The 275,581-nt window shown below is 41.2% G+C and overlaps 1 protein-coding gene, 2 long non-coding RNA genes and 1 pseudogene across 5 annotated transcripts; 3 read left to right on the forward strand and 1 right to left on the reverse strand.

Moving 5' to 3' along the window:
* Nucleotides 1-17,940: 17,940 nt before the first annotated feature.
* On the reverse strand, nt 17,941-150,635 carry NEK7 (NIMA related kinase 7). 2 transcript variants are annotated; one of them, XM_012744366.3, is made up of 10 exons: nt 148,190-148,235; nt 99,155-99,239; nt 83,982-84,122; nt 71,054-71,116; nt 69,468-69,578; nt 54,479-54,587; nt 53,486-53,593; nt 41,398-41,492; nt 37,302-37,415; nt 17,941-20,803 (listed from the first exon to the last, which is right to left on the reverse strand). In XM_012744366.3, exons 2-10 carry the CDS (start codon nt 99,209-99,211, stop codon nt 20,693-20,695), a joined length of 909 nt encoding a protein of 302 aa, XP_012599820.1. In that variant the 5' UTR covers nt 99,212-99,239; nt 148,190-148,235; the 3' UTR covers nt 17,941-20,692. The 2 variants fall into 2 exon arrangements, with proteins under 2 accessions (XP_012599820.1, XP_012599819.1); XM_012744365.2 differs by lacking the exon at nt 148,190-148,235 and adding an exon at nt 150,372-150,635 and having other exon boundaries at nt 17,944-20,803.
* A 23,064-nt stretch (nt 150,636-173,699) lies between these two features.
* On the forward strand, nt 173,700-176,708 carry LOC142863860 (uncharacterized). Its single transcript, XR_012914499.1, has 3 exons — nt 173,700-173,828; nt 174,466-174,747; nt 175,136-176,708. It is a non-coding gene; the product is annotated as an uncharacterized LOC142863860 (long non-coding RNA).
* A 9,356-nt stretch (nt 176,709-186,064) lies between these two features.
* On the forward strand, nt 186,065-205,472 carry LOC142863889 (uncharacterized). 2 transcript variants are annotated; one of them, XR_012914543.1, is made up of 3 exons: nt 186,065-186,193; nt 203,592-203,759; nt 205,251-205,472. It is a non-coding gene; the product is annotated as an uncharacterized LOC142863889 (long non-coding RNA). The 2 variants fall into 2 exon arrangements; XR_012914542.1 differs by lacking the exons at nt 203,592-203,759; nt 205,251-205,472 and adding exons at nt 195,071-195,195; nt 195,799-195,990.
* A 39,843-nt stretch (nt 205,473-245,315) lies between these two features.
* Nucleotides 245,316-245,741, forward strand: LOC105859998 (large ribosomal subunit protein mL42 pseudogene; annotated as a pseudogene).
* The last annotated feature ends 29,840 nt before the right edge of the window (nt 245,742-275,581 follow it).

Genomic DNA, 275,581 nt, shown 5'->3' on the forward strand with positions numbered 1-275,581 from the left:
GAGGATCGCTTGAGCCCAGGAGTTGGAGGTTGCTGTGAGCTAGGCTGACGCCATGACACTCACTCTAGCCTGGGCAACAAAGTGAGACTCTGTCTCAAAAAAAAAAAATCTCTGAATTCTTTAAAAGTGGAATAACACACCCTGAAAATGAAAAGTGTCATCACATAAAATTCTTTCCGGCATAATATGGGGGTAGAAATGTTAAGGTCACGTATATTGCCCTGGCCTCCCCTCCCCCTTCGAGTCAGAGCTTCCAGGTGACCACCCCCAGACGGTGCACACTGCGCTCAGCACGTGTGTGTATGCCCACCCCGCTCCCTCCCACCTGCCTGACACCTGATACATTTTTTTTTAACATTTCGGTTACATTTTATACCTTTGCCTCTCCCTAGCAAAGGTTAGAGGCGTGCCCTTCCCCTCCACAATGCTCACTCCATCCCTCAGATGTGGGTGTCTCCCCCCAATTCTCAAATCCCTGGTGGACACCACCACCCTTTGAGCACCATAGCTTTAATCCGCCAGTACCAATCTGATGGCGAGTACATGTGGAGCCCATTTTCCTGATCTTGCGTCTCGACCTCCCTTTGGATGATGGGCCTAAGCTCAATCCAGGATAATATAAGCGGTGCTCAGACCACTGTCGTTTCTTAGAATTGAGTAACATTATTCCACTGTGAACATACACCAAATTTTAATAATCCACTCGTGAATTGACAGACACTTGGGTTGTTTCCACGTCCTTGCCATAGCGAATTGTGCTGCCGTAAAATATAAAATTCGAAGCTAGTTCAAGTCTCCAAAGATCTGTGCCAGGTGAGCCACCTGGATGAGCAGCGGAGCGGACGGCTTCCGTGAACCCCGCTCTGCGTGGGAGGGGAGCGCCAAGGAGAGACGCTGGCGTTCTGGCTTACTGGAGCAGGTGACGATGTATTTGAGAGAAGGGATTAAGCGTAGAAAGCCCAGGACACGCTGGTGCCACCGTTCTCGTACCCTCGTGTCCTGGGCGTGTGGCACTGAGCTCAAGCCTTTAGATCTGTTATTTCTAGAGTCTCAAAGTCAGTGCAGGTTGGGGGAATGGCTTTTATCTGAAATCTTATTGAAAGAAGTCAGCATCCCAGATGGATGACTTAGCAGAGAGACGGGCTTAAACAAAACCACCCTTCTCTGTCTACACTTTGCCCCCAAATGCAGAAGAAGGGGGGGAGCAGGGTTTCTGTGGTGAGCTGGATCGAGTTTCAGCCTGCTCGTTTTTACCTAGCTGCCGTGAGATGCATCATCCGGGTTTCGGGGTGGCAACGGCCTGTTGAAAGAACACAGATCTCGCTTCTAAAGAGCGGATACTTTTGAATTCCTCATTTCAAGTTACCAGGTGAATTCCCGTGGTTTAATCCATGGAAAGAAAGACCAGATCGTAGAGCACAATGTGCACGCACACACACACACACACACACGCATGCACGCACGCAGACACACACAAGCAGGCTGCGTGCTCTGTTGCCCTTAGGAGGCTGAAGTTTGATTCCCGAGCCGGCGGGCAGGTTGGCGATTGAAATCAAGACTGCTCTCCGCCTCCCGAACCCCGGGCGCGAGGGCCGGCTCGCTGATTGGCTGTCCCTGGAGAGAGGGGAAGCGCGGAGGGGGGATGCCGTGGCCGGGGCCCCTGGGCTGGCGGCCGGATCAATGGTCAGTGCCAGCAGGGCTCTGCCTAATGAAGCCCACACCCGTGTCACCGCCCGGCTGGCCGCGGTGGGTGGCGCCAGTGCCAGGGCGGAGGAGGCAGAACCTATTGGAAGGCAAAATAATTGCCTCATTTTTTTGCAGCACACAGAGATATAAATCTGATTTGTGTGTGTGTGTGTGTGTGTGTACATGAGAGCAAGCTTTAAATCCTTAACCGGGAGAGAGCCGTGCATGCAGAACACAGTGCAACGCGACAGAAAGAGGCCGGGCCGGGCGGTCTGGCCCGCGGCCCCGGGGGGTCACCGGGAGGGCTTGGTAGTGCAGCAGGGGGCACACGCCCCCCCACAAGCGGCTGCTTCCGTTACAGAGAGGAAAACAGTTGTTTTCATTTGTGCTTTTTTTAATATATGTATAAAGTATTTTGACAAATCAATAGTATCAGGGAAAGAAAAAACCCCACTGATGCGATTTACACCTAATTTATCTCATTATTGCCTCGTTATTGGGGGGGGGGCGGCAGGTGTCCCTCCCTCCCAGATGCCGGGCCGGCACACGCGTGAGGATGAAACAGAAAATGGGAGTGACAGACCCGGCGCGGAATATCCGTGGCCGCGTTTAAATTTTCTTGGATTTCCTTGAACTGCCCGTGTGCCGGCAAGTGAAATCATGAGGCAGTTTAAACCCTTTCCCAGACGTGTTTCTAAATGCCGTTAGGACGAAAAAGAAGGCACGGGCGCGGCCTGAAATTAAGGAGCTCGCGTCACGGCACCATCCGTGCGTGTTTTCGGACTTTCTACATCACAGTCCACCTTAAGCCTGGAACAAATAAATGCATTATGCTTGTTGTTAAGCGTCAGGGCAGATCGGCCCCTCACTAGACACCTGGAAAATCACTAACCCAGACCCAGCGAGCTTGGAAGCAGCCTGTTCCAGCAGCAGACAGACAGGAAAATGCACACTGTCTCTACAGCCTCAGTGGGAGCAGAGGGCGCGGATCGAATCGATGGTCATCCAAATCGCGAGTCATAATTTTAAGGCACCACCAACACTTTAGGGCCATTACTATTTTAAACCAACCACCACCTTTGAACTTTTATCAACACGTCAATGTTGTTTGCAAAATCTCCTTTTCTTTTTTCTTGTCTTCCTAACATTTTTTCATACACTGATTTTCTTTTCTTTCTTTCTTTTTTTTTTTTTTTACACAGCTATTCATTTTGATCATATAACGGGTAGGAGATGGTTTTTCTCCCAGCACTTCCAGGTTGTGTGACCCTGGGCAAGTCACTAGGTTGAGCTTCATTTGCCTAAACTTCTTAAAAATGGGGCTAACAGTCACAGCTACTTTAATGATGTAATTACGACACTTGGGAAAAATACAGGGGTTTGTCTAAGCATCAGGTCCGGCAGTTAGAAAGCCCTCGGCGAATACAAATTAGATGTGAATACGTCTTTTCTTTTATCTCTTTGAACACGTTAACAGAAGTCTACGTAGGATGCTGAAGAAGTGCCTCATTGGGCTCTCTTCTTTATTAAAACCCTGCTTCTCCACCTCAGGGTCCTTCATTGCTCAAGTTCCTCATGCACGGCACCTGCTGAGCTGACAGTCCCTGCATTTGCTTTTGAACGCTGAATTTCCCTACCAGGGCACCACGCATGAGAAAGGAACAATAAAGAATAAAACAAGTGTCTGATCTCTATACTTTAGCTCTTTAAGGCAATACTCGATTTTCTTTGGAGACCCTTCTGTAGTCAACAAATGACAATGTGCGAGACTCGAAGCAAAAGAACTAAAACAACATCTGACTTTTTTTCAGTGATCTTGGGGAAAAACACCTGTATCCTTGGCCTCAGTTTTCTCAGCTGTTAAATGGGGGGACGATGCCATCAGTCTCAGAGATGTTGAGAAAATGCATGTACATGAGCAAGTGTGTGTGGACATCTGTTCAAGTATTTACTGGGTACTGACTATGTGCTAGGTGCTGAGCACTGAGCGTGTAGCAGTGATTGTGACAGACATGGGTCTGCTTCCGGGGAGCTTATAACCTTGTGTGGGAAGCGGACATGAAATGATGACAATATTCAGTTACAAGAGGAATGCGTGTTATAAATGAAACATACAGGGCAGTGGGAGCATATTTCGGTGGTTGGGAATGTCAGGAAAAACCAGGTCAAACGAGGAGCATGGGGTAAGTCTTCAGTACTTGATCAGTGTAAGGTGTACGGAAATGAACTTTATCTTTCTGGATCCAGGATTCATATAACCATTACAATGGAGAAATCACTCAGTTAACGCCATTTTTATCCGAAAAAGGTCTTGTTTCAGATACACAGCTATCCTTGGATATGATGAAAAGATTGTATTTCTTATGTTTGAGGTATTCCAGCGTGCACTTCAGGCTGTTGAGGATTTATATGTAAATGATAAAAACACAAGTGTTAATCATATATATTCCTTAGGCATTGCTCATCAAAGTTGATTATTTAGAGGCTTTCAGTATTTCATTTATTCATACATACGTTTATATTAACCCTTTGCACTCGGATGTCAAGTGTGACTCGACATGGTTAACAAAAATTAGATTAAAATTACTCTTTGAATGTATCAATAATTTGAAATATAAAAAAATACAAATAAGTTTGTATGAAAAGAAACTCCAGTTTTTTATTCTACTGCCGCGCTTTGTAAAATTGGGGGTATTTAAGAAATGAAATCCCGAGTAGAATAAAAGAATTGAGGGAGAAAAAAGCAAGCGAGTGCAAAGGGTTAAAAAGTATCTAAGCGCCTCTATGCCGGGTACTTATGTCACCATCCCAGTGCTAGGCGAAAGTGCGAAGAGATTTATTCTAGGTGTTTCCTGGACCCTTCCCCGTCCTCCCGGTCTCTCGTGCTACCTTTGCACTCGGCCTAGTCCTTCCCGAGCTCCATCTTCCGCTGGAAAGTTCCATGTAGCCAAATTCCCTTTCAGATCAAAACAACTGACCCCTTGGTAGCCGACTCTGCAGACTCGCGTGCGTGGCAGGCTGAAGCAAGGGGAAGGGCGCTCCTGTGTGGGACACTCGTGTCCTGCTTCCTATCTCCTCGGACTGCTTTCTACCCCAGCCATCGTGGAGATAACCGCCTTCGCCCAGGCGCGGCCTGCGGCACCCACCGCAGCTGCCACGCTGGGTTCCCCTGCGTGTCCCGGGCCGCCGGCCCCGGCGTGCGGGGCCCCTGTGGGAGCTGGCCTGGCACTTAGCACGCGTGGCCAGGCAGCGGGGAGCTGGCACCCCGCGCTTGAGCAGTGCACGCCAGGAACAGGTGCATGAGTGCTCTGCTCTCGGGAGGCTGAGTATGCCAGCTATTCTTCAGGCGGGCAATTCTGGGCGCGGTTTCTGGGATGCCCAAGTGGGATTGAGCTCGAGTCCCTCGGTGGTGACAAGCCGAAGACACGCTCCTCCTGTATTTCCTCTTCCTCATCTCATTCTTCCAGAGCCTCCCGCTCTCCCGGCGCAGGGTCCCTTCCCGGAATAAATCACCCGCTGCGGCTCCTTGTCTCAAACCGCGCGCGGCCCGGGCCGGCGGGGAGTGTCCAGGCCGAGGCAGGTGCCGCTGTCCTTCGTGCGTGTGCTCGGATCACGAGGAGGAGGAGGACAGCGTGCGGGGTGGTCCCAGAGCATGACACGCGCTGTACAGAAATAAGAGGACGGTGCGTTAGAGAGTGACCAAGCCGGCGAGGTCGGGAATGCGGCGGGAGGGTGCGCGGTGACGTGTATTAGGTAGGATGGTCTGGAAGGGGCCCTGAATAAGGAGCCCTTGACATGACGCCTAAATAAATAAGAGGAAGAAATTGGCTACAGATAAAGAGCAGGGCCGGCCGGGGGTCTGGGGTGCAGCGGGAGCAGAGTTTACCTTCAGTCCAAACAGAAAGGGACCGAGGCACTCAGAGTGTCCAGGAGACAGGACAGCCGGAGCACAGCACGGAGAGTGGGGGGAGAGAATCGGGTGCCGGACAGTTTGGATTTTTAAATGCAACAAGATGATTAGAAGGATTTTTAAGCAGAGAAAGAAAAATGATGTGACTTTATATCGTGAGTAATTCACGCTGACTGTTGTATGGAAAAGCGTAGAAAGGTAAGAGGGTGGGCAGGCAGAGCAGGTGGGGGAGTTGGGGTGCGACAGCGGTCTGCACTTGGGTAGTGGCAGAGGGAGACAGAAAGGCCGGCAGGGCAAGGGCCCTGTAGGCTGCGCTTCCCAGACAGCATTTGGATTTTAAATCAAACTTGCTTGGATGCCCTGCTGTGACTGGGTGGGTGACACATGTGTAAGGGTGGGGACAATGCCTAGTGTCCCTCCCTTGCTCGGGGCTTGCCAGCGCTGCATAAAATAATCATTTGGCGTCCCACTCTGGAAAGGCTGTGGGTTCAGGCCGGGCGCGGTGGCTCACGCCTGTAATCCTAGCACTTTGGGAGGCCGAGGTGGGAGGATCGCTTGAGGTCAGGAGTTCAAGACCAGCCTGAGCAAGAGCGAGACCCCGTCTCTACTAAAAATAGAAAGGAATTAGCTGGACAACTAAAAACATACAGAAAAAATTAGCCGGGCATGGTGGCGCATGCCTGTAGTCCCAGCTACTCGGGAGGCTGAGGCAGGAGGATCGCTTGAGCCCAGGAGTCTGAGGTTGCTGTGAGCTAGGCTGATGCCACGGCACTCTAGCCCAGGCGACAGAGTGAGACTCTTTCTTTTTTTTTTTTTTTTTTTTTTTTTTTTTTTTTTTTTTAAGACTGTGTTCTTAGTTTAGGATATATTGTTCATGAACTAGTTCTCTGACAAACATCAGAATAACTTCCAGAAAAGTCCATTTGTGCTACACAGCAGTCTTGCTCCGGGGCAGATGAGAAGTGGGCAGAGGGAGGTGTTCTGCACGCAGTGCCCAAGTAAAAACCCACACTCAGACTTGTAGGAGAAGAAGGTTTTGTTTAGAAAATAGCAATGAGCTTCATGATCTAGCTCATCTGCAATGTTAGATTAATAAACGTCAGCGTGGAGGTGAAATTCTAACTTTACAGCAAGTAATGGAGCACTGGAAATCAAAGGTACCAATACAACAGGCTGGGGCAACTTTTTGGATGTTTGCTGCATGTTAACAGACCACCAAATGAATACGCACTTAAGGAAGTTAAGGAAAAATATTCAGTGACAGCAACATCTAGCTACATATTGAGGTATTGAAAGAGACTCCGTTTGTTGAGTCTATTCTGGGAAATCTGCCAGTTTGATGTTACGCTTGCCTGGCTTCAGATGTTTAAGTTATATGCATATGTCTGGATCATTGGTTAATAATTTCACTATTGTTATATTTGACTCTTCTATATTTTTTTATTTCAACATATTATGGGGGTACAAATGTTTAGGTTACATGTGTTGCCCTTGCCCCGCCCCCACCTAGTCAGAGCTTCAAGCGTGTCCATCCCCAGACGGTGCACACCGCACCCATTAGGTGTGAATATCCCCATCCCCTCCTCCCCTCCCACCTGCCTGACACCTGATAAATGTTATTCCTATGTGTCCACTTAGGTGTTGATCAGTGAAACCAATTTGCTGGTGAATACATGTGGTGCTTATTTTTCCATTCTTGGGATACTTAATAGGATGGGCTCCAGCTCTATACAGGAAAATATAAGATGTGCTATATCACCGTTGTTTTTTGAGGCTGAATAGAACTCCATGGTATACATATACCACATTTTATTAATCCACTCGTGTACTGATGGGTGCTTGGGTTGTTCCACATCTTTGCAATTGTGAATTGTGCTGCTATAAACATTCGAGTGAAGGTGTCTTTTTTATAGAATGTCTTTTGTTCTTTTGGGTAGATGCCCAGTAGTGGAATTGCTGGATCAAATGGTAGATCTACTTGTATCGCTTTAAGGTATCTCCATATTGCTTTCCACAGAGGTTGAACTAGTTTGCAGTCCCACCAGCAGTGTAGGAGTGTTCCTATCTCTCCGCATCCACACCAGCATTTATGGTTTTGGGACTTTTTGATAAAGGCCATTCTTACTGGAGATAAATGATATCTCATTGTGGTTTTGATCTGCATTTACCTGATGATTAGAGATGTTGAGTATTTTTTCATGTTTGTTGGCCATTCTGTCTTCTTTTGAAAAGTTTCTGTTCGTGTTCTTTGCCCACTTTTTGATAGTTGTTTGATTTTTTTTTTTCTCACTGATTTTCCTGAGTTCTAAATAGATTCTAGTTATCAGCCCTTTATTGGATGTGTAGCATGTGAATATTTCCTCCCATTCTATAGGTTGTCTGTTTGCTCTCGAGATAGTTTCTTTGTGCAGAAGCTTTATAATTTGATCAGGTCCCATTTATTTATTTTTGTTGCTGTGATTGCCTTTGGGGTCATCTTCATAAATTCTTTGCATAGGCCAACATCTAGAAGAGTATTTCCAACATTTTCTTCTAGAATTCTTACAGTTTCACACCTTAGGTTTAAGTCTGTTACCTAGTGTGAGTTGATTTTTGTGGGAGGTGAAAGGTGTGTATCCTGTTTCAGTCTTCTACATGTGGCTATCAAATTTTTCCAGCACCATCTAGTGAATAAGGATTCTTTTCCCCAGTGTATGTTTTTGTCTGCTTTGTCAAAAATTAGATGCTATATGAGGATGGCTTTATTTCTGGGTTCTCAGTTCTGTTCCACTGGTCTATGTCTCTATTCTTGTGCCAGTCCCATGCTGTTTTACTGACTATAGCCTTGTAGTGTGTTTGAAATCTGATAAATTGATGCCTCCCATTTTATTCTTTTTGCCTAGGATTGCTTTTGCTATACAGGGTCTTCTCTGGTTCCATACAAAGCATAAATTTATTTTTCTATATCTGTATAAAATGATGTTGGTATTTTAATAGGCATTGCATTGAATCCGTAGATCACTTTGGGTAGTATAGACATTTTAACAACATTCATTCTGCTGATCCACAAGCATAGTACGGTTTTTTTTGTTTTTTTTTTTTTTACCTGTTTATGCTCTCTATTTCCTTCCCCAGTGTTTCATAGTTCTCCCTGTAGAGGTCTTTTACCTCCTTAGTTAAATAGATTCCTAGGCACTTTATTTTCTTTGTTGCTATTGTGAAGGGTATTGAGTCTTTGATTTTGTTCCCTTCTCAGTTTGACTGTTGTTGGCACGTAGGAATTCTATAGATTTCTGTACATTGATTTTGTAACTTGAGACTTTGCTGAATTTGTTTATCAATTCCAGTAGTCTCATATGGCAGAATCTTTGGGGTTTTCTAGGTATAAGATCATATTATCAGCAAAGAGATAGTTTGACCTCTTCTGCCCCCATTTGGATGCCCTTGATTTGCTTCTCTTATCTGATTGCTCATAGTGCTCTTCAGCACTATGTTGAATAGAAGTGGAGAATAGTGGGCAACCTTGTCTGGTTCCAGTTCTAAGTGGGAATGCTTTTAATTTTTCCCCATTCAGTATGATGTTGGCTGTGGGTTTGTCATATGGCTTGTATCATTTTTAGGTAAGCCTCATCTATGCCTATTTTGTTAAGTGTTTTTGTCATAAAAGGGTGTTGAATATTGTCAAATGCTTTTTCTGGGTCTCTTGAGAGGATCATATGGTCTTTGTTTTTGCCTCTATTTATGTGGTGAATCATGTTTATAGATGTGTTTATGTTGAACCATCCCTGCATCTTTGGGATGAAGCCCACTTGGTCATGATGGATTATTTTCTTGATAAGCATCTGGATTTGGTTTGCTAGGATTTCATTGATAATTTTTGCATCTATATTCATAAGGGACATTGGTCTGTAGTTTTCTTTTCTTGTTGCATCCTTTCCTGGTTTTGGTATCAGGGTTATGTTGGCTTTAAAAAATATGTTGGGGAGGATTCCTTCCTTCTCAATGTTGTGAAATTTCTGCAGCATGGGCACCAGTTCTTTGTAGTTCTGGTAAAATTCGATTGTGAAACCATCTGGTCTGAGGCTTTTTAGGAAGGTTTTTTTATTGCTGTTTCAATTTCAGTACTTGGTATTGGTCTGTTCAGGAATTCTATTTCTTCGTTATTGAGCCTAGAAGAGGGTGTGTGTTTCTAAGAATTTGTCTATTTCCTCCACATTTTCCAGTTTATGTGCATAAAGGTTTTTATAGTGTTTATAGATGATATCTTGTCTCTGTGGCATCAGTTGTAATTTCTCCTTTTTCATTCCTGATGGAGCTTATTAGAGTTTTTTCTTTCTGCTTTTTGTTAGTCTAGCCAAAGGCATGTCAATTTTATTTTTTCAAAGAATCAACTTTTTGTTTTATTAATCTTCCATATAGTTTTTTGTTATCAATTTCATTCAGTTCTGATTTGATCTTATTAATTTCACTTCTTCTGCTGGGTTTGGCATCAGGCTGTTCATCCTTTTCCAGTTCTTTGGGATGATTCATTAGATTATTTGTGATCTTTCTGTGTTTGGGATATAGACATTTATGGAAATAAACTTTCCTCTCAGAACTGCTTTAGCTGTGTCCCACAGATTTTGAAAACTTGTGTCTCCTTTGTCATTTAGTTCAAAGAATCTTTTGATTTCCATCTTGATTTCCTCATTTATGAAATAATCGTTCAGCAGAAGATTGTTTAGTTTCCATGACTTTGCATACAGATGGGAATTTCTATTAGGGTTGATTTCTAATTTTATTCCACTGTGATCTGTGACTCTTTTATTTTAAAATATCTTCTCTTTCCTTTTCCTCTTTTGTGTTTTAAACCATTTATTGCTTCATTTCCCTCCGTTTGAGACAGACAGGGCTACAGTGGTCCAGGACCAGGGCTCCAGAGGAGGTGGGGATGAGGAGGCAGCTGGGTTGTCTGGAATTTCCTCATGATGACTCCAGCGCTGGGCAGAGGAGGTGGTGGGAGTCAGCGAGCCAGGGACCCGTATGTAGCCCAGCCCAGGAGAGCGGGTAGAGTCAGAAGATGGGTCACATGCAGTGGGAATGAGCATCTGCTGATATTGAGAACCAGGTTCCTTTCTGATAAGAGAGTTAAAATCTGGAAAAATGAAAATAGGAAAACAACAAGCTGTGATATTGGATTAGAACTGTGGAAACACTGGTGTAACTTCATTTTTTTAGCATAGACAGACACAGAAATAGATACAAGTGTGTACATGTGCGTTTCTCAGCTCTGTCTGCCATCCTGGTAGAAAAGAACGCACCCAGGACCCAGGTCTCGATTTCTGATTGCCGTTCTCCAAAAAAGGAACCAGGGTCCTTGAATTAAAAATGACTGATTCTAGGGCTGGGGAAGGGGAGATGTAATATGAACCCATAATATCTTTTTGTGCTAAAAAGTAAGAAAATGTTCAAAAATTGATGGGGATTTGTCAAAAATACGCATGAGCCAGCTTATAAGGCCCCCAATAACTAAATAATAGACAATGTATATATAAAAATAAGTAATGATGCTATCAGATTACAACCCATTGAATAACATAGGAATCTGTGTGTATACTGATATAAATAATGAAGGAATAAAACGTAAATTGGAGGAAAAGGGAAAGTTATTCCTTGGAGTGGAATGCAAACCGATAAATGTAGATGAATGATGAAACTGGAGTCACCCATGGCAACCGTCATAGTAAAATTGTAACAGGCAAGAATGATCAATGGATGCTAACACTAGTGGGCGAAAGTTTATTGAGAAACACAATATTTACATTTTCTTAAAGTATCTAGCCGCTACATACCATTCATTAAAAACTAAAAACAAATTTATAAAGTCACCAACTGACTGATCAAAGTTTACATCACCTGTAACAGACAAACTGACACCCCCACTTCACCGTGGGCTGCACTGAGAGAAACTCGGCTTCGTGTCGGTGATCCTCCTGCAGAATTCAATCGGGAGGGAATATCAGACAGACCTAAACTGAAGGACGTTCCACAAAATAACTGGTTTGTACTTTTCAAAAATGTCAAGGTTATGAAAAAGTCTAAGGAGCTGATTTAGATTGAAGGTGGCTAGGAAGACATGACAACTAAATGCAGCGCAGGATCCTTGGTTAAATTCTGGATGAAAGAAAAAAAAAACTTTTGCCATAAAGGGCAGTTGGTGAAATGAGAATGTGATTTTTAGGTCAGATGATAATAAACCCTTGTTAATTTTCTTATTGTGATTGTACTGTGGTTATGCAGGGCAGAGCACTTTGTCTTTTAGGAAAAACTAAAACACGTCGAGGTACCCGGCACCGTGTTTGCAATTTGCTCTCCATCGGCCCAGAAAGAACGTGTAAACAAAGTGGGGATGACAAAGCAAATGTGCTGCATAATAACATCTGGTGAGCCTTGGTAAAAAATTCATAAGAGTTCTTTGTGATAGTCTTGCAATTTTTCTGTAAGTTTGGAATTTTTCAAATGAAGAAAAAAAATTGGAGGCAAAGACTCAAAGGTAAAAATACCAAGTTATTTTAATTAGGAAAAAAATTCGTGTTTTTTTGGGTTTTTTTTTGTACCAAACCAAAAAAAAAAAAAAATTTAGAGATGTACAAGGAAGAACTATATTGGCCACCCTTCTTGTCATTTATCCTCTTAAGGCGATCAATGGTAGCAGCTTAGGTTGTCCCCACCTTCCTCCTTGTTAATATGAAAATATCCAAACATCACATACTTAGTTTTATTTTTTTTTTATGTATTCAGGAAATTATGGGGGTATAAACATTTTAGTTATGTGTTATGACTTTGCCACATCCCAACCATGATTTGGGGCATGCCCTTTCCTCCCACAAGGTCCACCACGTCCGTTAGTTGTGAGTTCACCCACCCCCTAATCCCCGGAGAATGTCGCTGCCGTGTGAGCATCTTAGTGTTGATCGGCCAGTGCCAATTTGATGGCGAGCACGTGTGGTGACTATTCTTCCATTCTTGTGATACCTCACTTTGTAGGACAGGCTCGAGCTCTGTGCAGGAAAACATAAGAGGTGCTAGATCACTGTCATTTCTTATAATTGAGTAGTATTCCGTTGTACACATATGCCACATTTTAATAACCCACTCACGGATTGACGGGCACTGGGGTTGTTTCCACACCCTTGCTATAGAGAATTGTGCTGCCATAAACGTTTAGGTGCACATGTCTTTCTTATAGAATGTCCTTTTGTTCCTTTGGGTAGATGCCTAATAGTGCTATTGCTGGATCAAATGGTAGTTCTACTTGTAGCTCTTTGAAGTATCTCCAAATTCTTTTCCACGGAGGCTGCACTAATTTGCAGTCCCACCAGCAGTGTAAGAGTGTTCCTCTCTCGCCACTTCCTCGCCAGCATTTGCTGTTTTGGGATTTTTTGATAAAGGCCATTCTCACTGGAATTAGGTGATTGTGATTTTGATTTGCATTTCTCTAATGATTAGAGATGTTGAGCATTTTTTTTATATGTTTGCTGGCCATTATTCTGTCGTCTTTTGAAAAGTTTCTGTTCATGTCCTTTGTGCATTTATTGATGGGGTTGTTTGATTTTTTTTTTTCTTGATTTTTTTTTTTTTTAAAGTTCTAGATAGATTCTAGTTAGCCTTTTATCGTATGTGTAGAGAGCAAATATTTTCTCCCATTATGTAGGCTGTCTACTAGCTCTAATGATAGTTTTCTTGGCTGTGCAAAAGCTTTTTAATTTGATCAGATCCCCTTTATATTTTTGTTGCTGCTGTGATTGCTTTGGGGGCCTCCTTCAAAAATTCTCTGCCTAGGCCGATGTCTGAAAGGGTCTTCCCTACAAAAATGGAATCGCCTTACTATTGGTTTGGAACTCTTATTATTAGGGAACAAGAGCATCATGGACTTAAAGAAAAGACATAAAACCAAACCCAACCTTTTATTAATAATAGCATGGGTATAAAATAATCCATTCTATCAATGCCCTATTCAAAGGCAGTTCTTTTTTCACTATATACTATGTTGCAATAAACACCTTCATAGATAATACAGAGAGCTTTATGAACTGCTGCTTTTGTTTCTGTATAACAGAACCCCTAAACAGATTGCTGCTTCAAAAGGAGTATGTGCATTCAACAAGAAATGCCAGGTTACTTTTTAAAAATACCTATGGGGAACAATGTATACTACTCAGGTACCCGACAGGTACACCAAAAGGCCAGACTCTACCACTATAACATTATATGTATAGAATTCAACTTGTACCCCCTAAATCTGCTTATAAAAATTACAGTTCACACTGCTGGCGACAATCGGAAGAGTAGATGTCCTGCATCTTCTCCATCAGATGCCAACACCTTTCATGTGTATTGACCAATTTCTTCTATTATATATTGAATTTCTTCTGGCAATTGTTCACTTATACTCTTTGCTCCGTTTTTCCACTTGCTTGAATTTTTACTTTACTTATCAATTTGAGGATAGTTCCCTGCATGTTGTTCTTAGTTTATCATTTGTATTTTGGGCTTTTTAGTGTTTTTTTGTTTTTTTGTTTTTTTGTTTTGCTTTTGAAACAGGGTCTCTGTCACACAGGCTGGGTTGTGTAGTGGCGTCAGCCTAGCTCACAGCAACCTCCAACTCCTGGGCTCAAGCGATCCTCCTGCCTCAGCCTCCCGAGTAGCTGGGACTACAGGAGTGTGCCACCGTGCCCGGCTAATTTTTCTGGTTTTTGTAAGAGATGGGGGTCTCACCATGTTGCTCAGGCTGGTCTCAAACGAATCTCCTGCCTCAGTCTACCAAAATATGTCATTTGTATTTTGATTTTGTTTATGCCCTATGTTAACATATAGTATCCACTGCTACTTATTTATATGGTCAAATATGCCTAATTTTATTCCCTCTGAGTTTCTGGTTTAGCTTATACAGGTCACTCACTCCCAAGGGTACACATTCGCCTAAATTTTTTCCTAATATTAAAAAAAAAAAAAAACACTTACACTATTAATTCATCTGGTATTTACCTTTTAATATAGTGTGAGTTAGAAATCTAGCTTTGTTTTCTTCTAGTGGGTTGTTACACCAGGACCTTTTAATAAAACATAGTTTTTCTCCCATAACTATAAGTCACCTCTTTCTTATGTTTCCATAATGCGTGGGTATACGTTTGACCAGTTTTTCCCACCCACTTTTCTGTTTGCCTGTTCCTTGCCAATACCATACTGCTTTAATTAAGTACCCTTATGGTGAGTTTTCATATTTGATAAGTTCAGTCTTTTTGTTTTTATAATAAAAATGTTTTCAGTTATTCTTGTTTATTTTTCCATGTGAACTTTGACATTTTATCTGGTTCCCAAAAAAAAAAAAAAAAGAGACTCAGGTTGATACTCCATTACAAACATTAAATAGTGCTTTAATATTTATATTAATCTTCCTATCACTGAATACGGCCTCTTTATTTGTTCAGGATTTGCTTTGTGTCCTTCAACAAGATTTTATGATTTACTTCATGAGTCTTACATCTGTGTCAGTTATTTCTATAAATTTTATAATTTTAGCTATCGTGATTTTTTTTTTCCCCATTTAAATCACTTAACTAGTTATTGCAAGTACAGAGAGAACAGAACGTACATCTCCAACCTTACTTGCATTGCTACAGCCCTGCTTCACCCGCTCTCATCTTCTTCCGCGTCTCGGCCGGCGAGATGCCTCTCGCCTCAACACCCTCACAGGTGTTCTTCCTCTGCCTGGCATCCTGTCCCTTGTTTGTCCTTCAGCTGACCTTTTTATCCTTTAGGTCTTAAGTGTCTCAGGCTCTCCCTTCTTCCATAGCTCTCATCAACATTTGCTGCATTTAAATATTTATATTTCTGTTAAATATGTTTCCTCCTGACTTGATTTTAAGTCCTTAAAAACAGAGACCTTTTTTTTTTTTTTCTCCTCTCATATACCGTCTACGTGGGTTTAGTACACCGGACACTCGGTAAACATTTTGGAGTTAGTGGATAAATTCTTTCTGTGGACCTCATTCCTTCTTACCAACTTCTGTATTCTTACTCTAAAATCTTTAGTTTCTTCTGAACTTGCTAGTCTTCTCCCCTTCAAACCATTCTAAATTCACTTTGTTAAAAAAAAAAAAAAAAGAAATTAGCTGCTACTACTTCTAGTTATCTAACGTTTCTCCATATACTTTCATTACTACTTTTACCTCAATTTGTTTTCTAGCCCAGTCTCCTGAAATAGCCCCTTTGAAGATGTAGGATGTGTTTCTCATTAAGTCCATGGGGCCTGATCTCAGTTCTCATCTTCAATTTCTTTGTAACCCATGGCAATAGATAATGTTAATAATTTCTCTTGGATTAGCCTCTGTTTTTCAATCCCTCATCTTTTTCCTTGCCCCTACCTCTCCTAATTCCTGCTTTTCTTGTATCTATGTACAACCCTTCATTTGTTGTCAAAAAAATAAACTTTATAAACTTGCATATCTTTCTATGAAAGATAACTTATTTCCATGAAATAAAATTATTTCTATCAAACTATAAATTTGCACATCTTTCCATGAAAGATAGTTTTTTAAATCATCATTATTTATACCACTTGCGACATTGTAACTCTATTTTATTCAACAAAAATGAAGCGAGTGACTACCATGGATGAGGCATTAGCTGGACACCACAGGTGAACAACACAGGTAGTACTTGTTCTCCTGGCATTGAGGATCTAGCAGGGAGACTGAAATTAAAGAATCACACAAGTAATCATTTGGCTAAGGTTGGCGTAAGCACTAAAAGGATATATAGTCTAGGGCTCCTGAAAAAAATGTATTTAATGAAAGTCAGCTTTGGAAGATTAGTTGGATTTTTTTTTTTTCTCCTTAGCAAAAAGGGGAAGGGCAATTGAAGCTACAGTGTTCCTAAGGTAAGAAAGAGCTTGGGAGGTTTGAAAAAACAGGCAAGTGGGACTAAATGGAAAGAAACAGGCAAAAGTGGATGGAGTGTAGTCAGAGATGACCACACATGCTCTCTTGTGCACTCGTATGATAATAGCTGCATTTATCCAAGCACCCATTTGGTATGTAGTGCTGTATTCAGCTGTTACTAAATATATTCTAATTTAATTTTTCTGTAGAGTTAGGGTATTACATCCCTATTTTACACATGAGAAAGTGGGGATTAGAGAAATGACTTATTTGCAGCATTATACTTCTAGAAAAGAGCGGAAAAAAATTGTTTCCTATGCATTGTAACACAGAATAATTTCATCAAAACCCATGTTTGCAAATGCTAACTGGAAAGTTTCCTTTGAGTTATTTTGATTTTTTTTTTTCTTTAGGTTTAAAACTAGATTTAGACACCCAACTAAACAATGAAATCAGTGCATAAAATCAGAAAGAAAATTCCTTCAAATCTATCAAATAAACTTACATATCTTTCTGTGAAAGATAATCAGAGTTTCTAAAAAAAAAAAAATCATCAGTACTTATAACTAGAAGTTCACATGTAATCAAAAATAGTGCAACAACTTAATGGAAATCTTTTGATAACTTATTACAATTCTTTGTCGATATCATCATTTTGATTTTAAAAAGTAATTGCACCAATTTGGTGGAACCTATAGCTGTACCAATTAATACATTCAAACATTTCTGGTACTGACTTTTCCAATAAATACTACTCTGGAAATAGTATTCATAACTAGTTTTGTGGCTAAAATTTACTAGTACTTTACACAATGATTTATATACACACAAACACACACAATCATAGCAAAGGATCTTTAATACAAAGTCATGGTTTATAAAATTGGTCATTCTTCACCATGGCCTATCTGGAATGTAACCTTGGTGTATAAGGTCCACCCATTCGTTCTGCCCCCAGTCTGGTAGGTTCTATCCTGCTAGGATCTCTTAGACTCAACCTTTCCAGGCATGGTGGGGATCTTCATTTATCATGTGAAAAGGACATTCAGTATATAAACGATCAGCAACACTGGTAGCAGCTCCTTACAGTGACAGAAATTGAATCTATTGCCTAAATTTCGGGCTCTAAAGATTCAAAACAGGAAGATAGATATTTTTTAAAAAACCTTTTAGTAAACTTTTCTTACTTAAAAACAGAAAATCATGCTCTGAAGAGAACAGGACGTGTGAAGATGTGTCTTAGTTTAATGCATATTCAAAAGACAACTTCTTAGGATCTGTCAAAGCTCTGTTATCACCTTTGACTGTTCCCAATGCTTGCGTGTCTCCAAAATGGCAAAATTAGGGAAATGTCTAAGAACCATTTCTGCAGGTGAAATGTTAAGTGAAATAAACAATGGTAGATTTTAGGGGGGAAAAAATCAGATATATAGAAATTTTACTATATTCATTTTTTATTTTTATATTTTTATATTAGGATTTGTATGATTTTCAAAGCTAATAACAGAATATTTTTTGTATGTGTATTTAAAGCATAACAAAATAAAAGTATTTCACAAAAGATGTCCATATTACAGTACTATTGAAATATGAGGCACAGGGTAATTATGCATTTGTGGGTTATAAACATAATACATTCATTTTAAAGAATTAACATTTAATGTGAATAACATTTTGGCTAAAATAAATATCATGGTAAATGTTAACAGCAACACCTGAAGTATATGGACAGGAGAGCGGTGTTTTGTAATAGACACTATGTAGAATGGTAGAGCATTCGTGAAATGGCTGCAGTATCTTACTAAATTTACAATCATTGCACATTGTTGAGCACTTTATTTATACAGAGACACCCTTCATCCAGCATTTCTAAACCTCACCACACACAACAAAGTTACCCCACATTTGCCCCTGGGTAACAGGTACCGATGTCTAAATAAGGTTTAGAATCAGATATGTCTTTCATTTCTTACTGCTTCTTCAAATCAATCCAAACATTTAACTTAATATAAAGTTTACTTATAAACAGAAATAAAGAGAACATCTTATATAGGTGATTATAAAAATTAGAACATCTAATCATTTTCATAATTTTTTGAAATGATCCCATTCAAAGTTAAAATTTGTGTTTTACACAGTGGTTTCCTCAGGAAAAATATGAACACTTAGATTAAAAAAGATATAATATCCCAAACAAAAAGTTTCTACAAGTAAAAAATGATTTCCCTGATCATTAAATTTTTCCTAGCTATTTCCTTCTAGCAGATAGTCACTGAGAAGAAAAGCTTAAATCTTTACTTAAAAGTCAGTGTGAGGGGTCAAGCTAATGAATTTTAGATCCATGTATTCTCAAAGATTGCAAGAAAAAGGAGAGTATCTGTTCCAACCAGAGAACATTTCATCTAAGTCAATTATATTACGTCAAAATGAACATGACATTAATGGTCAACAGAAATAAGTCTCATATATCTGGAGATAAATCTATGGATGGATCAGTAAATGTTAAAAATCACTAGAATCTGGGAGAAACAATGCATTCATCCCTCATAACAGACAACCAGATTTCCTTTGTCTACTTCAAAATAAAATTACCCTTCAGGTTTGTCCTTTATACATTTTTAAAATTTACAAATGACTTGAAAGTATTCAAATGAGCGTATGAAAAACAAAACCAGCAGTTAGGTGGGCTAAGGGGGGCTAAAGGGGGGAGTTCCCTAAACACGAGGTTTCCCATGGTGGGACCGTGTCCCTGACAGTGGCCGCCTTTGGCTTTCTGACGTCACAAGTGCGTGCGGAACTGGTCGCTACTGACAGGGAGGCGTTCGGGGAAAACACATCTGCACGGCACTCACTAGACTCTGCCCACGTCCTCAGACTAAACGAAGCTGCCATCTCGGTCATCTTCGTGCACAAACACAGGACTTTGCTCAGAACCTTCTCATCAGAAACGTTAGCCTCGTAACAACTCTGGCTGCAGTGATGGCCAGTTTTCGTTCCATTAAACATACTCCAGAATCACAACCTTGCCAAAGAACTGAAACTGCGTCAACGTTCACAGGCACAGCACAACACACGTCCGTCCTTCCTCTTTAACGAGAGCAAACACATGCACACAGGGAGGCCTACGTTTTAAAAAGTTTAAAATGTTTTCAATCCAGGAAAAGTATTGATATACCCAGGATCTTTTAAAAGAGGATTATGTTCTCAGAAATATGAAACATTAATGGATAAAATGCACAGACACTATAAATAAGAAAGTAATTTGAATATAAAAAATTTCTGAAGGGGACCAATCAGAAAGAACTTCAATAAAATCTATGAATAAAAATATATGCTTACATTATAGTGTACAATAATGAGTTAAAATGCACTTAAATTTATAAAGAAACTGAAATATAGTACTGCAAGGTTATTCAAAGAATGTTTTTCAAATGTACAAACAATAAAAACACACGAAAAAGCCTTGGGCAAAGTGCAACTTTAAAAAATTACTATCACACCAGCGAGAAAAATCCTTAACCACTTTTTAAATGGATTCATTTATACCACTTCGATGCAAAGACAATACCAAAGATATTAAAACAAAAAACTCCTCAGTGTCTGACTCACATTTTGTCCCCAAATCTTTTCACATTTAATAGTTGCAAGCTAAGAGTTTTAAATGTTCCTCAAATAGTTAATGTCTACATTTATTGTAAGAATTAAATTTGAAACTACAAAGCTAAAAACTAAAACACATACTTCAAGCTTACTTTAAAAATAATCGTAAAAGTTCACAACTGTGTCCATGTCAATGTCCATAAGCTACTGGAAGACAGGAAGGTCACAAGCTCAGATGCTCCCCAGGTTCTGGGTCCGTCCTGCTGTGCCAGGCGGCACCTCCTGTGTCGGCACCCACAGTCTACCTGAACACAAGTCGCCCGCAGAGAACTCTAAATAACTCTAAACACCTTTAGCCATTAAATCCATCATGTTTCCTTTTCTCTCCTAACATGCAGTCCGATCATTCCAAAGTCATGTGGGGTTTGCAAGAGGGTGATTTAGACTGGTACGAAATGAAGCTTATATGAAAACTGGTTAAGGATTCAAAGCACATTAGCTCTGAAATATTAATCTTAACACCCAGACATGAATGGGAGGTATGATTTGCACAGAAATACTTTGTTCTTAGCACGTTCTTCGTGATCTTGCGCGTTTAGCTGCTTGCGGTGCACGCGTGCATCCTCTTGGCCACGTCGTAGACGTAGGTGATGTCCGGCCGCTTCTCTGGATCTGGGTTGATGCACATGTTAACCAGCTGTCGCAGCTGCAGGGAAGAAAAACGACATGGCCTGTGTGAGACAGCTTTTCACAGTTGTTTATAAAGGAAATTCTGAACAGCCACAGATTTACAAAGAAAGTACATTTCTAAGTATTCACTTTACTAGAAATACTTATGACTGGTGCCGATGACTGTGCAAACAGTTAAATGTTCTAAGAAGTATATGCATTAAGAGTTAGTGTCAGCCAAGCAGTATTTTACAAGAGGCATTATAATAGACTATTATTTTTTAGAGTTTAATCAAAAGATAGCAGTCACTAAAGAGCACAGATTTTCAACTACAAGCCTCCAGGTTAACTGCAGATACACACATATATGTTTGATATGTAACTTACTGCATTAGCCGTAATTATAAGCTTAAATTTTCATAAATGGCAATTATGGTAGATGGCTATCATATACATTTATCATGAACCATTTCATATAAATATATATAAAAGGTTTTACAGAAACAGCACTCCTCTAAGAGTAAAAATTAAAAGCAAGGGAAGTTACAAGTATTATTCCAATCCTCAACTGTGTGAAGTAGTATTTAAATATCCTCACTTTATAGATGAGAGAGTTGGGGTTTTCTTATTTACATCACAAAACATTAGTAGAAGCACATCTCAATAAATTAAGAAAATTACCTCCTTACATGGTCCTAGACCTACCGGGTAGAAGAATATAGGAAGTCATTCTCAATTCTAATTGCTTATCAGTTTATGAAACTGTGTCATCACAACACTGTATATACTCTTTCATAGATAATAAACCAGATCAAGAGGAAAAACCAGATTCTTTTGCTTTGTAAGTCTGTCTTTAGGAATAACTTAGACATTTTTAAAACTTGCATTAACTCTTTCTTGCCATTATATTACCACTTAGGAAATTATCAAATTACCATAATTCTTTCATAGTCCTCAGCTTCTACCATAAACTTACTTTCAACAAGCAGCAGCAGAAGTGGCAATAAAACATACGGGCTGAGTATGTTAGCAGGAGTACTATGAGAAGGCAGATGTCAGTGAGAAATGCCATTGTAAAGAAGAAGAACGTAGAGAAGCCAGATGAGAGGGGTCAGAGTTTGCTAAGGAAACATAGTGAAGTGGAAACCAGTCTTCTTGAAGGAGCTTTGTTATCCTGTGTCCTTAAGTCAGTCACTGTTTCTGGAGGTTTGTTTATTCATCTATAAAGAGGGAGACTGGAGTAGGTGACTACTTAGAAGGAGTTCTTTTAGTTCTAATCCCTTCAAATTGTATGATCTAGCGGAATAAAATTTAATGATTCAACTTTGGAAATTAATGTTGGGATAGTCATGCTACACTCAGAGAGGTTCTGAAGATTTTAGTTTCTATTCCTTGCCAAAGAGCATAGGATTAGAAACCCTTAAGGAGTATAGCAATACACAAGGCATTTTATTACAGTGATTTAAGAGAAATTTAAGTGGGAAAGAGGTTGGCATTTTACCAGCAAAAAATAAAAACAAATACCTCTGATTATATACAATGTTTAAAAAAAGTAGGAAAAGCACTTATATAATGACATATTTTAAAAGATGATGTGTTCTAACAGGTCAGATAGCTATGCTGTCAGATATTTTGTTTAGAGATAAAAGTGATAAAGCAGAAAGGATGGCGGGAAAAGATAACTGTGGCACAAAAACTCATTATATTTAACCAAAACAAAAGCAGATGCAATAACGATTTTTTGACTTCGTAACACTGCCACATCCTTCAAGCTGGTTCAGAAAACTTTTTCTGCATAATATTTCAGAATAAGGTGAAATCTGCAACCACTGATAATGAACGTCTGGCCCTGGGGTTCTCCTGGCACAGGGAAAGACTACCCAGGATGAGAGAGACAGTGATGCAAGTTTATTTGGAGACAACTGCTTCTCTAGCTCTCCAAAGTGAAAGACGAGAATGAGAAACACTAACTTGATGGTAAACAGAAGGATAAGGGACACGGGTGAATGGCGAGGCAGTGGGAGCCCCAGTGAGCAATGGTTTCCTGACGGCCCCTCGGGGCAGGCTGGGTGCAGGGGACCAGTTGGTCACCAACCCGGCAGGGGGCGGAGCCAAGGCTACGCCGCGTTTGCTTTTTCCCTCTGCTGTTGCTGGATCAATCTCCAACAAATAGGAAGTTTACTTTTTCATAAAGATTTTTCTTTTCCAGACGAATTATTAACAGGGCTATCACCGTATAGAATCACACGTGAAATACAGAATATACACACCCACTATATTTGTGAATCAATCTGTTGATAAAATTTTTCATAGATTATTTGTTATAGAATAGAATATTGAAAGAAAGCTATAAAAGTGAAGTATGCTTTGGTAGCGACTCCCACTCATCCCCCTCACCAGGGAACTACTCTGCAGAAACACCATGCAGGTGGCATCCGATGACAAAGAACCTGTCCCCAAAGGAAGGCTTACTGTCCACATGAGAAGTGACAGAACGACTCATTTTCCTTTCTGACTGCCTGAACCTTCTTTCCTTCCTTCCTTTCCCTCTTCCTCCCTTTTCATTCATTCGTTTCTTATGCAATATTATGCACAAGACACTTTTTTAGGAGGCGGGAATAAAGGAAAACGCACATGGCAGTGCCCTTCAACAGCTAACGGCTGAGTGAGGGACAAAGATGGAACAAAGACATAAACGTGAGAGTGAGGAGACCACGCAGCTCTGTGATCAGCTACACCATGGTGAGCATCTCAAGAGATCCGTGGATACAGGTAAACGATTAGATGTAGCCGCCCAAACGAGGGCTCGTAGCTCCCTCTTTCTCCGCGATCTGTTTCGCTCCGGCTCGCTGCGCCTCGATCACTGACGCCGCCCAGCTCGGTCGTCTTCTCCGGTCCACGTACCGCAACCCTCGCCCGATCACTGTGCCGTTTGCTTAGAGGTCATCCCGTGTAGCGTCTCTTATGACCTGGCCGTGATCTTCTCCTTTGTTCCGTGTTGGTCTCGGCCTCCCAGGGACGCGGCCCGTATCTGAAAACGCCGCGTCGGGCCGGAAGCACACGCACAAGCTCCTGTCCGTGCAGGTCTCGCATTCCGCGCTGCAGCGTGGCTGTGCCGGGAGCCGACGGAGACCACGTCCCGTCCCTTTCGTCCCAGTCGGTCCTCTCCTCCTGGATTCATGCGGTTCAGTTCCCGCCCAGACTTCAGTTTCTCTCACGTGTCCTTCCTAGCTTCCTCTGTCGGTTTATCTTCCTTTGACAACCTTTCAAATGCCGGTGTGGCCCCCAAGTTTCCCTTTCCTTGCCTCTCTTCCCTGTCACTCGACCGTCTCGTCCTAAACGACATCAAGGCCCAGGACTTCGTGACAGCCCAAACGTCCAGGAACACGAATCTGCATCTTCGGCCCAGACCTCCTTGCAGGCATCTCCAACTGCCCTCGGAGCTGGTCTGCCCCAAAATACTCATCTTAAACATGTCTAAAACTGAAATCTTAATTTTTCCTTCAATTTCTCAAGCCAGAAACCTGACATCCGTGCAGGCCACCTCGGCACACTTCTTCCCCACTTGCCCAACACTCACCAACCAAGCTCTGCTGTTCCCAGACTGCTCGAGTCTCGTCTGTGTTCTGCCACGTCATCTCCACGCCCCGGACGTTCTCCCAGCCTCCCTGGCACGGCCTGGCCACCAGGTCAACTGCACTTCAACCTCACGCGTCTCGACTGCCCTCCAGACGTTACCCTGAGCCCGGTGTGATGCGGGCCTCTGACCCTCGGCCCCGCGCACCTCCCCGCCTCGTGTTTAGCCCTAGACTCCTCATGCCTTCCCCACGCCCTCCCTGCAGCGACCGGAACAAAGCACCTGCAGGTCCGTGTTCAGGAAACTGCCTCAGGCCTCCGCGTCTTCGTTCCTGCTGCTGCTCTGCTCACCGGGCCTCCTCGAGAGCCCCTCCCTCCCCTCCCGCCTCGCCTGTGCAGCCCGCCGCGCGCCTCTGCTCCGAGACCTTCCGCGACGCCCTGCTTGCCACGCAGAAACTACAGTATTTTCTACCTCGCCTCCACTGTGCCCTTCACGTACTTTTATTTAAAGCTCTTGCAACACTTTATTGTGCCTCATTAAAGTCTGCGTTTCCTCTTGCACTGCAAGATCTGAAGGGTGGATACTGGGTGAGCAGCAGGTGCTCACCGGCTTGTTCTAATTTTTTTATTTCAGGAAATTATGGGGGTACAAACATTTTGGTTGCATGTTAGGACTTTGCCATATTGCAACCATCATTTGAGACGTGTCGTTCTCCTGCCCACAAGGCTCACTGCGTCCATTAGTGGTGAGTTTACCCACCCCCAAGCCCCTACCCACAAAGAATATTACTGCTGTGTGAGCACCTTAGTGTTGATCAGTCGGAGCCAGTCTGATGGCGAGTACACGGGGAGCCTTCCATTCTTGTGATACTCACTTCAGAGGATGGGATAAGCTCTATCCAGGATAAACTAGATCATCATTTCTTATGATTGAGTAGTAGTCCATTGTGTGTGTATATATATATATATATACCATATTTTATTAATCCACTCATGAACTGATGGGCACTTGGGTTGTTTGCACGTCCTTGCTATAGTTAATTGTGCTGCCATAAACATTTAGGTGCAGATGTCTTTTTTATAGAACGACTTTTGCTCCTTTGGGTAGATGTCAGTGCTACTGTTGGATCCAATGGTAAGTTCTACTTGTAGCTCTGAGGTTATCTCCAAATACTTTTCTAGAATTGCACTAATTTGCACACTGGCTTGTTCTGAAAGGATACACGGATGATTTTCGGCTGAGGGAAGAAGGGAAGCTTTGTGGGGGTGGCACCTGAGCTGAGGTCTGAAGCATGAACATAATCTTAATATCTAACAGGGGTGGAGAGAACTCTAAGCAGAGGTAACAGAATGAACACAGGTGCTCGGCCAAGGAGAGTAAGTCCAGTGGTCTGAAGACAATGGCAAGCACGTCCGAGTGACTGGGGAGCAACAGGATGAAATGATAAGCTGAGGCCAAGTAAAGACGTAAGGGGTTTAGACTATTCACACAGGCAACAGGAAACCAGTATTTAAAGCAAAAGGGAGACAGTATTAGAGCCGTGCTTCAGCACATATTTTCTTGGTACAAAGATGGGCAAAAATAGGGCAATGTCAGCAGAATGCTCAATTAAGTTTCTAGGATTTCAGGCAAGAGACAGCATTCACCAGATGTTTTTACCAGGGTGTCTGAAGGGGAGTGTTGCCGTTAACAGAAGTGGTGGTGATCTTACGAGGGCAAGAAGGACACTTTGAGTTTTGAAGATACCACATTTGAGATACTGACAGATTGAGATCTGGGTAGAAATATGAATTCCTGAATTTTGGGTTTGATTTTTATATTCATACCCCAAATAACTGAATAGTATAAAATAATTTTGTGATCATACTTTATCTAGGTTATTAAGATAAAGGACACAGCACAAATGCAAAGTTACTAACCTGCATTGAACATAATTTTGAGTTGTATACAAGTTAATTTAGTCTTAAATACAAGTTAATTTAGTTCTGCTTATGGGCAGGTATCCTGGATTATAAAAATATTCCATGTTTATACAGAATTTAACATTTTCTAAAACCTTCCGTAATATTTTATTTGCAATATTTATATTTTATTTCCAATATTTATTTTTAAAGCATTGTAATCCCCCAAACAGTATCATTTTACAGATGAAGAAACTAAGAACTAATTTAAAAATTGATGGTGGAACTTCCACTAGAATCCAAATCATTTGTTTTTTTTTCTTGCTATATTGTAAGGCTGGTCTCCAACGCCTGGCCTCCATCGATCCTCCTCAACGCAGGTCTTTTACCGTTTACCACTGTTGACAGTCTGTGTACTTTTACCTGCTTGGTCTTTGCGTTTGGATTTCTCATGATGCCTAATATAGCTTTGCATGCATGATGATCATCAGTAATACTAATTTCAAATCATCACCAGTATGAAGGGATGTGATTTGGTTTAAGGCATCATTTGAGTTTTAATCAGGAGACATTAGTTACTAGTTATTGATAGGAAATACCAGTTATTAGGTGGACACTATAGGGTGGACAAAATCATCTCAGGTAGTTTATTCCACTCAGAGATTGATCTGAGTGAACACAGTAGTCATGAGATGGCTCAAGCTTCATCAAGGGTGTCCACCTGATGTGCTGCTTGTCTTCCCTTAAGCAAATCAGCAGAAGAGAACCCAGGTCCTTGTCCAAGAGTGTAACCTGACCCAGTGTGCCACATGGCGGGTCCTCCCCAGCTCTTGTTAAGACTCTGTAACGGATAAAATTCACCTGTGTGGCTCTGGATGCTCTAAGTTCTGTGCTTTAATCAAGTTAGATCACCGGGAGGCTGGGTCCTGGAGCACATTCGTTTATCCTGCTTCCAATCACCTTTCCAAAACCACGCCTTAATGCTTGCTTTGGATGTTATCAAATGTCATCCTGGTATCTACTATAAAATTGCTATTGAAGATACTTCTTGGTATATTACTCATGGATCTTTATATAAGGTATTTCTACTATAATTTAGTAGGAAATAACTTTATTTTCTCTTAGTAATCAAATTAGTTTCTGTTTCTATCTTTCCTTTTGTGCCATGACATGAAGGAATAACCAAATGAGCAGCTCTGCTGGTGTTAGGATAGGTATGTTTACGTTCCCTTCTGTCCCTGGTTCGGAATTTGTACTTAAATCTCTATTTTAATGACTGGTAAGTCCCATCTTTTGCTATAAATTACCTCAAATTTTTTTGGAAAAAAAGTGATTGTAAATTACATAATGGGAGATTTATATAGGATAAATTCTTTTAGATTTTTTTTTTTGTTTTTTTTTTGAGACAGTGTCTCACCGAGTGCTGTGGCATCAGCCTAGCTCACAGCAACCTCAAACTCCTGGCTCAAATGATCCTCCTGCCTCAGCCTCCCAAGTAGCTGGGACTACAGGCATGTGTGACCATGCTCGGCTAATTTTATATATATGTATTTTTAGTTGTCTGGCTACTTTCTATTTTTAGTAGAGAACGGGTCTCACTCTTGCTCAGGCCGGTCTTGAACTCCTAAGCTCAAGCAATCCTCCCAGAGTGCTAGGATTACAGGAGTGAGCTGCCGCCTGGCCCTGAATTTTTAACTTGGTGTAGTTTTCCTTGATATAGTTAAGTATTATTTCTAACGATATACTGAAATAGACCTGTTATTCTAGTGAGTAAGAGATCAGTTCAAATAGTCTTTTGGCATAGTAAGGGGGTTAAAAAAAAAAAAATCACACCAAATAATTTACTTTAATGCTATAACAACCATGGACTGAGTTTTATGTCTTTAACTGTAATAATTTGGTTAAAAAATGCAAATTCATATGAACCTACGAATTTGTCAGATGAAATAACAATCTAAGTTGTATCAACAAGGTCACATCTCATCCCTCATTCCATTAATGTATACAAAATTACAACATCTCTTAGATGGTAGAGCTACTGGAGTCCCTGCATAACGAACAGGATAAAACAGTCACCTACGTATTACAAACCAGGATTAGAGATAAGATTTAAAAATTGGAGACAAAAACAGCCAAGGATTTTTCTCTTCCTGTAATTAATGAATTTTAAATTGTTAAGCTGCCCACAATAGGTTGACTCATGTGGCTCCTAAAGGGTGCACGTGTTGCAGCTGGTGAACGTATCTAGATGATGTTACTCAGACTTTGACGTTCTACGAATCATCAGTTTTTCTAAGACTCCAGTGGCCAACTGGAAATAGTCTCCCAAACAGTTCCTAGCAAAGGACATCTCTTTATGCTCTATGAGATAACTCCAGGGACTCAGCTGATGCTAGCTCCAGTGTTGGAGGGGAGAGAAGACTGTCCTAAAAGCCAATATTAATGAACCATTCTATGCATTTGTACATGACTTAACTTAATCTCTGTAACAGCTCTGTGAGGTGGGCACTACTATTACACGCACTTTTATGGAGTAGTAACATTCCTAAGGTCAGAAAAGCTTGAGGGGCAGAGCCTGGATTTGAACTGAGGCCGTCCAGCTTCAGGGCCCAGACTTGTGAATACAGCGCCGTGTCACGCTGCTAGTGGAACACTCTAGTTTGGTCTGCGGGTTCCCTCATGGACACCTCTGCACAGAGGTGGGGTGACCCTCTACATAGTCAAGGATACATGGTTATTTGGTTTTCAAAAGAATGACCTGCAAAACTCACGATGAGATATTGGCCAACTTTATCTGTGAGAGATACATTCAAATTATGACGCAAAAGTATCCAGATTATTATGACTAGAGTGAAAATTTACATGTTGTTCCTGATCTGATTCCTTAAACTGGTAGTAACTCTCGCTAAGCAAATAAAATGTAGTTGAATTTTAACATGCAACAATTTCTTTATTCCAGATAAACTTACATAGTGACCCAATAATGCCTCTAGGTTTTCTAAGACAGTAAATAATCAAAATGAAATAATTATTGTAGAGAACTCCCTCAATGTTAGTCTTAAGATTTTTTTATAACTTCCTGTAAGTCAGATTTCAATTTCTAATAATAGTCAATTGCTTGCTCAAAAAAAAGTCCTGTGCTTAAATTCAGGGAGTTAGCTTTCCATTTATCACTTTAAATTGAGGAAATAGTGCTATTTCAGTCATCAGTAGATATTACAACATTAATAAAAACAAAAGTAAAACATTTTATGGCTTATGTTATCTCAGAAAATTTAGTTTGCATTACTCTATACTCATATTACACTTTTGTAAAAAAAAAAAAAATAACACATTAAAAATAAGGGAAAAATAAAGACCTTGCATATGCAAAGTCTTTACAAAATCAGAGAAAACTATTTAACTCAGATGCTTCAAAAAAATTTTAAAAGCAACCCACAAACTTGAATAAGACAAAACATATAAAGCAAGAAATGGAATGGATTCTCTGTAACAATGCTAAAGGATTATGAAATCATAAGCCATATGGAAATTGATGAATGTTCTCAATAAAGTAGAAAAATACTAATAAGTTTTGATCTATATATTTCTAAAGAGATATCAAAGCAAAGAGGTTGATTCCAGAAATATTAAAAAGAAGACGGTGTTAGCAGTCATTGTTGTCAGGGTGATAACCCAATTACGGATCAAGTTCAGTCACGCACAGGTAATAACAATAGGGCTCTTTGTGCATCTTAGCTTTAGGTCACTCGCACAATGCTCAATAGGGTAATAAAGATGAGTGCGATTGGTACTGTTTCTCTTCACCCCCATCTTAATCCCTCTGAGACCAATTATGTTATGTCAGCCTCCCGGATATACCCGATTTCCATCTACCCAAGGACACATTTCAGCACCCCAAAGTGGGTCTGATACATTAAAGTACACATATTTCAGAGCTTTAGATATTTATACAAAATGATTAGGCGTATCCAACTTGTGCACAAAAGTGTCCAACTAGTGAGTGACTTGGGTAGAGGAAAAGGGAAGAGAAAGTAATCTCACACAGATATAAGGTGTAATGTCTGCATTTCACAACTGAAGATCATTCGGTGTCTTCTGCAACTGTGAAAGTCTTACAGAAAGTTACATGATTTCATAGGATCCCACAGGATGTATGACATACACGGCACCAGCGTGGGTTCACATCTTCAAGGAGGACGTCCCCAGTGTCACTTCAGAGGGACCGGTAAACAAAGGGCCTGCTTAACTTAAATGTTTCTTAAACAAAAATGGAACATTCAGAGCTTAAAGATCTCATCTCATATGGCAACTTTTTTAGTAAGGTGGCCAGTTGACACTATAAATGATGAAAATATTAAATTTACTGAAACAATTTTTAGAAGAAAAACCAAATGTTATTAACAGTATTTGAAACAACAATGCTAATTTTGAATAATGGCAAAATTACATATTATTATATATCCCTACATTTTAAAGTAAGATATTCTTATCTCATCATTTGATTATATTATAGGGACCACAGAAATGTTTGTACAGATTTACTGTCTTATATTATTTGTGCCATATAATGTCCTTCATGTAAATGTTTTTGGGGCAATGAAAAATCGTACAATACCAATTTGAGTATCACTGGTTAATCTTCAGGAAAAAACTCCGTAAAACTTACATAGTTCTATTAAAATCTGTGAATCTAGCAAGTATAAACTAAACACATTTCAATTGCTCAAATGACTAAGAAAGTGTTATAAACTTAGTTTAACTTCAAAAATGCAAAATACTTTCTACCTGGCACTTTCATCTTGTTTTTCTTATTTGCATAAAGCAGCTCTTTTATGAGCCAAAACAAAGATGATATTATTTTGAATTTAAAAATAATATGCAAATGTTACGTAGAAAAATCGGTTATAATTTTCAAAGCTTTAATTTAGTATTTTCCTTTCCTTAATGGTGGTCATTTGGGAAATAAAAAAAATTAGTCAAATTATGACAAAACTATAACTTTCTTTATTATAGATCAATACCACCCAGTATCTTTCTTCTTTGAGCTATGTACAGTAATTTTTACACACTCTAACATGTAAAGACAGGTTCTTATCTTTCAATGTCACGTGATCCCTGAGTTGTCGCAAGCCCGAAAGAGAGCTATGAGCAAGGGCCTGGGTGTGCCTCTGCCTTCCAACACGGTGTGGCTTCAGGGAAGGAGGTTCCAGATAAACATGGAGAGGGAAAGGGTCAAAACAGAGAGCAGGAAAATGAAGAACAGACTCCAAAGTGAGAAATCACTGAGTGCTCTCGCAGCACAAGCAGCTGTGAGGAGGAGGCACCCTGATTCTAGCATTTGCTCTGACCAGTGTCTGGGTCTCCGCTTTCTCATGCCTAAAATGGGAATAATGCCCTCGCCCGCCCTTCTGTGACAGGAAAGCTGATTAAAGAAAATGGTGCTTTCAAAAGTTGAAAAAAAAAAAAAATCCAGCACTGCAATTTTATTCAAAGCCATATATATATGTACTCTCCAATAACCCATAAATATCAGAAATTTATAGTTCAATTAAAAATTTATTGTCATTATATAATAACACTGCACTAATTTTAATCCTTGTATTAGCTTCTAAATGCTCTGGAAAATCACCACTCTTCCCGTCTTGAGAACAATGAAGACGACGCTGGACAAGCTCTTGCACATCTGAGTGCAGCAGCAGGGAAGGCACTGCCGAGCTATTCCAGAAAAAGCCCTCTCTTCCTGCCTTCCATTTCTCACTTGGACAATACCCCCTCCTCCTTTTTTTTCCAACTAAGAAAGGAAGAGGACGATAGATCAAACCAAAATATAATTATTACCATGTATGACATGAAAGCTTATGAGATTTCATCCATTCTCTATCAGTTCTTTGATTAGACATGATCTTTCAGACAGAGTCTCGCTCTCTTGCCTGGGCTAGAGTACCCTGGCGTCAGCCTAGCTCACAGCAACCTCAAACTCCTGGGCTCAAGCGATCCTCCTGCCTCAGCCTCCCGAGTAGCTGGGACTACAGGTATGTGCCACCATGCCCTGCTAATTTTTCTGTTTTTACTAGGAAAGGGTCTCTCTCTCGTTCATCAGGCTGGTCTCCCACTCCTGAACTCAAGTGATCCTCCCAGAGTGCTAGGATTACAGGCGTGAGCCACTACACCCAGCCCAGGTTGACATTTTAAGGGATACTTTTTATATGTGAGAAGTAGATTGATTGTCTCAAAATAAATAAATAAATAAATAAATAAATAGAGTCTTGCTTTGTTGCCCAGGCTAGAGTTAGAGCCATGGCATGAACCTAGCTCACAGCAACCTCCAACTCCTGGGCTCAAGCGATCCTGCTGCCTCAGTCACCCGAGTGGCTGGGACTACAGGCATGTGCCACCATGCCCAGCTAATTTTTTCTGTGTATACTAGCTGGCCAATTAATTTCTTTCTCTTTATAGTAGAGACAGGGTCTTGCTCTTGCTCAGGCTGGTTTCAAACTCCTGATCTCAAGCAATCCGCCCGCCTCGGCCTCCCAGAGTGCTAGGATTACAGGCGTAAGTCACTGTGCCTTTCCCCCATTTATTTTTAATAAGGACAAATACTTTTTTATTTGAGAGATGAAGAGAAATGTAATGTGAAACAAAAGAGACATTAAGTAATGTGAAAAGTGATCACTGTTAATAAATTTCTTCACCTATAAAAAGCAATAATAGGCCGGGCGCGGTGGCTCACGCCTGTAATCCTAGCACTCTGGGAGGCTGAGGCGGGCAGATTGCTTGAGGTCAGGAGTTCGAAACCAGCCTGAGCAAGAGTGAGACCCCGTCTCTACTATAAAGAGAAAGAAATTAATTGGCCAACTAATATATATAGAAAAAAATAGTGGGGCATAGTGGCGCATGCCTGTAGTCCCAACTACTCGGGAGACTGAGGCAGGAGGATCGCTTGAGCCCAGGAGTTGGAGGTTGCTGTGAGCTAGGCTCATGCCATGGCTCGCTCTCTAGCCTGGGCAACAAAGAGAGACTCTGTCTCAAAAAAATAATAATAAAAGTTACTAAACAAGTTTAAAAAAATATAATCAAAAGGTAATCACAAGTATTATTCATTTCAGTCTTCTAAATACCTGCCACTAGCAATCAGTTCAGATCAATAAGCACTATTTTAACAACACAGTGTACTTTATTAAAAGATTTTAACCATCTTTCTGATGTTTTTTAGCCTTCAATTTAATTTCTTCCTACTCTACTTTCTCAAACTAAGATCACCCTATCTTTCCTTCTCATTTCTACTTCTTACACTTTCATCTGCAAACCTTGTACTTTTCAGAACTTTTCCCCAAACCTAAAATGAAGAGAAATCTGTTAAAAGCAACTATTGAGGCAAAATTCTATTCAACCTTTCTCATATATTCTCTATTTCAACTGATTTTTAACAACTAAGAAGATAATGTCTATATTTTGTATGATACTAAAGTTCAGATGTTTAAGAAAATATAATTTTCTAAATAATACTTTTTTACTTAAAATAATTTAGTGAACAAATCTCCAGTATTTCCCAATGAAATTAAATACTAAAACTGAAGGTAAGTAGTCTTGTCTTATTTCTCAACAAATGGCCACTGGACATTTCAGAAACAGTGTTCATGAACAAGAATGAAAATGCCATGTAGCAAGGTAATATCAATAAAATAAAACAATCACATCCTCTGACCTATCTTAAGGCAGAAAGTTGCTCACTGGATAACTTTTTAGAGAAGTTTCTCTCACTTGTTCAACTGTCGTTTTAATGGTCCATCCAGCTTTTTAAAAATGTATTCCTTTAGTCTCTCTTCACTCCCTTGTCCCCTCAATCGATCGATCACCAAACCTTTTCAAACACGTCAGATTCTAGAGATACACAGATAAGCGGGGGAGTTACTACTACTGGAGCAGGAGCTGGACGCCTGGCCGGGGAGTCACCGTAACAGCATAACTGCCATGGGACGTGGGCAGGGGAGAGAGGAAGAGGCTTGGTGAAACTTTATGTAAGAGATGATATCCAAGCCATGTTTGAAAAGGGAATGTAAAGAACAGGGACAAAATTATTTCAGAAAAAGGAAACAGTCTATAGAAACATGAAAATTCATGGAATTTCTGGTAGAGCTTGCATTGAAAGAGTTAAGAAGAAAGGAAGGAGAGTGTCCCATGATCAATAAATAAACCTTGAGAGATGAGCCCAGGTCAGATGACGAGGGGCTTTGGGGATCATAATTCCTTGTATATAGTAAATGTTCAATAAATGTTTGCTTCATTGTCACCAACAATACCAAGTTTGATTTCACTCTTGAGAGACATCTGATGGAAGATACTCTTTTCAACCCACAATTTTTAAGTCTAGTAATTCCCCATTGATACATGAGTGATTACTAGAAAAGGAAAGAATGCAAAACATCAAAACAAAAATTGTCAGAAATAAAAATATTTCAATAAGCCATAAAATAAACATTTCCTAACATCATTCATGTGTAGCTGAATATTTTAATCTGGAACCCTAATCATCTGTACATACTATAGACAGTATAATTCAAAAGGAAAGACTTAACTGTACCCATGTTTTAGAATATAACACAGGAAATGAAAGTAACTCCAAACTTTTAAACTGAGTTCTTATAAATGGAATGATTCTATCTATAAATAAACCTTGTAGGGTTCCTCTGGATTCCTACCAACTGGGGCTGGTGGCTAGGTATAACTAGCATTCTCATGAAACGTGCCCTCCAAATCTTTGGACAGTGGCTTTAAAGATTCAGCAGTAGCTAAGTGAACTCTCAAATACATATTTGGTAAGTAAATTTGCTTAAAATTCTTATTCCAACAGCCTGTTACCATTTTGGCTATAAAATTGACACCTTAATGAACTGTCATTTATTTAAAAGTTCATTGTTGGAAAACTTTGTACTTTCCTTTTCATTGGTTCCTATCTCTTGCCATACTAATAAATTAAATAGCAATTTGAATTTTTAAAAGATCTAAAGAGTTTACTTTATAGAGACACATTTAAGATACTATGGCAGCACCAACTCTGTTCGGGTTTTTTGCCACCATGAATTCTGAATAATTATTTCACAAACAAATTGAGTCCCTGCTTAAGGAGAGAAAATATTAGCACATCTGCATTTCAAAGCTCTTGCTTTGAGAACTCTTCTACATAACAGATTAAAGCAACACTGTTACATAGTCTGTGTAATAAGAGTTATTTTCCGTGTTTACCTAGATAGTGTAGCTTTCTTTTTCACCAGGGCCTGACAACAGATCTACCAGCACGAGGAATCGCACTATCTTTTTTGGGACGTGCACCATATAAATGTGTTTTGCTTTAGAGCTCTTTTCGAAACTGGTAACTATATAGAGCGAAGTAAAAAGTGGAATCTATTTTCCTCTCCCAACTCTAAGACCTTCTATCTGGGCCAGACTTTGATATCTGCCCCTTGGCTGAGAACCTGCAGATCCAGCTTCACACTCAGCTGCGGTGAGTAGCCCTGCAGGCAGGCCGACTTCAACGGACCACTAGTGGCATCATCATTAAAATCCTGCTGAAGGTCACCATGGTAACCGCCTGCTGAGGCTTCGCTGCTGCACCCGGCATCTCCTAATCAGCTACCATGTGAAATGCAAATTCAGACAGTCTGAAAATTAGTCAAGAAGAATAGGGGATGAGGATGCAGATATGTGAAATATTCATGTGCTTCATGGAAAAAAGAAGACAGCATGAATGACACAACAAAGAAAGGCCCCTGACATTCTTGCCATCATTCTGCATCATTGTTCACACCCTACTGTATTTCCAGGCCTGTAGTTCTGAAGTTGGTTTTGTGAGATGCCATATTTATAGTCTACACCCAAAATAGTAATTAAAAATGGCTAACATAATAGCAGTAACATCAAATAGAGATAATACTTCTAAATTATCACTGCCTCGTAAGAGTTTATTCTAATTACCCAAATACGAATGCTATAAAGCAAAAAACCAGGCATAATTGATTATCAGTATCAAGACTGCTGGAAGAAAAAGTACTTACTACATCCTAGGAACACAAATGCTTTACATATGGTAAAAAATTCTTTAGAGATATTTATAATTCAAGTTACATGGGCTCAAATTTCCTTACATGATGCTAAGAATGAAGGCTATTCAATTCACAATAAAAAGACTGACAAAATTATCTAATAAGTGAATGTTATAATTATTTTATATTTTTCCTTTGCTCCTTCCCATTTTCCTGGGGCAAAAAAAAAAATCTGTAGCTCAAGAGAAGGTGAGATGTCCTCACACAACACAGTGCTTCCTCTGAGCAGGTCCCCAACGAACATTCCAAAAAGAGCTTGTGTGAAACGTTTTAGCTGATCTGAGACACTGCTCTTATGCACACTTCCTCCTCAAACACTGGTAAAACCATCATGTGTCAGGCTAAAATAGGAGCTGTTGTGTCCAATGAAAAACTGGACATTGGGCCAGAACTCATTTCAATGGGTCACCAAAGCTAGGGCTCAGATCTTATTTGACTCCAGTAGTGAGGTGGTGATAGGACAGGCATTGCCAAAGGAGGGAGGGTGAAGCTTAAAGACTAAGAGTCATATGTAGGTGTCAATTTTGGGGAAACATGGACTAGAGGGAACCTCTGCCAAAACAGACAGTTATAATCATCTGCCGGTCTGAGACCACGGGAATGAGGAGTCAGCCCTATTAGGAGAGCCCACCAGACTCGCTGATTAACCAGAGTCTAGGTGTGAGCGCTAACTCCGCCCTCTGCTGCGTTTCGTACGCTGTAAACCAACTACTGTTCTTAACACACCTAGGAAGTGGCTGGTTTTACACCACATGCTGCGTTGTGTTCCACTCCACATCATGAATTCCACAGTCAATCCTTTAAACAGCAAGTCTCCAAGAAAATGAAAACAGAATAAAAAGTGTTATTGCTGCCACCTATACTATTCATTTGTACTTCTGGATGAAGCAAAATTTCTTAAAATACAAAGGTCAGCAAAACAACAGCCAAACATGTGGACTGGAAATGACTTACCTCCTCTGAATAGTGATCTGAAGGAAGAGGCGGGTAGTCACACTGCTCTATCTTCTTGCACAGCGAGTACAAGTTCATTTTGTCCCCGTAGAAGGGACTCTGCAACGCGGCCATCTGTAAAACGCCCCCAAGGAGACTGATGTAGTTACAGAATGACTCTAACGTTGATTTCATCAAGTATATTACACTGGGGTAGAAAATAATTACAAACACTTTATTTAAAGTTATCTGGGAAGTTTGATTTTTGTGACTGTTTCTGAGAATTAAAAATCTTAGTTTAACTTTTGATTGTGTTTTCAATATTTACAATTTCCTGAAATAGAGAAATGGTTAGCATTTATATATACATGTATAGATACATACAACATAAAGCAATACTAACACCATATGACTTTAAATAATATGTATAAATAATGGCATAAAAACAACTAGCATATCTCATGACAAAACAGGCATTACAAGGTATCTCTCAACCTTGTTAATGGTCAAAATATAACAAATATGAAACAAGTTAAAACTGAATTATAATCTGGAGAATATAATTTAGGGGCTAGGATGCACAGCATTTTATCTTGCATAATAGTTCTGCAGGGAAAGGTTATTCTGAGGGAAAAAAAGTCGTCTCAATTTGAATATTCTAACTGATCCCCAAATAGTTTACAATGAACTAGAACTTCTTGTCTCAAAACACTAAACATTTCCCAAAGCTCCAAGCGTCATAGCTGCAATTCAAGGCCTCCAAATGAGATTTTTATGCAGAAGAACACGACTGAAAGGACGAACAACTTTAAAAAAGACATTATTGAATTTAAATTTATTTTAAGACAAGGTTCTAACTTGACATTTAAAGTGCAAGCAGGTACTGCAGTAAGCAGGGCTACAAACTAAAAATTCAATTTAGAGTGTTCGCATCCTGTTCGAACCCTTCTGAATCTCTGAACCGCGGCAGCAAGCACACGACGCGGAGCGCCGGGCTGCCCCAAAGCCAGTCACCCTTTTCTACATGTGCTAATAAGTTTGATTTTGGAAGGACAATGTGTACATTCCCCAGACAGGCAGAGTGTGTGTGAAACACGCCGGTCCATGCTGCGCTACTCAGCGAGCGTCAGCAGGGACAGGACTAGCTGAAAATGGCTCTCATCTGTCTCCCGCGCTCCAGACGGGCTTAACTCCTTCAGAGCCTTGGCGCAGAGCGGCTGCAGCTGGAAATCACACCCGGAGAGGCGCCCTTTACCCAGCCTCCGTTTTATATAAAGACGACACACACCTACACAGAGCCGCCTTAGGGACAGCTGCTCCATGTGAAGAGAGAAAAGTAAAAGGCAATTCAAATGTCCCTAATCATATGAAACACTCTATCCAAGGGGAAATTTCTAAAGGAGGAACTATAAGATAAATTAAGATTTAAAATGCTACTTTAAAAATACACTATATATATAGAAACTATAGTCTCCCTGTGTTTGTGAACCTTAGGTAAACGTACACATATCCATTACCATATGCTAGGAGTTCATTATAGTCCTTTCTCTCCATACTGCACAGTGTTAAAAAAGAAATCTGAACATCCCCTAAGGAGTTAAACAGGAATAGTATATTTTCATGCATCTCCTGCTTTGACAGATGAAAAATGTCAACTGTCCTGTTTTTATTTTCAAGCTTTTGCACTATTCATCTGGTTCATTAGTGCATCTCGATGCTGCCCCTGACAGCTGCTCGCCCTCTCCTCCCAGCAGCTGAATTTTTCAGGCTAATTTGATCCTCCACACTGAGACGATCGCTAGGATGATTGACTTGCTCCCTGACCTCCAGGGTCTGACTTTCCTGATTAGTATTCTGGGGGTGTCGGAGGGACGAGAGCCCACTGTCTGTCTTCAGGGCTGGTGGCAGCTCTCTTTTTTTTTGAACTGTAAGCCACCAACCTACAACCCTGTAAGGATGCAGTCGCTGCGCTGAACAATAAAGGAAATGTGTAAAACCTACTTTTCCATGTAAAGGTCCGTGTAGCAAAAGCACAGCATCTTGATTTTAATTAGTAAAGTCTACTTTGTTGCATATCAATTAAAACTGTACTGCTAGTTTTTTTTTTTTTTGAAGGTTTCAGGAATATTTGAAAGTCTAATTTCTGAGTTTAAAATACATTTTCAAAAAAGCCTCCCTACTCCTTCATTGTTAGTAATAATTTCTTAGCGGGATATAATATAAAATATGTATGTGATGTTATGGCCAGTTTTTTAAAGCTAAATTGCTCAGTATTTCTCTTAATATTATATTGAAACATAACTGAAAGGAGATAGAACATAAAGGTGAATTAAATCTTTACAAAAATTCTAGTTCTTCCAAAAGACTTGCATGGGGAAATAGAGAAAATGCATTAGCATGATAAATACTTAACTGGAAATCATCCACAACACATATAACTCATGGATGCAGGAGTGTCCAAAGACATTATTTTGGTGATCATTTTAAGTACACATAAAGATGGGACACTGCCTCTCAAAGGTAAACTCAAAATGTGATAAATTATTTCAGTTTCGACACGAGGGGCTGTGCTAGCCTTAGAAGAATTATGCAAACTTCCCCTTAAAAAACCCAATTATTACCTCAACTGAACCTTTTCTTTTCCATCGCTAAATTTAATCTTATTATTGGAAACCAATTTGCTGTTTACTTTTGGGTGTTTAAAGAGAAAATGTTGCTTTGATAATACTGGACTATGGCCTGAAGGAATCTCAGATTACCTAAACAGATAAAAAATATCTTAAATGTATAAAGTGACTAACTTGGAAACATTATAGTAACTGATTATAATTAAACTAGTTCTTTTAAGCATTGTATCAAATTATTAACTAGATATAACACAGTGAGCATAAATCTCATAATCATATGTGCATATATAAAAAACATTTTGTTGCATTACTAATTCATAATTTTTCATAATAAAAATTATCCTAGAGATGAGCTTATTCATGAACATGTAAAAATACTTTCATTTTAAGTGAAGGGAAAAACAAAAAATTAGAAGGAAAAACAAAATAATTTCAGGTTCCTTTAATTAAGGAAATTTGAATCTGCAATCAGTAAAAGACCATAAAACACATTTAAAAATAAAAAAACACCACCTCCTGATGTTCCACTTCCAAATACTAGTGGCACAATTAAAACAGATGACCTCATCGAATATTTCATCATTTGTCAGGAAGACAAGAGATACAAATATGCAAAAAGAAGTGCATTGGTTTCTATCTACTTTAGATTTCTCTTACATAATAGAGACATGAAAATAATTCCATGTAGCATGTTTCTTCACTTTATTAAAACCTAATTAGATATTAACTAACTTTTAATTAACACCTTTGACTTAAAGCCTATATTCCTAGGAAAATTACCATTCAATTAAAAACAAAATTATAGAAGTCACTAGCTTGAGATACTCTTTGATTCCATTGCTCTATATGTAAAATGTGTTAATAACATGCTTTCTTCTATCCATTCAAATTACTGCATTGCAATATTTCTAAAGGATCTACCTACATGATTCCATTTTCCTTTGATAAATTATCACCAGTAGAACAGGAGAGGGTATTTCACTGAGCTTTACCAATACAAATTGTTATTTGTTTCCACTAAATTAATAACCTAGAAAACTTATCTATTTGCATACTACCCTTCATAATGAATTACATCAGTGTAAGCGAACTAAAATATTGATAAAGCTATTTACTGTATGTTCATATTTTAAATCCATTATGCCTCTCCTACAATGCACAGATAAAGATCCATTGATTTAAAATGTATATTTTTATAAATGCAAAGTATGCAGAAAGGTATTACATTAATATAAAATTAACTTCTAAAAAATAAAATTCTCATCACAGGGACACAATTTAAAAATACATTAGAGGAAGTCAATGTCGAGGAATACATAGTTATTAAGTCCCATTATAAAATAGTTATTAACCTGATGAAATAATTTTTCATAATTAAAAAGCTGATTTTTAAACATCCAGAAAAAAGTAAGTGTATACTTAAGGATAGGGGAAATATACCATAGTAAATAAAACTGTATTGATATAGAGAATTTATCAACATTGCCTACCTCATACAGTAGACAGCCAAGAGACCAGATGTCAGATTTGAAGTTGTATCCATTTTCATGTATTCTCTCTGGAGACATGTAATAAGGTGTACCCACTGCAAAGAAACAGACCAAATAAAACAAGAGGAGTATAAACATGGAGATATACAGTTTTAGTAGGAAATAACACACAAAATTTTGGATTAAAAAATGTCACCAAAATGATTTATTAGGACCAGAAAATTATTTTTGAGAATACACAAAACTTTAAAATTTCTTCCTTACTCCCCAACCCTTAAACAGCACACTAACATTTATATTATAAAGAGTATGGTGGGTTACACTTTATTTCCTTGTGAGCAATCCAGGGAGACTCAAGAGAACATAACTAAAGGGGAAAAAAAAAGTAATTCTAACAAGAAAACCTATTTCAGTGATTGACATTGGCTTTATTTTTTTTTCAATAGGGATATCCTAAATAATTAAGCATAATAAATTATTTGAAAACAAATATTATATAACAATTTAGCAGAGTATGTATAAATAAATCACACTAACTTTTACAGAAACATCCCTTAGAACATACTCATAGCTTTTAATAAATGACATGACTGTTAACAACCGGTGCCTTAGTTACGCCCACTTTAGAAAGGATATAACAGACTTTTGTACATCAAAGGGTTACATAATAACACACGAAAGGGTACTGGCGTCTCTGGAAAGACGTCTGAGTTATTGCTACCATTGAGCCCTTTTTATAGATAAGACACTCTAGATAATTTTTGTTTGTTTTGATGTCCTAATACTTTTCACTCTTTTTTAATGACCATTTTAGAAAATGCTAGTTTGAAGGGTAAAACATTTACGTGACTTTCAAAGTGAATATCTTTAATTTTAGACTTAGATGCCTATCATATCACCATCATTAGCCTAAGGTTTTTTGCCAAATAGAAAATCAAAGTTTGATAACAACATTTAGCGATCTTATTTACCTGAGGCAAGATCTACTAAAAATATTCTGCTCATGGAGAAAAGGCATTCTCCTTTTTCTATTAATTTTCAAGAACTCCCTAGGTATTTACTGTAAATGTTAATGAGACTAAATCACAATACTGAACAAGGGTCTTTAGTAAGAGGCAACAGAAAGAGTCACACCAATAATTAAAACATTATCCTTAAAGACAGGAGTCAGTTTTCCAAAAGAATAAAATTATAACCTAACGGTTGTGAGTGGAAACAACGCTGTGCTAAAGGTGCAAACGTCATGAACTACGTATCCAGGAAATCCTACCTATATTGGAATCCCTTTTTACTACTAATGCACAGTCCTAGTCGCAATGGATAAAAGAGAAGTATTCACGAAAGTGAAGAAGTGAAAAAAGAGTATGAAAACAGGAGGATAAAAAAATCTAAATAAAATATGAACTATTCAGATATAAAATTAATGAGACAAACTTAAAGAAGTTATTTAACTGCAGCATTTACTTTGAAGACAAAGAGGTAAATCTGCCAATTTCTATGGTGTCAGAAAAGCAAAGAAACTTTTAAAAATAGATGGGCTTAAAGAATCTGTATTGTTGTTGCATAAAATAAACACCAGCTATCTAGTGCTGGGAGTGCTAACCACGTTCACTTGCAGTTTGCATGGGCGGCAAGTTCCCTCCATGGAAGGCAGGCCGAGGGCAGGGTTGGGGTAACAAGCCAGCTCTGCGCAGGCTCCTGGTTCCGGGACATAAAGCAGCGGCTGGCAGTGAGGAATGTGCAGAGAGAGGCTTCACAGAATCCACAGGGGGCATCTGAAAACACCGAGGCTTGAAGGTTCAGAGTTTACCAAAAGCAAAGGTAATTTTAACCAGTAGCTCTGGGAGACCTGCTGATCCGTTAGGGGTTTGATATGAGTGTGAAAGATTGATGATAGGGAAAGAGGAGAATAAATGCCAGCGTTTTACAGAGATTAGCCCCAGCATAACACCTTGACTGCAACACAAACCCAACTCACCTCGACCCAAGTTGAGGGAGCAGAGGAAGAGAAGGATCAGGAATTCTGCTAAACTAAACTTAAAATGTAAAAAATTTTAATGCTCAAAAGGCCTTGAAGGCCTCGTCTGGTGAGCTGCTGGAGGGCATTACAAAAAGTTACACACTCAGTCAATGCTGGTACTTTAAACTTAGATTCCGATTCTTCTCTGTATTATAAATAACAAACTTCTTTATACTAAATAATGTTTTATTTCAATATCGAAATTACACGTATTCTTGAATATATATTAAAAATGTAAAGTAAGTATGCTACTCACCTCTTTGATGGACACATTTCCAAAAGAGTCATTACATAAGATGAGCAGGTTTGCATCCTGCACTACAATTATTAGTTGGATAAATCCATAATTAACTGAACACAGGCCTAATAGGGAGGTTCGACCAGCTCCTACTGACGGACTCCCTGAGGTGCCCGTCAGTGCGGGACAAGGGCTCTTCCACTGACTGACGCTGAGCAGAGAGGTGCAGCCCTCTGCAAACGGGTCCGTCCTCACCTCTCTCCACCTCACACAAAGGCCTGAAAGTCTAAGCGCTCAGGAAAATTCCCCATGCATTTACATGCAATATGTTTTCAACACTTCGAACTTCATGAAGATATATTTCCTAAAAACCCTCTATAAAAGTCCATGACAGCTGCGTCTATGATTACTGTTGCCTCAAGAATGTTGTGACTTCTTTTAACAGTTGTACAAGACAAGAGAGAGCTGTGGATGGGTACGATCAGACAGTAAAATAATCACGCAAATCACTGTCCTATGTACTGAGGAGCTTGAAGACTGCAGAATGCATAATTCCGCTTATGCTTCAAGAATTTATGGCTATAGGTACAATGAGAATACATTTTGCAATAAGCCAATACTTAAGTCATTTTAACCTCCTGACATGAATAAAAGTAAGAACTAGATGATAACATTATAAAAACCAGAGAACACTGACATGAGAGGAAAGTTGCTAAGAACTGAAAATGCTACCTGACCTTTCTTTAATCTACACCTACATTCAAATATACCACGGCAGTCAGTGAAATGTAAAGAACATTTCCATTATATTAATTGACTTATTATAGCTATGTAAGGAAAGTTTTACATGACATATAATCCATAAATAATAAATATACTTTAAAACTTATCCTGAATACAATGAAGACCGATTTTCGGAAGTTCAACAATGTTTAATAGAACCAACTAATTCTGCTAACGTGTTTTTATTATGGAAGATAAACTAAATTAATGACTCTCATCAAAACAGGTTAGATACAGAACTTTTTCAACAGTTTCACTAAAATTTTAGCACTGTACTCTCTGCATAGATTTGAATGAGAAAAAAATAACAGAATGACTGAAGCATCTTTATAAGGTTACATTTTGACTGCTCTATTTTTGTTTTTTAAACAAAGGAGGTAGCACAAAACCAGTGAAAGGTTGAGAAATCTCTTTCACATCTTAAATTTGCCACTAACTAGCTATGAGGAGTGTTTATCTTATCTTTTTAGTCACTTTCCTCATCAGAAGTGATGGGAAAGATGAGATCATCTCTGAGATCCCTTTTGATCTAAAGTTCTACAACACTCATAAAAATCTACAAAAATCCATATGGAAAATGAAATGGAAAGAATTATATACTCCTTTTAAAACTATCACGACAGCTGAGTATTTTAAGTCAGAGTACAAACAAGCAAATTCAGTTTAGAAATACTGTTTTCTTTCTCTTACAATTGGAGCAAACTGTAGAAAGGAAAGCTTTGAACATTCTTTGGTGGGAAAATTAAAAGGAGACAAGTCATCTTATAGCTTAGTTTGATTTAAAAACAAACATAACTTCAGGGAACAGACTTAAGTTCCATTCTTTCCTTCAGGCTCGAGAGTCAGCCCAGAAATTACGCCAGTAGACGGAATGGAGAGAGGCCCGATTTATTTCGCTGCGAGGAGTATTATCTGCGGTCGATTTGGAAATGGTTGAGCTACGTAGATCAATATTTCTTCTGCAGAAGACATTTATAAAACAAAATTTGTCATCTTTTAAGGGTAACTGGAAGAGCTTTGATAATGCTTAGGAAAAATACCTCAGCACATTTCACTGCTGCTGTTACCCTGCTCCAGGCAGCATATTAAGTGCATTACATGTATTCATCTCGCTGGATTTCAGCAAAGGTTTCCCATGCCCCACTGCACGGCACACACCGTACTAGGTCCTAGGGTGACAGAAGCAGACAGGACAAACCCTTGACCTCACGGGGTGGGGCTCCAGTCCTGTGAGGTGGGGACTGTTACGGGGCAGTTTTATGGGATGCCCCTGCTGTAGAGAAGAGGCACGGAGGGTCAGGGAACTTGCCACAGACCCTAAAACCAGCGCGGTGTGGACTTGGGATGCAAACACAGGTAGTTCTGTCCCTCATCATTTAAGCAGATAGTCGTCTGTTTCATTAAAAATAACCACTGTGAGGCATGACTGCGAAAAATATTTGTACCTTTCCAAATTAAGAAGCAGAGAAATCTTCTAGAAGTCACAGCATGTATATATGACAAGCCAGGAACAGTTCAATAGGCTGCATGTGGAAATTGTGCTACTCTGCCGCTACTCTGGTTGCTTTAAATAAATAACTTGCTATGGTGGCCGGGAGGTTAAATGTGCTCAGTTTAAAATTAGATGATAGCTTCTTCCGAGAGCAATTACTAAGTCAAGAAAGGATGGAATGTTAAAAATAATCTGCGAAGGCAGCCTGTAGTACTGACGGAACATATGCTGCCTTTTGCTCCAAACCACCTCCGACGATGAGGTATCAGCCAGAAAGACCTGCCGCGAGGTGCGAGGGAAAGGTGTGGGGAAAACAAGTACGTGACCACAGGTGGCACCTGGCACCCAGAATGAAGCTGTTTTAATGCCTGGTTCAAGAAGACTAATTTTCCAAGTTGAAATCAGAGAAGATATCACACTTGGAAATAGTGTGGAGAACACGAATTGTGCACTCCAGAGACTCCAGTGTGAACATTCTGATACCCAGCCTGAACAATGGCCGTGCATTACTCTGCTGCAATATCACAAAATCAGAGAACCGTTTGTCTCATTGTGAAAGGCAAACAGGAGTTCAAGCAATCCTATAACAAAAATAATAACAATATAATTTCCTCCCAAGGGGTTTCAAATATTTGTCTAGTGCAAGGATCAATACCGGAGAGTTTTTAGTTAGCTTTCTAAAAAATCTATTCCATTTTCAGGATGTACAACAAGCACATATAACAACTAAATTTACATGTATTCACTGAAAAAGAAAAGTCTCCATCTTTCCTTTTCCGGGGGACATTATGAAAGTGAGTAGAATACTGTATCAAAACAATGTTAATCTAACTGTCCTTATTTGTTTTTCTCCTTTCACTAGAACAAGCAGTCAGACAGGAAACATTTCATTGCATTTATTAATAACTACAATTTTGGTACAAATAGATTTTCCTGATAACCACCACCACTTACTATCGGGCACATTTGGGGAATATAATGTAGTTAAATCTTATAACAGATTAATTTTCCTAATTAAGTTTTGTTACAATGACTTTCTATCCCCTCCTATATTCCAAGCCACGATGAACTAAGCCACTGAGAAGCATGATGATCGCTGGTGAGAAGCTCCTTGAGGAATCAAAAAATTGTGCAAATAATTAAAAACAAAACACAATAGAATTGCCTACAAACTAACAATGATAGAAAAGGAATTGTTTAGAAAATTTATATTAAGGCAAGTGTGGTATTTCTCCCTTAAAATGTAAGTGCAAAATCACAAGGCAATAAAATACTTATAAAGGTCTATAATAAAAATGTGAAAATTTAATGGCAAAACATCAGTTCAAAAAAGAAAGTACTTATTTTCAGTAATGTAAACTTCTATTAAAACCTCTGACTTTAAAATAGCGTTTTACCTAATCAGGCTTCCAAGGAGAATCCAAACGACTCCCCGTCTACCAAGTCTACCGAGATGGTGCGATGAGCAGAATTCGTCCCCCGCCTGTCTGCCCCTGGGTGTTACACCTGCTTATGTCACGGCAGGTGATGAAAGAGACTCTGTACACACAAAGGTTATGGACCGTAAAATTGGGAGATTACCCTGGGGCATCAGTTAGAGATGCAACAGAACGGACAAGAGAGATTCAAAACGTGAGAGGAACTCTACCCACCATGCTGACTTCAGAACAGAGGAAGGAAGCCCAGGGCCAAGGAGTGAGGAAGCCTCTAGATGCTGGGAAAGGCCCACTGCTGACAGCCAGCAAGGACGCAAGGACTCAGTCCTGCATCAGAGAAAGGAATTCTGCCCACAACCCGAAAAGGCAGGGAATGGACTGAGCCTTCAGAAGCTCTGCAGTCACCTTGATTTTAGCTTGGTGAAAGCCATGTTGTACTTCTGACCTACACAACTGCAAATTAAAAAAAAAATTTTGTTGTTTTAAGCCACTATCTTTGCAGTCATTTGTTTGGGCAGCAACAGAAAATAAGTACAAATGTGCTAATGCTTGATTCCTGCATTGCATGGAGTGCTAAAGCTACATATGTCTCCCTCTTTCATTCACCATTACCCCCCATTGCCATAGAGTGAATTACCCTTGGGTTATGACAGCTATTAACACAAATATGTCACAAAAATACAAAGAAAGGGATATAAACACTATTTTAAAAAGAAAACTAAATTAAGTATTTTTCCTTTATCGTAGGGCCATGGACAATACTCACTCTCATCATTTCTGATTTTACCTTTCATGGGCACTTGGGAGAACTACATTTCCCTGAACCCCTGAGACAGCCACTGCCATGAGACCTGCTTTGGCCAACGAAATGTGAATGGAAGTAATTTGTGTTACATTCAAGCAGAAGGGTTTAATTAAGAGCCAGTAAGTGATTCTCCATGCTCTCTTCCCTCATGGGATCACAGAAACATATGTTGATATGAAGATAACACAAGACTGAAGCTGCCTAAAATACCAAGTCACCACACGCACGGAAGGCAGCCACCCTCAAGACCAACACAGGCACATGGCTGATATGGTAACAGATTATAATACGCCTCAGTGCAAAGCAACTGAGATTTTTTTTTTTTTTTGTATTGCTTCTCATTGTAGCAGAATCTAACCTATACTGATATATTTAGTAAAATTCACCCTGTATGTGTAGCCTATCTTCAAGCCCCATTCATGTATTCAATATTTATTGAACATCTATTATGAGTAATGCCTTCTTCTAGGCATTCTGTGATAAATTCAACCTCTGTGGAAAGCAATATGGAGATATCTCAAAGAGATACAAGTAGATCTACCATTTGATCCAGCAATCCCATTACTGGGCATCTACCCGAAAGAACAAAAGACATTCTATAATAAAGATATCTGCACTCGAATGTTTATAGCAGCACAATTCACAACGACAAAGATGTAGAAACAATCCGAGTGCCCATCAACACATGAGTGGATTAATAAAAAGTGGTACGTGTATACCATGGAGTTCTACTCAGCCACAAAAAACAATGGTGATACAGCACCTCTTGTATTACCCTGGATAGAGCTGCAGCCCATTCTACTAAGTGAAGTATCTCAAGAATGGAAAAACAAGCACCATATGTAATCATCAGTAAATTGGCATTAACTGATCAACTCTTATGTGCACATATAGGAATAATATTCATCAGGCGTTGGACAGATGAGAGGGGGCAGAAGGGGATGGGTATATAAACACATAATGGGTGCGGTGTGCACCGTCTGGGGGATGGACACGCTTGAAGTTCTGAGTCAAGTGGGGCAAAGGCCATATATGTAACCTTAACATTTGTTGCCCCGTAATATGCTGAAATTAAAAAAAAAATTTTTTTTAAGTATAAAAATGAAAAATAAATAAACAAACCAAGGAACCAAAACAGAAAGATCTCTGCCCTCATAAAGCTTAAATTTTAGCTGGGAGAAAGACAGTAAGTGCTCATTATAATAAGTAAATTACACATGACATGTCAGAAGATAAGTCCTTGGGGAAAAGGAAAAATTAAAACAGGGTGATTAGGAATTGTGAAGACGGGGTGGAGTGTCAGAGTCAGTATTGAATAGAGTGATCTCAGTGTCCCGACCTGTTAGCACCCACTCTACCCACTGCACAATGCTGAAGAACACAGGAGAAAAGTGCTGTGACACTGCCTGGAAATCATAAAATCCTCTACACAGTATACAAATTCGTTGCTACTGTTGTTATTGCTGGTAGTAGCAACAGAGGATTCCTCTGGGTCATTATTATAGGAAATAAACATAGTTTGATATGATTTGACTAGAAATTATACACTTAGAATATATAAATTTGTTCTATTATTCTGTTATATATTTAAATATTCAAAGGTGAACATACTTGATCTCTTAGTAAGTTACTTCTAAGTGAGAATATTCATATTTGCTAGAAGAAGACTGCAGAGTAATTAAGAGCCAGAAATGCACCAAAAGTATATTCTGCCTCTTGCAATATGAGAAAAATTAAGACTTGATTCCCGTGTTCCAATTTCACAGGTTTGGGCAAAGTTTTAGCTTTTAGTTTAGAAGAGCTACTTCTTTAGAAATATGAGCTAAAGTTGCTGGTAGAGAAACAGTCATGAAGGCAGACTTTGATATCCTAAAGGACTATTTCCTGTTTGTTTCTGAATCTTGGAACAGCAGTGAGAGCCGTTGAGTCCTGGAGAGACAACAAACTATTGAGGCCCCTAAGCCAGGTAACAAAGCAGAATAAGGTGATTCCAAACTGAATTAACAACAAACCGGAAAATGGCAACAGAGTAAGAGAAGATGCCACGAAGTACTGATATAATAAAACACAAACAGAATGTGAACGTGTGGGAGAGCACACAACCCTGACAGGAAGCCACAAGGCCACACACTGTCTCCTAGCCATGTGGCCCGTCAACCTCTCTGTGCTTCATGTCCTCAGCTCTAGAACGGGAACAGCTCACATGCACATGTATGTGTGTAAGACCTTGGGGAGCTGGATGATTTGCAGTCTGTGAAGAACTGCCATGCATGCTACTATCCACCTCCAAAAGGTAACTCACAGCAACCTCCGACTCCTGGGCTCAAGCAATCCTCCTGCCTCAGCCTCCTGAGTAGCTGGGACTACAGGTATGTGCCGCCATGCCCGGAAAATTTTTTCTATATATATTAGTTGGCCAATTAATTTTTTTCTATTTATAGTAGAGACAGGGTCTCGCTCTTGCTCAGGCTGGTTTCGAACTCCTGACGTCGAGCAATCCTCCCGCCTTGGCCTCCCAGAGTGCTAGGATGATTTACAAAAAAGTACATTTTAAAAAAAGTATAAATATATTTTGAAAAAAGTATAAATTTCTAAAATCCTATATATCCTTTCATTTTAAAATTCAATTCCTGAAAACATCTCCTATCCAAAATTAAAGAAATTTGGCTCCAGGATAAAAGTCATTTAAAGTAAATTTATTCAGATTTTTCTTTATGAACTACACATAGATCTCAATTATTTGTAGTTCTACTAAAATTTAGACCTGTTTTATAGATAAATCTTGCCCTACATATTTTATCCTCAGTAAAATTAAAAAAATGAATCAACATACAATAAAATCTATAGTTCTATCATGTTTTCTATAAGCAAAATAAATTTGCACAGGTTGTCATATTTTCAATTACTTCAGTACCAAGTCTTAGAAGGAAACTTAAATTTGCTCTTAAAAAATATGACAATTAATGTAGGACAGTAATAATACTTTAAAAGTAATAATCAGGGCCAATTTGTCAACAAAAAAAAGCCTATGACAGGATTTCTACCCTTGTTATTTCATATATATATATTCTGTGTTAGCAGAGAATTTTTCTTAACTCTTTTAAATAGAATTTTTATTGGGCCGAAAGAGCCTTAGCAGGCTAGAGTCCAAACTTTAATTCCTGGTGATCAATGAGCTTTGCTTAGTGAACGTTAGTTTTAAACTATTAAGATCTTCACTTCACAGAGAAGAAAAGCAGGGATAAAAGAAATGTTCTTATTTTAAGGATTTTTTTTTCTCAAAATAGTATGTAAAACAAAAGTGCATGTGAAAGAAATTATTTTTCTATTGATTCATCCACCATAAGGGAAACAGTCTCATTTGTACTTCTCCATTGGCTGTATCTCAGGTGTGTCTTTGAATGCAGAGCATTATGGGCATCAACATGTAGTTTATTTATATATATATACACACACATATATACACACACACACACACATACACACATAACCCTGAGAGAGTCAGTTTTGATAAAAGTTGATGTTAGAAATTCTTAATACATTATTAAATCTATTAAAATTAATTTTACTTTCTATATCACATAATTTGGACTAGCACATCACCTAAATTTGGAGATGCAAGTGTGTTTGTAAATTCTGTTTAAAACTTTAGCAATGCAGTGCCAGGCAAGCCAAAGACATCCACTTCCAAAACTGTTAAGATTTGGGTTTCATATACTGTGCTATATCGTTTGGGCTGGATGACTTCAGTATGCTCAGAGTGAAAGTCTGCAGAGCAGCATGTAAATAACACACAGGTTTCTGCACAGGTGTATGCGACTGTGTGTCTGGAACTGTAACCCAGCATTTCTAAGTAAATCACATGGACATTCCATTCAGGTATGTAAGATAAAGTCAAAACATGTTACAGTTATCTTTACTAGCGATAAATGGCACTGGCTTAGAATAGTCTACGGTTTTCTTCACAGAAATCCTTCACTGTTTGTATTGCAAAAGTGATAATTTCCCAAATAAAACTCTATTAAAGTGTGTACATACTGCATAAATGCATACATAATGGACAAATGTATGCATTTATGAAATTTCATGTCAAATTTCAGAAAAAGTTCTTATGCTCTATAAAAATTAAGTAAAAGAGAAAAAAAGCAATGTTAGCATCAGCGTGAAATTTTATGTTCTCAAAGTACTTGACAGAATTGAAATCCATGAAAAGTACAAAGCACTATTTTTCCATCACTCTTTAAAATGGGACACACTATTTCATAATTCAGTGAATACTGATCGTTTGGTCTACTTATGTACCAGGAACTGTTCCTGATATAGAAAAACTAAATGACAGGTTCAAGACCACACAGAACTTTAGTGACAAAGCCATAAAAACTTAAAAAAATCTCTCATCAACTAATTCAGGTGCTCATTTCACTACTTTTTATTTAGTGTAATTCATTTATTCGTCAAGCCATTAAAAAGTTTTTTATTTCACATTTAAAAACAATTTTATCAAAAAAATCAGTGGCTTTCAATGAAATAATATAAAAGATGAGCACCATGAAATTAAAGCCAACTTATTTTTACCTTAATTTTTACTTTCTTCTGGTTGTCACCTTTTTATATTAGCCTTCAATTCAAAAGAGAAAATATGATTTGAAGAGTTTTAAGAGATTCTCTATCTCTTCCTTTAAATTATTCCATTTAAAAATTATTTCCTCCTATAAATTTCTATTGTTTCTAAACTGGACAACTTTTTTCCATTGTCAAAGTGATGTTGTTATAGCTACATTAATTCTATTTTAGGGACAAAGGAAACTGCTATATTATTAATTCTAAAATGAATAAATTATAGATATATATTCTACTTTATAATTTAAGGGAACATTTTCCTCATTAGTTATAGATCATCTTTAGGTTTTCCCCTCTGCGATTCTTATAACCACATGTCATTTTATTAAAATAAGTAAACATTTACAAACTATTATAGTATTTTTTAATGGCCAGGTGAAGTCCTCTTCCAAAACACATTGTAGTCAATCACCTTATCTTACTACTGTTAAAGGTAGAAGGAAAAGAGTGCTCCACGACAACCATTAAACCAGGTATATCAGCATTTCTAACCGGGTGTCAGCGTGAGATCCAGTTCAGGGAAGGACCCGATTGCCATGTGAGAGGACACACAGCTGTAGGAGTCTGCTCCAGACCTGATGATTTTTTAAGTAGTTTTATTAAGAATGTAAGACGTGGCTTATTAATTGGCACATCCCTTATGTTTTTAACCACAACAACAAGTAACTGAAAGAAATTCTACTGTGTCTCTTACCTAAAGAATGTGCAGCTGTGGTTTTGGAGCTAAAAAACCGGCCAAGGCCAAGATCCCCAAGTTTCACCACCCCGGTGGCTGTGATGAACACGTTCGCTGGTTTTATATCTGCGAATAAACAAAGGGGTCAAGCAGAAGGTGAGGTGACTTTAGGAATTTTAAAAACTATTTTTCATGGCAGAATTTAAAGTGTATCTTGAAGATGTAAGTTAGAATTAGGAACCAATTACTTTATTTTTAATAATTTTGATATACCCTAATATTTCAAAGTTCTCAATTCTCTGACAAATAATCAATGTAGTATGATGAAGATTACCATTAATTTCCATTTTAAATGCATTTTGTTTTCCATTTTGAAATAACCCTCTGTGAAATTCAAAGCACAAAATAGATCTGTGTCCTTTTTATAGCAATTTTAAATATCTAAAGATTAATTTATTGGTATACTTACATAAAATGTAAAATCATGACAATACTTTTAGGCATATAATTATTGACTTAGATGGCTTTGGAAATCTTAACTGCTTATATAAATTGTAATAAAAATTTTCACACCCCAAAACCAGTGGATCAATTACAGAGTGATATAACCTTAACACACTCTGCCCAACCATTTGGCTAATAATCAAGAATATATTAAGAGCTAATGCTGAAGTTTAAAAATCTAAGTGGCCATAATATACATTGTTCATTAGTAAAAAAAAAAAAAAAAAAAACCAAAACTCTTCCTTATGTACATTCAACTGCTTTCCTTTTTTCCTTTACCAACATAACCAGTAATATGCTCAGAAGAGTCAAGCAGAAAAATAATTTTCATTCTGATTTAAAACCAAGTACGGCTTTACTTAAAGGTTTATAATTCTAGCAAAATTATAACTTAGAAATAAATTACCCAAGAAGGCATGATACCAGTCACTGAAAGACATTTTAAATGATTTAATTACTTCTACCGTTTTAAAGCACCACTAGAAGTTCCTGATGACTCCGCCTCACCTCTGTGCATGACCCTCCGAGAATGCATGTGTTCCAAGGCGCTGCAGAGCTGCACAAAGTACTTCCAAACGGTTCTTTCAGGAATTAGCCTCTTCTGCTTCTTAAAATGCTGTTTGAAAAATTAAAAATAAGAATTATGAAACTAAAATGCCTTAAGAATGGATTCAGATATGCAAAACTCCGTAAATCAAAAAAACACCTAATCAGCTAAAAAGTGTATGATCTTTTATGCTGAAGTGATTCCAAAAATTTTATCTGACATAATAGCTTAAGTTTCTTCCTATTATACCTGAAGTTAGCACAAGCCACGTAACACTATGTGATGTCCAACTATTTCAAAAAATTAACATCTATATAAAAAAATTTCTTGTCTTAAAAGGAAGATGTCAAATTTCATTTTTAAGAAAATCCAAAATGAAAAAGTCTAGAAACCTATAGGTAATTATGTTCACTAAAAGACAATTCTTCTCCTGGCAGAAGACTTCACTATAGAATTCCTTTTAAATATTGAACCACCCTGGTGATTTGAAATATCACAGTTCATTAAAAATTAAATAAATAAAAGAGAGTTGTGTAAAAAGTGTTCAGGAATATTTCCATCCAATGTTGCAAGTCAAACCTGCACCTGGCTTTGAATGAATTAAACTAAGCTTCATGGAAGAAGAATTTACAGGAAGGCCAGGGCGGAAAGCAGAGAGCACCAACAGGATGCTCAGGAGAGAGTGGCCCATTACACATAAGAGGGCGACTCCTAAAGTAACAACAAAGCCAGAGGTACATTTCTCTATATTAATTTGCTAGAAGACTATACTAATAACATATTCAGGCAAGAACAAAGTTCTTGGGTTCGTAAGACCTACAAAGATTCATTATATAAAAATTATTTTTCAAAAACAAAAATGCAATTGGTTGCCTTTTCAACAATATTTATAAATGACCAACATTTAAAAATTGCATTTAAACAGGTTTTCATGAAATTTTCAGATAATTTTAATGGTTTTAAAACATATATATATATATATATAAATACATATCAAAATTTAAATATATACTTCCATGCAATTTATCTGGAGAAATTGTGGGAAGTCCAATTTGATTTTTTTTATTATTGAATATGGAGAAACTGCTAGAGAAAATTCCAAAACAACTACCTCTCAATTTTTACACCTGTGACCAGTTGAGGGCAGGCTGAAAGAAAAAACAGTGCAAGGAAAGCTGCTTATATCGCTACTTTATACTTAGTGACAGATTATGTCTACTGCCTCATATGCACTCAATATATGTAGGATATATATATATATATATACACGTCTTTGAGGAAAAGCTGATAATCTTAGGTTAACCTTTACTATACCACACACCATGGAAATAAATTTGTTAGCAATTTCAATAGCTATTATATTAGTAACACTATATCCCAAAGAATAACAATCAGATGACCAGGTAATTAGGAAGCAAATCAGGGTCTTACTAAAATGCTGAAAACCTCCCATATCATGTTTCAATATTAAGTCTTTTTAATTACAGACAGTGTCAAAATCAGTTTTCATTTGAAGGAGGCAATGCTGCAAAATCAGTTCTTTGCACATAATTTCTTGCAGACTTGGAATGGGTCCAAACAAAGTCTGTGCGTGAGCTCTCTCGAACACTGGATTAGCATATCAGAGGACTGTTTGATGTCAACAGGAAGATGGGGACCAGGTTTCTTTTCATTCAAAAATAAATATACCTTATCGTGTAAGTATCAGACCATGAAAAAAATTATGCTTTAATATACATTCTGGAATCCCCATAATTATAATTTACTTGGCAGCTTACTTTTTCAATCCCATTATAAAAAATAAATCAAATATAAAGGAAAAGGTATAATAAAAGAATTGCCCTTAAAATGCACATTAGGGAAGATGTTCTCAGACCAAGATGATCTGATTATTTTCATGTTTTTATATTCTTTGAGACTGTCGCTTATAACAAATTAAAGATGATGACGACAAACTAACATCAATTAATGCTACTTAGAATAACCTAGGAAAGAGTTAAGTATACAAATTACTAACAGGCCTTTGAAGCATAGTATTATGAATTTGATTTTGTCAAAAAATAAAGGCAGTTTTATTATTTATTGGTATCTCCTATTAGTTTTTGTGTCTCTTTAAATATATGTGGTTCTCAACCATTTCTTAAATATAGGGATTTTTTTTTGAGAAAACCGACACAATGAGAAAGGCCAATCTGTTCTGATGGTGGCACTGTTCGCTATCTCTTTAAAAAGGATGAAAAACAAAAAGGCTATGAAAATTTGAATTCCTTCTACAATTGGTAAAATTTACATTAGCACTACAAAGCAAGAACTTGACAATGCCAATGTATTAAAAAAAAAAAGAATCACAATCTTTTCCTAAAACTTATTCTAATAAACACATATCTTTTAAAGTTAATTCCCTAGCCAAATAGCATTACTGTTCAAAAATCCTATTTCCCCCCACAAAAGATAGCACTATATAAATATTTAGCTTTAGATTAGAAAAATATCTAATGCCATGATGTAAAAGTAAAAAATGTACATGTACCATGTAGTAAGTTTTTAATAAAATGATAAATAATACAGCCAAAATTTCTAAGAGTGCCAATATAAATATTTACATATAAATGAAAGATTATGTGATATGGTTCTTTTGCCATATTTATGTGATGAAATACAACTGCAACTTTTTTATACTTGAAAATAAAGTACATAAAAATTTATGAGCAGGCAAAACTTAACACTCTGGTATGCTTAATGACTTGGAAGTACTTTTGTTTAGTCTTTTTTTTAATAAGTAGGCTAGTCTTTTCTCTATGCAAATCTACAAATGTCATTTATTTAAAAAGTCCATCTTCTACCCTTATTCAACATTATTTAAATGAGCAGTAGACATTAGTCAAATAGAAAAACCGGATGCAATAAAATGCTAATCAATTTACATACAAAATGTATACATAAACATCAGATTATAGTCTCACTTACATATAAGAAAAATTACCAGCATTTCGCTTACGTAAAATTCGACCTATCTGGTAAAACACATTTGCGTCACCACCTAAGTGATTTGTATTAATATAAAAGAGGCTGATGCAAGCTGTTTCCATTCAAAAATTTTGGGAAAGTAGACACACCTTAATAAAAATACCTTTTTAAAAGTTAATCTCCAAACATCCTTCTACAAGTTAAATGCCCAAAACCAAACCCAATTATATAGCAGACGTTGAATTTTTTTGGATGAATTGTTTGGACTCAACTGAGTAACTTAGTTCGTGCATTCTAGACACTACAATTCCAAGGAGACCATGCACTGCTGATTTATAAGTTTTGCAATTCTAGCATTCTTCCTCTAGAAATGTCAGGAAGAGCTTCAACAGAGAAAGACTGAAAATCATCTTTGTATATCAAAATACTTAAGCATACAGTTTGCATATGAATCTTTAAAGAAGAAAATCTCAGGCAAAACATCTGGAACTCTCAGGGGCACTGCCCACAACCTGTTTCAGGCCGGTAGTCCCACACTTGGTTTAATGCTCTGTTATTGCCACCTTGAAAATTCTTAGTAATTTTTTAACAAAGGGACTCGCAATGGTGTAGCCAGTTCTAAGAATCATACACCAAGCATCCTTTAGAAATGTACCCCTCTGGTTAAAAAAATAAAAAACAAAACAACAAATGTGATCCTCGTCAGCAAGGCATTTTTAAAGAGGATTAGGAAAAATGATAATTAAATGATGAGAAATGATGAAGTTATAAGAGAAGTAGAATTACAGGCACCAGCTGTTCTCCATCTCTTCCAAGTATGTAAGAAGAGGAAGTGATTTATGCTAAATATGAGGAAACATTTCCTGCTTGGGAGTGTTGTCAAATGTTGAGATGTGCCACTAACACAACCCACGTCCATCTTCCAATAACAGACCTGACCATGAGGTTTGACAGTAACTGGCTGTGTCACCTTCAGCAAGCCACTTAACCTTGCCGGGTCTCAGCTTTCTCACTGTATTGAACAAAGCGTTTGGAGATGATCTGTGAAATCCCAGCACCTCTAAAATATAGTCTATGGTCTATACTCTCAGTTGCAAGTGAAAGACAACAAATGTCTGTTTGGCACATTTTCGCACTTAAAAATAGTAACAACTTACTATTATCCCCTGTCCTTCATATTTCCAATTAACAAAAACAAAAATTAAAAAAATCCCCCAAAAACTCAGAGATCCCCATTGGTCCACTTAATACTATGAATGGACTTTATATGAGTAGAAAGGAAATTAGCGTTCTTTGTCATAAACCTGTAATTAGGTCAGACATTTACCATCAGAAGGGATGTTATGTTCCCAATCTTTGTAATTACAATGCAATTTTACAAGGCTACACTTTGCAGTTCTTATTTCAAAGAACTAAATGCACAGAGACTGGGCAATGAAAAACACAGGATGCTTCTGAAAGCACAATTGACAGTTCTAAGTGTGATATTTATTATATATTAATCTTTCCATGGAAACATTTTCTTCTCAAGGTATAATGAGGTATCAACTGACTACACAAATATTTGCTATACACAATTTTGGGAATTATGTAAATGTACAAAATATTTACATCTCAATTAGAATTTTGGTATGTAATACTAATTGGCAGTATGTGCATATTGTCACTCTTGGCAGTCTGAATAAAATCCAGATACCTTAAATTGCTTTAAAAGGTCTGAAATAGAATGGGCCTGGCAGTCATGAGATCACTAAAAATACTTATCACCAATATCTCATTTTATCTACTTGTCCAAGCTCTGCTAGTCTTTGTCTTTTCCTGTAATGTTGGAAAATCTATTAAGAGTGCTCAGCTGTTTCTAGATTATAATTTAATAGAACATAAAGGTAATCAATTCCTCAAAGTCAAAATTATACAGGTTATTAACATAAGCCAAAAATATATTTTATTTTACAGTAGAAAATGTGACACAGGAAAGGTTTTTTCTGAGCAATTAAGCCTTGGAAAAAAAACACCATTACATTATTTAGCAAACAAGAAAAATAAGTGCCTATAAAGTCACAATGTTCTTGCCCAAAAAGAGCTGCCTTCTGAACACTGGTACCGCAATACAAAAGAAATTTATTCAGGATATTGAAAAAATAACATCAATAAAAATGCATGAATGCATCACAGTTACCGTAAGAAATGATCCCTTAACTGTTGCCATGTGAATAATTCTTAATAGAAGCTTCCAGGTTAGTAAAATTGATGAGAAAATAGTTGGAAATATTTAAAATGTTTTCTTTGCTACGTCAGAGTACTGAAGAAAAAGATTTTAAAAAGGCAGAAAGTCTTCAGGAAGACATAGAAGGTCACAAAGATAAACATATTTGCATCTTTAATAAATTCTTTATTGTTATGTCATACTAGACAACACTAACATAGCAAAAGAGATTTCAATTTTCCTAATGGACAAAGAAAACACAGCAGAACAATACTGAGACAGTGAAAGTCTCTCAACAGAAATCTAAATGAAAGAAAATAAGATGTTTAACATGACAGAGGCTGTACCCTTCTCTTTGCTTCACTGTCTATAGCGACCAGAATTACTGCTTGTGGTGGTACCTGGTATAACAGGCAGCTTTGGATCAGTATTACCTGTACTTGTAAGGTGCAGTAAAGGTCCTTCAAAATTATCCTCTAATTTTTGTCTAGGTAAACACATTTCAAAATTCATGTATCACCTTTTATTTATACTCACACAACTACATAATGGTCATTATGGTATATACGTTTCAATTTCTTGAAATCTCTAAATTCTATACTGCTTTACTATCAAACTACTTAAGTATCAAAGAAAACCCAAGTGATATTTTATCAGTAACTTTGCTTCCATAAAAATAATTTTGTATAACACACCTACATATATATATACCATATACAGACAAAAATTTACATGCATACACACACATAGGTATACATATATATGGGTACCCAAGTACATGCATCTATATGTTAATGTATGTGTATATGTGTGTGTGTGTGTGTATATATATATAAAAAATTCAATCCTATATAGTTTTCTCAGTGCCACTAATTTGCAACCTTAAGAGTTCAGAATAATTTGAAAGTGAAATGCAAGATAGATGACAATCTCATACAAAAGACTCAGTGGGAGGCAGGCTGCATTTGGGGTCACTGGCAATTCTCACGGCTGTGGCATGGACAACACACTTTGCCCAGGTGCTGCAATGGAAGGTGCAGGACAGTGCTAGGCGACACAGCAGAGCTATGGAAGAAGACGGTGACACCAGGAGCCTTCACCGCGCTGAGGGCCCAAAGCCAAGAGTGTAAAAGACATTGCAAAGTGATTTCACTGCCGGCACAACCTCTCAATTCGGTAAGTATGAATAAAAATCTGTCTGCAAATGTAAGGAAACAACCAAACCAAACAGGTGAACAGGATTTGTAAGTTGTAATATTTGAAGAAAGCAATTATCTCCAAAACATAGCTGATATTCCAGCTAATTTATGAAAGTCTGTGGTAGGCAGAACTCTAACATGTACCTCATTACCCCCCAAATCCCCAAGTCCTGACGTATAATCTCCTCCCCTTGAGTGTGAGGCACGTAAATATTATGGAATATCCTTCCCATATTATATTATCTTAAATGGCAGAAGAAACTTTGTAGATGTAATTAAAGCCTCTAATCAGCTGGCTCTGAGTTAATCAAGAGGGACATTGGTGTGGGTGGGCCTGACCTAATCAGGTGAGCCCTTCAAAGAAGTCAGGAAGATTTGAAGCCAAAAAGCCTTTCCTCCTCCTGCCCCATCAGGGAGCACAGTGGCGGGCTGTGGAGGGGCCACGTGGCAGGGAACAGCTGGTGGCCTCCAGAGTCTGAGCCTGGGCGACAGCCAGGAGAACAGCAGGGACTTTAGTCACACAACTGAAGGAACTGAATTCTCCCCCAACGACCAGTGGACGTGGGAGAAGACCATGAACACGAGCTCACAGCTCTGGCTGCCACCTTGATTTCAACCTTCCCAGACCTTGAGCAGAGACCCCACTACTCGGCACCTGGCCTCCCGACCCACAGAAATCATGACATAATAAATTTGTCCTTTGGAAGGCTGCTATATTTGTGATAATTTGCAAGGTAGCAATAAAAAACTAAAGTACATTTCTAAGCATATTAAAGATCAATATATATAATTTTCTGTATTATATAAAAAAAACATTTTGAGGCTCCTACCAAACTTGAAGAGAATGACGCACAACTGGCAACAACATAGAAAATACTAAGTTAATAATCTAAGGAGATAGCTTATATCTGAATATATTAGAAATAAGAAAAGATACCCTAAGCTACTTATTTGGAATGGTGCCAAACTTCTGGCAGAAAATAGATATTGATTTAAATTATTTGTATTGCATATTTTACTAAAAAACATTTATAAGAATAATATTCGTTTCCTTCTTAGCCATTATGATGTGGTATAACACTCTTTTGGCAGGTAACAAGCCTCTGAGTTTCCCCTTAAGATATTTATTACATTAGGTTATGTTTTGTCTTATTGATATTCTAGCAAAAATAAGCTTTTTAAAATTATTAAATACATGCATTTATATTTTCCTCTATTTGTCTCCAATTGACTTTTTAATAGGTAATTATGAATATAGGCACTTATAAATTTAGTTCAATGAATGATGTATATTTTGCAAAATGGGCTATGAAAATTTAAAATATATTTTAGCAATACTTTTATTAACAAGCTCAAATTAAAAAACTCTTGTTTATATATTTTTGACACTAGTTTCATTTCCTCTACACTAAGTATTCATTGCTAAATATGTTTCTTGACATTAGAACAGTGAAATAAACAGCTTAAGAAGGCGTACTATAAAATGGTGCATGTATTAGTCCCATTTAGAGTACAATAAAGAAAATATATTGCATATATGGCACAATTTAACTGAAATCTAATTGTTTGTAAGTGTCTGTTTTCCTTTAAAACTCTATTACTGACAGTGAAGAAACACATGATGAAAAATTCTGGATTTCCTTTTATCCTAAAACTCATCTGGGGAAGTATTTCATCTGACCACAGCCTCAGGTACTCCTTTGTCACTAATTAGAGAAATACTGAATATTTCAACTATAAATTGCTTAATTATATTTGTCAGCCTGCTCTAAACCAATTAATTATTTACTTGTAAAAATCTTTGATGCAATGCTATCAGAGGTTCATTTCTGGAATACAGACCAGAAGCTATATTTCCTCTTCTACCCCAATTAAGCTGAAGCCTTGAGTGAGTGAAATATTGTTGTGATACACAGTAATTTACAATATCACTCACGATAAAGAAATAAATCATGTTTGTTACAATTCAAGCATTTACCGCTGTCCTTTACAAAGCTTTAAATCACTGTCATGTCCCTTCACAACAGAAGCTCCTATGTATGATTTTTTTCCTAATGTAATCTCTTTTATGAAGAACTGCTTACAGAACTAACAAGGGTGTTTAGAAAACAATTTCAGAATTTCTTAGCTCCCTCTCTGCCAAAAAAACACCTTCCTGTATCAGAATGGTGTCTTCTCTCGACTCTCCGTGAGACCAGAGCGCCAAGCAGCAGGAAACTGCGGTGGCTGTCACGCAAACACCCAAGTCGCCCGCTGGCTGGGAACAGAGACATGTAACAGAGGTAAGAGAACCAGCCTCTACACACGTGCTCACCACATGCCTGCTGAGTCCCCCATTGGCCAGGTGCCTCCCTAGAAAATGGATACAGCCTGGCGGCAACACCCACATGGTCCTGTCCTCAACAGAGCTTCCAGTCTAATGGGAGATACAAGCATCTTGTAAAACAACCACACATATAACTGCATGGTTATATTACCAAGTACTCTGAAAGAAGGGTATTCCGAAAGCACTTATACCAAAACCGTCTGTGAGTCAAAGGGAAATGCCTGAGCAAGTAGCATGTAAGTGAAGAACTGAAGGGTAAATAGACACACACTGCCAAGAATGGGAGAGAAGCGAATCCTGGGCAGGTGAAACTGCGTATGCGAATGCTCTGTAGGAAAAATAGGACATATTCAAGGAACTGAAAAACCCACATGCCAGACACAAGAGGGAAAGCAGAGACCAGATTCCACAGCAGGCGTTTCCTGGACACCTGCTCTGACCCCGGTAATGTCCAGGCACCTGGACACCTGAATACAACAAAATGGGCCACGGTTCCTTCCTCAGGGAGCTCATCTTCTATCTCACACTAGGTTTGCTAAATCTCCTCAAACATTTTAATCTTTACTCTCAATGTGAAACCCTCGAATGATCTGATTAAAGCAGAAGTTTTTCTTTTTCCTTTTTTTTTCTCCCCTCTCTCCTAACACATTGACTGCCACACTAGAAAAAAATTTTTCCTTGAGGCCAGTGTTTTATTGTGAAAATAAAGACTACCAAAACAAAACTATCCTAATTTAATAAAAAAATTATTCTTTTTTGTTTTCTGTGAGTTGTATGTAATTAAAGCGTCAATATTAATTGCAACAATAAGAACATCAACAAGTAAGATTTTCACAAACCAACTGCACTTACAGATGCTTCACGAGGCCCCAGGTTCAAAACTAGCATGAATTAAATACAACTCACATGGCACTTAATGTGTCAAAGACTGATGAAGAAACAGATGGAACAGGGAAGTGGGGAAATGGTTAAAAAGCTCTCACTGTCCATGTGAGAGACTATACTATACTTCGTCCTATAGGGAAAGAAATGGAAACGGAAATGGGTGGAGAAATCTGAAAGGCATTTAGAAGAAAAACTAAACAGAATTTGCAAACAGACTGAAAATGGAAAGTAAGGGAGAGTATCCAAGAATAGTCCTGGTTTCCAGTGTGCACAACACACTGGCCCCAAGCCTCGAGTCAGGGAACATGGGAGGAGGTAGTCTACATGGAAGATCATGAGTTTGTTTACAGACATGCTAAGCTATATGGAGCCAGAATTAAGAGAGAACTCCAGGCTGATGATAAAAAAAAAAAACAAAAAACTGGGAGTTGACAACAGTATAGAGAGTGATTGAGGCCATAGGTATGAATGAAACCAGCTATAAAGTAAGGACAAAGGGAAAAAAAAGACTGAAACTTAAAACTCCATCATTAAATCATTAAAGACCAGAAGAAAAGAATCACAGTCTCCAGAGAGGTGGGAAGAAAACCAAGGCACTCTGGGACTCCTTCTCTGATCATCTCATTTAAAATAGCAATGCCCTTTCTCCAAACTCCTTATTACCTTTCTTTCTTCACATTTCTCCATTGCACTATCAATATCTGGCATGCCATATACTCTACTTGCTTATCATTTGCTCTGTCTTGCCCACCAGAAGAAACCGTTTCTTAAATGAACGAACGAACGAACGAATGAATGACAAGTGTGGCATGTGTGTGTGTGCGCGCATATATGAGCATGTTTAAGATAAAAGTGACCTGGGCACGTGTAAATAATGATAGAAGGGGTCCACAAGTGCATAATGGTTCTGAATTCAGGACTGGGAATGACAGGGTTTAAATTTTCTGAGAATATGGGCAGAGCAAGGATAGGGAATCCAGGCAGAGGAACACACTACAATTCCTCCTGTCTAACAAGAATATGGTAACAGGAAAGACGGAGGAGAGAACGGTAACAGATGCAAGTTGGTCTAGCAGGTTTGGCCATGGGAAGATGCAGGCATTCCTGCCTGATGACTTGGATTTACTCAGTAACATTTGAGGAATGATGTCATCTGAAAGAGTAAAGAAGGGTAGAATTGTATAGTGCACGGAGGAGAGAAGAGTGGTAATCAGAGGTTTAAATGGAATAAAGAAAATCTGAGTACCTATCAGACATCATATATTCAGATATGCATGGATAGATAGGTGCATATCAATGGATAAGCATATATTTTTACATGTATCTAAAAATAAGTAAATATATAAGCATATATATTTTATATTACTTAATCTTCATAATACTTAGGACAAGTATTATCAATCCAATTTTATGGATGTGGAAACTATAGTTCAGTCATTAAGATTACGTAATAAATCAAGTTCATCTATAGCACCACTGCTTAAAACCCTATTGCCATCAGAAATTCTACATCTAGATTTAGTTGTCCTGTTATAAATACCCATTACGAACCACACTTCTCTTTTATATAACTTATTACAACTGCAGATTCATAATTTCCTATGAGTATTAGTTAAATGCCTGTCTCTTGCAATGAGTTCCAAGAAAGCATAAACCATGTATGTACCTGGTACACTGTAAATGTTCAATAAGTGAATAAATGAAATGTAGAGCTTTTATGGGTAAAGCTATCAATTGGTAAACCTATTTGAGAAAGTAATTTGGCAGTATCTGTTATGATTTAAAATGTGAATACTCTATTACTCAGCAATATTATTTATATGAATCTAAGTAACAGAAATAGATAAAAGAGTATGTATAGATATAGCTGTATTGATATATACAAGGCTTTGTTTCTGAGGTTTCTCTTTAAGAATAAAAATGAACATAATCCAATGGTCTATTAACAAAGCAATAATTACATACATTGTGATGTGATGGAGAAAGAATGCACATATTAGAGTATATTTTTGCATTTAAATGTGTGTGTAAAGACAGTGAATAAGGTTGGGAAGGTTTTTGTACATAAAAATTAGCGGTTAGCTCTGGGACATGGGAATGAGGGAGGAGGGGGAGGACCTTCACCACTTGAGAAAATTCATGCGAGGAAAAAAAAGGCCTTTCATTTTATATTTTAAAAATTACATAAAGACTAAGTTTAAATCAAATGGAGAGAAAAGCCATAACTAAGTGCACTATTAAAATACATCAATCCATAATAACATTAATTCTATTAGAGAAAGAAGTCAGACAGATCACATAGATCAGATCTTCCCAAGTTATTAAATTATTTTCTTTGAATACAATTTAGGTATCTGGTCAGATCTAAAATATCACATTGCAAAAGACATACAGAAACACAACCAGGATATGAAGATATTTTATTCAGGTGAAACTGTTTGGTCAAACTTTCTGTTATGGCCACTATGCCAAGACTGTTGTAAGATCCAGAGATTTGACAAAACGACTTTCAGCTTTCTCCAAAAGAACCTAGGAAACCTGACCCAGGATGTCTTATATCCTGACTAGGCAAAAACTGATAGTACCTATAAAAAAGGACAGGATCATTAAAAGGTTATATTTTATGAAGCCTACTAGAAGGGAAGGAGGAATAATAATAAAATTCTCTAAGGAAGAACCACTTCAGTATTCTACCTAAGTACATGCAGTTGTTACATAAGCTCATAACTTATTAGAACTCAGCTGATACCATTTAAAAAATCATTTTCCCCCTAAGAAGTCCTTTACATGATAGACACCTTCAAATTTCAGTCAGAAACCTCAAGGGTATTCCAAGGATATAGTTATAAATGTATATATTTATATATATGTATATATAGAGAGAATATATATGGAATTCTCTCTATACATGGAATTACAAAGGTGTAATTCTATAATAGTAAGTTACTACTCATTACCAGACAGAATTCTGTTGTTCTGAATCTATTTTACTGATAGATAAGAATTTGCCCTCTTTTCCTTTCCACTATAAGTAATTAACTCTCTTAGCTAAAGGTTCACTCTCTTATAAGGACTACATTTACTTTTACATGTCTCTCTAGTAGAAAGCTGTATTATAAAATTTTGTGTTTGGGTACTGTATTTGCATTTCTTTTGAACATTATTACTAAAATTTCTTATTGTTCTTCTTTTTTCTTTTAGCATATCTAGGGGTACAAATGTTTAGGTTACATACATTGCCAAGGGATGCAGCTGAACATGGGTGGCAGGCAGGAATACACCTTAAGATATAGCGAGCAAGGACCGTTTGTCCCTTCCGGCCTACTATGACTTAGCTCCAGACTTTCAAGTGACAGAGAATAACAATAACAATATAGCAGCAGCAGCCACATTTACATAGCTTTACAATGCATGAGGCACTGTTCTAAACTCTTTTTTTTTTTTTTTTGAGACAGAGTCTCACTTTGTTACCCAGGCTAGAGTGAGTGCCATGGCGTCAGCCTAGCTCACAGCAACCTCAAACTCCTGGGCTCAAGCGATTCTGCTGCCTCAGCCTCCCGAGTAGCTGGGACTACAGGCATGCACCACCATGCCCGGCTAATGTTTTCTATATATATTAGTTGGCCAATTAATTTCTTTCTGTTTATAGTAGAGACGGGGTCTCGCTCTTGCTCAGGCTGGTTTCGAACTCCTGACCTTGAGCAATCCGCCCGCCTCGGCCTCCCAGAGAGCTAGGATTACAGGCGTGAGCCACCACGCCCGGCCTAAACTCTTAATAAACATTAATTTAATAACCACAACAACCCTATGAAGTACATTCTATAATTATTATGTTTCTGAGAAAATGTGGCACAGAAGGGTTTAGTGACTTGCTCAAGGACAAGAACTTTTTTAGCTACTGTTTGTTACTTGGGGGGGTTTATTAATTGCAGCTAACCTTAAATCCAATTAATATACCCTTAGGAAAAAAAGTTAAGCAACCTTTAAGTGGTCCAGTCAGGGACTGACATCCAAAATCTGACTGCAAAGCCCACTTTCTGCCATGATGGGTCCCTCCCAGAAACAGGTTGCACTGCTCTAGAACCTTCCAGCCTCCTCCTGTGATGTCCAGAGACATCAGATGGGTCTGCTCAGAGAAATCAAGCAGCAAAATTGTCATTCTGGCTTATTGAAGATGCGTCTCTTGGCCTATTTCCAAGTTGATTTTGAAATGTTCACATATTTAAGTGGACTAGTGTGAATGTCGCCAGGTAATCCAGCTTCAGAATCATTATGGATCACTGTCACCTACCATTTATTACATATCTATCACATTATTACATATTTTAGCTACCATTTATTACATATCATAGACCACATTGCATTGAGGTTTTTTTTAATTATTATTATTATTTCAGAATATGACAGGGGAACACATGTTTTGGTTACATGGATTGCTTTTGTACTGCTTGAGTCAAAGTTATAAAGCAGGCCCGTCATTCCAGATAGTGTGCATTGTACCTGTCAGGTATGATTTCACCTGTCCTCTTCTCTCCGCCCCCAACCTGTATGATTCCTGTTGAGTTGTACTTCCATCTGTACATATGAGAGCTATTTGGTTAGTTCCAATTTAGTAGTGAGTACATGTGGTGTTTGTTTTTCCATTCTTACGATACTTCATTTAGGAGAATGGTCTCCAGTTATATTCAGATTGTTGCAAGAGGTATTAATTCATTTTTTTTGCTGAATAGAACTCTATGATATACATATACCACATTTTATTAATCTACTCATGTACTGATGGGCACTTGAGTTGATTCCACATCTTTGCAATTGTGAATTGGGCTGCTTTAAACATTCAAGTGCAAGTGTCTTTTTGATAAAATGACTTTTTTTTCCCTTGGATAAATACCCAGTAATGGGGTTGCTGGATCGAATAGTAGGTGTGCTTTTAGTTCTTTGAGGAATCTCCATACTATTTTCCACAGAACTTGCACTAGTTTGCAGTCCCACCAACAGTGTGTAAGTGTTCCTTTCTCTCCACATCCGTGCCAGCATCTATTGTTTGGGGAACTTTTTGATAAAAGCCATTCTCACTGGGGTTAGGTGATATCTCATTGTGGTTTTGACTGCATTTCTCTGATGATTAGTAATGTTGAGCATTTTTTTATATGTATATTTAGCCATTTGTCTATCTTCTTTTGAAAAGTTCCTGTTCATGTCTTTTGCCCACTTTTTAATGGAGTTATCTGATTTTTTTCTTACTGATTTGCTTGAGGTCTCTTTTTAAAGGTACTTTAGTACCTAATATGCCTATATATTTAACAGACAACTCTATCAGAAAATATAAAACTTTCAGACCATTAATAAAAAAAAAAAAGGCTTACCTTTATCATTCTGGATAGATCACCAGCATCTGCTAATTCCAAAACTATGTTTAGTTCATTATCTTCAATGAATGATGCATAATATTTAATTACATTTGGATGGTTGAGTTGCTGAGAAAATAAAACACGCACCAAGAAGTTTTCTTATTGTAAATTCCCCAAAGTCACGTATAGTTTTATAACTTAAAAATAAACTTACTGTATTTCATTTTTAAATTACATAAATCTTAACATGACAGCGTATTTTTCTTTAATCTAGTGAATTTTGAAACAAATATGATTATTGAAACTAAAACCAGGCACAAACCAATTTTAAAATTCTTTATTAGAAATAATAAATTTTGTACATAAAACTTTTAAAAACAGCACTATGCCCAAAAAGCATAAAAGATGCAATAAGTGAATGACAGAATTAAATCACCATGTGCTAAATATTATATGTTTTAAAATGAGAACTGTCATTTAAGACTACTCAAGGGTAAATAAAGAATCCCTTTTATGCCTACTTTGAAGTTAGGGCTGCTCCTAGTATAACTCCAGCCAATAGAGAAAAAAAACTCGTATCTAAAATACTATATCTAACTATTGCTTTACATCAAATAACATAAATATACAGAACTTATTTGAGTTGAGTCATAAAATCATCCTTAAGAAAAATTTTACCTTGTAGGAATATATGCCTCAGTTTATACACCTTTACTATCTTTTTGTTGAATCTTTAAATATGTTAACACAAGACAAATTGTTTCTCAGAGAAATATTCAAGAAGTATAGCTAATTTTCTTCTTTCTACATACAGTTTTCTCCTCATATTTTCTACAATGACATGTTATTTCTATAGTAACACTTTATATTTAAAACGGTTACTTCATGTGCCAAGAAATAACTACAACTAACAGAATAGTCAGAAAGCACAGTTTGTTTTGACCTTACCCTTATCTTTTTGGATAAATTTGATTCATTTTTGGCATAAAAAATACCCAAGTCTTACCTAAAAGTTTAAAATATAACATAAGCCACTGCATTTTTCAAAAGAGACTTATAACTAGCAAAGAAGTAGTGCAGAGATAGCTGAAATCTCTGTCATATTCTTAGTGGGTGAGAAGCTGAAAAGCCAAATCCTGACATGCTCTTTATATCCACCTTTTCTAAATTTGGATAAAAGATTAAAGAATATTATAAAAAGCACATGAACCATTTGGATTAGTCTACATTTTTAATATAACACATCTTGAGATAATACTTATATGCATGTACATTCCTTAACTTTTCGAATGTGTCTTGTTGAGATGGTCAAGAAAAAATTTCTCCAATGTTTTATGGGCCCATTTTATCTATTTCCTAGTTTGAAATTAGGAGGGAAAAAAAGCTGACCCTACCAAATGCTCCGATTAAATTATTTTACAGTGAATCCAACAGGTAACTACATTCTTCAATGTACTGAGATGCAAACGTATTTAATGTTACCTGAAATCAGTGTGGCATAAATCATAAAAATCATTTTGCTTATAAATATGGAATTTTAATAAACCACTTTCATCAACACATTCAGTTATGTTCAAAATAGTCAATAGTTCATCATTTACCTTAAGGAGATCTATTTCTTTGATGCAATCGGCACGTGCTTTCGCATCCATTAAATCAAATATCTAAAAATAGAATCCAGAATCATTTATTAAAATAATAATCTATGGTTCAAGCCACCATGTAAATTCATAATACTCTACATATAATGATATACAGATTAAGAAATTTTCTTTCTGATTAGCTTTCAGTGACTGTGGAGATCTGCAGGCATTTTATCTCAAGTTACCACCAAAGCTTACATTTTTCCCCCCGAAGGCAGTCAGTATTAAAAAATGGAAAAGAGAACAGCTATATCTCTTGGTACTAGGATCTTAAGTCCCAATGAACAAAACTGAAGTTAGGATCATTAAGATGATAAAATAATAGTTAATATACATTGAGTAATTAATATATGCTAAATGTATTACATGAACTACCTCATCCAATTCTCACTTAACCCTTATGGAGACGATAATATTAGTATTCCCATTTTGCAGATGAAGAAAAGGAAGTTTAGAAAGCATAAGAGACTGACAAAAGATTATACAGCTAATCAACTGAGCAACCAGAATTCATTTTCAGAGTTATCCAACTGGAACCTAACCACGGAAACATTCACCTGTTCCACCAAATCATGTCTAAAAGTCTAGTATGTGCACCTTAACCATGGTGGTATCACTGCAAGGGGGTAAAAACTGGTTCTTTGAGGAGAGGGGTGACTAGATTTTACTCTTTTTAAGTATAAAGCACAGATACACACCCAGTTCTATACTGTATTTGTGGTACTAAGATTTCATGGGTGGGAGTAATTAGGAAAAAATGTCTAAAACGGCAGCCTGAGGGATGATAATGAAGAAAAAGGTTGAGAACTATTACTTTAATGTGAAAACCATTAAAATAAATAATACAATTAAAAAAACATTTTGTGTGTCTCTGAAAACACAGAAATCTCCGAACGTTCCAACCATGTGGAAAACAAACAAACAAGTAAAAAAGCAGTTTCTTAGATATTACAAAAAACATCTGAATAACTCAATACGGCAAGCTGGTCAAAACCTTAGTCACATTAACAAATAAAAAAATTTAATGCCATTTTTAGTCAAATTTGATCGGTTTTCCCCAATCCAGCCAGCCAGCGCATTCCAGGAAGGGCAGGTGTTGACGTGAGAGGAGGGGTCTTTCCAACTAGGGAAGGGATTGCTAAACATCCGCCAGAGAGCACTGGTCTCTTTAGTCTTCACTGCAATCTTGTAAGGTAGGTAGTACTGACTCCAATTTAGGGATGAGAATTGCAGTGTAATATGGTTATGGATATAAAGCAACTAAAGGACAGAGTCAGGCCCAGAAGCCAGGTTGTTTCAGCTTCACAGTTGGTGTCTTCTCCACGGGCCTGGGCTGTCAAGAAGTTTAACACGCACATAACTAGTTAGCACTAAAATACGTGTGTGCAAAGTATAGTATCAGAAACATAAAGAGGGACTCCCCCCATATGGGGAGGAGGTAACATTAGAGCTGAATCCTAGAAAAATTATGGGATTCTGTCAGCCAGAAATAAGAGATATCTAATACATTAAAAGTAAATATAGGATAAGGGTGTATAATTGCAGCTTATAATAGGCAACTTTTGCTGTATGTATCATGCTTAATAGCCAAAGATGCACAAGGTTCTAATTTTTTAATTAAAAAATAAATGTGAGGATATTAAATAAGATTTTAAAACAGAAATAAAATCCATAAATTCACTGCCTTAAAAAATTTTAGCTTTTGCTTAGTCCCTTTCATTTTTTGTATAAATGCATGTTTTTTACAAAATGGAAAAAAAATAGCAGCAGTATAAAAAAATGCCCCATGCTTTTTCACCTAACATTATAGCAAGATGGTTTCCATATTTCTAGTCTTCAACTTATTTCTACTGTTTTTCATGAAAACTTCAAGCATCAATTTTTATGTTTTGCAAGTTTTAATGTGAAACAGTCAATTGCTGCACGCTGTTAAGATTTGAAAAATATGGAATCTTAGTTAATGGCTTACAAAAACAGATGACATCAAAGTTCCTCTCAGATAACAGAAAAGGAAATATGCATGCTTGTACATGTATTATAAATAGCAACTTCTCTCTTCTCCATTAATAGTAATTCTAAGCACCTCAGCTATAGTGAACTTGTGTGAACTACCATGATCACAGAAAAGGAAAGCAGCTGAGAAAGGAAAGGAACAGGGAAAGAAAGGAAAGGAGTATGAGTGGCAAATCACCATCACAAAGTTCATATAAAATATCTAGTAAGATATTTTTTGCAAAACATCAAGCTCTTATATATATCAAACTTAGGTAAAATGAGGTAATACTTTAGATATAAATGAACACCAGTAGCAGAGGCTAAAAAAAAAAAAAAAAAAAACTACCACGTTAATACAAAAAGTATGATACCACTTACTGAAGGAAGAAACTCAAACTTCTCTCCAAAGCATCATAGTTTTACTCCACACACAAATAATTATTACGAATAACCCGATCCTGGGTACAGACAAGCTTAAGCTATACGTGTTCATGTTTTCTATCATTTATAAAACCACACTTACTGCCATCTTGTTATTAGAAATCTAGTAAGCTGTGCATCTTTAAGGACTTGTAAGAAATTAAGCATGCAGTCCTTACAGATGCACGCTGTAAGGTACAGAACGCACACTGGACACAGAAAACCAACGTGGAGCTTGTGAGTGCTACTTGTACAAAGTGATATGAGAACTTCAACAGTGTGCGCTACGGCTGACAGGGCTCTTGATACTTGGTTTATACAAGCAGGAAAGTGTAACCTTTCAGAAAAATTTTTATAAAAATTAAGTAAAATCAAAAGTTCTTCACTTATAGGAATAAGCATTGCATTTAGCAATTTCACAAAGACGAGCTGTTCATTCCACCAAATTGCAAGACAACAGCTGCCAGAAAAATGATGTTGTTACTATCTAACATGTTGACAATAATAACAAACAATAATGTAAACAGAAGAATTTGGACTTGATGTTAGTTATAGGTATGAAATACACACACGGAATGCCTGTGCTTAAAAATCAAAATGGCAAGAGAAATAACTGAATCCTGCCAGAGCATGAATGCTGACTGCACTCTCAGGAACTGGTAGCCAAGCTAGGAAGCACAAAATTTTAAGCATTTTAGATCTTGAAGGAATCCCTGAAATTTCTTTTTTAGGGGACAGAGAAAGAATACTGCCTGCACAGTGCTAGTGATTAACATGAAGAAAATCAGAAACATGGAGACACATACAAATCTAATCTCTCAGTAATCAATGTCTCTATCATGGGAAAACATACTAAAAAATCAAAAGGGAGTAAGATGAGAATAAAATATGTGTAAGAGCTTTGGGAAACTGTAATTAGATAGAAAATACCAAGATAGAAACATGCTACATAGAAATCACAAATCTTTAATTAAACTTATATTTAAATTAATTTGGAACACAAATTAACTTTTATTTTTAATAGAATTTCAATGATTATCAAAAATCACTCCTCAAATACTGGGAGAAATAAGCATTGATGGTACATTTAAGGCAAAACTAAATCCTAAGCCAACTACATTTACAAAAACATTTAACTGGAAATTCAAAAGTATCTTATCTTTCCTTTGCTCTTAGCCAACATGTCAAGACAAAAATAAATAATGAATCTTTTTTTTTTTTTTTGAGACAGAGTCTCGCTTTGTTGCCTAGGCTAGAGTGAGTGCCGTGGCGTCAGCCTAGCTCACAGCAGCCTCAAGCTCCTGGGCTCAAGCAATCCTTCTGCCTCAGCCTCCCAAGTAGCTGGGACTACAGGCATGTGCCACCATGCCCGGCTCATTTTTTCCATATATATTAGCTGGCCAATTAATTTCTTTCTATTTATAGTAGAGACAGGGTCTCGCTCTTGCTCAGGCTGGTTTCGAACTCCTGACCTCGAGCAATCCGCCTGCCTCGGCCTCCCAGAGAGCTAGGATTACAGGCGTGAGCCACCGCGCCCGGCCAATAATGAATCTTTAGATTAAATCATTCCCAATCTTAGATGCAGAACTGTCTGATGATTTCATGAGCAAGAAAAGACATTATGGATGGGGGAAAAAATCTGGATTCTGTAAAAATATCTTACATATAATATGTACAAGCAAGTTTTCAGAATGCATCTTTTTCAGTGCTACCAAAATTTCTTCAGGTTTTTAAGCTTATTTTATACTTGGTAAGAGCAAAGTTATTTGCTGTGGTTAGGCAAGTACTAGCTGATAAATTCTTGGTATTCTCTGAATCACTGTAAAAGTTTTCCTCTGTCATCTTAAAATTTTGCCAAAATTACTCATAGCTAACAAAACTGAAAAGGTAAGAGAGTCCTTCAAGTAACTTTTTAAAAATCTTTAAAGAGGCATTATGTCAAATTATTAGAAGAAAAACCACTTACAATGCAGCAAAGAAAGTACTCAAAATTATATACTAAGAGAGTCTGACAAACCTGGTATATCTCATCTTAAATAAACCTTAAATATAAGGAAATCTAAACCAAATGCCTCCTGGGCCTCACTGGTTTTATAGAGGCTAAACAATGAACTGAGCACTGTTTCCCAAAACCAAAAAGCCCTGTCTTCCTTAGACGTGTCCTCCTTGATTCTTTTGATCTCACCCTGTTTCAAGTCTCTGTTATTCCCACTGTTCTTAACCCTCCTAACCCTGATGTTACGATGACATTTCCGTCGCTCTACTCCGACTGCCCAGTGGCTGCACAGATCCTCCCCGAGCTTGGCCCTAAGTCCCTCCTCTGTCTAAGGAGTATTTCTGCTGTCAGCCTGCAGAGTTCTGGTTCTCCTCCAGGATGACTGGCAGGCAAAGAAAGACTTTCTCCTCCAGAGCCTCTCTCTTTAGTTTGAAAGGGGAGAAGGTCGGTAAAGGGGTTAGAAAATACATAGCAGACGGCCTGTAGCCTCTCTAAATAGAAAGTTCAATCGCTGAACAAAATAATCTCCAAATAATTAGTCTCCACCACCACCCCTTCCTGCCTAAATACAAAAACACTCCAAAGGATGGAGAGGGTGAAGTGAGGAGACGGATAGAACTGAAGCCAGGTGAGTCCAAGCGGAGTCCTATGCTGCTCCCAGAGCTTGCTGCCTCTAACGCCCAGCCCTGTGATCTAGTCTGTCAGCCCTCCTCTCTCACCCTAATGCATCAGCATGTCTGAACTAGAAACTGAAAGGCAGTGCTCAACTCCTTTCTTGCAGATTCCTTAAAGGCCGTGGCAAATGATGGCATGGAACTACAAACCTGTTTGTGTCACTAATTATTCTATGACTACTGAAAAACCTTTGTTTCCAAGGGGAAACATTGTAACCCTGAGGCCAGTACATGGCACTCCACCTTCCAGTCCATCAGTCAGCTCTGTTCCACAGGCTTCCTTTAAGTTAGAAAAACTACTGTGAAAGTCATCTTTTGTTCAGATTTTGTAAGAGCTTGAAGCTCAGAAAAGCTTAGGGCTGGGGCTACAGATGAAGAAACCACCACATAGAGGAACACTGGCAGCCTTGAGTGAGAATGTAAAAATCCAAAATTGTAACTGTGAGAAATATACCACGAGGAGTAGGAAAAAGAGGAGCCATTGAAGGGAACAGAAAGAGGACATCTGGAGAGTGGGAGAACCAAGGCGGTGCAATCACAGCAAACAGGAGAGGCCAGTCCTAAGAACCTGAGAGCACTGAAGCTACACATTCTACAGAGACTGATAAGAAGGTGAACTGACCATGTCTGCAGTCAGAGGAGGGAGGCTGACGTGGGAAGAATGGGGCAACCCGTGCACAAGTCTCAAAGGAGGCAGAAGAGAAGGGTCTCCTCCCAAGAACAGGCTGAGTGAAGAGAAGACAGGCTGGGATAGCTACGCAGTCATGAAAGCATGCTGGACAGCAGGGACTGTCCCCGTCAAACAGGTGGTGACATGAGCCGCTCAGCGTGAGGGGACGAGGGCTGTGGCTGAGGCAGCTACTGCAGCGTCATGATCATACATCCACTGATGTGGGGCTCTTCTCATAACGGTGAGAATATATCCAAGTGGGAGTGTATTTCCAAAGAGAAGTAAGCAAATCTCCAAGAAATACCTGGAGAGGTCTACGGTGTGGGACTTGGAAAATGATCTCATGTGAACAGAGAATAAAGAAATACACAGAGGAGATAAACTATGATTGCAGATTCGGAAGATAAGGGAGATTCTAAAGTAGGAGCATCCGCGTAGCTAAAATAACTGACAGGTCCAAGAAAACAAGTGAAATCAGGTCTCAAATATGAGGTACAAGAATATGGGCTGGTGCCTGGTGGCCAGGATGAGGTCAAGGACAAGTCTGGTTGGAAAGACAAACGGGAGAGAGATGGGAATCAGAGTTAGAGAGGGGGTTGGGGGAGTCTAAGATGGAACAGGTCGAGTGTTGGGGGGGCTGTGACGGTGGCTTGAGAGAGGCAGCCCAGTGCCCTGGAGCTTGGCGTGGTGAGAACCCATGAGGCCAACACGGCGCCAGGGAATGGACGGACGAAAATTGAGAGCAAGGGACCTGCAAAAATACATATATGCACATTTATATAAAATATATATAATATGCTGAACTCAACACACAGACACACACCCCAGACTGGCAGACAAGGGACAATGATGGAAAAATACTGACTGGGTGGCCCTGATTTCAAAGAGGAGGAGTATGAGGTTGCTTATGGAGAACTGGGTCTGAAGTGGCCGTGGAAAGCACGTTGAACGAAGGTGATTCCACTGGACTCCAAGTCAAGAAAGGAAGAGCACCTTACGTTGGGGAGGGCTGTGAGGAAAGTGTGAGGGCCAGAGATGAAGCAAGATTCATTTCAAGAACAAGAACTGAAAATCTATGTATGGAGAAAAGGTCAGATATGTTGTCTCTTCAAACGTGCCTTGAACGTGGAAGCTATTATATCAATATCACTTTATTTGCTTTTGCACATTCTTCTGGCACTAATGTTTACGAAACTTTTTAAATTTCATATTTTGTAATTCTTATTCATAATGCTAATGATATTATTTAATAGCTGAAAATTTTTAATTAGTGATTTTGGCATTATTACTATTGTGTACTGAAGAGGATTAATTCATTTTCTACACAGTGGTCTGCACAATCTTTAAAAAGTGTACCGGATTTTATCACTCACCTGCCTAAACTCCTTCAGTGGCCATCCATCACCTTCATAACAACACACATAAAGCACATATCAACCTCTCTCCACGGCCCACACAGAAAACCTACAGAAATCTGGTTCTCCTCCAGCTCCACAGGCCCACGCCGCTCCTCTCCCTTACTCCATCCACTGGGATCACAGTGATCTGTTCTTAGCGCATCTATCTAAACCCGTACTATTGCTCAGAGTCAGTACCTCTGCTGTTCTCTACACCTGAACCTTCTCATTCCTACTGTTCAGATGACTGACTCCTGATCCTCCGCCTAGGCTTAAATGTCACATCCTCAGGGAAGTCTTTGCTAGACACTCTCTCTAAAAAGCTCTCCTTCTCCACCGAGTTTGCCTCTAACACCACAGCCAGAGGGGTCACTTCCTTTATGGCTATAATGATTCACTCTCTGTCTCCCCCACAAAAATGCTGAACTCAATTACTGTGTCCCTGTTCAGAACAGTGTCTGTCATGTAGTAGGTCCTCAACAGACATTACATAGAACATAATAAAAACTTCAACAGCATAAATAAAAGTCACTTCAGTTATATTTATTTACCTAGCCTGGCCATAAGAAGAGTTTATAATTTAAAATTTTTAAGATAAATCTATATAGCCAAAACTTGCATTATCATAGTAATAACCCTAAGGTACCACAAGATGCTACAGAAAAAAAATTCTGGAATGTCAAAAAAGTACAAAAGACTAAATGATTTTACTGATGTACACATTATCATTTAAACATCTTAACATTAGTAATCTATTTATGCTGTATATGGTGATTCATTATAATCTCAAAATGCTAACCATTCAATAAAACTAAAAATTTACTATATTTCTCATATGCTTAGAAATGCTTCAATAAGATTGCAAGTGCAAATAAACAAAATTATGAAGGTTTAATTTTTAAGATAAAAGACCAGGCCACTTTGACAAGTAAAACTAACATCAATTTACTGAATTGTTCTCCAAGCTTTTTAAATGTCATTTATGGATTATTCTTACAAATGCCTCTTAATTTTCATTTATTCAAATGAAAACTGAAAGCCTGAAAGGAAGTCTATAGAGATTAAATGACGAAGTTCATAAAAGCTGCAAGATAAATTTAGTAATCACAATGAGCACGGACAAAGAGCCTGAATATATGGCTATAGAGACTATGGATGCATAAAAATCACTCTATCTTATGGAAGAAGCTATCATTGTCCATAAATTTCTAGTTACATGCACACACCCGGAACCTAGAATCTAAAATTAACTACATAAAAGTTAAGTTACACTTATTAAAAGTTACTTTCTTGGCAAATGCTTTAACACACAATCAAACATAAGTATAAAAGGAAAGCATCAGACATCAAAGAATACTTTTCCTTTCAGAAAAATTTTTTGAGATCACCTGGATCAAAAAGTTGAATTTGAAGAAAACATATTATCACTTTGTTTGTAAATATACATAAAGTATGTTTTTTAGCTTTTCATTCTCAAAAAAAAATCCCTGATAATGGATGTCACATAGCAAAACGTGTTACTTGAAAATATAACTTAAGAGTAAGCAAAGAAAAATTAAGCATTAATGAATTAAGAATCACATACCTCACCCTGCTTTTAAAAAAATATGAAAATACGTATAAGAACTGAGAAACAAAAAACTCATACTACTATAGCATCCGGTCATTAGATTGACAAAATAAAAACCAATTCCAATTATAGAGCTCTAACTAATGAGCTAACAACAACAACAAAAAAAAAACCAAGATTGCATGTACTAGATCAAAACAATTCTTTGATAAAGAACGGAAGCAGGCTAGGCATGGTGGCTCACTCCTGTAATCCTAGCACTTTGGGAGGCTGAGGCAGGCGGATTGCTCGAGGTCCGGAGTTCGAAACCAGCCTGAGCAAGAGTGAGACCCCATCTCTACTATAAATAGAAAGAAATTACTTGGCCAACTACAAATATATAGAAAAAAATCAGCCGGTCATGGTGGCGCATGTCTGTAGTCCCAGCTACTCGGGAGGCTGAGGCAGGAGGACTGCTTGAGCCCAGGAGTTTGAGGTTGCTGTGAGCTAGGCTGACGCCACGGCACTCACTCTAGCCTGGGCAACGAAGCGAGACTCTGTCTCAAAAAAAAAAAAAAAAAAAAAAAAAAAAAAGAACAGAGGCAGCTGTGAGACCCAGCTCACGTTCCCTGTGAGGACTTTCCCAGTGAGCCCTCCCATCTGTTCTCAAGGCTGCTCCCACCAGTGAACATCTCGTGATTCTAGGGGTGTCTCTGCTGTACCTCCATTGGAATCCTGTGAGTCCAACTGTCTTTATCTCAGTCTTCTCAATTCCTTACACTGACCAATGTGTACTAGGTGATCAATAAATACCAGTGGAATCAATTCAATGACCAACAGGAAGAGAAGGATCAGAGGAGGCGGCAGGGAGAGAGGGAAGCAAAGCTGGGACATAGAATTTCACAGCTGTTAACGTCAGTTGAGGCCCCATCTTGCTTCTTGCAAATGAACCATGATGGGGTATAGGCAAACTCTCAAAAAGACTGGTCCATGCTGCCATACACTGCAGGCTCCCAGATCCCTTCACCATCTCAAAGAAGAAACACGCACTCAGAGCACATACTCTCCTTTCCACACAGTGGTGACAGGCAAACCTGCAGGAAAGTCACCAGAGCTCAGCACGCTATTTTCTCCCGGCCCTGAATAAGTGAACTAGATGGTGTGGGATGAGGTTAGGGAGGGCCTTGAACACTGAACTGAGGAATCTGGATGGTCGTTCTCAAGTATTTCTTTAAAGATTTGCAAGCAGAGAAATGAATTATAAAAGCAATACTTTAGCATATGAACTCAACTAAAGTATTTAAGAATGATTCTACCAGAGCTGGGAACAGTAATAATACAGCCTTAAAATGAAAAGTTGCAAGAGGAAATTCGATATTTGATTCTTTAGGAATTTTTTGAAAAGTTGGGTTAGTATTCCTCAGAAAGGAAGATCATCTGGTTAACAACATTTGAAAACAATTTTAAGCTGCAGAGGTGACTTTTTCTTGTGCAGCATAAATGTACTGTAGCACAAGAATCAAGACCACAACTGAAATGCAGACGTGTGTTTCCCCACAAAGGTTTAGGACCTTGTTCCTTAAGTAAATAAGCTAAAAATATCTTCACAATGTCACTTTTTTACTCTATAAAGAAGTTACATGTAAACTAGAAGAAGCCACAATACCAACACTTGACAAAGCAGAGAGGAACGACACAATCCAGAAGAATAAACTAGCTTCCCACAGTAACTCGAGGTTTATCACAGTGTGAAGTGGAGGCAGCTGGAGAAGACGTCTAGTTAACACTGGGTGGAATAAAACCGTGCAAATTAACTCATGCCTGTTCAAACTCCCAATCAACAGAAAGAAAAACGTAGGGAAGAGTGTTTCTTCTTCCTCCCTCTGTCCATTCCGCCCTTCTTCCTTTCTTCCCTTTTCTTTCTTTCTAAATATTTCTAATGACAAGGTTCTGCAACTTAAAAGATCATCATTGAAACAGCATGGAGCCCCGTCTCTCTTCCACACTCAGAGTCAGTGACAAGGTGGAGAAGGAGCAAGAAGGCTCCGGACACCTCCCGATGGATTTCTCAATCTGCCCACCCTCCCATCTTGACTATCTGCGGCACACGGGTGGCTGTCTTCTCTCCAGTCTATTCTGTATGTTGAATTTACAATGCTATTTTGAAAATAATTAATTTTGAACAGTACTACCCTACTTGAGAGTCTACAGTGAATCCTCACTTGCCTACAGTTCAAATTCCTCTGTCTGGTTCCAACACTCTCCACAATCTGGTCTCACATTTACGGGCTGGCTGAAGTTCCAATTCCACCAATTCCAACAGCTCACACTGACATCTCCATTCTGTGAACTCCTATTTCAATCAAGAATCCACACCACAAGGCTTAACATCTAATTGTTCTAGACTCTTTTTCCCCTGCAGGGCAGGAATAATACCATCAGTTTCTTTTTTATTTCCCTCAGTGCTCAGAGATCATAGTAAAATTTTAATACATTTAAAAAATGGATCAAAGAATCCTTTTGTAAGGGACTAATCATTCCAAAAGTCATCTGTTTCATAATATCCACATCCTATACTGTGTTTTCTTAAGCTCTGAATGGCATATTAAGAGAGAGAAGATTGCAATTCTTATACACTGCTGGTGAAAAAGCAAACTGGTACAACTTTGGAAAACAATTCAGCATTAATGTGCAGTGGCCCATCATTCCCGTTCTTAAGCACAAACAGAGAAATTCTTGCTTTTATGTACCAGGAAAGACACACAGAAAATATCATAGAAGTAGCAAACAACTGTAAACAACCTAAACAGCAAGCAACAAGAGTAACTGAATACTACCACACAGCAGCGGAAAGGATAAGTAAGCTACAGTCATACACACCAACATGGGTTAATTGCTCAAACATGATGCTGTGTGAAAAAAGAAAGTTGTGTGTGTATGTGTGTGTGTGTGTAATATTATATTAACACATACATAAAATCTGCTTCATCTCTACCAAGTTCAAAAACTGCAGGAGTAAATAAGCCATAAACTTTATTTTAGAAAGTCATACTGATACAAGAAAAACTATAAAGAAAAATGAAGAAATGATAGACATTAAATTCAGGATACAGTAAAAGGGAAGTCAGTGGCAGACACAGGTCAAAAATATTTTTAATGTTTATTTCTTCAACTGGGTTGTGGATAGGAAAGTAGCTCTATTATTGTTTATATCTAACACATATGCCATATAAAATCTTTCATAAATAGTTAATATTTCATTTTTTAAATGTAAATAAAAAATTGTTCATCTCTAGAAAGACTGTTGCAAGTATGCTGATCACTTAAAAAAAAAAAAAGGAACTTAGGTGTCCCAGGTCTCCTTAGAGAAAAGATACCAGGATTGCAGAGCAAACTGCGAAGTCTGTGGCAGATGTGAACAGTAACTACCTTCATGGAGAAAGAGAAAGAAAATCACATGACGTCACACACACTATAAGGCAGAAACACAAGTATTTTCTAAGCCAGAGGAGTGCATTAGGGCAAGTGAAACTTTCAGGGCTCTGCCAAGTGAGCATTGCAGGGTAACTCAGCAGAGCCAGAACACCAGGGTTGGGGCAGGACTTGGAAGAGGAGCTGGAGCAAGATAAATGAATTTGCAAAAGACAGAAGAGAGAGCTAGGATACTCGGAGAGCAAAGCTGATTCCGAATGACACAAATACAACATGGAGATTTTAATTCAGATGTCAACCCTCCTATTTTATCTACCTCATTTTTTTATTTCCAAGTAAATAAAGTTCACTTCATCTTTCTTTTATTTATTGACAGTGAAGTTTGACTGCTATTTGCTAACTTCGTTTCCCAGCCTCACTGAACTTCCGCTGAGGATGCAGCATCCACTCAAACGTCCAGTTAGAAGCAATGGTGGTAACGCAAATCTGCCTCTTGAAACACAGCGTTGTAAAAGCTTTTCTAGGATCAATACCAGCTAAATTTTTAAAGCCTATCCCTAGAAGTAATGTTAAAACTAAAAGTTAATTTCCACTCCAGACTGCACTCAAGCTTTTAAAATTACAACGTTCATTCTTTTCCCACACTCTCAACTTAAGGATTTCATTCCCCAATCATCCTGGACATACTTTTCTCTATCAATATCATTCACAAAGCACATTTCACATTGGTTTATATAATTAAAATCATCTTACCTGCACTTTTTTTAAAGCTACTGGTACTCCATCCAAGAGACAGGCTGCTCTATAAACTTCACTAAATTGTCCACGACCAATTTTCTTTTCTATTCGAAAGTTGGCTAACGTGTTATAGCCCATGTCCGGTCGTAAGGCCTTCTGCAATTAAAAACGTCAGAAAAATTTTCAGTCACAATATACATACAATACACATGATCATCGATCATTTTCACATGAGCAGAGGACACCTATGGCAAGCTTTCCAATATCTGTTCATTTAACAAATATTTATGGAAACCTACTCACACCAGGCCCGTCCTACACACAGAACACAGTGGCAGACTACAGACAATGATCCCTATGCTTGAGAAACCTGCATTCTAATGAGGGGAAAATAACAAACAAGTAAACAGGAAATACACATGTGAGGCAGTAAAGGCTAAAAAGAAAATGTAAATCAAGGTAGAGGGACATAACATGGGAAAGAAAGGATTCTGAAATTTTAGATACGAACTCCCCATAACTTGTCTTTAGTGCACAGGATAGGAACTTGCCCCATCTAATCTAGTATTTCTCTGACATTTCTTTATTAACACATTTCTTTTCTTTTTTAAACACTCTTTGAGTTGAAATGGACTGTGTGTATGTGTGTGTATATATATGTATATAATATATATATTCGTTTAGCCCAACCTGTCAACTAATGCATGATACATTTCTTAACTTCCTAGCAGTTATTTAACTTCTGCAAAGAATTATTTGCAGTGCCAGGGAGTCTACCATCACATCATTACCATTTCAAGTGATTTTGTTGTTGTTGTTTTTGTTTGTGGAAAAAGTCATTTCTTTATTTACTGACATTTTTTGGTATTTACTATGTGCCAGAAGCTGTGCTAGCTGCTAGGGAAACAGAGACCAATCAGAAATATTAATATTTTCGGCTCTCAAACGGCTTACCCAAATACATGGGAGAGGCTCTTCACTGCTGTAAGGGAAACAATTATAGGGTATCAGCAGCAGGGGGCACAGTGGTCGTCCCTATTTTGAGACAAAACTCAAATTTTACCCACTGTCCTGGTTCTTTTGTTCACTTGTTCGTGGACATACTCATCCATTCACTCACAGCAGTGAACGTTAGCTGAGCGTCTACTATAGTCAGGCACTGTCTACTGCTAAGGTCATAGCACACACCCAAGGAACACCGCCTTGTACACCCCTCGTGGCACTAATTTTAGCATCACTACCTACATAAAATATGACAAAATAGTCTATTCTAGCTATCATACGCCCTTATATTTTCTCTTTTTTGCCTAAATGTGCCTGTGCCTTTTCCAGATTCTGGATCACTGATAAGTACACTCTCCTCACACCCTCTGTTCCCTCCCCACCCTCTGAGCCCTCTCTGAGTAAACACACCAGTGCACCCTCTAATGAGACTGAATTCTAAAGACTCATGAATGCACTCAAAGATGGCACTGGTTCATGCACACAGTATGTCTAACCTGGACTGTTAGGCCTCCAAATAACCTTTGCTGAGGCTGAAGATCCCATGTCCTGGACTCAAGCAGAAAGCTATTTTGATATATGGCTAGCACTTCACGCTAAACCCTGCACATTTTGTCTTTCACGCTAACAAAAAGTGTGTAATTTTGCTAAGGATTCACTGTAACTCAAACCCAATGTTTCTCAAAAAGAGAAAAAAAGGAGCAATAATTGGTTAATATACACTGCTTTTCTTCTCCTGAAGGTCCAAAATATTGTCACGAAAAATATGATTCTTCCTTTAAAATATCCAAAATAAGCAGAATACAAGAATTTCACAAATCTACTTCATAAATATAGGGCCATAATTGCTATGATTAAAATAACGTTAGTAACAACAACCACTACAAAAATAATAGAACAAGGTTCCATTTTGGTGCCCGCAACTTAACAGGCACTTTATATTAGGTCTTTATATGCCATCTCATTCAATTTTCACACCATCCCATAATGTAGATGTTACCAAACCAAACCTATGTCTAGCTGATCCCAAGTGTAGCCTATGACGTCAATAAGTAAAATCACCTACGATATTAACCCCACATCAGGGGACCCTACATGATGATCTACAGATATTTTCAATTTCAAGTCTTTTGACAAACAGACAAAACAAAAAGCCCTGGGGATAGAAACATGTCAAAAATGAAAATGAAAAAGTATATCCTAATAAGAAAAATAAAACCAAAATAAAATTCTCAAATAAAGGGAGGTCACTTTCCATGCTGTCCATTTTTAAGAGGCTTTTTCAGTCATTAAATTTATGATTGTGTCACTGTGACAAAAATGACATATATTTACCAAAAGAACTCACAAAGTACCACTTCTCAGATCTATTCATTAGATAAGCAATTTTTTAAAGTTTTTAACTTTAAATAAAGGTTTTGTTTAAAAAGGAGAGATTTTCTAAACTGTGCATCCTTTTCTAAGAAATCTCTTTCGTACTGATACACTAGACGGTCTGCAACACGTAATAAGTACAATGCCTTCTTCTTCCACACGAACAGAGACCACGCTTTCTCTTGATGAGATCTGTCCATCTTGAGAGCAAGACACAGCTTCGTCGTCAGGAGCACTATCACACAATCCAGATACTTTAAATCTGACTGGGAACTCCATCTTCTGTCTGCGCTGCGACATGACAAACGTCAGCGTGAGCTGCTAAGGCGGAGTGACAGCCGCATGCTGAGAGCAGAGCCTCGCTAATGTGTTCTGGCATGCAGGTTTGTAATCGCACATTTACATATGCAATGACCTACATTTGCATGTCAGATCACACACCGTCTGGGTCTATTAAGACCGGGCACCTCCCTGCGCCTGGCCGCTGGAGTGGCGAGAGTGGGCCAGAGGGCGGTGTTTTTTGGCAGTTGAGGGATGAACTGCCACCGAGGATTAGGCTGATGTGGCCTGAGCATTAGACACTTCATTAGACGTAATCTGTTTAACAGTGGGCAGGGCATGTAAACTTCACAGCCCATTTGCGGCGCCCCCCCCCCCATGGCCTTGCTTCAAAGGGCAGTGTGAGTGAGTGGCAGCTTGTCTCATCTGCTCCCGTGTCCTGTCCCCCGGGGCAGACGTGGAGAGCTGACATGAGAAGGAGCATGGCTGCCCATCTCCGACCACCCTTGGGTCTCTCTGCCACCCCGCAATTTGCACAAAAATAAGCTCGTGTGGGATGAGGTCTCCTTCAGGAGGCCGTCAGGCAGGTGACACACAGGCTTCAGCAACGACTGCACTGTACTGCGTTCAGCGCCACACTTCACTGCGATGAGTCACATCCCTCTGTAGGTGGCTTATCTTAGGTGCTTTAAATAAAAGATGAGACCATCAAATGAGTTCCTAACTCAAGCAAAAAAACTACTTTTAGTAAAAAGCCATATTCTCTTTTTTTGAATGATTTCCCATTCTCCATGTGTTTTTACTTTAGCATCTTGAGTTATCCTGGGAATAAAATAACTCAGCAGAACAACGAGATTCAAAGCAATATAAAATATAAACCAAATAAAATCACTTAAACTGACTTTTTGCTGTTCTCAATGTAGAGTGTGAACTGAGTCTCAGTCTCTTGAAGTTCCTCAATGACCAGGGTTTTTTCCTAAGCTGCAAAATTGCTTTGGATTTGAGATGAGTGTCTTAGAAGACCTTCAACTTTTATGAGAATAAAAATATACTTTGTTTCTTCCGCTACGAATTGAGGATCATGATGCCTTACCTAGAACAGAAGGCTTTCAAAGTCCCTGTTATATACCTGGCTGCGTAGGGGCCTCTCCACCGGCCATCCCGTATGTTCCACACGTGCACTTGCACTTTGGCCTCACATCCACAGCATTGCACCTGCTGGTTCCCATGCCTTGTGAGTCACTTCTTTTTTCACACCTGGCAAACCACATCTCATCTCTGAGATTCAGTTTCAGTGTCAGCTTTTCTAAGGAACCGTCCTCAGCTCACTCAAGCAGCTCCCCTGGCTCCTGTCTCTGTGCTTCCAGAACGGTTGTCAGCGTCATCCAACTCTACAAAGAGCCGTGCAAACCCAGGCACTGTGCTAGGCTCTGGATCACCCTGGCTTTTATTTGTTTATACAGTTGACCCTTGAGTGACACAGGTTTGAGCTGCACGAGTCCACTTTGTATGTGGCTTTTCTTCTGCCTCTGCCACCCCTGAGACAGCAAGACCAACACTTCTGTTCCTCCTCCTCAGTCTGCTCAACGTGAAGATGAAGATCTTCATAATGACCTGCTTCTACTTAATAAATAGAAAATACAGTTTCTGTATACAGTTTCCTTATGATTTTCTTGATAACATTTCCTTTTCTATAGCTTATTTTATCATGAGAATACTGTACATAGTACATATATCACAAAATGCTGTGTTAATTGACTGTTAATGTCATCAGTGAGGCTTCCAGTCACTGTTAGTGGTTAAGTTTTTGGAGAGTCAAAAGGTATACCTGGATTTTGAACTCCATGCACTAACCTCCTTGTTGTTCAAGGGTCAACTGTACATATATATTGCTTCTCCATACACTGAGTTTCTCAAAGGCAGAGACAAAATTTTGTGGTTTTTTTTTTTTTTGCTTTGTATCCAGATGCCTTTAAGTAAACAATAAATATTAACTAAGTGAATGTATTTGAAAGAACTTAATGAATGTAAAAGGTTTCTGATACATAGTGCATGACTCTAATTATCGACAAGCTCCAAGTAGAATCTAGCAGAGACCCAGCAGACTGTCGTGGAAAGAACACCAGAGCTACAAAGCAAGGCAATCGTCTCTGCCGCTAACAGCTTCCCAACAGGTCAATTCAGGGAATCACCTGTTATTAAAGGTGTCTTTAGTAATAAATCACTATCCCTGCTAGAGTGACAGGGGAAGCATTGGATACTGCTGCAAATCTATCTTGCTCCAAAGTCTGACCGAGGCACGGTATACAAAAGAATCCACTGCATTCTTGTAAAGCCCAGTGAAAGAGGCACAGTGCTGAAGTTAGTCAGCAAGACTTGGGCTCAAATCCTGCTTCTGGTCCCCAATATCTGAGCTGCGCAAGCTACTCAAACCTATTTCCTACTTCTTGTAAGACAGAGTAAGCCACATCGAAGAACTGTCTGCGAGACACTGAATGTGTAGCACAGGACAGAGCCACGCATGTAGTGAGCGCTCAGTGACTTCTAAGACTTTCCCTTCTCCCACAGTGCCAGCAGCTGTGACAACCTCCCAGCACCTCACCCTCATAACAGGGCTCTTGTGTCTGCAAATCCTCCTCTAGGAACTCTAGTGTTCAAGACTAAAGTTCTCCTTTAGTCCCCATCTTAATTTTCTTTTCTAGTCCCCTGTTCTCTGGGCCACAACTGGAGTCTGCCCCTATCTGATGACTTCCAGTACGCCAAGGGCAGACTTGACTGGAGTTCCAAGTTATCATCCAGTCACAGTCTCTGCCTTCAAACTGGGACATCCCACTTAACCATACGGATTATCTTCCTGATGTACAAATCGAAATATCCTAACCCCTTGGTTATAAGACTACTTGGGTGACAACGCAGTCTGTTTAACTGTAGCCATTCTATCCAAACAAGTGCTCCTTCTAGGGGTAAGAAGGGACACTTAATACATAAAACCATGTTTGGTGGCAATTATGTTATCTGACTGGAATATGCTTAAAATAAAGTTAAAAATCACAAACTGAAGAGAGTAAGTGGTCCAAGGCCCATAAACCCTACTGGTTTGACAATGAATACTTTTCATGACAAATGAAAGGTAAGAGAGGACATGGCTAATTCAGCAAACAACGTCTCCTAAAATTACTAAACACTACATATCCCATTAAGTATTTTCAAATGGACTCATTTTTGGGAGAAGTCTCAAAACATAACTAACATGGATAACATAAATATAAGCCCACATAGGTTGTTTTTTTAATGCCACTTTATTTCTCTCATTCCTACCTACAAAACATCCCAACCCCTCACTTAACCGGCATAATTAAAACTGATCTTGGAAGCATGTATATTACACTTTTGTTGTGAATTATTAAGTTTAAGCTCTTGAGATGTACAAATCTACATACTAACAGGCCATATTATAAAAGCATTCTGAGAGCTCAGAAACAAAAAATAAATTTTCAAAATCACATATGACAACTAAGAAATTAAACCCTAGAATGAGTGAAGCTTTCTATAACACCTTTAACATTCTGGGCTATTATTAACGAACCTCTTGTTGATATGAATACACTCTGATCATGTAACACCAGATCTTGCTAACTAATTGGGATTAACTTCTGCATGCCAGTCTGTGTTTACTGTGCTTCTTTCACATAAATACTTTTCATTTTAAAATAAAATTCATTCTGTGTGCCACTAAGACTCTTATTTTCACAGGTGCAAACAATTAATAATTTCTTAAGACTAAATTAATTTCTTTAATTTGCTTCAAATTTGAAGGCAAGGACATTTACTGAGCAGTAAGATAATTCATGATAACATTATGATGATAATTCTCTCTGGGGAAATCAGAAGTCACAGCATGAACCCAATAGACTCCCCAGAGAGAAAATTATATCCTGATCCTGGATGTATTGTTATCAATGATCTAATAAATAAGCCAGTATTAATTACAATATTTAACACTATTAATAAGGTTTTCATTGTTATTGCAAATTCATCTCTTACTGGTGCTTTTCGTGTACCACTTACTTAGGTAAATACGTTACTTTATATTTTATATTAATATTATTGAATTTCTCCAAACTTTAAAAGTAACAAAACTTTAAAATACTCTTACATTTTATTTAGCAGTAAGGCTCATGCTATGAACTTTTATCTTTAAAAGATGTTACTCACCTCCAACTACACAAACTAGAATATCCTTTCTGACAATATCTAACATAATATTGTCATAAATCATTTTCTACAGATCTCACTAGAAACCAAAAAAGACAAACAAACGAAATATACCACGTGTACCAGCACGGCCTAATTATCAGTGCTTCTTCCCATTTGAAAAATTATTTCCCTAAAATTTCTTTACTTTAGAAGTGAGATATTCCTAAAGATTCCTAAGTGTCAAAGACTTACATCAGCTTAAACAATATGCCACTAACCACTGTAACTGGCTGTTTATCAAAATGAGGAAATTCACTATAACGTAAGAAAAGTGAGTGACCAATATAACAAATTATCTAATGAAACATTTATAAGACCCTGGTATTTGTTGCACTTAATCATCATTAGTTACATTACCCAAGCATAACAGTTACTAGGTCCAAATGATTCAACCAAAAATGCTGATTATCTCTCCTAGGTTATCATAATTGATGATAAGACACTCCCTTCTCCCATACTTTCCCATGAGCACCACCAGCTACACCTGATAAAATTAAAACTGAAGAGGAAAAAGCCTCTTATTGAGAGAGACAAAGAAAGAAGAGGTTTGTAAAAATTTATTCATTTATATCATAAATATTATAAGGAGGAAAGAAAACATATAAAGACAACAAATAAATACATAGTAGTATCTAATATTATTCAGCATATTTAAGTACTATGCAGAGAAATAAAATAGGGTGATGTAATGGAAAACGGTGGATGGCTATTTTGATTGGATCATTTCAGGATGATCTTGCTGAGGATGTAACATTTACACTGAGACTAAAAGACAAGAAGGAAAGGAAACAGCAGCTGGAGCAGAAAGAACAGCTGCAGAAAATCTCTTAAAGAAGAAATGAGCTTACAGTGTTCAAGGACTAGCAAAAGGGACATTGCAGCTGGAGTTTGGCAACCAAGGGGTACCATTGCTAGAAACGGGGTTCAAGAGGTGATAAGCGCTGACAAATCACACAGCACCCAGACACCAAGAGCAGGAGCCTGGGTTTTAAGCAGGGGACACTGCCTCGACGTGTCCTGATACACATTTCACAAAGACCGCTTATAATGCTACGTGGAGAAAAAACCGGGCAGGAGGATGAGCAGGGCAAGAGTGGAAGCAGGGAGACCGGAGAGAGGAGAATGGACACAGCCCATGGAGCTTCAGCAAGGTGGACAGGCAATGGAACCAGGGTGTGATCTGAATGTGAGGAGCGAGGGACAGAGGAACATCAAGGATGACGGAGCGCCCACCACCGTTACTGGGATAAACTAGGCTAAAGAAGCAGCAGTTTGAGCAGAGATTATATTTATGTGTGTGTGTGTGTGTGTGTGTGTGTGTGTGTGTGTGTGTGTGTGTGTGTGTGTGTGATAAAAAATAAATAACGGGATCTGGAAAAAAGCAACGAGTAGAGAAATCTGAGGGCCAAGACAATTACTGGCACCGTGTTGTCACTGCCATCATCATTACCATCATCACACTAATATTTAACAAGTGCTGACTCTGTAGCAAGCACCACACTGAAAGCTCCATAAAAACTATTATCCTTCCCATCCAATGATAAGAAAACAGAGGCTTGCAGATGTTAAACAACTTGCCCCCATCACACAACTAAGCAGTGGGAGGCCAGAAACCAATCCCGGGATCTGAGGTCAGAGGTCGGACTCTAACCCACCACAGTGTCTTGCTTCCTTCTGGCTCCTCTACACGTTCCTCCCCATGATGCTGTGCTCCACAGGGTCTTGTCCTCAGCCTTCCGCATTTCATTCCCTCACTCTAGGCAATCGGAGTCATCGTTCCATCTTCCCTGTTTATTGGTTCTGAAAGCCACATTAATTCCAGCTGCTCCCCTCACCCCTGAAGGACACCCTATCATAACTCTACCAGAAACTCCTCTTCTAGTCCCTCTCACTCCTACACTGAGGGAGATTTAATAAAGGGAAAAAAAAGACATATACTTAAATTTATTCTATATAAAATAGGACTAGAAAAAGACTTATCAAAATTCCTAAATGTAGTAGTATTTGTCCTATTAATATTTTAGTGAGAAAGCTGTATGAAACACTAGCATAATCATATGACAAGATCATAATATTCACATGAAAATGATATAAAGGAAGACATAGTATAAAGGGATCCTAAATGTGAAATAATACTGCTGATTCTAACAGGCAGATTAGAATGCACACATTCAACGCTGCTCTTCAAAGCAGCTACCATGGGAGGCTCCGGTCTTACTCCAGGAAGGCCTTCATTGCAGAAAACATGTCTGAAACTCCTCCTTCATAATGGTCATCAGAGCTACTCTGCGAACCACATGAAAATCAGTGGTCTCATTTAAGAATATTTCTCATTTTGGTCAAAAGACAATACCAAGACTATTTACTTTTATTCACCAAGTAAATACTTGACTCCAAAGAATTTTGGAAATTTCCAAATACCAAATTCATCCTCAAAAACAGAATAGCCTCATCATTGTGATTATTAAAATAACCTTTCAAGTTTTAAACTCAGTTCCTAATAAAGTTGAAAACTATTTTGATTAATGTTAACCTGGTCTTTGCCCACATGACTCTGAACAGACTGTTCAAACTGAAATTTCCTAGATAGCAGCTGAGAAAAACCTTTACTATATTCTCAATTCTTTTCAAAATCATATACATTTTTCAAGGTATTTCCTTTACAATATAAGGAATTTTCACTCCTAAGTATACAAATGTAAACAATCAATCTAAATTCAAAGATAACTCAAACATACTTTAAATATTTTGAAATAATTTCCCATTTGATAGCTTTCTTAGTATTTGATAACTTATTGCCACAGTCTTAGTGACTGAATCTCCTTGAATACCACCTGAAACCATAACCTCAACACTTAGACTTGGAGATAAAAGAAAGCATTGGTATAATCAAGATTTGGCTGAATCTGAGTCCAAAACAGGCAATGGAACAAAATGAAGCTGGAAAGTAAAAGGAGACCAGATGATGCAGATCTTTCAAGTCATATAAATAAAGAATCCATCCTAAAGGCAGTAAGAAACCAGAAGGAATATAATAAAATATGCATTTTAGAAAGATGACTCTTGCTGCAACGTAGAGAATAGACTAGAAATGGTAACATGAGAGGTAAGGATACCAGTTACAAAGCAACTACACTAATCCAGGCATTAGATGGCAGTAATCTAACTAAACTAGAGCAGTTATAGTCAGAGTACCTCCTCTCCCAGGTAAGTCTCTAAATAAATCTGTTGTAAAGACAGAGCCTTGGATCTGCTAACATTAGACATGAGGGGAGAAAAACAGGAAGAAATCAGGAATGGCTCTAAGTTTCAGCCTTAGCAACTGGAAGGACTTGTCTCTAACTGAGATAGAGGAGACTACGGGTCTTTAGCTTGAAGAGAAATACTTAGAGTTCGGTTCTGGACACATTAGGGTTGAAACATGCACATCTGACATCAAGTCGGCAACTGGATATATGAGTTTGGAATTGAGGCAGAGGACCAGGCTGAGATATAAATTTAAGAGTCAGCAGAGACTGGGAAGATCACCAAGTGAGGTATATAGATAGAGAAGAGGTCTAGGAATTAAGCGTTGGGTGCACTCCATTGTTAGGAGGTTCGGAAGGTGAGGAGAAATCAACAAAGAAGAGGGACCAGTAAGACAAGAGAGAAACAAGATTCCTGGAAGCCAAATGAAGAACGGGTTTCAAAGAAGAGAGAGGATCAACCCTCTCAAATGCAGCTGGTAGGTAAGATGAGGCCTGAGAACTGACCACTGGACAGAGCAACAGGAAGTAAGTGGCAATCTTGCCAAGAGCAGCTGGGGTGGCACAGTGTGGGAGAGAGCTTACCTGGAGGAGATGTCAGAGAGAAAGGAGGAATGGGAGGCAGAACTACAGATAAATCTTTCTAGGAATTTTGCTATAAAAGGGATCAGAGAAGTGGGTTAACAGCTGGAAGGAAGAGTAACTTAAAAGGCTGTTTAAGGGTTTTTCTTTTGTTTCATTTTGCTGTTTATTTAGCTGAGAGAAATAATAGCATAGTATGGACCTAGCAGAAGGGTTTAAACTGAGTCGGGGATGGAGATGAGATCTGGTACTCATGGCAGGGTTGGCCTTTGAGATCAGTTTGGATAGTTTATCTGGTAACAACAGAAAACGCAGACTATACAGATTCTGAGAAGAAGACATGTGGTAAAAGTCCATGCAAGTTCTATTTGAATTGCTTCAGTTTTTTCAGTGAAATAGAAACAAGGGCATCAGCTGAGAATGAGCCTGAGAGAAAGAATTTTGGAGATTTGAGGATACAAAAGATAAGATGTAGGAGAGTATGGAATGAAGGATATGATTGCTGAACAGTGTTAGGCTTTACTTGAGTTTTATGGCCATGAATTCAAACTATGGCAAAGTCTTCTTTCCTCTAAACAGCTACTGCTCATTCTCCTGTACATCAAAAAAGTTGTTCAGTGTAGTAAACAGTTAATAGAAAAATATAATCTCAATTTCCATGTAGTCTTCCAAAAATAGAAGCCCTCTACTCACTGCCATATGACAAATACCTTGGCAAAATCAGTTTATCAAAAGAAGCAAGCTAAAGGACCCTTATTTCACAAAGACAGTAACTCTAGAAGATAAGCTAGAGAGAGAGGAAGTCAATACAGTTATCATGTCCAAAAATCCTACCCACTCAACATTGTCCACTGGGGACCACCTTCTTTGTGGCCCACAATGAACCCTGAACATGCCATACTAGGTCAGCTTCATCTCATCTCACTTCACGATCCCTTCACAAAATCATAATGGATTGTGGCTTGCACTGCTATAAAGCTTAAAAGAATGTCAGTATACCTTACTAGCTGAGATGAAGACTCCAAGGTAAGATTCTCATACTTTCCACTCCATAAAAGCAAGGACTGTTGATTTTTCTGCCTGCAAATCTGAGATGCCTTCCCTCTCTCACAGGTAGCCAAAGTATTATGCTATCTTCGAAATTACAAAAAAAAGTATATCCTAGGCCTCTGATCACTTTATAACTAAAATTAATTCTCCCCTATGACTCATAGAAATTCTTAAAATTGTACTCTCATTATAATTGTTTTATGTTTAACTTTATGATAAAATAAAGCCCTCTTTACTCAATAATCATAAATCAAAATATTTATAAAATATTAACTGTAAACTTCCATTTGTTTAAAATTAGTCTTACAGTAAAAATAAAAAATTCTACTATTTCTCTGTCACCACCTTTTATATAGTCTGAACTTAAAAAGAAAAGAAAGCTAAATCCACTGTTCCACAAACAAGAGTCCAAAGGCAATGAAAATATACAGAATAAGAATCTAGTCAAAATATTCTTTCTGTACCTTCTAGAGTGGAAAGAGAAGGAAAGGAGGGAAGGAAGGAAGGAAGGAAAGGAGGAAGGAAAGAAGGAAATTGGGAGGGAAGGAAGGAAGGAAGGAAGGAAGGAAGGAAGGAAGGAAGGAAGGAAGGAAGGAAGGAAGGAAGGAAGGGAGGGAGGGAGGGAGGGAGGGAGGGAGGGAGGGAGGGAGGAAAGCTGACAGAAGAAATTTCCCCTAAGTTTTATTTCCCCTAAGTCTTTATTAAACATTAATAAAGATACACGAATCTCACATTGTAAAACTTTTAAAGAAAAAGGAACTCATTGTAATAAAAATGAGACCACATATTATGCATTATGGGGTTAGAGTATTCATCTTGAAACAAGAAAAGGTAAGAATATACTGAGAGTCTATATTACTCATCATTATAACAGAAAATGGGTATTTGACACTCAGAAAACTGACCTCCTTCATTTTCTGTTTGTGTCCAGACTCACATTAGCATCACAAAGTGGAAGGGGTCTCTGGACTAACCATATGTTGCCATATCACCCCATTACTCAGGCCAATGGTGTGGAACAAAACAAGAAAGGCTGTCAACCCTGAGCAGAGGCTGTCCTTTCTCAGTCTTTTAAAATAATTCTGCTGAGAGCAGTAACATTTTTCAGAGACCTAATAAGCAATAACGCCCATAAGCTCCTGTCAGGTGATCGTTCCTTCACTGTCTCACACCATCAGTGTGAAAGCAGAGAGGGGGGAAATCCTTCTCCTCCCACCCCTCAAGGCAGCTAGAACCTGGGGTAACACTGGCCTTTTCCCACAGGAAAAGAGGTCCCCACACCAGAGCAGCAGCAGGAGGCAGGAAGGAAAGGAACAGTGTGAAAAGAGATGCAGAACCACTTCTGTTATTCTGAAATCTACACTGCTTGGCAGCCCAGCGTCTCACAGGGAAACAATCACTTTTATTTTGGTCTCCTGCTGCTGCTCGGACCTTGCCTGGCTGGTGAGTCAGTAGGGGCCAAAATGAAAGTGCTTATTTTACTTCCCCCTTTGAAACACAGGGAAGTTCAAAACTATGAACTTCAAGATCATAACATGAACTACCTAATTTTTAGAGGTGTTCTTTTATTGCCTTTGCTAGAAATAATATAAAATAATAGTGTCTGTGTGTATGCACAAAATGGCACTGAGATGTCTATATTTAATAGACAGGAGTTATTATAACCCTGACAATATAATTTATGACCATAACACAAAATATAGATGGCAGATATTTAAAAAAAAGACAAAAAACCTTGAAATTAAAATATTGGCCTTACTTTAATAATAAAGGGTCCCTTTATTCAATACAGAAAATTCAGATAGGTATTAATACAATAAAAAAAAGCAATATAAAAGTACAATTAAGTAAAGGGCTAATTTAAACATGTTAAATTTAAGGAGTCCCTGCTTGGTTTCAATCACATATTCTTACTGAGTTCCTGCTACATATGAGAGATTGAAGTCCCACAGGGCATCCAAGGTAGGTAAGACACTGTCCTTTCCCACAAGGAGATTTTAACCTAATAGAAGAGATAAGGGAAATGTCCACATGGAAATGACACAAAAGTGTCACAAACACATAAGAGGAAAGATGCAAAAAAACATGATCAAGTTCCCATGGAGAGATACTGCATTCGAAACACTAAACCACTAAACAAAGCTTCATGGGAGTCATGGCATTTTCAATGGTCCTTAAAAGATGGGCAAGATTTCAGAAACTGGAGGTGGGAGATGGACAGTAAAAAATGAGCAAAGTCACAGACACAGAAAAGATCAGTCTTTTGTGGTAGTTATTTTCCGAACTATGCTTCTGGTAGAAGTCAACAGACAGGCTAAAAATAAAAAAGGATTCCATAGACAACTGAAAACACTACAGCCTCTCTGAAATTCACAATGCACATGAGTATAGGAAAGGCTCTGAGGACGTCCTGTCATAATGTAACTGTTACCCCAAGTCTCCCAAACCTGTCTGACTATTTGACTACAGAATTCATTTGAAAGAACATCAATTCCCCAAACCTTTTCACAAATACTATCCAAGCAAAACTGGGATAAGCCTAGCGGAGTGTATTTGAGACAAAGCTGCAGTGAGCCTCACACACCAAGCAGAGAAATAGAGTCTTTCTCAATGACAGCAATAAAAATGAGGTGCTGCCCCATGTAGGGGTGGGCATTGCTTACTTTAAACATGTCACAGAGCTTTATGAAAGTATCCATATCATATGCAGGATGGTAAATAATGAATTTCAATAATGTGTGTACCTTTTTTATCAAGACATTCTTTTGCTTCATTTTATGTTACATGAAACAAGCAACTATTTAACAGGAGAAATGCACTACTACTGAGAGGTGGTTTAATAACGAAGGTGGCTTTGGGGAGAGACCAGCCCACCAGCACAGGGCAGGTGTGAACCGCAAAGGCCCTCCCAAGCCTGGGCACAGCCTGCCTTTTTCTGACCCCCTTCCCTAAGCCTAATATTAAGCCTTATAGTCTATAGGTGATTCAAAGAAAATTAAAAGCTAAAGCTGCCCTTTTGTTTCCACGTCTGTATAGAACTAAGAATTATAAAACAGTATTTTAAAACAGTTCTATTGAAATATCAAGTTGTACCCCATAAATATGTACAGTCATGTGTCAATTAAAAAACAAAAAAATACACTACGCCTAAAATGTACACTAATTATACCGAAAGTCAATTATAACTAAAAGCCAAAAATAAAATAAAAAACAACAACAACAACAAAAAATCAAATGAAAAACAACAAAACAAAAAATTCTGACTAAAATTTGGAAATTCAAAAATTAAAATTTTTTTAGCTAGTTTATTTTCTAAAGGAACTACAAATGCACTGCTTCCTCACTCACACGTAAGTCACAGACCTACACACTCTGCCCACCTTCGCCAGGAGACATTACCTGTGGCTGGAACTGAGGAACAGGCTGCCCTTGCATTCCCTGTGATTGCTCATCCATTGTCTGAAGCAGGGGGAACTTTAAAACTCTGCAAAGACATAAGGTGAAATTTAAATAACATAATCATTGTCAATTCATGTCATTCATCCTATACTTGGCACGTGTATCTTCAAACACTAGAGATTTACCTGATGCTTCAAAAATTCATCATTAAGATATCTCAACATTCCTACTTCTGGCATCTGCTAAATCCAAGTTCTGTTTAGCTCACACAAATATTCACTGTCTCAACCATTTCCACTTCTCCAAAGTAGCATTATGTGCTCAGAAAATCCTGTTTACCGAGATGAAATTCTTTTGTCTCCATTCTGCCTTGTAGATCAAAGATACTCCTTTCACCGTGCCCACTACAAGGAGATAAAGACCACGGGAAGCTCCTATCATCATGCTCAGTGTTTTACAGCCCTAACATGGACCTTACCACATGCAATCAGTTTCTTTATAACTGATTCTCATGTCAAGTTATGAAATCTTAAATATGAAACTATGTGCATACCAATCTAAGAGAGATTTCAGATAAATACTTTCAGTGAAAGTTTTTAGTTTTTGATTTTTCAAAATCCTAAAGAGTTAAAGTACACTAATCCAAACATACTTAATAGTTTCCTTTTCTTAAACTTTCGCTTCAATCTTCAAGGTTATTCATAAAATCTTCAATATTCCTTCTAATTATATGTGACATTCAAATACTCTGAGACTATTAATAAGACATATTTCATTGACGAAAACAACTATAACTGAAGAATAACAACATAAAAAGATCAACTATATTAAAATACCAATGCTACCCCCACCCAAAAGAAAGTCATTAACATAGCTATATATATACATTACACCTAAAAAATGAAAGGGCAGCATGGACATTTTAGGGTGGCTGATACTCGGCAGAGCCTGGACACTCAAATCCAGAACCAAATATTTTTCTTGGCCCCAAGTCACCGCTCAGCAGGAATATTCCTGACCTCACCCTCCCGTCTCCATTTAACTGACTGAGTCATGCAGCATTTTCCATAATCAAGCAAGTGACACATCCATATCAGACAACGCAAAGAAAATTAAGTACGAGTACTTAAGAGCCAATCGTTTATTCTTACATTTCTGTGTTACCATGAGTAAATTTTTAAGAACTAAGACAACTATCAGATCTTTGAAGAGAATAACGAACACTTCTAAAACACTCTAGTCTCAACACTTATACTTAAACCCATTAAGCTAACCTAGCACCAATCCTGTTGTCCACAGCCACATTCCACGTAAGCAGTCAAGGCTCTCTGGACAAGTGGTTGGTTTTGGGGCTGGAGCTCAGAAAGCACAAGCTAAGCTGGAAACATCTTACTGTGCGAAAAAGCAAGGTACCGTAGTGCTCAAAGAACGATGTGAACATGTCAAAAGGACGTGAAAGCCAGCTTGAATACGCTCCCACGGGCCACACCGGGATGATTTGAAAGTAACGGATTATGTAGCTCATTGAACAAAATAAGAACACATGAGTGGATAAAAAAATTAATAAGCAGTGGAAAGGGGAAGTTATTTCTTATAAAATAATGCCACCTAATAAAGAAAGAATGGTGGAATTTAAAAATCCGTATCTGTCAGTCATCACAGAAACAACTGATTCAGGCAAAAATCATCAATGGATGCAAAATCAGTGGAGCAAATTGTTTACATTGTCCCATGATATATTCTTGACCAAAAATACCTACAGACTACAAAGGAGAGAGAATAATTTCATAGTAGAGGACTTGGCAGACATTACCACAGCCAAGTAATTAAAGTCAACATCACCAGCAATGGCATAGGTATGAGCCTCCAAATACCACGCACTTAGCAGAAGATAACAGCTCTGTGACAATCCGGCCGAAAATTCGGACTCTAAATTGTTTCAATTTACTACAAAAATAGAGACATAGACCAATGGAGTAGAACAGACATATAAAACCAATATATCCATTGGTTATAGGTAAAACCATACCTATAACCAATTGATCTTCCACAAAGCAGACAACAGCATACAATGGAGAAAGAAATCTTCCCTATTCAATAAATGGTGCTGGGAAAATTGGACAGCCACATGCAGAAAAATGAAACAGGACCCCTAGCTCTCACCACTTACAAAAATTAATACAAGATGGATAAAAGACTCAAATGTAAAGCATAAAACCATAAAAAATGACAGAAGAAAATGTAGGAAAAACTCTTCTAGACATGGGCCTAAGCAAAGAATTCATGACTAAGACCCCAAAGGCAATCACAACAATAAAAATAAATAAGTGGGACTTGATTAAATTAAAAGGCTTCTGCACAGCAAATGAAATGATCAGCAGAGCAAATAGACAACCTGCAAAATGCGAGAAAACATTCTCAATCTATACATCCAATAAAGGGCTAATACCGAGAATCTACAAAGAACTCATACAAAGCACAAACAAAACAAACAACCATTAAAAAGTGGGCAAAAAACATGAACAGAAGCTTTTCAAAAGAAGACAGACAAATACATGGAAAAATGCTCAAAATCACTAATCATCAGGGAAATGCAAATTAGAACCACAATGAGAAATCACCTTATGCCTGGTCAGAATAGCTATTATTAAAAGGTCAAAAACAAGAGGTATGCTGGCATGGATGAAGACAGAAAGGAACATCTATACACTGTTGATGGAAGTGCAAATTAGTACAACCTCTGTGGAAAACAGTATAGAGATTCCTTAAAGAACTAAAAGTAGGCCTAATACTCGATCCAGCAAACCCACTATGGGGTATCTACCCAAAGGAAAAAAAATCATTTTATTAAAAACACACTCAAATATTTATTGCAACACAATTCACAATCCTGAAGATATGGAATCAACCTATGTGCCCATCAATTCGTGAGTGGATTAACAAAACGTGGTGTGGTATACACACACACACAGACACACACACACATACATACTGGGGAGTACTACTAAGCCATAAAAAGGAATGAATTAATGTCTTTTGCAGGAATTTTGATGGAATTGGAGACCACTATCCTAAGTGAAGTATCTCAGCAATGAAAAAACAAACACCCCAGTTACTCTCTGATAATTTGGAACTAACCAACGGGCACGCCTGGGCACAGAGAGAAGTAAAAGTCGTTAGAAATTAAGGAGGGGGTAGGAGGAAGGGGAGAGGAAGAGAAGGGTAAAAATGCACCTTAACAGATACAATGAACACTATTGGAGTGATGGGCACACTGATGGCCCAACTAAAGCATTATAAAAGCTATCGATGTAACCAAAACATTTGAGCACCCTTAATAGTTTGAAATTTTAAAAAAAGAAATACGACAATAAACATCAAGAATTTTCCATATACTTTACTCAGTACTCTTATCCCACAATTCTATCCTAAAAAAAAAATAAATCAGTTACTGAATTTTGGACTATATACAATAATGTATAGTACAAAAGTATCAGGAAGAAAAACTGGAAACAAGGTAAAGGCCCAACAATATGAGAATGGCTAAATAAATTACATCAAATACATAAAATGAACGACCACACTGATCAAATGTTTATTAAAATTTTTAATGATATTTTAAAATGTACTGAGTATAATGTGAAAGGAAAAACTAAGATGCCGAGGAGACAAATTTTTCTGTTCTATGTACTCAAGGGACACTATTCTTACCACTATCAAAACTACAATTAATTAATCATGTGGTTACTTGTTAAAGCTATCTACCTGGCCAAACATAAGCCACATAATGACAGGAAATCGTCTGTGTTGAACATCACCGCACCCCCACAGCACTTGGCACAGGAATAAACATATAGTAAATATACATTTGCTTAATGATTCTAATACCAATTTATAACATATTAAATCAAAAGCAGCACCTTGCATAATAAAATGTGTAAAATTATCTCAACACTGTTTTTAAGAATAGGACATTTGTGTGTGTGTGTGTGTGTGTGTGTGTGTGTGTGTGTGTGTGTGTGTGTGTGTATGGGCATGAAAAAGGGCATAGGCCATATTTGCTTCTGTAATGGCAGAATGTTAATTCAGACCAACCCTCATTGTGAGGATAATTGGTTGTAAAAAATAAATACATATATGTATTTAAATCTGCTTTAATGCATCAGAGAGCTAATAAAACAGAGAGGAATTAAAGACCAGGATCTGAGGGACGAAGGAAGCCAGGAGAAGTGAAACCAGCATCTGAGCATGTTTTCTCCATGGAGCTCTGTGCTGACTGAAGAAGGGCAGCTGAGATGCGAGGAGGCTGTGTGTATTTCCTCCAGCCTCTTGGGAACAGACAAACAGAACTCACACTCCAGGGCTCAACAAGAGACCGTGGAGAACACACTCACAATTTGGGCTGGGGCCCTGAATGCTTTCAACCTAATATATAAGTCTTCTCAGCATTAAATCATCTGAAATACTGAAATTTTTAAATTTTATTTTAATGGACAAATAAAAATATACATATTTATCATGTACAATATGATGTTTTGAAATATGTACACACTGTGGAAAGGCTCCATAGAGCTAATTAACATATGCATTACCTCATATGCTATTCAAATCCTGAAATCAGAGTAAGGTGATTTCAGGTAACTACTGCCCCAGGTACCTAGAGAAACAAACAAAAATACTCTCTAGAGGAAGAGAACATCTTAGGCTCCAGAATATCTGTACAAACAATTTTGCACATTTAGTATCTAACACATAATAAAAAATAACCAGGTGCTGAAGCAAGTAGAACTTCATGAACAAAAAACACCAAAGAGAATAGGCAGAATGAAAATTATGTCTGGTAGAAGACGAAAGATGTAGGAAGAAAAAGTTAAAGAACATGACAACAGGGTGAATTTAAATGAACATCTATATGAAATAGATGAATACCAATATATAAACAGAGGGGGTAAACAGAGTTAAAGGTTCCTATTAGAATGTCTGGGAAAAGGAAAAGTACAAGTTAGCATTCTTTATTTTATTTCATTTTTCCAGTCTACATGCCTTTTTTAACATTCATTTTCAGAACTTTTTAATTAAAGTATAATTTGTATACAGTAAGATTGCCATTTTCAGAGTACAATTTCTACAGGTTTAACAAACTCAGTCATGTCACTAACCTTCAGAATCAAAATACAGAACAGTTCCATCAGCACATACAACTCCTCTATGTCCCTCTGGAGTCAAACCCTCCCCCAATCCCTGCACCCACCGACCTGTATTCTGTCCCTACAGTCTGTCTTTTCTAGCATGTTATACAAATGACGCCTTTTGACTATGACTTCTCCCATTTAGCATGGTGCAGCTGAGATTCATCTATCTTATTGCATGTAGCTTGCTCACTTTTAGTGCTGAGTAGTTCTCTATGGAAAGGATATATCACAGCTCACCCATTCTCCACCTGAGGGGCATCTACACTGCTTCCAGTTTGGGGCAATTATGAATAAAGCCATTATTATAAACATTTGTATACAGATTCACATGTAAGTTCTCATTTCACCGGGGTAAATATCTAGGAATGGGATTCCTGGGTGGTATTAGATTTCATGAGTTAAGGGTGCATGTAAAATAGAAGGTCTCTATTGAGTACAACAAGAAATAAAATGAAAGCGCCTCTGACTGCCCTGCACCACCACAATCTTCCTGGTGGGCTCAATAAAGTTCCCTTCACTCAGTCTTTTATTGTTTTTTACTCTAATAAGATTATCACAAAAAACTGGATATCATATTTGCCTACTGGATTTGTATTTTTATCAATTCATCAAGTGAGAAAGAAGGATTTCTGACAAAATTTATGACAAACTGAGAAACATAATATACATTTCAATTTTGGGGAAATGTAGACATTACTTTCCCCTGATTATTCAATGTATTAGAATGGACATAAAATAGCTAATTGTATGCTGAAAGCATTATAAATGCTATATTTTCATTGGAAAATTAAGCCCATTGAAGACAGTTGCTTATGAATTCCTAGTCCTACTACTAAAAATGCATAGTTATTAACTAATCCATAGGAATAGAATACTGAAAAAAAAAACACAGATAGCCAGAGAAATATTTAAACTATTAAAAATAACCTTTTTTGATGGGGATAATTTATGTAGAATTTTTTTTCAAGGCATTGAAATGAAGAAAAGTTCACAGCACTTGGCAAACATCTTTGAACTAAATCATTTTAGAGCTGTTGCTATATTTCAAACATGTTTTCTAAAACATTTGATCATTTCCCATTAGAGTAACATACTGAGAAAGAAGGATTCTGCATTAGAATGCAGGTAAGTGTCCACTAAAATAGCATTTTAGAGTTGTTCTACACAGAAGCATCACTCAAAATTACAAAATAAAGGTTAAGATAATTAGGACTAATGTTTTTATTTTGGTTCTTGCTGACACCTGCTGGTTCAATTTTATCTTCTTCCTTAATATATATTGATATGTTCAGAGTCTTAACTACAGAGGCGTGTAGCAGATGAAACAGAATCCTTAGATTAATCAAGGGACCACTGACCCAAAAACTAAATGAGCACGTATCAGCCAATTATTTCCATATCCACTGGTTTTTATGAAATCAGTGCTGTGCCTATTAGTAAAACTCACTTCCCAATGAAATTAGTTACTAGAAATTCTGTTATCCAATATTTTGATTCTGCCTATTTAACTCTGAGAGTTAATTCTGAAACTAAAGTTACATTTTTTAACTTAAACTGCAAAAGCCAGTAGGTCAGGTATGTAGAACTCAAATATGAAAAAAATAAAAAAGGACGTCTTAAAAAATGTTATACAAGGCGATTTTGTTTGTTTTATCAAATCCCAAATCCTACACTTGTGAAATAAGATAATATGTGGTCCTTACTAACTCCTCAAAATTTCATTTTCTTATTTCTCTCTTCCTTTCCCCTACACCCATTATAACATAAAGAGAAGTGGCACTTTCCTCTTTGAAACGTGTGTCATATTCCTAATATTAAAAACAGTTTTAAAAATGCCTCTAAGGGAGAATGCTACAGCAAGTCACCTTTTCACTTATCTTTTACTGGCTCTTTCTCTCTCTCTAGCTTAGCAAACCTCGTAAGAAATAGACTCTGTGCACCATTATTAACTCAAATCCAAGACTGGACTGAAGGATAGATAAGAGAAAGCCAAAAACTGTGTGCCGCGTATGTCATGAGCAAATAGTTTTCCTTCACTCATTAATTACACACTAATCTATTTCTACCAGAGCAAATACAGTGATCTAAACTTAATTACTGTGGACAAAAATCATCCTGAGTGCATGCTATAAATCAGTAGTTCTCAATCCTGACTGGTTCTCAGGATCACCTGTGGAGCTTTAGGTTGTTTTGCTTTTTTTTAAACTATAGCTGCCTGAGCCACCCAGACTCCCACCCTCGATGACAACTGGAGAGGTATGAAGCGGGGAATTCATTTCTCTATTTAAAAGTACATAAATAAGGAAGGCACAAGGGATGATTATGATGCACACTTAGGTTTGAGCCCCTGACAGTATTTTCACCGAATAGGTAACGGGTTCAGTCTACTTTCAGCTGAGTGCTGTGTCCAGAAGCATCACCGCAGCTGACAGTGAGCAGCGCTTGGCGCTGGCCGGGACTGCCACTGCGCTGGCCCCACCAACAAAGACTCAGCAAGAACATGGAAGCAGCAGCTCACACCCAGCACCTACCTGGGTCTAAACTGGACCCAAACGAAAGTGAGCAATGAGGACACTGAGCAACGGCTCAAGGACACTGAGCAACGACTTAGTGGAAGGAGAAGGGAGAGGCAGGAAGGGAAGCAGCAGCGCCAACAGCAGACGACTAAGACTACCCTGCGACGGTTAATATTGTTGGGGTTATTATATATAAGAAGAAGGAAAGTTGGGCAGAAACACGGTCAACCCTCTCAGGTACACACAGACTCTTGAATGTCTCCACTTCTTTGTATACATAGATCTAAAGTCACCTATCAGTTGTAAATCTATGTGAAATCTGGTTTATTCCCCAAACTGCAATGTTTGCAATAGTTATTGCAAACAATATCTGTAAACAAAATATTTAAGTTTAATTTTTAAAATAAATATAGATCTAAGCTATTGAACTTTTTCTTTTTTTGAGACAGAGTCCCTGTTGCCCGGGCTAGAGTGCAGTAAGTGTCAGCCTAGCTCACAGCAACCTCAAACTCCTGGGCTCAAGCGATCCTCCTGCCTCAGCCTCCCGAGTACCTGGGACTATGGGCATGAGCTACCATGCCCGGCTAGTTTTTTTGCTATATGTTTTTTTTAGTTGTCCAGATAATTTCTTTCTATTTTTTAGTAGAGATGGGGTCTCGCTCTTGCTCAGGCTGGTCTTAAACTTGTGACCTTGAGCGGATCCTCCCACCTCGGCCTCCCTGAATGCTAGGATTACAGGTATGAGCCACCGCATCTAGCCACTACTGAACTTTTGAAAAAAAAATAAAATAAAATAAAGCATCTTAATATTTGCCAATTTAGAAGATGTGACAACATTAAGGTACAGCAAAAAATAAGTGTTGTGGCATGCTTTCATCCTCAGAGTTCTCCATTGTATCATCAAAATACAAAGACTACTATTTTCCTGAAAAGGATCTCTGAAAAAATTTTTTTCAAAAGGAGGAGGACCAGAGAGAGGGAGGAAGGAAACCAAAGAAAGCCCCGTGGATTCAAGCTCTGCCACTTTCCAGGACGCAGGCCAAACCAACGCCTCTTCTTCGAGCTCTGGCTATGAACAGCCCGCTTCAGGGTGGGTGAGGTTCATTCTGCTATTAGTTCTATTGTGTCTGTCACGACTGCTACTGTTATCCTGACTGGCTAGGAAGTGTCTTCATGCACATGTCCTTACAATCCTCACTCAATGGACAGGGAGGCTTGCTTCATCCTCCAAAATTCAGTGAGGCTGAGTCACGACAGAATCGTCCTCCCTTCTGTGGTAGACACAGCAGTGTCCCCACAGACGGAAATTCTTGCTTCTTCTAGATGTTACAGAAACAGAGTTCTTCAGTGTTTGTCTTGGATGTATCGCTGCTCAAACTTTTCCATGGGCAGTGAAGACAAAGCCTATTATTGACAAGTCCGCACGAGTGAGAGATTCATTCAAAGTCTACTTTTCTTTTAAAAGATGAGAACTTTTTATTCTCCTTTTCATTATGCAAAACATTTCTCTTCAACAACAACAACAAAATCTTCAGTGTAACTGATGCTCTGGGCTTGAGAAACACAGCCCTAAGTGAACACGAGCTGTAATACTGTGGCACCCTGTAATGAACTGTAGCATTTCAGAATCTACAGGCTCCAGATACAGTAATTATTTCACCCCTTCAGTTTTATATAAACACATTCCAATCGCAGATTAACACACTTTAGAAATTATTGGCAGTGGGAGGAATGGTTATAAATGCCATGTGAGAATTCATAAAAACTTCACATTATTTTATTTTATAAAAAAATAATTTTATTCTAAAAGCACTTGTAATTCAAGCATGTCAATTATAGCCTTTAAAAAAGAAATGGCAAGAAGGCTTTTTTCCAATGAATCAGTGGTTTCCATTTTTTTCTCACGCCTTCCCACCAGACTCTGGAGTGACTCTGCATAATGGGGCGACTCAGGAAGGAGCAGCTCCAGATCGGCCACTGCAGAGACTCTGGGAACACCATGCAGGGGCACAGGAAGAGTACAGGTGCTGAAAACCACCTGAGAGGCTGTGCACACAGCACTACAGAGGTGCTACTCATTTGCTTCCACCCCAAAAATAACACCTTCGACAGCTGTAAGTTTCCACCCTGGATTTCAGGAGACTGACCCCATGACAGACAGGGGATTGCTAAAGCAAGGAGAGCACCAAAATCAGCCCTCTCCAGTCCTCCTGTGAACAAAGACTGGGTCGCGGCTTTGTTCATATTCCTGGCAACACCTACAATCGCACTACAGCTTTAATGTGGTGATTGATGCCTGTGAACATTTAAACCCTAAGCCAGTGTAACTAATGTGGATCTCCAGTGCTGCTGAGGATATGCCTGAGTTATTTCTGGTTTGGAAACAGACGTGGCTCAAGTACCTCTGACTTTTTAGGTACGGCCAAAAAGAGTCAGCAGATTCGATGCCCTGGGATGAATGATTTTAATACACTGTTCTCCAATGTGAAACACTAGCTTGGTGCTAAATCCAAACTACAGTGCTCTTTGTGGTTGCCACACAGCTTATTAAAAACCTTTGCTAAACAAAAGGCTCCTTAATTCTGATGGCTTTAAACCAGGGTTTGTGTCTCAAACCAATCTCGACATGTGCTATATTTTTAATTGAAACTTGACTGTGAACTTTGAGTATTTCTTCTTCTGGTCGCTGTGTGAGAAGACAAGCTTCCCACTGTGTGCTGGCTCTCAACTCTTACGTATCCCTTGTGCAGAAACCCTGAGCATGTCTAAGTGTCATCTGGATTTTTCCAATAAACTACCAATGGGGTAAGGTTCTAGACAGAGAAGAAAATGGGAGCAGAAAAGCAATTTTAAAATCCATACAAGGGCAAAAAGAGAGAAGAGAAGCAAGATATATATTTTAAGCTACAGCCAATTCTTTAGAATATTAATGATAAATTCTATTAAAAGAATTGAATCACTTTAGTTTGATAATCTAAAACAGGAATCAACAAACGTTTTCTGTACAGCGCCAGAAAGTAAATATTTCAAGCTTTACAGGCATCCGTCTCTGTGGCAGCTGCTCCGACTCTGCAGTGGCAAAGCAGTCGCAGGCAATACACAGGAGCAACAGCAGTGGCTACGTACCAATAAACCCTACTTATAAAAACAGGCAGCGTCTCCACTAGATAGTTCTGATTCTTCATATGAAATTAATAAAACATGTCTATGAGATAGAACGGAATACAGACCTGTTCAATTTATACTAGAATGAGACAGATAGTTTGTGGTCATCCGAAATACTTTATAAATCTAGATAAGACCTGTGGAGTAAATGCTGGTGGAACTCATCAATGTATGCTTCTTTTATCCCTGCTCACCACAACACAGACACAACCCTCTCCGACTAAAGAACCCACAAATTAAGAAATTATATACACTAAAAATATACTCCATGCCTTAGATAGCACAAGAATCACTCTCCCTAAAACTCTATGGGTCTCAACAAGCCAACATAAACAAGAACAACCTCTGGAGAGGGAGTACCCGTCAAATCTAATGTCTCAAACAACAAGAAACCAAAGAGGAAGCAGTTGCTAACAGAATAAAAAGCAAAGCCAAGATTCTGGCAGACTTTTGGTGCTGGGAAGACAAAACTGTAAACTGAAAAAAAAAAAAAAAAAAAAAGTCCCAAGGGGCAGAGGTAAACACTGTAGGTGTCCAATCAAGACCCCTGAAGACAGACCAGCCTCCACCTGATCAAGGATCAAGGTGATATGCCCACCAGGAAAAAAAAAAAAAACTCTCTCTGGAGACAATGACACTATTTAGAGCATCAGCAAGTTTTCATACACAATATCTGGTACACAATAAAAAAATAAAATAAAATCACTAAGCTGGCCAAGAAATCAGATATATAACCCAAGAGGGGGGAGCAACAGAAATAATCCCATATGTGAACCAGATTTTAGAATCCTTAGAAGCAAATTGTAAAATAATTATGATTAATATATTCTATAAATTAGTTGAAAATAGGGAGGATTTCTTGGGAAACGGAAATCTATAAAAAGAAACAGATGTACTGTCCACAAAATAATAAAAGTCCTAATTTAACATTGCTCCTAATAGGTCAAAGATGCACTGAGATCTCTAGGGTATTCACTAATAAACTGGTGAATGAATATATAACCAGCAATGGGGCAGGAAGCAGCAAACATGGGATGGTTAACAAAGAAGGGCAAGAAAGGAAGGAAAAGAGGACGAGCAGCTGGAACAACTGAAAACAAATAGGTGATAGACTTAAATCCAAATATATCAGTAATGACATTAAATGTAAATGAACTAAAAGTTACAATTATAAGGCAAAAATTATCAGACTAGATTTTTTAAAATTCTAAGTTGCCTATAAGATGTGTCTTATATGTTAGTACACAAAAAGACATTTTTAAAAGATATGAAAAAGAAACACTATGTAGGTGATGGGCACACTATCTGGGTGACAGGCACACTTATAACTTTGACTCAAATGACACAAAAGCAATTTATGTAACCAAAACATTTGTACCCCCATAATATTCTAAAAAAAATTTTTTTTAACTTTTAAGAAAGAAAAACTACATGGACACTAGCCAGTGGAGGATAGTATAACTTTATCTATTATTAGACAAAGTAGCTTTTAAGATGGAAGGCATTAAAAATAAAGAGAATACTTCATAAAAATAAAAGGTACACTTCAACAAGACACAATAATCCTACAATTGAATAAAATAGCCAGAATATATAAAGCAAAAACTGACAGAACTAAAAGGAGATAAAAACAATTCCACAATCAAGAGTGGGAGGCTTTAAAGCAGGGGTCCTCAAACTTTTTAAACAGGGGGCCAGTTCACTGTCCCTCAGACCATTGGAGAGTGCGCACTGTGGGGCTGGGACAAGTCAGCTGCTAAGCAGGACAGGCAGCTGCGGCAAAAACACCTGTGGGCCGGATAAATGTCCTAGGCAGGTGGCATGTGGCCCGTGGGCCGTAGTTTGAGGATGCCTGCTTTAAAGCATCTCAATAGCAAAAGAACAAGCAGGGAAAAAAAAAAATACTTAAACCACACAATTAATTAAAAGCATTAAATGAGTGTACTGGAAAAGAAGAAAGTCTGACAATCAGCATCTAAGCACCTGCAGTGGTCTGCTGTCAGACCCAGCCCACAGGGGGTGGGGGCTGCTGAGGGCTCACACATGAGGCCCTTTCCTAGCAGCTGCAGCCCGTGCCTGGCAGTGTGAAGGTGCAAAGGTCCAGCCCCCTGGCATTAATAGGGGATCATCCAAAGATCTGTTCCAGCCCCATGAGATTGGCCTGAAACCTTTCCTGCCAGCCCTCTGCACTTCAGGTTCTTCTGCCCAGTCCTGCTTTCCTGCTGGTGTTCTTCCCAAAAGCGTTACACAATAATCACACAAGCAGATCTCCATCACAGTCTGTTTCTTGGAGAATTCAGATAATGACAGTTGCTACTAGAAGTGGTCCAGAAACACAGACTTAGATATGGGAATGTGCAGCTTGATGCCAGGCTGGCGATGAGGACTCCCATCACCGACGCTAGAGGAAGTATGGACAGCCTCTTGCGTGAGTAGTAGGCAATCATTAAAACTTCCACCAGTTATGAAGTGGGACAGGAAGCCAATGAAAGGAAATTAATTGGCCAATGAACTATCTCAGGCATCTTGGGGGCTAATAAGTAGCAGTAAGCACAGACCTATAGGATCAGCTCTTGCTAGGGGCTACTGACGAACTGGCTAGGGGATTGCAATTAAAAACAGAATGATCTGAGGTGACATGAGAAAGATAAAAAGGCCTCTTGGGAGCACAGAAAGAGATTCTCATCTCCCACAGTCAGAAAGCAGAAAGAGCTGAGAGTCAGGTCCAGGACTTAATTATTAGAGCAGCAGATCACCAAAAATACTGAATACTCAACACTGAGTACTCAATCTGGGCACGTCAGCTGGTCGGAGGGCAGGATCCTAGCTGGGAAGAACCAAGACTCTGAGACCAGAGAGGGGTGTGTGGGTCAAGAAGCTTGAAGGCTCTGAAACCTCAGATCACCTTAACCCCTTTGCACCTGCAGAGGAGGCATACTCTTATTTCACCTTGAGACCATACAGAAGCTTCTACCTCGTAGGACGCTCAGGCCCCCAACAAGACTCATCCCCTCCTAGCCACCAGCAGACCAACCGCTAGATCCAGGAAGGAGCACAGGGACGGCTCCCCACAGTGCTGGTATGTTTTATATACTCACCTAGGTCGTGGTCACATGGGGTGTTCACTTGTAGAAACTTACTAAGCTGTACACTTAAATATACTGTATTGTTTTTTTCTGTTGCACTTCAATAAAAAAGTTTTTTTAAAAAAATTACATTCAATTTACATTTTCAAAGATAAGTGTTTTTTTAAGAAACTTCTACAATATCTTTTCATACTGGTATTCATATATCTCTATCTTTGTCACTCTATCTACATAGCAAGCCAGATACAGCAAATAGAAGCTGTTCTTTATTAGAAATGTTAATGGACAAGAAACCAATGAAAATCCAATATCATACATTAACTAATATGACAAATATAGTCAAATTATAGAAAGTTCTATTGTGCTTGCATAATAAATCAATTACTTAATCACTATACAGATTGAAAATAAAAGTAGGTAACATTTATATATTACTATGTGTCATGTACTGGACTAAGTTTCTCATATGCACTACTCACGTAACTCTCATAATAATCTTCATGTATTAATTCACTGAACAAATACATTTGCCAGGCCTTGTTTTAGATGCTAGCGATTCAGTAGTACACAAAAAGTCCAGATCCCTTCCCCAGTGGTTTTATTACTATCCCAAGAAGAAACTGAGGCTCATTCAGGTTACCTGTGGCACCCAGGATGGCTGTGGTAGACTGAGCAACCCGTGTCCATTCCCAGTCTCTTCCTTGCATGCTTCTACCACAGGTGCTAAGAAGCTAATTACTCACCTCCCACCTGCCTTTACGCTAGAACTGGCTAGATCCAGTAACCTAGATTTGGCTCTAAGACATAAACAGAAGTCTATTATTCTGATCAAAGTTTCCTTTGTCCTTCCTCCTTTCTCCCTGCCCACCATAGGGACGTGATGCCTCCAGCTGAAGTAGCCACGTCTTTTCACGAGAAAAAGGCCAAAGAATCACAGAGATACCAGCCCTGACATCACTCAGTATTACCACTGCTGAAAAAGATTTCTCGTTATGTGACAAAAATAAACCCCTTCGTTTTTAGCCACTGTTGTTACTTGAAGCTAAACGCATGCCTCGTGGACATGTCACACAGCCAGAAAGAGGGGGACCCAGATTTCCAACTAGGCCCATCTCTCTCTAACGCATCAAATTGGATAACTTTTTAATGAACATTTACTCCAAATGGTAAATATACACATTTTCCACATATAAATGCTTATTCCAAAGCTGGACTGCTATAATTTGTAGTAAAATCAAGAATATAAATCACCCAAGAACTCTCTTCTCTTGCACTTTTTGCTGACTGCTACACTGAATAAGCTTGTGATGACCCTTTCCTGACCTTTAAACACACTGGTCTGTAAACAATAATGCCCTTGCACTTCTCAGAGGCATAAAGCTTTAGAATCAACAACATTAAATTTTCCCATTTTCCTAGAATACGGGGGGGGGGATTTACAGTCTGGATCATTTTCAGTTGATTAACTTTATTTTAATTTGAAGGATAGCAACCCCTACAACCCACCAGTCCCTTTCCTAGGTATTTACTACAAAAACACTCCAACATGCTGACAAAGACACACACAGGAACACTCAGGGCGGCCCTGTGTGTAACAGCAACATGATGGAAAGAGCAGCTGACTTCTGCCCGGACCCCAGGGGACTTTACGTGTCAGTTTCACAGTCTGAGGGTCTCTGATCCACAAGGTCAGAATAAAAGTGATCTGTAAACTTAAATGTTGATCTTTGTTACTATCTGTTTTAAAATACTTTAAAATGATACTATAAAATAACAGCAAAGGCATCAAACAAAATGCCGTATAAAACGCATAACCGGCCCTTTACTGTTTATCTAATAGGAAGCATAGCAAAATCCTCTACTGGTTTAGAAAGCCAAGATTCTAACAAGTTTCTAATCAATTCCATTTGTTGGAAATAAAATAAAAATGAGCATCCTTCTTCTCTTCGTGGGCCAATCTCCTAATAAATAGTGGAAATAAAAAACAAACAAAATTTCTAAATTTGCAATTCCAATAATAATTACTTGATTACAAATACATATAAATTCATAAGAGTACAAAAAATGATCTGGGACCAGAATGGGTCATAGATTAAAAATTCAGAGTCACAAAGGGCTTTAGAGAATATACCTCTAAATACACACAGAAGCTCGTCCTCTCTATAATATCAGATTCAGTTCAATTTTATTTAGTAAACTGTAATTTTATTCTAGCATTCCATAAAACAGTATACTCTTAATAAATATTCATTTTATTAAAGCTTAAGTCATCCAGAAACATTAAAGAAAAAAACCGGCATAAAAATTGCACCACTCTGACACTCTGGGTTTGTTTGCTTGTTGTGGGAGAAAATATCAGGGGTATAGATTTAAAAGATGGAGGCATGTTGAAATTTAGAAGAGTCTCTAAGAGTCTGTTATGTTTGTTGCAACTGACTGAAAACTGACAACGTGTTCCCAGGTGACTGCCCCAGAATGGACTAAATGACAGGTTTTCACAGTGGAATTTTTATGGTAACTCTGATAGTGTTGGGGGGGGGGGAAACCCTGTGGATATTTTTTATACATCTTGAGGACTGGGACACTTAATGCTGATGCAATATTTTCATCAAAACATTTTCATCTATTTCATATGTTTCCAATAAAATACCAGCGTTTTTGGAAATGAAATGACTCAGAGTATAGGAAAGAATTATTCAAAGTGTTGCACTCTTAAATTAACATTTGCTTATATAGCAATACAAATTAAATAATTAAGTAACGACAACGTAATGATTTCCCCTTTTTTAAAAAACCATTGAAACCTAAAGATAAGTTTAACCTTTAAATCAGTTAGTATGCAAATCCTTTATTCAAATTTAACAACTTCTTGAGATTGATTGAATTCTGTTTCAATTCATAATGGTTACAACTTACAACTTTTTAGAGGTTATCTGAGCTTAGTAGCTATTCTGAGTGTAATACTAAAAATAATATAGCCCCAGAAGGAATAAGATAACTTTAAGCTATTGGTCCCAAAAGAACAAATATTTTGAAAACATATTCTGAAACATAAAATTTGCCTTCATCTTAAAAGCCCTTAACGTTAATCTAAACATTTAAAGAGGCCTGTAAGTGGGTCATGAGATATTTGTTCTCAGGCTGAAAATCTGTATACAAATTGTCCCCTGGAAAGAATTTTCAACCAAAAGTTATAAATATCAAAAGAAGGATTAATAATGGAAAGTCTGACCTAAGACCAGCCTGACTACTATGATATCCTGCTCAGTAGTATCCTACTGCTCATAGTTCACCTTACTCAGAGTCAGAATGGATCTTTTGTTTTCTTAACTTGCAAGTATCTACTTTTTCTCTCAGTTGTGCTTTAAATATAACTTCCAATTATAAGATGTCAGTCCATACAATTGGGAATTTATGACATCAAAATTAAACCAAAACAACAGTTTTTAAATGTCTATTTCAATTGACATCCTTTTCCATTCTCTTTTCCTGTGTGAAGCTAATACCAGCAAAATCTTAATTCAAAATATGTAATAACCCTATACATGAATGGAATTGAATGTTAACACTGATGTATTTCCTAAGCAAACTGTTTTTAGGATGTCGAAGTCTCAAGGGAGTGACAATTTTACTGAAATATTCAATAACATGCAAATATGATTCATGCCTATAAATACTGTTCATTTCCTGCTCATTCAAGCAAACTTGTCTCAGGGTAGTGAAGAAAACAGATAAGGGTCCAAAGTCTGTTTCCACCACTTTCACATGTAACCTGCCACATACCGCTTGACCTCTCTGAACATCAGTTTACTCTTTTGCAAAACGGCAACGATGACACTTTCCTGACCTACTTCACAAAGTAGTCAGGATTACTGGATGACATAAATTACAAAAGTGCTCTATTCACTACGAAAGCAGAACTCAGATGTAATATTATTATACTACTTCATGCACACTACTGGAAAGATACCTAACCTTATATTCCAGGTTTTCGATATTAATGACATCAGGAGAGCTAAGTGTCCCCAGTGTTCTGGTGCAGGCCAAACTGCAAGATCTAACCGTTCTCTGACTCTGGGCCCTTTATACAGCAAGCAGTGCAGGTCAGAGCAACCACAGTGCGCTTCAATGCAACTGCTTTCCCCTGGGTGAAGGCAACAGGCTTGCTTGCTAGCCCTGGGTTCCTCAACTGCAACCCAGCTCACGCAAGCACGGCCACCACCCAAGCCCACCACGTCTCTCCACGGGACTTGTGGGCCAGAGAACCAGCACTATCATGCTGATGTCCCTGCTGTTTGCTGTGCTTTAAACAACCGTCTTGCTCTGATCACTAAGTTATCTGTATTCATCACCTATGAAGTTATACTGGCAAACCAATCTGCTGCCTTAGTTGCATCCTTTAAGATCTTGGTCCTCTCCTTGCATAACCTGTGAAGTATGGCTTCTTCCCTTTAAAAAGTGGCACAGCAAGAAGTGTGCCAAGCAAGAAGTGTGCCAAAACAGACACTGAGTTTCTGGAATGCCTTCCACAAGGGCCCAGCTGGAGGACAACGAGAACATGGGTATTAAAACAGGGATTCCCACAGAAAAGATGGATGGGATCAGCTACCAAAGAAATCTGGGCCAGAGACTGAGCTATGGGAGCCCCAAAGTAGGCAGCTGATGAAAACCAAAACAATCTGGCGGAACTAACGTGCCTCTGTGGAAATGAGTCCCCCTCTCCTGGAGGGACTCAGAGCTGAGTGGCAACCTTAGAACAAATCTCTCCTTCAGTACCTCTACTGCCTAATGTTGGGCCTTTGTACCCTGATCCGCTCCCTGACTTGCTATCCTTCAAGGAGAAAGGAGACCAGAATCTCTCCACCCACATGGAAGACAGGTAAGGGTGGGGAATACAGACTTGCAGAGGTAGTTTGGACACTGATGTTAACAGGCGCTGGAGGCACACGATGGATTTGCACCACCAGAATCCAGCTGTTGCCCCTGCTGCTCTGGCTGTTCCAGACACTGTGGTTGTGATGGAATCAAATACACAAACTGATAACGCATAGTAGCCATCCTAGACATTACTAATGCCTCTTTCTCCATTTCTTGGGTGCCAAAAGATTAAGATAAGTTTATTTTCACCTGGCTCCAGATTCCAAGACAGGTTTACTGAGCAGCCACAAGGTACCTGAATTCTCTTGCTGTCTGCACCAATGCCCAGATGTAGAGCAACCCTCTCACTTGCAGTGGAATGACTTAGTTCCACTACATCAGTGACGATACACTGATTGATAGGCTCAAACAGAGAACAGGTGGCAATGGCTTTGGAACAGATGCTAACTCACACAAGAACCCAGGGGTGGCTCATTAGTCTTGACGAGACACAGGGACCAGCCATCCAAGTCAAATTCTCAGGAGCAATGTGGGCTGCCCTGAGACAGCAAAGGGAAAATTACTCACCCTCCAGCCCCCACCTACCAAAAAGGAAGCCTGGTACTTAGTTGGACTGTTTAGATACTGGAGACAACAGGTGCCTCAACTAGGCTCAACTACCCAGAGGAGGCACGGACTTCTGGTTCCATATAGCAGTGCAAGTACTTCTCCCTACGAAGTTCATGACCTAGAGCACATGGCTAGAAATCTATCCTGAACTTCAGTCACCACAGTCGATGAGTTGGAAGACCAGCAGGTGAGCTTACACTCTCCTGAACAAATCACAACAGATGATATATTGGCATTAAACTGCATCCTGGCTAAACAAGATATGTATGCACTAATACCACTAGTCAGGTGGAGCAATCCATACAACCTGTAAGAAAGGAAACTAAACTATTATCTGAAATAAGACTGACTAGCACTTCCTAGGACTTCACTCAATTTGATGAATTCCGGGGTACATGGTTGAGATGGATATAGCAGGCTGGCCTCATCCTGTGGATAATTGCCGAGTGTTGCGTGAGATAAAGTGAATGAATTTGGCCTCAGCACCTGGTAGCATGTCGATCTGAGTTGCTAATGGGGTGGTATCCTTCTGTGCAAATTTGAGTGTAACCAAGACTGTACAAGGGCAAAGGGTGACTGTGGAGAAAGACTGTCCTGGGCCCCAAGCGTCCCTATGCACCCCCACCAAGAGTGCCAAACTGCAGGTGCACCAAGCACCCTGTCCTTGAGCCATTTCTCTAGCTAGTTATGTGGGCAATGAAATAGGTCAAAGAACTTCATAGTAGGACTCAGTACTCTTTGCCAACCTGTGTAATAGCCAACAAATATTAATAACAATACAAACACTAACAACTTGTTCTTTACATGGTATCCTGGCATTTCAAACCTTTAAAAAGATATTGCAAAGTTAAAGGAAGGTTCGACAAATCAGAATATTTACTACTTTGATGGATTTATTATCCTATTTTGCCAAATATCACAATTGATATGCCTTCACATCACCTGAATTTGTTACTAAACAGAAAATTATTATAAGCAAGCAGAAAGAAAATATTTCAAGAGCTATGAAAATAATTTCAAATACATCCTTTCATAAGTAAAAATGATTGCCATCCATCATTTTGCTGTTCTAGACATATCTACCGTAAGTTTAAGTAAAATAACCATTAGAAGGGTGATCTGCTAGCATAAATTTTCCAGACAGTTAATGGATCACAGCATAAATTGTCTTTCTTTGCATTACATAGCTCCTTTGAAATAAGGCTATCTTCTAGGTCCAAGATTTTGTGTATGTGTTTTAACAAAAAAGATGATTTACAGATTTTCATTTTTACTTTTAATATATCAGCATGTGCCCACTGGTATAGCCTGAGGAAACTGAAATAATCCAGCAACCAATCACCAAACTGAACAAGTCTTTTCTTTTAATAAACCCCAGAAAAGATGAGGAGACAGGACAGAAAAGGCATTCCGAGCAGCACTGCCTGCAGACGGGAGATTCCATCTGTTCCTCATGCTCATTACAGAGAGGAAGACTGTACTTCACGGATGGTCAGAGGTGGATGGCAACTTTCCACATGTCAAAACAAGGCACTTCTTAAAATTGTAATTGTTTTATATGAGAACACTATAATGTAAGAAATGAGATTCTTAGTCCTACAAGTCAGAACAAGACTTTGATGGATCTGTATAAAGAAGACTCTATTGAGGCATTTTTAGACTTGAGAGAATTTACTTGCTCCTTGCTAGAGGAGTACAAAGCAAAAAAAAAAAAAAAAAAAAATCTTTTACATAGTTTCACAAATTTGGGCCGCACACAAAAAGAAGTGATAACACTTCTTTAAAATATAAATATCTACCAGAAAATCTGACTTATCTCAACTGAGGGACACAATTCCCATTCATGACAGAGCAAAGTTCAATTGCAGAATCACTGAGCAAAAAGCTTCTGAGAAAAGAAAATATACAGAACGTGAACAGTAACTGCTAAGTAAAACAAGAGCCTTAGAGAAGAAAAGTGGATCTCTATCATAATGTGCCCAGTGTCTGTATTAGCACATTTGTTTGTATTTTGGAACAACAATGATGACAATGTTTTTAATATAATTTTTCCCAGCACTTCTCAGAAGTGTCTTGCCACAGGACTTTCCCAAAACCACCAGTAACTTTCTACTAAGGTTAAGAATATTTCTGATTTCATTAGCAGAGGTAAGGATAATCTTGCTGTTATTGTTGTTGCCACAGTTGTTGAATTGGGTATATGTGTGTTTTAATGTTAGTGAACCTGCTATAAACCCAAGCCAATTTCTTTTAAGAATCCTTAAACCTACCATTGGTTACAAATCCTGATCTTTGAATGATCTAGAAAAATAATGAAACATCTATGAATATGTAAGCAGCTTGACTATTGTCTAAAATATGGTCAGAACTTTCCAACAAAAGCCAAGTAAAACATGTCTCTTAGTCAGATTGACAGGAAGTCAAGCTAGTCACTTGAAGAGAGGAAGTGCAGAACTGTAAAATGCTATTTCATCTGCTCCTTCAAAAACACCGCACTGAGTCATAAAGTCATAAACCAATAATTATAAACAATTCTGATGCCTGAATAAGTGAAATCGTATTCACATTTATTTATAAAGTGTTTACCATTTATGAAAACTGCCGATGAATAACAGCCAAAGCCTTGCATGCTGCCAGGGTATCTAGTACACTGTGAAAAATCAATGAATACTAAGCAACAATAAAATACATTTTTCAAAAACTTTAAAATCTGGCATGTACATGTCTCATTATAAAATCATTTTAAAGAAAGCTCTTGTTAAATAAGCATCCAACTGTTAAATGGTCCAGGTGTCACCAACACATATGATGTCTGAGGAAGACCATGGTAGGCCCCCACATTCCCAGATTTCCACTTGTGTATTCTTTAGGATAAAATGGAATAAAGGAAAGAAAATAAACTTTTCTACATTTGTTTCACATGCTTTTGAACGACTCTAGAGTTCTGAATGACATTAGACCATTAAAAATGCCTCCTGGAATCGCATGCTAGGTCTGATTATCACTGTACTCCCAATGCTCAGAACACCATAGGCACATAGTAGGAACTCAAACATTTGCTGAATGAATGAAAACATAAAGTCTTCCTAATCCTGCTTTGTCTTAGTGAAGTGAAAAAACACTGGTGAAGACCATCTCTAAATGCTAATTCAGAGTCCAAAAAAAGCAACAGAGATTTTAACCTTCACTGCATCAACTGACTACCATATACATGTAGAACAGTTTTAACTATAAATATTTACTTTCTGTAAGTCAGAAGTATTTCACAGTATAATGATTTGTGTGTGTAGTTTTTTTGGCGGGGAGTGGGAGGGTGGGTTTGAGACAGAGTCTCCCTCTGTCACCCCAGGGAGAGTGCAGTGGCCTCATGGTAGCTCACAGCAACGTCAAACTCGTGGGCTCAAACGGTTTTCCTGTCTCAGCCTCCTAAGTAACTGGGACAAGAGGTGTGCACCACCACACCCGGTTAATTTTTCTATTTGTGGTAGAGATGGAGTCTCGCTCTTTGCTCAGGCTGGTCTCGAACTCAAGAGCTCATGTGATTCTCCTGTCTCAGCCTCCCAGAGTGCTAGGGTTACAGGCGTGAGCCACCGTGCCTGGCTGACACAGGCTAATGTTTAGAGGGCTAGCATGCATAATACACAATTCAATGCAATTAAATTAATCATCCTGAAATATCTCTTTCACTATATCATTCTTTTGTTTAATAATTTCTGATAGTTCTCCACAATCTTTATAGTAAAGTTCTAATTCCTTAGTCTGGAACCACAGGCCCTTATTTAGTCAACAGAAATTTATAGAACTCCTTCTTTGAACCAGGCAGGTACTAAGGATACTTCTGCTCAAGGGCTCATATCCTAGTGAACAGGCAGCACTCAGAAACACCTGCCAGAGACACAGGTAAGGGGAAAAACAAGAAAAGTCTGAAGTTTCAGGCCCCAGTACAACTTCTAAAGATTAGTTCTCAGACAGGAAGTTGATTTTTCATTTTATACCATTTTCAAATACTACTGCTTTAGCAGCTGTAAAGAGAATGAATCAGAGCCTTATGTCCCACTATTTCTGCCAAGCTGGTCCATCTCTGAGCTTCAGAAATCCTAATTTCCTAATGGTTTCGCCTCAAAGCCCAGCACAAATCCCTACACTACCATGAGGCCTTCATGGAATCCATTCACACTAAGAGACCTCCCCTCCCTTGCATATATCCCTGTGGTAGCCCTATATATACTAAGGTGTACTCTTGCGGCACTAGAGACCTTTTTTATACTGTTAATGACACTATAAATTGGGATTATCAAGTCCTTAAAGTCTGTACTATATTCCTCTGCATCTCCCAACTGTCTAGCACAATTCTTTATCCTCAATAAGCCTTCTCAGAGTACAACAAAGAACTGCTATCATTAGATTATTTTTTAACTGAACCATTAAAGTATATTAAAATTATAAGGATGTGGTTAAGCAACCTAACAAAGAACAAACAGGTTAAAAGTAATAGTTTCTAAAACTTGGAAAACAGAAATAATGTTTCCAAAAAATAAAATCCCCACATTTTTTTCTTTCTCCAGATTACTTAATTACTTGTAATAAATGTAGAAATCAAAGGCCACAGGCCTGACAGCAAGAATACAAACCAGAAAACCAACCTCAAATCTTGAATCATAATCATGATCTTGGGCTATAAAAGGGAAGTTCAGTCAATATCTCTCTTTCTCTTTCTCTCTCACCTCCTGCCCCCCCCCCCACACACACACACTCATTCACCCATTCAGACTAGAGACCAAAACAGACCTACTTATTATTCAATATATGATTTAAACAGAAGAGAAAGATCCAGAATGGTGAAAACATTATTAATGTATGTCCCAGAACACTTTCCTAAATAAAAGCTGACCATCATTATGCACACATCTAATTCTTTTCAGATTTACAGTTTTGCAATCAAAAGTGTTTATTACAGTCAACTATTTTGAAATTGATTATTCTGATTTCCTGCTATTGACTTTTCCATTTCCTATCTTGATTATTTCACTCTTTATTTCCATCAACAGAGGTAAACCTGAAGAACATCTACACATATTTTAATATATCAAACATATAAAGTCATTTTAAAAGTACACATTTTATCACTGTCTCCTATTAAATGAAAACCCAGGGGCCTGACAAATGAAATTATTTCATTAACTGGCAAAGTTTAATGAAGTCTCTATTTCAATTCAACCACTTACCCTTTCAAAACATGTCATTTTAAAAAGAACTGATTGGCTTCACCCTGCCAAATATTAACAAAATCCAGTTCACGAATAGTACACCACCCAGGTAAAATTTTTCAAATAATCATTTCTTCCATAATGGCACTGAATGAAATCTAAGAGTCACACAACCCTCCAAGTTTAGAACTTATTTCTGTGTTGTTTACTTCTTCAGCAACCTTACCAATGTTATGGAGGAGATTCTCACAGACATAAACAACACAGGAGGAAACGCTCTGGAATATGACACAGAAGACGTAAGTCTCAGTTCACCTTACCAAGAACTTTCTTTGTAATGTCTGACCAACCTAAGTCTTAGTTGCCTCAACTATCAAATGAAGGTACTGGATTACAAGATTACCAAAGCCTTTTCCAGTCTTAAGAATCTACTCCATTCTAATTTCTTCTGAAATAAATAAATAAGTCAACCAAACTCAGAGTTGGTTGACGTTATGATACAAGTAAAGCAGCTCCACACCAGGAGCTACTATGGATTTGTGATACCATGGAATAGTCACCACCTAGAGCAGACCCCACTAGTAATGCATGATTAATTCCTAAGACACCCCTTACTGGAAAATCCTCATGCAAGAGGGCATTACTGAAAAAAAGTCAATGACCAATTAATCTGAAATTTAAAATACCAAGAAGAACACAGTTTTTATTTGCTGAGTGACATATGAAGTATATGGTTGACCTCACAAATAAACAAAGTCAATGCTTAGATTTGTTGGGTTTGTTGTTATTTTTCTGAACTATTTAAAGATAATGCAATGCTCTAAGATTCCAATTTATAATTAGTTATCTCATCAAAGTAGTATGGTAATTAATTATCATGTATTTAAAGTTAATGGGAAAACTATATAAAATGAATGACCTCGGTTTTATAACTTGTCCCATTTTAACCTTTTCCATATAGATATTTCTCTTACATTAAAAAAGAAGTCAATCATATTATGAATGTATATTTAAGACTTCATTTCATGAAATATTTCATAGACAGTTTTTCCTATTATAAATCAACACTGAAAATGTGTGAGCTATAAGCCCATTACTTATTCACACTTTTATTTTTAGTAAATGAATATATGAACATAATTTATTTAATAAGGATGTGAATTTGTTTTCTCAAAGTAAAAGATAAATGTCCTCTGATCGAAAATACTCCATGTGTGTTCTCATTGTGATGCTTCAATTCAACAAGCAAAAGCAACACATCATTTGACTATATTCCTAAAAGATTATGATAAATATCAAAAATTATTACAAGGTCATAATTATCAGCAAGAAAATGCTGTACCCAAAGGGGAAAAATGTGTTAAGTAGCAACAACAAAAATTATGAATTCTAGCCCTGACTCTATCACCACCAAGCAAACGCAAGCTTCTCAATGCCCTTTCTATACCATCTGTCAAGTGAAGAAAGCCTGCCCGTTCCTCAAGCAAACTGTTACAAAGAAAAGAAACCTTATCCAAACCTCTTCTCTCATATTTTCCTCTAGCTATACAGTTAAAACAGGTCTCTGTATAAATCCTGAATAAATTACTTTAGAATAACAAAATGCTAACAACATAAATACTAATTCTGAATTATGACACAACTGCAGTATTAACTTTCTCTGTAATGCAAAGGCTTTTCTTTTAAATATTAGTTCAAACCAAATGCTTATTTTTTAACCGAAACTCCAAAAGGGGGGAAAAAAGATCTTCATGCATCCCTCTCACCACGATTTTTGTTTCCAAATTCTACGTTATTCCAGCAAAATGAGAATCAATACGCTGCTATACTGACATCTTACACTTACAGTTTTGTACTTTCCAAAAAGTTTCCACAGGTATCATCTCAGAACATCACACAGTGCCATGAGTGGGAAATAATTTCCACATTACAGATAAGAAACTCAAAGGAAAGAAGTTACGAGACTTATTTAAAATTACACAAGGAGAAAATAACAGAACTCGGGTTTCCTGACTCCCATAAATCGGTATTAAGTTCAGTCTGTTTTGTGTTTACACACATGTGCACATGTTCAGTCTGTTTTGTGTTTACACACAATGTGCACGTACACACACACACCACACACACACAAACTGAGTCCTTCCTAACTGCTGCTGCTTCTTGGCTATAGAAAGACTGAAGAAATCTGCATACGAACAAAATTTTCTTAAACTCTGTAAAGCCACAGCTGAAGATGAGGGTTTCATAGGCTATAAAGGCAGTCAGTCCTCAAGACCACAGGAAAACTGTTTAGCTCAAAACTCAACCACATCCTGGAGAGTTCTGAGCCAGCCTCAGGTCCCCAAATCCCTTGATTTTCCTACATGGACATTTCTGTTCTGTTGGAGCCTTCCTCATGCATCTTGCTCTACACCAAGGATAATCCTTTTTAAAATAGTATTTATTATGCCCCTTTACTGTTCAAGACTCTTTATGAATTCCCTGCCACTTAACTATTAGACCAAATTTAAATTCATCTTATGAATTCATACCTTGCTGGATAAATGTATAAAGCAAACATAAAGGCCTACTGAGTATTATTCTCTTTGAGTTTTGAAAAATCATGTATGTTTTACATTTTTAAAAATATTTTACACAAAGAAAAAGATCTTTTCTAAAATTCACTGTAATCTAAAACTTACAAAAGGATATGTTTCCAAATAATGTTTTTATTTAGTAAGTACCTATACCATAGAATGCCTAAAAATGCAAAGTCTTGTATTAGAATGGGTGACAGAAAATGTAAAAATTAACTTATTTCCTACCCTCAAAGAGCTTAAACGATAAGAATTATGGACAAACTTATATGAAATTACAATATATTATGATATTGGCCACATTCCATATCAAATGATATTCCCAATTTTGTAAGAGGCCTTTTCCTTTCTCCCCCCCCCAAAAAATGGAGAGGAAGTTATCAATTGATATCAAAAGCTTTTCAGCTCTACTAAGCCTGTCATACATTTTCTTACTGAACCAAATGAGATAATGAGTCATATAACTAGATCTTTTCTATTAAACCATCATTACATGTTCAGATAAACCTTTCTTGGTCATGATTGATGATTCTTTAACTGTACCATTACTTTTAATTTTCTTACAGAATTGTGCATCTATATTCGTAAGTATTCTTCAAACTCTGCTCTTTAAAACACCAGAATTCCATGAGTTGTTATCAATATTCCATTACTAAAAAGAAAGTTGAGGCCTGAGGGAGAGAGCCATGATCAAATGAATATGTAAAATACTGGGCTAAATAAAGCAGATTTTTTTTGCCTTAACACTTCTCAGGAATCCTAATGTGCTAAAGTAGACTGAGAACATCAAAAGAGAACCCTATATAGTTTTCTCCAAACTTGTCTAGCCACAGAATTCTTCTACTGAGTTTCTATTATCTTGGAGAAGTCTAGTAATCTGTTGAACATAGCTTGGTTAATATTTGATCAAAATGTCCTTTGGTCCAAATTTTGGCAGGTTTTAGTATTAACAACATAGTAACTTCAGGGCATTAATTGGAAGATTCCTATTCATTCCAATTTAAAAGTAAAAATGTTAAAAACGGGCCTAGAAGTCTAATTGTGAAGGCAATACATATTATTACATTAAGTCTTCCACAGTCATTAGTCTGTTATTAATTAGGGATTGAGTCAATTTATAAAACTATTTTTTATCTTATTTAGTGATTTTCTTCATTAAATTCTGCTCTGAAATTTACATTGTTACCCCTGTGTGTTTTCCTTATAAATTTTGGCTACCTTTTTATTCTTAACCTTTCTAGGTTGATTTGTTCTAAGGATATCTTTTGAAAGCAGCATATAGCTAAGGATTTTTTAAAAATCCGAGTCTGTCTTTTAAAAGAAAACTTAATATAGTGTTTATAAATTGTTTTATTGACACTTATCTTTTTATATTCTTATGTCTTATGTTTCCTCGCTATTATTTTTTTTTCATATCTTACCATATGGATCATGTTTGCTTGCTAATTTTATCTAGCCATTTAGAAAACAAGCATGTATTCTTTTGTTTTAATTCTACCACTGGTAATTTCAAGTTGTTTAAAGTCCTCCTTTAACCAGATTTTTGCTCACTATTAATGTAAAACTGAAATCCGTCTTCTGGAACCCAGCTCCAGCTTAGCTGAGGAACTGATCATGCCACACTCTTCTCTTTCCCCGACACTCCATTCCCAATTCTTGGAGGATTGCAGGTCTTACAACCACAGCCTGTCTTTCTAAGTTGTTTCTGGCATTTTGTGCTCTTTCCAATTTTGCGTAACAACTGTTTAGTCTTGCTTCTACCATTAATTTATTTATTCCTAGTACTCCTGTACAAAGCTGTCCCTTTCCCAAACTCTTAATTTTAACTTTTCTCCAATAGTACATCTTCAAGTATTTTTAAAGAGCTCGTATGCAATATGTTTTCTCTGACCCTTGAAAATCTAAAAATATCATTCTCTCGCCATCACAGATGAACAATAATTTGGTTGTGTATACAACTTTTCTGCCAGGACCCTGTGCTTTGTTCTCTTTAGACCACTGAAGTAACTGGTTCCATTATTTCTAGCATTTTATGATGGTAAAGAGAACACACTGATCCTTTCCAACTCTAGGCTGAATATCCAGTAACTCACTTTCATCAATTATCAGTTAGAATCATGTGTGTATTCAGTACTACTTAATCTGGTACTCGTTTGAAATAAATCAGGCTAGCAATGTGGATCACTACTCTAAAGAACATAAGAAAATTATTTTATCTATTTTTATCATTTCTATACAAAATGCATCTTTTGCTCTGTAATCAACAAGCAAGGCTGCCGGTTCTCTTGCTCAAGTTTTCTTTAATAGTGAGTTCCTTGATTGTTTAAATCAATAATCACACATTTTTCTCAGCTGGCACATAACCTGCCTCCTACATACTGATGATTTATAAACCTGCAGCTCCAGAATCTCCTTTCCAACCCTTATCATTCTGCCTGATATCCCAAACCTAGAATGTCTAAAATCGTAAACACTCTAAACCCCTTACCTCCGTATCCCCTTCTCAGAGGGTGGCACTGTCGTCCAGTCATCCCACACCAGACCCTTACTCCCTCATCTCCACGTAATTCCCCAACTCCTACTAATTCTCCCCCAGAAACTTTACTCAGCTTATCCCAGACTCTCCCGATCCCTGCAACTATTACAACCTGTTTACTGCTCCTCCTGGCTTTAGTAATGTACTTCCTACTCTACACTCATTACACATATTAGGTGTATATAACAACACATCTAAAATGAAAATCTATGTTACACTTCTGCTTAAAATCCTTTAATGAGTAAAACAATATTTCTTTAGCCTCACTTCTTATTTGCCAACACTTTTCCCCATGTATATACTACACTCTGGCCTTAATGAACCACTTACACTTCCTCCAAATGCCAGGTTATTTCATGTCTATGTACCTGTGACACAGGTTGTACCGTATTACTAAAATCGAAATACCCTTCTCCCAGCTACTCAGTCAGGCCAACCTTGCTTGGTGCTCAAGCAGCCCTTTGTAAACTACCTCTTCCAGTATTTGTCTCAGGGTATTTTAATGAATCACTTGTCTGTGCAACTGAGGTCTGGCCCATTAACTATGTATTAGCAACTACTACTCAAGGGCTAAATCTGTTTTTCATTTTTATACCTCTAGTACACATTAAGGTCTAATAAATATTTGTTGATAACCAAACAAATTTAGAAAACAAAACAAGCATTTAAATTCACATAAGTGCCTACTTTCTAGTGACTGAAGACTAGATATGTGCCCTGGGTCTAGAACCTTCTCCTCTAAAGGAAAGTTCATAATGAGGACACAGCATGAGATCACAGAACAAGGTCTCAAATCTTTATCTCAGAGTCAACAAACACAGGGCACTTTCTACTGTAAAAGAATGGCTAGAAGAGTAAAGCATTAATACTTCTCAAAAGTGTTAAAAGGCACACAAATGCAAGATGGTATTATTTCTCCTGCTTATCTTTACAGAATAAATTTCCTATGAAGATGTGAAACACAAATGACCCCTATTCAGCCCTTTTAAAGCCGTTTTGTCCAAAAAGCTTTGGACAGACCTTGCATTTGTGCAGATTAACTATGGGCATAGCATACTATTACAAATTCAGTTATAACCACTAAAGTCTGGCAAAGGCACATGCTCAACACACTAATAATTCAGCTGTTAGACTAGAAAAATCATTGACAACCAAGCTGACATAAAATAAAGAGCTAAGATAAAACCTTCGACCATCTTCAAAACCAGATCATACAAAACATTCTACTAAATTCCTTATACTAAATAATTCATGGTATGAATTCCATGATAACAAAGTTGATAAGGCCCCATGGAATACAGGCTAGTACTTGGAAATACTTTCATTAGTATGAATTATTTAGTGTAAGGTCACTTGTTTTAACAGCCTTTGGTCTGTAACAAGTACTCACTAAGAGAAAAATCATCACACACAAAAAAATGAAAAATGCTTATTTAAATAAAAGAAAAATTTAGTAAAATTTTTTGAATTAACACATGGTCTTACATTTTATCCTTGTAGAAAGACTTATTAACTGCTCATATTTATCCCTTTGGCAACGTTTTTTGCATATCTTATTATTACAGACACTGTTCGATGCATTGATTATTCCTGAACTTCCAAAATCCTCTTTTTTTACATACTACAGTATACAATAAACTGTCTAGTCGTTTAAAAAGATTTCTAATCAATCACTTCTTTTGATGCTCCTAAAAAGTAGACAAGGAAACTGAGGCCTTGAGCTCAGTGGTAAAGTAAGGAACGACTCTAGCTCAGGTCTTCTGACGCCCTCTGACTTTTTTCACCAGCCCTCACTCTGGCCCTGCCTGCGTCCTTAGGGTCTGAGTCTCAGCAACAAACTCTATTTAATGAATAATTAGGTTAGTAGGACAAAATCAGCTTTGATGAAACAAATTAGTCTGTTATTTTAGTTCTTAAAAAACTCATGCCTTCTCCTTTTTCTTATTTACCTTCTCTTTCTATCTCTTTCTCTCTCTCTCTCTCTCACACACACACAAAGAAAGAGGCATAATAACTGCATCTTTGAGTTTGTTTGTTCTCTTTTTTACCAAGCATAGACTTCCAATGCAGATGAAGATTATTAAAAAAGGAAAAATAGGAAAGGAAAAAAATATATAAATGCCACTGACTTACAGTTACACAAAACTATCCTTACTCTTAATAACATGATTTGTCAATATAATTACAAGGTAAATCCAAGTTATATTTTATGTTTTAAAATTTACCCTCTCAGAAAATCAATCCAATTGCTCTTATGTTCTTCTTTATATCCCAGAACTGAACTATGCTTTGAATGGATTGTACAAAGTTAATCTGGGCAGCTGCTAAGCAAACTTTCTCACCAAACTATGCCAAATGATTTCAACTCTGACCTGCACCATCTTGCAAGCCCTCTCTGCTCTTTTGAGCACAGACTATAAAATCATGCCAAGCTCTGTGTATGTATGTCTTTTAACATATACAAACATATACTAGACACAAATGCACTTTCTGGCACACCGATCACTGAATAAATCCATGATTTTATGGAAATACTATCCAAAGAATAAGGATTACCATTTTAAATTAAAAGAATAGCAAACATAACATTATGCTGATGAAGCTGTCTAGGATATTATATAAGAGACTTTAAATATAAATGGCTCTGACTAAATAATTAAAAATCTAATAGTGACTACAGTATTGCAGATACTCAAAATGGAATTATATAATTGATATCCAGTTAAATTTTGTTTTCAGAAAACTTCTGAATCTGTGAAAATCCATTATTCCAACTAAAGAATGATGAAGTGTTATAAAGATGGTATATATTAAGAGGCTTTAAAAATACAGATTTATTAACGATGGAAATGAGATTATTTGGAGGTTATCAACAAAAATACCTCACATATACTAAAGTCAGGCAGCACTTACAAGTTAACTTCATGTTTCCCCCAGTATTCATTGGGCATTTATTTACCTTTCAATAAAAACTGCTCTTCTAAGTTAGCAAGGATGAACAGAACCCCAACACACCTTCCTTGCACAGACTCACCTGCTGCTACGTGATATCCATCACCCCTCCCTACCCAGGACACCAGAGCTCTCCTCCAGGCCAGACCTCCCTGCTGAGCTCACGATACCTATCACCAACTTCCTACTAGACAGTGTCACCTAACATGAAAGGCGCATCCTCCTGCCACCACACAAAGAAACCATTATTTATTCTTACCTTGGTTCACTCTGATCAATGTAGATTAAATCAGAACTCAGGGAGTTATTCTATACTATCTGCTTAAACAACAGGATTCGAAATTCTAAACTGATCTGGCTAATATTTCTTCTCCTTTGTTTTTTATTTAGCATTAGGCACATTATTCCATAACTAAGGCAAAACTTCTATTTCCTTTTATCTCAGAAATACTTCGATTCTCACTTTCCCTGGCCAATAAGCAGGAAATTATACAGTCTGGATATTCATCTGATTTGCGGGCACTATACATGGGAGGATCTACATGCCTGTCTGGGCACCAGGATGGCATGTAAAAGGCCAGCTGCAAGCATGTTTTGTATAAAGATGTGAGATTTCTAAAACCACACTGGAACAAAGTTTATTCCACCTAAGTCTCATGATCGTGCTCCTACTGCTCATAAAAGACCACAAAGAGTCAAAATTACAAAAGAATTCAAAAACATTCCAGTGGAAGGAGCGAGTGTACCTCTTTATCTCTAGTGAAAGATATCTCTACCTGCAGTGAAGCAGTAAACACCATGACATAAATAAAATGTCCTAACAATCTACAAGAAACTTAAGTTTCTAATTTCTTTATTTCATTCCATTTCAATAAAAAAACCACAGCTACTCAAAAGTGAGGACGAGAGGGAAAAGGGAGGGAGAAAAGAGTGCTGAACCTGAAGATAAACACCACCACCACCTGCGCACGCCAGCACCCCACCCCAGCCACAACACCTAGGCTATTCTAGACTCCAGGCTCTCGCATTCATCAACTCATTTTTTTTCTTTAGCACAACTGGTGTATCTACCACTGAGCTGCTGGGAATACAAGAAGGACTAAGGCAATTCTGATCCCTCAAGTTATTCACAGAAGAGACACACAGAAATAGACTCTCGAGCTGAAAGGAAGCAAGTATATGGTAGATACCATCCCTGAGTAATGCTATTACAGAGTTCATAAGAAGGATTTCAGGGTCAAGCATGGCCTCATAGAGAAGACACCCAAGGTAGGTCCTAAAGGATATGCAGGGGCTCACCAGGCAGAAGGAAGAGAGAGGACATCCCAGACTGAAGCATGAACAACCAGTGAACACACGCGGTGCCAGGACACAGGAGCATGGATGCAACAGGGGCAAGAGCCAAGGCCCAAATCACAAAGTATTTTGAAGAGACGAAGTAGTTAGAAATTAGTCAAAAGACAACTGAAAGACTTTAAACAAGGAAAAAAACCTAGCTAGACGCGGGTAGAAAGTATTGGGGAATTTCTAAAAAGTAAATAAATAAATTTAATTCAATCTTAAATTTAAAAATGGGAAAACAGGAAGAAGACATGAAAGGGAGTTCTGTTTATAGAAAAAGAAATAACCCATTTTCTTGGTAATTTTTAAGTATACTATATAGTATCACCAAAGTATGAATTTTCAAGGCTGAATTTAATTCCTTCATACATCTCATAAACCAAATGTATCTTAATAGTTTTCTAACAAATCTACCTTTGAGGTCCCCTTTACAATAATCTTGATTCTATTTTGATGTAGGCTCCTGATCTGCCGTAACTAACAACCATTAAGGAGATAATAAAGCACCATCGCTGCTATTGCTGCAACAATCAAAATTTGAAAAGATAAAGGTAAAAATGACCTTACAATCACCTCACAGGAGAGGAGGTTCAACCTTCTCAGCAGGGTATTCAAAGCCTTTCTTAATGCAATTTCTAAAGGCCTTTCCAGGTTTATTTCCTTTGTGTTTCTTTATTAATTCATGAATATATACATTGTATCTTGGGTCCATTTGGCATAGGCACTTTAGAAGTATTTTAAATATTTTTTAAAAATAATTAACATCATGATTATTCTTTTAACCACTTTGGTACGGCGCTCACCGGCCGCGAAACCTTGCCCACAGCCAGCACTCACAGTCCCCATGGTAGTTTGTGCTGTGCATTGACCACGAATCCGTTTTGCTCTTGTGTGATGAGGAAAGCTTGAAAGCACTGAAAGCTTGTTTTACTTTACAGGCAGCTTTACTTGTAATGTAAATCAGAATAGGTAACGTATACATACATGTTTTTATTACACTATTTTTAAATATTCACAATTTTATTTTGATAAATGAAAAATTAGAAAAGTCAATCAAAATTATAGACTAAAGTCGACGCTCAGCTGTGCACCTTCATATCATGGCTGTCAGCTACAGTTGACACTCGGCTGTGCGTGGTCATCTCTGGCTACCCACTACAGTCGACACTCCTGCCGAAGTGGTTAAACTTCTAGCATTTAAAACTACGTAAAGATACTAAATAAAATGTATCTATTTGGAAGTTGAAAAACCTTTTTATTATGTCAGCATTTGATGGCTACAAATCAAATAAAAGTCTTCTATCAATTTGCAATTAGTGATTATTCTTAAGAAGGCAATAATTTCAAGTATTAGCCTAGTTATCTCCTTATTTAACTGAATACATTTTCTTCATGAGGGGATGGCTGGAGCATCAGAATGGAATTAATCTGATAAATACCACCTTCAATGGGCAGAAACGTTCTCACCCCTTCACAGAAAGCCAGGTCACTCAACTTGAGCTAGGAAGGAACTAGCCTCTAAGGAAAGGAAATAGTAGGATATTTAGCGAACAGCTTAGTAAACCAGCTTCAAGTCAACTTGATCTGTTAGTCCTGTTTTAACCTCATGTCTTAATTCCAGGAACTCATTTCTCACTTTAGTACTTGCTGCCCAAGCCTCTAACTTATACCTAACTGCCAAACTGATCACTGCCTTGACTCCACACCCCTCCCCACTTGCACCAAGTTTGTGTCTGACACACCCGTTTTTCCTGGTCCTGATCTCACCGCACTCTGAGATCTTGCAGAACTTGGAATCCAGATACAAAGCCTGTCTGGCCTCTCAAACTAGATCCCTGAACGTCCTGCCAGGGACCACTCACAGAGCAGACCTTTACCTGTTTCACGCAGTGAGACCTCCCTCCTGCCACCTTCTATGGACCTTGCGGGGACATGTGCCTGGCCTTCATCCCAGACTTCCCCAAAACCAACAGCTCAGTTGTTCTGGACACTGCCTCATTGCTAGGACCTGTTCAGACCTCCTACCTCACATAGTCTCTGGGAAGCGGTTGTCTGCCGTTCTCTGAATGGCCTGTTCTGACAGGAATGGTCCGAGGCCTGATAGGAAACAAAAATATGCACAGGACGTGATTCACACCTTCCAGAAGCTTTTACTCCAGGAAGGAAGCTGAGAAAAGTACAACTACAGTAAGAGTGAGTAAGTACTTAAGGCTAAAAGAAGCAGAAGAAAGAGGGACTTCTTCGTATTTTTTGTATAATATTTAAGTAAGCCATTAAAGGATAAAGATGATTTTGATACACTGAGATTGAATAGCTGAAATGTGGAAAAAAGGCATGTAAAGCAGGAAGAAAAGCATAAAGATAGAGCAGGGAAGCCAGAAAGGACACAAGACTTATCAAAAAATGGTAAATTATTAGAAGTCACTGAAGTGCAAGGAAATATTATAGGAAAGGAACCTAGAGAGGTGGGTCAGGATCAGGCTACAGGCACAGGCCCCAGTATGGAGTCATTACAGATTGGTGACCCAGGAAATACGAAAGAGTATGTGGTCATTCCTTTACTCTCATATTCTGCAATTAATAAACCCTGAAATATTTTTAAAGCATAAAGCTGGGTTTTTGTTTTGACGTGGAATGCAATCCCCCCAGACTCAGGGTAATCTAAATATCTGACAGTGGCAACCCAAAGCGTTTTGTAACTGTGTAAAGTTGGCAAATAAACTTGGCATCTATGAGCAAAAAAGAGAAGACCCTCATGTGGCCATCTGTTGACTGAAAATCCACCTTCCTTCTCTGAGCAACCAATAGAAGAAGGGCTTGCTGAGCAGCAGTTATATCTAAAATAAATTAATAGTCAAACATTAGAGACAATGTGGGTTTTTAGAAAACTAACGCATAAATCTAAACAATATGTATGTACCAGCTTAGTTTTAATGTATAAATTGAATAAACTAATCAACTATGCAACCTATACACTTACAGGTAATTACAATATAGAAAAATCTGAGAATAATCTTTCCAAATTAGTGAACATTATAGGAAGTTATTTCCACATCTTCCTTTCTCACATTTTCTGCATCCTACTCTCCTTTTCATTTTTAAAAGGTTTCTTTTCTTCCTCCTACTTTATCCTGGCCATTGTATCGCCCCTCCTGAAATTGCCACTGCTGTCCAGGTTTTCCTTTCTCACTCCTGCTAACGCCCCCTTCCTTAGTTGTAGCCATTTCTGCTCACTTTCAGCTACCTGCCAACCCCCACCCCCAAATTTGGCCTGTGAACTGGTGGGACCAAATAGGAAACTAGGGAGAAAAATAAAGGAAGAAGAAAAGGAAGGATCGTAAAAGGAACGTAATCACAGAATCATTGCTCTTGCAGCTGCTGGAGGACTCTAGAGATCAGATGGTTTACGTTCTGTATTCAAGAAAGCATCCTTCCCAAGTTCCGAGAAGACTCACCTTGATTGAAACTGAACTCAATACCAAATGTCTACGGTCAACCGGATCATCTTTCTAACATTCTCAACATGCACAAGCAGATACCCCACGAAGTTCACAAGTTGGAAAATGTGTGAACAGCGACATTCTGAAGATGCCAGCCCGCCGCACGAGCACAAAGGGCCTAGGAATGGTAGCACCGCCCTGTGTGGGGCCACACACTGGGAGAAAGTCCCCACATTTCCTAATTGGACATCATTAGTGCATCATTGCAGCCCACGCTCCATTTTACTATCTGAACCATTAATCACACTATCGATGCTCTCCCCACGCCAGAAACTCGGCTCTTAAACTGAGTTGCACAGATATATTAATGTAGCTCACAATAAGTGGCAGACTCTGTGTTTGGCATTTGAAAAGATATAAAAGTGAACCTGGCCTTAATCCAGGATTTCAAAATCTTCTGACTGTGTCAAGCTGCCTCTTCCTATAACAAATAAAAAGGAAAGTGCAGGGATGGTCATAAACAAAAAGGGTTTATATTGTTTATAAACTCCTCATTTTTAAAAAAGATGAAAAAAAATCACCGATAGAAAGCAGTTTTTAAATTACCAAACAGGCTTTTTTGAATAAAGAGCATTATTTGCTTGCAGACACCTGTATCTACTGACAGGAAGACAAGTTAGAAGGGGCTCAAGTACCAGTCACTTGTTATCAAAGTCCCAAATGGAAATGAGACAGTCATAGGGAAAGGAACAGGTTATTCATCAGAATGTTCTAGAACCCTTTCCAGCACGGCCAGATACGCAACACAGAAACGCTTGGTGCAGTCAAGGTGTGGAACTAGACAGAGAACCACAGGTAGGTCTCAGGCAATGGTAGCTGGAGGCAAAAACTCTCAGTGGCAAGGCAAAAAAACACTTCAGGATCAAGGGAAGTGGTAAGCATTCACACCCCACTGAGAGAAATACTGAAAAAATGCCAAAAATGGTGAGAACAGCACGTAACATACACAGCACACTAACCAGGAACTGTTTGGTTGGGATGGAACTAAAACTAACACACAGATGTACTATTTTATCCTCAACTCGCCTGAAGTGCACTTTTCTCTGCTGTTATTACTCAACTGTTAATTATGAAATAGTTACCCTTCTTTATTGAATAATTACAATTGATTTATAATAGTACTTTCATAACACCTATCCATGTTTTGAGCTGAAATACTGATCACATTTGCTGTAAGACCTGATTATTAGACATAAGCTACTCCAAAGGGCTCCTCACTCCCAGTCAGAAATGTGAGCTGTAGGAAAGAACTCTCATTAAAAAAAAAAAAAGATGTGGTATGTCTTGGTGTGGCCTGAAGAACATCCATCTACATTGGCATTATCTGCACTCCTTATTTAAAATGCAGGTTCCCATCAGAGCAATAGCTCCCAAAATCTGCATATAAAAATCATCAGGGTCCTTGCTTTAAAATGCCAATGCTCATCCAATGCTTATCCAAATCAGAACTCTGACCCAGGCACTCCTGAGGACCACAATCTGAGAACACAATAATAGGACAAATGCTTCGAAAACACAACTTATCTTGGTGATGGCAAAAAGGTCACAAATATATTCTTGAACAGCTACACCGAGTTTTGTTTAACCACTTCGGTACGAGTGTTGACTACAGTCGATATCCACAGACGAACGCGCACAGAGACTTCAGCCAACAGCCGTGATATGACTTTTCTAATTTTTCATTTGTCAAAATAAAATTGTGAACATTTAAAAATAACGTAATGAAAACATATATGTATACGTTACCTATCCTGATTTACATTACAAGTAAAGCTGCCTGTAAAGTAAAACAAGCTTTCAGTGCTTTCAAGCTTTCCTCACCACACAAGAGCAAAACGGATTCATGGTCAATGCACAGCACAAACTACCATGGGGACTGTGAGTGCTGTCTGTGGGCAAGGTTTCGTGGCCGGTGAGCGCCGTACCAAAGTGGTTAAATTATCTTCAACATACAAATAGATATATCTATTTCAAGGAATTATGACATAAATCCTTTAGGACTGACTGGATTGATTTCTACTTATTCTACTTTGCAAGAAAGGATTGTCACTGAAACAGTGACAAACTAGAACCAACTTCTAAGAGAAAGGCCCGGCTACACAGATCAAGGAAGCTGAGCCACTCATGATCTCTGAATCATAACAAAAGGAGAAAAATTAGCAGAAAATGGTCAGCAGGGCCACCAAACATTTCAAGCACACAAGCAGCAACAGGAGCGTATATTATTTTCAATATACTAAAATGACTAACAAGCAACAAGGAAGCCTGGCTCTTGTGAATCAAGGTATCTAATATAAGGGAATGCGTATTTATGAAATATTGATCACCCATGAACTTTCTGGCCTTTCCTATCCTATTTACTTACTCTAAGGAAGGGCTCCTTCCTAAGACTCACCTCCACTTTGGTAATTTTTTCTGATTCTATTTCAAAGGAAAGACATAAAATATGCCCCAATGCTCCTCATTTCAGGGCCAACAGAAACGCTTCCCCAACTGAGGCATTCAAATATGACCAATTAGGCACTCCAATATCTGCCGACTTGGTTGGGTGTTCAAGGCCCTGACGTGGACAATCAGAAGTACAAATGCCATCACTATCAGCAAATCTTTACTGAGCACGTACCATAAACAAAGCAAGATTCTGCTAACTCAGACGTGAAAAAAAAAGAAAATAAAAGACTGTGCCTCCTGTCAAGAACATTACTAAACTAACACAAAGGCAATATTGCTGTCATAAGACAACAAAAAAAAAGGAACCTGAAATGAAACAAAGAAACACGGAATCCAGTTGAACATGGATTAACAAGCCTATATCCCTGGGTTTTAGTTTATTCTCACATTAAATAAAAAGACCAGTTTAGACAATTTATAAATTTCCTTCCAGTTCTGAAAGTATCTGACTTAGTTTAGTGGATTAGTTACTTAAGATGTCCTAACAGAAATTACAAATTGACTGTGGTAAATGGAAAACCTGACATCAGAACAGCTGCTTTACAGGAACAATGGAAATATTAACTGTTCACTACATACATACAGGGTGACTTGGGCGCCTTTATCTCTCAGACACAACCCCTACACAATCCTCACATCTGCTGTTAAGACCAACAATATCAGAAATTTGATAGTCTTTTATATGGTGAAAAACATGAATGGAAAAGTATAGTTTTTCCTGTTAAATTTTAAGTGTGTGATGAGAAGTAGGGATGAGGTCATCAGAGTACCCTTATAAGATGAGGAAAAGAAACACAGGGACACACAGGAAGAACCTGTGTGACAGAGGCAGGCAACAGAGTGACACGTCCATCAGCCACAGAAAGGCAAGGACGGCCTCCTATACCTGGAGCTGAGACAAAGGCGTGAGACACGTTTTCCCGCCAGAGAAAACACGTCCCTGTCGACGCCTTGATTTCTGACTTCTGGCCTTCAGAACTGTGAGAGAATAAATTTCTGTTGTTTGTTTTAACCTACCCAGTTTGCAGCAATTCGTAGTAGCTGTCCTGGGAAACTAACACAGGCATACCTCATTGCATTATGCTTTGCTTTACTGCACTTCACAGGTATTGTATCCTTCACAAATTAAAGGTTTGTGGCAACCCTACGTCGAGTTAAGTCTATGAGTATCATTTTTCCAACAGCATGTGCTGATTCTGCCTCTGTGTCACGTTTTGGTAATTCTCAGAATATTTCAAACTCTATTACGGTGATCTTTGACCAGTGATCTTTGATGCTCCTGTCGTAACTGTTTTGCGATTCCATAAACTGCACCTATATAAGATGAACTTAACTGATGAACTTAAATGTGTTTTCCAACTGTCCACTGACTTCCCCCTCTCCCTCTCCTTGGCTTGCCCTGTTCGTGAGACACAGCAATATTGAAATTAGGCCAACTAATAACCCTACGACAGCCTCTAAGTGTTCAAGTGAAAGGAAGAGTTGCATTTTCTCACTGTAAATAAAAACCTAAAATGATGAAGCTTAGTGAGGAAGGCATGTCAAAAGCCAAGACAGGCCAAGAGCCAGGCCTCACATGCCAGTTAGCCAACCTGTGAATGCAAAGAAAAAGTTCTTGAAGGAAATTAAAAGTGCTACTCCAAAATGGAACATGGTTAGTGGTTGTTAAAGCTAGGTGCAGGTTTACTACACTATTTTATTTTAGATATGTTTAAATTTTCTGTAATAAATAAACCACTTGCATAAAAAGACAAACAAGGGCCAATTATCATGGTTCACACTTGTAATCCCAGACTGAGGAGGCAGGATTCCTTGAGGCTGTGAGTTTGCGACCAGCCTGAGCAACATAACAAGACCTTGTCCCCGGCCGGGCGCGGTGGCTCACGCCTGTAATCCTAGCTCTTGGGAGGCCGAGGCGGGCGGATTGCTCAAGGTCAGGAGTTCAAAACCAGCCTGAGCAAGAGCGAGACCCCGTCTCTACTATAAATAGAAAGAACTTAATTGGCCAACTGATATATATATATAAAAAAATTAGCCGGGCATGGTGGCGCATGCCTGTAGTCCCAGCTACTCGGGAGGCTGAGGCAGAAGGATCACTCGAGCCCAGGAGTTTGAGGTTGCTGTGAGCTAGGCTGACGCCACGGCACTCACTCTAGCCTGGACAACAAAGTGAGACTCTGTCTCAAAAAAAAAAAAAAAAAAAAAAAAAAGACCTTGTCCCTACAGAAAATAAAAAAGAATTAGCCAGGCAGGGGCCACTAGCTATAGTAGCTGTAGTAGCTACTTGGGAGGCTGAGACTGGAGGACTGCTTGAGCCCAGGAGTTCGAGGCTGCAGTGAGCTATGATCACACCGATGCACTCCAGCCTAAGCAACAGAGCAAGACCCCATCTTGGGGGAAAAAAGAAAAGAAAAGAAAGACATTTACAAAATGAAAATACAGAAAAGATTGCTACTCCAGTGAACACACAAATGGTAAGAAAGCAAAACAGCCTATTGCTAAGATGGAGAAAGTCTGAGTGATCTGGATAGAAGGTCAAATAGCCACAACATTCCCTTAAGCCAAACCCTAATCCAGAGCAAGGCTCTAACTCTTTTCAATTCTATGAAGGCTGAGAGAGAGGCGGAAGCTACAGAAAAAAAGTTTCAAGCTAGCAGTAGTTGATTCATGAAGTTTACAGAAAGAAGCCGTTTCCAAAACATAAAAGTACAAGGTGACGTATGCAACAGCTGCTGAAGAAGATCTAGCTAAGATCACTGATGAAAGTAGCTACACTAAGCAACATTCTCAATGTAAATGAAACAGCCTTCTATTACAATAAAATGTTATCTAGGACTTTCGTAGCTAGAAAAGAGAAGTCAACACCTGGCTTCAAAGGACAGGCTGACTCTTGTGTTAGGGGCTAACACAGCTAGTGACTTTCAGTTGAAGCCAATGCTCATTTTAACATTCTGAAAATCTGAGGGCCCTTAAGAATTATGATAAATCTATCTCTACCACTGCTGCCAAAAATAAAAAAAAAATAAAAAAAAATAAAAAAAAAAAAGAATTATGATAAATCTACATCACCTGTGCTCTATAAGTGGAACAACAAAACCTGGATAACAGCAGGTATGTTTATAGTACGGTTTTGTAAATATTCTAAGTCCACTGTTGAGATCTACTGCTCAGAAAACGATTCCTTTCAAAATGTCACTGCTCGTTGACTAGGGACCTAGTCCCCAAGAGCTGTCACGGAGATGTACAAGGAGACTAAAGCTTTCATGCCTGCTAACACACCATCCATCCCACAGACCATGGACCAAGGAGTAATTTTGACTTTCAAGGCTTATAGTCTAAGAAACATATCTCATAAAACTATAGCTTCCATGGGTTAGTGATGCCTCTGATGGATCTGGGCAAAGTAAACTAAAAACCTTCTGAAAAGGATTCACCCTTCTAGATGCCATTAAGAATACTTGTGATTCATGGGAGGTGGTCAAAATATTAACATTAACAGGAGTTTGGAAGAAGTTGATTCCAACGCTCATGGATGACTTCGAGAGGTTCAAGACCTCAGCGGAGGAAGTCATTCCAAGCATGGTAGAAACGGCAAGAGAACTAGAATCAGAAGTGAATTTGAAGAGATGACTGAATTGTTGCAAGCTCATGATATACCTCCAACGGATGAAGAGTTGCTTGTTATGGGTGAGCAAAGAAAGTGGTTTCTTGAGATGGAATCTGCTCCTGGTGAAGATGCTGTGAACATGGTTGAAATGACCGCAAAGAATTTAGAATATTATATACACTGAATTGCTAAAACAGCAGCAGGGTTTGAGAGGACTGACTCCAATTCTGAAAGACATTCTACTGTTGGTAAAATGCTATCAAACAATATCACATACTACAGAGAAATCTCTGGTGAAAGGAAGAGCCAATCAATATGGTGAGTTTCACTGTTGTCTTATTTTAAGACACTGCCACAGCTGCTCTAACCTTCAGCAACCACCACCCTGGTCAGTCAGCACCATCAACATCCAGCCAGACCCTCCACCAGCAAAAACATTATGACTCACTGAAGGCTCAGATGATCATTAGCACTTCTTAGCAATAGAGTATTTTTTAATTAAGGTGTGTACTTTGGTTTTTAGACATAATGCTATTGTATACTTAATAGACTACAGTATAGTATAAACATAACCTTTTAAAATTTTTTTATTTTAATTATTATGGGTACATACACTTGTATATCTTTATGGGGTACTTGTGATGTTTTGATACAGGCACAAAATGTGAACTAATCTAATCAGGGAAACTAGGGTATCCATCACCTTGGGTATTTATCACTGAGTTGTGTTAGGAACATTTGTGTTCCTAACATAACTTGTATATGTGCTGGGAAACCAAGAAATTCATGTGACTCACTTTATTGGGATATTCACTTTATTGTGGTGGTCTAGAATCAAACCTGCAATACCTGCCTGTGTAAGGGTGAAGAGCCAGGGCCCAGAACACCCATTTCCTGATAACAGGCTGGGCATGGTTCTGGGGCCCCCAAATAACAGCATCTTCCTTATTGCAGCTGTACCTTGATGAGGACAGGGGCTGTGTGGTCCATCTCCCTTTGTGGCCAGGGACTGGGACACTTTGCTGGAAACTCAAACTCCCTCACAATCATCAAATACTATTAAATACTCTAAAACAAATTTATTCCTACTTTAAAAAAAAAAGTGATTAGAGACGTCAATGGGAGAACTATCTAATAAAAGACAATCTTTTATCAACAGTTGATATATTAAATATTCAAAGTTAAGTCAAAATAACAAAGCGAAGTGGAAAATAATGTCACTCAACAATAAAAATATTTATCAAATGTAAAAAAAACTTACTGAAACTATTTTACATATATTTTGAAAATGGAAAGAAATGGCAGTTTTCATTGAATACCATGCCTGCCACCTTACTATTCTACACATTTTAACACCAAAGACGGTAAAGAAAATAAAGTAAATATGTAGGTTGCCAGAGAAAGGAGAATAAATTTTTTTCCATAAAACTAATCCATCAAAAAAATTCTTCTTGTATAGTATCTTTTAATTTACATGTATTTGTTGACTAACAAACCATGCCTAGAAATAAACTAAATAAGGTGATACTATTTGCCTAAAATAAATTGCCTATTCTAGGCTTCTTTATGACAGTATGCAAACATGTCATATTATTTTACTATATGGTCTAGCAGTTAGATATAAAGGCAACGGAAGATTAGAAATTCACTATATTTTGGAAGTATTAATAATTTTTCATAAACATATCTATCCAATATTCCCTATCAGAATATAATAAAGGATATAGGCTTTGTTATAGTTATAACCACAATAAAAATTATAGAAATTTGCTTAAGTAAATATGAAAATATGGGGAAAATATTTCAACAATAAAAAAAAGAAACACTTTCTAGTAAGCACACTAGAAAGAACACTTTTAATCTTGCCATTTTTGAATCAGTATTCAAAGACCTTTTTGAAACTCCCAGTTTTTGTAGTCTGGACAATAACCCGCCCCACACACCCCCAGCTCTTATGGTTATTTTCTACCTGAGGAACTAAGGATTGCTGTCTATCCCCACTCTCCAAAAAAAATTCATAAAAACACTAACTCAAATGTGGGAACCATTAAATGATGCCTATGGAAATCACAAGAGCAAAAAGAGAAAGGAGAATTCAAGCAGAGAAAGCAGAAATGGCAGAACTAGGAAGCAGCCTGTTCAGACAAAACTGGGCCAAACTAGAGTAGGTGATAGGGCCTGTCATCTGATGAAACTGATAACTGGAGATGTGCTCCCCACCGCAAAGGTCCTAAGAATAAAGAAACAGGTGAAATGAAACTAACACGCACTGGGCCTGCTACCGTACATTTACAAAGATGTTTTCATTCACTCCTTAAGCAACCTTATATGAGCTGGGAAAATCATAGTCTGAACAAAGTAACTCACTCAACCAAGGTCATAAAGTAGATGACAAACCTAGGACTTCGTGCCTAGTCTTTTTCACATTTTGGGAAACACAAATAATTTTAATATATGTGCAGCATGGTCAGATAAGGAGAAGAAGCTGCTTGTAGCTGGTGAGAACCAGCCAGTAAGCTCTGAATACCCCAGGTCCCACCTGGCCTCCCTGAGGGTTGAAGGGTTAAAACTCCAGCACACCCACAACCTACTCCTGACTAGGACTGAGAAATTCGACTGTGTAATTTCAAAGCTGTTGCATTTTCCATTCTACTCTACTGCTTCTCGGTGGCTATACCCAGGTAAGCCTACAGCTAATTCTTCTTACAGCACAGGGAGGAGTTACCCTTCCCCCAAGGCACACACACCTTGACTGCAGGCCCTCTTCCAAAGCACAGGCCATTTCTAATATTTTTTTTTTTACTGGAAAAAATAATTTTTTCACTGGGGAAAAAGTATTGTTTGAAAGACTAAATTAGTTTTTCTGAAAAAGAAAAAATGTGCCCACCATCTTGCTCATGCCAAAAATTCCCTCTAAAGGCAACAAAGACAATCATACCAGTAGGCTTAAAATGAAAACTACTAAAGAAACAAGCCAAAACTCACTTTTATTAGGGTATTAGGGTATTAGTCAAGCAAGTAAAGATAAACGACTGACATCATAGTCCACCAAAGGGTTTTGTGATAAGGAGGCCTGAGAGAGGTGCACATTCTTTCAATGTCACAAGATAGGAGTGGATTCCCCAGACTGAATAGTGGAAAAACCTGAAATGGTAGATAATCCTAAAAGAGGTTGATACGTTTATGAAGTCTGAAATAAAACACAAAATTTGGGAATGTACAGCCAGGCATCATTCTGAGGGGATTGGGAAAGACCAATAAATTATCAAAAGAGTCTAAGGACCAAAAAATTATAAAATACTCTTGTGGAAAATTCCATATGCACCCAAACACCAACAGCCTAGAACAGGGTCCTCAAACTTTTTAAACAGGGGGCGAGTTCACTGTCCCTCAGACCGTTGGAGGCCCGTTGGAGAGTGGGGCGCACATTCCACACATGCGCACTGTGGGCCCGGGACGAGTGGGCTGCAAAGCAGGACAGGCAGTGGCAGCAGAAACACTTTTGCAGGCCCCATGTGGCCCAAGGGCCGTAGTTTGAGGATGCCTGGCCTAGAATCATATTTAGACCTTTCGGTATAGTCTTCAGAGCAGAGGTGGGCCACAAGCTTATTTGTATAAGCAAAGTTTTATTTGAATAAACCTATGTCCATGTGGTCAGAGTTACAACGGCAGCAGCTGAAACCATATGGCTCGTGGTGCCAGAAATATTTACTACATGGTCCGTTAGAGGAAAAGTTTGTGAAACCTCTTCCATACAAAAACAGCCTGGAATGAAAAAGGAGCCCTTAACTACTAGCAACAGAACACCAGTGGCAAGATTTACAAAAAGGCTTATTTCCATTATATAACAGAAAACATATATTTTAAAACTTTTATAGGCCACTTAATAAGTTTTGTTCATTTACATTGTTGCTTCACTGTGGATAGCTATCACTACAAAATAGCTCACTGTATAAGCTCATTACAAAAATAGTATGACAGAGCTGCTATTTTGACAAAGTTTTAAAAAGTTACCCTGCTCAAAAATATTAAGGAATGCTTCATGATCATCTGTGCTTCTCATTCCCACTGTCCACTAAAAACCATGAAACACATTCTGTTTTCTTTAGAATGAAAAATATTAACATTTTTGTGAAAATATATAACACATAGAGATAATCAAACTACTAATTACCAAAAAAGAAATCAGCAGTTCAGAACTTTTATAACTCGGAGATTAAATGATCTAAGTTTGAAAATTCTAAACTGCCATTATTATATCCTACGAATGCATATATTTGATTATAATTATGTAACTAAATATTATTCATCTATATTCCCTATAAAAATGGGGGGAGAGTTAAACTGGAACCATCTCAAAAGGGTAAAGAAACACTTCTTAAAACATCTTGCTATATATTTATGGAAATGCTGATAAATCACTGGTAAGGCAACTCAGAGCAAATAGTAATCATGTATGTCACTTCCAAGACACAGTCAAGCACTGCATTACGTTTGCTACCGTGTTTTATAGATGATGCACTGAAATACCTACCATCACAAGCCCCCAACAAATATTTGAAGGGACTTTAGTTTGATTGAAACCAGGAATGGGGACAGAGTGCTGCTTTGTGCAGCTGCAGCTACACTACACATTTTTTAAATACCAAAGCCTATTTTTAAAATAATAATGGTAAAAAGAAACAAAACCTGAAAGGAATTTTGGAATTTATTACCTAATTAAGCAACTTCTTTCTCAAAACTGCAATAAATAATCACAATTCTCTCCTGTCCAGATGCCCTGAATAGTGACTGCATTAGTAATGCTATAGAGATACATTTTAAAACATCAGACAGTTCCTAGGAAAAATAGTGTTTCGTTTTATAAACACGGTAAAAGTCTCTAATGATATCTCAGACCACAAATTTAAGTGGAAAAAAAGGAATCTACATCCCAGTAAATGCACAATAGCTGAAAAGGAAAGAATACTTCTATGTTTGCGGTAAGTCAGAGCCCAAAACTGTCCACTGCAACCCCCAGGAAGATTTAGGGGTGGAGGCTGTGAGATTAAATATTTACTTACACAAACTGTAACAGCACTGCACTTCCGTTTAAAAGCTACAATGTAGATTTTTAATTTATTAATCAGGCGTGTGAGTTATAGTGGCATCCACCTCCCCTCCTCCACTAGCACGCTGCCATCATGCCCTCATTCCAGAAGTGCTTCCCTCATTCTTGGAGCCAGCGCTGTCTTATTACCGGGCTGGGAACGGAACTCCCGAAACCGTCCAGCCAGGAAAACGTGGAAGGGAGGAGAGTAACGGAGGGTATCATCTCCATCAGATAAAACAGGTATGACCTAAGTAAATAAACCCGAATGGGAGTTCGGATGATAAAATGAGTCTGCCTGTACCCTGGAGATAAAGTTACAGTCCTTACTTGTTAAACTGACAAGATTTTAACTGTGAGAAGATTCCCAGGGAGGTCTGAAGACGCCTGACGACGCAGGTCCCCGCATGTCTCGGTCTCCGTGCTCAGGCCACTTCAGAGCAAGACCCCGGTGGGTCACGCAGACCCTATTTACCCGCCGAGCAACTTCGTCTCTCGTCCGCTATCCACTCTCGGTGGAAGAGGTTAGTAAGTTCGAGTGCAGTTGAATCTCGGAACGAGACACTCAGCGGGCTCAGAGGAACGCGGGTCCCCTCCTCTGTGTGACTGCGCATTCACCTCACAAGGCTGCGCCTCCGCCCGGCGTCCCTCCGCGGACATCCCCGCGGGAGGAACTCGGTCCCGCTCCACGCCCGCAGCCGGGGTAGGAAGTACCCGCCCCCCGGAGCGGCGTCCTCGCAGCCCATTGGCTGCGGAGGCCGCCACTCCTCCGCAGGGCGGGGTCTCCCGCCGCCGGGCGGAATCTCGGGCCGGCACCTCCAGGAGGGTCTCCCCGGCTCCCAAAGGCCGCCGCCCCCCATCGAGCGAGCACCCAGCCTCCCCACAGGGCTCCTCTGCTAACTTCTCACTTCGCCGGGCCGTCCTCTCTCGGCCCCCACACTGTCTCTGCCCTTTTGACCCCTCCTCGAGGCAAAGCTTCTTCCAAGCCCCACTTCTCCGCCACCCCGCGAGCTCCAGCGCTGCACCAGGTAGAGGATGCTGCGGTTCAGGACCGCGGCAGGCTGTGGGCTGGATCTCGCCCAGGGCAGCGGGGGATTCCTTGCTCTGGAAATGAAATGAACTGCTGGAGCTGTATGTTCGCCGTTTCAACAGCGCTGGCCTTCGCCAGGTGGTACGAGACAAGAACGCCCAGCGTCCATTCGGCAGGAGCTGCCACAACTTTCCGGGGTTCGCTGCATCTCTTGCTTTACTATTTACCGTTTTCAGGGTCTGACTGGCTGTCCCAAGCATTCCACAAACTTTCTGAGTGCATGCACACAAAGCCATTCCTCGACCACACCAGCAGCAGCAGCTCAAGGGCCTAAACAGATTGATAACACATATTCTGAGTTTGTTTTCTCTTTTCTTTTTTTTCCTGTAATGCAACCTGACAAGACACACTGCTGTCGCCTGCAAGGGAGTGTGCGTCTTCCTGAAACTGCAAATTCCTTGCGGAAGGAATCAGAAATAGTGCTTCTAACTATCATGGGTACAACAATACTCTACAACTTAAGGAAATCTGATGTTCTCAACTGCATCCCCGAGCTCAGTAATCTCAAAAGGAAGAGAAAAACCATTTCGTTTCTGTATAACACACGTTTCTGATTTCCAGTTAAGTCCCGCGAATTGCTCAAGGACGGAAACACGTAGCTAACTACAAACTAAGCATATTTTTTAAGGTTTTTCCCCCAAAAAGGACTACAGCCATGCAAGAGCACGATTCAACAGTTGATGCATCATCTCCCAAGGCCTAGAGAGCATGAATAAAAGAGGCAACAAGATTCTTGGGGTCCCCTCTGCAGCATCCTCCAGGCTGCGTGCGCTTCCTGACACAGCTCTGGAGTCACGTGGCCCCACTTTTCTCCTCCGCGCTCCGCGTCGTCTCCCTGACTTTGGCCTCAATTTCCAATTTCTTTCTCTTCCACTGCCACCATCACCACCAATGCTTGCTGCCGCCTCTCAATGCCTCTCCCCGGCATTTTATAATCCCGAGTCTCCCTGAAGCGCATCCCCAACAGGCCTGTCACGCTCCCCGACTTCCCCGGCCGCTTCAGAGTCACCCCAACCTCCCCGCTCCCACCGCCCACTCTCTCCCCGTGAACTTCACTTCTCCAAGTCGGGCCCTGCCGCGTGCTGACAGACGGACTCAGCCAATCCGCGCGGGATAAATAACCCACGCCACCAATGAGCGTCGCCGGGAGGCGGGACTTCGCGCAAGTTCCTCAGGTCTTGAAACGAGAGACCTGTTGCCGCCGCCGCCGCCGCCGCGGCCGCGAGTTTCTTAGTTACCGCCGCGGCCTCGGGCCACCGGAGCCGCGGCCGGGCGTGCGCTCCCCGCCGCCCGCCCCCACCGAAACCCCGCCGGCTCGAGCGCGGCGCGCCCCGCCCCGCCCCTCCTGCCCCGGGCCGGGGGGTTCCCGACGGCCGCCCTCTCCCCGCCCGGCTCCCGCCCGAGCTCCGGGCGGCGACTCACCAGGAAGTCGGGAGTTTTCCGTTCTCCCGCCCGCGAGGCACCGGGGCTGGCGGGCGGGCGGGCAGGCAGGCAGGCGAGGCTCGGCCCGGAGCCGCCGCGCAAAGGCTCGCTGGGGTCCGGGGGCTGCGGCTACGAGGCCCGGAGCCGACCGGCCACCTCCCGCCGCGCCGCCCCCGCGGACGCTGCAGGCGCGGGCTCCCACCCTGCGCTCGGCCAGGCGCGTCCCGAGTGCGAGCCTAGCGGCGGCCCATCCTCCGCGGCGCCGCCGTCAGGAGGGTAAACATCCCGGCATCCCCGGCAGGGGGCGTGGCGGCCGCCGGCCCCGCCCCGCGCCCCGCCCCCGCTCTCCTCAGCGCGCCCGGCCGCGCGCGGAGCCGGCGACTTCTTCTCAGGAGCCGGCGACGACGTCCTCACGAGAGCCGGCGCGGCTCTGGGGCAGCCCCGGGGGCTCCCCGCTTCCTTCCCGCCGTCCTTCCGCCCTCTCAGACCTCCTCGGGCCGAGTTCCCGCCTCGGCGCGGGCCGGCCCTGTCCTTAAGAAAGCGTTTTCCCTTCACGTGTGGTGAAGCGCTCCCATCTGCGGGTGGTGAGCGCCCGGGGACGGTCCCGTTCTCCTCGCCGCCGCGCCTCGACCCATCCTCCTCTCTCAGGTGGTTCAAGCCGCCCCCGCGTCTCCTGCGCGTGCGGGAAAACGCGTAAGAAAGAGGCGTTTTTCCTGAGTCCCGCTGAGCAGACCTTGCGTGTGTATAAAGTGGGGGTCCCAGAATAGGCGACAGCGGCTCGTAGGACGTTCCCCAAGGTGAACTACCCGGTTTGGGACAGAGAATCTTTGAAATAAATAAATAACATATGCATATGATGATGCAATGTAATGTATATAAACAATATTGCAGAAGGGCTGCCCAGCTGCAGCGGAACAGCAGTGCCGCGCTGCGAAGGCCGGGAGGACCGTCAGAAGTGAGGCTGCCGCACTTTCCCACCTGTGTAAATGCTCTGTTTCCTTTGCGGCGCTCGGGGAAGGCTGTTCCCAGCCGCCAGCCTGCCTGCCGGCCTGGAGCAAGCGCTGACGGAAAAGCAGAGCGGCCCGGCCAAAGAGGCCCGGGTCCAGGAATCATCATCTCAGAATCCAGCTTTCACTGCTCTGCTGTTCCTCTCCCCGCCACGCTTGCTCCAAAAATGCTCGTTTGGCCTCAAGAAACGCATTCATTACAATCCTTTGTAAGAACCACTTAGCGCTTATTATATTCCTAACTGCTGTGCAGTGCATGCTATGAACTATCAGATTAACTTTGGTGTAAGTGGTATTTGCTTATTGCACTTAATCCGTCTCAGTTGACACCAAGTTTTCGTGGGTTTTTTTGGGTGTTTTGTTTTGTTTTGTTTTGTTTTGTTTTGAGACAAAGTCTCGGTTTGTTGCCCAGGCTAGAGTGAGTGCCGTGGTGCCAGCCTAGCTCACAGCAACCTCAAACTCCTGGGCTCAAGCGATCCTCCTGCCTCAGCCTCCCGAGTAGCTGGGACTACAGGCATGCACCACCATGCCTGGCTAATTTTTTCTATATATATTAGTTGACCAATTAATTTCTTTCTATTTATAGTAGAGACAGGGGTCTCGCTCTTGCTCAGGCTGGTTTCGAACTCCTGACCTCGAGCAATCCACCTGCCTCTGCCTTTCAGAGTGCTAGGATTATAGGCGTGAGCCACCGCGCCCGGCCAGTTTTTGTGTTTTGTTATCCAGACAGCTTTACTGGCCCCACACAATTAAAACTTAGAGATAATTTTGATTATGGAAACCATTTTTTTTTTTCTTGAAAGGCTAATCTAGCTAGACCAGAGGTGACGTGTAGCAGGTTTGGTGTAAATGCAATTTCTCTGAAGGGAGAAAAGTTTGCTAGGAAAAAGAAAAAAAAAGTTTTCCTGAAGAAGGGTGATGAAGTAATATTAAAAATAATTCTCCTTTGAAAGAGATACCTAGCCAGTAGGGTAGACCAGAAAGGTCTAGCCTCCTTGACTCAAGCGAAGTGCTGGCAACAGGTGTATTTAAAAAGCTACTAGTGATTTTGGCAGCCACTGAATTTGGCAGCTCGATGGTGATGAGGCTTAGTCAAGCTGTTGAAATGTCTGGACTAAACTGGGCCAAGAGGAGGAAGTCAAAGTGCAGACTGCAGACAACCCGAGAGAGATCACTTTTCTCTGGCCCTGGCTGTGGTCCCTCTACAGTGTCAGAAAATAAATCTTCGTCTTGCTTTGGAAATGCCCATGAAAAATATTAGAAAGTTACTTTTTCACCTCTAATAGCCCCTTGTATTCAATTGTAAGTGGATCGTGCAGATGAACTTCCCATTAGAACAGTAAAATCGGCCTTTAGTTTTATCCTCACGCCAAATCCCTAGAATTCAAAATCACAGAAGGACACCTCTGCTATGTCCCAATTATCTACTTACGGTATTTTGAGAATACAGTTCATGGTTAAAAATAGTGGCATACCGACAGTGGCTTTTCCTGGCTATTTTTGTAGTAGCTATAAAACCAAGGAAACGTTTTCAATACACCGCATATATTTTTTAATGTAGGGAAACGCAATATATTGGTTGCAAAATAGGAAAGAAACGGTACCAACTAGCAGGTTGTGTTTATACCATGATTTCCTTTGGTCAGCACAATACAACTGAATATCTCTTGCCTCTCAGTATAAAAGCCAAAGGGCTGATTTGCAGTGGGCAATAAGTCACAGCAATGAAGGAAATATGTTCAGAAATTATTTCCCTTTTCATTCTTGTACACCTCATCCTTGATGTGGAGCCAAACTGCTAAGTCATTTCGCAGGACATAATTTCCTCAGCAATGATGGCATTTTCAATCACGGGTGTTCCCTATCACCGCTCATTTATGCTAACGGCTGTGGTGCTGTAGCCAGCAAATCTCAAAGACAATTTTTTAAATTGCAGGTTTCTTTGGAATATGTTTTATGTGAACATGTGTCTACCTGGAAAAGCGATATAAAAAATATCCTGTGATTTCATAAAGCTAAACGTAAAGATCTCGAGTCCTGTGTCATTTCCCTGGTCTTTCTCTAACTAACATCTTCTGTGCTCCTGGTTTCCATTTTGGAACACTCCAAATCCAGTCAGTCTGCATTAGAAGCAACCGTTTAATTCCTAACAAGAAAGAAAATGGAAGATAAAAGTTATTTGGGTTTACTTTTAGTATTTCTTCATAGTTAAAATTGAGAGGCTGCTCTTCAGCTACAGAGCCAAAAGTATATCCCCAATACTTCAATACGAGAAGTGAAAAGTTACATTTAGTATTGTTTTCATCTTTCTCACCGTTGTTTTTTTTTTTTGATACTTCAGCCTTTATTGATTAAAACATCTCTTTAATCTTTTTTTTTTTTTTTAGCTGGCCTACTTCATGGCAGAAGTACACTTTAAAATACCTGAGTAATTATTTCTTCAGCAGTTCAGTTGTAGTGTTAATGTTCAATCTCTTACTATTTGGAAATACAGGATGTGGGTAAACCCTGATTTGGAATCACGCCATGTTAAACCCAAGGCAGAGATACTGAAAGCAGGCACTACACTATGTATAACGAGAAGCCTGGTTAATCATAAACAGCCTGAACATCCTCCATAATTCTGCCACTGAATTTACCATTGAGTAACATGCAAACGATAGAGACATTTTATTGTTTAAATCACTCTGTCATAACAGCTTTTCCATGCAAAAGTCAGCATTATGCAGAGGAAGGGGCACCTGGAACAACGCTTTCCAAAACAAGCACAGTGTCATTTCCAAAGCTTGAGAAATTAGGGGGGTAAAATCAAGAGATGTACTTAAAAACTGGGTGAAGTGCTGGCTCTTCCTTAAAAGTAAGGGCAAGAGCCTTTAAATTCATAAGCCATTCGGGCACTGGAGAAGGCAAACCAATATTTATCTACAGGCTTATGGGATGATCTGCTCTTTGAAAGGGCAGAAGACAAACAGTAAAATGTTGCCCCATGGAAACAGCAAACAATCCTAATTAGATACCATTGTTACATTTCCCATCAGTGTTATTTATGGCTATGTAACTAATAGGTTTTATTTAATCTGTAGAACTTGTAAATTATTTTAAGGGTATTTATATGTATATATAAATAATTGTTTAAATAATTTAGAACTATATACATATAACGTATAGTTTGAGCAACCAAAATACACAACTATTTAAAATTCTGTTTTTATTTTCTTCTTGCTCAAACTGAAAGATAAAAAAAATTATTTTTTTCTGAAGACAAAGAGATAACAAAAATATTACTTTATTTTCTAAATTAGATGAAATTAATATTTCATTAGGTCTAAGTATTATAATCAGTATGTTTTCCTGTTTTACAATAGGAAATTGAAAATATCATAATTTAAATGGTATTTAAATGTAAATGTGACTCATCTGTCAATGATTAGTTTTAATTTTCTGTTTACGTTTGTAGAAATGCATTTCTATAGTTACTATATAACCAAACCTTTATTATTAATACCTGACTAGTGAGGTTATTGTACTGCCTTGAAATCTAAAGATGTAAAGAGATTACACTGAGTCAGAATAATCACAGTCTGAATCTTTGCTACTCATTGTTCAGCCCCTAAAGGCTAGAATCTGCTCTGTCACATTCAGAAACCTAGTATTTTAACTCCTCTTATGGATATTCTCTGTATTTCCTTGTTTTATGATTCTTTGATATTACGTTTACATAAACTATACAAAATTAATTGTCAGTAACCTCATTTGTACCTTAACATATGTTGCGACAATCAGTTGCTAAATTAAAAGATTTTCATGCCGTGATGAGGCAGCACCTCATGCATCGGTTCTAGGGACCGGAGGGTCCGGCGTGGGGTGGAATGGCCGCAGTGTTTTGCCCTTGGGTTCTACCCAGGATGATAGATTGTGATCCGATTCAAAAGAAAAGACGGGACTGAGGCAGTAAGTGGGGATACCAACTATAACCAACAATATGAATGCTTTCCAGGTACCCTATGATGGCAAGAGGAAAACAAGCTTGTGTACTAATGGACTCACTGTTCTCTTCACCAGTAAAGACAGTGTCTTAATGAAACATGAAAAATCTACAAAAGATATAGCTTAGAATTCACTATAAGAAAGAGTTCCTAAATTTCCAAGACAGGCCCTCAAATATCCTTCTCTAATAAAATGTTAAAATGGAACACAACCCATCTCTATGGCCTGGTTTAAATGGAACCTGTCCAGAAGCAAAAAGGTGGGCTAGAATCCCATAAGCTTACGTACCGTGTTTCCCTGAAAACAAGACCTACCCATAAAATAAGCCCCAGCAGGATTTTTGAGCATTTGCCCAATAGAAGCCCTACCCCGAAAATAAGACCTAGTGGTAGGCGTGGCTGCGCAGCGCGTCTGCACAACCCGTGCATTTCTCGTCCGGGAGTGGTAAAGAAGACGAGCAGCCCTTCTCATCTGCCCCATCGTGACAGCTGCTACCCCAGAGGTGACCGGAAAGGTGCGGGCAGCCCCACCAACAAGGCCGGCTCCCCCTGTCAGGTCCCGGCCATCCTGTGCCTGCTGCAAGCTGAGGCTTCGAGGGGAAAATAACACGTCCCCTGAAAATAAGCCCTAGGGTGTCTTCCGGAGGAAAAATAAATATGAGACCCTGTCTTATTTTCGGGGATACACAGTATCCACCTGTTAGTAGTGGAGCCCCAGGGAAACGTGGAAGTCGGTCAAAGTTACCCTTGCTCCAAGCTCCTTGCCTTGGGTACAAGGCTTTGTTCTCATTGACTATAATGTATGACTATTAATATTCAGTTTTCTAGTGTTAAGGTTGATAACTGTTAGTACATGTGTTTATTTTTCAGTCTGAAACTTGTAATTAATATGTAGGCTTTCATCCCTTTGGTTCTTAAATGTTTTTTGATCATGGATATCTCTGTCAAAGTATATGTGATTTTGGGCCAGGTGCGATGGCTCACGCCTGTAATCCTAGCACTCTGGGAGGCCAAGGCGGGGCGGATTGCTCAAGGTCAGGAGTTCGAAACCAGCCTGAGCAAGAGTGAGACCCGTCTCTACTATAAATAGAAAGAAATAATTGGCCAACTAATATATATAGAAAAAATTAGCCGGGCATGGTGGTGCATGCCTGTAGTCCCAGCTACTCGGGAGGCTGAGGCAGGAGGATCGCTTGAGCCCAGAAGTTGGAAGTTGCTGTGAGCTAGGCTGACGCCACGGCACTCACTCAAGCCTGGGCAACAAAGTGAGACTCTTGTCTCAAAAAAAAAAAAGTATATACGATTTTGGAAATAAGTTACGCATTAAGCCAACTTATGGTGCACCCTATGGGGTAAGTAGGCAGTCTGGAGAGAACAAAAGATAAGCTGCTCTAAGAGGGAATAACAAGATATGGGACACACTTTAGATTGAGCCGTCCAGGGATGCTTCTCTGAGGCAGTAACATTTAAAGTAAGACCTGAAGGATTTACAGAAACCAGCAAGGTACAGTAACCTACACAAGGTCCCAAGATAGCTACATCTGTTTTTCCTTCCACATGGAGAAAAGCCTGCAGGAGCTCATGAGTCTGGGAATACAAAGATGCCAGCTCAGTGGCTTATTTTTTATTAACTTGGAAGCAGCCAAATTACCGTTGAACTAATAAATAAGTTTCCATCTGGGAAAAGCAAAGTTGGAAAAGTTTTCTGCCAAGAAACCCTCAGAATTATGCCTATGCCTTAGGAAGGATATGTAATTATTCTTTTCTGCCCTTGTTTTTGCTTGCTTTCCTCTCTCCCTTCCTCCCCCTCCCTTTGCAAAATCTCCTTCCTCCCTCCTTCCTTCTGACATATTTATTTTCTTGCATGCATTAAGACTATTGAATTCTAACAAATACAGCATCTCATTGTTTCTAAGAAGTCACTTTTTTAACATTGAACATCTTGTGAGGTTAGAATGTATCTTGTATTCAGTGGCATTTTAGAATCAATGAACTGTGGTACAATGGTACATAACAATGAATCTCTGTTTTAAGAGAAACAAGTATTTTAATCAAAATCTGGTCATAAAATGCAAGTTATAAGTAAATTGTCTACAAGAATTAGTGAGAGAGGCACTAAATTCAACCTTATTCCTGGTGCAAGCTGCTCTATTTAGAATTATATACTTTATAATTCAAGGTTTGCTATACTTCATTGATTTAATACTTTTAAAAATCTGAAAATAGGCCGGGCGCTGTGGCTCACGCCTATAATCCTAGCTCTTGGGAGGCCGAGGCGGGCAGATTGCTCAAGGTCAGGAGTTCAAAACCAGCCTGAGCAAGAGCGAGACCCCGTCTCTACTATAAATAGAAAGAAATTAATTGGCCAACTGATATATAAAAAAAAAAAAAAAAAAATAGCCGGGCATGGTGGCGCATGCCTGTAGTCCCAGCTACCCGGGAGGCTGAGGCAGGAGGATCACTCGAGCCCAGGAGTTTGAGGTTGCTGTGAGCTAGGCTGACGCCACGGCACTCACTCTAGCCTGGGCAACAAAGCGAGACTCTGTCTCAAAAAAAAAAAAAAAATCTGAAAATAATGGAAAAATTATTAATGATAAAACAATTTAAACTAAACTTCAAAAAGCACATCTGGTAATTTGGCCATTATGAATGAAGCGCCTATCACCACCAAGTGGCTTTGTAGCTTAATTGCAGGAAAGAGCACATAGAAATTTTTTTTTTTTAAGATAATAGTTGACAAGCAGATTTTCTTCCAGGTGATAGCAAGTAGAGGGTAATGAGACACACTCTCACCTCCACATTTTCAGTGGATGAAGTGAAAAAGAGCAGTAAATGCCCACAATAGATGGGAGTAACAAGTAATTGTGATTTGAGCTACATCAACAAAATGTGGACCCCAGGACTTTTGCTGGAACCGTTGCAAAAGAATAGAATGATACCACTGCTCTCCTGTGCCTTCTCAGCCACAGGATAGGGGGAGTCTGCTTGAAAACAGTCGATGCGCGGGACAGGAGAGGTGAGAAGTGGAGGAAGACGGATTTCTGACCCTGGATTCAGCCATGCCCGAAGCCAGGACTCAGACTTCTCAGTTACACAAGTCATACGTTGGTTTTCCATTTTAATTTTCCACTTCAATAAGGTTCTGTTTCTGCAATCTAAGGAATCCAAACCACTGTTGTATCCCATGACATCTATCCAGGGAGGGCTGACACTTGAGTCATGAGAATCTCTTCCTTGGAAGGCAGGGAGGTGAGAGAAGGGAGGCAGGTGGTGGGCTGCCTGGTGGGCTGCCTCCCATTTGTGCCTTCCATGTGCTTGATGCCTCTCGTAAGCCGCTGCGCACAGAGCCTGAGTGCCGTGTGCTGTTGGAACAGGTGGATGCAGAAGAGATGGAATAGCTGCTCCTTCTGCAGAAGCACTGAGGCAATCTCACGGACTAGGGCTGTCCAGAAAGTATCCAGCCATTGTTGTTTTATGGGTTTTTTTGGAGACAGAGTCTCACTCTGTTGCCCAGGCTAGAGTGAGTGCCGTGGCGTCAGCCTAGCTCACAGCAACCTCAGACTCCTGGGCTCAAGCGATCCTCCTGCCTCAGCCTTCCGAGTAGCTGGGACTATAGGCATGCACCACCATGCCCAGCTAATTTTTTCTATATATATTAGTTGGCCAATTAATTTCTTTCTATTATAGTAGAGACGGGGGGTCTCGCTCTTGCTTAGGCTGGTTTCGAACTCCTGACCTTGAGCAATCGGCCTCGGCCTCCCAGAGTGCTGGGATTACAGGCGTGAGCCACCGCGCCCAGCCCAGCCATTGTTAATATTACCAGAATGGTTACTAATCATCAGGGAGATGCAAATCAAAACTGCAATAAATTCCGCCTCTCACCTATAAAAATGGCCATTATCAAAATGAAATGAAAGGTGAGTGCTGGCAAGGATGTGGAGAAAAGGGGACCCTCACGCCCTGCTGGTGTGAATGTAAATTAGCACGGCCATCCGGGAAAACAATGTGGAGGTTCCTACAGAAACTAAAAATAGAATAACCACATGACCCAGCAATCCTACTTTTGGATATATAGCCAAAGAAATTGAAATCGGTATGTAGAAGAAATACCTGCACTCCCTGTTCATTGCAGCGTTGCTCACAATAGCCAAGATATGGAAACAACCTAAGTGCCCATCAACTGCATGATCTCACATACCTATGGAATCTGAAAAAGTCGAGCTCACAGAAGCGGAAAGTGGAATGGGGATTATCAGGGGCTGAGGGGCGGTGGCCGGGGAAAGAGGAGGTGTCGGTCAGAGGATGGAAAGTAGGGAGGAATAAATTCTGCTGATATACCACAAGGCACAGTGACTCCAGCTAATCATAACGTGTGTTTCAAAATAGGGAAAATAGTGGATTTTTAAATGTTCACACCACAAGGAAATAAGTATGCAAAGTGACAGGTGTGCTAAATAGCCTGCTTTGATCATTCCACAGTGGATATACAAGGGCTGTCTAGAAAATCTCCAGCCACGTAACCGTTCTCATTATATTAACAATGGCTGGATTCTTTCCGGACAGCCCTCATAGGCATTAAAACATCACATCCTGCCCCGAGATATATACAATTACTACTTGCCGATTAAACATCAAAACAATAATGAATACTAATTGTTGAGACTCAACTGCTCGATGAACTGAACTGTTGGATGGAGTTTTCCTTTATTTTTTGTTGTTGGTGGTATTTTGGGCCTTAGGTGTCTGTGAAAACATTACTGAGAGGCACTAAAGGGCACTATGGACTGAGAAAGTTGGGGGATTTCTGCTTGTGACGTATCCGATTGCAACGTGCTAGCGAATTGGATCAGAGCTGAGAATCAGTGCTCTTCAACAATCTGGATCTTAATATGCAGGGATTTGCTTTGTCTCGATCATTAAATTCATTTATTCATTCAACCAATATTTATCGAACACTTACTGCAAAGTACAAAGCATGCAGGGGCGTACACTGATAAATGACACAAGACCTCTCTTCTGGGTCCTTTATATCTCCCTACACAGATAACACCCTGTACAAAACGAGCTATTTAGTCACGAGAGCTTCCTTCTCTGCAACCGATGTAGAAATGCCACATCCCTGAAGAAAGAATCAGAACAACTATTAATTCTACAGAGTTACCATTTGCTACTTCCCAAAACATGCAGATTTATCAATAATTCGGGAAAATTTCTTGTGCACTGCACTGGACAATCTGAAGCCATCAGAGCAATGGCTTCAGACAGAGTAGCAAGATGGCATCTGTGGCTGGAAGCTGGAAGGCAGACTCGGCGCTCACCAACATGATCAAGGGTAGAAGATTAGTCACCTCTCGGTCTGAGAGATTCCACTGGGTGTGCCAGGAAACGAGGAAGGAGAACTTTAGCTCAGAGACAACTTCATCCCACAAGATGATAAACACTCTTGGGAAAGTTCTACTGGTATCTTTATCTTCCTTTTTCAAACTGAATGATACTTCTAGAATTTTAAACACGGTTATTCCATATATCCAAGTAAACTGATGAAAAAAAAATTTTTTTTTTGAGACGGAGTTTCGCTTTGTTGCCCAGGCTAGAGTGAGTGCCTTGGCATCAGCCTAGCTCACAGCAACCTCAAACTCCTGGGCTCAAGCGATCCTCCTGCCTCAGCCTCCCGAGTAGCTGGGACTACAGGCATGCGCCACCATGCCCGGCTAATTTTCTATATATATTAGTTGGCCAATTAATTTCTTTCTATTTATAGTAGAGACGGGGTCTCGCTCTTGCTCAGGCTGGTTTCGAACACCTGACCTCAAGCAATCCGCCCGCCTCGGCCTCCCAGAGTGCTAGGATTACAGGCTCTGCGCCCAGCCTACTGATAAAAATTTGATACAAGAAAATTTTAAAGTGATTATAGAAAGAGTTATATATACATACACACACACACATACACACACATGTGTATGTGTGTGTGTGTGTGTGCGTGTTTATTTATTTCAGAGATGCAGTCTCACTGTGCTGCCCAGGATGGAGTACGATGGCCTGATCATAGCTCACTGCAGCCTCAAACTCCTGGGCTCAAGGGATCCCCTTGCCTCTCCCTCCCAAATAGCCAGGACTACAGGTGCATGCCACCACACCTAGCTAACTTTTTTATTTCTTTATTTTTTAGAGAGATGGATGGGGTCTCGCTATGTTGCCCAGGCTGGTCTCAAACTCCTGGCCTCAAGTGATGCTCCTGCCTTGGCCTCACAAAGTGCTGGGATCACAGGCGTGAACCACCGTACTGGGTCACTGAATTATTGTATATTTTACTTCACAGCCAGAAATACTGAGTCACCATCCACATGTGCCAAGGGGCACTGCCACACTTGAGGGCCTTAGACATGCCAAAGTTCCTAGCTGGAAGTTCTGCACTGTTTCTAAACCTACTGTGATTTCTTTCAGTGACACAGATTTAGATTTAGAGGCAAGCATTGAATGAAAGGCTTAATTAAAAAAAAAAAAAAAACAAAAAAACATTCCCTCCTATTTTTCTCCACTATTCTCTAAATAGGCTGTGAATTACTGAGTTATCCAGAAAATGGCAAAAGCAGGAAAGAAAAGGAAAAGGAGGAGATGAGGAGGAAGAGGAAGAAATCATGTATAACTATAAGAGAATAGGAAGAAGCAGATTTGACCATAGTTGATCGAGTTGCAAAATCGAACATAGCATTGTGAAATTTGCCTTTATACCAGTGCATATTTGCAGGATTTGTGCTGGTTCATATTAAATCTGATGGTTTTACTGGTGTTCTTCTGAGGAAGTGAAATGCTTAGAAAAGAGAGTATTTTTAGAGCTCTTTGTCTATGGAGTACTTATAGCCATCTCAATAAAAAACAATTCTAATGGTAAAGTTTGCATTTTGTAATTGACAAAAATGTAAAGTCTTCAAAAAACATCTTATGGTCACATGAACATGATTACTAAGCATTAAGGATTCCATATGAAGAAAATAAATGTGCTCACCTTTCTCTTACAAATTGTTGGTTTTTAATGTAACTTTACTAAAATCCAGGGTCAAATATTATAATTCCCAAGAATCTTATGTTAATATTTTTCTGCTGAGGGCTCACCGGAGAGCTCATAGGACCGCTGTGCTCAGTAACTTCTCTGTTCATGTAAATTCTACGTTTGACTGGAGGCTTAAAACCCGGGCTGTCTCTGAATGATTCATTAGGAAGAACAGTAAACATGTAGAAAGAGTTAACTTCTTAAGGTTTCTCTTTTAATATCTTTAAGAATTACAGTCAGTCAAAATGGTTAAAGGGCACTCATACTAGTTTTGTTGTTATTAAAATAAGCGATGCTCTTTTTTCTGTTTTCACTAAACTAGGTTTCTTTCCCACAGATCTATCTCCCAGCCATTCATCAGCATAATGGCATCAGTGGGACTAGGGGAACTTATCTCACACGCTCCCCTGAGGCAGGTGCTAATGCAGCTCATTAATTTGGCAAGTGGAGCGGAAGTCCGGAGTGATGTGGCTTTCTTGTTCTCCAGGTCGGTCAGCAGACGGGACACCGTCTCCACCGAGCGGTAGGTTATAATCAGGTAGGAGAAATGTTTTCAAAAGTCAGTAGAGAGCAGTTGGAAGGCTTGGAGTGGGAACAGCATGATCACACATTTCTTACCCAAATGGCAGCCCACCCCACAGATTAGAGAGGAGGTCACCAATTTCAACAGAAACCACTGAGCTTCATTATTCAAAGGATGTACCCCAGCGCACAACAAAGAGATCTGTAGAGTCATAATTGAGTTTCAATTATGCACAAGAGCCTAAAACGTCTTCCTGGAAGAATGTTCACGTTCTACTCTTCCACATACAGAATGTCTTATATAGTCTATGCATATTTCTGAGTTGCCAGAAAAAAAATTTTTTTGAAGGATTTGACTAATCTGTCTTATTACATAATAAAAAAAAAAAAATCTGGAAATCCAATTCTGAACCATTATTTTGCCGATCCAAATTCAGCGACGTTACTCTACTTGTAATTTATAAGATTCCTTTCGGAGTAGCACACATGCTGCTGCCTTTACTATAGAGAATTTGTAGAGTCATCCGTTGGTATTTCAAAGGCAAACCCCTCTGCTTGTGAAGCAACTCTATGCATGCTTGAGAATCACATCCCCCAAAGGGCAAACCAAAGAATAGGAACCAAAAAATAAGTATAATGTTAAGATTTGACAAAGCTAAGAAGTATGCATGTGTATGCTCATTCTCTGTTTGAAATTTGTCATTACAAAAGCAAATTTAGCAAGGTATTTTTATTCAAAGCAATATTGGATTTATTTTATTATTTTTATTATCCACAATTTTCTGTTCCTAAATTCTATCTCCTACTAAGGAAAATATAATGAAATTTTCACTATGTGTTTTTAATCGCTTATATAATCCACTATATTTTCCTTGTTAACTCAAATGTTTTTAGTATGATAACTTTTTGTAAAAGCGTTGCATACAAATAGTTTTATAAACCGGAATTCAGAAAGGTTCAGATGAAAACCATAGTCCTGTGCCCCACTTTTAAATATTTCTGTGTTTAGCTCTTCTGGTAAATTTACTGCTAATAATTCTAAATAATATGCTGATATTCCAATAAACAAGGATGTAAGTAAACTAACCCCCTCTACCTTTCTCCAGAAATTTTCATGTCAATTATTCATTCATTTATCCACCATTTAACAATTACTTACTATTTTCCTATGCCAGGGAGCTTTCCTAGGTGCCTGGATATACCAGCGAATAAAATTGGTACTGACTGATTATCACTATGGTGCTCAAAGGGTGGTGGTGTTCTCCAGGGTTTTGGGGGTAAGGGGGGTAAGACCCACATCTGAGGGATGCGGTGAGCATTGTGGAGGGGAAGGGCACACCTCTAACCCTTGTTAGGGAGAGGCAAAGATATAAAATGCAATCAAAATGTTTATACTCTCATATCTTCTTGAAATAATAATAATTTAAAAAAGGCCAAAATCATTCCCTTTCTTCAGATAGAAAATACACATAATAATTAAGTAAATTAGGCCGGGCGAGGTGGCTCGCGCCTGTAATCCTAGCACTCTGGGAGGCTGAGGCAGGAGGATCCCTCGAGGTCAGGAGTTCGAGACCAGCCTGAGCAAGAACGAGACCCCATCTCTACTAAAAATAGGAAGAAATTAATTGGCCAACTAAAAATATATAGAAAAAATTAGCCGGGCATGGTGGCGCATGCCTGTAGTCCCAGCTACTCGGAAGGCTGAGGCAGGAGGATCGTTTGAGCCCAGGAGTTTGAGGTTGCTGTGAGCTAGGCTGATGCCACGGCACTGCAGCCTGGACAAGTTAGCCTGGCTAACTTTTTCTATGTATTTTTAGTTGGCCAATTAATTTCTTCCTATTTTTAGTAGAGACAGGGGTCTCGCTCTTGCTCAGGCTGGTCTCGAACTCCTGACCTCGAGCAATCCACCCGCCTCGGCCTTCCAGAGTGCTGGGATTACAGGCATGAGCCACCACACGGGGCCCTCTGATGGCTTTCCTTAAGCTAATTCCTTGCTCCATCTTCCATAATTCTCCATTGTTCTCCTTCCCTCCCTTCCTACATCCAACCCATTTAGCAAATCTTGTCAGTTAAGCCTGCAAGACATTTCCAGAATTCGTCTACCTTTCATCGCTGCTCTTACCCCAGCCCGAGTCCCCATCACCTGTCATCCGCTCCACGGCAAAAGCCTCCTCATTAGTCTCTCTGATTCCGCCAGCCAGCGCCCCCCGCAATCCATTTCCACAGAGCAGCCGGGGAGCCTTAAAACGTGTGCGGCTTCCTTTGTGTGTGACTTCCCCGCCCCCAGCGCCTTTTACCTTTTCATCCGGAATAAAATTCAAACGTCTTTCCAGGGACGCTGCCAGACCCCTCAGGTCACTCAGTTAATACTCCAAAAAGCTAAATTTAGTGTTTTTTAAAAGATGGCTTTGGCTAATTAGAGAAAAACAGATAGACTGAAAGTGGCCAAGAGTGGATACGAGGAAACCAGTAAGGAAGATTCAGCGAAAATCCAGGCTGCAGGTGACGAAAGCCTGGACTACAGCATTGGGGTGGGAATGGAGAGAAATTGCACAGACTGATACAGAGTTGTGACTTTTTTAAGGATACAAGTGTATCCTTAAAAACTCTTACAATAAAAACTCTTGAGAAAAAAACTCATGAGAAAATACTCTTACAATAAAAGATTAAAGAAAATTATAGGACAATATGAATGGCCTGAAGCCATTGTCCTTCTGAGTTTAGGGACCTGTGAGCTCTTCCAGTGGGTATCAAATAACCAGTTGAATATGCAGGTCTGAATACCATCAAAAGACAAAATAACGACCAATTTGGTTTAAAGATCTAATTGGCCTTTATCTGCAATTCTAGAACCAGGCAACAACTTAGTCTACAAAATAGGACGAGTATTCTGATGAGCTGAGCAGAGGAGGTTTGGGTTTATAGACAGAAAAAAGCTGAAGAAAGCAGAAACAGAGAACAAAAAGTGCATTGGTCATTTCGAATTTTCTTTCCTCTTAAACATCAAAGCAGAAGGGACTTCCTTATCATGCTGGCTAAAACTGGCTTCTTTGGAGATTGGCCTGTTATCTTTCTCTCTCCTGATTTCTTAGAAGGTCAGATAAATGGCTTAGTTTCAGCTTGGTGGTATGGAATCTCAGCATGAAAGACTCTGTTTTGGTTTGGTCTGTTGGGCCTGGTGCAGAAGCTAAGTCCAAACCAATGGCCCCCTATACATTTTTTTTTTTTTTTGAGACAGAGTCTCCCTCTGTTGCCCGGGCTAGAGTGCCGTGGCATCAGCCTAGCTCACAGTAACCTCAAACTCCTGGGCTCAAGCAATCCTCCTGCCTCAGCCTCCGGAGTAGCTGGGACTACAGGCATGCGCCACGATGCCCAGCTAATTTTTTCTATATATTTTTAGTTGTCCAGCTAATTTCTTCCTATTTTTAGTAGAGACAGGGTCTCGCTCTTGCTCAGGCTGGTCTTGAACTCCCGAGCTCAAACAATCTGCCAACCTCGGCCTCCCAGAGTGCTTTAATTTAATAGGTGATACTGGTTTTTGAAACGTGGGTGTAGAAATGGTAAATAAAGCCAGGAGAGTGGATAACAGTGATAAAGAAGTAAGATTAGGGCAATGTCATTGAAGAACGTCAATATTTTAGAGCAAGGTTTGTTTTTCTGATTCACTTTAATATTTTTCTACCTACACAGAGTATCCTAATTGCTACAATCTTTGCCAGTTTGAAAGATAAAAAAAATAAAGGATCATCTCATTGTTTTGATTCATAGTTCTTTGATTACTTGTAACACTGTTTACTTTTTTACCTTTACCAATAATTGATACACATGTTTACCATAGAGTCATCTGTTTCAGTCCCAGTTTTTAAATTGTTCTATAAGATTTTTATGATGCAAGGGAAAGATGCATGAGGAGTTAAGTGCCCTGGTAAAGACAAATTCAACCTCAGATAAATATTTTCTTATTTAAACTTACCAACCTGAAAGAGAGCACATCCTACAGACAAAGACAAATACAAAATGATAAGTATGATGAATATGAAATGTAAAATTATACATTTGTAAAGGACAACAGAACTATTTCTGAAAACTTCCTGATCCTATCTATTAATGGAAAAAATGCAGCTGTGCTTTTCTGAAATGAGGAAATTTGACTAAATAAGCAATCTAAGAGTCCTTGTAACTCTGAAATTCTGCGATCCATTCACAACATAATGTACCATAATCACACTGCGACACAGCATCGAACACTTTATAATAAGAAAGGACCTTGGAATTACTGTATCCATTTGTTATATTTCGAATGCGTATCTCATACCGTATTTTGTTCTTTGTAGGCTAGGGATAGTTGTATTTGACATTGTATATAATGAAATACTTCATATTGCTTAACACATAAAAGTCACTCAACAAAATATTAAATGAACTCTCCCCCCAACATATTCTGTTTGTAAATAAGGAAAAAAACCCTGAGAACTCCAACCCTGAGAACTAGAAAGGTTAAGCTACTTTTGCAAGATCACCCAGATAGTAACTGAGAGACCTACAGGTCGTTAGACACGACCTCTAGTTCAACCTGAAAATACCAGCGTAGTCGTGAGCAGACCACTCAGCAAAGTCAGATTCTAAGAGCAGCTACACAAAACAGCGGAAAAGTACAATAATAATTTTTTTTTCTTTTTTGGTCTTTCGTTGTACGGTGACTTTCTCCCCATTCTACCACACACCCACCTTTGCCTCAGGGTAGATTACGATGAAAACAAACCAACAAACAACCCTCAATAGTCAGCTTTTCAACTCTAAAAAGAGGTCTAAAAGTCTCTAGAAGACTCTAAAAGTCATGTCAGGAAGAATGCATAGGAAATTCAGGTTTTCCAGTTTAAGAACAAGGTGATTAGGCTGGGCTTGGTGGCTCACGCCCGTAATCCTAGCACTCTGGGAGGCCAAGATGGGCAGATCACTCAAGGTCAGGAGTTCGAAACCAGCCTGAGCAAAAGCAAGACCCTGTCTCTACTATAAATAGAAACAAATTGATTGGCCAACTAATATATATAGAAAAAATTAGCCGGGCATGGTGGTGCATGCCTGTAGTCCCAGCCACTCAAGAGGCTGAGGCAGGAGGATTGCTTGAGCCCAGGAGTTTGAGGTTGCTGTGAGCTAGGCTGACGCCACGGCACTCACTCTACCCTGGGCAACAAAGTGAGACTCTGTCTCAAAAAAAAAAAAAGAACAAGGTGATTGAAGCCATAGAGTGAATCCCATCTCAATGAGGGAGTGATCATCGGTTGCCTTGTAAAAAAGGGAGAAATGTTTTTCCTGATTTGGGGGCATGAGCCTGGAGACAGAGGGAGAAGAGAGAAGAGGTCCCAAATAGCCTGCAACCCTCTTCTGCCCCAAGATGGGATTCTGAGTCCAGGGCTCTGAGCTGCCTTCGGCCCCACAGTTGGAAATGCTTTTCGAGACCACGGACAGATTTCATTTCTTAGAGCGCAGGCGCTTGTTCCTGCCCCCTGCTGGAAGGAAAGGGAACAGGACCTCCCAGTGTTCTGTGCAGACAGGGCTCAGACCCAGTGAACAGGCCGGGCAGGAAGGAAGGTGTCAAGATGCAGGCACAGAACCTCACACACCTGCCACGAGTCACCCCCCAGCCCTGGCTCTCGGGGAGCTGGAAAGTACAGAGAGGGTTGGTGGAGGAAGAAGCCCAGAATCTGGATAAGAGGGTAGGGTTTTCAGGTGAAACACAGGATTCCCAGCTAAATTTGAATTTCAGATAAAGAACTATTTTTTTTTTAAAATATAAGTATTGCATAGGACACACATATCAAAGTATTCTTCATTGTTTATCAGAAATTCACATTTAACCGGGCATCTGTATTTTTATTTGCTACATCTGGCAATTGTGGTGTAAAACTGTTTTCCAGGAGGTTATGTTGTTATCACTCTTTTTAAAGCTGGAAGAGACCCAAACATTGGTGGCTGGTAAAAAAATTACCGTGTTTATGCTAGATTGGGCAACAGATTGTGTTTTGAATTAAAATTCCTGCTCACCAGTAAATGTATTATTTACCTTCTCTGTGTTTTCAAGGTTCTGATTTTTGTAATGATGTTTTTGCCCCTAATGACATCAAGGGTCTGTTTTGAAAAATGACAGAAGTGATATTAAGGGAGGTATAAGTTCATATTTGCCATTAGAAAACAAAACAAAGAACTGATTAACTTCACTAATTGACCTTTCTAAATTATAAAAACGTAAAACCATCCTAACAATATTTTACGAGGTTTGGACTCCTAACCCGGCTAGTTACTAATTACCAGAAAAATACCTGACCTCGGGGGGTCACTGTTATTATTGAAAGCGGCTTAAAATTCATAACAAAAATATTGCAGAATCAATGTTTTTACGTGTTGAAATGTGAGACGGTGAACGGACATTTGCCAACAGGTTCTGTGCTGCTCGCAGCTCTCTTTTTTTTTTTTTTTTAAAGTGGTTTAAAGAGTTACCGATTATTCATAGAAGGCTTGCTAGAGTAACCAACTGCAAAGCAAGTTTTAATTCTCAACATTCCATCAGGTTTATAATGTACAGTAAACCTCAGGGCTACCACCTTTCACAAGGCCTGCAAATCAGCTTGTCTGCGTCCAGGCTGGAAACCACGCCAAGAACTGAGTGTTAAAAGAAGTTAAAACGGTCTCCAAAATTTCTGCCGTCCAGACCACACCACAGTTACCAGCAAAGAATGAGAAGGGTTTTGTTTTTTTTTTAGAGCTGACCAGCTCCACGCTTTACGCTATGAGGAATTTGACAGTGACAAGTGAGCTCTGATGTCTCTGTGATTTCTCTGGTTGGGTGCCAGCGTCCAAAGTCTCTGGTATTTAAGGCTCATCCTGCTTGAGCCTTCCGTATTTGGAACTCTCAGAGCAGACGTGTGAACAATTTTTACTCAGAACTCCTTGGATACAGGGCATGACGTGTCATTTGGAGAGTTCAATTTATTCTCAAAAAATATATATATTTATTTGATGGAAACATTTACCTTTCTACATTTTCTTCATTCTACTCCACCACTCGTAAGACACCAGGGAGTTTAAGACAACATTTGGGAACAAAACAACAAAGCGACATTAAATATACACAAAATGTGATATATATAATAAACACTATTTTGCATGTTACTTATAATGTTATTCTAATTTCAGAAATTTAAGCTTATGCATTCAATCAACTACTATTTATTAAGTCCTTACTTTTGCCAAATATTGTTTTGTTTGTTTTGTTTTGAAACAGAGTCTCGCTCTGTCACCCTGGGTAGAGTGCAGTGGCATCATCATAGCTCACTGCAACCTCAAATTCCTGGGCTCAAGCGATCCTCCTGCCTCGGCCTCCCGAGTAGCTAGACGTACAGGCACTGGCCACCACGCTGGCTAATTGTTTCCTATTTTTAGTAGAGATGGGGGTCTCACACTTGCTCAGGCTGGTTTCGAACTCTTGAGCTCAAGCAAGTCTTCCACCTTGGCCTCCCAGAGTGCTAGGATTACAGGTGTGAGCCACTGTGCCTGGCCTTACATGTTTGAAGTACTATTTTAACAAAACATGTAAGGAGCTTACATTCCAGTAAATGAATGTATTTCAGATGTGCTTTGGTATGTCTTAGAACTGAAGAAATACAGTTAAGTCAGGTGAGTTGTTTGGAATTACTGAACTTTATAAGACCTTAGTGGAAGTGGAAAATCCTTGGGAAAATATGAAAGGAATGTTGATCCCCATTAGTGAATAGACACTTGATGTCCATGTGGGAAGGGTCTGCCATTGGTACTGAATGTGGACTTTACTTATACTTTCTGCTGGCTGACACTGGCTACCGATAAACCACCACTTTCATCACTTTAGTAAATTCCTTTTTTTTTTTGAGACAGAGTCTGGCTCTGTTGCCCAGGCTAGAGTGAGTGCCTTGGCGTCAGCCTAGCTCACAGCAACCTCAAACTCCTGGATTCAAGCGATTCTCCTGCCTCAGCCTCCCGAGTAGCTGGGACTACAGGCATGAGCCACCATGCCCGGCTAATCTTTTCTATATATAGTAGTTGGCCAATTAATTTCTTTCTATTTATAGTAGAGACAGGGTCTCGCTCTTGCTCAGGCTGGTTTCGAACTCCTGACCTCGAGCAATCCGCCCGCCTCGGCCTCCCAGAGTGCTAGGATTGCAGTGTTAGTATTACACCGCGCCCGGCCCACTTTAGTAAATTCTGATGTAGAGGTTTTTTGCGTGTTTGTGGCTCCAAGCAACTGACTCTCCTGTTTTGAGACGTCTCGACTGATCTGAATATGGCTTTGCAAGGCAACCCTCCTTAAGAGACTACAGAGAAAATCGAAGATGAAACATCAGTCCCTAGTTTAAAATTACCAAATAACTTCATTGCTTTTCTTGGAATTACGTCTGGTAGCTGCATAGAAAAAGGGAAGTGTATATGAACAGTCTGCGCTTTTTGATTCAGTCCCTTAACTATTATAATCACCTCTTCTGTTTACTTCCATTTGCTTGCCAGTTTCCTCATTGGAAAGGGTTTTTCAAGTTACTGACTTCGTAAGAAATGAAGACTAGTCATTGCCAGTACCACCCTTTTTTCTAAAATTAGTATTTCTAATCACATCAGACGTGTTTTCAGTATCCAGAGAGGATGCCTGCTCCCCACAGCTATCATGAACCATTAACTTTAATTAAAATTTACAAGTCGAATGCTGCTACATCTGCTAAAAGCATTAACTTCCATGTTAATTACCAAAATATTAATGTTGCATTAAGATAACGTTCCCTTTTGACAGCTCTTCTGTAGTTTAATTATTTATTTTGTTGGGGAATAAGTTCTAAAAACTGAGAAGAGAGAAGACTGTGAAGTCAAATTAGAGAAATGAGAGAGAGTAGCCAAACTTCTAAGGAGCAAACCTTGTGGCTCAGACAAAGGTGACCAAAGCATGCTTGTATGCTTTATTCTGTGCTTAAAAGAAATACGTTCTCTTGTCTCACATCTGAAATATTTTTCAGAATAGTACTTCCTTTTTTTTCTTTTTTTCCCCTTGCAGACAGTTTAGAGCGACGGCACTAATATCCACGCCTAATCTCTACGTTCCCCAGTGTTTACAAGGCTACACGATCCTTAATTCATATAAATCACTTAAAAAGAAAAATTCAGTTTCAAAAAAAAAAAAAAAAAACAAAACAAGCCCTATGTGTTTTCTATTTAAATATTTATCTATTCTTTAAAACAGATTTATTTCAATAAGTTATCCAGTATACCTTTGAGCAAATAAAAATAACCAGAGGAAATGCTCAGTGATCTTCATGGGAGCATGGAACTGTGCCGTGCGAGTATCAGTAGAGAATCTCACGCCTCCTTGAAAGGGAGTATTCCTTAATAATACAGCATTTCCTAATATATGCTCACTAGACTTATCCTCTAAAGACGCAAGTCTATGTACATAAGTTAATTTTCAGATGGGACACATCCTTCCAGAGCGGGAATATATTTGGAATTGAGCAAAGCGTTGATGCAGGGACCTCGCCTGTGTTTCTATCAGTGCGTCTCAGTATCTGCGGCTGTGACCGCAGTATGGTAGGCACTCAATAAGTGTTTGGTAGTTGATTTAATGCCACTTTATGTCTTTTTCATTTTATGAAATATTATTTTTATTTTATTTTATTCTTTTTTGAGACACGGTCTCACTCTGTTCCCCGGGCTAGAGGGCCGTGGCATCAGCCTAGCTCACAGCAACCTCAGACTCTTGGGCTCAAGCGATCCTCCTGCCTCAGCCTCCCGAGTAGCTGGGACTACAGGCATGCATCACCGTGCCCGGCTAATTTTTTCTATATATTTTTAGTTGGCCAATTAATTTTTTCTATTTTTTAGTAGAGACGGGGGGGGGGGGGGGGTCTCACTCTTGCTCAGGCTGGTTTCGAACTCCTGACCTTGAGTGATCCGTCGGCGGCCTCGGCCTCCCAGAGTGCTAGGATTGCAGGTGTGAACCACCGTGCCCAGCCTGAAATATTATTTTATACTTTTTTCTTTGGGGAGCTTTTCTATATAACTGTATGGTTTCTATGCTTAAACATGTAACTCTGCATTTGGCCCTTTCAAAATGAGAAGCGGTCAATTGTATACAAGTGCGTGCTATTCCTAAATACTTACTATATACACATCAAATAAAGCTGATTATTTGGGGAAAAATACTCAAAACTGTTTATATATGAAAGTACTAAATTAATTTTTAACATAAGAGACATTCCCAATGCCTTAAGGAATAAGGAATTCTGTTTTTCCTTGAATTGCTGAGCAATGAACACTGAGCTTGTGTAGGTCCTGCCTTCCTTTGAGAGTTGCCAGGAGTTGAGAAGGGGGGTTCACAAAACTCTTTCTAGGTCCTCAAATCTTTACTTCACCATATCCGAGAGGGGCTATAGGCAGTTGTTGAAAAGACTATGACTCGTGTATTTATGTCCTTCTGTCTGTACATTTACAGCTACAGTTAGCAAGTATTTCATATACATTGTCTCTTTGATTATATCAACTCTTGTTCCCGAAAAGACTCCAAAGCAACTTGCTGAAAACATGCAAACATTTAAAACATCCGGACCAACAGCGGGGAGAAGGAAGTGGGCGGTTAAGACCAAAGAGAAAAGAAGGCAGATAGGTCAGCCACAAGGTCCTTACTGAGTTGAAATTTAACTTCAGCTTCCGGAATTGCAAAGCAAAAGGTTACTGTGAATAACTGTGGTTCCCAATGACCAGAAGAGACAGCAAATGCATGTCCCTAGCATCAGCAAAGCAGCGCCTACCCTCCGTCTCCAGCTTCAGAAGAAATAGCTTGTATGCCGCTTTTTATGAAGGGACCTTAAGAAATGAGGTACGGTGGTTTCTCAAACTTGGTTAAGAAAATGAAATGGTTTTCCTTCATTATTATTTTTTTTAGAATGGAATCTTATGACACAATTCAATATACAAAGCAGGTAAGAGTGGTGCCGGCTGCCCTTATGGAACTAGGGCTACCCTGAGCACCATCCTACCTGTTAAACTTGCCCCAGGCCTTGCCCGGGGGCTCCCGGGCCGTGAGGCCGCCATGCTGAATTTCTCTGCGCGCCAGTTTTCACATGTAAAATAGGAATGAGCATAGGCCCCACCTCCTCGACTTACTATGAGCGTTAAAAACATAAAGCATGTAAAAATGGTTAGCATACTAGTAAAATTAACTACAAGCTTTATATTATTATTATTATAGAAATAAAGATATGGGCTTCGGAGCCATTCATACCTGGGCTTGAATCTTTGCTCTGCTGCCTTCTAGCTGGGTGACTTTGAGAAAGTTCCCGTAACTCTCTGAGCTGTAAATCTTAACTTCTCTGAGCTGTAAATCAAGGGTGGTAATATCGACCTTATAGGACAGCTATAACATTACATAAGATCATTCAAGAATGGAAAAAGTGGAATAAAATAACCACTTCATATTTGTCATATATTATCAGTATTTTTTTATTTGACTTAAGGCCAGCTTATAGCAATTTCTCCCCGTTATCCACGTGAGGAAGAAGACTCAGAAAAAATAAGAAGCCATGATCTTCGGGGGTGCGGGAAATGTCCCTTGATGAATCGTCACCTGTAGTGCCTACAACAGCAGCTGCTAAAGGTTACACACTCGGCAGATGATGGCTGGAATTGGGTGACTTGCCCCAGGCCTCAGATACTGTGTGGAATCCATCGCTGAGGAGCAGAACGTGGGCCAGCAGAAAGCGCGTGCAGGGCAAGACCTGAGACGTCCGGTGCTTGAAGTTCGTGTTCTTATAAAGCGGGAGCGGCCGGGGAGGGGTGTGAGCGGCGCTCAGAGCTGAGGGGATGGGCCCAGAGAGGGTGGGGTGCTGGGAGCCCGGGGAAAAGAGGCTTTAGGGAGCGACGGGGGAGTGACTAGCCGCAGGAATGCTGCCGTAGGTCACAGGAGGAGCAGCTGGGAAGTGGCCGCTGGACTTAGCTGCAGGAGGTGACTGGCGCCTGGCCGGTGGCTGAGGCAGAAAATGAAGCTGACGTGAATTAAGGGGAAAGTGGGAGGTGAAAAACCAGGCTGGGACGCTTCCCCCCCCCCCAATAAGTTAGGCTCTGGTGACAGGGGTGAGGGGAAGGAGTGAGGCTTTTTTGTTTGTGTGTCTGTTTTTGTTTTGCTAGGATGCAAACGCAGTCTGAGACATACGGAAGGAAGGATCTGTACGGAGGAGAGGCCGGAACTGTGGGAGGCCAGATCATCACCAGGGCACGATTGAGGGAAGGCAGGAGGGCGGGAGGCTCAGGGCACAGGTGTGAGGAGAGGGCCAAGCCCCTCCTCCCCAGACAGCCCAGCTCGCCCCTGTCACAGCAAACACTCGACATTGCCAAAGCACGCGAGAAATGAAAGGCGCCTCTGCAGACTTGACGGAGAGCTTCTGTTTCATAAGAAGGGGACGCCAAAGTTTGCTGCTGGAGGGAAGGGGGAGGGGTGGGTGGCAGGGGTGGAGGCCGGGAGAGAAGGCCGAGTCCAGAAACCTGGTGCTCAGGGCCCACCGAGGCAGGGGTGGCCATGAACCCACTCTCCCAGTCCCTGACGTGCTCCGGGTGGGGGTGGGGGCGGGGGCAGGGCACACGCACCGCAGGCTGGGTCCTGGGTCGGGGCATTGCCAGATGGGAGCGAAGAAAGCACAAAAGGGTCAAGGGAACGGAACGTGTGGGCAAGAAAAAAAAAATGAAGATTAAAAAGGAATACTTTCCCGATTAAGTTGTTGTGAGGGTTAAATGCATTAATAATATAGTAATATTAACAGTAAAGGGCTTGGAATAGTGCCTGTCATATAGCAAACGCTCAGGAAAATTTTACTAGCACGATTTTTAATTTGAAAAAGCTGAGCTAAAGAGAGACCTGAAATCAGGAGGAAAAACAAAATGCAAAGAGGGAGGGCTCATCACGAATATATCAAGAGCAGTTGCGGTGGGAATAATCGAGAAAAATAATCCAGAAGGACAGGAGATTCGGTTAGAGGCTGTGATTTCTAAGTTATTAGATTAAAGTACAGGGTAGTTTCTTTTAGGAGAATCGAATTTAGCACTCTGGAAATCAAAGTTTACTCTGTTGCTATAAACATTTGAGTGCAGGTGTCTTTTTTGTAGAGTGTCATTGGATCGTTTGGGTAGATGCCCAGCAATGGGATTGCTGGATCAAATGGTAGATTCACTTGTATCGCTTTAAGGTATCTCCATATTGCTTTCCACAGAGGTTGAACTAGTTTGCAGTCCCACCAGCAGTGTAGGAGTGTTCCTCTCTCTCCGCATCCACGCCAGCATTTATTGTTTGGAGACTTTTTGATAAAGGCCATTCTCACTGGAGTTAAGTGATATCTCATTGTGGTTTTGATTTGCATTTCCCTGATGATTAGAGGTGTTGAGCATTTTTTCATATGTTTGCTGGCCATTCTTCTGTCTATGATGAGTGAGATGTGCACCATCTGGGGGATGGTCATGCTGGAAACTCAGACTTGTGGAGGGAGGGGGGGAAAGGGCATTTATTGAAACCTTAGAATTTGTTCCCCCATAATATGCCGAAATAAAAAAAAATTAAAAAGAAACAAAAAAGAAATATTCAAACCAGAACTTGTAAAAACATAAAGCAAGAAATTCACTGGGCCAATGAAATCTTAATTTTTGATTATTCAAAAAAAAAAAAAGTTTACTCTGCTTAAGAATCCCCCGAGAAGATTGTTACAATGTAGATTCCCAGGGCTTTCTCTCAAAAAAAAAAAAAAAAATATATATATATATAAATAAATAAAAATCTGATTCAACAGAACCAGGCAGTCGGCTTTGGGGTCTGCGTGTTCCCAGCCTCCTAGATGGCCCCGATGAGCCGGGCCGGGGCCGCACTTGGAGAGCCCTGGGCCGGGCTGAGGCTCTGGGCTGGCTGGTGAGGAAGAGGAGGGCCGGCCATGGGAGAGGAGGAAACCAAGGCGGCAAGAGGCCGGGGTGCGGGCTGACTCACTCAGAGGGCTGCTGAGCTCACTCGGGACAGAGACCAGACAGGGCGGGGAGACGACAGGACGGCAAGGTCTCGGGTGAACGGGGGAAGAAGGTACGGCGAAGCAGGAAGAGCAAGAGGCTCTTCCTGACGGAGGAGCTGGAGCCAGCAGGAGGCCGCAGCCCCATGGCAAGATTCCCATCAGAGCACGGGTGTTTCGAAAGACGGGGAGCAAATGTCTGGCAAGGCCTCTGCAAAGCAGGCCAGGCGGGGAGCGAACAGGCCAGGGAATATTCACAGCAGAGAAGGGTCAGGAGCCTCCCTTTAAGATACGAGCAAGAACAGAGGCAAGTGCGAGTCAATAGGTGGGTAACAAGTCCAGAAGGTATGACAACGGCTGGAAGCAAAGTACTTCCATGTTTCCCCGAAAATAAGACCTACCCATAGAATAAGCCCTGGCAGGATTTCTAAGCATTTGTGCAATAGAATCCCTACCCCGAAAGTAAGATCTACCCATCACATAAACCCTAGCAGGATTTCTAAGCATCTGCTTTGTACAACAGAAGCCCCACCCCGAAAATAAGCCCTAGTGACGGGTGGGTTGTTGTACATCAACAGATAAACAGTACAGAAACTGAAAAATTTTTTTTTTTTTGAGACAGAGTCTTGCTTTGTTGCCCAGGCTAGAGTGAGTGCCGTGGTTCAGCCTAGCTCACAGCAACCAAACTCCTGGCCTCAAGCGATCCTCCTGCCTCAGCCTCCCGAGTAGCTGGGACTACAGGCATGTGCCACCATGATCGGCTAATTTTTTCTATATATTTTTAGTTGGCCAATTAATTTCTTTCTTTCTCTTTTTAGTAGAGACGGGGTTCTCGCTCTTGCTCAGGCTGGTTTTGAACTCCTGACCTTGAGCAATCCTCTCACCTTGGCCTCCCAGAGTGCTAGGATGACAGACGTGAGCCACCGTGCCCGCCAAAGCTGGGTTTATTTAAGGTGTCGTATGCGCCCAACATTTTCTCTCCGTTTCAGTGATGGGAAAATGAGAACATTTTCCCCCAGGTCGTACAACTAGTTGGTGATGAATTACTTAATAGACGCAGAGAAGAAGACAGGAGGTGAGAAAGCCATAGATGGTGACTGACCTGTAAATTTGGGGTGTTAGCGGTTTTGTGGCCTGACGTAATAAATACAGGAACAGAGGGAAAGACAGGAAATATAGGAAAAGGGTAAATCAAGTTTGGGGGGACGATGGTATTCATAGCTTCGGACATTTAGTGAGGATGCCCGACAGCACTTGGCTGTGTGAGTCTAGAGTTCCAAGGAGGACTGAGAGCTAGAGACATCAACATAGGCCCCGTTAGTGTGTAAATGATAATTAAAACTCTTGACAGTTCATGCAAGTCGCACATGACGAAATGTATATTTAGGGAATAAGAAGAGGATGAGCTCTGGTTAGGATAAGATTTAAGACTTGAGGAAAGGAAAAGCAAAGGAAATCCGGAAAAGCAGGAGGAAAACCAATACAGAATGCAATGAAGCAACCCAGAGGATAAGGTAATGTCAAAAAGTGAGAGATTGGCCGGTATTTTCAAAGTCTACAGGAAAGACAAGTGAAATGACAGCGGGCAAACAGGAGGTGATCTTAGGGACGGAGCGTTTAGTGGCGCGGTGAGACTGGAAGACCGTTTACGGCGGATTGGGAAAGGAATGAGGAGTGAGAAATGGAAACAGTGAGGGGCATGACTTGAGACATTTTTCTGTTTGAAAATGACAGGAAAAGTCATGCAACTAAAATGACTTGTACGAAAAGCTATCTAGTCTGGCTCATGCAAAAAAAAAAAATATCCACGAGTATTTCTGGGTTTAGTCACTGCTGGATTCAGCAATACCCATGATGTCACCAGGATCCGGTTTCTCTCCCTTCCTCCGCCGGTCCCCTCCTCTGCCCCCTTTTCAGCGGAGCTGTCCCTCCCTCTCTGTGGCAGACAGCCTGTTGCAGCCCAGCACTGCGCATTTCCACTTTCCAAGCCCTTGGAAAAGAAAACCCACTTTCTCAAGAACTCAAACAAAATTCCCAAAGAGCGAGTCTGATTGGAGCTCATGGGCCCGACTCAGGTTGCTTGCTCTTCCCTGAATCTGTCTCGGGTAAACTGAGGGATGGGTTAGATAAGGTTCGCATCATGAGGAGGCAGGAGGGAACGGCTCCTTGGAGGAAAATCGGGTGCTGATTATCAGAAGAAAAGAAGACGGATGCTGGCAGAAAAAGCAACCGTCGTTGCAGAGATGATGAACTGCCATCTTAGGAAGCCTGGCCGCAGAGGAAAGGGAAAAGAGAAAACTGCATTAACGTTAGAGTGGAATCCAATGAGAGTTTTAGGGAAAAGAGACGACTGAAACGGGGAAGCTGAAGATGTCAGAGGGAGAGGGAACCGGATGGAACAAGCCACCGCGGGAGGGAAGAGCTGGCTGCGTCCAGAGAACAGTTGGCAGGGTGAGCGCTGAGCTGGACCGGGGACACCTGTGCCTCTGAGACCAGGTAGGAGGAGGTCGGGTTGGGGACGGAGACAAAGTGGTTTTCCATGGAGGAGCAGGACAGTCAGGAATTTATGCCTTACGCCCTCTGCCTTATCTGCAATCTAGGAAGGAAGGTCATGTGCGAAGGCTGAAGAGGAGGAGTTTATTAGCTGGGGAAACTGTGGTGTCTTCCGTGGGAGAATGGAAGAGTTTGGACGTGCAAGGCAAATCACTGGATGACATGAAGTTTTAAAGGATATTCCCAATTTAATTTTGTGTTTTAAGGCCATTAGAAATTTCAATAAATAAAACAGAACATAGGTATCAGCTCATACAGTGGAAACTTGGAATAAAATTATAGTAAAATATGAAGATATTTTGTTCACTTATTGGCTAGCATGGGGTTTATTTTAGCAAGAAATCTATCTTTGTTGGGAACGTTGATAAATATGTTCACTTGTGGGTTACGAGACCTCTAGAGTCCTTCATGTGAACGGAGCTGATTTACAGGAGACAAGAAGAGTCATATTCTGTTTCTTCCCACCACCCCCAGCTTTCCTGAGGTATAATTGACAAATAAAAGTTATATATATTTATGGTGTGCAACATGTTTTGATAGATGCATCCAGTGTGAAATGATCGCCACAATCACACTAATTAAAATATCCATCACTTCGCATACTGTGTTTCCCCAAAAATAAGACCTACCCATAAAATAAGCCCTAGCAGGATTTCTAAGCTTTTTTTTTTTTTTTTTTTTTTTGAGACAGAGTCTCACTTTGTTGCCCAGGCTAGAGTGAGTGCCGTGGTGTCAGCCTAGCTCACTGCAACCTCAAACTCCTGGGTTCAAGCGATCCTCCTGCCTCAGCCTCCCGAGTAGCTGGTACTACAGGCATGCACCACCATGCCCGGCTAATTTTTTTCTATATATATTAGTTGGCCAATTAATTTCTTTCTATTTATAATAGAGACAGGGTCTTGCTCTTGCTCAGGTTGGTTTCAAACTCCTGACCTCGAGCGATCTGCCCGCCTCAGCCTCCCAGAGAGCTAGGATTACAGGCGTGAGCCACCGCGCCCGGCCAAGGAATCATTCTGTATCTGCATGTTTTCTTACTTCAACGTATTCAGCTCTACAATGTGCCAGCCACTTTCTGATCCAGGTTGATACTTCATAAGTCTAGATGGTTAGAAAGAACCAGTGGGCACTGACGTATTAACACTAATGCTCATGCTGTTTCTCAGTCCATCAGTACAGCTCCGGTCAAAAAGCGTCCCCTCGCTACGCTAGACCCAAGTGCCAAACCCTTCGAGTTACCTCCAGCAGACAGTTCAGTGGCTACAACCTATCGTCCCAGTATTTACACCCTGGAGATGTGACTTTGTCCCTTCTCTTACCCACAGATGGAGTCTTTTTCTCCACCCCTTTGAATCCAGACTATATTTGGGATTTGCTGTAACCAATAGAGTACGGCAGAAGTGATGTTCTGGATTCCAGAGCCTGGACCTCAACATGCCTCACGGTTTCCATGTTGAGTCTCTTGGACTGCTCCCCTAGGCAGCCGTCTCATGGAAAATTCCAGAACAAGAGTCTAGTTGGAAAAAGAGGCATGACTTTCCTAGCTGAGCCTAGAGAATAGAGGGAGTAGTATAAATGAGCCTAGAAGAAACTAGCAAAGGAACTGTGCAGCTAACCATATCACACTGAATCATATGGTTGGGGGGGTTGGTGTTTGTTATATAGCAAAAGGTAACTGATTAAAAAAAAACACTTTAGAGAGATATTTGGGTATCTTTGAAGCTGCAGTCATTGATCATCGCTCAGTTGAAAGGAATCTTTCAGATACTTGAAAGACTGTAAATAAGACAATGACATTTTTATGGTCTTTTCACATATCATTGAGATTCTTAGATTTATTGGCCTTTTCTGAAAGCCACTTCCAGAAATGCAAATATTTGGCTTTTGGAAACATTTCAATGATGCACCATTTTTTTCCAAATGGGAAAAATATGTATGACTTAGAATCGTGCTTTTTGGCAAATGGAAAAGCTATTGGGAAAATACACATAATTTCTGAAGGGCCAAGGAATGGACGCAGCCAATCACATTTTTCTCTTTTGTGGATTTGAGTTACCTTTTCCCTCCTTCCGGGGGAAGGGTGCAAACGATAGTGGATTCATTTTTCTTCATGCGAATTTGAGTTTACTTAAGAATAATTTTTCTTTCTACCTCTTTAATGCAGAATATTGTTTAAAGAAACAATTTTCAAGTATAGAATAGGAGGAAGCAAGTTTTTATGAAAATAATTTTTCTAATAGCATAGCAGGAGGCAGCTCTGCTCCTGGCCTTTGTTACGTTACGTAGATTTAATTGCCTAGAGCAGGTCTTCTAAAGTTAAGTCCACTGAAATGTGGGCCTTCGAGAGCACATTTTCTGGAAATAAATGTTTTTTCAAACATTTCGTTTTACAATTTAGTTGTATCCGGGCTCTGCAGTGTTATGAATATTTTAAGGATTAAACTATCGATCTGAAAAGAAGTTGATATCAAATATCCAATTCCTGAAAGTCACCCAAGTTAAGGTAATTTTTTGCACACTTAAATGTTACTACCATTCCTAACTCACTCTACCCCCACACCCCTGAGCCTTTTAGCGCTTAAAACTGTCTGGAAACCAAACCATACTTTAAAAATTATTTTTATGGGGGGGAAAAAATGAAAACACATTTTGCTTTTCTTTATGGGAGATGGTGCACCTTCCCGCGACTCCTGCAGTGTGTGAGAGACCAGGAGTGGACTGTCGGATTTCTGCGTGGTCTCTCACTGCAGGCAACGAGGAGACTGTACTCAGAAACCCTTCGTTTGCCGACCTCAGAATTCCTCTTCCACATCACCCGGTCACCTGCAACACGGCAAATCCAGTGTAACTTTGCTCTACCCAATGGCTTCCGCTGCGCCTTTTTTTTTTTTTTTTTTTTTGACCCCATGAGAGTTTGGTATCTTTCTTTTCACTCTTTCAAAGCACGGCTAGACCTGCTTCTCCCATCAAGCCATCGAGCGGGAGTAGCATGGTGGGTACTTGTCAGAATAAATTACAATTTTTGGCAAGCAGCTGTGCCTCTGACCCACTCAGGAACTAGAATATTGCCTTGTAAAACAGCGCAGCCCTTCCATTATTACTTAATTAAAAGGCCAACATAAGGACACTGTTTTACGGGCTCTTTTAAGGTAGAGTCCCAGGATTTGCATCTTGGAAAATATCAAGAGAGATCAAATTTTTTTTTTTTTTTTTTTTTTTTTTTTTTTTGCCGGCTGCCAGTAGGCTGGTTCTGACCAGGCCGACTCAGAAGTGCCGCGTTGGTCAAGAACTCAGACCCCAGGGTCCCAGGGGAAGTTAACGCTGCGCGTTTTCTTGGTCCTCTCCTCTCCATAAACCAGAGGTTAACACGCCCCGAACCGGAGCCAGGAAATCCCAGTTCTCGTTCCCACAACACAACTCCACCAGGGTCCCGAGAGAGGCCTTTAGAGTGATTAGTCCCTGATGTTGGCTCCTCAGCTCTGCCAGTCACTTCAGGTTGAAAGCAAGGTCCTCCCCTCCCTCCCCGCCCCGCCCTCCACACCTGACGCACCTACAGGCTCCTGCTCACCTGGCTCCAGTGTGATTAAAACCCCGATCCCGCCCCAGCCTCTTGACTGAATTACGCTGTCTCGTAGGGAGTAGGGGGGTGGGGAGGGACCAGGTTGTATGACCAGGACGCAATGGTCGGCATTTGGGAAAGGACGTGGGGTGGCTGATGCATATCTGTGAGTCCATATTTGATCACTCCACTCCACTTTATAATCTCAATAATTCATTTCTTCATGATCAATAAACCTCTAGAACTGGCTTGTAGCACAAAAACTGTTAAGCGTCAGGGATATGAGCCAGAACATACATTTGGTATTTTACAATGATAAATATTGGCTGGCCTGCTAATTGGCGGTCAGCATATCATTTTTCCACTTAAAGATGTGCATCGAGGAGACACATTATCTAGGTGGCTTGTTGTGGACACAGGCCCCTACACTGGGGTGTGCCCATAGCATAGGCCTCCTAAAGCAGTCAGCTGTCTATTTCTGAGGCCTTATACATGTCTTTTTTTTTTTTTTTTTTTTTTTGAGACACAGTCTCACTTTATTGCCTGGGCTAGAGTGCCATGGCGTCAGCCTAGCTCACAGCAACCTCACATTCCCGGTCTCAAGCGATCCTCCTGCCTCAGCCTCCCGAGTAGCTGGGACTACAGGCATGTACCACCATGCCCGTCTAATTTTTTCTATATATATGTTTAGCTGTCCAATTAATTTCTTTCTATTTTTAGTAGAGACGGGGTCTCGCTCTTGCTCAGGCTGGTTTCGAACTCCTGACCTTGAGCGATCTGCCCGCCTCGGCATCCCAGAGTGCTGGGATTACAGGCGTGAGCCACCGCACCCGGCCTATACATGTCTTTTAATCAGTCCTAGTGAGCTGCTACCCAGGGGTTTTTATCTAAGCTGCCTTACCAGTTTTAGGATAACACCCAAAACAAATTTTTTTATTTTTATATGCAATGTTCCTGAGAGTGTACAGTCATCTACTACAGGCGTCAATAGCATTTTTTAAAACTTTTATTTGCACTGGATCTCAAGCTATTTGGATTTTGGAGGACTGTGTCAACTCAAAACGAAAGCTAGACCTTCAGGTGAGAATTTTATATTTTCTCTTACAGTTAATCTTAATTTTTTTATAAGAAAGAATGGAGAAATCTATTAGGAATGTAGCACATAGACAAAAATAAAAAATATATGTATAACTATCATTGATTAACTGCATGTTATATGGCAAACAGAGGCTAAACAAATTATATGCGTTGTTTATGTGCGTTTTATTTAATTCTTACGACATTAACCCCATCTTATAGCTAAGAAAACAAACGTGGCAGAAGGTCTCACGTTGGCAAGAGCACCTGGGAAGGGGGTCAAAGTCGTGCTTCTGTAAGGAAACTGCCCCCCCAATAATGGCATTGATCCACTGACAAAGGCAGGGCCCCTGGCACCCAAACCCCTCTCATTGGGCCCCATCCCAGCTGCATTGGGGGTAAAATTTCCAACACATGAACTTTGAGGATGCAGTCAAACCATAACACCATTCAACTTTCTCTGTAAGATACTGGGCTATAAGGACAACGGACACCTTCCAGCTTCTGTTTACTGCTTGCTTGCTAACCGCAAGGCATTATGGGTACATTATGGGATGCAGAGGAAAAAGACAAAGAACGCAGAAACCGGAGTCTCTCAGCTAGGACCCGGAACAGGTTGGAGCCTGTCGGGGGCAGGGTGAAGTAAGAACCGCTGTGGGGGCGGATGCATGACCAGTGTGTAAACAACTGAGTTATAAAAGGGCACTAGCACACAAAGGAGGGTCCCTGCCCAGAGAAGAGGCCACTGCGCCGCGCCGGCACTCTGGGGGCTCGGACCCTAGCTCGAGCTAGACAGTAAAACTCCTTTTGATAATTACAGCCTCGGTGCCTCTGTCTCTCTGTCCTGTGGCCCTGCGGATCTCGAATATAACAGCTCCTTGTGGTATTTGTCAGATTGTCTTAAAGCGATAGTGGGCCCAGAAATTGAAAGGAAAGAAGGGCTTGTTGAAACTAAAACCAGAGATGCCCCCTAACAGAAACGAGGAGCAAAGCCCATTTGGAAGGAGCAATGTCTGGGACCCACGGGGCGCACATTGCTCCCGGGGTCTTTTGTGCCGTGAGGATCGCGTTCTCAGACTCGGGGCTCCCAGAGGCTGGGGCGACCGGCTGACTAAAAGAGCTCACAAAAGCCTCCGTCAGATTGCAGCCAGTGACGATGATGGTCCCAGAGTATCCAAGGAGAGAGACAAAGTCAAAAGAGCTACAATCTAAAAATAATTCCACTGCACTCCCGTCTCTAATGTCATCTCTGTCTTTGAGAGTGAAGAACAAGAACAGAGGAAGGAGCTGAGGGTTTGATGAGAGTAGAAAGGGGGAAACGTGAATGCCATAGGAAATGGCCATTGGCATGTTTTTTAAATTTATTTTTACTCCTTATGATGTTTTACAAGGAGGAAAAGAAATGTACACCAAACACTGTTTGCTTACATAATAAATAGAACCTTCTCTACTATGTAGACCGGTTGCTGGTTTTTCAAGCTATTAAATGGGACAGCTACCTACAACGAATTTCGTATGCCACATGGGCCTCCACCCTCACTCCAGGGTAAGAACAACGCAAATAGCAAACATTTGTATGGTATTACGCGGTTTACAGAGGTCTATCTTTTCTAAAAATCTGTGTGCCTTGAGCTAAAAAAACCACAATCTAATACTTTAGTTTCTGACCCGGTAAACTCACGGAAGTCCTTTCTTCTTCTCCTATTTCCCAACAATAAAATGGGAAGAATTTCAACAGTCCGTGTTTACATATTTGAGGACTACTATAAAAATAAGATAGTCAAAGGGACGGGCTTCAAACGGCTAACCAGGTGCACCTGGTGTTCCCCGTTTCCATGGAGAGGAACCGGAACGGCGAGTGGATAATCACACTCCGAACGGATCGTCCGAGGGAGAATGCTGGAATCCGACAGAGCAACGGTGGGAAGCACCGAAGGCCAGTAAGCAGAGGGGAGCAAGGCAGCTTCTTCAGCTGGGGTCAGCCCGGAGTCTGGCAAAGGGTCCCTACTGCAGGAAAGTGTAAGTGAGAGACGCCCTTGGACCAGTTCCCTCCATGCACTCCTGAAATCCCGGCCCCAGGAGAGCCCTGAACCCCTGCAGCCCGGAGACAAACATAGGAGGCCGCCTGGAGGCCCTGGAGTCAGCGCCCCTGAGACAGAGCTCACTCTGGGTCCCGTAAACCGCCCTGCCCTGGGGCTGAACAGCCTCTGCATCTCCACTGTGTCCCCAAAGCCCCGTTGACATTCCCCAGGCACAGCTGCTACTGCCGGGGCAGGCGGGAGCCCCTGGCAGCACCCCTGTCCCCACCCCCAGCAAATGGGTGGCTGCACATGTTCACCTGCACTGAGTTATAAAATTCCACCATCCACAACCCCCTTCACTGTGAGCCACTGCGGGTCTGAGGTGCAAGTGAAGCACACACAGACCACCCCGAGCCACCTACGTGTGGCTGCCCCCACTGAAAGCAACCCTGTCCTTCCCAGTAGCACAAAGCGCAGCTACGGCTGCCCCCACCAGAACATTCCACCTGGAGATTACCTGCCCCTGCCTACAACAGCCAGTGCCTACATGCACCACTGGTGGCCCTGAAGGTAGGTCTGCCTAGTCTAGCTCCACCCCTCCATACCCAAGCAAGCCACCCAAGGACCATCCAGCCCCACTCCACCACCTTTGGCTGCTGAGCGCTTCTCCAGGAATCTGAGGTTGGGCCCACTCAATTTGTTGCTGCCAACACAGGTGGCATCCACACACATGCACCACCTGTGGACCTGGGGAATGGCCTGCCCAGCCCATCACAGCCACTGCCAACACTAGTGTGGACAGTACCAGTCCCAGAGGGTTGTCCCACCGTTGCCACTGCCATCACCCATGCCACACCCACTTTTGAGGGGCTCGGGATCTTTCCCACCCACTCAGCTCACCACTGCCATTTCTGGCACCTAACCAAGCCACGTGGAGGCCCAAGAATTGGCCTGCTAGGGTCCACTAACACTGGCACCAGTGTATGCTTACCTGGGGCCCAAGGAAAGGCATGCTCAGCCTATTGCTGCCACCACTGGGACTCAAAGACTGGCCTACCTGGCATCTCCCAGTCCCAAAAATCTTCACCACAGCCTCCACCAACAACTACACCATAAGCCACAAAGGAAATCACAGACACCACAGAAGCTGTTTAAAGCTGAATAGATCATAAAGAGACTTTGCTACTGAACACTCAGAATTAAATCCAAAGTGTCCTACCCAACCAACACCATAGATACATCTTCAGGAAAAAGTTCTACCCTACAAAAGCAAATTCAAAAAATTAGAAGCAGCAACTGTTACACCAGATGTGTAGATATCAACATAATGATACAGGAAACATGAAAAAGCAAGGAAATATGACACCTCCAAATGAACACAATAATTCTCCAGCAACAGATCCAAATCAAAAGCAAATTTATAGAATCATGGGAAAAAATTTAAAATATTGATACTAAAGCTCAGTGAGATACAAGAGAATACTGAAAAACTATGCAAAGAAATAAGGAAAACAATCCAGGCTATGAATGAGAAATTTACCACAGAAATAGATATCATTGAAAAGAAGCAAACAAATTCTAGAACTGAAGAATTTATTGAATGAAATTCAAAATACATTTGAAAGCTTCAATAATGACTGGGTTAAGTAAAAAACAACAACAACAAATTTCAGAACTTGAAGACAGATCTTTTGAAATTATCCATTCAAAAAAGAAAAATGAATAAAAAGAATGAGAAAATCCTACATTACATTTAGGACACTATAAAGACACCAAATATTCAAATGTTCAGTATCCCAGAAGGTGAAGAGAAAATGAAAGGATTAGAAAACCTTTTTAACAAAATAAAACTTCCCAAGTCTAACAAAAGAGTTAGACATCCAGATAGAGAAGGCTCAAAGATCCCCAAATAGACGTAATTCAAAAAGGTAGGCTCTATGGCACATTTATAGACAAACTATCAACAGTCAAAGATAAAGAGAAAATTCTAAAAACAGCAAGAGAAAAGCATCTAGTCACTTACAAAGGAACCCCCATCAGACTAACAACAAATTTCTCAGCAGAAACTTTACAGGTGAGAAGAGAATGGGATGATATATTAAAAGTTTTAAAAGAGAAAACCCTGCTAGTCTAGGATACTATACCTAGCAAAGTTATCCTTTATAAATGAAGGAAAAATAAAGTCTTTCCCAGACAAGCAAAAGCTGTGGGAATTCATCACCACTACACTGGTCCTTAAAAAATCGCTTTAAGGGAGTCCTATACCCATAAGTGCAAGAACGATAACTATGGTAATAAAAACACATAAAATATAAAAATCAGTGGTAAAACACAAAATCAAACAAGAAAAAGAAAAATATCGAATGTTACCACTACTGAATACCACCAAACCACAATGATAAACAATAAGAGAATAAGAAAGGAACAAAGGATATGCAAAATAATCAGAAACCATTTTTTTTAATGACAGGTATAAGCACTCACATAGCAATAATCACCTTGAATGTAAACAGATTAAATTTTCCACCTAAAATATAGACTGTAACTGAATGGATGTTTATAAAATGACCCAACTATATGCTGCCTACATGAAAGTCATTTCACATTTAAGGCGCATAAAGACTGAAAGTAAAGGGATGGAGAAGATATTCCATGCAAATGGAAACCAAAAGCAAGCAGGAATATTTATACTTATATCTGATAAAATGGACTTTAAGTAAAAAACAGTAGAAAGTAACAAAGAAGGTCATTATATATTAAGAGATCAATTCAGCAAGAAGATATAACAGTTCTAAACAAACATGCACCAATGCTTGAGCACCCAATATATTAAGTAAATATTATTAGATCTTAAGGGAGAGATAGACTCCGGTACAATAATACTGGAGACTTAGCTTCCCACTGACAGCATTAGACAGATCATCCAGACATCAAATCAACAAAGGAACATTGGTTTTACACTATACATTAGACCAAATGGACCTGACAGACATTTATAGAACACGTCATTTAACCGCTACAGAATACACATCTTTCTCATCATAACAGAACACCATTCAGGATAGACCATCTGTTAACGCACAAAACAAGTCTCAACTAATTTTTAAAAATTGAAATCATACCAAGTATCTTCTCAGACAACAGTGTAATTAAACTAGAAATCAATAACAAGAGGAACTTTGGAAATAGTACAATACATGGAAAGTAAACTGCATACTACTGAATGACTATTGAGTCAAGAAAGAAATTAAAGTGGAAATTTAAAAATTTCTTGAAACAAATGATAATTGAGACATGACATACCAAAACTTATGGGATACAACAAAATCCTGCTAAGGGGGAAATTTATAGCAATAAACACATCAAAAAGGTAGAAAGATTTCAAATAAATAATCTGATGCATGTCAAAAACTTAGAAAAGCAAGAACAAACCAAATACAAAATTAATAGAAAGAAATAATAAATATCAGAGCAGAACTAAATGAAATAGAGACTAAAACAATATAAAAGATTAACAAAATGAATTTTTTGCTTAAAAAAAGGTAAGCAAAATCAATAAATCACAAGCTAGACTAACCATGAAAAAACAGAAAAGACCAAAATAAAATCAGAAATGAAAAAGAAGACTTTTATTTTTAACCTGCTACCACAAAAGTACAAAAGTTCATCAGAGACTATTGTTAACAACTATACACTAACAAACTAGAAAACCTAGAGGAAATGGATAAATCCCTGAATATGTAAAACCAACCAAGATTGAATCGGGAAGAAATAGAAAATCTGATCAGACCAAGAGTAAATAATGAGAACGAAACAGTAAGAAAAGTCTCCCAACAAAATAAAAAAAAAAGAGTCCAGGACCCACTGGCTTCACTGCTGAATTCTACCAAACTTCCAAAGAATGAACACAGATGCTCCTCAAACTGTTCCAAGAAAATTGAAGACAAGCAAGTTCTCCTGAATTCACTCTATGTGGCCAGCATTACCCTGATACCCAAACCCGATGAGGACGCATCTTAAAGAAGAAAACCACTGGCCAATAACCCTGATAAACATAGATGCAAAAATTCTCCACAAAATACCAGCAAACCAAATCCAACAGCATATCAAAAAAAAAAACCCACAACACACCAACATCCAGCGGAATTTATCCCAGAGATGCAAGGATGGCTCAACACACGGATCTGTAAACACGATACACATCATGTCCACAGAGTGAAGAGCAAAGATCATACGGATCATCTCAGTGGGCACAGAAGCAGCATCTCATAAAATTCGACATCCCTTAATGATAAAAACTCTCAACACACTAAAAGCTCACAAAAAACATATCTCGGCATAATGACAAACCCACAGCTTAACATCACACTGAACGGGGAAAAAGCTGGAAGCTCTTGCCATAAGAACCAGAAGAAAACACTAAGGATGCCCACTTCCACCAATTCTAGTCGACACAGTACTGATATGTTGAATGTACTGTGTACACAGTACCCTACCCACAGCAATCCGGCTGTGAAGGAGAAAGAAATAAAAGCCTTCCAAGGTGATGATGGATACCCTAAATACCCTCAGTTGGTACATATTGTGTGCATGTAACAAAATATCACATGTACCCCATAAATACATAAAATACTATGTATTAATAAAAATATATAGTTCATGTGCTCTATTTTGAGATTATAGAATGAAATAACTCTATTTTGAGATTATGGAATAAGACAATATTAACATATTGTTAATATTGAAATATTATTTTGGACCTTCTTCAAGGCTTTTTGTCCTTATAACTGTCCTTATAACTGTATCCTTATAACTGTATAAAATAAAATTTTAACTTTTTTCTTTTCATTATGCGGAATGAAAATAATTCCCTACCATTAATGAATCATTTCTAGGCAGATCCTAATTAAAGAGAAAACAATTGCTATTTTTTCCTTGGTGATTAAAGGTGCTTTAGGGACTTTTTAAATCTAATCTATCTGCATGCGGTATTAAAAACATGAAACATCTTACGGAGGTTTTCATTTGAAGTGCCCAGTGTGTCGTATGGCACAATATAAGAGAATGGGGAAGTAGGATGATATAGTGAAGAGAGACCACATTTTGGAAATGAAGCAGCAGTAGTATACCTTCTGCCTCTGCTATTTATTAGCAAGTGATTGTACTTTGCCTCTTTGTGTTTTAATTTCTGCAATAGATAAAACGATTAACTGCAGGAATTTTTGTTAAACGAGATAATGTGTTTTCAAATGCCTGGAAACAATAGTTACTCTATAAACGTTAGATCTCCTCTTACCTTCCCTTTCATTAGGGTTCATTGCATGGGGCTGCCACAGGTAGGGATGCTTCCGTCAGAATTTTACGGAAGGATAAAATGAAGCACAATCATCAAAGTCTCTTAAAACCCAGCAGCCAGAAACAAAGGGCAGTTTGCTTTAAGGAACCCTGGCTCAGTCTGCTCAGGACACCCCAGCGATGGCCTTCTGAGACCTGGCAGAGCCGGGCCTGAAACCCAGGTCTCCTAATGCTGAGCTCTGTGTTTCCTCTTCCATGATTGTATTTATTGTCAGTTTTTTTTACATTCATTTAAACATTTATGCTATTCTCAAGAAACCAAAGTTAGTCTTGCCTTCTCTCCCCCTGAAAAATTTATTATTTGCTATTAAAATTTTTTTTTTTTTTAGAAACAGTGTCTTCTTTGTCACCTAGGCTGGAGTATGTTAGCTCATAGCTCACCGCAGCTTTGAACTCCCGAGCTCAAGTGATCCTCCTGCCTCAGCCTCCGAGTAGCTGGGACTATAGGTGTGCACCACTACACCTGGGTGTTTTGTTTTTTTTTTTCTTTCTTTCTTTCTTTTTTAGAGACAGGGTCTTGCTACATTGCCCATGCTGGTCTCAAAAAAATCCCCCTGCCTTGGCCTCCCAGAGTGCTAGGATTACAGGCATGAGCCCATCAAGCCTGGCCACTCCCCTGACAATTTTAATCTCAATTTCTCAGGACCTGAGAGTGCTTAGAAATCCTCCACATCCACTTGTCATTACTTACGGGGTCATGGTACCTAATGATAAAATATTTCCACGCAGTGGCCATATAAAACTAGAAATAATTAACGTGGCTCAAAAATAAAAGGCTCCAGACTACAGCTAGGACAGCCAAGTGGCACCAGGTCTTGAATCCGTCCCCATTTCTCTGATGCTGGCCTGGTTATTTAACCTCACAGGATCTCTGCTTTCTAATCTTTACATTGCAATTGGCTGCTATCGTCTAAAAGATACAGTCTGTAGTTCAAACACCAACGCCATAGACTTTTGTTTGCCAGTGCAATGGCATTGCATCAAAATACCTGAAGCAAAGCTCTTTAGATGAGAAATGGCCAGACACGCAATTTTATTAGATGATCCAACCCTAATTACATGGGAGATGTTCAAGTGGGAGGTTTGGCTCAAAGGATCGCCAAGGTTTCTTCCAGCAAAGGAGTCTTTGTTCTGCTAATGAGGCAAGCATCCATACACCTCCTCTGACATGTCTTCGCTCAGCAACACAAACCCAACTCTGCGTGTCTAGCGCCGCAGAACGTGCAATGCAAAACCTTTGGGTTTGGTTTGATCCAAACACTCCTCATAGTCATGCCCACAGCAGCAGAATTTGAAGCTTAAGAGCATCTCATGGATTTGATCATTGATGAGTAGTGTCCGTGGGGCTTTTTGTTATTGTTGTTGTTTTCTGAGACAGAGTCTCACTCTGTTGTCCGGGCTAGAGTGCTGTGGCGTCAGCCTAGCTCACGGCAACCTCAAACTCCTGGGCTCAAGGGATCCTCCTGCCTCAGCCTCCCGAGTAGCTGGGACTACAGGCATGCGCCACCATGCCCGGCTAATTTTTTCTGTATATTTTTAGTTGGCCAATTACTTTCTTTCTATTTTTAGTAGAGACAGGGTCTCGCTCTTGCTCAGGCTGGTTTCGAAATCCTGACCTTGAACGATCTTCCCGCCTCGGCGTCCCAGAGTGCTAGGATGACAGGCGTGAGCCGCCGCGCCCAGCCGTGCCCATGGTTTTGAAGCACTGAGCACATTTTTTAAAAATCTTTCCAGCGGACGTGTTTGTGTGCATGCTTTAGCTGAAATACATCACTCAGGCATTTTCTTTGTACCTTTGTTTTAATAATCTGTTTCCTTGCTACATTTGGTGTTTTCAACTGCGCTCCTACCTCCCGGCATTACTGGGCTTGAGAGTAGACTGAAAGTTATAGCAAAGTTAACAGTTTGGAAATGTGGTTAGCAGTGTGGTGTGGCAACTTTCGGTTAAAGTGCTAAAATTGCCAGTAAATCCGAAAAAAAAAGAGAGAGAGAGAAAAGCCCACAGCCAAAAGCAGAATTTCACCAACATGAATAATTTTCAAGGCTTAGGAGGCTATTAAACCTTTTCTTTACACATATTTTTAAGCTCCTTTGAGATCTCTCACTGAATTCGCAGATGCTTATAATATCTTGATGAGTCCAAGCAACGTTCAGTTTTAGAACCAAACCGTAAGTTTTCTTCCAGCTCGGAAATTTTTTAAATTTTATTATCTTTACTAGCAGGTCTGGCATGCAGCTTTAAGACCATGATGTGAACCTGGGTCAGATGAATGGCTGAACTAGTGGCTTACGACCTAAGTCTCAGAAATTTAGGAATGTGCTACATTTAATTACCCAAATAATACATTCATACATTTTCATTTAAGCTTTTATTTAAACAAACACCGACTGAGTCGAGACTCCTGCCAGGGCTTGGGCCGGGAGACTGCAAAGCTGTGGTCCCCCGCTCTCAAGTTGCTCGAAGTCAGATGGAGAAGTCTTAAACAGGCTTCCAGTACGTGCTGTTAGCTTGAGGTTGTCATGTCATAGGATTCCTTACTTCATCTTCCATAGGACAGCGCCACTGTGTTTAAGTCCTAGAATCCTACGTGCTACAGCGTGTGATGCACTTTGGACCCCTTCAGTGTGGTGGGTTAGGACGCCCAGTGCTCTCTGTGCTCCTCATTCTCATCACCTCCTCTGAAGATGAAGAATCAGGGCCAACCTCGCCCCTCTACCACCCAGGTGTGTACACACACCACCAGCGCCCGCTGTCATGTAGGGGACCACTGCGTAGATGGGTTAAACAATTTGGAGAAAGAAAGGAAGGATTGTCACTTGCCTTGTGCAGTCCAAAGCTGCTTAGGTCATTGTCTTAGAAAAGACGTCAGAGAGATTCTCTGAGATAGTGTCTTACAACTACCGTGTTTCCCCGAAAATGAGACGGGGTCTTCTATTTATTTTTCCTCGAGAAGACACCCTAGGGCTTATTTTCAGGGGATGTGTTATTTTCCCCTCGAAGCCTCAGCTTGCAGCAGGCACAGGATGGCCGGGACCTGACAGGGGGAGCTGACCTTGTTGGTGGGGCTGCCCGCACCTTTCCGGTCACCTCTGGGACGGTAGTTGTCACCATGGGGCAGATGAGAAGGGCTGCTTGTCTTCTTTCCCACTCGGTGACAACATGCACGGGTTGTGCAGACGCGCTGCGCAGCCACGCCCCTCACTAGGGCTGATTTTCAGGGTGGGGCTTCTATTGCGCAAATGCTTAGAAATCCTGCTAGGGCTTGTTTTATGGGTAGGTCTTATTTTCGGGGAAACACGGCAGAAAGGATATGGTGTAGAGACTTCTCATCATGACAGCATGCTTGCTTTCGTTGACATGAGTGAGCTTCGATGGTAGGTGATATGATTCCCAAATGGGTATTTTCAGGATCTTTTTGGTTTCTCGAAGTTTTGCAGGGATCATTTATTTGAGCAAGGAGCTGTACCTAGCACCCATTTGACTGTTTTTTTTTAAAACACTATGCTTTTTTTTTTAAAGCCTTTTGTCAAGCTTTCAAAGAAAGAGAGGTGGGAAAGTATGAAAAAGGAATATAACAGAAAGATGGCAAGGAGTCTTGAAATGATGGAATCGTACCTCTGTATGAATTGCTCTTAGGCTCTTTGGTATGTTCACAGCTTACTATGTTGGGGGAATCCAGTGTAAATGTAACTTGGGTAGGAAAGGATCTGAAGCCCTTCAAATGCTACAAGGAGACTGAAAAGAAAAATTTTTATCAGATCCTGACCCATTTCAGCAGCCCTGGTTATGTCTCTGAGATCACTCTTTCCTGCCATAGATATAGAGAAAACCGTGTCTAAAATAATCAGAGCAAGAATAAACAATTAGAATTGCTCAGCAGATTTAATATACATTATTAATATAGGCTATGTATGTCTCCCATTAATTTTTCCAATAAATCAGTGGAAGTATTGAGTATTCTTTCCTGAAGGCAGAAAACAGGTAAATTTGGCTATACAAACTTACTGAATTTCTATGGAGAAAAACAGAAATTATGACATAAATGAAAGGGAGGGCACATTGTTATTATAGCTGCATGCTAAATTCCACTGACCCACTGATAAAGATGATATTCATTACATCTCTATTATCTATATGATTTAGAAAACATCAATGCTACTTTTTACCTTAAACATTTTTAAGTGCAAATATTACTAAAATGCAATAACCTGGCTAACCCAAATGTCTATATCTGCTCCCATTTCCAGGCTGCTGAGAGTTCCCGGATAAAGTCCCACCATCCAGCCGATTACATGTTCACCCTAGATAACCATACTCCAGCCCCATTACAGCTTGGCAAACCCTCAGTTCATCACCTATATAATTTACCAGGCAAACTTTTCAAACTGTTTCTCCCATTAAGCCCACAATAAACTACTTCATTGATTAACAACAAAAAATTAACTTCTTCCTTCCTCAAATTTCTTTTTTTTTTTTTTTTTTTTTTGTCTGCAGGGAAGAAATGTCCCTCTTTTCAAGGCAAAACTTCCACCTGTGCTTTATAATAACCAATTTACTATAATCTCCACCAGGTCCTGGATGGACCACTTCCCTCTTGAAACTTCTATCTCCCCACTCCATGGGCTTCTTATCTACACATGTACATTTAGGTCTTAAATCTCACCCTCAGTTCTACTCGAATCTCCCCCCCCCCATCTAAAAATATCTCCTGTTCCCGCTAAACAATTCTGAGCAGCTGTCTATACCTACCACTCCTCTGCAACGACTAATCCAAGAGTCAGTTATTGGACCTCATCACACTTGCCCTGTCGGCAGCTGTCTTAGTCCATTTTCTGTTGCTGTAACAGAATGCCAAGGACGAAGGAATTTATAAAGAAAATAAATTATTTCTTATAGTTCTGGAGGCTGGCAAGTCCAATAACAAGGTGCTGGCATCTGGCGAGGGCCTTCTTGCCGCATGATAACACTGCAGAGGGCATCCTGTGATGATGAGAAAGCAAGAGTGTGCACGCCTGGGTCTCTCTTCCTATTATGAAGCCACCAGCGCTATTACGGATCCCCCACCATAATGACCTCATCTAATCCTGATTACCTCCCAAAGGCCCCACTTCCAATACTGTCAACATATGAATTTGGGGATTAAGTTTCTAACATACGAAATTTGAGGGACGCATTAAAATTTGAGGTAGCATAGCAGAAGCATTTCATACAACCATCTCCTTCTTCTGCAGTCACTTTCTCAGATTTTAGGCCATGGTCTCCTGGTTTTCTTCCTCTTTCACTGGCCACTCTTTCCCTGGGTCTAGCTTTAGATCTTGATCTCTATAACATGCATGACCCAGAAGCTGGTCCTATGAATTCTCTATGCTTTGTCTGCCTCACTTCCTATATGATCTCATCTAGTCATTTTTTCTTTCAGGACAACTTACATATTAAGGACCCTAGAGTTTATACACATACACAAACACACACATGTATGTATATGTACATTCTAAACTCTCCTTAAGTTTTAGATTTGTTATATCCAACTGCTACTTGATATCTCCACTTACATGTGTAAGTAACAGGCATTTGAAACTTATATCTAAAACAAAGTTCCTGATTTCCTACCTAAAGCATACTCCTCCCTAAATCTTCCTTGTGATTCAGTATCACTTCCTTACCATTCGCCCAGGAGCCCTTCCATTTCTTTACACCCCACACCCTATCCATGCACAAAGTCTTTTGGCACTAAACTTCAAGCTGCATCCAACATCCAAACTCACTCGTGACTTCCGCCATTATTATCTGTTGACTTCTGCAATGCTTTATGAAGATCTAGGTCATCTATAACCCCTTCTCTTCTTCCCTCCCTCCCTAATAAGAGTTATATCACTAATATTATGGCCCATTTTTGATCTTTATTTCCCCCTAATAAGTTGACCATGCTATCACCTGTATCCTTCCCTCCACTTCACATTCTTCTTTCTACGTCTCCACATGGACTCTTTTGCCTCCCAGGATCAGTTCACACATCTCTCCTCCATGCCCTCGAGCAATGAGATCGAGTCCTGGGAGGACAGGAGCCAGCCTGAAGGCCTGTCCTCTGACCCTCCCAAGTCCAGTCCCTGACCATGACAGGGACTGGTGTGCTGGTCCTGAGCTCTCTGTGGCACGCCCAAGCTGGCTAATGTCCTTCTGGGTCAGGGTGTGCCCCGCTCTGCTGGGGCAGCCAGGCAGGCAGGGCTGGCAGGCAGAAAACTCATGGTCTGAGCATCCCTGGGTCCACTGCAGGTCTTTGGGAGGAAAGGCTGGAGCCCCACCCTGTGGAAGCCTGGGTGTGTGGGCGCTCCGACAGGAAGGGGACGCTCCTGAGAGCCCCAGCTCCACCACCCCTTGGGGCACCCATGCAGACACGTGTGGGACCTGCCATGGCTGCATCAGCGGCTGTGGGCAGGGGAGGGGAAAAGGAGGAGAACAGTCTGAACAGAGGAGAGCTGGCACTCTGGTCTCCTTTGTACCAAGGGCTCCCTGGCTGGCTGCACCCTCCTCTCCCCTGAAGGCAGCCCACCCTGAACGTCCAAGCTCTGGGGTCACACAGCTCCCCACGACCCACCAGCTCCCCGTGGCCACCACAGCCTGGGCGGGTGTTGGAGAATACTCCTGTGGGGTCCAGTGAGAAGAAAACCGAAGGGCGGAGCTCCCTGGGCAGGACAAGGCACACGGTGGGTGGGGAGCAGTGTGGTGCCCACTGCCTCGGCTCGGGTCGGCGGTGACGGGGAGCGACCCAGGGGGCTGGCAGCCCCGTGCTCTCTTCTCAAGAGGCTCCTGGTTCCCTGGTGGCAGCAGCGTTTGGACTCATGAGGGTAGAGAAGTTCTCCAAGAGTTTGGGAGCCTGCAGTCTACCAGAGGTGTGAGGGGAGGAAAGACAAACACTCCCACCTATGCTTTCGGCAAGGCTCCCAAATCATCAGGGGGTGATCTTCCCTGAAATCATCTTTCTTCTTATTCTTCTCCACAACTTCTTCCTGTGGAACCTCCAGTAGGCTCTTGCCCTCTTCCTTCAGAATTACACCTCCCTCGGCTATGTTTTTGTGCTTTTTCTTCTTTGTGAGACAATCTAGTGACTGATGGGGACAAATTAATTTCTGGGGTACAGGGCAGGAAGATGAGGGGACAGCTAACATCGAGGTGATAATAGCTCTCTCCCACTCCCTGCAAGAGTAAGCACCATGTCTTCTTCATCAACCCTTATCTCCCTCTACAATTAGTCTAGTGTTTAGGGGCTTATAAGTGTTTGTTGAATTGAATAATAATGCATTAAATTTATACGTCATAATAGTCTATATGTGTCGACCACGAATTGTACCCTAATAATTTAAAGGAAGTCATTTATAACTGCCATGTGATGAGTAACAAAAATAAATATAATTTGCTTTTTCCTAAGAAAACTTTCATTCCTGTATGATTTCATTCAGAATAAGAGATTATACAGTCTTATAACATGCACATCCATAATCAAAAATCAACTACTAAATTATGGGAACACAAATTAGATCTGCTCATAGAACCCTTAAGCTTCAACTTTTCAACTCAAATAATATAATTTATATGATCAGTAAAGATTAATAATTCATCTTAACTCAAATTTGAAGAATTAGCTAACATTATATTACCAACTTTTCTGATTATGCATTCTTCTAGAACTACCAGTAATTTTGATTTACCGACACAGAGTGTATATTTTGTTTTCATGACATTTAGCAGGACTATGCCATTAATCAGCCTTTTGTTTTTACTAAATCCGAAAATTCATTCCAAAAGAGTTTCACAGAAACTCTTAATTACTGAAAGTGATGGTTCTGCTACTACATAATGTTCTGAATAATAAATACTATACTTATGGGGATTAATTATTAAATCCAACTAGGAATTATAGCCTTCTTAATGCAAATAATAATAATTGCACATAATAATGTTTAACATCTAGCAGGGGTACTAAAAATAAAAGTGCATTAATGCATGTAAAAGTAGTAAATAACACAGGTTCTATATATCATGGTAAAGTAATTCTGAGAACTTTTTTAATAGAAGAAATTCTTGGTCAAGCTGATGAGCATATGTCTACTCCCAGGAATCTATATGTCCTTCCTCAACTACCTTTTTTTTTAAATTTATTTATTTTTTTTATTTCTGCATATTATGGGGGTACAGATTTTAAGGTTTCAATAAATGCCCATTCCCCCTCCCCCCCAAGTCTGAGTTTCCAGCATGACCATCCCCCAGATGGTGCACATCTCACTCATTATGTATGTATATACCCACCCCTGCCCCCCTCCCACCTGCCCAATACCCTATTACTGTAGTACCTATGTGTCCACTTAGGTGCTGCTCAGTTAATACCAGTTTGCTGGTGAATATATGTGGTGCTTGTTTTTCCATTCTTGGGATACTTCACTTAGTAGTATGGGTTCCAGCTCTATCCAGGAAAATATAAGATGTGCTCTATCACCGTTGTTTCTTAGAGCTGAATAGTACTCCATGGTGTACATATACCACATTTTATTAATCCATTCTTGGATTGATGGGCACTTGGGCTGTTTCCACAGCCTTGCAATTATGAATTGTGCTGCTATAAACATTTGAGTGCAGGTGTCTTTTTTGTAGAGTGTCATTGGATCTCTCAACTACCTTTTAAGACCGCGTGTATAAAATCTCTTCCAACCCTAAAATTTTACATTTCTACCCCTACGAGATGGATGAGGCCAGGATGCGCCAGGATAATACAGCAATATTGGCTTTGGAGTTAGACCATGTTGAGTTTAAATCCTGGCTGCATGTTCTACTGCCTACTAGCTGTGTAACCTTGGGCCAGTTATTTATCCTCACTGGTCCTCAGTTTCCTCATCTATGTACAGGAGGAAACACTACCTATTTTAGGCAGGTAATTAGGAAAAGCCTCATAGAAGGTGATAATTTTTTCGGAGTCATGAGTGATACTCAAGGTTGGTTGGCAAAGCCTCCAACTTATAAAGAAAAAAAATTATAACTTCTTTATACACACTGAAAAACCACAACCTGATTTGCAAGGAAAATGACAGACCTAGAAATAGTTTTCATAACTAACAAAGGGCTCACATAAACCAATAAGAAAGGGAAGAGCAATCAGGTGCTAGAATTATATTCCATTAATCTTACTTCTTTGTCAAAAAGGCATTCAAACACAGAACTTAGTTAATGGTAGACCTATTTATCTTCTTAGTTCTCTTTAATCTATTAGTGCATATGTTTTTATTTTATGGAGGTCACTTGGAATACAGCCATAGATTTTTATTTAAGAAAATTAAGACTTAATATAAACATGAAATACAATTGGTCATGAGGCTGCCTTTAAAAATAATTCCAGGCATACAAAGTGGATAGTAAATGCTTCTAGTTATACAACTCACAAACATCAAATGTAGCACTTGCCAGGTGCTAATTTATATCTAACAACGTGTCTATTGTCTTACTAAGCATTCAGTGCACCTTTCTATGAGCTAGTTCCCCAGGTGATTCATGCGTGGGGCATTTCAAAATGCCATTTGAAAGGCATCTCCCCTCCTAGCACTCTTTGACTTTTCCTTCCTCCGAATGGTCAGAATAAACCACCACCACTCCTTAAGAAGCACTTATGGTTCAAGATTAAGAGAAATGTACTCATAAAAATGGAAAAAAGTACGCATGATATATGTACACAGACTATATATACAGACTATAACATATATATATATATACACTGAAAATTATGGTGAGAAAATGTTTGATATTTATCCGGGGCCCATGACACCCCCATATAACTGGGTCCCCGGGCAGTGTGCGCTGAGAGAGATGGGAGAGACAGAGACACAGACACAAACAGTAAGGTGAAGGGGTGCGGGGAGGTCAGGGGACCACCAGCATTCCCGTGAGCCAGGTGGCACTGACTGAAATCCAGCACCTGTGTTTTTATTCTCTTTTTCATGCTACACATTACAACGGTTTCACGTGAAAAGCTCGTGGATTACAGTGTGTGCAATTTCCAGGCTCTCCTAAAAGTCACAAGATGCCTTAGCTAATTACTCTCTTATCCATAGAAGCAGGAACACACAGCTCGTTACTAAGCGCAACCAGGCCTTAAGGTATGTGCAGACAGCGTCTCTCAACTCAGCAGCTGTGGCGCAGTCGGCTGAGGAACAGAGAGACCAGTACTTCTTATTGGGAGGTTAGCTCCCCATTCACCGAGACGTTCTCTACTGAGAAAGGGGAGGGAAGGAGCTCAACACGGGGTTTTAGGAGTAGGAGCCTGACGTCCCCTCTCCCGGGCTGACATTTTGCAATCTTCCTCCAACGCCGTGGTGGCTTTCATGTCAAGCCGCTCCCTGGCTTTTTAGGCACGAGGCCCCTCAGGCTTTAAGGTGGGAGTCTGCTTTGCTGTGCTCCCGGGTCACTGGAATGCCCCCCAGCGAGGCGGTTAAGTCCTGCTCTTATCTCCAGGCTCCTGCTCAGGCAGCATTCCTTCCCCTCCTCTCCTCCCACGGCCTCAGAAACGGGGTCCCTAAGCCCCCGGTGGTCTTATCCCCATCAGATCTTTATCAAACATACATACCCTCTCCGGGGGCTGCCATGGCCGGGCACTCAGTGCGCTTTTGCCTGCCCCCCTCTGAAGTCCTGGCCCTACCCCCCATGTCTCCAGGCCCCAGGTCTACTCCGCTAGAAGCTCAACCCAGAGAACCGAGTTCCAGCCATGCATTTGTCCAATCATCCTGACCGCCTCGGCGTGTGGGCATGTTGTTAGTTGCAGTCTCTGAGGTTTGTTCTCCACCACACAGAACACAGTTAAAAGCTAAACCTTAAAATCTGTACCCCCACAATATGCCGGGAAAAAAAAAGCTATACTACTGAAAAAAAAAAAAGAGAGAGAGAGAGAGAAACCCTCCAATCCTCCTGCTAGGACTCCTAAGTTTTCTCGATGGCTTTCCCTACACCATTTCTCTTCTTACAAAGAAAAGAAAAAATTCTCTCTGCTGTGAAAGTCGGGGCAAGTTCCAAAACCTGGCTAGGTCTCCCCCTAGTGACAAGGTCAGTTCATTTCCACCGAGATAACTTCTCTTTCTGTGTTCGATTCCGTCCTAAAATGCAGGAGTCAAATTTTTTTTTTTAGACTATGAAGCCTCGACTCAAGTCTTTATCAAAAGGCTGTGGAATTCATGTGGACAGCATTAATGAGAATCCTGGTTACAGAGCCAATTAATACCACGGTTCCAGCACTAGGGCTTAAGTCGCAATAAACTGCGCAAACATAGCCCAAAGGAGCTCTGAATTATCAGCGCCTTGTTGTATGGGTGAAACCATAAACAGCGAAATTCTGAAATGAATTCTCCCAGCACCATTGTCATGTTGATATTATTCATTATTTATTTTACTATGTGTTTTTTTTTATTATTATTATTTATGATAGTCAAAAAACTGAGGCTCAGAAAGGTTGTGTTCAAGATAACAAGGCTAGTAACAGGTGAACCTGGGATCTGAATTGCGCCTGTCCGATTTCCAAGCCTCTGAGCTCTACACTGTGCTGAGTCGGCCTAGCCGCCCGAGCCTCCCAGTCTCTGCTCTCCTGTGGTCCTCCAGCCGGGAGGTTTGACCCAGACCACATGCTTTTGGTCGTTTTTTTTTTTTTTTTTTGGTTGTTGTTGTTGTTCTAATAATTCCTGTTTATCCTTTAAACTCACCTTAGTCCTTCCTTCCTCCAAGGCAGTCTTATCTTAGCCCCTACGTTGGCTCCCATTTTATATAGCCCCACGCAGTATCCACTACGCCTAGCACAATTCCAATCAAACAAAAAGGTACGTGATTGAATGTCATCTACCTCTTCCGCCACCTCCTACACCCCCCAGAAAAAGTTCCGTAAGAGGAAATATCTTGCACAGTGACCCATAAATGTTTGCTGAATGAATTAATGAGCGAATGAACAGATGAACAAGCAAAACTCACTCAGGCAAGTTGTGTTTCTAACATCGATGTTTCTGTCACCTCTGCTCAGCCTAAAATCATGATGCCCACGTTTCTGACACTGATCTGATGACTTTATTCTGATTCCTGACTTCTAACTCCATCGTTGCTCCAGTGCTGCCATTTTGGGACCTCCGTTTTATCCTGAGTGTTATACAGAGGTAATACGCCACCCACTTCCTTGTGTGGAAGGCACCAGGTAAGTCCCATCTTTGCTCCATTTTAGAACTATTTAATAAATACTTAAAAGCTACGAAAACAGGCCGGGCGCGGTGGCTCACACCTGTAATCCTAGTACTCTGGGAGGCCGAGGCGGGCAGATTGCTCAAGGTCAGGAGTTCGAAACCAGCCCGAGCAAGAGCGAGACCCCGTCTCTACTATAAATAGAAAGAAATTAATTGGCCAACTAATATATATAGAAAAAATTAGCCGGGCATGGTGGCACATGCCTGTAGTCTGAGCTACTTGGGAGGCTGAGGCAGGAGGATCGCTTGAGCCCAGGAGTTTGAGGTTGCTGTGAGCTAGGCTGACGCCACGGCACTCACTCTAGCCTGGACAACAAAGTGAGACTCTGTCTCAAAAAAAAAAAAGAAAGAAAAGCTACGAAAACAATACCGCTAATGAAATATGACACAGAGTGGTTTTACATTTGGATCCTATTAGCACATGCACTATTTGAAAACAAAAGGTTTTCCACATTTTCACCTGACTGAAAATACCTTGCAAATCAATGCTTACCTTATGCATCTTACTAACTACCTTGTAACCACAGGCTGTGGTTCGCAGTAATGCTTAGAGCAAGCAGTTATATTAGTTCAGTGACCCAGTAAGAGTATGTGTAACATATATATATATATGTGTGTGTACATATATATGTGTATATATATATATAAAGCATATACATGAGAATATTCATGATGGTGATTAATTATAGAGAATGGCAGCTTAGAAGCATGTAAATGAAAAAGCAAATAACATGCTCCGTTATCAGCGCTGCTCTGTGAAGTGGGAGGTCTGGAGAGAGAGGAACAATGGCGTGCAGGGAAGTTGGGTCAGACAAGTGATAAATCAGTGGTGGAAAAACAGGGAGGAAATTATCATACGCATTAAGCTACCATTCTAACACGATGAATGCAGAATAACAACACCGTATTTGTAATTATAATGATGCCCTTATAAATTATAGATCAATTCCGAAAGAAGTACTTTTACATTTCTAAATAAACGTAGACAGTATATCCACAACAATAATGAAAAGAGTGCACATTGAGCCTCAGTGGAATTTTAAACCCTAGAATACAGCTCTCTATTCCTGTTACTACAAGGCGGGAAGCATTCCTACCTTTTCTATAAGACAAAGAATCATTGTGCTGAGTTTCCTCAACTAGCATGTGATAATCCGCCGGCCTCTTTATCTCTGAGTGTGAGCTGGGAAGCCCAACAGTGACACTGCGCACAGAGCAAAACCACCAAGACCTGGAAAAATCCCTCGGATTCCTTGTGAATGGAACAAATGAGGTGGTGATTTTGTCCACAGCTTTAGCATTCTCAGGTTATCTTGCATCTTTCCGACTAGAGTCTAAGCTCCTTAAAAACTGGATTTTATTTGTGTATTTCCTGTAATGCTACTGACAAAGCCATGTGCATGATAGACAGTTGTTTCTTTTTTTGTTGGTTTTTTTTTTTTTAGTGACTACTTTTAGAGGCAGGCCTGCCCTGTGCTTCAGAACAAAAGAGAGTTGGGAGAATCATACTAAAAAAGAAAACAAAAGAAAAGAAAATCTAACAGCCTGGTTGTCTATCAGCATCACACTCTGAAGTTTTAAAAATATACAGATTCCTTGACAAGATATCAGACCTATGGTTCAGCATCTCCGGAGGAAGGCCTAGATGTCTCCACCTTTCATACGCATTTCAGGTCAGCTAGGAATGAGAGCCACTGGGTTTTTTTCTTTTTCTTTTTCTTTTCTTTTTTTTTTTTTTTTTTTTTTGAGACAGAGTCTCACTCTGTTGCCCAGGCTAGAGTGAGTGGTGTGGTGTCAGCCTAGCTCACAGCAGCCTCAAACTCCCGGGCTCAAATGATCCTCCTGCCTCAGCCTCCCGAGTAGCTGGGACTACAGGCATGTGCCACCATGCCCGGCTAATTTTTTCTATATATTTTCAGTTGTTTGGCTAATTTCTTTCTTTCTTTTTTTTTTTTTTTTTTTTTTTAGTAGAGACAGGGTGTCACTCTTGCTCAGGCTGGTCTAGAACTCCTGAGCTCAAACGATCCACCCACCTCGGCCTCCCAGAGTGTTAGGATTACAGGTGTGAGCCACCACCCCCGGCTGGAATGAGAACTACTGGTCTGATTCCTAATCTTTTTCCTTTTTTTTCGTAGCTCCTGGTGTGCCCTAAATTGGTACAATAAATAATACCTTCTTGCTTTATATTTCTCAAAGTGTATATATATATATATATTTTTGTATACATAACATAATCTCACTCAAACAATATGTATCCAACAAATATGTGTCCAGCAAATTGTTACATTGACACAAAATTGATCTGGGCCTCTCCTTCCCCAGTCAGTTCATATCCTCCTAAGCGAGACCCTCAGGTCCTCTTGCAAATAAATCATCCCATCTACCCACACCCCGACCTCTAACAAAGACAAGAGAAGGCCACCCAGTGATCAAGGTTAGAAGCTGGTTTGAAAACACTTTGAAAAATAGAAGCAGTGTTACTGGCATTGAAGATAAGATGAACATAAAAAACAACTTTTTACATTTGCATGCATCCACAGAAATAGGAGAGAAAATTATCATTCACTGAAAGCCACTTCTTCCTGACAGGTAATAATGATGGCTAATGAGACTGACATTTACACTGTTCGACAAAAAAAAGTATTTTTCTAAACACGATGTATAATTAACACAACTTACACACAAATAGCATCAAATTATTAAGACTCATGGATGAATAATGTCCTCCGCAAGACTCTATTCCAACCCCATCGTGTCCTGTGAGTCATCTTAAGGCTACTCTAGGGTTTCTTCATTCTCCAGAGGGAAGATGTACCCAGCGTGCGCCGGCGAAGGCGATCAGCTCTTTTTATCTTAGAAGAAACGAAGAAAGGAAAGGAAAGAGGGAGGAAGGAGAAAAAAAGGGCAACAATAGATTTCGAACAAAAGCCATTAAAGATATATACTACACTCCACGGAGTATAGATAATGCCTCATTTGTGTTTGGGTACTTTTTTTCCTTTATAACTTGTATTTTATGACATTACAGTTCCGCTAACAATTTTAGGTACTATGCATGTATATACGTTTGGGTCCTTTTAAATGAGCTATAGAGAAAAATAACGTTAGAGCAATGACAGACTTTTAGATATACAAAGGATAAGACTCTCACAGGGCTGCGTGGAATCACAAAACACCAATTGCGGCTGTGCAGGTGAATACAACAGGATTGTTCATTTTTTGGTTTTGTCAATATTGAACTTTCTTATTTTATTTTTGTTTTTTCAGCATATTAAGGGGGTACAAATGTTTAGGTTACGTGTGTTGCCTTTCCCCTCCCCCCTTCCCCCAGAGTCAGAGCTTCAAGCATGCCCATCCCCCAGGTGGTGCGCACCGCACCCATTCTGTGTGTATATACCCATCCCCCTCCCCCCCACCTGCCCAACACCCGACAAATGTCATTCCTATATGTGCACTTTTAGGTGTTGATGAGTTAATACCAATTTGCTGGTGAGTACGTGTGGTGCTTATTTTTCCATTCTTGGGATACTTCACTTAGTAGAATGGGCTCCAGCTCTGTCCAGGACGTGCTAGATCACCCTTGTTTCCTAAAGCTGGGTAGCACTCCATGGCATACACATCCCACATTTTATTAACCCACTCACGTATTGATGGGCACTTGGGTTGTTTCCACATCTTGGACCGTCTCATTTTATAACATTAGCACAGACTTTTAAACAGACACGGACACAGAATGACACGGGGGGACGTCAGATGACCTACAATGCACCTTCCAGTTTCTGTTGCATCACCACTTACGAAGCCTCATTTGTGTCACCTCTTCGTCTAGGTCTTTGGGTTTTTTGTCCATATTTAAAAGATCATGATTCGCATTTGTTAAACACTGTAAGAGAAGGTTCCAGTCACAACGGTGGCTGGGTTCTGTACCTTCTTCCTTCCCGCCCCACCGACCTCCACCTCCGGGAAGCCTGCCCTGCGTGGGGCTCGCGTCGCCCCCGGCGACGGGACTCGCCTGCCGGTCAGCTCACCTGGCCCCCTCCTGCTTCCCCTGGCCTCGCAGCCCTGCATCCTGTAACCTCCACACCGCCGCGCCGCCAAGTGCCCGTTTGTCAGAGTACGGCCTGTTGACAGGGGGTGGATCTCTTTTCCTCCAAGATTTCTCCCTTTTAGTTATTCTTGAACCTCGCCAGATTCCAAAATAAAAACATATTCTGAAAATGTGTCTCAAATACCACTTATGTTCGGGAACCGACACTCGCTCAGATCCCGGGCTTCACTGGCTGGCCCTCTCTTTTCCGAGCCAGCCCATCTCCGGCTGTGACCGTCCGGTTCTGTCCAGTCCGGACGGGCTTTTCCATGGTTCTTCACGCGTGTGGCGCTCATTCCACGCTTGTGTCTGGACGGTTTTCCTGTCCTGAAATATTCTCCTGCCCAGTCACATCCATCTTCATGGAACATATAATCAGCTAAATATATATATTTATATTTATCCATAACAACAGATATATATTTGAATATGTATATTTGCTAAAATATAACTGTTAATTTCCAACTCTTTAATGAAACTTCATGCCCATGATGATCTAATTCTTATTTAATCTGTCTCATGAATGTGTCATGGTGCTTGTTCAGTTTATTTTTAGTTACAATTTAGTATTGTTCAAACATTTGAATATCAATTGCAGGCCAGGCACAGTGGCTCACACATGTAATCCTAGCACTCTGGGAGGCTGAAGTGGGCAGGTTGCTTGAGGTCAGGAGTTCAAAACCAACCTGAGCAAGAGCAAGACCCCGTCTCTACTATAAATAGGAAGAGATTAATTCGCCAACTAATATATATAGAAAAAATCAGCCAGGCATGGTGGTATGTGCCTGTAGTCCAAGGTACTCGGGAGGCTGAGGAAGGAGGATTGCTTGAGCCCAGGAGTTTGAGGTTGCTGTGAGCTAGGCTGGAGCCACAGCATTCATTCTAGCCTGGGCAACACAGTGAGACTCTGTCTCAAAAAAAAAAAAAAATTAATTAAAAAATATATATATATATATATCAATTGCAGCTATTTGTGCCCTCACCTACCTAAATATCTGAAGACAATCCAGTGTGGATTCAGAAGGCCATGGGGAAGCATTTGGAATTTTTGGACTCTATCTTCTCTGTAAAGGATGGGCGGGAACCGGGGTGCCATGCTGTTGCCCTGCTCAGCAGTGTGACGTGGTTTTCCGCTACACGCCGGTCTGGAATGCCCGCCTCTACACTCTTCTCTACTGCACGCTCCTGCCGCCCTTCCCCCGAGCGCCGTGCCCTTCACGTCGCCGAGCGGAACTGTTTCCAGGTCCGTGAGCACATCGAGTCTCCTGCAGCAGACACAGGTGGGCAGCAGGGAAGGAGGAGAACCCCGGAGCGGACGATGGCTTCAGAAAGAGACAAAATTCTGAGTCATAATCTAGTATATGCATAAGCCACTTGCTCTAAAAGGTGAGAAATAATCTGAATGAAATTGAAAGCCATGAGAAGTTCCTGATCTAGTGAGCCATAAAGAAGGTTTTATATGTGTTTAATAGTTTAATTACTGAAGGACTGAAGACATCTCTAGCTAATAGGATCGACTAAACCTTTAGAAATGAAACCTAAAAGAAATTCCACATGTATTGACAGCTATGGGTGGAGCATTATGATGTTCGAGGTTTTCTATTTAAGAATTTTAAATTTCATTGTATTACTTACTCATCGTATTTCTTTCTATAGAACCCTGATACATCTCTAGATTTCTCAAATTTCTATAGTAGAAAGATGAAGCTGCTACACCTTCTGAGCTACCTGAAAGATACACGTAGACTCATTCTAATGGCAGTGCCTCGTATAAAAACAATACATTATAAAGACCAAAATGGTCTCCTTAGGATAGAAGACTATTCTAGACCAAAATCTCCCGTGCAAGCATGTCTAAAGGGGGAAAATGGCCTGTGACACCCTGCAACCATGCCCAATCCTATTCCTTCCATAAATCCAGAAAATTGAGGAAAAACATCCAAAATGTTTCTTTGCTCCCCAGAGAAGCACCCCAACAAATGACCAAGAGATGGCAGGCAGAGGTCCTTCTCCACATGTAGCAGCCTGATCGTTTTTGAGGACAAATCTTATGTCTCTCCGTTGCTCAAAATGGGGTCTTGGCAGTATTGAGTTTCTTGATCAAGTCACATGGGTGTTTTCGCTTTGTAAAAATTCATTGAGCGATACATTTATATTTGTGCACTTTTATGTTTGTGTGCCCTCCTTAAATTATTATCAAAACTTTAAAAATGCATTTGCTCTTTAGTTTTATTTAAATGCTTTGATGCTTCTAAAATATCAGTGAGGGCTTCGGTTTAGGGCAGCAGACGGAACACATGCATCCACCTCTCCTCGTCAAGGAGGTCCCACTGAAAAGACACAAAAAGTGGTTTTAAGGGAGTGAAACCATAAGCATATTTATGTCAAAACTTATCAAAATGTAAATACTAAATGTGTACAGTTTATTGTATGTCAGTCAAGCCTCAAATAAAACAAAAAATCCTCAATGGATGAGTTTAACAGCAATTGGGTCACAGCTAAAAAGACGCATAATAAACTCATCATTGGGACAAACATTCTTAAATTTTTCATTAATTGCTATAGTGTGTATCCCCCTTTATGTTAAAAATGTTCTTTATTACAAACTTTCTTTGAAACAAACTTTCTCCATAAACCATTTTCCTCTGAAAACAATGTATTTATTTTTTTCTATTTTTTTATTTTTATTTTTTTCTATTTTTTTATTTTTTTTCTATTTTTTTATTTTTATTTTTATTTTTTTTCTATTTTTTATTTTTATTTTTTTTAACATTAGAAATAAAAGTCATATTTAATTAGCTGTTACTCTGAGTTAAATATTCATACTGGACAAATTGTATTATTCATTCATTTCCATTATTGGTGAAAACAATGTATCCTAGACTTACAGAATTTATGTCAGAAGGATAACCTTAAAATCACTGTAAGTCAACCTGCTCAAATCTCACAGTAGATACTGGGGACTTCCAGGATTAAGTTATGAGATGAAATTTTAATTTAAATTTCCATGTCATTCTAAGGAAAGCAAAGACTAAGGAAAACTTGAGCTTTATCACTAAACACCAGGTGCCTTTGATAGTAGTCAATTATATTATAAAATTTTATAACCTGAGCTTGGATTTTAAAAAAGCAGTTAACATAGGGGACATCAAATTTTATTCTTTTCTCCTGCAAGTTTCTACTCAATTTGACTGCGTTATTTACCAATGAACATACCAGAAAAATGGGTTCTCTACGAAGGATATGTTTTGGATGAGCGGTAGGTTTCCCCAGATTTTCTTTTCCATATCAACGTGAGGCCAGCCACAGTAATAACCTAAAAACCACAGAACCATCAGGGGGGATGCCATCTGCCTAGAGGAAATATCAAATGCAAAGATCTTAAAAGCAAAATGTGTTTAAGAAACAAGGGAGAGTGGTAAAAGATGGGGTTAGAGGATGCAGATAACGCAGGACTTGTAGGGCGGGGGTTGGCCAGCTTTCTGTAAAGGACCAGATGGCATTAAAAAGTGTTAGGCTTTGCCTCCATATGGTCTTTGTAGCGACTACTCACTCTGCTGTTACAGTGTGAAATCAGCCGTAAGACAACGCAAAACTGGGTGTGGTGGTTCCAATGAAACTATTTATGGACACTGAAATGAGAATACCATATTATTTTCAAAGATCATGAAGATTATATTTTCTTTTCATTTTTTGGGAAAAAAAATCATTTAAAATGTAAAGACACTCTTAGCACGTAGTCTGTACAAAAACAGATTTTGAACCGGATTTGGCCTGCAGGCTGTAGTTTGTTGACCCCTGTATGGTAGGGTATGACAGTGACTTTTGATTTCTGTTCTAACAGTGGTGGGGAAAAGGTTTTGGAGGGTTTTCAACAGGGGAGCAACATCATCTGAAAATAAGAGGTCTGGTCAGGAGACATTTGCTGCAGCCCAGACAAACAAGAACGGTGACTTAGGCCAGGGTGGTAGTGGTAGGAATAGTGAACAGGGACTGGGTTCAGGGTGTGTTTTTTTTTTTTTTTTTTTTTTTGAGACAGAGTCTCACTTTGTTGCCCAGGCTAGAGTGAGTGCCGTGGCCTCAGCCTAGCTCACAGCAACCTCAAACTCCTGGGCTCGAGCAATCCTGCTGCCTCAGCCTCCCGAGTAGCTGGGACTACAGGCATGCGCCACCATGCCCGGCTAATTATTTTTTTAACATATATATCAGTTGGCCAATTGATTTCTTTCTATTTATAGTAGAGACGGGGTCTCACTCTTGCTCAGGCTGGTTTTGAACTCCTGACCTTGAGCAATCCGCCCGCCTCGGCCTCCCAGAGAGCTAGGATTACAGGCCTGAGCTACCGCGCCCGGCTCAGGGTGTGTTTTGAAGGTAGGGCCAACAAAATCTGCTGATCAATCAGGTACAGGAAGTGAGATAATGAGAAGAATCTAGAGTGACACTGAAGTTCTAGGGTTACATAACTGCATGAATGGTGATGCCATCTACTGACTGTGGGTTTGTGTTCTGCATTTGACTTGGAGCATGTCAAGGGTTTTCCGAAATTAAGCCTAAGTTATTCATTCTTAACCCATTTTCAATGAAGGAACTCCGAATTCACCCACCATATAAATACACACCGTTACGTGCATAATCATATTCAGCTTCCCTTTTAGTCTGGGATCCCCTCGTTCCCACAGTCACGTACCAGAGCTTGTCCCTACCAAAGACCGTACCACCTTCACCATCTCAATTTTCAAGGTTGTAACTTTCTAACCACTATGATCTATCTAGCTGCTCCTTTTAGTTAGTTAGCTGTTGTTTTATAACCGTATAACCCCCAAATTCAGTGGCTTGAGGTGACAGTTCTTTAGGATTTATTAGGAGTCTATGGGTGGGTTGGACAGTTCTGCTAAGCCGGGCTGGGATTAGCGGATCTCGTGGAGGCTGGCTTGTTGGTCGGTCAACAAGCAGGCTGTGTGGTCTACACTGTGGCTGGCTTCGGTTGGGATGCCCTAGCTCTGCTGGGTATGATCTCCTGCTTCCCAGGCTTGTTCTCATGGCAGAGCCAGGGGTCCCAAAAATTAAGTAGAAGTGCTGAAGGCCTTATGCTCTGAGATGGCGCTCTGCCATTTGAACCACATTCCACCAGCGAAGGAACGTCGTGAAACCACCCTGGATTCCAGAGACCGGAAAAATGAGCTTCACACCTCTTGGTGGAAGGAGAAGCATAGATGCAAGGAGGGATTGCAACTGAGGGCTGTTTTTTGCAATCCGTCTATCACATTCCCCTACAGCCCTGGTTTCACATCCTTCCATGGCACCAGGCCTACAGTCTATCAAACCCATCTTTCCAACGTGACCTGTTCTCTCATCTGCCTACTTCCCTCCTAGCTAGCTTAAATTCAGTGGTCGGCCACTCTCCATGCTTCCTTCTCTTCACTGTCAACTCCCTTCCATTCTCTTAAGTTAGATAACTGGCTTGTCCAAATTGCAGCTCTGGTTCAGTTGACCTTTCTGTGCTCCTGGTGCTGCAGGTGGCCGACAAACCACCTCGCAGCCACACCGACTCATGTCCGACTTCAAATTCAAGACTGTGAGCCTCTTGCAGGTCCATCATGCTGCTGTTCCTTACTCTGCACTTCTCCAGAACATTTACTCTTTCCCAGATAATTATCCATGCCTTCTCTCTCCTCAAACTGCAACACTGGCTCTCCTATGCCCACTCCCAGCTGGCAACCTCTTTCCCATTTCAGAGCGACAACGTAGGCGCCGAGAAGGGAACTCTCGCACACTCCCACACCTCCTCTGCCACCTGTCACTACCTGTTTCCTTGTGCCACTAGACATGGACTGCCCAGCTGCCCGGGGAGGCCAAACCCATCCGCTTCTGCACTAAATTCCATTCTTTCTCTTTCCTCTCCTGTATCATCCATTTCCCCTGCTATACTAGATCATTCCTTTCACAGCTATGCATATCTTAAAAAAAAAAAAAAAACTTCAAAGGATCCTACTTCCCTCTTCAATGATATCACTATATCTTGGGGCAGAAAACGATAAGAATCCTAGAAGAAAATGATGGGAAAACTCTTATAGATGTCAGCCTAGCCAAAGAATTTATGAAGATGACCCCAAAGGCAATCGCAGCAACAACAACAAATAAATAAAATAAATGGGGTCTGATCAAATTAAAAAGCTTCTGCACAGCCATGGACACAATCAATAGAGCAAACAGACAAGCTACAGAATGGGAGAAAACATTTGCATGCTGGGCCGGGCGCGGTGGCTCATGCCTGTAATCCTAGCACTCTGGGAGGCCAAGGCGGGCGGATTGCTTGAGGTCAGGAGTTTGAAACCAGCCTGAGCAAGAGCGAGACCCCGTCTCCACTATAAAAATAGAAAGAATTAATTGGCCAACTAGCCAGGCATGGTGGTGTGTGCCTGTAGTCCCAGCTACTTGGGAGGCTGAAGCAGGAGGATCGCTTGAGCCCAGGAGTTTGAGGTTGCTGTGAGCTAGGCTGACGCCACGGCACTCACTCTAGCCTGGGCAACAAAGTGAGACTCTGTCTCAAAAAAAAACAAAAAACAAAACCTTTGCATGCTGTACGTCTGCTAAAGGCCTGATAACCAGAATCTACAAAGAACTCAAACAAATCATCAAGAAAAAAAAATCAAACAGCCCCATTAAAAAGTGGGGAATAGACAGGAACAGAAACTTTTCAAAAGAAGATAGACTAATGGATGAAAAAAAATATATGGAAGAATGCTCAATGTCTCTAATCATCAAGGAAATTCAAATTGAAACCACAATGAGATATCACCTAACACCAGTGAGAGTGACTTTTATCAAAAAGTCCCAACACGACAGATGCTGGCGTGGACACAGAGAGAAAGGTACACTTATACACTTGTTGGCGGGACTGCAGACTAGTACAACCTCTGTGGAAAGGGTTATGGAGATTCCTCAAAGAACTAAAAGTAGGCCTACCATTTGTTCCAGCAAGCCCACTACTAGGTATTTACCCAAAGGAAAAAAAAGACATTTCTTTCCTGCACTTGAAAAAAAGATACCTGCACTTGAATGTTACTGGCAGCACAATTCACAATTGCAAAGAGGTGGAATCAACCCAAGTGCCCATCAATACACGAGTGGATTAATCAAATGTTGTATATGCATACCATGGAGTACTACTCAGCTGTAAAAATGGTGATCTAGTCTCTTTTGTAATAACCTGGATGGAACTGGAGGCCATTCTCCTTGGTGAAGTATTACAAGAATGGAAAAATAAACACCACATGTACTCAATACTATAACAAATTGGAACTAATCAATCAACACTTATATGCACATATGGAAGTAAAATTCACAGGAAATCAAGTAGGGAGGAGTGGGAAGGAGAGGATGGGTAGATTCACACCTAAAGGGCACAATGCACACTAACTGAAGAACACACATAACTTTGACTCAAACTATACAAAAGCAAATTATGTAACCAAAACATATTTAGTCCTGTAAAATCCTGAAATACAAAAACTAAAATAGGCCAGGCATGGTGGCTCACGCCTATAACCCTAGCTCTCTGGGAGGCCGAAGCAGGCGGATTGCTCAAGGTCAGGAGTTCGAAACCAGCCCGAGCAAGAGCGAGACCCTGTCTCTACTATAAATAGAAAGAAATTAATTGGCCAACTAATATATATAGAAAAAATTAGCCAGGCATGGTGGTGCATGCCTGTAGTCCCAGCTACTCAGGAGGCTGAGGCAGGAGGATCTCTTGACCCCAGGAGTTGGAGATTGCTGTGAGCGAGGCTGATGCCCCAGCACTCACTCTAGCCTGGGCAACAAAGCGAGACTCTGTCTCAAAAATAAATAAATAAATAAATAAAATAATCCGGGCAACAGATGATGGTAACTTGGATGAGGCTGGTGAGAAAGATTTGGATTCTGGGTGTATTTTGAAGGTAGAACCCACAGGATTTGCTGATGGGTCACATGTCAGGTGTGAGCGAAAGAGAGAAGTCAAGGGTGACTCCGAGATTTTTAGCCTGAGAAACTTCAAAGATGGAACTGGCATTAACTGAAGTGAGAAAGGCTGAGGGAAAGCTGATTTGGGGGCGATCAGGAGCTAGGCTCTGCACCTGTTAAATCTGCGAGGCCCGTTAGATTCCTACGAGGAAATCTAGGGGAGAAAAGCAGGCCAAAGATACAACTTGGTCAAACGGAGAAAGTGGCTCTGACAAGGGGCGATGTATTCACCTTGCCTTGTGACAGAGACCCATTCCCACGCCCAGTTCCAGCTCTAAGACACCTTTGTGTGTTCACATGTTTTCTTTACACCTCAGAAGTAGAGCCGCATCCTCTTTTGAAGTCAGCCGTTATTAAGTGGCAGCGCTACCACCCAATTGGTGCCAAACGGTTCTACCTTTATCACGTCTGCCTTGGAAGCCGTTGCCTGTGGGATTCATAGGAAGTAACAATCTCGGGAATAAAAAGAGATTTTTAAATATAACAATCATGAAAACGATTAGCATTTATTGAGATCTGACTATGAACCAAGCACTATGGTAAATGTTTTAAATACATTATCTCATTTTTTTTTTCTTTTGAGACAGAGTCTCACTCTGTTGCCCAGGCTAGAGTGAGTGGCGTGGCATCAGCCTAGCTCACAGCAGCCTCAAACTCCCGGGCTCAAATGATCCTCCTGCCTCAGCCTCCCGAGTAGTTGGGACTACAGGCATGCACCACCATGCCCGGCTAACTTTTTCTATATATATTAGTTGGCCAATTAATTTCTTTCTAGAGACGGAATCTCGCTCTTGCTCAGGCTGGTTTCCAACTCCTGACTTCGAGCTATCGGTCCGCCTGGGCCTCCCAGAGTGCTAGGATTACAGGCGTGAGCCACCGCGCCCGGCCACATTATCTCATTTAATCCTATGTGTTAATATTATCTCTGTTTTACTGCAGAGAAAGCTGAGGCATAGACACATTAAATCACTTGCCTGAGTTCACACAACCTGTTAAAAGTGATTGATCCAAGATTTGTCTGGCTCCCAGGCTATCGACTTAGCCAATCGCTTTGGCTACATTTCCTTGCTCTGTTGTAAATTCAATCAAGGACTTTGTGGGTGTTTAAACATTTCTTTTAAAAGAGATGCATTGCCCTGAAAATTTGAAAAGACGACTCATCCTTCTTTATTCAACCTGGGGGCCGCTCAAAGAGAAATGGCAAGTGTCTGGGAGCTCAGAGGAGGGAGGGCAGCTTTAAAGAGAAAACACGCCGCAGCTGCACACAGTCGGACGGCCGACATCTGGACAGCGCACGGCCGCGCTGAGCACGCTGCTGTGTGAATTACAAAGGTACGACAAATTTTTCACTCTGTTCTAATTTGGTAGCAGCCTGCCTGCCTGCCTGCCTGCCTGCCTGCCCGCCTCGGGCGTTCTTGGCATGGCTTCCCACGCTGGAACTGAAATGCCCTTTCACGGCGCGGGGTATTGCCCAGGGTCACCGTGCAGACTTTTTCTGTTTCGTTTCCCACCTCGCTCTGTGCACGGGGGCGGGGGCGGGCTCCCAGACGTCCGATGGCCCTTCCCATCGCCTTCCCTGCCCTGCGCAGGGAGCGCCGCTCTGCACGAGCCTTTGCGGTGGCACGGGGGGTTGTCACTCGAGTCTGGTTCTCCGGGACTGCGGACCCCAGCCCCTGGGCTTGGGACAGGTGCCGGTGCCGGGGGCCTGTGAGGGACCGGGCTGCAGAGCTCTGCTCTCCCTCCAAACAGCGCCCACCCCACCCTGTGGGTGGGAAAACTGTCTTCCAGGAAATTTAGGAAGTGGGCTGGGGGGTGCAGGGCGGGGGGTGAGCAGCAGGCAGCCGGCGAAGCTTCGCCTGTATTCACAGCCGCTCCCGCCACCCACGTCGCCACCTGAGAGCCAGCTCGCCCTCCCTGCCCCAAGGCCGTGCAAAAATTGTCTTCCGTGACACCGGTCCCTGGTGCCAAAAAGGTTGGGGACCGCTGCCTCAGGACACCTACAGGAGGCCTCTCTCAGCCTGCCTCTTTGGCTGCATCGCGGGCTGAGGGACTCTTCCTGAAGCTCTTGGTCCACGTCACCTCCTTAGCGGTAGCTCCCCGATGCTCACATGCACCTGCACAGATGTCCACTGGCAATCTGAGGTCTCACAGCAGACTTTAAAATCTTGGTCAGATTTTGTTTTTTTTTTTTATTCTCGTTTTTAATTCCTACTTAGGAAATAATTGATGTTGCAATGTGAACATGAAACATAACTGCCATAGCAACGATCCCAGGTCACACGGTCAGTCAATGCTCCGAGAACTTTCAAATGCAGTATAAGGTGCGATGCATGCAGCTGTGAGCAGCCCCTTACCTGAGGTTGCTCTGACTGGCTGCATTCTACAGATGTGAAGAGTGAAGTGCCCAGAGGCAAGTTAACTCACGCAGGGTCACGTGGCTATGAGGTAGCACAGACAGAATTAAAATCCAGGTCTGTCTTACTTGAAGATCATCATTGTGTTAGCTACCATGCTGCATAGACAATCAAAGAGATCAGTTTGGACCATGCTAGATCAGTACTGGGTTAATCCTTGAGAATTTAGATGAATGCACTAAAGCGAAGCAAAACAAATGGTAACAAATCGCACCTGATCTTTCTACAGGCATGAAAAATACTACAGACATGAAAAATACACACATACACACTAAGTGACAAGAGACACACGCTCCAATCCCAACACTGCCGTACAAAGTGTCTACTTAAGTGAATTGGTGCCATTTCCTCAGTTTTCACAGGGACTCATTAAACGAGCTTCAGTTCTCCTCTCGACTTAAAATTTTGGCCAGCTGTTTTGTAACTATCGTGATGGTGTTCTGTTAACAAAGGAGATAGCACCTAAAAATTCATCGTACGCGAACGTTAAATTAGCCCGTTCTCGTCTGTCCTCTAAGCTTCGCCATTCCTGGATTGGCTACAGCACCGTGCCCACGTCTGCGCCCAGAACTCGATTCTGAACGGCACGTTCCGAGCCGCCATCCCTGCTCCGAGTGTCATCCTGGAAATTTTGTCTCGTAAGCGACTTCGGCTTTCAGAGATGGTTTGCGACTTCCCTCCCAAAAGGGCTCTGCTTTCTCTCTCAAGTAACTTTGAAACAAAAAGGAATGACAGATGCAAGTGGGCCGAATTCCTGCATTTAAGTGCCCCCTGCAGTCGGGGAGGGCATTATCTTCCAATCACCGGATTCGGGTTAACCGGCACCTGGGTAGTCAATGACCCTGTAGGCGGAAGAGGTGGCCACGCAGGGCCCTGGCGGCAGGCTCTTCTCCATCTAGCCCTGCCGAGCAAACCCAGGAGCCTCCTCCCAGGGACCTCCACAGTCAGCTTACTTCTAAGTTACTTTTCGGCAGGGATGCAGAAGAAAGCCGGGGAAATGGCAGGGGAAGAGGATGAAAAACCGACCTGGAGACGGATCAGGAAGCCGTCAGACAGGATAACGGTTTTTTTCACGCCGAGAAAAAGGTAAAAGATAAGCTGATAGAGGTGTCTAATTGCCATAGGCGGTGAGTTACTGCAACAGTAATGAAACCCTTCTATAGACAGGATCGAAAATGGCAAAGAAGGTGAAGAGTCGAACAGAGGAACAAAGAAAGAACAGGCAGTTCTCACCTCCAAAGCTTCTCCAAGATCCCCCGCACAAAAACGAATACGCATTGTCCGAGCAACTCGGGGAAAAAGCCTGTCTCAAATATTCTGGGAGACTTTACTCTTAATGTTGAGTGCGGAAAAAATAGCAATGAGGAAAATAAGTCTGTAAAATCAACTCTCATGAGGATTTTTTGAATATTCTTTTTTTTTTTTTTTTTTGAAACAGATTCTCACTCTGTTGCCCGGGCTAGAGTGCCGTGGCGTCAGCCTAGCTCACAGCAACCTCACACTCCTGGGCTCAAGCAATCCTCCTGCCTCAGCCTCCCGAGTAGCTGGAGCTACAGGCATGCGCCACCATGCCCGGCTGATTTTTTCTATATATTTTTAGTTGTCCAGGTAATTCCTTTCTATTTTTTTTGGAGACAGGGTCTCAGGGTCTCGCTCTTGCTCAGGCTGGTCTCAAACTCCTGAGCTCAAGCAATCCTCCCGCCTCAGTCTCCCAAAGTGCTAGGATTACAGGCGTGAGCCACCACACCTGGTGTCATGAGGATTTTTTATTTAAAAAAAAAAAATCAAATGACCCAAATTTCTGATGTTTATTAAATCTTTCTAAAAAAAAAAAACACCTAAGGAATTTTTCTTGAATGCTATATTCTTAACAAAGGTGTTCCTCTTCATTTTACCTATTCCTTTGTGGCTATAAGAAAAAAATTACATAAATAAGAGCTTTATGAAGTAGCTGATGAAAATGTGTTAAACAAAATTAGTCTACGGTGTCTCCTTATATTGAGTTAAATGTAGATGCGCTAGGAGATTTTGAGAACATGGATGCATTTTTTTCTAGTTAGTGTTAATATGGTGCTTGTAATTACTCCCGTAACAAAATGGATATTTGTCCCCTAGTCGAGATTTAATTTCTTATTATTAATATAACAGGGAAAATTCAGGTCTGACCATTAGACTTAAATGCCAGTATCCAAAAACCAAAGTCTACTGTAATTCAAAAAAGAGCATCTATCAATTATTAGAGATGCACGTGTATCAACGTTTAAAAGGTGAAAGTATTTTTAGTGTGTGCATAAGCACACGAAAAATATTGGACAGATCTCTCTCTAAATACCATCTCTCTCAATCGACTTAGTTACATCCATACCAAGCAATTAAAGGTTTGTTGTTTCTTTTTTTTTTTTTTTTTTTTTTTTTTTTTTTGAGACAGAGTCTCGCTTTGTTGCCTAGGCTAGAGTGAGTGCCGTGGCGTCAGCCTAGCTCACAGCAACCTCAAACTCCTGGGCTCAAGCAATCCTCCTGCCTCAGCCTCCCAAGTGGCTGGGACTACAGGCATGCGCCACCATGCCCGGCTAATTTTTTCTATATATATTAGTTGGCCAATTAATTTCTTTCTATTTATAGTAGAGACGGGGTCTCGCTCTTGCTCAGGCTGGTTTCGAACTCCTGACCTCGAGCAATCCGCCCGCCTCGGCCTCCCAGAGAGCTAGGATTACAGGCGTGAGCCACCGCGCCCGGCCTGTTGTTTCTTTTTAAGACGGTAGAATGCTAAAAATTTATTTTCATTTTCTTGCTTTGGTACATGACACTGATTTTCCAAAATGAACAAATATTACCTTTATAATCAGAAAGGGGCTATTTATTTTCTTTTTTTTTTTTATTTTTAATTCTTATTTAACAGTTTTTCAGCAGATACGAAAGGGGCTATTTAAAAAAAAAATTCTTAAATTATGTTTTGTCATCTCCAAGCTATGTTGATATTTGCTACTTAAATTATGTTTCACTTAAGTAACTACCTAAATACTGGTGAAGGTGAATGACATCTGCTGTCAGACCATCTAAACATCAGATACAGTTACTAAACAGAGAAAATGTATTTCTCAAGATTAACAATATAAAACAATGCAAAGGAAGTGACAATTTGGGGACACCCGACTGTCACAGCCATCCTGATGGGAATTCACTATTAATAGCAAGGTCGGCTACAATATCTGTAAATAATGAGGCTTAAGAATAAATGGAAAAAATGATATGCTAAAATTTTAAAATTATTTTTCCTATAAAGGAGGGTGTAGATGACCTCTAAGCCCTTTTCAATTCTCATGCACTGAGTCTGTGAATTTACATTCAGATTATTTTTTTTGCAGGTCGAATATCCTTGTGAGAAAGAGAGTTCTTAAAATGAGCCATTGAATCCCATTATTCATTTTTTTGTTATTCATACCTTAAGTTGAGAAATAAATGTAATTAGCCTTTTTTTTTTTTTTTGAGACAGAGTCTCACTCTGTTGCCCAGGCTTGAGTGAGTGCCGTGGCGTCAGCCTAGCTCATAGCAACCTCCAATTCCTGGGCTCAAGCGATCCTCCTGCCTCAGCCTCCCAAGTAGCTGGGACTACAGGTATGTGCCACCACGCCCGGCTAATTTTTTTCTATATATTTTTAGTTGGCCAATTAATTTCTTTCTATTTTTTTTTTAAGTAGAGATGGCATCTCGTTCTTGCTCAGGCTGGTTTCTAACTCCCGACCTTGAGTGATCCTCCCTCCTTGGCCTCCCAGAGTGCTAGGATTACAGGCATAAGCCACCACGCCTGGCCATAGTCTTCTTAATATTCAAGAAACAATCTGTCAGGTAAAGACTTTATCGAGATGCGTTGAAAAGCAAAATGAAGTTATTACATTCACTTTCACTTTATTTTTAAAAAATCATGATAGAAATAATCCAGGAATGTAACTAAAATGGCCCAAGAGACTCGTTGGCTTCTTATGAATATGGGTTAAAAAATTTATGGTTTCTTAACCTGAGATAATTAATGCTGAAGCCAAAGACTGAATTTTTTAAAAAATGGCAAAGATTTTAAACTCAAAGAATCTATCAGGAGACATAAAAGAAACTACTACTTTATCTGGCAGGAAATAAAAATGTAGTTTGTTATTCAAAGGTTTGTATTAGCTAAAAGTTTAAATATAGTTAAGCCATGGTTTATAAAAGCAATATATATGAAAAAATTATATAAATTAAATTTGGGGAAATACTGTCATAGTATATATCCTCGAAGAAACCGGCTATCTGAAATTAAACTCATCTTACTCTTCCTCAAACATTTCACTCTTCTTCAAAATGAGCAGTTTTATAAGTGTGAGGTTTAGCTTATGAGTGTCTCATACTGAGGCATTATCATAGATTCAACAGCTTATATAAAGTCACGTCACAGTGGATTCCTAATCGTTTATAAAGAAGCAGCGTGGTTTGGGGTGATTTTTGTGACTTTTGGATTAAGGCTTTCTTAGGAAACGTTTGTGCTTTCAGAATATCGCTGTAGGTCCACATTATTAGAGAAGCCACCGTCCTGAGCCGGTATGATGTATTGAAATCTTGCTGTCTGGTTTTGGAACTAATTCTCAGCTCTATTATTTGCAAGAAAAATAATAATAAGAAGAAAAATAACAGTGGACGGAGATGCTCACAATAAGCAGATTATCTTCTCCTCGGACAGTTTTGCAACCTGGGTTGCTTCTGCATCTCCACGAACGTGGAAAAGAAAGAGTGGACACCCGGCCTTTTGCTCTGCACGCGGGTCCGCGTGAAAGAGGTTCCGCCCGTCCACACACTTCAAACGGAGGATTATTTCAGACAGATACCGCTGCTGCCTTTCCTAAAATGTCAAAACTGTAAATATTTCCAAACATACCCCGTGCCAGGCACCATGCAGGTTTTATTGCCTTCAACTTCCCAACAGCCCCATGAGATAAGTTGAAATTACCTCTCTCTCTGACGGAAAACTGAGGCTTAAAGCAATTAAGTCCGGGCTGCCACAATGTGACTACTACACTGGGTTTATCTGTCTCCAAAGGTCATGCTAATTTCTTAAAACGTGGCCTTCAGATCTTCTGGGTGAGAACCTCCTGATAAAAAAAAAAAAAAAAAATTAAAAATGTAGGGCCGGGCGCGGTGGCTCACGCCTGTAACCCTAGCACTCTGGGAGGCCGAGGCGGGTGGATCGCTTGAGGTCAGGAGTTCGAAACCAGCCTGAGCAAGAGCGAGACCCCCGTCTCTACTATAAATAGAAAGAAATTAATTGGCCAACTAATATATATAGAAACAATTAGCCGGGCATGGTGGTGCATGCCTGTAGTCCCAGCTACTCAGGAGGCTGAGGCAGCAGGATTGCTCCAGCCCAGGAGTTTGAAGTTGCTGTGAGCTAGGCTGACGCCACGGCACTCACTCTAGCCTGGGCAACAAAGTGAGACCCTGTCTCAAAAAATAAAAATAATAAAAATGTAGATTCCTGCTCTCCCTCTGACCCACCCACGCGGGCAGGCTCTGATACAGGAGGTCTGGGGTTAAAGCTTAGGAATCTGCTGTTCTCATAAGCTCCGCCAATGGTTCTTCTGTACCCAAAGCCAGGGAACAGCTTTGTTCCCTGCTTTCCATTGCATTTTCTCCCCTGATCTCTTGGCTTGATGGATGAATGCGTTTGACCTCTCCCTTCTTCCTGCACCCTCTCCCCCACTTTTTATCCATGTTGCCTTGCGAGAGAAGGCAGCTTCCTGTGCCCAGCGGGCAGTGGAGGTAGGGGCACCCTTCCTTTGAGCAGATATGAGTGGCATGTCCATTGTCCTAGTGTATACTGCCATGCTAAAATAGGCAACGTTGACCCAGCACCAAAATCTCCATCGCAAAAAACGAGGAAAAAAATTGAATCAGTGCTTCCTAAGAATATATATATATATATATATATATATATATATTGCTTTTCCACTCTTTCTTCTTTTCCGCTCCCATCTGCATGAGCGCTGGCAGATTGCGGAGCGTGACTTACACAAAGGTGAGAATCTCTTCAGCTGCTCCACTGATCTCAGAGCGATCAGACTGGGTTTTTCTCACTTTTGCTTTCACCTCCTGGCTCCTGGTAGACTCGAAAGGCATTCATTTCACAAGAAAAAGATCATTACGCACGAAGTGCCCAGCGTTGTAATAGACGCGGAGACTTTGTCAAGAGGGAGGAGGCGACGGAAAATAAGTAGAAGTAATCGCAGCAGCAAAACGACCAAACGTGAGCCGGTGACGCAGCGAACTGTCACCTGGGTGCTGAGGCACCGGCAACACGGAAAGTCTTGGAGGAAGGAAGGGAAGGCTTAGGGTGGTGGAAAACGGCGCGTTTCTACCTGTGGAGAGGAGCAGGCAGGCTTGTCCACGCGGAAGGAAGCCAGCGGGAGCAAAGGCGTGGGGTGCAACGAGAGGTGTGCATCGTGGAGGATGGCACCATCGGGACTGGCTGTGAAATACTAGCGCGCAAGATGATCACGGGAGTCAGCGCGCTCACGCAAGCGTGCGCTCGACACCTGATCAGAACAAGGTCCTCATGCCCGTTACGTGTCAAATCCTTGAACGTGTGGGATCGCCTTGGGAACCCATCGTAAGTGCTTATAGAGCGCGAGTGGGAAAGCTACTGTTTCCAGATGGGTACTCCTCTCCCGCATGACTCCTTTTCTTAAAAAAAATTTTTTTTTAGTTTTTATTATTTTTTTATTTTAGCGTATTATGGGGGTACAAGTGTTAAGGTTACTTATATTGCCCATGCCCCCCTCCCCCCTCAAGTAAGAGCTTAAAGCGTGTCCATCCCCCAAACGTTGCACATCTTACTCGCTGTGGTTGTATTGGCATGATTCCTGTACATCGCAGTGACCCCAAGCGTGGGGACGCAGATCTGACACTTCTAAAAGCCTTTCAGTTGGCCCTGGGTCACGATTTACTGCTGGTTGTTTGCAACTCACTAAGTGTGTCCTTATCTGAATATGAAGGACTTTTCCAGGCCTGTTAGTGTCTTGCACCATTGAAAGTCTGATAGAAGCTCTTTAGACAGTTTTCTTTTCTTTTTTTCTTTCTTTTTTTTTTTTTTTTGACATAGAGTCTCGCTTTGTTGCCCGTGCTAGAGTGCTGTGGCGTCACCCTAGCTCACAGCAACCTCAAACTCCCGGGCTCAAGCAATCCTCCTGCCTCGGCCTCCCGAGTAGCTTGGACTACAGGCACACACCACCATGTCCAGCTAATTTTCTCTCTATATATATTAGTTGGCCAATTAATTTCTTTCTATTTATAGTAGAGACGGGGGTCTCGCTCTTGCTCAAGCTGGTTTCGAACTCCTGACCTCGAGCGATCCTCCCGCCTCGGCCTCCCAGAGTGCTAGGGTGACAGGCGTGAGCCACCGTGCCCGGCTAGACAGTTTTCTTATATGTGCTTAAGAAAATGTTAAACGGTTTTCCCTGCAGTATAATTTGTATGATTTCCTTTGTATCTTGAAGATATCTAGATAGTGTTCTTTTCTCAGAGGCATTACCAGTAACAGAGAATTTGGCCTCTACTTGTGGTAAAGTGGAGTGAAATTTGCTTTTTTAAAACCCGTTTCCAGCCTTTAGGAATTAAAAAAAAAACAAATCCCACGGAGCTTGTAACATAGTACGCTTTCAACAGAAACCCAGTCTCCTGGCCAGTCCATGGGCAGCTGTCTCACTCAGCTGAACACGACCTGCTCCAATGGATTCTTCCAGAATCCATTCAATCCGAGCCTGCACAGCCTGCCCACCCCCAGAGACCACTCATCATCCTTTATAACAGAGTGGGTGAATTCTCACCTCCCCACCGTGAGAAGGCTTCATCAGCACCGCACTCACTACCTTTAGTGTGATTTAGATGCTCTTGGCTCAGATCAAAACCTTTTTGTCTTTCAGTGAAACAATGTGTTCCGTATACACACGTGAAAGTAACACATTTGCTCGGTGCTCGTGAAGGTGCCCACGGACGTGGTGGGAAGACACGGGACGGGGACGGGGCGTTGGAGGGACCAGGAGGCGAGGAGGGGCTCGGGCATTAGATCGCGCGAGCGACAGTCGTGGGATCCACTGAAACGAGGCCGAGCAAGCCGCCGGAACTGCCGTGGCCCGTGCTAGCCGCCTCTGCTGATCTCCACAACGGCGGTGGCCGCGGCCAGCTGGAGGGGGGTCAGCAGACAAGGGTGTGTGAGGGACTGGAATACCGGGTGGTGACAATTCCCCGTGGGTCCCCCATATTTTTGCATGTGGTTTTCCAAGCCAGGGCCACTGACTGCCTTCGTTTCAGGGTGTCACTTCAAGGATGTTTCAGTAGCAAACGTCTTTGGAAGGTACCGTGTTTCCCCAAAAATAAGACAGGGTCTCATATTTATTTTTCCTCCAGAAGACACCTCAGGGCTTATTTTCAGGGGACGTGTTATTTTCCCCTCAAAGCCTCAGCTTGCAGCACGCACAGGATGGCTGGGACCCGACAGGGGGAGCCAGCCTTGTTGGTGGGGCTGCCCACACCTTTCCGGTCACCTCTAGGGTAGCAGCTGTCATGATGGGGCAGATGAGAGGGGCTGCTCGTCTTCTTTCCCGCCCCGCGACGACACGCACGGGCTGTGCAGTCGCGCGGCGCAGCCACGCCCGTCGCTAGGGCTTATTTTCGGAGTGGGGCTTCTATCACGCACGTGCTTAGACATCCTGCTGGGGCTTGTTTTCTGGGAAACGCGGTAGAGATAACACTTCCCTGCAGAGGGAAGGGCAGGCACATCGACCACCCGTGTGAAGTTTTCAGGTTCCGTAAGCTCGGGGACCTGGCGAGGGGGCCAGCGCCATCATCCCTCTGCACACCACCCGGTGAGAACCGGGGCTCGGGAAACCGGGGAAGGGAAATGCCGACTCTCCAGCTACTGCCATTGCTACGAGTAACAAGTCCTTCGTCTCTGACCCGGGAGACTTGTGTGTTCCACCAGCGTCCACGTAGGTGGCGGGCAACTTGTGCGCTCGCAGGTAGGGTGACCGTCTCAGACCCAGAGCAGTCAGGCCTGTGGCCCTCAGCGGCGGGAGCCCTTGGTGCAAGCGCTGTCCACTGGGAGAGCAGAGAGGTGTTCGGGCAGGTCCCTCGCGCGACGCAGGCTCAACCCTAACAGGAGCTTTCTGTGGTCGCTGTTTACTCGAGACTGAAAATCCAGCAGCGCTCTGTCTTTGCTACACGGGCACGGCGACGCCGATTCTGTAACAAGGAGAGTTCGGTCCACAGAACAGCAACCCCTTCACCGGGTTTGTAGATGCGGGGGGTCAGGGTCTCCGTGCCATAATACCCGGGGCCCTCAGCGTGTGGGAGAGGCTTGAACAGCTCTTCCGGAGCCTTCCGGAGGCCATTCCTTCACGCCTCTGCCACCCGGGCTGGGACGGCTCGGAGGCTGCTCTCCGCAGGGAGGGGGGCGGGCTGGTCAGCCACAGCGTCCACACGTGGCTTCTCCACGTGGCTCGAGCCCCTCTCGGCAGGACAGCTGGTTTCCGAGAGGGAGAAGCCCCACCAGGAACCTCCAGAGAGTGTTTCTTTTTTATTTTTTTATTGATTGAGACAGAGTCTCGCTCTGTTGCCCGGGCTAGAGTGCCGTGGCGTCAGCCTAGCTCACAGCAACCTCACACTCCTGGGCTCAAGCCATCCTCCTGCCTCAGCTTCCCGAGTAGCTGGGACTACAGGCATGCGCCACCATGCCCGGCTAATTTTTTCTATATATTTTTAGTTGGCCAATTAATTTCTGTCTATTTATAGTAGAGATGGGGGTTTTGCTCTTGCTCAGGCTGGTCTCGAACTCCGGACCTCAACCGATCCTCCCTCTTCGGACTCCCAGAGTGCTAGGACTACAGGTGTGAGCCACCGCACCTGGCCTAAGAGTGAGTGTTTCTAAGACCAAGGCAAAAGCCGCGTGGCGTTTCATAACCTGGGCTCAGAGGTCACACCCAGCGTCACTTCCCCTGTGCTCCGTGGGCTGACATGGGCCCCTGGATTCCAGGGGAGGAGACGGATGGACACCCCACCACTGCATAAAAAGAGTGCACCTGCAGAAGCATCTGGAACAGAACACACTGCAGTCACCTTTGAAAGACACAGATTGGGGCCAGGTATGGTGGCTCACACCTGTAATCCCAGCACTCTGGGAGGCCCAGACAGGAGGATCGATCAAGGTCAGGAGTTCGAAACCAGCCTGAGCAAGAGCGAGACCCCGTCTCTACTATAAATAGAAAGGAATTAATTGGCCAACTAATACATATAGAAAAAATGAGCCGGGCATGGTGGCGCATGCCTGTAGTCCCAGCTACTCGGGAGGCTGAGGCAGGAGGATCGCTTGAGCCCAGGAGTTTGAGGTTGCTGTAAGCTAGGCTGACGCCATGGCACTGTAGCCTGGGCAACAGAGTGAGACAGGACAGGGAAAGGAGGGGAGGGAGGGGAGGAGGAGAGAGAAAAAAAGGAAAGAAAGAAAGAAAGAAAGAAAGAGAGAAAGAGAGAAAGAGAGAGAGAGAGAGAGAGAGAGAGAGAGAGAGAGAGAGAAAGAGAGAAAGAGAGAAAGAGAGAAAGAGAGAAAGAGAGAAAGAGAGAAAGAGAGAACGAAAGAAAGAAAGAAAGAAAGAAAGAAAGAAAGAAAGAAAGAAAGAAAGAAAGAAAGAAAGAAAGAAAGAAAGAGAGAGAGAGAAGGGAAGGAAAGAAAGGAAGACACAGACTGATACACTCGTGGATTCCTTGGGTCAAGAACTCAAACAGCGGTGGCTTGTCTTGATTCCTTGGTGTCCGCAGCTCGAGCTAGGGGACTGAAATGACCGGGGCTGGCCTGGTCGTCTGGAGCCTGTCCACTGTCACTCAGGCACCCAGGCGGCGTGGCTGCCGGCTGGAGCTCAGGGGGTCTCCCTGCGGTCCAAGCCTGTCCACGCAATGTCTCCACGGCCGCCTCGGGGAAGGTGAGTCGGACTTCGTTCGTCAAGGCTCCCAGAGAAAGTGTCGCAGCATAATAAGAAAGGGGTTCACGGGTTTTTATGACCTAAGCTTCAGAAGTCACTCGGCGTCCCTTTCTCTGTGTTCTGTCAGCCCAAGCAGGCATGAGCCTGTCCAGATTCAAAGGGTTAGGGACACAAACCCCTCGATGGAAGGCGTTGCAAAGAGTCGGAGCCCATGTTTTAAAACGGCCGCACGGGGAAAACGGTAATGCATCGCTAACCGAGCTCGGCACGATAGGCTTAAGGGCTTAAACGACGATGAAGCTTGTTTTATGAATATCACACCTGTGGTGCCAGCAGAACCTCAGCAAGGTGAGCCTGCAGAACAAGAGACAGTCGCCCCAGAGGAAGGACCAGGCAGAGACTGTGTGACTTAGTGGCATTCACGGCGACTGTGACGTCGTTCCCATCGGGAAATGGGAAGCAAGTCTGTCGGGAGCTTCTAGAAAAGACTTCCTGTGTAGAGGCACCAAGAGGCTGCCCCTTTTCTTTCCCCTTTGCTTGGTATCATGTCTGAGGATCTGACAGTGAGCAGAGCAAAGAGGACGTCCGAGAAGACCCCCCGGATACTCCTGTGACTCCGGACTGCTCGCTTCGTGAAATTAAAAATGCTCTGTTGTTGAAGTCAGATTGAACTGAGGGTTTCTAGTACTCTGGGCTGAAATCACCCTACTTCAATACTAGCCCCTGCTCACATCTCCCAATTCCAAAATTTCCAAGATATACCTAGACTTTGGCTCTGGAAGTGAGGAGTTAAAGTAATCTAATTTAAAAGACTTTTAGTGGGGTGGGGCATGGGCAATATACATAACCTTAACACTTGTACCCCCATAATACGCTAAAAAAAATTAAAAAATGAAAAGACTTTAAAAGTCTTTAAACATCTGACCTTATTTAATTAGCATTATTTAATCACAGACTGTGAGGGTTAATTTTACACGTCCACTGGGCTGGGCCATGGGAGGCCCCTGTGTCTGATTGAACGTTGTTTGTGGGTGTGTCTTTGAGGGGTTTCTGGAAGAGATCAGCGTTTAAATCGGTGGACCGAGCAAAGCAATTACAGGGGTGGGTATTTGCCAACCCACTGAAGGTCCAAATAGAACAGAAAGGAGGAAGAACACTGGATTCCTGCTCCTTCCGTCTGGCTACTTAAGCAGGATGTCCCCTGCCCCGGTCCTCCAGCTTCTCAGACCTTCCGCCTGGGAAGGGCGACATACACCAGCCCTCCGGCCGTCAGGCCTTCAGACTGCACCCCTGGACTCCCTGGGTCTCAGCTCGCGGGGGACTAACTGTGAGACTTCTCAGCCTCTGTGATCCTGTGAACCAATTCCTTATAATCAATCTCTGTGTACGTAGAGAGAGATACAGATATATGGATATAGAGAGAGAGATACACACACACACTATCGGTTTTGTTTCTCTGGAGAACCTTGACTAATACCCAGAACATAACAATGTCCTGCATTTGTAGCGTGTGATACTCAACACACATTTAATATGAACTGCGTCATTGGATCCTCACATCTTTTGGAAACAGGCAGTGTAGACGTTACTTCTTCCTTTTCCAAATGAGGCAAATGAACAGTCTGTGTCAAAACCTTTTGTGAAATTAAGCATGATTTAAACAATAAATCTTATTCTACATTTCGTACTCCACTTTGCTTTGCAGATAGTACCTGTTCACTGAGCACTTGCCTATCTTATATTTATAGCACTCACTGAGATAATTTTGAAGGCAGAAGATAATGATTGTGTTGAAACACTGGCCGGTATGAAATGCCCTGGCAAGGTTTTGACCATAGACAGGCGAAGAATGGGACGGTTTGTTTATGTTAGATGCTCAGTCAGCTTGAAAAATGGTGGGGGACTTTCTCCGCGCCTAGAACCCTTATGCTTTATGGGAAGAGGTCAGCGAAAGAGGAGGAAGTTCAGAACATTATTCTTCGAATCTAACATAGTACCAGGAGCACAAGCGAGCCTGATCTTATTATTCCACTGACAATAAATTCAAGTGCTGGGCTAGTTCACGTGAAACAGGCATTTAAGGAGCATGTTGCCCATTTTAAATCATCTATTTATGATGGCTTTTTCCTTTGCTGATACAGATATTAATGATAAAGGTAAACATTAATTTTAACGGCTAGATCTTCCTTTACCATTTTTCTTAGTAAAACTCCACCCGTTTTGACAAGGAAACTTTCATGGAAACATACTGTTTTAACATGTCTGCTAAATTAGCTTGTTGCTAGGTATTAACTTAAAATACTGCTTTAACTGTTACTCCAACGGTCAAAAACAGATGGGATTTCTGCAAGATGGTGCAGAGCGAAGCTCTTGGGACATGCACTGATTTTGTTGTCTTAATGAGACCTATTTGGGAATAATTCTGTTTTCAAGCCCTTGCCACGAAGGAGAATAATTTTTTCTGTTTACAGAAAATGTGCCAATTCTCAAACCAAAACAATATGCTCTGGTGGAAAGGTGTTACACAAATCTAAAAAAATAATTTATTACTATTAAAAGTGTATGTTCGTACTACTGGAAATCTAGGTGAGAAAGTTGTTCTCCTTAAGCAATTGTTTTGCACCTCCCTTTATGTAAAAAAGAACAAGAAGTTTGAGAAGGTAGAGAGGATCGGAAATGAGAGTAACACTAAAAAAGACAGGAATATAAAAGTATCAAGTTTCTTCCATACACTCAGTGACTCTGGGTTTTCTCTTTCTTCGTATTTTAGTAACTCAATATCAAGGCTAAGCAGCCTTTGAGATGAAGTCTTTCGCCTCCACAGTTCATTTATTTATTCATAAAATATTTATTGAGCACCTAGTATACGCTAGACATTGTAGTAGGTACTAGGTATGCTACAGTGAGCAAAAATGGGCACTGTCCCTGACCCCATTGAGTTTATTGTCAAGAAACTTTGTTAAATAACCCGAAATGGCATGGTCTTCACTATGTCACAATTTTGCTATAAAACTCTGTGAAAATATGGGGTTTGTTTTTCCTCCAGTGGGATATAACATCTACCATCTGTATTACTTTCATGGATAACTATCCACTTTGCTTTTCCCACTTCTTGTCATTTCCTATTTTCTACCCATAGTCAAGGCTCCTAAATACGTTCTCATCAGGATATTTGTTTTCTACCCAAGCGTCATTCCTCACTTGATCTCCCAGCCAGTAGACCTCAGGGTGAAGACCACCCCCACATAAAGCAGCTGAGAAACACCGAGGGGGTATTTCACCCTTGGGGCTCCACATCTTGCGTCTTACGACTTCATCCTGCCCCTTCATTTTATTGTGAATGTTTGAGAATAGAAGACCAGCTATGAGTACACCATCTGCTTCCATCCCTCTACCTTGTCCAGATCATTAAATGAAGACAATCAGAAATCGTTCTCCTGAGAAACAAGCCATTATTAAGAGGAAAGCAGAATACCACCGCACACTCACATTTTCTACCTCCTATAAAGTATTTGAGACGCAGCGAGTGTCCTATTTGAACTTCAGAACAGATATTTAACGTACATGAGACGGGGAAGACACCGTGTCGTGCTTCGTAATGTGTTCTGCCTTTGCGGATGACGGCTTTGAGCCTGCAGGTTCAGATGCGTATAAAACTGTAACAACAGGATGGGCGCGTGCATGCAGAGATGCAGTTCTATGTGTTCATTTATAGGGTGCTTACTGTATGCCAGGGCCCCTGCCAGCCACTTGGTATAAGGAGGAGGAGGGTCAGACAAGGTCCCTCGGAGGCCTGGAATTGCTGTAGTCCGTGGGAACACAGCTGGATAAAGCTTAGAGATGGTGCTTGGCTGTGCAGCGATAAATTTCATTTTCTTTGGTCACTTTAAATGGATTTTATTTATTTATTTATTTTTTTGAGACAGAGTCTCGCTTTGTTGCCCAGGCTAGAGTGAGTGCCGTGGCGTCAGCCTAGCTCACAGCAACCTCAGACTCCTGAGCTCAAGCGATCCTCCTGCCTCAGCCTCCCCAGTAGCTGGGACTACAGGCATGCGCCACCACACCCGGCTCTTTGTTTTCTATATATGTTAGTTGGCCAGTTAATGTCTTTCTATTTTTAGTAGAGATGGGGGTCTCGCTCTTGCTCAGGCTGGTTTTGAACTCCTGACCTTGAGCGATCCACCCGCCTCGGCCTCCCAGAGTGCTAGGATCACAGGCGTGAGCCACCACGCCCGGCCTAAATGGATCTTATTTAGCAATTTTGTTACAGCATGAAGTATCTTCAGTGAGACATTGTGCAAGATTTTCCAGGTGATGTGCTCAAGGCTGGCTTTACTGAATCCTAACTCCTCGTCTCATTCATCACGCGTCCAAAGGCAAATGGTCGGAGGGAGGCGGGAGGGTTGAAAAGAAGACAGACATACCGTGTTTCCTCCCAAAATAAGACCTACCCATCAAATAAGCCCTAGCAGGATGTCTCAGTATTGCGCAATAGAAGCCCCACCCCCAAAATCAGCCCTAGTGACGGGCGTGGCTGCGCAGCGCGTCTGCACAACCCGTGCGTGTCATAGCGGAGCGGGAAAGACGACGAGCAGCCCTTCTCGTCTGCCCCGTGAGAGCTCTATGGCTCCACGTGAGAGACTAGGGCCAGTGGTTCTAAAGGAAATAGAGTCGCAAGACATTCAGGATGGAATTCGGGGTTTGGAGAGTGATGATGATGTTCCAGAAGACGACGACTTCACTCTATTTGAATCAATGCAGGTGGTTGTATCATACTTAAAAAAAATAACACGTCCCCTGAAAATAAGCCCTAGGGTGTCTTCTTGAGGAAAAATAAGACCCTGTTTTATTTTCAGGGAAACACAGTATCACAGATTAGGAAAAAAGAAAATCTATTTTAACTTATTGTTAAAACAAACAAAAAAAAGCGTTTACTTTGGTGTTGACAGGGAACATGAATTGCAATACAATGGCACAAGCCCCTGGTACTTTCTCGATTTTAACAACTGGAGGTGCTTAGCAAGAGCCTGAACTCTAGCACATTCCCGTGTCGGAGAGCAGCGTTTCTGTTCCTTTTGCTAACCAGATGAGAGATGACAACCCTGAAACCCTAACTAGCACTTCACAGGAAACCGATGTTTTGTTAATGGGGGAGCTAATTACTATTCAGCTTTCTTGGCTTGAGTGTCTCGAATTCTTCCACTTGCTTAGCCTGGGGCGCGAAGAATAACAAAACCGAAACTCCAGGCTTAAATGGAGTAACCCAGCCATGCTTCAGTGGGACTGTTTGTCATCAAATACACAAGAAGGACCCAGCGCCCTACCTGCCTAGACGGCAATTTTTTTTTTTTTTTTTCCTTTGTGAACATCCAGGGGACTAGACGGCAATTTGACTTGCTGTTTTCCATTGTGGCGGCAGGATCGCAAACGTATTAACAAGTCCCGCAGTGTGATCAACAACAGATGTAGCATTAAAAGTGTTGACAAGTTTCATCAGGTATTTGGGCCTTATGTATTTTCCTCCGCATCTAAATCCCATTGCTCTGGAAAAACTGCCCAAGCAACTGTTCTCTGGGAAGCTGTCTGCGATGAAAGCATTCCCTTTTGATTCATGCTTCAACCGGATAAACAGACACAGCTTCCCTGGAATTGGCTTTGGGGGCGAAAAGAAGCCACCGTACGGCGCCAACCACTTATATCGTAGAACAGACCCTAAATTATTCTCCAAAATTTGAAATGGGCATCGCACACTTCCGCCATACTATAGGCACCGAGAGAAACACTCTTAAAGACGAGTTTATCACAATAAAGTCCGTGATTTGATCAGCATCCATTATTAGCAGAACAAGAAATGAGCTTTTCAGCAACATCAAGGGCTGGTTTTTTAGTAAACACCTGATGCTCTCTGTTCCCCCACAATCTTTCCCTTCTGGGAATTTCCGGCTAACCCGCTGGAGACCTCAGGATCCCAGGCACGGGGTGAGCACACCCCCCAGCCTGGCCGAGCAGACCCCTGCACTGCTCAGGCACAAGCACTTCATCCGTCCGCGAGCTAGAGATCCAAGGCAGAGGTGTCAGAGGTTTCCTCTGGGCTTTCGCTGAAGCTCCCGGGAAGTGGATGCGTTCTGGATCCACCAGCCGCAAGAACGATGCGCAACCAGAGCTACTAGTGGCTCACTGGCTCCCACTTGGGAAGAGCCTTCCTGACAACAAAGCTACAGAAGGAAAAGCAGAGCCCAGCCACGACCAGAGAAGAGACAGGAAGTGCGAGAGCAAAGGTGAGAACAACAAGAATAAGAGGGAGAGAAAAATCTTGGTGCCCACATGAGCAGCCCTAGCCAGGCCCGGACGCACACCCACCCCTGAACCTTGCGGTTATGTTAGCCAACAACTCCCGTCTTTTAACATTTTTTTTTTGCTCAAAGTTAATTTAGATGGTCTAGTACTGGGGCTTGCAAACTTTTTCCTGTAAAAGGTCAGACAGTAAATAGGCTTTACTTTGCACGTCATATGGTCTCTACTGCAGCTGCTCGGCTCCACCATGGTGGCGTGGAGGTAGCCACAGGCAAAATAGATACACAAATGAGTGTGACCCTATCCCAACAAAACTCATCATGAACACCAAACTTTGAATTTCTCACAATTTCCCTGTGTCACAAAGTATTATCTTTCTTTCATTTCCCCCCACCCCCCATCATTTAAAAATGTAAAAAATCAGGCCGGGCACGGTGGCCCATACCTGGAATCCTAGCACTCTGGGAGGCCGAGGCGGGAGGATCATTTGAGCTCAGGAGTTTGAGACCAGCCTGGGCAAGAAGAGCGAGACCCTGTCTCTACTAAAAAAAAAAAAAAAATAGAAAGAAATTAGCTGGACAACTAAAAATACATATATATTTTTAAAAATGAGCCGGGCCTGGTGGCGCATGCCTGTAGTCCCAGCTACTCGGGAGGCTGAGGCAGGAGGATTGCTTGAGCCCAGGAGTCTGAGGTTGCTGTGAGCTAGGCTGACGCCACGGCACTCTAGCCTGGGCAACAGAGTGAGACTCTGTCTCAAAAAAAAAAAAAAATAGACAAAAAGTTGCTGGTAAGTCAATTGTCCCAATTGTTTATGATCTCACTATGAATATGGGAGTCCACAGAAGCTATTGGCTGCAGACACTTTTTTCAAGACTATTTTTCATGAGCAAAGTCTAGATTAAAAATACAATCATCTTTTGAGTTGAAGAAAACATGAAATATTCCTCACATGTAGTTTCAGTACTTCACCCAAATAAGAAAACAACTTGACAATTATAGTAGCCCCCCCCCCTTTTTTTTCTGTTAAGAACAAGTAATGCAGGCCGGGCGCGGTGGCTCACACCTGTAATCCCAGCACTCTGGGAGGCCGAGGCGGGTGGATTGCTCGAGGTCAGGAGTTCGAAACCAGCCTGAGCAAGAGCGAGACCCCGTCTCTACTATAAATAGAAAAAAATAAATTGGCCAACTAATACATATATAGAAAAAATTAGCCAGGCATGGTGGCACATGCCTGTAGTCCCAGCTACTTGGGAGGCTGAGGCAGGAGGATCGCTTGAGCCAGGAGTTGGAGGTTGCTGTGAGCTAGGCTGACACCACGGCACTCACTCTAGCCTGGGCAACAAGGTGAGTCTCTGTCTCAAAAAAAAAAAAAAAAAAAAGAACAAGTAATGCAGTCAATAAGGAAGTTTTGAAAAGCAAAAATTAGGAAAGGAGGTTTGAGAGATAACACAGTTATTGCATGATAGGGGCATCAAAAGTTTGATATATTGCTGAATACAACTATTTCCCTTGGGTGTAATTAAAACCTGAAAAGCTGGCCCCAGAGTTGGTGATATAAATAGTCCTCCCTGTAGATAAATATATTTCCAACTGTTGTTTGGGTGCTTTAGTTATATTCAGTTATACTGCACTATAAAAAGGTAACTGAAACTGATTCTGAATTAAGATTTAAGAACAATCAGAGCAGCCTGAAAGATTCCTAATCCTAAAAGTACAACTGCACCAAATTAGCAAAAGCAGCTACAAGAACAATTACACCTATTGCAGCAATAATAACAACAACACAAGATTTCTAAACCCATTAGGCCAGATAATCTTTCATGTCTTACAGGCTTAGAAAATAAGCCCATTAAATATGTAACATTTAAATATTTCAGCTGGAATGGATTAACCAAGCAGAAATAAAATCTGAAAAATTCAAGCCTATTCAATCTCAAGTGGATCCTAATTTGAACACACTGTTAAAAATAAAAAATCGTGACATAATCGGGGAAAAGCGAAAACTGGATATTAAGATATTTTGAGAGTTGACAATGGTTTTGTGGTCATGCTTTTTAAGAAAGAACCCTTATGCTTAAGAAATACATTCTGGGCCAAGCCCAGTGGCTCACTCCTGTAATCCTAGCACTCTGGGAGGCCAAGGCGGGAGGATCATTTGAGGTCAGGAGTTCGAGACCAGCCTGAGCAAGAGCGAGACCCCATCTATACCAAAAATAGAAAAAATTAGCCGGGCATGGTGGCACATGCCTGTAGTCCCAGCTATTCGGGAGGCTGAGGCAGGAAGATCACTTGAGCCCAGGAGTTTGAGGTTGCTGTGAGCTAAGCTGACGCCACAGCACTCTAGCCTGGGCAAAAGAGCAAGACTCTGTCTAAAAAAAAAAAAAGAAAGAAAGAAAGAAAGAAAGAAAGAAAGAAAGAAAGAAAGAAAGAAAGAAAGAAAGAAAGAAAGAAAGAAAGAAAGAAAGAAAGAAAGAAAGAAAGAAAGAAAGAAAGAAAGAAAGAAAAGAAATACATTCTGAAATATGCCAGGATAATATGATATAATGTCTAGGGTTTGCTTTAAATTAATCCATGGGTGTAGGTAGCTAGAAGTGAAGCACAACTGACTGTGAATTGTTAACACCAAGTGATGAGCACATGACACTGTCTCTTCATTTCTGTGCATGTTTGCAATTGACAACAAAAACGTTTTTTTAAAAATACTATTTGCTGGCCGGGCGCTGTGGCTCACGCCTGTAATCCTAGCTCTTGGGAGGCCGAGGCGGGCGGATTGCTCAAGGTCAGGAGTTCAAAACCAGCCTGAGCAAGAGCGAGACCCGTCTATACTATAAATAGAAAGAAATTAATTGGCCAACTGATATATATATATAAAAAAAAAAAATTAGCCGGGCATGGTGGCGCATGCCTGTAGTCCCAGCTACTCGGGAGGCTGAGGCAGAAGGATCGCTTGAGCCCAGGAGTTTGAGGTTGCTGTGAGCTAGGCTGACGCCACGGCACTCACTCTAGCCTGGACAACAAAGTGAGACTCTGTCTCAAAAAAAAAAAAAAAAAAAAAAAATACTATTTGCTTCAGAAAGAGTTCCTATACACTGATCTTTCTGCATCACTGCAGGTAACATGCAGTTTGGTGAAAGAATTCACTACACAGCAAAATTATAATAAAAAAACAACAATAACCATCATATTTGGTGATACATAATATCCCATTTCTTCCATAAAAGAGTTTTACATTGTTGAAAAGGAAGTAACAACAATCATCAAAAACATACAAGTGAATGATTGGAAACCACCGAGACGAAACCAAAGGATAGAACCTTGCGTGGGAGTCACATTTAATCAAATACCACGAAGTTGAGTCCCTCACCAGAGCAGGGACACATCCTGTTTGAACTGAACTGAGGTAATTGCTGGAAGAAGTGATCTTTAAACGTCACATTCCTCACAAAAGACAAAGTGCTATGCAGTAAGAGGAGTCACAGCAGCTGGTTATCAACAAAGCATAAAGAATTCTGTCGGGCATATAAAATCAAAGGGCGAGATGAAGACACGAGCAAAGCAATCTGGTCTCAAAGATAATTTGGAAGATTCCGGATGCCACGCTTCCCCTCCTCGAGCAGTGATCGTACTCCATCAACATTTTATTTCTACTTTGTATTGACAAGGGAACCCCCCATCACTTGGCACATGAGGCATGGGGACCCCCGCCACTCAGGGAAGACCCACGTCAGCAGAACACTCACCTGTTACCTGGCCGGCATCTAGTCTGTCGCCTGGCATCATCAGCAAGACGCTGAATCTATTACCCGGCGCATCAGCATGATGTTAACCGGCTGCGAGACACATCGACTAACCTGCGCCTGGCACCCCAGCCCTCGGACCACCCCAACTTCATAAAAGTGGGAAAGTTCGGGTAGACGAGGCTCAGGATTTGGTGGCGAGGCCCCTGTGAGCCACCGGGGAATAAACTTTGGTTCTCCGCCTCTCCGAGCTGCCCGGTTTGTCCTCACTGTAACCGTACCTCACGAGCCTTCCTGGGGCCACCGAGAACCCGCAGAAGCAGGTGGCCCTACTACCCCAGTCTGTCTAGGCGCCACACCGGGGTGTCACCCGGAGACTGCTGAGCCCCGCACACTCCACACCTTCCTGCAGTCATCCTCGGCCTTCGTCCACTCAGGAGACATTTGCAGCTTTTCCTCCCCCGTCTGACCCTGCGCACGGCGCCGGGACCGCGGCCAGGACTGTCACCAGGCGATTCTCGCTGCGGGCGGGGGGCTCGGGATCCAGCCTGTCACCCAAAGCCGCTTGACTGATGAAGTGGCGCGTGGCCCAGTCACCGAATTTACTGACTCACTAGTTTATCACATTTAAAAAAAATAAAACGCTTTTAGAGCTCACAGAAATTCATATCGCATGGATCGGCAGAGACTGAGAGGGACGTGGGAAGATGGGACTTCGACCTCTCCTCCCTGCCCGAAACTCCTCTGCACTCTGCCCTCTTCTGCCCTCAGGCTCCCCTCTCGGACCGTCACTCCTCCCGGTCTCTGAACCCAGTCTCCCCACTGTCGGGAACCCAGAATCCTCTCCCAGCCACGTCCCCACCTCTGTCCCCACCTCTGTCCTGCCTCCTCCCCACCTCTGTCCCCACCTCTGTCCTGCCTCCTCCCCACCTCTGTCCTGCCTCCTCCCCACCTCTGTCCCCACCTCTGTCCTGCCTCCTCCCCACCTCTGTCCTGCCTCCTCCCCACCTCTGTCCCCACCTCTGTCCTGCCTCCTCTGAAGGCAGCAGCAGGAAGCTGAGCCAGAAACATATCAAATACTTAAATACAGTTATGAATACCTATCAACCAGAACTTTTTGTTTGTTTGTTTGAGACAGAGTCTCACTCTTTGCCCATGGTAGAGTGCTGTGGCGTCAGCCTCGCTCACAGCAACCTCAAACTCCTGGGCTCAAGCAATCCTCCTGCCTCAGCCTCCCGAGTAGCTGGGACTACAGGCATGCACCACCATGCCCGGCTAATTTTTTCTATATATTTTTAGTTGGCCAATTAATCTCTTTCTATTTTTAGTAGAGACAGGATCTTGCTCTTGCTCAGGCTAGTCTCAAACTCCTGACCTTGAGCGATCCGCCTGCCTCGGCCTCCCAGAGTGCTAGGATGACAGGCGTGAGCCACCGTGCCTGGCCAACCAGAACTTTTTAAAAATGCTCAAAAGCTATCACAGGCCGGGCGCAGTGGCTCATGCCTGTAATCCTAGCACTCTGGGAGGCCGAAGCGGGCGGATCCTTTGAGGTTAGAAGTTCGAGACCAGCCTGAGCAAGAGCAAGACCCCCGTCTCTACTAAATACAGAAAGAAATTGCCTGGACAACTAAAAAAATATATAGAAAAAATTGGCCGGGCATGGTGGCACATGCCTGTAGTCCCAGCTACTCGGGAGGCTGAGGCAGGAGGATCGCTTGAGCACAGGAGTTGGAGGTTGCTGTGAGCTAGGCTGACGCCACAGCACTCTACCATGGGCAAAGAGTGAGACTCTGTCTCAAAAAAAAAAAACTATTACAAAACATTTCATTCAACATGAATATCTATCAAGCTTATGAACAATTGTAAGAAGCAAGTGTTTGGAAGTCAGTCAATTTAGAAAATATGGTCCTTGGGTGAATCGATTCTGTGATGCATTGACTGACTTTTGCAAATGTGGCTCTTGTGGAAATGTCCTTAGGTAAATGATGCTGTTTCCCAGTTTGACAGAGACAGTGCAGAGAGCCGTGCAGGTGACACAGGTGTGTCTGCAGAGCTAGAGTCCCGCCGCTTTCCCTGTGGCTTCTGGACCCACCTCAGACTCCAGGGCCGGGGGAATAACGAAGAGCTGCCTGTTTGCGGCCCGGCTGACGGGCAAGCCCTGTGCGTGTGCACGACACCCACGGTCCCGCTTTGAAGTTTTCATGCTACGAGCAAGGCCCCTCCCTAGAGGCGAAAGCTTTAATCAGTTAACACAGGGCAACATTTCTACTATCTCTATTAGATGCTCTGCCAAAAGTTTATTTTAATCTCAAATAAATTTGGGGAACATGGCACACAGTTACCCCCTGTCTGTGTGATTTATACTGCTCCTTAGTATAGTAAGTTCCAGCAATAAACTCCAGGGGGAAAAAGTCTCAACCTAAATCCTGCCTTCATGCTGTGGTTTTTATTGCTGTTGTTTTATTTTTTTTTTTCCTCTTTGATTTATTTAAATAATTCTGTTACTGTTTGGAGGTCGTGCAAGACATGCTCTACCATTTTGACATTCTGGGGGTGACTTTTGTGCTCTTTGTCATTCTAAGGATTCTTTTTTTTTTTTTTGAGACAGAGTCTCACTCTGTTGCCCAGGCTAGAGTGAGTGCCGTGGCGTCAGCCTAGCTCACAGCAACCTCCAACTCCTGGGCTCAAGCGATCCTCCTGCCTCAGCCTCCCGAGTAGCTGGGACTACAGGCATGCGCCACCGTGCCTACCTGATTTTTTTCTATATATTTTTAGTTGTTCAGCTAATTTCTTTCTATTTTTAGTAGAGACGGGGTCTGGCTCTTGCTTAGGCTGGTCCCGAACTCCTGAGCTCAAAGGATCCTCCCACCTCGGCCTCCCAGAGTGCTGGGATTACAGCCTTAATGATCCTTCAAGCAGAGCTCCGTGAGGTGCGGGGAAGGAGGCGTGGGGGGGAGGAGGCGTGGGGGGGAGGAGGCGTGGGGGGGGAGGCGTGTGGGGGGGGAGGTGTGTGGGGGGGAGGCGTGGGGGAGGAGGCGTGGGGGGGAGGAGGCGTGGGGGGGAGGAGGCGTGGGGGAGGAGGCGTGGGGGGGAGGAGGCGTGGGGGGGGAGGCATGGGGGGAGGAGGTGGGGGGGCAGTCCCCCACCACAAAGCCGTGGCAAGTGGGCAGACCGTCTAGCACAGCCAGAGCTGGGCCATGCCCTCCGGCTCTCAGGGAAACCCTGCAAGGACGTGACCAAGACCTCTCCGTCACCACATTACAACCGAAGCCACGGTCTGCGGGCAGCGCGGGGAAAACTACAGGCACAGAAAGGGGCTGACCCCATAGAAGGCCTGGAAACCACAACATTAAGAACACGTCTTAGGGTTGTGGCAAGCATTGTGTGGGGGGGTTAGGGAATACCTCTAACCCCTCCTAGGGAAAGGCAAAGATATACAATGTAACCCAAAGTTCAAAAACCAAAAGAAAAAACAAACAAACTTTTGTCGGGTGGTGGCAGATGGGAGGGGAGGAGGGGGAGAATTTACACCTACAAAATAGGTGCGATGCGCACCACCTGGGGGTAGGACACGCTTGACGTTTTGGTAAGGCAGGGGGTGGGGGAGGAATGGCAGGGGCAATATATGCAACCCTAACAATATTTGTCCCCCCATAATATGATAAAACTAAATTAAATTAATAAAACAAAAAACAACAAAAAGACTCACATTGAATAAGTTGAGCAGAATTAAACCCAAAAGGCCATAATCAAAAATAACGTCCGTGAGATCCTCACTGTCTCCGGGGGCCGGCGAAGACCCGGAGTGGAAGTAAGTCGGGTTTGATCCCGTGCCCTGCCGTGGGCCCAGCGTGGCCCAGACAGAACCCGCCACAGACCCGGCCGCGCCTCCCGGGAGTTGCCAGTGGCACCGGCTCCCCTAGCCTCGCCCCCCATCTCACTCCCAACACTGTGACTTCCGTGACCTCGCCCTGTCCGCACCTTCCCAAAGAACTCCAGGACACCTGTAACAGAAGGCCGCCCCTCTCCACGCGGCCCGCTGTACCCAACAACAAGTATATTCTAGACTTTCACCAAATTTCCTTTATTGCTGCTTAATTTTCCCCACCTTTGTTCACTTTGTTCTTCCCTTCTGTTCCCAAAGATTGAATTTCTGCATCATACTCGTCTTTATCCTGTATTATTCGAAGTGACGGCTGAATAAACCAATCTATAAATACAGATAAATCATCGGCACCCTCCTCTCTGCGACTCAGTGTTTAGTTCCTGCTTCTGACATTGAGTATGAGTTTAGCCACTTTTGACTTAGTATTTCCAAATCCTCAAATCCTTAGTCTGTTTTTTAAAAAACCAGAAAGCCTCCAACAAGGAAATAAAGAAGAAGCAAATGCTTTGCTCTCCCCACGTCGCCGCCTCTTTTCTTTCATTCAGTCTCGAATCATAGCAATATGGGACCTGTCTGAGATCTATGTCATTTCGTTCCCTCATTCCTTATGTTTTGGGGTTCTCAACAACTTCACCCTAATGCTCACTTTGTTGTTTTGCAACATAGAAATGTTTTTAGTGATATGAAATTGTCTTATTTATGCACCCAAAAAGGAAAAAAAGGAAAAAAAACGGTCGATATTCAATTCTGGGGGATGGAGTTCAGAGTATGCTGAAATATCTAAAAAATAAATCTACAAGTGGCTCATAAATAATTGCACAGACCAACAAGCCAGCTCAATTATACCAAAAAAATGAATGCTCAGTACCGCGTATTATATCATTTGTGGGGGGAAAAGGATCTGAAGTTAAATGTAAATTTAAGCCCCGTTCCCCACCACTCATGGTTTCCAAAGAGGCCTGTCTGGGAAGGTGAAATTTTCCATGCTCCGTTTCAGCCCAAAGGGGAAACGTTGATGGAGGGGTTGAAGAAAATGCTCAACAAAGACGGATGATTTATGGAGAGTAAAAGATGTTTTTAATTTTATTTCTAAAGAAATTATTTTGAGAAAACATAGTCAATGCAAAATATTTATGTGACACTCTCTACAAGAATTTGTTACATACTAAGAAAAGTTATCAAATAATTTGGAGAAGTTTATTTTCATTCTAAGACAAAAATCCACTCCAGAATGAGAATACCGGCGGCATTTACAGCTACCTGACAAATTCTTAAGAAGTCTGCAGATGCAACAAAACTTTGCTATCAAATACCAAAACCCATTTTGACCCCGCCTAAATTTGCCATGTTGTTGTATTTATCAGTCTCTGCCTTAAGCAGATGATAAGAAAGCCGACTCCTTTAAGAGTGACTCTTGGCATTTTATTTCTAATCCACAGTCTGTTGTAACAATGCACCTCGCTGTCTCGTAACTACGGAGTGTGTCTCACCTCCTGCGTGAAGTTGTCTTAGATTAACCCCATCTAAGGGTCTACCTGGCCTTCACCCTCAATACTCCTTCTTGAAGTCTCCCTTCCCGGTGTGCTGTGCTCTGCCCTTTAGGCTATAGAATTCACAAGTACAGGACTCAGATCTAATTTTATTTCTTCCCAAACGCCTGGTTCAGGAGAGTAACCTTGATAGATACATACACTACATACACCCACTCCATCCTGACCTCCAAAGAGCGTAGAAAAAATAACCATCTGCCCATGACAAACATCCTCACGTCTTCCACACTAGCAGAACTAGAAAAATGAAACAAAGAGGGGGAAAAAGATTTAATGACTCTGTTCAGAGTATAACAGTTATCTTTAAGTATATGCAAATATAGTGATGAAACGATTCAAACTTATTTAGTGTGCTTCTTTGAAGGTGGAAGTGATGGAAGGTGTATTTTTTTTTCACGTTAAGAAAGAGTTTAGAAACAAGATGGCGGGCTCACGGTGAGGAGCTGTCAAAGGATGAAAATCAGTGTGCCTAGAAGCAGATTTTAAAAGCAGTTCTTCTTCAAAACATCTTTTTTCATACTACCTGATAAGCATCCTGAACACCATGGCCGCAGCATCAGTAAAACGGGTGATATCAAAGAGACCCACCTTGAAACATTGATTTCCAATCCAAATTGAAGCTTCATCTTGTGTTTGTCATGAATCTACATATTCTTCTCTACCAGATGACTGTAATTGCAAAGTTGAGTTTGCTTTGACATCTGATGGCAGGACGACAGTATGCCACCACCCTTCACTGGACATTCCATCTGAACACACAAAACCTATCCCTTGACCAGATCCCGTGCATAATAATGAAGAAACACATGATCACATGCTGAAAACCAGATTAGCAGAAAAAAGTGAAAGCCTTAAGCAAGGACCAATGATAGAACAACTTAGCAAAACATTCTTTACTACTAAGCACCGTTGGTACCCTCGTGGACAGTATCACACTCGTAAGAAACTGACTCCTCCAAAGGACAGATGATATTGAGGTTCTCCAGGGAACCAGAGAGAAATGCTCCTTCATTTGCCATTTGGGGAAATATAATCTGGTGTATTCACCAATATGTTATAAAGTAAAATAGTAATAATAAAATGTCTTTTCATATAAAAAAAGAAAGAGTTTGTGAATGACTAAAGAAGGCAAGAAGATGGAATGAGTTTCATTGAGAGAAAGTGAATTCTCTCAATACCACAAGGCTTCAAACAGGACCTGGATTACCAATTGGATATCGCAGAAGGAACCCAAGACTCGAGTTGGACCAGATCATATGTGACCCACCTTCCTGTCCTGAGGTCCTTACTTGGCAGGCTCGCTGTCCGATTTTCTGGAGATCTTTCCCAATTCGTTTTACGGCTCTGGTATTTAGGCGATTTCCAACACCTAGAATTCTTTTAAAGAAAAGTTTAAATCCTCAACAGAGCTGCCATTTTTTCTCTCTTCCTTTCAAATAATGTTTTTTTAAACAACAACAACAAAATTTTAAAAATCTTCATTGCAACTAGCCACCAAAGAGCTTTGGGTGAAAAGCTTTTACTAGAAAGATAAGTACTGAGAAGATAATTGCACCAAGAAATGAGAATTTTTCCTCTGTAAGGTTTCATTTTTCAAAAATACAGTCTAATGAGGCCAATTAATGTGCTGGAGAAGAGCTTGCCTTCAGAGAGGGAAATACCGCAGCAGCCTAAGCCTTTCCTGTCCTTGGAAATAAAGGAGGCCCTCATGCTCACAGAAGGTTCTCGGGGAAATTTTTCTCTGACGTTGAAATAAACGCAGGTGATCCATCATCAGAGAACTGGGGACAGGCTTTGGGCGAGGGGCTCACTCCGACTACTGCAGTGCACGCTGGTGGCAGCACCCCACCGCGCTCCGGACAGGAGTCCACAGGTGGAGGCCGCTGTGCCCAGACCAGCCTCCGCACCTGCCTGTTGGGAAAAGGTGTGACAGTCCCTCCCTCTCACGTCAGCCCCCTCCATCCCTCCTCCTCCACCTCTTTGACTCTCCCAGTCTCGGAATAAACGCGGTAGTAGTTAGTCCCAGCGAAAAGAAAGGGATGGTCTGCAAGGGACATTCACAGGAGAAATGTCAGTCAGAACGTGTCCTTCCGCCTGTAGGTCTCCCCTCAGTCTCGGGGGGCTTCAGTGCAGAACGCTTCCTTCGTTCAGACCACGGCTCATGGTTTTTCCCCTGGAAAACCTTCCCTGATAAAGGCCATTTGGATAGTCTCCAAGCTGCTGGTATTATTATTTTTAATACCTTTACTCCTTCTCAATGCATCCCTAGAATCACACCAGCATTGCATTCATCTGCACCAGGTGCGGCAAACGCATAGCTGCAGCACCTATCTGCCAAATTCCATGTCCTTTTACGGCCAGTGCTTTGCTAACGTTTTTTGTTTGTTTTTTTTTTAATTCCAATCTTTTCATTTTTTTCCGTAGATCCCACTAGTCCCAGATGCCTTACGTAGGCTAACGTTCACACCTTTATTATTGCCTGTCTGGCCCTCATGGGCATTGGAATTCGCATCCCTGAATTTTATTCAAAAATACTTCCATACTGACCTGCAAGTTGGAGGGTCTACCCGTTAGACTGCAAACTTAGGGGAGAGCGTCTCTCACAACCACGGCGTGTTTTCCAATACCCAAAACAATGCCAGGCATTGAATAATGTAAGGCTTTGGCAAACACGTGATATGTGAGGGGGAAAAAATGATTATCAGAAAAAGAAGGCTGGATTTCCTAGAGTTTCTTATGCAAGCGTGCAGCTCAGAGTGAAAATATGACTATATTCTGCACCTATGCTAAATAAAGCTCCTGTTCCTTATTACGGCCTAATAGGTGGAAACATTTTTTTATAAACAGGCTTAAAATTTTTATTTTATTTTTTACAGAGGGCAAGGATTGGTGGAAGAAAGAATATGACTTTGTTAAGACTAAAAAAAGTCTCCCCCCTCTTTTTTTTTTTTTCATCTAACTGGGTCCTGGGCTTGATTATAAACTCCCTGGGGGAGAATGCCGTGGCCGTTTGACATTCTGGACATACACAGGAAGAGATATTTTAATGAGGAGAGCTGCTCGGGCTTTTTTATTTTCCCCCCTCCCAGTGTCCCAAGAAGTCTCATGGAAACAGAGTGTCTATTTAAATAAATATGGTTTCAAATCTGTCATATGCATTTGGATGTGGCTTCTCCCTGAGCAAGATCCACTTTGTATTGAATCATTTTAAGTAAAAATTGTTGCAATGGAAGGCTGAAAGTTCAGAATGAACCAAACGGTCAAGAACAGGGGCAATACACCAACACAGAGAGGTCTGCTGAGTACGTGAGCCTCTGGGGAGACGGGGGATTCCAAACTAAAAAGATGCAATTTGAAATTGGGGTTTTTCTTACCATGTGTAACTATCCATTTTGTCACATCTCTCCGATTCCTGCCTCTCGCCTTTTCAGCTTTCTACCGTGTTTCCCCGAAAATAAGACCTCCCCATAAAATAAGCCCCAGCAGGATTTCTGAGCATGTGCGCCATAGAAGCCCTACCCCGAAAATAAGCCCTAGTGACGGGCGTGGCTGCGCAGCGCGTCTGCACAACCCATGCGTGTCCTCACGGAGTGGGAAAGAAGACGAGCAGCCCTTCTCATCTGCCCCATTGTGACAGCGACTGTCCCAGAGGTGACCGGAAAGGTGCGGGCAGCCCCACCAACAAGGCCGGCTCCCCCTGTCAGGTCCCAGCCATCCTGTGCGTGCTGCACGCTGAGGCTCTGAGGGGAAAATAACACGTCCCCTAAACATAAGCCCTGGGGTGTCTTCTCGAGGAAAAATAAATATGAGACCCTGTCTTATTTTCGGGGAAACACAGTATTCCCCTTTTCTTTTCTGTACGTTCCTTCATCTTCCTTCTCACCACACCTTATTGTCTCCCTGGCAACCTTGGGGGCACCGGTGTTCGCGATGACTCCCACTCAGGTCCCCCGCCACAAACACCCACCCACCCTGCGACCCCACTCCCGAGCCTGGCTCCACTTAAAACACGCGCAGGGCAGACGCCCATCCATTACACAGAGCCTCGCCCGGCACGGCGTCCAACCAGCACGTCTGCAACAGCAGCACGCGCGTGCTTGGAACTTCTACTGAATGCTAAAACACTTGTGTGGTCACTTCCCAAAGCAGTGAGTGGAGTTTGGAAGGCCGTGTCTCCTCGCGCAGAAACTCAGATGTTCTTAATTCCTCTCCCCTCAGCGCACTGACGGCATGCCCCTTTCATTGACACTCTGCACTCCCAGGCGCGAGGCTAGATCAGACCTTTGTGGTCCAGCCTGTCTCTGAACCTGCTTCTCCTCTCTTTAGTCTTATCCCTCCCCATTGCCTCGCTGCTACGTTTGTCAGCATTTCCGGCAACGCTGTTTTTGTTTAGCTGCAACTGTATTCTGTGAGGTTGCACGCCGTTTCTGCTGAGAAACTCCTGCAGTTACTGTTGCCCTCGCTGCATCGCCAGCCAGTGCCTAACTTTTTGGGGAAATATACGGCCGAGCTGTCATCACGCAAGAGCAACGCTGACCACATCTCCTCTGAGAGTTTGCAGACAGCTCCCAGAGCAAGTCCAGTGACCTTTTCTCCGCCTGATTGAACTCTATTCATAGCCTTTCCTGGGGCCAGGGCATGACAGGGAAACTGATGAAAAACTGTGAAAACAGTGTGCTTAACAACTCTTAAAACACCCTCAAAAGAAAAGCACTGTTTATTATCAATCCATCTTGCAGATAGCTGGAGACACAAAGAATCTAGTCACTCAAATGTCTCTGTCTCTCTTAACTTAGGGATTTCCACCATCTCATCAGTCACACGCCCAAAGGGAGCCGATTTAATATTTTTAAATGGCCTCAAATACCAAAACGACCATTTTTCAAAAAAAATCATTTCTTCACGTAGACACGCCGTCCAGGAATCTTTTCACGAAGTTCTCATTACTACCAGAAAACACTCCCTTCCAAACCGCTATTAAGAAAAAGGGTATGAGCATTCCAATGTGACTCTAAAAAAAAAAAAAAAGAAAAAGAAAAAGGGTATTCATGAGATACTTCTAATGCTTCATATTGTATGAAAGTTTTCATAGGATCATGAATAATTTTAAATAAAAAATACTGCAAAAGATCACATTCCCATATAATTCTATTTAAGATAAAAGAAATTGTATGTAAATGTTTCTTGCTATTTTTTTTTAATTTTTATGTAATGAAGTTTGATGGCAAATACATGGGCTTGGGAATCAGTTCTGAGTTCAAACTCAGTCCAGCTCTCTGCTCTGTGCAGTCTGCATTTAACCTCCAGGGCCTTAGTTTCTTAATCTGCAAATTGGGAATAATAAATTGTAGATTTGCTAATGGGATTAAATAAGATAATACACGCAAAGCAACTATTATAGTGCTTGACACTAGACATATACTTAAACATTCATATAACATTCACATAACAAATAGAATTAATATTATGGATTTAAATCAAAACATTGCATGATTATAATGATTTAAGTTAGGCTTTTAAAATTGCAGAAATACTTGCAAGTGAACAATCTTATGCGACTCTGGCTAGGTCTATTAATTTATTCATAGACTTCTTTATCTCACCATTGCAACTTTCATGTAAAAATTATGTAAAATAAAAACTATGCGTGTAAATTAAACCTTAATTCAAAATGATCTGGTATGAGAAGGAATGATGTAGAAGAAAATAAGTTCCTTTATCCAAGTCATCACTATCTTAGGAAGGAGCCCAAAAGCAGAGCCTACCCTGAGATGCAGAAGTCTGTGTAAGGGATTTGTTAAAGAAGAGCCCCCAGGAGATGCCAGAAAGGAAGGGGGAAGAAAGCAGGGTAGGAAAGGTCAAGAAATCAAGCAACGAGGCATTTCAGGCCAAGTCCCACACTTAGCCTCATCCTACAGGGGAGTTGTGTTATTTTTTTTCTTTTTTGAGTCAGAGTCTCACTCTGTTGCCCAGGCTAGATTGCCATGGCATCAGCCTAGCTCACAGCAACCTCAAACTCCTGGGCTCGAGCGATCCTCCTGCCTCAGCCTCCCGAGTAGCTGGGACTACAGGCATGTGCCACCATGCCCGGCTAATTTTTTCTATATATTTTTAGTTGGGCCAATTAATTTCTATTTTTTTTAGTAGAGATGGGGTCTCGCTCTTGCTCAGGCTGGTCTTGAACTCCTGACCTTGAGTGATCCTCTCGCCTCGGCCTCCCAGAGTGCTAGGATCACAGGTGTGAGCCACCGCACCCAGCCTACAGGGGAGCTCTTGAGTACAAATTGTGTGCCGGGGTTTATCCTCACTCAAGGCAAGGGAGCTGGGCTTGGCATTCTTTAGTCTGGGGCCATGAACTGCCAAGTAGAGGCTGGGGAGGATGGGGAATGTGACCTCTAGGCACGTTGGGCTCTGGGGCTGATGGGCAGCGCAGCTCCCGTAGCCCACAGGCACTCCTGCAGGGGGAGCAGCAGGTAGGCTGTAAAAAGCCGAGCAGGTGGAAGCGGGTGTGGAGCAGCTGCAGGTAGCAGGAGATGAGCGTTAGCAACAGTACAAAGCACAGAGGAACATGAGGGAATCTGAGTGCAACGGTGACATTGTCTACTACAGTCACACAGCTTACGTTGCATCGATAAGCTCAATCTCATAGAAGATCCTATCTGGAAATAATATGAGATTAATTACTTAGCAGCAAAGAAAGGAAATAAACTACCACATTTTTCCTGGCTTCTTGCTCTGTAAATCCTCCAAGAATGTCCTCACTTAAAGAAGGCTGAAGCTCTCGTATGCACCCCCAAAATATGTACAACTATTATATATCCATAAAAATGTTTAAGGAAAAAAATCCAACAAAAATGAAAGGTGAAAGAAAAAAGAAGAAGAAGATTGAAGCTTTTTAATTTGATGTAATCCTTTTGTCTATTTTTGCTTTTGTTACTTTTGCTTTTGGAACCATTATCTGAAAAGTCATTGCCCAAGACCAATGTCTCGGAGCTTTTTATGTCTACTTCTAGTAGTTTTACAGTTTCAAGTCTCATAGTTAAGTTTTTAATCTGTTTTGAGTTGATTTTTATATGGTGTGAGATAAGGGCCTAATTTCATTCTTCTGCCTGTGGATATCCACCTTTCCCAACACCATTTATTAAAGAAACAATTAACAGACTGAAGAAACAACCTACAGATTGGGAGACAGTATCTGCAAACCATAAGGGATTAATATTCAAAATATACAAGGTACTCAAACAACTCAATAGCAAGAAAACAAAATAACCCAATTAAAAATGGGCAAAGGACCTGAGTAGACATTTCTCAAAAGCAAGCATACAAATAGCCAACAGGTACATGAAAAAATGCTTGACATCACTAATCATTAGGAAAGTACAAATTAAAACTACAATGAGACATCACCTCATACCTTGTTAGAATGGCTATCATCAAAAAAATAATAATAGGCCAGGCGCGGTGGCTCACGCCTGTAACCCTAGCTCTCTGGGAGGCCAAGGCAGGCAGATTGCTCGAGGTCAAGAGTTCGAAACCAGCCTGAGCAAGAGCGAGACCCCGTCTCTACTATAAATAGAAAGAAATTAATTGGCCAACTAATATGTATATAAAAAAAAATTAGCTGGGCATGGTGGCGCATGCCTGTAGTCCCAGCTACTTGGGAGGCTGAGGCAGCAGGATTGCTTGAGCCCAGGAGTTTGAGGTTGCTGTGAGCTAGGCTGACGCCACGACACTCACTCTAGCCTAGGCAACAAAGCGAGACTCTGTCTCAATAATAATAATAATAACAAGTGTTGGAGAGGATATGAAGAGAAAGGATCCTCTGTACACAGTTGGTGGGATGTAAATTAGTACAACCATATGGAAAACAATATGGAAGCTCCTCAGAAAATTAAACATGGAACTACTGCATGAACCAGCAATCCCATTTATGGTTATATACCCAAAGGAATTGAGGTCAGTATGTGGCTCCCATGTTCACTGCAGCACTATTCACAATAGCCAAGGTATGGAATCACGTACGTGTCCACTAATGGATGGATAAAGAAATATGGAATGTATACACAATGGAATTCCATTCAGCCTTTGGGAAGAAGGAAATTCTGTCATTTGCGACAACATGGGTAAACCTGTAGGACATTACTCTCAGTGAAATAAAGCAGGCACAGAAAGACAAATACTGCATGGTATCACTTGTATGTGGAAATCAAAAAAGTCAAACTAATAGAAGTAGAGAGTGGAGGCCAAGTGCGGTGGCTCACGTCTGTAACCCTAACACCCTGGGAAGCCGAGGCAAAAGGATTGCTTGAGGCCAGGAGTTTGAGACCAGCTTGAGCAACATAGTGAGACCCCATCTCTATAAAAAAATAGGAGACTTAGCTGGGCGTCGTGGCGCATGCCTGAAATCCCAGCTACTCAGGAGGCTGAGGAAGGAGGATTGATTGAGCCCAAGAATTTAAGGTTGCTGAGAGCTAGACTGATGCCACGGCTCTCTAGCTCAGGCAACAGAGGGAGACACTGTCTTTAAAAAAAAAAAAAAAAAAAAGCAGTAGAGAATGGAGTGATGGTTACCAGAGGCTGGGGGTAGGGCAAAGGGGAAATGTTCGTTCAAGAGGTACAAAGTTTCAGTCAGACAGGAGGATACATTTTTTTTTTTTTTTGAGACAGAGTCTCGCTTTGTTGCCCAGGCTAGAGTGAGTGCCGTGGCGTCAGCCTCGCTCACAGCAACCTCCAACTCCTGGGCTCAAGCGATCCTCCTGCCTCAGCCTCCCGAGTAGCTGGGACTACAGGCATGTGCCACCAAGCCTGACTGATTTTTTTCTATATATATTAGTTGGTCAATTAACTTCTTTCTATTTTTAGTAGAGACGAGGTCTCGCAATAGAAGCCCCACCCCAAAAATAAGCCCTAGTGACGGGCGTGGCTGCGCAGCGCGTCTGCACAACCCGTGCATGTCGTCACGGAGCGGGAAAGAGCACGAGCAGCCCTTCTCATCTGCCTCGTGAGAGCTCTGTGCCTCGACAGGAGAGATTGGGGCCAGTGGTTCTAAAGGAAATAGAGTCGCAAGACATTCAGGATGGGATTCAGGGTCTGGAGAGTGATGATGATGTTCCAGAAGAAGACGACTTCACTATATTTGAATCAATGTAGATGGCTGTACCGTACTTAAAAAAAAATAACACATCCCCTGAAAATAAGCCCTAGGGTGTCTTCTTGAGGAAAAATAAATATCAGACCCTGTCTTATTTTCGGGGAAGCACGGTAATTCTGGTCACGTTTGACAGCCCACGAATCCATACCTTTTTAGGTTAGAACTACCCCCTCATCCTGAGCACCTGTGTATCCAACTGTCTGTGGGCTGACCGGAAATGTCAGTCTGTCCCTGAAGTTTAACAGGGCAAAACCGCGCTCCCGTTTAAACCTGTCCTCACTCTCGCCTCGTGCCTCCACTCTCAGTGACCCTCAGACCCTCAACGCTGCAAAGCTGGAGGTGGTTCTCCACTGCTGTCCCCGACGGCGGCGCTGTCTCGAAACCTCTGGACCCCACGCTCTCAACGCCTCCCTCGCCGATCCCCTTCTTCTCGTCTACAGCGATTCTTTCCAGAGCGGCAAAGTGCGACTCTGGCCATTCCACGCTTAAGGCATGAGAGCTTCCAGTTTCCTCCTCCCCCTGACGCCCACACAGGGTGTGTTCTGCTCCCGCGGGGGAGCTGCTGTCTGACCTCATGACCATACTCAGGTCAAACAGTCTCTGAAAGGCCGCTACACGGGTGAGATCCGTGCCGTCCACTGTGTCTTGCGCCAGGAGGGTGCACAATGCGAATTTACCCAAGCATTCACCACCCTAAGTTTGATATCTTACTGTACGCGATGTGTCTGCCACATGTATCCATTGCAAAGAAAAGTGGTCCCTTTCTGCATTTGATCATAGTCTGTGGGCGATACCTTGAGACTGTGTGACTATCCGGTTCCTCCACAAACTTTTACCTAACGCGTTTAATTAATATCCATTGATAATCCTCGCCTGAATCGCTTGTTATATGCAGGGGTGGGGGGAGCGAAGAATAGTAATTTTTTTTAATTCTATCATTTCTTTTACATTTAAAAATTGGCACTCTTGGCCGGGCGCGGTGGCTCACGCCTGTAAACCTAGCTCTCTGGGTGGCCGAGGCAGGCGGATTGCTCAAGGTCAGGAGTTCGAAACCAGCCTGAGCAAGAGCGAGACCCCATCTCTACTATAAATAGACAGAAATTAATTGGCCAACTGATATATATAGAAAAAATTAGCCGGGCATGGTGGCGCATGCCTGTAGTCCCAGCTACTCGGGAGGCTGAGGCAGGAGGATCGCTCGAGCCCAGGAGTTTGAGGTTGCTGTGAGCTAGGCTGACGCCACGGCACTCACTCTAGCCTGGGCAACAAAGCGAGACTCTGTCTCAAAAAAAAAAAAAATTGGCACTCTCTGTACAGAAGAGCCCCTGAATCCCTCTCTTTTTAAATATCCCTACAAGCTCACATTTTTTATTCACAGTTTTAATATATTACCTTTCTTTTGGAGGATGCTAGAATTGCCCTATTTGGCTTGTTCGAGTCTCTTCAAGTCAGTTCTGTGTCTTCTCAACATGCACCCATCACTCTTGTGGGTGTTGTTGTTGTTGTTGTTGTTTTCTTTCTGATACAACAAAGTGTTCCACTCTTACCTCCTGCTTTTCTCTGCCCCAGGCATGCAATGGGCCGAATCTCAACAGAGCCCCGATTCCCTTAAGAGGGCAATGGGATTTGGAAGCCAGAAGCTGGTATAGCGTGCTTACCACTGAAACTTGAACTTGAAAACAGAGACAGCGTCTGGTTTTGCTCAGCCTTGCAGCACCAGCGCCTAAGCACGCGATCTCGCACAGTGCAAGTCGCTCGATAAAAAATGTTGAGCGTTAACATTCCAAGAAATGGGTGCACTTGCAAAAATCAGTCTGTTTCCTGAGGGCATTCGAATTGGGAGCATCTTTCATCCACCACAGGGTCTTCTCTGACCACGTTTTATGACGTGACCTCGGTGGTCACATACTTAGACCTGAAATGGAATCTTAAACGAGGTTACTCTTTCTCTTTACGATCACCGACCTGGGCCTAAGTGTGCTCTTGCCTCTAGCAGCGTTTTCTTGACAACTAGATATGGACAAACACATCTAATACAAAGGACCAGATAAATATGCAGCACAAGTCAGGAAAAAAAAAATTGTATTTAGTGTTAAGTAATTTTTCCCCCAAAGTTTACAAATTAATTATACTATTTCAAAGCAGTGCTTTCCCTAGCTGTCTGCGGACTCTCAAAGCGTCCAGGTACAAGTGGAAGAACGGTGGCTGTATTTCCTCACTTTAACAGGAACGGGGTTCTTTAACAATTGTTCTTTCTCTGCTACTCTGGATGCTGTGACTACGCACTCCATCTCTATCATACGTGATAGAGTTTAAAATGGGAATTAGGACTTTTTGCTCGCCCTACTTAATTTCCCCTTAACTCACATCCAGTTCCGAGGGGCTGAATTAAACGGCTTACTAGTTTTTTTTTCTTCTTTCAAAAAGCCACAATTTTCCGAAGTGGCAGGCTGCCATTTCTAGCAGGGTTGTTAGGCATCTCCCCTGTGGGTTTCGGCGGGGCTGTGGCGAAGAGCTGAAAGGACCATTTTTCAAGCAGCACTTAGCTTTAGGAGCCAAGAGGGCCCTAAAATCTAAAGTGTCTCTACTTTTACTGGGGGAAAAAAATGTTAACTTTTTTTTTTTTTTTTAACCAAGAGAGTAGATGTTTTCACTACTTTTTCTCCTTCACAGTCACCATAATTAAGAAAACCATTCATCAAAGACCTCTGACTGGCATATTTTGGCATGGCGATATATTTTTCTGAAAATGTCACCAGTTTATAAAACCACCTTTCATTATGCCCATATTAAACCTGTACAGGGATACCTCAAACATGCATCTTTTATGATTTTTGACTATGAAAGTAACATCTTACATAAATCTTCAATAAATAAATAAATAGAATGCATCTTAATGAAATGCTTGCAAAGACCTTTATTTGCAAGCCAACAGAATGTGCGTGACTAATGTTATGAGAAGCATTTTCTTTGCATAAGGAAAAATATTCCACGCTATGCTAATACAATGTATTTTTAATAACGTTTTTGCTATAATTTGTTAGCACCCACAACACTGAGAGTGACCCCCTCAGGACTTCAATACTTTACGAAAGGAGAGACGGAGGTTCACCATCCTCTAAAGAAAATGTAGATATGGCTATGATTTTAGGTCAAATGCCCTGATGCAAAGCCACCTGGGTTGGATGATTGGAAGAAGGCATTAAACAAGTATGAAATTGGAAGAGAGTAGATGTTTATCTACTCTCTTTATAAAAACAAACAAGTATGAAATTTATAAATAGCAAACTCCAGCAAGTCTTCCTTAACGACTTAGCTATTCCTGGCAATAGGATTCCAGGCATTCTCTGGGCAGAGATGGTTCGTGGTTACTTAGAAAACCCTCGTTCATGCTGTCAAGGAACTTCTCTCTGCGTTTGAGTTTCATCAAATATAGCCCCTTTACTACAGGATTTGCCCTGGGGCCATTTTTTTCTTGTCCCCTGTATCACCATAGATGCTTTAAAAAAAAATTCTAGGCGTCGGTAGTTAGCAAGAATTGATTGACAGCCGACAGGGTGCACAGTACTGCACCAGCCCGCCCTGTTAACTTTGATGCTCCTGTTTTTTTATTGCTGACCATGAAACTGGCCTCTGTCTTTGCTTCAGCCGCCTGCACCCTAAAAGCACTGCAGGGTCAAACACCTCTCACCTAGGGAGAGTTTAGTGTGAGCCTCAATTATAATCTCTGGCAGCGCTTGAATAAAGGTTGAAATTTTTCATCATGATTTCCCAAAAATGAAATGTTTATTAATTATACTTTGTCCTAAAATTCTAACACATGGTATGTTTTGATGATTAAAAAACAAATATTTAATGAAAATTGTGGTTAGATTATTTTTTATGAGGTATGGAAATGATAAGAAACAAACATTCTAAAAATTAAACAAGAAATTTCTAAAAAGTATTCCCACTGAAATGCTGTCATGAATGCCCAAAGCTATTTGGTCAGTTATTCATTTGGCATTCTTTGTTAAAAAAAAAAAAAAAGAATTATTAATCATTAAAATTTCCATCCATTGATAATTGCTAACTGATAATCAACTGATAATAGATTGATTAATGAATAACGGACTACCGTGCAGCCATTTAAAAATAGCTTTGCATAAACTGACTTGTTCGAAATGTACTATCTAATGAAAAATGCGATTTACTGGCTAGTACATGGTCTCACTCCTGTTATCTATCTAGGGCTGCTCTGTGACAGATTCAAATGCCACAATCGCGAACATCGTTCCATGACCTGGTATCTTTCTAAGTCAAAAGATATGACACATCAAGACCTGAAATACTGTAAAGGGTGCGTTCTCTGGATGTCAAAAACTAAGGAGGAGGGAGGGTGAGGGATAAAAATCTACTTACTGGGCTCAGCGTACTCTGTTCTGTGGCAGGTGCACTAAACGCCCCGACTTCAATATTATACAATTAATCCACGTAACAAAAACACCTGAACCCTTTAAATCTATTGATAAATAATAGATAGTATGCATTCTCAACTGAGGAAATCTCATCCCAAGGGTGTAAAAATCCATTCCTGATGAAGAGAAAAATATCTAGGTATTATTATGGTTTGCAGTCCTCCAAAGCTTAATCCCATCATCCAAAATCTTATTCCTTAGCTAATTAATCCTTCTCATTGGGAAGAAAGTATGTTAACATAATAATTAATTTATAAACTATAATTTATAAATCATAAAATAAATTTTATACTTAAATTATGTTTATTTTTTATTTTTATTTTTATTTATTTATTTTATTTATTTTTGAGACAGAGTCTCACTTTGTTGCCCAGGCTAGAGTGAGTGTCGTGGCGTCAGCCTAGCTCACAGCAACCTCAAACTCCTGGACTCAAGCGATCCTCCTGCCTCAGCCTCCCGAGTAGCTGGGACTACAGGCATGCACCACCATGCCCGGCTAATTTTTTCTATATATATATTAGTTGGCCAATTAATTTCTTTCTGTTTATAGTAGGGACGGGGTCTCGCTCTTGCTCAGGCTGGTTTCGAACTCCTGACCTCGAGTGATCTTCCCACCTCGGCCTCCCAGAGTGCCAGGATTACAGGCGTGAGGCCCCGCGCCCGGCCTTGTTATCTAGCCTGATCGCTTTTACTGGCCCTAATTCCTCCTGGTCCTGGCCTCTTCCTCTCCACCCGCCTGTCTCTGAGGTCCCCGCAGTCCGAGTCTTGGCACCGAGGGCCCTTCCGACGATGACGTGTTTATCATGTGCTACTTTCCTTGATCACACCACACGCAAATTCTGCCCTCCTATAAATAACCGTGTGACCTGTTCCACGTATTTTGGATTTGAAACAGATGAGGGCTTATGTTGGTCTCCGATTCATCGTTTCCCAAACTGTGTTCTGCAGGGTGCTAGTGGATTAAGAGATGTGAAAGGTGTCACTTCAATGCAAACGTTGGCTCTATCTGCTATTTACCGAACAGACAGTTTACGTTTCTCGTAGCCCAGGACTCACGGAAGGAGGACTATTCCGGGATCCAATCCCAGCTGTATTATGACGTCCCAGATGGTCATGGGCCGGTCTCTCTCCCTCTCCAGGGCTCAGCTTGTGCAGTAGAAAATATCAACCTGAACGAGACCCTCTCTGAGGTCATTTCCAGCCAAGAGTCCATAGGCTTTCAAGTAACGTCCAGGATAAGAGCCTTTAAGTTACCTTTCAGATAAACCAACTTTCTCAAAAAACTAATTCCCACGAAGGTGCCCTAGAGTCCGCCAAACCTCAAGGTATGTACCAAAGAGAAACGAAAACGTATTTGCACACAGAAACTTGTATGCAACTGTTTTGGAAGTACCATTCATAGTAGGCAAAAAGTAGAAACAACCCAAATGCCCATCAACTGTTGAATCGCCAGACAAAATGTAGTACAGTCATACGGTGTAACATTATTCGGCTATAAAAAGGAGTGCAGTCCTGAAACAGGTTGCAATATAGATCAACCTTGAAAACATATTAAGGGGAAGCAACCAGTCACAACAGGCCACGTATGATATGCTGTCAGAATAGACAAATTTGCAGAGAGAGGCAGTAGACTCGTGGTTGCTCAGGGTTTGGGAGAAGGGGGTGTAGAGAGCGAGGTGCTGCTAGCTAAAGGGCACACATTATTTTTTTGAGGTGACCAGAATGTTCTAAAGTGGAAGGTGGTGAAGGTTGCACGTATCTGTGAATATACTCGAAACCATTAAACTGCATACTTTGAGTGAATTATATGGCATATTAATTATATCTCAATAAAAGTATTTTCAGAAATGGTGCTGAGACCTCAGCGTTTTTCTCAGAACCTCATATATAGGTTGTCAGCTCAAGAATGCAAGAATTACCGCTATTGCCATATTTGCCCTACAGCTCAAAACAGGGGGAGGTTGGCTTCAGATGCTCATTTCCCCCCTCATACATACTTCCAGGCCAAAAAAGCACCCCCAAACTTGGAAGAGACATGGAGTAGAGTCCTGGCTGTGGTGGGTCATCAGAGCCAGGTCCCCCGGTTCCTGGGCAGGCTGCCCACCCCCGTTCCCCGGGCCCGTCTCTGACCCTGCCAGTCCCGGCTCTCACGGCATCTGCCAGCAGCCGCCTAGCACAAGCCAGAGAGGCCTGAGCTCTAGCTTCCTTCCATTCACGGATTATGAAAGGATGCTTTTTAAGAAATAAGCAACCATTCCTCTGGGAGGCCGAGGTGGGCGGGTCATTTGAGCTCAGGAGTTCGAGACCAGCCTGAGCAAGAGCAAGACCCTCGTCTCTACTAAAAATAGAAAAAAATTAGCGGGACAACTAAAAATATGTAGAAAAAAAATCAGCCGGGCGCGGTGGCGCATGCCTGTAGTCCCAGCTACTCGGGAGGAGGCTGAGGCAGGAGGATCGCTTGAGCCCAGGAGTTTGGGGTTGCTGTGAACGAGGCTGACGCCACAGCACTCACTCTAGCCTGGGCAACAGAGTGAGACTCTGTCTCAAAACAAACAAAAAAAAATAAGCAACGATCCTAAATTGTATCATCCAAACATCATCTTTTCTATCCTCTAATCCCATACCTGGGGCCTCTTGACCACACTATGACATATTGTCAGCAAGTTATCTTCTCATTAAATGCCATCTTGTTTGGCTCCTGAATCAATATAGTCTGTTAAAAGTTTGCAAAAAAAAAAAAATTGATCTTAGATCAGTGTCTCTAGAAATAGTTCAAAAATCAGAAAAATAGAGGCCTAAAGGAAATGCCTTTTTATCATTTTCAGAATTTTTCCTCTAGTCTCTAAAGTCCGGTTTTTGTTATATATTGATCCTGGTTTCAGAAACCAGGATTAACCTGACCACTATGAGGAAAATAAATGACGGGAGGTAGATTCTTGGGTAAGGTTGAAAAGAAAACCCTCTGAGCATTAAAAATGAGTAGGCTAGAGGAGGATTAATTAGTCATTTTCAAGCAGTTGACAGAATGTTATGAGAAATGCCAGTGGTGCAGCCCAAAAACCATAGTCCTTTGCACTTCGTACTTAACTAGACATTGGGTACGGATTGAGGTATCCCTTCAAAATCACAAGCTGACCAGAAAAAAATTAAGGATTCTCAACTGGCATTTGCCTTTGTTTCACGTAAAGATCGACTAGATGTTGTACCTTCAACTACTTACCAGGTGCCTGGCACATGGCAGATACTCAATAGAAGTCTGAATAATTGAGCGATCAAGTTTCTAGAAGTATTTTGATTATAAATAAAATATTATGTCAGAGAAAAAGTAAAAATTAAAACTTACAAATTAAAACTTACACTAGCAACTTAGGGATTTTTAAGAGATACTTTCAAATGAAATCTATTATGTGAAAAACAACCAACCACCAAACAGTATTACCAAAATGCTCCTCATCCTAAATTATCAATCTTGGTTGAGAAAATCGAAGATTCTTTCCGTTGCCCAAGTTGGAAACCCCACGATCATCCTTAGGTCCCGGGCTCCATCTAATCTAGAGAATCAGTTCCTCTAGGTTTTACTTTACCAATCTCCACATCCAGTGTTGCTTTTCTAGACTAGACATTCATCCTTTATTCTTGCCCGTGTTATTATAAAACTGTTCTTCTAAATCACAGTATTTGCCTCACGTAAACTCCGATTCTCCATACACGTATCAGCTAATCACGTTACTACAGTGCTTAGAAACCTCCACGGCTCTCCACAGACTACAACATCCAAATTCCATGCACAAAAGGATCTCCAAGATCTGCTCCCAAAAGAATCCCTAATTCATTAAATGGTGCTGGGGAAACTGGATAGCCACAGGTAGAAGACTCAAACAGGATCCGCACCTCTCACCACTCAAAAAAATTAATTCAGGATGGATAAGAGACTTATATCTAAAGGCATGAAACTATAAAAATTCTAGAAAAGTTGGAAAAAACTCTTATAGATATCAGCCTAGGCAAAAAATTTATGAAGAAGACCCCAAAGGCAATCACAGCAACAACAAAAATAAATAAATTAGACCTGATTAAATTAAAAAGTTTCTGCACAGCCAAGGAAACAATCAACAGAGCAAACAGACAACCTACAGAATGAGAGAAAATATTCACATGTTACACATCCGATAAAGGGCTAATAATTGGAATTTACAAAGAACTGGAGCAAAGCAGCAAGAAAACATCAAACAACCCCATCAAAAAGTGGGCAAAAGGTATGAATAGAAGCTTTTCAAAAGAAGATAGACTAATGGCCAACATATGAAAAAATACCGAATATCTCTAATCATCAGGGAAATGCAAATCAAAACCACCATAAGATATCACTTAACTCCAGTGAGAATGGCTTTTATCAAAAAGTCCCAAAACAACAGATGCTGGCGTGGATGCGGAGAGAGAGGAACACTCCTACACTGCTGGTGGGACTGCAAACTAGTGCAACCTTCATGGAGAGTAGTACAGGGATAACCCAAAAAACTAAAAGTAGACCTGCTATTTGATCCAGCAATCCCACTACTAAGTCTCTAACCAAAGGGAAAAAAAAGACATTTTATAAAAAAGACATCTGCACTAGAATGTTTATAGCAGCACAATTCACAATTACAAAGATGTGGAAACAACCCAAGTGCCCATCAATCCATGAGTGGACTAATAAAATGTGGTATATGTATACCCTGGATTTCTACCCAGTATTCACTCATTTAAAAAAAAATGGTGAACTAATACCTTTTGTAACAACCTGGACAGACACTATCCTTTTAAGTAAACTATCACAAGAATGGAGAAACAAACACCACATATACTCACTATTAAATTAGGACTAATAGATCAACACTCGTGCACACCTGGAAGTAAAATTCAGTGGAAATCAAGCAGGTGGGGGTGGGAAGAGAGGATGGGTAAATTCACACGTCATGGGTACAACGTTCACTATCTGGGTGACGGGCACACTTGCAACTTTGATTCCAACTGTACAAAAGCAATTCATGTAACCAGGACACTTACACTCCCATAATATCCTGAAATTTTTTGAAAAAAGATTATATAACGTATACATTGTATCATTAAATATCCACCGCGCTATGTTTAACTTATATTAATGCGAAAATTAAAATGCATCCCTGGGTACAAGCAGGAAAAAAATGACAATAAAGCATAGACTAAGATTTAGCAAAAAAATAAATAAATAAAAAATAAAGCAAAATCTGGTCCCAGTGTGACTTGCGAGTCTTGTTTTCCAGGTACTTAGTAGCACCTTCTGGCTTCCCCCAACGACACCCCTCCAGTTCTTCCGGGACAAGCTGTGTTTTCCTGCCCCCAGGCCTCCTGCCACTTCCCGACAGGGTATTTCTCTTCCCCAGTCCCCCTCCCCTGCCTGAGTTCTCGTTCTGCTTTAGGACTCACCTTACTCATCACTTCTCGTTTCCTCTGTGTGCTGCCCTCCCATCCCCGCCCCTCAGGCAGAATTGATTTCCTCCTCATCTGTATTCTCACGGCACCTTCTAGCTCCTCACTTATCACTTGGTGTTACGGTTCTGTCACTTACATGTCTATAAAGTTTTTAAAAGAAAAGACTTACTGGTTACTGTGTCCTGGCACCAAGCGTGGCATGCAGTAGCTACAGATTTCATTAAATGAAACTTCTACGTGAAAGCCATCTGGGCTCTACCATCTTTGGACCTGGAGTTCTGAAGTGTTTGTTAACCGAGGGGCAGTAGGGACATTAGGAAATGTCAGAGCTCAAATCCGGGCAGACGGCAAGAGATCGGAGACGTGGCTGGCGTCACTCTGAGGAGTCAACTTCTCTGTGACTCAGTCTCCCCAGTGGTACATTGTTGGCAATGGTTCTACCAACCACAAACAGCTGTCCCCAGGAGTAAGTGAAATCATGCATGTCAAGGCAATTCGATAAGGCCGGGCACGGTGGCTCACGCCTGTAATCCTAGCACTCTGGGAGGCCCACGCGGGCGGATTGCTCGAGGTCAGGAGTTCGAAACCAGCCTGAGCAAGAGCGAGACCCTGTCTCTACTATAAATAGAAAGAAATTCATTGGCCAACTAATATATATATAGAAAAAATTAGCCTGGCATGGTGGCGCATGCCTGTAGTCCCAGCTACTCGGGAGGCTGAGGCAGGAGGATCGCTGAGCCCCGGAGATTGAGGTTGCTGTGAGCGAGGCTGACGCCACGGCACTCACTCTAGCCTGGACAACAAAGTGAGACTCTGTCTCAAAAAAAAAAAAGGCAATTCGATAGCATCTGATGTTCGTTAAATGCTAAACAAAATGTCAGGTGTATGGAACTTCCGTCACATCAACGTGAGACTCTGCATTACTTGCTTTTCATCCCAAAATATAAGACTACCACCATAATCAGGATGTAAGGGGAAAATGGAGCTCTCCCCAAACTATGACTCAGCAATCCCCTGAAGGTGACCGGAGGCATGAACACTCGAAGGCGTGAGCTTTGCATCCGGCAGAACTGACTGGTTCTGAATCCCAACTCGGTCTCTATCGTGCTGTGTGAACACAGGCGAGTCATTTAAATCTCTGAGTTTCAATTCCCTGACTTCAAATATAGGCATTATTAGTAGAATACACAGTCTGAAAAAGCAAAAGAGATAACATGAACCTGGCAGCATGTTATAGGCTCAGAAAAAGAACCCCAGTTGTCGTCATCACAAGCTTGGCCATCGGTGGAGGAAGCCCACCTCGAAACATGGCGTGAGCCCCAAGTCCAGGCAATATTCCTGGACACTTGGCTTACTTAGGAAAACAGGATCCACGGTTAAAAGACAACTACGGCCTAATGAAAGAACATGTTAACAGAAGGGCCACAATCTGCATGAAATGTAGAACACACAGAGACACAAAATCCAATTTTTTTTTTTTTTTTTTTTGAGACAGAGTCTCACTCTGTTGCCCAGGCTAGAGTGAGTGTCGTGGCGTCAGCCTAGCTCACAGCAACCTCAAACTCCTGGGCTCAAGCAATCCTCCTGCCTCAGCCTCCCGAGTAGCTGGGACTACAGGCACGTGCCACCATGCCCAGCTAATTTTTTCTATGTATTTTTAGTTGGTCAATTAATTTCTTTCTATTTTTTAGTAGAGACGGATCTCACTCTTGCTCAGGCTGGTTTCAAACTCCTGACACTCGAGCAATCCGCCCACCTGTGCCTCCCAGAGTGCTAGAATGACAGGCATGAGCCACCTCGCCCGGCCAAAATCTAAGATTGTGACAGCGTTTATCCAACTCTGAATCAGAAAAGAGAAAAACAGATGCTGAAACTAGAAGGCGAGTCACAAAAAGTGTTCATGCACCCTACAGAGAAGCAGAGAAAATTCAGCAGGATCCACCACGGGCGACTGAAATATCATCACACGGATCCAACTCTCCCTGCTCTGATTCCATAGTCTCCAAGAGACAGTCTGTTTACAGATATGTCCTTGCGGGTCGCTTAGTTCTAAAAACTGGAATCCTGGAATGGCAGGAACAGATAGCTGAATATTGAAAGGGCATATGCTCTGGAAATTAATGACTTGTCTTTTTTTTTTTTAATAAAATCAGATAGTTGGTGTTATTGTTATCTTAGTGAACAGGAGCCAGACTTGAAAAGCCTGATAAAGTCTAGAAGACATGGCAAAAAAAAAAAATAATAATAATAATAATAATAATAAATACTTTGCTTTTGAACAAGAGGAGGAGACCCCAGGGTATGGAAACCCCACCCAGCTGTGGCTTCACCGAGCAAACCTGCCGGCCAGCCCACCCGGCCCCTGACACCTCTACATTCAGTATTCAGTATTCTCTGTCCCACAGGTAGAACGAGAGGAACCTCGGCACGATATCAGGTATCTTATTGAAGTCCACACATCCAGGTGTTAACAACAGAGCAGGGACAAAAATCCTCAATGTCACCCTAGACTCTAATAGCATCTCAAATACACTTTCATACTTATAGCAATTTCCCCCTTTAACATATTGTCCACTATTGCTGACAGGCCAACAGTAAGAAAGATTTTTGTTGACAACGCTTGTGTAGGAATGCTAACCCTGGCTTAGGCTTCATAGCACGTGGTCAATGAAATGAAGGAAGAGCCGTGGGCGAGGTTTCCTCTCTGGTCCTCCCCGAGATGCTTCTTAGGACTCACCCACGGGAGATGTAAAGTTATTTAAATGAAAATGGAACCTACGATCTTATTTTTAAAACACAGTCATACCAACACCAGCAAACACAAACCAAATGCCTTCCAAGTGTTTTAAAATCAAAGGACTACAGAGGATTTCACAGTTTACTTCTTAGTGGAAGAAGGTGTCTCAAAACAGGGGGTTTATTTAGCTTTGAAAAGCTCCTTGGCAAGATAAACACAGGAGCCGAAAGGCATGCAAAACCTGGAGGAGGAAAACAAGCCCTAAATTTTATTCCCAAAATCTACTGAACGAAAACATATATTTCTATTAAGGAAAGAGAGAGACACTCCCCGCCCCTTCTTACTCTCAGAGTGGAAGACGTGTGAAATTTCCCAGCCCCAAGAGAGCAGTATTTGACTCACGGCAGACGACATGGTTTCACACGTTTATTGCTACACTAGTCCAAATAGATGCAGAAACACACAGCCACTCGTTCAGGGAAGAGTGTCTGGGTTACTTATGAAATTCAGACACCTTCCCTAAAAGCACACATTTAGTTTAGCATGCATGTTCCTGGCATAGAAACGTGCTGCTGAATGAATGAGCCCGTGGTCAAATTGATTGGAAATCTTCCGTGCTGCAGTTTTCTCAAATATTTAAAAATATAGTAAAATGGATATATTTAAATGCATATTTAACTTAAAATATATTTAATGCATAAGTTAATGCTAATATGTTCAAGGATTTAAAAAAAAAAATAGACTCCACCATAACATCACCTGCAATTCTCACGAAGAGTTCGTTGCAGCTAGACCCTTGTTCATTAGCAGGGAGCTGTACCCGTTCACACCACGTCGCCCGGAAGGGTTTTGAATGCGGCAGGGTGACCGCCACTGGCGAGAGAAACCCCACTGAACTAGCAACGAACTACGACACACGACATTCCCCAACTCCCGTCACGTCTGAGGAGGGAGGCTGCCGGACCTGTCCACAGGAGCACAGAGATGCAAGAACCAGACCGCTGTGCAAAGTGCGCGTCGGCCCGAGTCCCGTTTAGGCCGACCTAGGGGTACGGGGTGTTCTGTGCTCCTCACTGCTGGGCTGTCACCCCACCCGGGGTCGTCTCAGAGAACTTCCGCTCCCGGCCCACCTGCAGGGAGAGGTGCGGCTTCTCCTTCGTGCCACAGGCCCTGCCTTGCTGGTGACCACAGCGAGGCCCGTCAGAACTGCCCTCCCAGAGGTCTGGCGTCGTGACAGAGGCCACTCAGGTCCTCGGGCTCAGCCATCCACGCGCAGGTGCCGCGGTGCAGCCACGCCGAGCGCCAAAAACCCAACCGCAGCGGAGGCATGGGTGGGTGAGAAAGTCAGAGGGAAGAGGGAAGCAGAGGAGAAAGACCACCTGGGGCAGGTGAGTGGCGGGGAGGAAAAGAGGCACCACCTGGTCCCTGTGTCATTCCAGTTCCTCTCTCTAGTCCCTCAGGTTCAGCTGCCTTTATGTCTCTTTTCTTTTCATTTTTCTTAATTGACAAATCATAGGCGCACACATGTGTGGGGTAGGGTGTGACGTTTGGGGCACGTGTGCAATGTGGCATGATCGACTCAATCTAACTAACACACCCATCACCTCACTTTCCTGTCACTTTTTATGACCAGAAATTTGAAATTTACTCTCCTAGTTATTTTTAATTATAGAATACACTGTCTTCAGTCACCCTGGTGTGCAACAAATCTCAAAATCTATTCTTCCTCTTACCTACGGGAAACTTTGTATGCTTTGGTTAGCGACTTTGCGTCCCGCGGAGGAATGGATAAAAAAAAAAAACGTGGTATATAGGCACGGAATGAAAGATCATTCAGCTTTTAGAAAGTGGGAAATGCTGATGCCTGCACCAACAGGGATGAATCTGGAGGACGTTTGTGCCGAGTGAGATAATCCGGGCACGGAAAGACCGGCCCTGCACGGTCTCGAGCAACATTCGGAATCTGATGACGCTGGCCTCGCAGAAGCAGAGAATTGCCGGGAGGCCACCAGGGGCTGGGGAGCGGCGAGTTGCATTTATTTCTTCCAGTTCCATCTTCCCGTGAGCTAGTTTGGGTGAGTTCTCAGCTGGGTCTACTGTAGCTCTTCTCACCTTCCTTGCCTAGCTACCTAATCATTCCTACCTCCTCCCCGCCCGAGGAGGCAACACCGCCTTGAGGTGACATAGTTCCTCTTTCCGGCTGCGTCCCTCTCGCTCTTCCCAGGAAAGAGACTTTGAAAGCGTGTCTCTGGTGTCTTTTGCAGTGGTGAACGAGGCAAGCCGGAGAATAATCAATCCCTGTTCTCACGTCTCTCTTGAATTTGGGGCTTTTAGGCCCCTCTGTTAAAAGGTATTTGCCTTTAAAATCTGCTTAGCTTTAATAAGAACCAGAAACACGCCATCCACGGTTTGCAGTACCAGCAACAGCGGCTCAAGCAGCAGCTGCTTCCCGCTCACTCTGGTTCCCGGGAGCCTGTGCTTGTTTCCAGCCCTCAGAAAACAAAAAGAAAAGAAAGACCTTCTCTCTGACTTTCCATACATATATATTTTAATGATTTAGCACATTGACCTGCCAAAAAGCCCAAGGCTCAAAAACCCTAATAAGGCCTCATAATAATAGAGTTCCTCCTCAGAACAAACTTCCCGCCCAGAGCACCCGAGTCAGCGGGTTCGGCCTGTAAACGTCCCTACCGAGCCCCCGCCCGCCCCGCGCTCTGCAAAACCAGACAGGAGAGCCGTGCCCCAAACAGACGGCCAGAGCATTCCCAGCGCAATTCAACCAACGCAAAGGATTAGCGAGGAGGCTGCTCCAACCTCAGACACACAATAGGGATCATTTTTAAAAACAAACTGACACTACGGTTTTGGAAATTTGAATATTACCTTTTTTTTTTTTCTTCTTTCAGATCTGGGGCTCACAGTTTTACTGAGGGAGATTTTGTGCTATCGTTGTAAAGGCACATGAAGGCCATAAAGATGGGATTATTTTTGTTTTGGGGTTTTTGTTTTTTTTTAGAATACGGAGGGGCGAGACGTTTCCACCTCAGTGCACTGTGATGGAGTGTTTGTCTCTTGCCACCTGAGAGCTCTCCCCCCACCTCTCCTCCAAGTGAGACTTCCCGCCAGGCGCACCCTGTACACACCAAGCCCTCCCTGTACACACCAAGCCCTCCCTGTACACACCAAGCCCACCCTGTACACACCAAGCCCTCCCTGTACACACCAAACCCTCCCTGTACACACCAAGCCCTCACTCAAAATTGCCTTCAGGGCCGGGCGCGGCGGCTCATGCCTGTAATCCCAGCACTCAGGGAGCCCGAATCAGGCGGATCGCTCAAGATCGGGAGTTCTAAACCAGCCTGAGCAAGAGCGAGACCCCGTCTCTACTAAAAATAGAAAAAAGGCCGGGCAAGGTGGCTCTCGCCTGTAATCCTAGCTCTCTGGGAGGCCGAGGCGGGCGGATCGTTTGAGGTCAGGAGTTCGAAACCAACCTGAGCAAGAGCGAGACCCCGCCTCTACTATAAACAGAAAGAAATTAATTGGCCAACTAATATATATACAAAAAAAAATTAGCCGGGCATGGTGGCTCATGCCCATAGTCCCAGCTACTCAGGAAGGAGGCTGAGGCAGAAGGATCGCTTGAGCCCAGGAGTCTGAGGTTGCTGTGAGCTAGGCTGACACCACGGCACTCACTCTAGCCTGGGCAGCAAAGTGAGACTCTGTCTCAAAAAAAAAAAAAAAAAAAAATTAATTGGCCAACTAAAATATATAGAAAAAATTAGCCGGGCACGGTGGCACATGCCTGTAGTCCCAGCTACTCGGGAGGCTGAGGCAGGAGGATCGCTTGAGCCCAGGAGATTGAGGTTGCTGTGAGCTAGGCTGACGCCACGGCACTCACTCTAGCCTGGGCAACAGAGCGAGACTCTGTCTCAAAAAACAAAAAAAAACAAAAAAACAAATTCGCGACCATAACCTCACAGAGAGCCCTTCCAACCGGCAAGCTGTTCCGCCGTCACTTTCGAATCCAGGCGCTCTTGCTTCCCGGGACCGTTGTGCTGTGTCTTCTTTCCCACCCAGCCTCCAAGGTCTCCTTCCTGCTTTCTTCCTCAGCTGTCGCCTGGCTGCTCCGCTCGCTGAGAAGACCGAGGCGGTCAGGTCAGCAGAGAGTGTCTACAAGCTCCCACCATGGCATCGCCCTGCAAACCCTGCCTTTCCCCTGTTACGTTGAATAAACCGCCCACGAATTGTGGAGGCTCCACCTTCCATTTCCTCTCACCTGTCAGGGAACAGCCCCCCACTGCCGCAGCAAACCTTCCTGCTCCCTCAGCGCTGCCGCTGGCCCCCTGTGAGATGCCCTTCCCGCAGCAGGCACGCCCGCCACGCGTTGCCCCCGACTACTAACGCGGCTGAGTAGCTGGCCGCCAGCTCCGCGTCCCCACTGGAATGTCCCAGAGGTTTCCCAGACTTAACGTGCCCAAACCAAGGCCCCAGCGACCCGTCCCCACGCCCCACACCCCTCCTCCCACCCTAGCTGGCCGCGTCTCTACCCGCTAGTTGCTGAGATCAAAATTTCTGGGATATGAGCTCACTCCGGCAGCACATATGCCAAAATCGGAAGGACGAAGAGGAGATTAGCAAAGATAAAAACTAGGAAAAAAATTTTGAATGATTTTTTAATTCCTTTTGTTCCCATCCCGCATCCAACCTGTCCACAAGTCGTTTCGACCGACCCAACCTTTGAAATATTCCTGAAATCTGATCGCTTCTTCCCACCTCCACCGCTCCAGCCCAGTTAAACCCACCGCCATGTCTCGCCCGAACTAGCTCGATGGTCTCCTTAAAAAGGGTCTCAGCTCCATGGATTCTTCTCAGTGCAGCAGCCCCAGCGACCCAGGAAAAACATCGGGCGTCAGACCTCTCGTGCAGACCCTCCGGGGCCTCCCCACCCCGCACGCACGGAGTCTACACCAGGGAACCGCGCCGCGCCTGCACGGCCCATCGTTGGCCTCGCCTGCCCCGCCAAGGCGAGAGCTCACCCCCTCGCACACACGGCCTCCTTCCTGGTCCCTCCTGGTCCTCAGGTGCGCTCAGGTCGCTGCAGGCGGGAAACTCCGTTTCTGCGGGACCCTGGCTGCGGGGCGCCCTCCCTCCCCTCTCTCAGGTCTTCTCTCAACCGCCATCAGCTTGTGTTTGAGATCCTGCCTCCTCCAAGTTCCTCCCCATCCGCCTCTCTTTCAACATCCTTCTCCACTGTACCCTTGCCGTCCGATGCTATTTTTTTTTTTTTTTTTTTTTTGAGGCAGAGTCTCACTCGGTTGCCCAGGCTAGAGTGAGTGCCGTGGCGTCAGCCTGGCTCACAGCAACCTCACACTCCTGGGCTCAAGCCATCCTCCTGCCTCAGCCTCCTGAGTAGCTGAGACTACAGGCACGTGCCACCATGCCCGGCTAATTTTTTTTTTATACATATATATTTTAGTTGTCCAGCTAATTTCTCTCTATTTTTAGTAGAGACGGGGTCTCGCTCTTGCTCAGGCTGGTCTCGAACTCCTGACTTTGAGAGACCCGCCCGCCTCGGCCTCCCAGAGTGCTAAGATCACAGGCGTGAGCCACCACACCCGGCCCCCCATACTATTTTTTATGCTGCACTTAGATGGGTATTTGAGCTCACTTTGACCGTAATGAACAACAAACTAGAATGCAAGCTTTGTGAAGACAAGGTATGTGTCTGCCAGCTGCCACCTTCCCAGCACCTGGTACAGCGCCTGACACAGGGAGACCCTCAAAAAATGTTTGTCAAATAAGATTGTGTAAGTGACACCTGCCAGGCACTTACTGCCCCAGGTTGGCATCCATCCGGGCTCTAGGTGGCACCTTGTTATTGCCTTCCACGCAAGAACAGTGAAAAGCACTCTCACTACCACACCTGCAGGCTGTGGGGCTCCTGATTGATGAGAAATTAGGAGCAAAAAGGCCAAGCCCGGGGGCTCACACCTGTAATCCCAGCACTTTGGGAGGCCGAGGCAGGAGAATCGCTAGAGCCCAGGAGTTCAAGAACAGCCTGGGCAGCATAGCAAGACCCTGTCTTTTGGTGGTATTTCTAAGTATGAAAATAGTGGGGTGTGTTTTTTTTTAAATCCCAGTGAACTTTAATGAAATATGACATGTGAGTTTCAAAAAAAAAAAAACAAATAGAAAACTGCCCTGATGAAGAGAAGAGAAACATCCCGCGTTTACCAGAGAGGAAGTGATAACTTCTCTTCTGACACTGGGTCGGATTGGAGGAGAGGGGGAGAGACCTAGGTGCTGGTAGGAGTGACAGCCTTTGGTTGCGTGCTCCCTGCTTTTAAAATCACGACAGGTAAATTGGCAGTCGCCAGGGAAAATTTACACAGTGGACAACAGTGGTCCTGAGGAGTAGCCGTGTGGCAGGGCCGAGTTTTTGCTTAAAGATGGCTTTCACCCTTGCGAATGAATGAGGGAGTGTTTGAGGTCTTTTAGGGGGAAAAAAACACATTTTTTTTCCTCCTGAACTTACAGGAACGAGTACGAAGTATTTGGCGAATTTCATAGCAGAATGTTTACTGTGGAACCGGTGTGAAAATGTGAAATATAATATGCCTAAAATTTTCTCGCCACATAAAAAAAAAAGAAGTGGCCGGGCGCGGTGGCTCACACCTGTAATCCTAGCACTCTGGGAGGCCGAGGTGGGAGGATCGCTCGAGGTCAGGAGTTCAAAACCAGCCTCAGCAAGAGCGGGACCCCGTCTCTACTATAAATGAAATTAATTGGCCAACTAATATATATAGAAAAAATTAGCTGGGCATGGTGGCGCATGCCTGTAGTCCCAGCTACTCGGGAGGCTGAGGCAGGAGGATCACTTGAGCTCAGGAGCTTGAGGTTGCTGTGAGCCAGGCTGATGCCACGGCACTCACTGTAGCCTGGGCAACAAAGCGAGACTCTGTCTCAAAAAAAAAAAAAATAAACAAATAAAATAAAATAAAATAAAATAAAATAAAATAAAAAGAAGAGCCCTGGACTTATCTAGCTCAATTCTGCAGAATTCCATTCTCTATCTGTTGAGTGCTCCTTACTCTAAGGAAGTGACCCAGAATGCTGTGGTATTTGGTGACGCTGGAAAATGCTCTATGAAGCGACATCTCCCAAAAGCAGGAGTGTCCCCCCGCATAGCAGAGTTTCTGGGGGTTCTCCGGTGGTTGGTGGATATCCATGACAACGGGGCTGTGTCGGGCTTGACGCTGGTGTGAGTCGCCCGGTGTGAGTGTGAGTGGAAGTGTGTCACTTCCAAGGCACGGGGCGTCCCTGTGACTCAAGTCCTTCTGCTCTGAGCAGCTCACTCCCCACGACAGCCCTGAGTGCTCTGCAGCTCATCTCTGAAGATGGCTCGACACGACGATGACTGTGCGGTCTATGCAGACAGCAGTGATGTTTGTGGCGTCACTAAAAAAGCAGACTGGTGATGGGCTACGGTAACTCGTGCCAGGACATGCTTTTGTCACGCAAAAACCCAGCCTTGAGCAATTTGGGTCCTCCTGGTCCTGCTCTTTGGACTCTTTCAACGTCACACTCAAGACGACAGGGACAGACACGGAGCAGGTGTGGGTTTGGAACCGCTGTGGCCGGCCGTACGGGAAGAGCGTTTGGTTTTCCCCAGAACCCTGTTTCTCTGTAAAGAGACACATAGTGGACGGGGAACAAAAACTTCCGGCATCATTCGGTTTCACGCACGCACACGCACACACACATGTCAGAAGCCGCCTTTTCTTGTTGCTGTCACTGCTCAAACCTCCCCCTCTTCCTCCACTTCCTGCCTGCATGTATGCTCCTCCTCTGCTTGCATCCCGGCCCCCGATACATTAGCTCGTTCTCCTGGTCCGCAGGGACGTCATTGGCTTCCGCCCCTTCATGCTACCTCTCTGCCTGCCCCTGTTTCACACATGTGACCGTCCTATTCCACCCTGAGAATTCCGCCCCTCCATCCTTCTTAAATTCCCTTTTAGGTTTTTATATCTTACGGACGATCCCTGTGATCGTTTCAGTCTGAGATGAACCTTCTTTTCCCTAAACACCGATAGCAGTTAGCAGCCGTAAAATCGATATGGCCATCGGTTCTGCGCAATGACGATGGACAAGGTCACGCCATGTCTTTTCTACTTCCGGCTTCCACGATTTTTAAATACTGTATTTAAAAAAAAAAAAACAAAAACTCAGATTTCTCCTCTTTACTATTCAAACCCAGAATGAAATTGTAAACTTCTCGCAGACAGTGATGGCACCACAATGACATATTCAGTTCTCTGAAGCAATGGTTCTCAAACTGTGGCCCCGAGGCAGCACCAGCAGCACCACCTGGAGGCCTATGAGATGCAAATTTGTATGTGACACGCGAGACCTACCGAGTCAGAAACGCGTGGGGGCGAGGCCCAGCGGTCTGTGCCGTAACAAGCCTTCAGGTGACTCTGATGCTAGAGTCCGCGACCACTGCCCTGGTCAGATCTGAAACAGTGCCCCGGACGGTTGCTCGATGCACACCCACTCGGCAAACGTTTATGGGGCGCCTACTGCATGCCTGGCACTATGCCAGGGGCACAGCGCAGATCAGGGACGGCCCTGCCGGCGTGAGCTGGCGCACCTGCGCAGGAGGCCGGCGCTGCCAGCTGATCTCACACGGAAGCGCAGCGGCGCGGCTGCGCGAGTTGAATCGAGTAAAGCGCAGGCACGGGGCGTCTCGCAGACTGACAGTGGGAGATGGATGTTGTCTGGGCGCCGCCTAAGCTGGAAATGAGGGCTGAGCGCGTGTTTCGCAGGTGAAGAGGAACCCCAGCATGCTCCAGGCTGACGGGGCAGCGTCGGCAAAGCCTGCGCTGAGGAGGGCACGGCCCCGTGGCCCCAAGATCGCATGGACACACACAGAGAGCGTTTCCATCCCAAGCTAAAACTCCACGGTCTCCTCTGCACAATGATGGAGAGCAATTTAAGAAAGGCTGGAGGCAGGA

Source organism: Microcebus murinus, chromosome 23 (assembly GCF_040939455.1).
Source record: "Microcebus murinus isolate Inina chromosome 23, M.murinus_Inina_mat1.0, whole genome shotgun sequence".
NCBI classification, from domain to species: domain Eukaryota; kingdom Metazoa; phylum Chordata; class Mammalia; order Primates; family Cheirogaleidae; genus Microcebus; species Microcebus murinus.

Coding starts and splice junctions, on each gene's coding strand:
- NEK7 (XM_012744366.3), bottom strand. CDS start 99,211: ATGGATGAGCAATCACAGGGAATGCAAGGGCAGCCTGTTCCTCAGTTC. Junction 71,117..83,981: donor TAGCTTTAAAAAAAGTGCAG/GTAAGATGATTT, acceptor TTCTATTTTTAG/ATATTTGATTTAATGGATGC. Junction 54,588..69,467: donor ATCTATCCAGAATGATAAAG/GTAAGCCTTTTT, acceptor TTTTTCAAACAG/CATTTTAAGAAGCAGAAGAG.